This window comes from Pezoporus flaviventris, unplaced genomic scaffold (genome assembly GCF_033815535.1).
Source record: "Pezoporus flaviventris isolate CSIRO_AGI_PZ_B2104156 unplaced genomic scaffold, CSIRO_AGI_Pfla_v1 ptg000007l, whole genome shotgun sequence".
NCBI classification, from domain to species: Eukaryota; Metazoa; Chordata; class Aves; order Psittaciformes; family Psittacidae; genus Pezoporus; species Pezoporus flaviventris.
This window is the reverse complement of record NW_026892555.1, coordinates 87,536,408-87,782,729: the sequence shown is the minus strand read 5'-3', so window position 1 is coordinate 87,782,729 and position 246,322 is coordinate 87,536,408. Positions and strand designations below refer to the sequence as shown.

The window sequence follows — 246,322 nt, the reverse complement described above, 5'->3', positions numbered from 1 at the left end:
TCAAGATAGGGATCATCCCTCTAGTAGCAGCAGGAGATTTCGCTACAACCCTTGGCCATAAAACCTGGCGCATAAAACCTGATAAAACTGGATGCCTCAGCTTAAGAGGATGCCTGTCATATATACACAAAGGCTTCAGTACTGCATGTAGAACTACCTTTAAATGAAGACACAAAAAATCAGACCTAGGGTCCCCAGCATTTTCTCTCCTGCGTGGCTATAATCTCCTTTCTAGCTTTACACGTCCTCAAGAAGATCAGGTTTTGCTGTCAAATTGGCGGATGAATGTATTCTATATACCCTACTACATATTTCATGTGTAACAAGAATAAAAACATCCTGCTCCAGAAGGGCAACCGAATTCATTCATTCATTCATTGGTCTGCATTTCCTTCCTCTTTATCCCTTCTTTCTGCAGACTTTGACAAGTTTCCACAGCTAAAAAATCCTGTGTCCAATGTATACCAACAGACTGAAAAACCCACTGCCGTGTGCCCTTGTTTCTAATGGGAATAGCCCATCAGGGGGCTTGTTCTAACACGCGCGGTAGGATTTTTGCACCAGCAAACAAGTTTTTATCTAGCGCACAGAACTTATTCAAAAGGTATTACTGCTGCTGGGACTAGAGGCAGGAATGAGTCACATCTGTTTAATACTCATGAAGTGCCCTGCCCCAAGGAGTGCCCCTGTTTTCCTCCCCTCCCTGTCTCGCGCTCTCTCTCAAGCGTTAATTGTCTTGAGTTATAACGCTTTTGAGAAATCACTCTGAAAATTATGACTCCTGTTAAAGTTAATTAGACACGAACCCCGGCCAGGAGAGCGGGGTAGTTCTGTAATTGGTATTCTAGCTGAAAACACAAGGATTCCCTGACCACAGGAAGTTCAAAGGACCAGCAGCAAAAGGAGGAGATAACCTCCCTTCCCAGGGAACACCGGCTTCTCTTGGGATGCCAGCAGATTTATGACGTGAGCTTCACTCTAATTACTGTTTGGGGTGGGGCCTCTCACACTGATAAACACTAGGGTCCCTACAGGGCTGAAGTCTGCAACACCACCGCATATTTAGGCTCAGGCATTACAGCAACACGCATTCAGCATATTTCGGAGTCTGCGGCCCTGAAGCTGAATATCGCCCTAAAAAGAGGAGCCCTTGCCTCACGTGACCCATTTGGGAAAAAAATTACGCTTCAGTGAGGTCACATTATTTTTAAAAACAGAACGTAGTGATATTTACAAATTTGCAAACCCAGAAGTCATTAGAACGTGCAACATTTAAGAAAGCAAGGGCACTTTATATAGACAAGATCTGAGCTATATAAAAGACAAAGTAAACTAATAACTGAAAACTACGACAGGACAACAAAAATCCCATTGATAGACCCAGTTGTCACCCTACTGATTTTTCTTAGGCTGCTTCCTCATCTGAAAGTAATTTCAAAGTACTTTCAAAGATGAATAATATTCTTATTTATTGCGCATCAACAGTGTGTTTAGTGATGTGTAAGCATGCACAGCAGAGCCTTTCCCTGAAGGTCGCCACAGTCTAGTCAAAATACAGCTAGAACAGATTCAGAACCTAATATAAACATTGATCATATAAGCAGACATACAAATATGGAGACTGGTGAGGGAACATTTCAGATGCCATTGTTTGAAGGGTTCATACATATACAGAAGGTTTTAGAAAAAAAGAGAGGAAGGTCGTATGACTCACTGTCAGGATGAAAGCCAGTTAGAAGGCACAAAGTTGGGATCTGTAAGCAAGTATGGTCTATGGTCAGGAGGGAATCTGGAGCAGCATAAGAGTGAGATAAGGAAGGAACGTGTGAGCAGATACAGAGAGAGACAGGGTCACAAAGGGCATAGCTTATGAAGGCAAGAAGCTTCAAACTCAGTGCAGACAGACAGGAAAACCTGGAGAGAAGGAGTGTGAGGAGGATAGTATGGCAGGAAGGGAGGCTAACTTCAGTGACAGCTGCACTTAAGATTAATCCATGAGGAGAAACAAGGACTTACAAAGATACCAATTTGATTTTTCCTACAAGTTTTAAATACAGATGATTTCTGTAGGAAAAAAATGTATTCTACAAGAGAATAAATGTTGTCCTTTAAAGGATTCCAGAAAAAAATTCTGTGAATGATTTACAGAACGAACTTCCCCTGACCTATTGACTTTATCTCTCTCTTTAATACCTGCAAGAGGAGGGCTGGTCACTGCTTGCAGAAAGGAGCAACACAACATATTTCTGCATGTGATGTTCATGCTTTTCTAGTAATTCAATACTCATTTACCAGAGGTCAGTTTGACCCTGTATTAAGGATTTAGACTTCAGCAGAGCTGAGGTATAGTGTGAGCCTTAGCAGCAGAAAACAGTGTCTTGGAAGTTGACTGAGAAATTCAGGAGCAATGCAGAGCTGAAAGCAGACTTGATTGCTGCCTGAAACACAGCAGGTTTACCAAGAGGCAGAATCCCGTGGTGAGCTGCCACAGTCTGCAAACATGCAGTTCGTGCTCCCAGTGCAAGGGACAAGGGAGACCCATTGATCTGGGGACTGCCAGCCTCGCAACTGCAGGAACCCCAGTTTGCAACACACAAAGGATTTTCTTCCACACCTTGCTCTCATCCATGAAAAGCAAACCACTGCCTCCCATTAAAACAGCAAGCACAATGAACAGCTGGATGTGCCAGCATGAGATGGCTGTCATAGATGTATCAGACTGTTTTCTAAGTCATGCCCTGTCCTGCATACAGCCATAGCTGACAAAACAGCTGGCTACTTTTCACAGAGATGAACATTTTAAAGCCAGAAGGAACAGTTTTGATAATATAATTGGTCCCTGGCACAGGACAGGCTATGTAATCTCACCTTGTAAATCTAATCTTGAATCAAGCCTTTATTTTGTGGCTCAGTTAAAGCACAACTTTTGGAAAGAGAGGCAATCCCGACTTTACTTCAGATGACTGTATGACAGGGGTGGTTAAGAGCTTCGAGATCATTTTGGACCACAGGTCTGTGGAGCTGATAGTTTAACCTCCCCTATCCCTGGATTAGCAAGCAGTGTGAGAGCGCCTCAGTCCTGCCCAGCTGTGAGAGAAGTGATACCTTGTATGGGACCAGCTGGGAAAGCTTAGGTGGGGGGGGGGGGGGAAAGAAACATGATAAAGGAATACTGAGGTGGAAATCTTATCTGTCTTTCCAGCTGTATTACTTGACCTGACAAAAGTTTTTTAGTCTAGAAAAACCTTGTTTCTCTTTCATCCTTAAATCATCAGAGGTACCACGGCTCTACTCCTGCATCTTGCACCTCACCTTGGGAAACAGTATACACAAAAATATCATTCAACAAAAGATAAAGCCACAGCAAAATACCAAAGTGTATTACACCCCCACTGTGTGGCTTGCAGCCAGGTAGGATGGTCTCAAGATCTGTTATTAAGCATTCCATAAGTACCAAACATTTGATCTTACAGATGTAAAATAATGCATTCAAACAGGCAATGCATTCATATGCATGCTGTCCATCTCAACTCGCACGTGCAATGCTGGAATGTGTTTCTTTCATAAAATATAGCTTTTATCTTGCTGCAGCTAATAACAATCTGCGGTTAAGAACTTTCCAGGCACGGTCCATTCAAGTGATTCTGCCTCAACAGGGAGCTGCTGCGCCTTTCCCCTCCCCTAGCTACTATGGCCAAACAGAATATGCTGAGAGAAGCCTGGTACAGCAGAACAGCAGCTCTTACCAAACTTACCTCTGAAAAGAGGAGGAATAAGATGGGGCATGGTGAAAAAGCAGGACTCCTCATGGTGCTCTGTCCTCTGCCTCCAGGATAAAAGAGGTCTGATGGAAACAAGCAGGATTTTCCATTGCATTTGTCATCCCATCAGTGGAAAGCAAACTTGGGTCTTTCCTGTCCTCCAAAATGAACTGGAAATATAATTGGTCATTGTTAGCGAACAGTCAGCCTCTTGTGGGTCAAGGGTGGTGTGGAGAACCGTTTCACCTGGTCTTCTCAGATTAATACAAGAAAAGGAAATTGATTTAATCTTTCACGGCCTGTGAAGTATCACTCCATGCTTATGGTACACTTATACAGAATTAGGTACTGTCTGGCACCAATTACGTATTCCTGTATCTAAATGTCAATTTAGACTAATGCATATAAGTGTTCATCCACATTGCAGGCATAATTTTCAGTTCTTCCACTTCTGTGCAATTGCACGAAGTGAGATGCAAAGAGATCTCACCAAGATGCAAAAGGACTGGAAATCAATTTCAGTGACTGGTACATCTGCTCAGTTTGTACAAACATGCAACCTGGAGAAATATTAGATTTATTAGGTTTATTGATTTCATAGCAGAATTTGGCACAGAAATCTCCTTTTGGATTACAAAATTGCAATGTTTGTAAGCTGCAGTCTGATCAAGGCAGCTTACCTTCTTTTTACAGCATGATGCATTCGTGGTCATTTGCACTCTATCTGCCATCTTCACACATCCTGGAGAAGTGGGAAACACAGACAGGCTTCCACCCCCCCCTTACATATGAAATGAAAATGACCCTAGACCTTAATAAGCTCCTTTGAGTTGTGGCTGATTAAAAGGCATGGGAAGGGGGTAAGGATCTGGCCCTTTGCCCTCTCCCACATCACCTGGGAGAGCTGAGGCCTCTGCCCTAACTCCCTAGGCTCCTGCAGCCTGCTTGGGAGGTCCAAGAAGGATGGTATCTGCCTGCAACCTGTCATCCTGGATGCTAAAAGCCACAAGGGCAGATGAGATAAATATTCAACTCCACCTGCCGAGCCAAACACATCTTGCATTTAAACCTGTTGATACCAGTGGCTGTGTATGAGGGATGGATTCGTTACATTGCAGCTACCCACTGGATATAAGAGATTGCTGATTGCAAATACTGTGTGGTTTTATCTGCTATGTCCTGGCTATGCTGGCCTCAGCACACCTCCCTGATTTATGTTATTCATGGAACAACTGTCTTTAACATCAACCCCATTTGAAACAGTGAGGCTAGGAAGGTATGCGTGTGGAAAGTAGAAAGCTGAGGTGAGCAAATTCAGTGTGGAAAGGAGCACAGAGTCTCCAAATTTGGCCCAGGCTTGCTGTTCGTCTAGCTTCAGCACTCTCCTTCCAGTGCAGTGGTCTTCAGAAAGAAACATTTCTCATGGAAAAATAAATGTTTGGATAATTCCCTGATGAATATGATTGTAACAGTGCTAAGAACTGTTTGGATTTCAAGAGGAGAAAAGGACAATTTACCTATATATATATATATATATAATGTTATCAATAATAATAATATCTCTAGTTATTTAACTATAATAATAAGTAATCTGAAACAAACAGACAATGGCCCTGAAATCCATCTTTTAGTGGGAACCTTCCAGAGCCTCTGCTAGGTGACATTTGAGGACTCACAGAGTAAACTTGCAAAGAAGAAACAAAAAGCAGCTGGCACATACAAGTTTCCGTGTGTTCCAAGCCTTTACCTGGAAGCAGAGGCTGTCTACAGGTATTTCCTTCACACATTTAGGGGTGAAGAACTTTCAAGCTGACCAGCCAGCAGTTTTTGGTCTGAGAGTATAGCCACCTTCACAAGAAACCACATCGACTTGAGAGCCAAACACCTCCAGGGCAAGCTATTTCCCATTTACTCTTTTCAAAGCTGCATGGATCTAAGCTTTATGAAGCCCTTTATGAATGCCCTTGTCCTGGGCTAGGAGGGGAGAGTTTTCCTCTTTCACCCCCGAGGCAGCTGCCCATAAGGCCGTCCCAGCTCAGAGCAATGGGTGTGGAAGGCAGGAGGCTTCCATCCTCCCATCCCCTCGCTATCAATAAAAGACAAACCATTCACGCTTAGTCACAGGTAGGAACATGCTGTCTGGATGGCTGCCTGTGTTTGTTCTGCCACAGGTGGCTGAAAGTAGCTAGCAGTTAGCCCTGCAGAGAGCATGAGGCACTGTCTTTGTGGGTCTAGCAAGCTGCAATTATATAGGGACCACAATAAAGGCTGAAAATAACCCACACTGCCAACCGCCAGTGGAGAGGGAGTGCCCTGCATATGGATCCAGCCAGCTTTCCACTTTCTGAGCTCAAGGAAATGCCCACTTCCCTCCACAGCTACAGGTCCACCCTGCTGCAGTGTTGCACTAGAGAGCCAAAAGCCCTTGCCACTCTATCTGCACACACTCCAGCTCCTCCCTGCCATTCGCTTACCTTCCAGACTGAAAACGGCTGCCCAGCTTGGCAATCATATTGCCAACAACAAAAAGTGGAGGGGAGTAAAAAAGAAGGGTGGTATAAAACAGAAGCCTGTAGCAATGGGGCTGGGTAGGAGCAGTGCCTGCACTGCCAGCCACTGTGATGCTGATGAATTGCACACAGTCATCTATGGGACTCGAGGAGATTGAGGAGAGGTAACTATTAAAGGGGGGATTTAAAAAAGCACCTCACTTGGCAATCAGATAAATAGAAACCCTGAACCCTGAGCGCTGTGCACACTGCAGACATTGCCCTGGCTCCAGCAAACACAGGGCAGGTGAAAGAGGAAAGCCAAGGCTAGGTGGGAACCATCAGCAGTGCCAGGGAGGAGAGGGTAAGCTCCGGTCAAAGAGGCAACGGAGGGTTGGACTGGGTTGCCGCTGGCACTCGCTGCTGCAACCTGCCGCCTGCGTGGGCATTGACAGGAGACCCAGCAGGGAGCAAGGAAAAGCAGCTCTGGTTTCAGAGGAAGTGAACATGCCCCTGCCCACAGCAGAGGCTGAACATGCCCAAAGAGTCAGAAACGGGGACGATGCAGCACCGGGGATTTAACGTGGTCACAGTCTCTCTGAGGAGAGAAGGGCTAAAATAAATAAGGGGGGTGTGTGTGTGTGTGTGTGTGACCTTTTACCCCACTTTCCCCCATTCTTGTACTATTCATATTCAGATGAATGAATAATCTGTCACTTTAGATCCCCCAGCTTGTCATCAATTTAAGAGGAGTCTTCAAAGATGCCTTAGTGAGTCCCATTTGTTTTCACCGAGATTTATAGGTACTGAGACAGTTCCTTTACCTCTGCTTGGCAGTGAGGGATATGGATCCACCTAAAAGATGTGAGGCCAGAAAGCTTCAGTGACAGGAACCTGCCAAAGCCCAGTGGGTAAAGTGCTGAACTTCCTTCTGCTGGGATAAACTGTTCACTGAAGAAATCTTACCTCTCCTTATTTAAAGGACACCAGGGGTAGAAAAAAACCCCTTATTTATACGACTGTGTCACACACAGTTGAGCACAGACAGCCGAAGGCTTCTGGAAGTCTGACTGATGATTTCACCGCAGCCATACTAAACTGATTGCTTCTCACAAAATCCCATGTGCAATGAGATAAGGTATTATCAGACCTTATTTCCTTAGCCAGCTGCCCAAGGATGCTTCTATTACATCACTACTATCCAAAATAAATTCACTTTATTTGAAATTGCATAAAGAGAGGTTGTTCCTGCTAAGGTTTGGCTGTGTTTAATGCAAGATAATTAAAAATCTTTCCACATCTTGCATGCCTGTTAAAGCGCTGTAATTGTACCTGCTAGGAGAGCGCCCTTCCAGAGAACTCATTCAGTATCAGCAAAGTTGTGAGATGCTGAGGCCCTTTTCTGGCCATCAGTGGGAGTAGCTGCAGTCCCAGTGATTAATGCTGCTATTAAGTTACAAGGAAAACTCTCCATCTGACTGTCCTCTGACTCAGCCATAAACAAACTTGCTTTATCTCTCATTCTCCAGCCTGGGCCCCCTCCCTTGCTCCTTTTCCACATCAACAGAGGAAAATGTGGGACAAGATGAAAGAGCTAGGCTAGGGCTTTCATTAGCATACCATGCCGAGGAAGAAGAGGTAAGAAACTCAGGGAAGGACTCACTGCCCAGTTTGTACCCCCTAACTGATGCCAAGGTGTGCAATGTGAAACAACATGATTGGTGTGTAACATTTAATGACATTAAGTGTTGATGCCTTCTGCCAATACCTCGTGTCATCCTTGTGCATTGCTCTTAGACACGCTCTAGTTTTAATCCTGCCTTACTTCTGACCACATTCTCACCCTCAAGAGGTATGTGATCAGTGCAGGAAGAGAGTGAAGCTCCCTGCTGCCTAGTTCAGCACCAACAGTACAAACAAACCCCATCTTTTGCTGTAATGCCCTTTCCTGGTGTTCTCCAGTGCCGTGCTGCAGCAGCCCAAGCTGACAGACACTGCTCTCACCAGTGGTTCAGCCCCAAAGGGACTGAGTGACGGCTGCAGCCCCAGAGCCAAGCAACCTGCTTTGTAGCTCTGTAGGGAGCCCCAGGGACCTCTGGGGAAGGAAATCTGCAAGGGGTCATGGTGTTCTTGCTGTGTTTTGCAGCGCAGAACTCATAAACCCATCCTGTGGAATATCTCTGTTGAAAGCTTTGTATTTCAAGCCACTTTATCACATAGCCTGTAACTTCATCTTAACTTTATTAATCTCTCTTACTAAACCTGCTTAAACGTATCTTTTACTATGCCACGTAATAAGGCAGTATTTTATCAGGAGGTTTCAGTGCATACAGAATAATTTATAGCACCTGAGGAGCAAGCCAAAATGCATTTATAGTTTCACTATCTTTTGCTTTTTATTACCGTATGCATTTTAAAGCGCAGTGTATTCAACCTGAAAAGACAATGCAATCCAAGAAAACAATACTCGCAATGAGCACTGAATAACCATTTTCATATTGCAGAAAGATCAAAACCAAGCCAGACATTGTCACTTGCCAGTAGAGGTTACAAGTGACACAGCAGGTCAAAGGGGGGAGGAGGGAAAACCCATCAATGCATTGCCCAGTGAGCTTTTGCTTGTTAAGCAGCCCAGCTAAGTTTCTGTGCCAAGATTTTTTTCATTAGCACATTAACTTTTTCTATGGATGAATATATCCTTTTACAACTAGTCCCAACCTGCTACGCGCTTGACTGGCCCCGGTAAAAGCAGCACTATTTTCCATCTCTGGAATGGACAAGGAAGGATGGCATCTCATGTCAGGAGAGTCCAACCCTTTTGGCTATGAGGCCCAAGACTGTGCTCCACCCCCATGGCAGTGTGTAAAACCAATCCTTCAAGATACAGCTTCCACACGGCCGGTCCTACTCTCGCCTCTTGCCTCCTTCTTCTCACTGTAGAAAAAGGCGAGCAGCAGTTCTCAGCAGATGTTTGTGCCTGCTGGATTTCATCGTTTATTTCATCCATTTTCTTATCTGAAAGCCTTCTTATCTGGCTGGGGAAGATGCTGAGCAACTCCTTCATGAGGCACTCTGTGTGCCCCAGATCCCACCTGGCCCCAGATGAACCACAACGTGATCCTGCATAGCAGCATGGGGTACTGATAATGTTTTTTCCTTTCCCCCATTTTTTGCTTATCACACAGCTGCTAAGCTTCCATCCTTTTCTAGGAAAAGGCTGACTACAGCCAAAAGGTACCCCAACCTTGCTTAAATCTCACTACAATGCAAGAAATAGTACTATAAAATGTAAGAATGGAGGAGCAAGTCCCGCAGTGTCTTGCATTTCCCTCCCATCTACTATGCCCATGGCAGGAGGGGTGGAACTAGATGATATTAAGGTCCTTTCCAACCCTAACTATTCTATGAGTATACAGAGCGAAACAGGCTGCTGTGGTTACATGGAGCCTCATGAAAGAGCACAGGCAGGAGTGAATTACAGGAATCTGCTCCCTTCTCTCCTTACCATCACATGTGTCAGCAGTAGCCTCCAACAGCCATCTACCTGTGTGCTGCCTGGAGCCGGCACAGGAACCCTGCTGATACACCCTAGGCCATTGAAGGAACTCTCACAGAGTAGGTATTCCATGCTTCTCATCACCCCAGACACATTTCTCTGTATTTTCTCCAGTTGTACAAATTTGGTTTTGAGATAGAGGCGCCAGAGCCATGGATGTGCAGTGACATGCTGATGCCTTCCCTTCCATTCACCCTCTCTTTCCTAAAAATTACTGGACTTGTTTTTTGGTTTTGGTTTGTTTGTTGGGTTTTTTAATGAGGATCAGGCAGATTTTCACAGCTCAGTTATAACTCCAGACCTCATTCTTGTGTTGCAGCCACCCGTCTGGTACCCATCATGGTATACCTAACAGTGGGATTGTTTCCCCCCTCATCGTCAGGTGCATCACCTTGCACTTACCTATACCGTATTTTGCCTGGTATTTCAGCCAGTATCACAAAGTCCTTCTGCAGCCCTTCACAACCAACCCTCAACCTCCTCACCCTGATGGCTCAGAATCGCCCGCAGATTTGCTCACACCACAGCTCACCCTCTCCCTCATCATTGGCAGAAACGATGAAGAGCCCAGTCTCTAGCAAGACATGGCTGATGACTTGCCTCCATGGGCACGCTTCTGCATTCACTTTTCCTTCCCCGGGGGGCGACATCTCTCATAGCAATTGGTGAAGGCTTCTTGTTCGTCAATAATTCTTTAATTACCATAGCACTAATCTTCTCTTTAACTGACTTTGCTCTCTCAGTAATTACACTGTGTGGGTAGTTACAGGGGTAGTGGATATATGGGACAAGAGATACACAGAGTACCCATAAAAGTTAAGACTTATACTCCACACAAATGCTGACTTCAACAACAGACAGCAAATCTGTGCGTGTTATCTCCCACTTGAGTGAGGCTTTCACAGAAGCCCATGTGCTGCTCCCGGAGCACCACCAGATGACTGGTTTAAATACCCAACACGTTTGTTGGTGCCACATTTGCCACTGGTGAGCATTGCTTCCCTGTGCCTGAAACAAAGCTTAGTCCAAGCATTCACTGCCATTATTAAAGGATTTTTGTAATTATGGCATCAGATCCCATCCCTTCCCCAGAGCGCAACCAACCAACCAAGCAGGCAGAGGAGTACAGGGAATGCTGCAGCAGGGCCTCAACCAGGAAAGGCCTGGCCTTTCTCACTCCTGAAGGCATTTAACCTTCAGGCCAGCCTCTTGTTCAACCCCAAACAGCAGCCACAAAGGGGTACCAGACACAGAATTGTGGATGAAATATGCTTCCACGCTTGCTTAAGGAATGCCCTTCTTCCCAGAGGCTGCACAGTGTCTGTCTGAGGAAGACAGGCTCTTCTGGCACGGAAGGTTCATCAGATTTGGGGAAGGTGAGATACACATTCACCTCCAAGAAACATACAAGAAACATGACGACTCCATGCACCCCCCTCTCCCTGGTACTCAGAGTCTGCAAACACACATCTCAGCAGTAAGTGCATGCCCACACACAGTCATTATCAGGACAGAAATATTATTGTGAGACAGCTCTTCCTGCACTAACTTAGAATGAAAATATCTAAGATACATATCTATTCCTTTCAAAAATGCTAAGACCATCATGCTAAGTACTACACATTTGTGGGTGTTTTTCTCTTCTGGGATACTTCCATATTTGTGCCAAGAGTGTCCAATCCTGTAAACATGTTAGCATTGTGTGTACTATCTTCACTTGTCAGGAGAGAAAACAGAAAAATGGATTTTCTTCTTTTCAATTGTCTAAACATTCAGAACTGGATATGCCCTACATAACCGGACTCATGAGGTTTACATTAATAAATTGTGGCTCAAAGGAGAAGGACGTTTATGGCACATTTTTACATAGAATGATTTGAACTGGAAGAGACAAAAAACCGTTGTTGTGGTTTTTTTATCCTTACAGTGACTCCAGAGTTGGAGAAACACCATCTGTTTTCATTAAAATTAAGCAAGGTATTTTCTGACCTCGTTCTGTATTGTCTTTTTTTCTGATGACCCTCTTTGATAATAATTGTTTTTATACTTCATCGCAAACCAGCACAGACAAGGTCAGTGTATCTCTATGTAAAGGAAATGTATATTAATCCTTGCAGTAATACCTACACTCATACATGACTGTCCTTACTTTTCTGCGATACTAGTTGTAGAATATATCAAGTAAGCATTGCTACCCAAGTACTAGTTAGGTAACGCTTCTGGGAATCTTGGCAATATTTATGCCAAATGTTGTTTCCGCATGCACCTACACAACAGAAACTCCACCACCAACAAATACGACGGCACATTAAACCTTTCTGACAGGTACTCAATGCCTTTCAGATAACTATGAGAAAGTACAAGAAAAAGAAGATGGGATCCCTGCTGTAACATCACTGTTTCTCAGCTTGTCCCTGTGGGGTTTCATGCATATGCAAAACCTTGAAGGACTGCTGCCTTAAACTCATCAAGACCAAATGCATGTTGATGAATTTCCCCTGTTAATCCAGGCCTGAGTGCTCACAAGAATGGGGTTTTTGTATTCATATTTTGAAATCCCTTGTGCAGGCTTCAGAAGATGCAGCTCTCTGCAAGTCTTCATGTCATCTCCCAATAACTCACAACCAAAAGGAAACCACCAGGAAGGACTGGAGCTCAGATGTTTCAGAGAGTTTAGAGTTTCCCATTTTTTTATAAAAGAATTAATGGAAAAAACTACCAAGAAGGGTCATAAAAAAACAATCCCTTTTTGATTCAACTGGCTTTAATCTCTCCCTCACTTTCAGCGAGGACGGCTCCCAGAGGTGGTCCCAGATCAGATGCTGTACATGAAGCAGCTGCTTTTCAGAGCACAGTAAATCACTTGCAGAGATCCAAATTGGCCACAGATGCAGAGCCAGCTCATCCAACAACGTAGAGGACAGTAACGCTCAGGAAGCAACTTTAGTTTCATCAACTAAGGTAGCTTGGGTGACGCCTTTGCCTGCAGCACCGTGCTGGCTTCTGCAGCAGCCAAAAAAAAGCTGCTGAGTGTGGACAATTTACGGAACAGATTAAAAAGTAGCTGAGCTGACACATGTGCTTTGAATATCATCTTCTTTTAGTGTACAATTCAATCCAGACTCCTCAGGCATCAAATGGTGGACTGGGGATGTGGTTTGTTTTTTCCTCCATGATTAAAAAAAAAAAACAAAACAAAAAAAAAAAAAAACAAAAAACCCAAAACATTTTTTTTTTTTAAAGAATCAGCTTAAGGTGATTTGTGCACACCTAAAAATACAGAAAGCACCACACTCCAAATTGCATAAATATTCAATCACAGAATGGTTAGGATTGTAAGGGACCATAAAGCTCATCTATTTCCAAACCCCCTGCCATGGGCAGGGACACCTTCCACTTGACCCTGTTGCTCAAAGCCCTGTCCAACCTGGCCTTGAACACTGCCAGGGATGGGGCAGCCACAGCTTCTCAGGGCAACCTGTGCCAGCACCTCACCACCCTCACAGTGAAGAACTTCTTCCTTATAGCCAACCTAAATCTCCCCTCTTTCAGTTTAAAGCCATTCCCCTTTGTCCTGTCACCCCATGCCCTTGTAAAAAATCCCTCCCCAGATTTCTTGCAGGCCTCCTCTAGGTACTGGAAAGTTGCTCTAAGGTCTCCCTGGAGACTTCTCTTCTCCCTCTTGAGTTGTTGCCTCCGGAGCTGGACGCAGGACTGCACATGGGGTCTCATGGGACCAGAGGAGAGTCACCTCCTTCGACCTGCTGGTCACGCTCCTTCTGATGCGGCCCAGCACACAGTTGGCTTTCTGGGCTGTGAGCGCACACTGCTGGGTCATTACTCATCAACCAGCACCCCCAAGTCCTTCTCCTCAGGGCTGCTCTGAATCCATGCTCTGCCCAGCCTGTGTTTGTGCTTGGGATTGCCCCAATTCTGGTGTAGGACCTTGCACTGGGCCTTGCTGTACTTCAAAAGGTTGGCATTGGCCCACCTCTCAAATACGTCAAGGTCCCTCTGGATGGCATCCCTTCCCTCCAGCATGTCAACTTCACCACACAGCTCAGTGTTGTTGGCAAACTCGCTGAGGGCGCACTCAATCCCACTGCCCGTGTTACCGACAAAGATGTTAAACAGCGCCAGTCCCAATAGTGACCCCTGAGGGATGCCACTCATCACTGGCCTTCACTCGGACATCAAGCTGTTGACCACAACTTTGAGTCAACCAACCAATTCTTTATCCACCGAGTGGTCCATACGTCAAATCCATGACTCTCCAGTTTATTCAAGATAGTGATATTTTTAATGAAATGTGCTTTTTGGTATTGCTTCACAAATCACATATGTAGGCGATGGCTACAATAACCAGTTTTGCCAATACTCCTGCACAGATCCCACGGGAAAGGTGCTTGGCTGACTCCAAAATCAAAGCATCCTGTGCACCACTACTCTTCTATTTCTCAAAAGCTGATAACAGCACATGTGCAGGATTCCAAAGATTAAAAGGTTTCTTTACTGCCAAAATGCAGCAAATTTTACATGTTTCAAGAGTGTCTGCTCTGGCTGATCACAGCTATGCTATAACCTCCAAACCAGCAAGAAGACACAGTAATGATTTGCAAGAAGCCCGAGTTCTGTAACTAGTTTTTAAACTAGTTAAACAGGGGGAAGTAGGAGGGGATGATAAAAATCAGACAGTTGTTTTTACTTATGGAGCTTCGCAAACATGCCAAACACTTCCGAATCCCACCATAGTTCAGGAGCAGGAGACCTGCTCGAAATACCAACAGTACCTTTCCGAATGGTCTGTGGCATCTACAGGACACAGAATGGAGATCTATGTTAACAGGGGCATTCAATGTGCAACAAGTGTAGGATTCAGTCCAATGCCTCCCTAGAGGCTGCTGCAAGCTGTGGAGAAGCCCTTTGACTTTCATGGCTGGTGGGTCAGTGCTACAGAAAAACCAAACCAAAACACCACACAGAGGGGAAAGGAAAAGGTAAAAGCAGATTGCAAAGAGCTGGAGTGCTCTCCAAGAGGCTGAAGCACCCAGCTTCTGGAGGAACAACCACTGCTGCTACCAAATGACATGACACAGTATGATGCGGAGGTATTTGCTATTCAAAGGGATGAGTGTGCCAGAGGCAGGAATGGGAGCCAAGTAAATCCTCCTCTCTCCCAACCTGAGCACGACAGCAGAGGAAGGAGTTGACATCAGGTAGGTTTCGCTTTACTAAAAGGACTTTTTGTTTTGGTTTGGTTTTAAATCAACTTGCCTGCACCTGTCAGGGAGAAACCATCAACTCAGTGTAATCACAGAGATCTAGAGGGCAGCTCCTCCAGGATCATCCATCACACCCTGGTCCGGAGGAGTTGAAAAAGTTGTAATAAACACACTGCAAGCAAGCAAAGGCTAGAAGGCAAGATCAAAAGGTTTACCCGGCATGCCTAGCCATGGGAATGGGGAGCGCAGCTGCGTACATGAAAGGGTTACACCCAAAAAATGAATACGATTGCCAAGCAGGGTGGAAAGAACTTCTGTTTACAATTGCAAAGCCTCATGCTTCCATCATCAGCTGTTACAGAGCAGGAATCCTTCCCTGCAAAATTTTCCAATTACCTTCCTTGACTTTTTCTGCATGTCATTTCCTTTCTTAGGGTTTGTTTGAAAAGTTCTTCTCTGGAGTGCTGTTCCCATGCAAACCAAGAACTGAAAAAACAAAACCCAAAGCCCAAAAAACTCTGATGTCATCGGATGAGCTGTATATGCCAGTTCAGACAGGAGCATAATGGAAAAAAACCCAAATCACCCCCAACTATTTGCTCTGAATCAGGTTCAACTTTTCAGCTTTACCTGTACTAAAAAAAAGTGGTAACTTCTTGTGTCCTTATACAGGGTCCAATTAATGAAGTCATTTGAAAACACGCTCCACCCCCTCCAAGAAAAGGGATTTAAAAAGTAAAGCAAGCTGCCATTGCTCTCCTCTCCCCCGGAGCAAATGCAAGTTCTGAATATGCCTTTACGCGTTTAAAGAGATGGTCAACTTGAAAATAAAACTTTAAAAGGAGGAAAGAAAGATCACACAAGTCTTGGTTGTTGTTTTTCAAAGTACAACTGAAACTGACTGAGCGACTGCTGGTATTCTGAGGTCTCAGAAGCTTAAGATTGAGTCTTCCACAAGAAGGTATTCAGTACTGCAAAGAGGAGTTAAAAACAAGAAAAAGAAATGAATGGACATGAAACTCTTTGAGGCCAGTACATCACCAAAGATGAGACAAGGACTTTGCTAACCGTGGAGGCCATTTTGCTGGGAGGGAATTCAAACTCCTTCTGTTAAGAGATACGGCTAAGAAAGTCATCACCGAACAGCTGCATTGAACTACTACTACTACTAACACAGCATTCTGCTTTCCTGGGATGGTTTGAAAGTTTGCTGTATTTTTATTGGACTTTCCAATGATGTCAGTTTGAGGCAGGGTTTAGGCGATTAATTGCTAAAGGGTGAGTCTAAAAAGGGTATAATTACTGCAGGGAGTGTCTGATGTGGGAAAGTGGCATTCCAGCTAGAGGGAGAGACGGGCCCATCTCTCCTGGGTCCCAATGAACTCACAGATACTGCATATGAGTGTTCCCCATCCTGTGCAGTTAGTTACAACCATGCAGTGCCACTGACCTCAGTTATTCTTCAGCAATTACTCAGGCAGCAGTGATTTCGTGTCCATCATTACTCGCTGTCACAGTGCTAGGAATGCAAGCACATCTTAAACCTTTAAGATATGTAGCCCTCGAGTTATTGCATCAGGCAATGGTTGCAAAACAGACAATTGCTGACTTCAGTGAGGTTGCATGGGTGTAACTGGGAACAAAATTTGGCCTGTAGCACTTGGAAGGGTTTCACTAAGGATATGGAAGAATCCTCATTTTGAAATAGCAGAGGAAGCCCTACCTCCCCTGCTGCCCATTGCCTGCCCACAAAAGCTGCCCATCCTCCTGTTACGAATGAGACAAATTCCAGGTGCCAACTTCATACATCCATCCTCCTTTAAACCTCTCCTTTAAATTCACCTCTCCCACAAATGCTGATGCGAGGCTACAGCTACCCCAGGAGTAAAACCGCTCATAATGAGCTACAGTTTTGTCATGCCTGCTGTTCGCTTCCTTCCCACACAGATCTGTGTGTCTTTTGCCTGTACTGCCCCTTGTGTACAAAGAAAACTCCCTAGAGGTATCACTCACTGGAGGCTTTTGCAAGAGCTGCTGTGCTGGTCTGGGAGCTTGTCTCTCTTTGTGGTCCTGGCTAACGTGACTATGAGATAGCAAAAAGCATCAGCTAGGAGCTGGCTCAAGTCCGAAGGTGCTCTTATCATACACCAACACCCTAAAGGCACGCATGGCTCACAGCACGGCACACACTGACAGTTCTATGCAATCTGTGCCTTACGCTGAAGGATTTCAGTTGTGTCATCTTATTTTTCTCCTTCACTTGTTCCCTTTCAGTACAGAACTCATAGGTTCTCCTGGCTGCACTACCAGTAACAGCTACCTTCAAGACTTGATTAAAGTGCACTTCATTTTCATTTAAGCCTTACCACCAAACTAATTTTGTTACTCAGCTCCCATTTCTAACACTTCTAGCATCCGAGTCAGTACAAAGCAAGAGGACATTGCACCACCCAGCCTCACCAAATATCAATAAAATGTACTCATTAAGCATTTTTCAAAGCTACGCACAGAGCAATACAAACAGCGCGGATATTGTTAATCCCATACAAATGGTAATCCTTCAGTTCTGCACTGCATAACCCATATGCAGCCACAGGGCACTCAGTGTAATTGATGGACTCTCCCTTAAAAGAGCCCGGCTGGTCACAGAAGGCTGATGTCTGGGTTCTATTTAAGTGGAACTCACTTAGTAATATCTGTGGGCACTGCTACTGCTTACCCCAAATGAAAAAGATGGAAGAGAGTTCCTGGTTCACCTGTGGTAGGAGGTCCGTGTCCATAGAACACGTTTGACAGGGACTTCCCAGTGTCTTGAGAAAGTTTGGTATTTAAGTGCTTGGAAAGCCAGCGCTGAAGGCAAGTTCAAATTGTTTTGTGACTCCTTTATGCAACAACAAATTTTGCCCTTTTTTTTTTTTAATAAATACTACAAGCTGAAGCTTGTTCAACTTTGAGGAAAGATCAGGACTGGCTTTTCTCTCCACCATCTATCATCTATATAAGGTCAAAACACATCTTCATGCAAGCACTTTGGATGACTGAGAGTGGTCACTACAAAGAGGGTATTTTCTTCTTTTCTCAGTACTTTGCAGTGCCATAAGCAGTAATCATTAGAAGTTTAAGAAAATAAATACCATACGTAACTGACTCTTCTGAACTTTCCTTTTAAATCCTTTAAAAGCAACTTTGAAGGAACCGCTCACTTTCTCCTGCTGCACTAATACCAATGTACAAGACCACCCAAAACGTGACATGTGCCTGTCTCCCCTACTCCTCTACAACTCTTCAGCCCCATTTTAAGCCAACCTTAAAGCTCCACTTGCATCAGTTGCACCAGGAGTTGAGCCTTTAGCAGGACTGAGCCCTTGTCTGGTCCCTCCCCAGTCCCAACAATGAATCGCACCCCTACTGCACTGATGCTCCTGATGTCATGGACGCAAGTCACTGCAGATCTGCCACCTCAGTCACGTACCCCTGTAGGGAGTGGCTTCTCAAACGTGTCAAAACTGCCATGAGAAGAGTCTCCAGCCAGCTCTCCCTGCTGTTTCTTTGTTCTACCCCATGTGTAGCTGGTGTGTAGTCTATGATGAAGGTGAGGAGCGGAGGTCAGGTTGGACCAACAGGGGAGGGGAACTGGCAAACAGTAAGAGATCGGAGACAGCATCCAGAATGAGCAATGGTGCAGAAGGGGCTGGAGAACCACAGAGTGGCAACTCCTTCTGCTTCTCGTCAACTGCTCTTTCCCCTCTAGCTTTGTCTACCAAGACATTGCTCCATCACTTGAGCTATCACCATCTCCAAAAATCAGCCATTCCCTGTATTTGCCACTATTAGAGCAAAGCAAGTTTTACAAACCGTGCATTTCACGCACTATGGGTTTACCTCCTTTCTTTCCTCAATGGCCCACCTATCTGTCAGACCTGAGGTCTACCATGCATAGTTGTAGCCCTCAAGTCCACATAAAGGCCCGTTTGTAGCCCAAAGAGACACAATGCTCTGCAACACATGCACACTTATACCCTGAAAACTCATGCCTGGACCACAGAATGAGAAACCTGATGCGGACAGAGGACAAACAATTCCTTAAGTTTTTTTTCTAACCAGAAGTATAAAGCCATGAAAAGTAACACCTTATCTCAAGCACACAAATGAGAAAGTTTCCCTTAGACAGCAACAACCAGGAAACACTCTGCTCTACATTTCTAGTAGCATTAGCCTTCATCTAGTCCTGCCAACTCACAGCTCGAGGCTCTGTACATCCCAAACTCAAACCCCAGTATGCAGACCAAAACTGGTCCTCTTACCGCCTCAGAGCAAACCTTACCCCAAACAACCTTATGCACCTGATCCCACCTCAACACTCAACCCTTACCAGATGCAGCAAGAAGCCTGTTTACCCAGCCCCATCTCTCCAAACCTTGCCTCCAACCTGCTTTGACTCTTTATAGGCTAACAGCAATCTTACCAATACGACGACTTTAACTTTTATGCCTTAAGAACACCAATCCGCACAGTGAAGAATCCAGAAAGAAATTACACCTTTTAAGACTTGCTGTCCCAGTCTCTAACCAAAGTGTTGGTAACAGACCAGCAACGTCTCCCTGCTCAGAATTCAGCATGATTTTTGATGGTACAAACATTCACTCGGACTTTGCAGAGCTGTCTATCCCGAGTCTCACCCATCTCTCAGGCAACCCACAGTCAGGGCTAAGGATGGAGAAGAATGAACAGATAAATTCATTGCTGGATCCTGTAAGTACCACCAAACTACTCTGATTCTGAGCAGTACCAGCCTAGCAAGCTGCTGTCTGCATCTGATCATGGGTTTAGATTAGGGAGTGAAGGGGCTGAAGAACCAGCTTTGTTTCTTGCTCCTTTAGGTGCCCTAGGACTGGGATGACAGCTGGTGCTTATCATACGCCCCAGGATGATGCCTGGGGAATACAGGACTTTCCTGTTTCAAGGTAAGGCTAGAGTTGGAACTCAGTGCTGAAGGCTGGAGGCAGTGAAAAGCTAGATGTGCCCCTGGACCCTGAGGAGTAGTGGGGGGCTGCAGCTGGCTGCAGAGAGAATACCAGACCTGCCTGAGTCTGGGAAGAGGGTGATAGCCCAGAGTTCATGTTGGACTGATTTCAAGGGTTGGGGCTCAGATTAGGTACAGGGATGCAAAGCAAAGCTTAAGGGCAGGAATGCCAAGTAAACACTCCGGGTCTAGCAGCCTCCCAGAAGACAGCTATGAACCCAGCTTTCTGTCCTCATATCCCCACCACCAGCATTCATGCCAGCCCTTAGCCCAGTGCTAATGCTAGAAGAAGGGTCATTGCTTTTCATCCTGCTCTGCTTCGCAATACATCTTGTTGACTTAAAAAATGAACCAGAAAGAAAACACACACTCAAAATCCCCATGCAACACCTGCCAGCTGCAAGTCCTGCCCAACAGTCCCAGACTCACGGCCTTTGCAAACTCCATAGCAGACACAGGTGTCTGGGCTAGATTAGAGAATGTCTTAAATCTAGTGCTGTAGGCTAGGTCTAGCATTCACATTGTTGCTTAGGAGACCTTACAGATCTGCACAGGCTGTAGAAGTCAGAGGCAGGCTGCTGAACATCAGGAAAAAGGGCCAAGTTTGTTCTTACGTCAATCCTTCGAAAGTAAAACAGCTGGGGAGTGGGGGGGAAGAGAAGCTTCAACTCAGACTGTGTTTAGGGCTAGTTACTGTGGCAAAACAATTGCTAACTACTGCATTACACAAAAGGTGTTTATGCCTGTGAATTTGGACAATTGTAGAACAGCATCCTTACCATTTTGTAGATTCTCACAAGAAGCCTTCATACCTACAGGGGGTGGGGGGGGAGCATCCCTTGGTGTTGTCATGTGCCATCTAGAACCTCATCCTAAACCCAGCACTAATAGTATTACTGCAGCCCCTGCCTGTCCCAGCCCAGAATAAATTAAACCCCAGCACCTCAGAAAGTACAAAACTTTCTCCAAAAACTACATATGCAGTCTAGATGCCATGTGAAAACTCAACAGCATTTATAGAAAGTTATGTAGAGAACTGAAATATCAGTAGCACTTTATATGTATTAAGGAAGTCCAACATAGTCTAAGCAAGAACTTACTTCTCCCCCTAGAGGAGATGAAAACTAGCACAAGGAACACAAGATTTATGCCAAGATCAGGAAAATTAAAGAGATGCTAAGGCAGAGGGTCAGGTTTTGCTTTGAAAATTTGTCTAGCAGGGTTTTAGAAGGACCAAAATTACGCCTGTAAGAACAGCAGAGTTAAAAAGTTGCGTATTCATTTTAGCAGCAATGCCTTAGAAAGTAAATTCTCAATTAGCTTTTTGCATTTAAACAATCTGCGAAGCTGTTTGCTACAGAACACATTAAAACTTCATTGAGAGTGACAAAAGTTTCTTTAGGTCCTTCTTCACTCACCAAGTGCCCAAATCCTTCAATTTCTTTGGTGGGAAGGGGTGATGACAGGCAGGTCCCTGTAACCAGCCAAGAGACCCCTACACACTTTCCCACCCCAGTAGTCCCCCATCATTCCGCAAGCACACCCTGGGGGAGAAGCCCAGAGTGAAGGGTACACAGAGGCAAAGCACCTGCCATGTCCTGTATCTGTACATCACATTTACAGTATCATACTCCAACTGGCTATACAATTCTGCAGGTGAAAATAGCAGGTAAAGATTCAGCTGGAGAACCAGGTAAGCAGCCCAGTATTCTGGAATCCACCTCTCGCCTTTGCACCCCTTCATCATTAGCTTCTCCACTAGCTTTGGACCACAAACTGCAGGACATATTGGTCCTCAGAAAACGTTGGCTTTGCTGCTTTTGTATCTTGGAAGGAGCGCAGGTGTGACTCTTGCCTGAGCACACATGCCAAAAGCAAGCATGCAGCCTGCCACAGCTAGTTTTGCATTGTTTAATCAAAATATTTCAGCACAGAAATTAAAACCCTCTAAGGAGACATATCCTTATGCACAAAGCTGGTTTTACTGGCTTCATCATGGGGAAACCAAATCTGCAGAACTCCACCTTTCAATGTTCCTCTTGCTACATATAATATATAGTGTGGGAGAAACAACAAATTCATACCTGTCACAGACCTCGGAACCAAGACGAAGCCTGATGCCAACTGCTCAGAGTTGCAAACCAGCCATATGGTACTGTGGGACTTCAAGGAGATGGGAGGTGAAAACTCCACCACCTCACTGATGAATTTGTTTGCAGCTAAGCATATCTTAGCTAGGAGGATCTCCCTCCCAGTCCTACCCCCCAGCCCTCTCCCACTGAGTCCTAGTGAATGACTGGGAAGATGGGACTACTTGGGGACGCCCTGGAAGATAGGTTTAATTGCTTTTGTATGTTTTTATCTTTGATAGTTATAAATACTCCCACTCCACATACTTAAGCTTTCAAATATCACTAAATCCTTTGGCTGCAAATTCCCAGAAGTGCATTTTTCCAAGCATCTGACCTGCGCCTGAGAATTTGATGTTCTTACACAAGCTACTGGCATTCCTGCCCTGGCAAAACTACTCTGTCCACACAGCTGCCAGCAGCAGGGCACACTGTAAACATGCTGGTATGGCAAACAAAATGTGTGGGCCTTGTCAGATCCTAATACCTGTGGGGAGGGGAAAAAAACCCTACCCCATCATATATTGATATCAATAGAGCATAACTGAGCATCTCTGCTGCTTTGAACTTGGAAGCTTTTTCTTTTGCACAAGATACGAAGCCATGCCATCCCATCCACATCCTCCCCTATCAGCCCAGTGCCTTTTGGTAGTTGTGTCTAACATTTCTTAATGACCATTCTGTTGCTTCAGCCACCACCAGACAGATGGTTCATCTCAGGGTCTTGGCCCAAAGAGCTCCCATTCTTGTGGACTGCCTCACTTTGATACATCTCAAGCCTGCAATGGCCAGGACACATGAACTACCCTCACCACCCACATTAACAAGCACATACCCAGCTGCAACAGTTATCCCCAGGCCATCTGCACTTGGACATGGGCTTTTCTGGCATGTTCCACCTCAGGTGCTCTGCGAACACCCTGACTATGTAAACATGCCCTAGAGAAACACCTGAGGCAGCAGATAGGTCCTACTTGCACAGCCAGCACAGACAGTCCTGCTGCACTTCACTGCAAGCAAGGCTGCAATCTTAGATGGCTGATTTAGGACCACCTTCATGTGACAGAATGGCTAGAGCCAGGCAAACTTGATCAGGCTGTGGTGTATAGCCTAGGGGTAGACAAAGTTACGTGGGCTGGGATGTTTCCTCAAGCACAGATGATAGCAGCCTCCTTTCTCTGAAGTGCCTCCTCAGGTAAAGGAGGTAAACCCTCTACAGGGGGACGCCCACTTGGGCTCTGGGGGCTTCCAGCCACTTTGCCAAGAACTAGCATCTACCCTTGTCTTCAGAGCAGCCAACCCAAATGAAAGGGTTACTGTGTCTTGTGTCTGACAGCCCCTGACTCACACTGATCAGCCATAGACCAGTTTCCTGGTAGAATCACCCACTGCTGGGCTACATGAAGCTTCTTAGAGATTCACGTGTACTTAGCCCACTTCACCAAAAACACTAAGGTCTGCTCAACGGACAACCTGTTGCTGGAGGAAGGCAACAGCTTGGACACAGCCTCCCCCTAACCCTTACATACACTTCCTGGCGCACACACCTTTATGAACCACAACTGCCATCACAGATGCACACACCATAACCTGTCAGTCAGCAGGAATAATCCTCAATACAATGGGATTTCAAGGACAAAAGCACACAAAACTATTATTGTTTCAGTCACCTTCAGCACTGCACCTATGAACACAACCAGTCAGGCTCAGGGCAGCCATTACCAAGGCCACCTCTGCCTGACTATGTCACTACACAAGCTTCCATGTGAGCAAGGAAAAGCAGGAAATAATGCCATACATCTAGCGGCATCTCAGCCCTCGGCATTAAGACAAACAGCCATCAACAGCACTCCCTCACCTCTGAATGCAGGTCTTGCAGCTCCTCCTCCCTTCACTACCAAGTCAGAGGCTGCCCCCTTTCTTACACCTGATGTAATGCCATTTTCCAAAACAGGTATTTCATCTCAGTCTCCCAACAAACATCCCCACTTGATGAGGAAATACCAGTCTTGCTTCCCAACATGCTCCAGCAATACTGCCTACACTTAATGAATACTATACACGAGAGTGCTGTAAATCCTTGTATGGATAGGGAGAAAGGGAGCAGAGAGAGAGTGATGATCAGTTTCTCTCTCACCAGGTTTCTAGCCAAAGAGGATGTGAAGGTCACACTGGGGAATAAACCACATGTGCCATTGGACAACATCATCTCTCTTTTGGGTGAGGGAGTTGAGGAGCAGAGAGAAGGAAGCTTCAAAATATCCCTGACCAACCCATCATTGCTGGATATCCATTGATCGATAAAAGCTGTCCTCTGTCAACAGAGGATGCATGTCCTGCAAGCATAAACCCCTAAGGTCATCAACTCCACCCCAAACGTGGGATAACGCAAATATCAAGATACATACTGGAATCAGAACCTTCCTCTGTGCTGGCACAGGGAGTTCTGAAACTACAAGCAGTGGGAGAAGGAAGCTGATGTGCTACAGCATGGAGAGGACACCTCTCCCAAGACTTGTCAACCTCAGTAGCCAAAGAGGCTGCCAAGAGAGGTGGCCTGTCTTCAGTACAGCACCTGTGCCTCAGCCCAAGTGAGTCTGCCAAATTCTCCCTACTGAAGAGCTGAGGCACCTCAGTACAACATGGACTGGTAATGCTGAGCCATACCATAGAGAGATCCTGTCACAAGACTTCAGACAGCCTTGAATTCAAACATACATGACTAATCTTGACAGCAAACATCCATCTGACCAGCTCACAAAATAATTAGATCATAATATTTTTAAGAGAAGGAGTACCCTATGTTGTGATCCAAGGAAAAAAGAAAAGATCATCGGGCTTTGGTCTGTTTGAGTCCACCTGATGACAGCTTCAGAAGGGCACAGGGCAATGAGGACAGCTGCCTCCCAAATCACAAAACTCAGCTTTCAGTAAGAAAATGTCAAAGGTAATGCAAGCACAGGGAGGCAGCAAAGGCACAATGTCAGGACGGTTATCCACAGGTGACTGCAGAAGACAGCTAACAAAATTTGCTTCCATACAGCAAAGAAGGCATGGGCCTTTGAACAGCCATTCCTCCTCCTCCAGAAATCTGTTTGAACTCAATTTTTGAACAGCACTCTGCTCTGGAACAAACTGAACTAGCTTGTATGCAGTGTGAGGCAGGGGAAAGACCCCAGGAACAAAGCAATGTGAGTTTAACAACAGGTTAAACCTGCATAGGCAAAGGATTTTAACATGCACAAGTGTTAAACTCGCTCTTTCCTTTGAAAAAAACAATAGCATACTACTCTGTTCAAACAATTACACCATGTTATTAACAAAATCACTCTCAGAATTAATACTGTATGTATATAAATAAAGGATTTTTAATTTTTAAAAAGATGGTGACTAAATAACCCACAACAAACCATCCCTTTCCCCAAGCCAAAGCTGACTTTATTTGCCTTTCTTCATTTTTGCAGTCTTTTCTTTCCGCTTCTTCACATGCTTTGGGATTTTGTTTTTTCTCTTCTCTCTTTGGGCTTCTTTAACCATCTTTTTCCTTTCCTATAAAGAGCCAAACAGCAATCATTTAAAGCCAGAAGAAAAAGAGAGATTTTTGAGCAGGTCAATCAATTGTTATATTAACAAGTTAGTTAACACACCACATAAAAGTGAGGTTAACAGGAAGAAATAAAAACTAAAATAAAGTCAATAAGGAATGGTGAGGGGAAAGAAAAAAGGAAGTACAGTTTGGAGGTGGAGCTACAAACTGCACACTGGTAATGGCAAAGCAAAATTCAAACTAGTTAAAACCTGAGCTTCAAGTGACCTTTGAAGAAAGGGAACAAAAGACACTCTTAACTCATGCTATTTACACCGAAGATTACAACAGGATGCCTGATCTAAGTTTTCTGCTACCCACAGGACTACTGTGTTTCTATATGTTATGCAAAAACACTGACCCAGTAACTACGGGTAACTCAGAACAAGCTGATCATCATCAAGATTGTCAAGAAAAGGTGCTATGCTACTGCAATATACTATAATTTGTGCCAGACAGTAAATAGACTACACTCAACTAGAAAACACCAAGTCAGCCTAATACGACTTGGGGATCAGAGTAATTGCTGCTAATCAGTTGTTCAACCTACAACTGAACACACAGGTTACCAAAAAACTCATCTTACTCAAAAAGAAGTCCAAATGAAAACCCACCTATAAGATGGGAAATGATCAAGACTTGCCTGCTTCGTATCTGAAAGGCAGGAGCTCTAGATTGACAGAAAGTCTCCAGTAGAGCACTACATTTTTATCTCACAGATATGGAATGAATTAGCCTACCTTTCCTAGGAAGAAAAGCCTAACAAGCAAACACCCAAATCTTGAACCCGTTAAGCCCAGCAAGTTTCATCCTTCTTTTGCAGAGCACCTAAAAAGCTGCCAAAAACCTCTCACCCATGGCTGATACTCTGCAGAAAAGCCTCATGAAAACAGAGCATACTTGTTCTGCATTTTGGAAAATAAAACCTTAAAAAAAAAAACACCAAACCCAAACCATAAGCCCTTTGCATGATTGTGTTACATCTCTTGCCCACAGCAAAGCTAGCCAGTCTCTACTAATGGTACTGCAAAAGCCACTGTGGTACAAACATTGTCATCAAGTCTCCAGTTCTACAGATCAACTGGGCTCGGCTCCCTGGGCATAAGGAGTTTAATCAGGGACCACAAACCTGAACAGCAAAGCCTGGAAGAGTAGCCAGAGGCACTGAAAAATTGCCCAGGCTTCACTAAGTTCTGCTTTGTGTACCCTTAGAATTCCCTCCAGAGATCTCTCTTCTAGCTTTGTCTAGGCTACAGAGAGCTATGTTATATGTTCCTCTACGTTAAAAAAACATAGTAATAAAAGCATGCACAATGAAATTCACTTTCTCTGCTCTCATTCTGCACAACACGAAACATGCATAATTTGCTTCAGACAAGAAGTAGCAAGGACCACTCAGAACTACGTTCATATTTTTTTCCTATCACATCAGCAGAAGTGGGGAAAAAGTCAACAATTCCTGGACCGCCGACCTTTTTATCCATGCCAACTTCAGCAGGTTTATCTTTGGGATGTACAGATTCTTTACAGCCTGAATCAGGGTACTCTGAGCTGCCATCATCATCAGAGTCTGTTTCTGACACATCTGCCTTCTTTTCAAGAAGGGCAGGAATCTGTAATATATATCAAAAGAGAATTGTATCAAACAAAAAAAAGACTAATGACAATATATAGACACATAGACACTATATACATAAAAAACCCAAACCAGAATCTGCTGCAAAGAAATGCTTGAGCAAGCTTGTCTGCTCTCCTTTACTATAGCCATCACCCAAGTCTCAAGAAAAAGAATGAAAAGTAGGTTAATCCAAACTAAGAACAAAGAATCTAGAATGTGCAACACAGATTTTTAGGTCAGGGATCACACTGCAGCTGTATTGGCACTTCCAAACTAATTTCCATAAGTTAATCAGCGATTTGCTAACATATGTGGAAGCCAATTTTAAATCATGCCTGGATTATACCCAAATCTACCTTGGGGGCACTGTATGTACACTCTATTGTGAGCACACATATCTACACTGGAAAATTCATTTGATTCACTGTGCCACAGCCTGATCCCATACATTTTTATATATCAGAACATTTACAGAGGAGAATCCACACAGGGCTTCTGCCTTTAATTTAATTGCTACAAACTAATTTGTACCCAACTTCTTATCCAACATGCTTTACAGAAGTGTCACTGTCAAGTACTTCAAACATAGTAAGGCATAATATCTTACACCTTATATTGCAGGGTTGTTCTTTGAACTCAGGACACACAGTAATTACAACAAAGCTACCCTGAACATAAAAACACTTGCAGTCATGCTACAATTTAAATCAATTAAGTTTTCCATAACTGGAAAATATCTGCCCTCCTCTCCACCTTAAACATCATGGCCATAGTAAGGATTATCATTTCATTCTTAAGCAACCCATCATCAGCCACAGTGCACGGAAGCAATTCATGAGGTGCAGACACACTGTCTGGTCACTTTGCAGACAAGAGGCTTCTTTCTTGATGCCAGCTGCAAGACAAGGCATTCACTGTGGTCCCTGAAAGTGCTTTTCTGAGAACAGCTAAAATTAAGGCTTTCAAAAAGACCCTCTTACCTCCTGAACACCAGACAAATCCTTCTTCAGTCCCGTCACAGTCTGGTAGAGAATCTACAACCAGGGAGAGAGAAAGAAAATTACATCATCAAAATACGAGCCTAACCAGGGGATTTTAAAGTATGGCACTAGATTCAGTACTCCACACCTTGGTAACAAGGCTTCTGGTTTTGTTTGTTGCTATCAGTTTCCAGTAAGAATTCTCCATATTCCCTCCCTCTTTTTTACAGTGTCTCAGCATGTCTACTTACATTATCTTGCTGAACATTCAGTGCCATGTCCTCTTCTTTCAATTTCATCATTATATCCACATCTCTCTCATAGTTTTTAACATCGGTCAAAGTTCGAGGTATGTAAGCCTTCTTAAACACCTAGTAGAGGGAAAGGAAACACAGGCTCTCTAATTTACATATAGTTTCATGATGTTCTTTCCTCCTAATTGTGCATCCTTAAGAGAATAATCATGAACGATTTCATGGCTCAGAGAAACTAAAAATACAGACTATCTGTTTTTTGCAAGAGAGGACTTATCATGCCAGCTACATATTATTGATAGATGATGACTAAAGGCTGCTTTCTTATCATGACTACCACCAGGCACTTACAAACTTCTCCAATCCTTCCAACTTCCTCTCAACTTGAGCCATATTTTATATTTTAAGGATTTCCTCTAATGTTTTTATTGTGATGTTTACGATGCCTTCAGGAGGAAACTCCATTAAAATGCACTGTTAGAACTTGATCTCTTTATATAACAATACCTGCTACAACCTACAATCCAACTCACAAAAGGTTCCTGCAGCAGTACAGTATGGTAAAACCTAACTGCAGTATGAACACCACCACATTTAAAATTTGTCATGCACTCTTTCTGAAACAGTCCTCCAGCAAACTTAAGTCACTACCAGATCAGAGGGGGTATTTTGCTTCTCTTCTTCACGGCATCAGTTCAGTTCCAGTAGAAACTCAGTACGCTTTACGATCATAGCTGCTAGACTAAGTGCTGTGCAAAAAAGCAGAGACTTCAACCTCCACAGAGCTTGCCCTTAATCAGCTCTACTCTTGTGATGAAGGGAGTAGCACAAGCTAGCCATGGTCACATGAGAAGTCTAAGTATCTGAGCCTAGAGTTCAGAAGTTGTATGCTTAAGAAACAAACCAAAAAAATCTTTCCTTGGCCAAGCTTGAGCCAGCAGCAGTTAGTAAAACCTGCAGAGCTCCAAGAGAAAAAGAAACGTCTCTGATAAAACAAGCAGCATTGACTCCAAAGATATTCTCCATGTGAACCAGTACAAATAAGTTCTCAGTGATACAAATTCTGCTCAACACAGAGTTGGCTGGGGGTTTTTTGTTTGTTTCGTTTGGGAGAAAGGAAAAACTTTTCCGAAACACACATAAGACAAAGATAGAAATTGTTTTGCTTTACATCAAGCCTTTTCAGAATGTTAGCAGTTTTCTGTAATGGACTTGAAAAGGCTTCACTTACTGTAAAAGTAAAAGAGAGAATCAGTACATGGAAGAACTGAATTGGACTGGGCCTGGACCTAGGTAGACAATTTGGTCAATGCACACATCCAAATATCCTGCTTCTGAATCACTGGTCTAAAACCACCTGCAAATCACATCTATCCACTCCAGTTTTTTCATTAACTGAACATGAATTGGGAAATATATCAAGGGACCTAGCTTCATGCAAACACTGGTTTAGGAAATGGAATATTTGCCTTCCAAAACCTTATCATTGTCAGGTTTTACACAGGGCATCTCTTAATGCTTCACATCTCAACTAGCTCAAGACATCTCTATCACAAACAGCGATTTGCTTATCAACGGTACACTTTGCCAAATAGAAGAGGACATTTTTAATTGTTTAGAAAAGGCAACGTAAATATTAATTTTGTAGCAAAAATCCTCACTTACTTCCTCATCCACTTTATCCTGGCTGGATCTTTCCTCCTCTGTTCTTTTGGATGCTATTTCCATTGCCTAAAGAAACATAAAACAATACAAAGTCATCACTCTAGAATCGCATCACTTAAGCCAGTTAACCATTCCCATCTGTGTTTCTCCCTGTATCCCATCCACGCTGTCACTCACAAATACTCCAGCCTCCCCTATGGCAATGCCTTGAGCGACACCTAGTGGTAAGCAACGTTTCTACGAAGCACACTTGAAGCTGCAGATCTGCTCCATTAAGAAGGAAAACATGCTTGCTGCTCCTCCCGGACCGAATTATGGCAGGCTCAGCATGACTACAGGACATACCAGTCCAAGGAGAATACAGTGAGCAGCGTTCAGTCCTGGAACTTGGCTCTTCTCACACACATGGAGCAAGCAAGACGACACAGCACAGCTCTGTTTTGTTCAACCGCAACATGATAGAAAGTACAGAGCACCTGGAAAACTCCACGCTGTACTGGTATTTTGACCACAGTCACATGGTCTTGACCACAAAAGACACATCAAATCTTCACTCTGAACATAGCATATGTGTTTGCCATTTCTCTTGTGTTAATTTAAAAAGCTCTGCCAAACACACAGTCCCCCCTTTTTAAAGAAACATCTAACTGGGAGCAGAAGATTGACAGCTACAGATGAAATACATGGGTGCGGATAGCAGGTTTCCACCTCCTGAAATCAGTGTGTTTTGCCAGCCAATAAATTTGGCTAGCAAGACCACATACCTAGGAGTAACACTGCCCTGAGTCATTTGCTTCCTCCCTCAGCCCACCCTGCTCAAATTTGTATCCTTAACCCCATTCTCTATATAAGCATGGTCATATTTCTGCAGAGCTTCTTGTTGCCACAAGAAAGAACTAATTTAAAGCACCTGAAACAGCCATTTGAGTTTTCATGATGAGATATTTAGAGAAAACATAGAATGAAAGTGATGACATCCTATAATGGTATAAACAGAAAAGACCTGTATGCATTTCTGCATACGATCAGCATAATATGATGTCATGTACCAGCTTCCTTGAATAGCAGGATGAATACTACATGACATGAAGGACCTTGAACTAGGTCTGATTTTATTGTTCATGTCCTCCTACATAAGCAACAAGGCCATGAGGTCTTACCTTAGACAGATAGTCATCAATGTTCTCGCTTGTGATAGAAGGATCAGTGATAAACTCAAACAGCTCCCTCACAGTCATCACTGCAACATGGTGCTTCTGGAAAAAGTCTACCAGAAAACAAGGGCAGAGACAAACACGGTAAGTAATTATATGTAACATAAGCAGCTGTGATGTTAAAGTGACAGTTACAGCAAGCCAGCAGCCCTGATGACTTGGTGAAGTCTCAGCAGCATGTACTGCACCATATTGGGTTTAGTTATCAGATGATTCTTGGCCATCTGAAAAAAAACTGTTCATCTTCCAGATGCAACAAACAATGAAAGGAGAATAACTGGATAAATACAAAAGCCAAATCAATTTCAGCAAGGAGCCAGACTGAATGGAGTAGGGGCTAAGCAGTAAAAAATTCAAGACGGGTGTAGTATTTGCAGTGACTAAGATGAAAAATGTATTTCAAAGAATAACAAATGGAGACCTCAAGCTTTTACAAAAGTAAAACAGAAGTACCCACTGAAACACAGTACAGACTAATGACTTCCCTAAAAGGGAAGATATTAGCATACCAGATTTTTCCTCAGTAACACATTCAGAATTGGTTCAAGTATAACCAAATTCAGAGGCTGTGCTTTTGCACTAAAGAACAGTAATGAAAGACACTGCATACCGCTTAATAAGCGTATCCCACTAAAGTTCTCAGATTTCTCCCCATGAGAAATTAAATCACAGAAAGAACAAAGAAAGACTTAGTTTGGAGGCAGCTCTCTGTGCCAATGGAACCACAAGTCTCTGCAATGATCACAGCTAGGGCAGAGCAAGGTGTTTCTCAGTCTCCGTAGGAGGACTAGACTACGCAGAGAAAGTTGCAGTGACAGAAAGCAAACAAAACACCAAAACCACTGCAGCTCACTGAAGTGCTAGGACACTTAGCAAGAACAAGCTAAAAGACATGAAGAAGAGCAAGGGTGCAAGTATCTGAGCCAGAAGGGGGTTATTAGAAATCCATGAACAGAAAAGGAGCAAGGAAAAACAAGCAAGCACACTGGCTATCAACAAACACACAGCATCAAAATGCACACAGTTCTATTCCCACAGACTTTCAAAAGTCTCTGAAAAATTAGGAAAAAGTCAATGGTAAAAGAAAGGGGGGCCAAAAACAGCTCGCAGGGACAGACTTCTTGCTCTCAGGGAGAAACACACCCTGCCAGCTGTGTGTCTGTTACACAACATGCATATTCACACATGAAGACCAAATTTTCCAGAGAAAAATACCATGAAGGTACCTTATTTATCAAAATACTATGACAAGTGATAACATCTCTAATAAATTACTCCAAGCCTTGATCCCCTCATCTGACCTGGACAAGTAAGTGCAGGGAACTTTGTAACGCATGGTAACTTCTTGCCAGCTGAGGAATTTCAGATGTGGATTCCACCCACAGAAAGAAACACAGTAAGTGGGCAGAGTCCTTTAAGAAGGGAAGTTAAAACTGGAGTGGGCACTGCTGCAGACTGGGACTGACCTCAGATCTATCATATTTATGAGCTCTTAGAATAGTTAGGGTTAGAAATGACCTTAAGATCATTTAGTTCTAACCCACCTGCCATGGGCAGGGATGCCTCACACTAGACTATGCCACCCAAGGCTCTGTCCAACCTGGCCTTCAACACTGCCAGGGACAGACCTCACTTTGGGCAGATGATTTCTGGCAGGATAGGCTGCACTCTTCTGAACTTGGACCAGTACATTTCTCCCTGAGGAAGTCATGAGAGCCTAGGAGAGGGAGTATTTTAATGGAAGTTTGACAGCCTCTACAGTCAGTTATACCTGAAAGAACAGAGGTGAACACAGTTCACCTTCCTAAATAAACCAGCTATCAGAACCAAAGTTGAAGTGCAGCCCACTCACCATTAACATTGGCACAATCCTTACGCAGGAACTCCAGTGCGTGTGGGTGGTCATGTTCCACAGCCTGAGACACATCAATGATGTACACATCCCCACTGTGGTACCTGCAAACAAAAAACAAAAAAAATCCAACACGTGCAGAGCTGCACTAACTCAACCACTGTTACATGGGAGATTATGAAGGGGCATGGAACAAACTGTGCTTCAAACTTAAGAACCAGCAATCTCAACATATTTCTCTATCATACACCTCACATATTAGAACCAAAGTGGCTTTTTTTGTGTCAAACCTTTCCCACCCTCTACACGAGCTTTATTATTAAACTTTAAAGAAATCATCTTCCCATGAACACAAAAAGCAGCATTACGAGTAGGGGGAGAAAAAGGAAAAATAAAAGTACCTTATTAATTTGTTCTCTAGTTGAGAGTTTTTGTTTGCAAGGGGGTTGCGGTTTGTTGGGTTTTAGCTTTCTTTTTTCCTCTTTGTTTGTTTGTTTGGAGTTGGGTTGGGGTTTTTTTGGTGGTTGGCTGGGGTTTTGGGGTGTTTTTGTGCGCAGTTTGTTGGCTTTTTTTTTTAAACAGAGAAAGCTCAGATCTGGGTCAAAAGCTACATAATTCATTAAGTTATAAAACCAAGTCACAAAAGGGGCCCCACCCTCCCCCAGAGGTAGATTAGTACTCTTACTTAGATGTTGCCAATGCATACATTTTAGATGTCACAACTTGGAGCAAAGTTTAGAAACATACAGCATATTAAATTCACTGAGATCTGCGTGAACAAGTCTGGCATCTTGGTACATTCTTCTCATGTATTGGATGATTTGCAGGTACAGCTCCCGAACTTTGGAGTCGGATAACTGAGCATTCTTCAGCAGAGGAGCAGGCCTTCAAATTACAATACAAATAACAGAAAGTGAATACTTTTTCCTTCTTCATACCAGCTGCAGATGCTTTAATTCTTGTACCTGATCTTCATGCTCAGTGTGTCAAGCAAGTCAGTATGAGCAGCTAAGTACATGGAGCCAGCATGAAGAGCAGCAAAGCACGGTATAAGCTTGCCAAAGATGCTGGAGCTCTGTTTTGTGAGTTAATTTGGACCATGCCACATAAATGTTTGTACTACAAAATGATGAGCTATCTTTATATATGATTAGCAAACCTTTCCAGTCTTAATCTCCAAGTAAGCTTACTTATGAATTCATTACACACACAGCCAAGGCTTCAGAATCATGTAGATTGTCTGCAGTAGTAGTGGCAAATGTCTGGGTATTCTAAAAGTTACATGCAGATGGAAGTGTAACATGTTAATTTTATAGGCCTAAAGTAATAATAAGTAAAGCCAGAGAATTGGTTGGTTTGGTTTTAAGAAACCTTTGTGGAAAACTACTAATAAATATTTGATTTTCTAAGGTTACTTACCTATCACCTTTACCAATAAAGCCCATGAGAAGCACATGACTTCTTAGCATAATTGGCTCTGGGCAAGGTATCTGGGCTGTGTTCAACCTGTAACACAGGAACAAAGCCACAGAAAAATTAAAACGAACTCTACTGTTTGCATTGCACTTCTGCCTATAGGAACTCTGTTGCTTTAAGCATCATACACAGGAAGAGCTCCTCTACTCAGGAAACTCTCATTTGTTAAGAACAACTAGGAAATGAAAAAAAACCACAACCATTTTGGCTCTGACCCTTCTCTAAGCACACTTGTGTCAGACAAAGAATCTTTACACAGTTCAGGTTAATCCTAGATTAACCTGTATCATGCACCATGTCGTTCCTCAGCAGCAGTTATTTCTAGTTTTTCCTCACTTTTCAGTCGTATCAAACTGGGAGTTTAGACACTGAAAAGCTTAGAGCAAGTCAAAGGAGTATCTTTATTCCTCCCTCCCCTTTCTTTTCTCCCCCACAGGGAAGCTTAAGACACTTTATGAATACCCCAGAGACCTAGAAGGTAGAGGTAGCCACAACCTAGCAATAGGAGAGTACCTCCTATAAACTTAAAAGTTTCAGATACCTTTTGATGCTCAAATAAAAACTGGAATAATCACCTTATTAAATTCCTCATTTCTTTTTCAGCCCATGTCTTCACCATTTTTCTTGGGTTGCCTTTACAATATCCATGACGAAATCTTTAAATAAAGAAGCCAACAGGGACTCTTAGCTAAACAATGCAGTATTAGCACCAGTGACTTTACCACCTTTCAAACAATGCCTTTTTCCCAGTAAAACCAGGCAGGAATCAACTCACCTGAATTCACCACTCACATACTTATCCCGATCTTTAAACATCAGGATAGATGTTTTGTAAATCTTTATTGCTCTGTTCTCCCCACTTGCAGTACTGGCATGATACACATTAGCCTATCAAATTATAAAGGGAAGAAATAACATTAAATAAAAACTCTTTAAACCAGGATAACCTCTCCTTTTCTCTTTCCAACACCTGGGAAAGATCTGATAAAATGATCTGATCTCACCCCAGCCTCTACATAGCACCCAGCTGAGTGCACAAGGGCAGTTTACAGGAAGTACATGAGACTGGGTAGGGGTGTGAAATGCATATGAGACAAAAAACAACAATGCACAAGAAAACTCCACCTCGTTCACATTTTGGAGACTGAAACAAGCTCTTGTGCAAAGGGTTAATTTGAGTCGGTGCACTACTTTGGCTCTAAAGCATAACCCAAATACCTCATATTGACACCTCTGCACAGGGTGGAATTATGCCTTTAATCAGCATCCAAGGACTTGGAAGAAAAGCAGATCTGCCCAGGTGGCTAAGCATTCTAGGACTGATTTATTAATTTACTTGGAAACTTGTTTTCTGGTTTTAATTATCTGCAATATTACTTGATAATAACAGCACGCAAACATGCTCATTTTGTAAAAGCAATGAAGATTCAACAGCATTTTAAACAGAATTTTGTTACACCATTTAGATACTTCCATGTCTGCCGACATGTGGAGCCGGTCTGATCTGCATGTAAGAGAGTCTCACGTGAAGAAAGAACTACCTGGCTTTGTATGTTTTTTTTATGCACTGTTTAACAGCATGTGTACATATATACATAACCATCAAAAAATTTCAGTTGCAGCATACAATTAACAAGATCCACAAATATAAGATAACATTTAAGTATTCTGAGAAATCTTTCATACTTGGGGAAACTTGTTTTCTACAATATAAATTGCATTTTATCTTAACATAACTTCCTACCAATCAAGCAACACAGAGAAATAAATAGTGCTAAACCCTAGTATTTCATCTGTCATCATCTGAGCAGCATAAGCTTCTACTTAGCTTACTAAGACTATTATACCATTTGTAATAAAACTTACTTCTTTCCCTGTGCTGATGCAGCCATTGATTTCTGATATGACACCTCTAGTTAGCATCTTGAACAGAATCATCCGGGTCCTTGGATCTAACACCTCAAATTTAATACAGAATAGTCAGCACAATGGATGTCTTTGAAGAAGAGAAAACCTAACAATACAGTCCAGACTTAGCACCATATTAAAGGACCCATGGCATCAGACTATTCTTAAGGATCAAATGATAATCCAAACAGCAACCACTCTGAATTTTCCCATGATTCTAGAATGATACTTTACTTTCTTTTTCAACATTACTTTTCTCTTTCTTAAACTAAGCATATGTCCTTGAGCTACCTCTAGAAGAGACGTAAAAGAACAATTTCCCCACCCACAGTTGCATTCAATGTGTTAAAATAAGTTTTCTCTTGATACACAGCTATTATAACTGGGATAGAGCAGCTTTCTGGCCTTCAGTCAGTAATATTTCAGTCTTGCTAAAGAAGAAAAAACCCAAACCCAGCATCTCTTTATTGCTCTTTGGAATTTAGTACGAGTTTAAGATGGAATTCTGCCTTGCAAAACATAATGCTAAGCACAAAAATAAGCTAAAAATGTTTATGGAAGCAAGTACAACCTTCATACAAGAAACAAAGAAGAAACAGGTCAGTTCAGGATAACCTGTTTCAGCTGGGATAGAGCTCATTTTTTTCATAGTAGCTGGTACAGGTCTGTGTTTTGGATTTACTGTGAGAATAATGTTGATAACACACCAATGTTTTAGTTGTCAATAAGGAGCGCTTGCTCTAAATAAAGGACTTCTCATTTTCCCATGCTCTGCCAGTCAGGAGGGGCACAAGAAGCCAGGAGGCAGCATTGGCAGGACACCTGACCTGAACAAGCCGAAGGGACATTCCATACCAGAGATCGTTCTGCTCAGCATCTAAACTGTGGAGTCTGGCTGGCAGCCACTGACCACTGTTCAGGGACAAGCTGGGTAGCAGGTGATGAGCAGTTGTATTGTGTATCACTTGTGCTTCCCAAATCTTAATCCTCTTCTTCTCTTTTTTTCCTGTTATTGTTATTATTATTTCTATTATAATTAATTTAATTTCAATTATTAAACTCTTCTTATCTCAATCCACAGGTTTTATCTTTTCCCATTCTTCTCCCCATCCCATTAAGGGGGCAGAGAAGGAGTGAACAAGCAGCTGTGTCTACTTCATTGCCAGCTGGGGTTAAACCTCAACATCATTTTACTGTTGATTTCACAATTTCACATTATTTATTCCAGTCAAAAGATAAATTTGATGAATTAGGGACTTACCTGTTCTACTGTTGCTCTGTCTGACTTGTCTTTGACTCGATACCTAACAAAAGTGAAAAAAAAATTATACAAACCCACATATGGATTCAGTACTTCAGAGTAAAACATCACATTCTCTATCACTGATGACAGCCTCCAGAAGTAAGGCTTTCAGTTCATACAAAAGCAAAGGTTTCTCCTGCAGGTGAGAGGGACTAGGGAGAGAAACCCATAAACATCAGTGCCCTTCACTCTTATAGTATCTTATTGCCTCCTTTGAACTATGCTTATTCAGGAGAAAACAGTATCCATCTTAACAACTTAGGGCTGTAAGCTGCAGGCTTAGTACCACCTTTCCCTCACCAAATCACAGCAGAAGGAAATGATGAAGGAAGAGAAAAGGCTTTCAGTACCTTTTTAGCCCAACATCTTAAGGGCCTCTGTTTAGAAACAGGATAGCAGCAATAAAGTAGTCTCTTTCTAGTGGAATGACACCCATCACTTCCATCTTACTACACCAATACAATCAGATGTGCTACCAGAAGCAGCAACAGAAGAATCAAAACTTTGGAATGATTCACGCAATTGACTGGGAAAACAAAAGATTTAAATCAAAAGGCAAACTGCATGCAGACTGCTTACAGATTTAAGTTTTTCTTAACAAATTTATTCAAAACTCAGGTTCACACTAGGAAATAAGAACTACTCTTCTGGGTTCAAATTATTTGATTGAAAATAGAACCACGAATAATACTCACATGTCTGCTTCCTTCTGTCTAGACTTTTCCGTGACTCTGTTTATAACAGAGTCATCAAAATTCAACTTATCTGAAAAACACGTAAGATAAAAGAAAAAAAATCCAAATAAGTTTAACAATTGCCCCTATAATTCTGTGGCCAGTCAATATGCCACAAAACAATGTTAAAAGACAGGTGGAGCTCTCTGTAACAAGCACAGAAGCTTAGCTACATACTAAAGTTAACCTAACTTTCCACTCTGTCTACACAGATGACTGAGACAGTCCCACAGACCTGGAGATGCAATGCCATCCAGAAGTAATGCCCTTTGGATAACACTTCACCTTTAAAGTTTTCTTCCTTTTTCTTATCACAATCAAATGCAAATTTTTAAGTAATAGCCTCCAGGATTCTTTCCCCATGATATATTTTAAATGGTGTTTGATTAATTGCTAAATGTATAAAAGCTGCTGTATTTTGGTATATATACCAGCACCACTCTTTTGAACCTTCATTTTAGAACCACTTCATTATAAAGGAAAACACAACCTCTGCTTACTACCCTGTCAAAAGCCCCCAGTCACATCTAGCCCTAACAGCCTAACAGGCTGACCTGGCATTTCCATCACACGGTAAACACCAAACTACACTGGCTAGGACAGCAGCCCCTTCACTCATCACAGAAAGTCTACCCCATTTTTTCATCTGTTTGACAACTGTTAACTCACTCCAGTGAGTTCTGGCATAAAGTAAGCTAAATTAGTCTGAGAATATCACAGAGAGGTATCTGGTTTCATAAAGACAACAATGCAATTATACTCACCTAAATTAATTTTATGTTCAAATTTCCTTAAAGCCTTGTCTGTAGGGGTAGACATTTTTGCTGAATAGCAACTAGGGGTCTGTCTATTTGCCTGAAACAAAGGATTTGTTAATGTAAGTTGCCTTCCTAAATAGCCTTTTTAAATACAGACAACATCACTGGAAAAAAAATCAGCTCAAATGCCTATTCCTAGAACTAAAGAAGGAAAACCAGAAAAGGTGAGGCAATGAATTAACATTAGATTTTATTTAATTCAAGAAATTAAAATACAGGTGACGCACCAGTTAAATATTAAAAAAAGTGCCCCAATTCAGAGTTCTTTTTAATCTGGAAATTCAGCTGCAAGTCTTTCACTTTAATACTTTTCCTATCTGTAACAGGAAGAGAAAGAGCAGACAGAAGCAAGCAGAAAAATGAGAGGAAGAAACAAAAAGCTAATAACAAGCAGGTATGGTCTTAATTTTAAATAGAAAGGATGAGGAATATGCTGAAAACCGCAGAGGATAAATATCAAAAGGTAAGCAAAATCAGCAGAGATCAGCCCGGGCAAGGAAAGAAAAGTTGAAGAAGGTAAGGAACAGAAAGAAAAGTGCAATGACAAAGAGAATCCAGCAATAGAGTTTGAGAAAAGGAAATGAAGCAGAGCTCTGGCTACATCATATATATACACATGGCATGGCAGATGAACAAGAGTCAAAGGAAGGGCATTCTCTCAAGCTAAAATTTTCCGTTTGAATTTATGCTCAACACAATACTAATGAAGAATAATGCCTTCAGGTTAGCCCCATTTGCTCTCAGGCACCCTTTATACTCACAAAGTAGCCTTCAACACACCTGAGGATTGCATCCACCAGCAGTACTGTGGCACTTTGTGAGTCTTCCCACTTCATCATCCCAGTCCCAGTCTTCATCTTCCTCTTCATCGTCATCATCACCATCTCCTTCCTCAGTGTTAAATTCTTCACATATGCTTGACTGGCAGTTGGTGACCTCACCTTCTTCAGCTATTTCTGTTTCTTGTGCAAATTCACTTTAAACAAATACAGATGTTTGTATTAGTACAAGCGCTTGTTACAGTCATCAGAATTTCAATACACTTATCTCAAGAGACGATTTCACAAGGTTAGCTCTCCATGAGATGTTTTTCGCTTCACCTGTCTAAAAGCAAGCATATACGAGGATGTCACTGCCTTTAAAGGCTGGACTACATTTAAATTATCTTCTTCACCACAGCAGTGCTGCCTTCTAAGTTGTTCTGCAGTTAAACATATTTAGATCCCTCTGATTCCAATCAGACAAACATGTTAGATCAGGCGATCTGGCTCCTTCATCAGAGATGAGCCACTCTGCTTGCTGCCACAGCAGATCACCATCTGACAAAGTATCACACAAAAGTCCACCAGAGACAGCCAGACTACCTGCTGGTAAAGCAGGACACCAGCACAGTCTAAATAACAAAAACAAACAAACAAACAGTTAGACCTAAATAAGAATCTGTGGGAGAAATAAACCATTTTGACTTACTTGGGCCTTAGTGTAGTACATCACTTTTCTTCTGCCAGAACAAGTATATTCTAAAGCAGACTCTCTGCTGGTACGTGACATTTAATTAAGTAAATCATAAACTGGAAAGAAAACGGCTTGCACCCATAACACAGACCATTCCTTATTCACTCCCTGCTAAATACAAAAAGCTCTACGCTTTCAGTCCAGCAGAAAATGGGCTTTAATTCCAAAAAGAATCAAACCGATCTGCTGTCCTCAGCAACTCACTGTTCTCTTACACTGTTTCCCATGCTCAGTTACAATCAAATACTACCGAGGTGAGATCGCCTCTAGTACCCCGAGCCGGCAGGTGCGTCTGCCCATTTTAGAGGTGAAGCAGAAAATTACAAGGAACCGAGAAAGCAAGCTGAGAGCGCGCACGCAGCCTCTCCTCACACATGCTCCCAGACCTCGCGCAACATACCCACCCCCTCCGCCCGGCCTCCTGCCCTGCCGCCGGGCGCTCCCCTCCCCGCTCGGCGCTTTTAACCGGCCACGCCTGGGAGAAGAGGCACCCGAACAGCCCCTCACGCCGGCGGCTCCAGCAGGGCCTGCCGGAACCGCTCGGGACACGCCAGGCAGGCCCGTACGACCTCGTCCCCCCTCCTCAAGAAGCCAACACCCACCCAGCCCTCCCGCCACGTCCTCCTACCCGTCGGAGCACTCCGCATCATCAAACTGGCCGGGCACGGCCTGGCTCATAGCTAGCGCCCGGTAATCCATGGCGATGGCGGCGGTAAACCGCAAGGTACCCCTACGGCAGCGGCAGAGGGACTGAAAGCATCGAGAGCGAGCGAGGGCTCGCAAGTGAGGCGCGGCCAACCCGCCCGCTCCTCAGGCTCCGGCACGGGAATTGGCTGCGAACGCCTTACGTCAGAAGCCTTAAAAAGCCTTGGAGCCCTCCTCTGGGCTGTAAAAGGGCATTTGCGCAACAGGTTTTTAGGTGGTTACCGCAGAAACATGAGTGACCATCTACAGCCTTCCAATATCTAAGGGGGGGGTGGGCGCGCGGGCGCGCCTACAAGGATGCCGGAGATTGACTACTCGTCAGGGAGGAGAAGGGGTTCAAACTTAAAACAGCAAAAGTTCAGGTTAGATACAAGGAAGAAGTTCTTTACTGTGAGAGTGGTGAGACGCTGGAACAGGTTGCCCAAAGGAGTAGTAAATACCCCATCCCTGGCAGTGTTCAAGGCCAGGTTGGAAGGGGCTTTGAACAACTTGGTCTAGTGGAACCAAGTTCCTGCAGGAGAGTTGGAACTAAATGATTTTTAAGGTCCCTTCCAACCCAAACCATTCTAACTGGATGTTTATGCAATTTGGAGCTCAGCAAATTCTGTATTTTTAGGTGTATATGCATCACCATGAGAGGGATTTCAACTGCCATGCACTAAGATGAGTTACAATAACATTTTATCTATCAATATAGATAAAATACATAAGCCGTGGAGTAAATGCTGAAGAGGCAGTCACACAGATTCTTCAACAAAAGTATTAATGCAGAAATAGTCTCTCCCTTATGCACGTAAACCATTATTTGCCTTTTGCTGACATCTTTGAAGAAGCACACGCATCTAGGAGAACCATTTAATAAGTTCAAAGTAGAAACTGGAAGCATGAAATAAACTTTATTTATAGTCCACTGACTTGATGAATGCTCCACCTTTTTGTTAAACATGTTATGAAATTGAAGGCATTCTCCCCCAATAATTTTGCCTGTAATTTCTAACTGAAAAATTTTAAAATGCAAGGATACAATGCTTGCACATAACTGTGACCACACACAGAATTCCTGTGGCATTGACATAAGAGATGTTAAACCTAAAAGTTGCAATAACGGCCATCATTTTCCATACTTATTTTGTTAAGTCTGTGAATACATACACAGAGCAGTCTGTGCAAGAAGCAGCTTACTTCAGTTTTCACAGTGTCTTTCAGATTGTAAATTGTTTAATATGGGTAGAGTACTTAGCGCAAAACAACCGCAACCTAGTAGGCTTTAAGTCACAGCTTTAATATTGCAGTCTGGGCTAAATGTTTTACTAAAGCTAGGCAAGGTATCTCAATTATTTTCATAAGCACTTTTAATTAACACCTTTTTGCGCCCCTACCACACACAAACTCATGTCAGAGCACCACACCGGTTAATTAGTTAACACCAGCATCAGCTAACCCAGATGGAAAAGCAGCACACAAAGTACATAGTCACTGCTTAGACAACACAGAATGTTCCAGATTCTACAGTTTTTCTAAATGGAAAAACTTCTATAGCATCCTAGTGTTCTTTCACTTCCCCAAGAAAAAATATTTGCCTGCCTGCCCCCTCCCCCCCAAAAAAAACAAAAAAATCCCCAAACCATCAACTAACCAAAACAACCCTCAAACAAAAACCACATTAAAAAAAAAAACACAAAACAACCAAACTATGACTAGGTTAAGTCAAACATGTTTGGCCAAATATTATTAAGTTAAACAAATTTTAGGTGGGTGACTCCCTTCTGAGGGGAACAGAAGGCCCATTTGTCGACCTGATCCATCCCACAGGGAAGTCTGCTGCCTACCTGGGGCTCGGATAGGAGATGTTAAAAGGAAACTCTCTGATCTGGTGCAGCCCTCTGACTACTATCCGCTGCTGGTTTTTCAGGTTGGCAGTGATGAAATTATTACAAACAGGGCAAGGGCAATGAAAAGAGACTTCAGGGCCCTGGGACAGCTGGTTAGAGGGTCTGGAGCACAAGTGGTGTTTGCCTCCATACCTGTTACAAGCAAAGGTGAAGAGATAAATAGGAAGAGACTGCAGATCAATATATGGCTACGGGACTGGTGCCAAAGGCAGGGGTTTGGGTTTTTCAATCATAGGCTGCTATATGAGACACCTGGTTTGCTGGTGGCAGGTGGGATACATCAGTCCCAGAGGGGAAGAAGGTTTCTGGGGCAGGAGTTAGCAGGGCTCATTGACAGGGCTTTAAACTAGGTAGGAAGGGGGAAGGGGAGATAACTGGGCCTGCTGGGGACAAGCCCGAGAGAAACATGCTAGGCTTGAAGAATGGCAGACTAGGGAGGACTCTTACTCTACTGTTTCATTTGAGGGAAAGAATAGTTGTTTAAACCCTGTCCTGCAGGGGAAAAAGGGTACCTGGGCAAGAGTTAGCAGAGCTCACTTACAGAGCTCTAGGTTAGATTCAAAGTGCGAGGGGGTTGTAGCTGGGTTTGAACTAGTGGGGCAATGTTCTAGTATGAATGAAGACCAGAAGGCCTCCCGCCTTCCAAGGGTGCCACTAGCGTGCTCAGCTCACTCCCTGAAATGCCTGTACACCAATGCACGCAGCATGGGGAATAAACAGGAGGACTTAGAAGTCTGTGTGCGACCGGTACAGGTTGGGGGCTGACCTGCTGGACAGTAGTGAAGGGGAAAGGGACCTGGGGGTCCTGGTGGATAGGAGGATGACCACGAGCCAACAACGTGCCCTTGTGGCCAAGAAGGCCAATGGCATCCTAGGGTGCATTAGAAAGGGTGTGGTTAGTAGGTCAAGAGAGGTTCTCCTCCCCCTTTACTCTGCCTTGGTGAGGCCGCATCTGGAATATTGTGTCCAGTTCTGGGCCCCACAGTTCAAGAAGGACAGGGAATTGCTTGAAAGAGTCCAGCGCAGAGCTACAAAGATGATTAAGGGAATGGAACATCTCTCTTATGAGGAGAGGCTGAGGGAGCTGGGACTCTTTAGCTTGGAGGAGACTGAGGGGTGACCTCATCAATGTTTACAAATATGTAAAGGGTGAGTGTCAGGATGATGGAGCTAGTTTTTTTTCAGTGATGTCCAGTGATAGGACAAGGGGCAATGGGTGTAAACTGGAGCATAGGAGGTTCCATGTGAACATCAGGAAAAATTTCTTTGCTGTGAGAGTGACAGATCACTGGAACAGGTTGCCCAGGGGGGTTGTGGAGTCTCCTACACTGGGGATATTCAAGGCCCGCCTGGACAAGTTCCTGTGTGATATACTCTAGGTTACCCTGCTCTTGCAGGAGGGTTGGACTAGATGATTTTTTGAGGTCCCTTCCAACCCTTAGGATTCTGCGATTCTGTGAAATTTGAAGACCTTTGCAGGAAAGGTAATATTATGCTGATAGGCAGATAGACTCCACAACTCGTTAGAGTTGTAAAGTACGTATGCTTTTATTCAGCGCTGAGGTGCATGGGGATTGCTCCTCCAAAAGCATGCACACCTTTCCTTTGCCACTCAGTTTGTTTCTATTACATATAATGATTACCTAAACATGAGATTGCTTCACACCTAATACAGATGCAAAACCTATTCCCGTCTGGTATTATAATTAGTTTTCTGGCATTCATCCCATTGGCGCGCCTGCGCAGTGCCTCCTGGTGGTGGTCGTTAGGGGGTCATGAGAATGAAGGCCTGTAGTTCCTCTTCATCACCACGAGAAACCTCTTGCTTTCACGCAGACTCAACAGGGTTTCAGCTCCTATCCAAACCTCAGGTTCGGTACAAGCCAGTTTTGTGTATCTTAAAGCAGAAACTTGTCAAGTTTGCAAATTTTGTTACTCTGGCTATCTTTTGTTCCTTTTCTTTCTAAAGATACTATTTAAACAAGAATGTCTTAAGCTATGAATCTTATCTACTACAATTCTGCCTATCAGCTGTAACTCCTACAATTCTGCTTCACCATTCTACCAACTTTGACTCCTATGGTTCTGCTTCACCAAGCACAGCGACTGCTTAAGTAAGCAGGCACAATGTTAACCCTTTATTTCCTGGTATCAATACCATTGTGTGGGTATTATCTGACTAGAAATACTTTTCTCAGTAGCAGTGGATGTTCTCCAGCTTTCATAATCATGCTTGTCAGTCAATATGTAACAGCATTTCAGCTATTATTTTCAGCACATTAAAAACATGATTAAGATAAAACTTAGATAGAAAGGTAGATTTTTGTGTGTAATTTTCAGGTTCAAAAAAATCAAATGAATAATGTGGAAAATGAAAGACAAGACTACATTTACTATTGCCATTACAGCAACCTACATATGCAGAAATAACCAGTTGAAGTTACTTCAAAATATGGGATGTGACATAACAAGACTTGGGTTTCATTGTACACTGTATACAAAGTGCTGAATTAACCATGGGAGAAAAGAGAAAGCTTGGGCCTAGTTTTGTTTTTTTCACTCAGTCTTGATTGTAGGATTTGGGAAAGCTTTGCATGTCAAAACACCTTGTTTTGTGGAAGAGCTTAGGTTGGAAGGGGCCTTAAAGATCGTCTAGTTCCAACCCATTTTTTTTCCCATTAAACCATCAAATATATGACTGAAAACCAATTATTCTAAAGCAATGCAGAAGTGCAAGATGTTAATAGCACCTCTGTTTCAGTAATACACTTTATCCCTGCTCCTTCCAGAGGAAGGTTAGCATACTGTGAAGAAAACAACCAACCAATCACCCAACAAATCCCAACCACAAACCCCTCACACCTCATTTTTCTTCTCTCCTCACAGCACACCAGCAAAGACAAACCGAACTGCCATACCCTGCACGAAACGAACGCACTGCTAAGTGCCCTCCCTCTCCCACCCATCCACCTGCGGTGGTTCCGACAGGCAGCCCTCCCCACAGAGGCACAGAAGCTGCAGCGTCGCCCTTCGGGGGAGCAGCCTCACGGGATGCCGCGGGCGCCGAGGGCTCCCTCCGGCGGGAGCTCCACAGCCCCAGCACGAGCTCCCGGCCACTGAGGACTACCACCCGGTCTTCCCTAACAGTGCCTACATCCCACACCCATACCACGCACCCTGCCGCCTTCCTCCACAAACCAGACTCCCGCCCTCGCCACCGCTGAAGCAGGGACGCACTGCGCACGCGCACTACCTGATGGAGGCAGATACCCATCTCCCTCCCGCCCCCTTTTAGCCCAACCTGGAAACGGAAGCGGACGCGCATGCGCGGGGCGGGGCCGGCGGAGGGGAGACGTGTGTTAAGCTCACGTGACCACACTGCCTCCTTCCCCGGCGGAGCCACGTCCGCTGCGGCGCTGAGGGGCGGGGCGGAGGCGCGGGCACGGTGGAAGCGGGCCCGGATGGAGGCGGCCGAGGCCGCCATTTAGCTCGCCCGCAGCGGCAGGCGCCTGGCTAGTACGGGGTGTCGGGCAGTTGTTGCTGCTGTTGCTGCCGCCGCCGCAGTCACCATGAGGCGCCTGTCACAGCTGCTGTTGCTCGCCCTGCTCGCCTTCCCCGCCGCCTTGCTGCTCGGGGGCGCGCGCGGTGGCCCAGGTGAGGCGGGGACCCGGTGAGAGAAGGCGAGCGGCCGCTGAGCAGCGGGGCTCTCCTGGGCGATGTACGGGGTGGCGGGGAGAGAAAGCCGGGGCTTCTCCCACCGGGCCTGGGGAGCCCAGTGCCACCTTCGTGATGCGATTGGAAGGAGGAGGTGGCGGTGGGCGCTGCTCATTCATCGCCGCCGTTCGCGGACGGCAGTGGCACGGGATCCCCCGCCGCGCACGTGGGCCTCCGCTGGGGCTGTCCTCCTCGGGCCGGGGCTCCCGTGCCGGGTTCTGCCACTGTGGAGTCATGTCTGTGTTCTCCCGGGTGTGCGGGCTTCTCCGGCACGGCGAACCGCGAGTCACGGTGTCAGACTGGGCGCTGCCACTGCCCGGGGCGCCGGGCTCGGGCCCACCCGTGAAATCGGCCTCGGGAAGCCACGTGGGCGCGGCTGCCCCGCTTAAAGCCTACTCGGGGATGTAGCAACTGGTTTGTGTCTGTCTTGGCTCCCGTTCCCAGGCGGTGCTGCTCTCTGCGGTGAACGGGTAGCAGATGCGCGGGCTGCCAGCCTGCCTGCCCACCTCTCCCTTCGCCCCCCGAGCGTCCTTCAAATGGACGAGTACTAATCTCTGTTTACGCTGTCGTGTTATCTGATTCACGGTCTGAAAGTCGCCTCCCTGCTACTAAATCTGGAGAGGAGGCAGCGCAGCCATCTCGCCCTGCGCTTCCAGTGGGCTGCAGCACACCCACCCTATGCATTAGTTCCTTCCCACCGCGGGCAGCTCTCTTCCCGCTATTGCCACATCATCAGCCCGTCTGATATCCATTGAAAGACTAAATTAGGGGGCTGAGAGAACGTGTTAGCACAGTTTCTTCTGAAGAATGCCTGTTACTTGCCTGTACGCTGTTCAGATACAAGGGTCTTAATAAAAAAAAAAAATAGTTTGTAAAAATCTGCATTTGTAGACTATCAAACTTAAAACGTGGTCAAATAAAATTACAGTACGTAGTCTTAAGTGAAGTATTGCACGTGGTCAAGCAAAAGTCTTTGAGTGTACCTTCTAAAGACACTTAAGAGCAGAGATTGTATTTGCTTTTTCTAGCTCTCACTAACAATCCTGAAGTCCTTGTATAGATGTGTCCTGCTCAAGGATTTTTATTCCCTGTAGAAGTTATTAAGTATTTATTTTAAGCGTGTACTCGTAGCAATTTAATCGTCTTCAGGCTTGTGTAATGCAAACATCCATTCGTTTCTACTCTTTCATTTTTGGAAAACATTAGGTTTATTAAAACAAAAATATGCGGGGTTTTTTTGTATGTTAAAAGTTCTCAGCCTAGCCTGCATGTGCTCCAGACTGGAGACAGGCAGAACTTTGTCTGCCAGTATTTATATTAGTCATAGCCAGCCAATGTTTGAATATGTGAGACTCTGCTCCATAGAAGCAAAGAGGCATTGAATGGTGAGATTGCACTTGTCTTGGAGCTGTGCTCTGGAGCCATGCTCTAGGTCAGGTTTCTTTTCGGACTAGTGTTACGGTTCTGTTGAGCGTGTGGGTGTAGTAGTTAATGATATTGATGAGAACATATTAATAAAATACTTCTTTATGTTTTAAAACTTCAATTAAAGTAAGTGCAAAAATAATAACTAAAAACCTGTGGAAGTGTAGGCTTCTGATACTAACAGATGGAAAGGGGACATACTAATTATTTATTAAACTTACTAGTCTTAAAGGAAACAGTACTTATTAATTTTTGGTCAATAGCAGTACCTGTTTTTTGCATTGGTAATGACACAACAAAATCTTCATGCATTGGTGTGTTCAGAAATTAAACAATAGGTTTTAAGGCAAGTCATTTTCCTTCTGTGAATTTATGCATTGCTGTGTGAATGCTGAACTTCTTGGTTTTGAACTTAATGGCACATAAATAGGTAGTTCAGAAAGTTGTTAGAGCAGGAAAAAGGCTGAAAGATGCACACAGGTGATCACTTGAATGTGACATTTTTGCAGCTGAGGCTTCAAAATGCTGTATTTGCCAGATTTTTAAGAAATTCTTCAAAAATCAGGTTGAAAATGTGTCAGGTTTCTGTTGATTAAGTAGGCATTGATAAGGCTTTCTTGTATTTGCATTTTGTTTTGGTAGGTTCAGGTTTATTAGTTGCAGCTCAGGATGCCACAGAAGATGAGGAAGCTGTGGAAGATACTGTAGTTGAAGATGAAGATGATGAAGCTGAAGTTGAAGAAGATGAGCCAACAGACTTGGTAATTGTACATGAATGCTACTTCATTAGTCTGAATTAGACTAAAAGTGCTTGAAGCTAGATATTTTAGGTATATTTAAATATGAGTTAATTAACATTGTTATTTCCACATAGCTGTTTCCAAGTCTCCAACCAAACTCATGTTCAGTTTGAAGTTTCAGAAGGATTTATCTCTTCTTCCTGAATTACCACGTGAAAAACCACGTGGGGACAGCCCAGTTTCTGACTACCAAAGCTGCAGTTCACACAAAAGAACACAAGTGAGAGAACCAGGTTCTCCTAGAAGCCCTTTGTATTTGTTTTTCAGCTTAAGCTGTGTTTCAGTAAGCTGAAAAGGACATTGGGGTATAGGACTACTTCATTCTGGCCTATTTCATATTGATTGTCAAGGAGCAACAGAATCTTACTACTTAGTTAACCTCAATATTAATTCTGAAAACCTGATTTTGCAGCCCATTTTCATTTGCTACTTTCCCAGTCTCTGACAGTTGTTGACTGTATGTCTGTTGTACCAGTGGCCATACTGCTGTTTAGTTCAGCTTGAACATTTAGATTCTATTCTTTTCCTTCCACTCCCAAACAGAGATATTACTGTTGCTTTCTGATTATAAACATTTCAGCACAGCTAAATGCAGTTCTGATTAGTCACTGCGTCAAATACAAATAGAAGGATAAATGTTGAAAACGATGCTAATTGAATGTAGAGGGAGAAAAGAGTGTGTGCTAATCCAGCCCCAGCAGGACTTGATACTAATGCTTGCCATGGTTGCATGCCTTGATACATGGGATTCTCATGAAACAAGTGTGGTCTTTGCTTCACTGTTCATTATAGGATTTTTTCAAAAAACTCTCTTGTCTTAGACAGAAGAAAAAGAGGAAGAAGACTTGTCAGGAGAACCTAAAGCCTCACCTAATGCTGATACAACGATCTTGTTTGTGAAAGGTGAAGGTAAGAGGTCTGTGCTAATGTACCATCTTCACTGTTGCTTAGGCTGCATCAATCCATGCATTAAAATAAAAAACCCATACAATTAAGAAAGAAAAAAGCAGTATCTGTTCTAGACACTGTTTAGGAGCAGGTCTGGTGTATGAAGTTTCTAATGGTTGAATATCTTTTGTGTTTTAGACTTTCCAGCAAACAACATCGTAAAATTTCTGGTGGGCTTCACCAATAAGGGTACAGAAGATTTCATTGTTGAGTCTCTCGATGCTTCTTTCCGGTATCCTCAAGACTACCAGTTTTATATCCAGAACTTCACAGCTCTCCCTCTGAATACAGTAGTTCCGCCACAGAGACAAGCCACGTTTGAGTACTCTTTCATCCCTGCTGAGCCTATGGGTGGTCGTCCTTTCGGACTAGTTATCAATCTCAACTACAGAGATGTAAATGTAAGCCTGATGTTGCAATTAATTTTAATCTTTCTAGTTGATGTGGAAATGTCAGGAAGGAACTGCTTAGTCAAGTTACTAACTCTTCAAAAAGAGACCGCCTTGTGGGTTTTAAGCAAATCGGAAGATACGCAAGCACAGTAAGAGACTGTCTACATATTTCACAACATTCCCCCATGTACACCTGGTTTTGTATATTGCCAACCTGAATCCCGTCTGCAAACTTGACTTTGGGCAAATAAAAGACCAGTAGTTGCAACCTAGGACAACACTATCCGAAAGCATAAATGGGGATTAAAATAGGGGATTCTTTTTTACTGCAGATCGAAGCTTAACAGGCTTCTGTACCTTTGTGTTTTGATTGCTCTAGTAAAACCCCTTCATATGGAGTATCTTACGTTATAGGAAATGACATATTGAAGGCTGGATGTGACTTTCTTGCTAATACCAAGACTGCTCTTTGTCTTGCACCAAAAAGTTTGCACTTCTTTGTGTGGAGTCAGACCTGCACTGCTTATAAACTTAAGTCTTGTGCAGCAGTTGCTACTTTCTGGAGTTTTTCCAGGAACATGGAAAAGGACAAACATTTGTGTATGTGTTCAAGAAATGAATTTAAAATGTTATGTGGAATCTTTTTTTATAGGGCAATGTGTTTCAAGATGCTGTCTTCAATCAAACTGTTACAATAATTGAAAAAGAAGATGGACTGGATGGAGAAACGTAAGGAGGCTGGGATTCAAGTTTATTTGGTATACTGATAGAAGAGGTTATTGATGGTGCCAGAGAGAATAGTTCTTATATCCTAATTTTATTGAATGTTAGGTCTGCTCTGTTTTGCTGATGGTGTAGCAGGCATTTGGTTTGTACAACAGTGGACTGAAAATACAAACTTTTTCCCTCAAATTGAGTACTGTATTAGTAATTAGGGATCTTCATAATTGCTACTATGTCATTGAGCAGTTTACACATCTGCTTTGGCTCACAGAGCTTAAGCCTGTAATACAGAATTTATGTCCAACTCATGTATTTCAGGTAAAATTACTCAAACCAAAATACACAGACTTAAAAATGATTGCATAGTTAGAATGTGAACACAGAGCCAGATAATCAAGGCCTTTTAAAGTTCTGCAGCCACTAAATTGGTATCCTAGCAGTACCTGATTTGCAGGAGTGTACGAAAAGCATATAAAAGATTTTTAAGGCTTTTGTAAGGGGTTAAAGCTGTCACAAACAAATACTACCTTTTACCCAACATCTTGAGACATGATACTGCAAAAGAGGTCTTAGCAATTACCAGATTTCAGTAACTGTAAGTTTCCCAGTTTATTCAGCATTTTTCAGGTGTTGTGTTACTCAGAATTAAATTTAGGATTACAGTTCCTGAAATAAGAAGTTAGAATAATTACTTAATATTTGTTAGCAATTCAGTTGCAGATTTTTTATCCCCACCTGCCCCATATGAAAGTTCTTGGGAAAGATCAAGTGGGCATGGGGGCAAAACTTGGCTTAGCTTCTATGCCTCTCTTATTCTCTCACTTAAGATTTTTAGTTAATGGTTTCTTAAACTGTTTTTTTTTAAAGGATCTTCATGTACATGTTCCTCGCTGGGCTTGGTCTACTAGTCATTGTTGGCCTGCATCAGTTACTAGAATCTAGGAAGGTGGGTAGTGTATTTTGTCTGTGTAATCGTTGGTATGAGACCTGACTGATACAAAAAGAAAGTAATTCAGTAGTTGCTTCTGGCATACGATGGTACAGGTAAAACTTTAGAAGCTTTACAGTTAAAACTATGACCTTATAGATGACTGGGAAAACCAGAGAATTTTTAAAAGATATTCATAACTAGAGACATTTAGATTGCTTATCTAATGCTCTTTGGGTCTGCTCTTTGGCATCACACTGAAGCGGTTGAGCCAAACTTTTGATGCTGTCCAGCCACTGTCTTGTGTGCAGCTGTTCATTCAATACTTACTGGCTAGACTTTCCCCATGCTCTCTATTTCTATCTGTTAGTTTAGTCTGGGTAAAACTTAGCTGTTTTCTCCAGTCTAGTCCTTTATTTAGTTCTTATTTATGCTTTGCTATAATGTTGATTCGGGCCTTCTGGATTCCATTTATAAATGCTATAACAACTAAAGGTTTGTTTATGTAAGTGATCTGGCACGTAAAAGTCATGGAAAGGTTAAGTCTCAGTCTGCGTTCAGTGCATAGGTTATGTCTTTTTGGAGTCGGGTTTATGCTAATTTTGAAGTTTCCCTTGGGAAGAAATAAGGAGTAATTACTCTGCTTTGAAATCTATTTTGCAAGGTGGCGCGTGAGAATATTGTTCCAATCTGAGAAGGTATAACAGAACTGGTCATCACATTTTGATTAATTATCAGCCGTTTTTTCTAACAGGTATAATGAACTTCCCCAGGCATGCATGAAATCTTGGTATCTTTGTGCAGAATAAGTATTGCAAGTCCTTAAAACGGGTAATGTCAGGCTTAGGTGAATAAATTGCTAGTGGTAAAGATAGTTTAAGCTACAATGACAGCTTCATACATTGACTAGCCTTAATTTTGCATCTTAGTGAAATAACTGCAACTGACTACATATAGCATTATGTGTTATTTTTAATACTTGTGCTACCAACACTTTGTGGAAAGAAAATCTTACTTCTTTCTTGAATTTTCAGAGGAAAAGACCAGTACAGAAAGTAGAAATGGGAACATCAAATCAGAACGATGTTGATATGAGCTGGATTCCCCAAGAAACTTTAAATCAAATAAGTAAGTAGCCTGCCTTCCACAAACCAGAGCAAAACAAACTTCCGTAATCAATTAGTTGTAATTGAATAAGTAGCTGATACCAGTTTCTCAGAGCAGCATACCTCTCTCCTAGGGAATAAAATTGTCTGAAGTGCTGTGTTTAATGATTGTAGACTATAATTGTATTAGCAGCCTTTTTTTTATAGAACAAACTTCACTTGTTGATACAATGACTATCAGTTACTTTAACAATTTGTTCTGTAGACTCTTTTTCAACCATATAAAATCTTTACCCAAAACCTGGATCACAAAGGATGTTTAAATAGGAAAAAATATCTGTCATCTCAAAATTTCTGTAAGTTGCTTGGAAGCTTGCCTCTATACCAGAGTTTTAAATAAGCATTAGAAGTGTGCATTAACACATGAAGACTTGATGTTAATGTCCTTCACAAGTCCAAAATGACTAAGTTCTGCTTGATATCTGAAATGCTAACAGTAAACCCAGTATCTGATTTCTTTAGCCCATTTGTGTGTTTGTGGGTATTTCTAACTTCTCTTGCTGTTTCTTCTGTTTTGCTTTCCTATGGCTTCAGTGCAGAGTAGAAGAGGTGAGGCAAACTGGTGATCTAAAGAGTGGAAGTGCTTAATGTGTTGGCCATGTGATAAGAAGGCATGGATAGGAGTACAACAGCTTCCTGCATGCAGTGATTGGTGATGCAGCATGAACCGTAAAAGATTATGGAACAGATGCATGCAACCACACAAACACATTTTATATATATATAAATTATGTTTTCTTATATTATAAAAATGCCTATGTATTATTTCTGGTTATATTGTAGTAACATAGTTTCAGTAGAATATTGCTGAAGTACTATTGTCTCCTCTTAACAGTTCCCAGTACCCTTTATCTAAAACGCAGATGTGTATCTTGCCTGCCCTGCTACTTTAGTGTAGCATCAGGCTGATGTTACATGAGGGAAGTGGAGTACTGATCGTGACCAATGGCTGAGCGCATCTTGTCACAGTGAGAAACAAGCCTGAGCCTTTGGTATAATAGTTTAATGGTGAGGCTTATCTTCTTGGTATTCCTTATCCCAGGTGAATTCGTATCACCAGTAGCATTGGCTAGATAGCCTCTCCTAGAGCACATCCTAGACAAAGAGAAGTGCTTTGAATACCCTTTGCAGGAGCTGCCTTTACTTGGAAAAGACCACCATTTTGATGAAATGAGCATATTTTGATCTTTATTCAGTGTAGAAGGGCTAGAGACCTTAGCTCTGATAAGAAGTTGCAACAGGAGTTGATGACTTCACTTTCTGATTCCTTCACCCTTCTTAACTACACTTACAGGTATAATAAGGACTGTACCTGTAAGTGTTTTACTTCAGAAAATGTAAGCTTTCTTGTACACTGTCTTCTGTGAGACACAAGAATGACAATATAAAATCTAGACACAGTAATTTGAAAAGCCTCAATCTAGCAAGGAAGACGAAAGCTCTAAATGCTGCTTTTTGGGGTTTTTTGTTTGTTTTTCCTTCTCTTTCAAAGAGCAAACTGTCTTTAAATGGGCCAAGTCCTGGCATGTTTTGGTACTCTCTCCATCTCTTTCTTAAGATGAATAGGTATTCACGTCTCAATAACTGAAGTTGATTAAAACCTGTGAGGGTTTTCTGGCTCTGGGTTAGTTTTAATTGGAACTCTGCACTACAGTCCTTTGAAATGCATGGCCTTCAAGATCCTCAGAGGTTCTTAACTATTTTATTGTTGAAAGACTCTTCATAGTGTACTGATTGGCTTGTAATGACGAGCTCCTTGTCTTCACGCATACTTAAAACAGCAAAATTACTGGAGATGGTTCTGTTTAAGAAAATGTGTATTTTTAAGTGAACAGATACACTTGGCAATTGTTTTAGCACTTCATACAAAGTGTTGTAGCTTCTCTACAATATTACAAGGACTGAAATTCTACCTACATAAGGACCATCATTGTAAAGGACGGCTGTAGGCCTGTCGTAAAGTCTTAAATGTTGATGATGTTTCTGGCATCCAGTGATCGTACAGCTGGGTGGCTTCTCCGTAAGGGATATCTGATCACAAAGTGACATCTTCATAGTTAAATGTGGGTGCTTCCTGGAAGTATGGTTTTTTTTCACAATCTTTTGCTGTTAATCTGTATGAACATGGCAGTACTTCATGAAAAACAAAGCTGTCTAAAGGAGGGTCAGTCACATTCCTCAGGCAGACAAATGAAACCAGTATTGATCAAAATAATTCATTAACTTTATAAAAGTGTAATTATTAAATGTGATGCTTTTCTGAACAGCAGAGCATGCGGTTTCATCAGGAAGTGGTGGGGGAGTTCTTTCGGTTTCTATTGTGTTTGATTTTTTGACTTTTGCATTTTAGTAACTGGCAAATTGAACAAACTTTGCCTTGAAGCTGCATGTTACAGAATAGGAACATTATTTTTTGTTACCTTCTGTTTAGTATGCTAATGATTTAGTAGTTAAAAAGCCTTAACAAGCTGTTTGAAGTGGCTTCTGTGGTGGTGCATTGCACTAGAGGGGAGCTTGGCTTCTGTTAGGGAGGGAGAAAAATACATGGTCATATCATATCTAATCTGAAGTAACTGTAGCAGCTGATAGAACTATCTTCTTTTTTTTCTAGATAAAGCTTCACCAAGGAGGTTGCCCTACAAGAGAGCACAGAAGAGATCAGTGGGCTCTGATGAGTAAATGTTAACTAGTACAACAGTTGAACCTTTACTAATCCTGCCTGTTTGGGTTTTTTGGATTGGAGTAGTGCAGAGAATCCATACCACCATAAGGAAAATACTGCTAAGCTTTTGGACTGAACAGATTAATTGAACGTGTTAATATTACTGAAAATGCACTTCTCTGGTTTTTGGAGTTTTTTGTTTGGTGTTTTTTTTTGTGTGTGTGTTTTTTTTGTTTTGTTTTTTGTTTTGGTTTTGATTGCTGGGGGGGATGGAAGGGGGTGGTAGCCATTAAGGTTTATGCCTGTGTGTGTAAGCAGTTGGTCTTAACAGAACTATGTTACCTGAAATGTGCCTTTAGAGTTCTTTGTAATGCTGGCTTGTCATCTGTACACTGTCTTGGAAGGGTCTTTTTCCTCCCCCTAATCTGAATGTCTAGTGACTTAATCGGTTTTGATTGTGTCATGTCTATATCAAAAACTGTATGCATTTTTTTTCAGTAAGTAACTTAATCTCTCCAGTGTGCACACACTGAAGTTTGTGTGTGTGGTCCTACTTCAGTGTTGAGGTACTGATCATCTAGGTTTCTGCATAGTTTGCATTCTAAAGGCACAATTGGGTATAACTGCTTGTAGTGGTAGATATTTTGCTGCTGGCTTGATCTGGGCATGCAGTGACCTAAAGATCTGAATTTACCTGCATAGATGTTAGGAATACTCTTACACAGCAGCAGAACTTGTGAAGCATGGAATTTGTGTGCTGAATTGGTATTACTACATAAATCTTTTTTATACCCAACTTGTTAAATGTTAGTTATTGAGTTGTGCCAGCATATTAGGTATTCCTGTTATAGTGGTAGCTCTGCAATGTTTACTCAAGAAATTACTGAATAAGCCACAACAACTTTTCAGTAAGTTCTTGGTTCTCTCACAAAAACTAGAATGTCGTATGTATCAAAATGTGGACTTTTCTTAGAGCTTTACATGGGGCAAGGACTTTGCATTTTCTGTGCACACTTGAAACTGAATTTGAAAAACTGTTGGCTTCAAATAATCTTTTTAAATGCAAACTATTTAATTCACCCTTTGCAGTTTTTGAATCTCAAAACTTTTTTCCACTGGTCAGTACCTTGGTCAGAGTTATTTTAACACCTTTCCTGCTAGTAACACAGATGCATACCCATTGTTAATTACCTGTTAGTTCAGTACTAAAGCAGAAAAGCTATATGCAATCAAAATGGGATTTTCTTTTGTGGCAGGCACAGCTGTGATTGATCCACATCCACTGCATTCAGGAACTTAACTGACAGTAAAAAGTAGATAATGCAGAGCTGTCAGCTGCCATTCAGGCACTTGGACAAGGCTTCAGTTGTTGCATTCTCAGCTGTATCTTTTCCTGGGTGTGAAGTTGTCTGGAAGGTTGTTGAGTTCAGGAAGAGGCATTGATCTGAGACTTTTGTTTTCTTCTTTTTCTCCCCTTCCTGATCCCCATATGTGAAAGCACCTTTTTAGATCTGAACTTGCTCTGTAGGGACTGAGCTGCTGAGTCAGTGAATGCTGAGCAATGCTTCCAAATGACGTCATAGCAATTTTGATGCATCTGAGCTCTGAAAGGGCTATCTGTACTGGCACTATCTTACTATATACTTCTTCAGAATGAACTGTGAAGATGTTCTTGACTTATCTTGCTATGGAACAGATTAAAAATAGGAAAAGCAACCCCAAAGGTGCTTCAGCTTCCTGATAGTATAACAGGCAGAGTATTTTTAATAGTTAAGGTTGTTTAGCAAACAGTTGCATGCTACCTTCATCAGAGGTATCTCCACTCAGATTGTGTGGAACAACTTTGTTTGGCATTAGTGATGTAATCTGACTGGTCCTGTGGTAGGTTTATGGATTTATATTTCACTTTGCATTGATTCCACGAAGTGTTTCGTACTACATGCATTGTATACTAAAGCCCTATAGCTATTGCAGTACCTGATGTACTGAACTAAGTTCCTGCTCTTGGATTGAAATCAAGATATTTTTTTTAATCTTCTTGTAATGGGTAGTCTTAAACTGTATACTGTAATTCTTCCCAAGAGAGGAAAAGCACTGTTTAGAGAAGGTGATGATAAAAGTTACTCCAGATACAGTGGTACTCCAAGAAAAAAAGACAAAGGATCAGAACAGAGGGTATTAATTTGTAATATACTAGTTTTATTTCTTCAGATGAATAGTTTAGTCCTTAGAGATTCAGTTCTGGAGCAAGTTAGGCCTTCAGAAATCTTACACTGGCCAGGACTTAAGAGAAACTGAAGGACTGAAGCACTGTACAAGTAAGAAATAAGTATTTGAAGGTTTTGGCTTTCTTCTCTGTACTCAGTTAACATCCAAATGCTTAAGTTCCAAGTGTGAAAGAAGAGAGTATATAGCTTAGCAACTCACATTTTAACTAGCAATAGGAAAGTCCAGTTGTACCAAAACTGTCTTTCTGATCATACTACTTGGCATTCGCTGTGGAGGGTTCATAGTAACTTTCTCAGCCAGTGCAGTTGTGGTCATAGGAGCAGTGGTCAGCAGTCCACTACTGCTCATGATAAATGAAGTAACATTTTTGAATTCCTTGTTTCTTGCTAGTTTGCTGTAGCTGAAATTTAGCAATAACATTGTGTACAGTGGTATTTGAACTTTGGCATCTCTTACATTATTTCTAGTAAATAAGACATTCTGCTACACTTGGATTTCTTCAAATGGGAGAGCACAGTTGTTGCGTTATCCTGTTGGTTAACAATTTTTATTTTGGTACTTGAATTTTCTACTCAATTTTTAAACACATACTGATAGCTTAGTGTCAGAGATATGTTACTAGATATCATTATCATCTGAGTAGGGTACAGTTTCATTGACTTTAAGATGGAAAATTACCAGTTCTGCCTTTCTCTATGCCACCCCTTTCCATGTGGCAGCACAAGCATTTGTAATAATCCAGCGTTCTTAGCAGCCTAGTTTTCAGCAAGCTTACTACACTACCATACAACTGCTCATGTTAGGTAATGAGAAGAGGAACAATGACTATAAAAGAAGATGTGGGCTAAGATTTCTTCCGTATTAGTAAGAGATGATGAAATAAGTTTTAGGCCACAAATAAACTGTGGCCTTAGTGTGAAGGACCACTGTTCATTTCTTTCACAGCTCCTTAGCCAATTCAAAAAACTGTAGAGACTTAAAGAGTCTGTATTTGGGGTAAGAAAGGGCTTTAGAGTGCATGTCTGCCATGGTAGCAAATCATTAATTTAGCTATACTTGAACAACATTTGATACTTGTAGTCCTCTGTATGCTGCCTGCTTTGTGACAGCAGTTCATTTTTCCCCTGTATCATTTAATCTGAGAAAGAAGAGTGGCTGCTGTCAGACTAAAGGATGAAGTATCATCTTATTCTTCATGTAGAAGATAATTAAATTGTAGGCCATGGAGACAAATGGAGCAGACTCGATGGCAGTGCTTCTGCTTGTTTCAGACACTTACGCTGAACATCTTCCTTACCTTGGAATGGATATAATTAAAAGCATCTTCGACTCTTTATTCCTGGAATGCGTGGTGCTAAACCAGTTGTTGCAGTTGAAAGCTCTGAATTCAGGGAAGCAGCAGGAAAGTCAAGGACTAGCATAGGCTGGTTGTCCTCTTTTTTCAGTGTGCCTGATGTACTGAGCAGCAGTTAAGAGTCTGTTCTGTTTCTTTCTTCAAAGGAAAGACAGTACCTACCTCATACGAGTGACACAAGGGCTGTTCAGGAGTGTTTTAATGTTACTTGAGACTTGCACAATACACATCCATGGAGAGAGTAAGACATAGTACTAGTGTAGCTTGATGGTAACTACATAGATTCATGTTATACCGGTTTAATCCCCTCACTGAACAGAATTCAGCAGCTTTACACCAGGACTTTTCTTAAACAGAGGAATTGCATTTCCAGAGGAGAGCAAGGCCAGAAAGATCTCAGCTTCTGCAAGAGTTTATAGGTGGGCTAAATAACATTCTTTTGACATTTTTCCATTTCTCTTTCAATTTTCCCAGGGATTTTTTTTAATCAAGTGATATTTATATCATTTATGATTGTTTGTGTTGATACAATCAACAGTCAGTTTAAGAATGACTCTTTTGGATGATTAAGTTCAGATGATGTACTGCAACTGAAGTGTTAACGTTTACTTTCTTACCTGCTGACTCGTGTTTATAAGTGAGATCAGATCTCTTGGGGGGTAAAAAAAACGACTGCAGGGTTTTTTTTGTAAAGTAAACTTGATTTTCTTTTTTTTTTTGGCATTGTGTAGCTTTTTTTTTTTTGCTTTCTTTTTTTTTTTTTTTTTTTTTTTAAATAAAGCATGAGAATGGCACCAAAAAGCCTGAGTGGGAATTGGTGCTCTTGTCCTTAATAACCAACCTGTAGGAGCAAATATGCAGAGTGAAAACATGCTGTTCTTAACAAGCTGCTTTGCTACAAGCTTATTTGGAATGGAAATAATGAGGAAGTATTCTGTGATGTTTTGGACAATGGGCTAATAGTAAGATTAGAATTCTGTAAGAATAAGGGGAGGGCACTGGGAAAATGCTCAAAAATTCTGGACTCCTGATCCATTCAAACTGAACCATACTCCCCTGCATTTCCAGAAAGAATAACCTATTGTTGAACTGTAAGCACCATTTAAGAATCTGTTAAGATTCTTAAAGGCTGCTGAAGTATAAGGTTATAACAAACCTCATTAGGTGCATGTTGTTGTCCGACCAAGAGTGCACTCATATTCCAGGCAGTAATACTGACAGTAGCAGTTCGAGCAGGTGTACTGCATACAAACAGAAGGTAAGACGTCGAGGGGGGGGGGGGGGGAGCTAACAAAAGCAAAAGAAAAAAAATGGCCTAAAAATCTAAAAATAAAAACTTCCTGTATTTGTGAACCATTTCTGTGGATAAATAAGGGAAAATTAAAAGCACATCTATTAAGATGTACTTTCAGCTCCCAGAGAACATAAAAACAACTTTTAAATTTGAAGTCTGCCTCATCTTTCTTTGAAAAGATGAAGAGAGATTTTTGAGACTTCATACTGGCCTGTGTTCTTTCCAAGTCAGTTGCTATAGTCTTTAACTGCAGTAGGCTGGCTTTCTGCCCCCTCATGTTCATAATCTTGATGATAAATTTATATTAACCAAGATGCAGTAAGATTTCAGCATTACAACATTCCAGTCTTTTAACTGGTGAGGGAAAACAAACTTACCGCACCTTGCCTCATTACTTTGGATCTGTTCAGCTTACATGGAAACCGCAGTTTTCCTGCCTTAACTCAGTTTTCCCTGTACCACTTAAATCGACATAGTGAAACTGTAACTTAAGAGCTGGATCTTTCCTACAGCAAGAGTTAAATGTACATAGCCGCACAAGCAAGAGGAATTTTCAAGGTAGCTTCATTTAGAGTTCTGGTATAACAGATACAGTCCTTCCCTGCAGGGCCTGGATGGTGTGAGGCAGTACATTTTCATTCAGGTGAAGCTGTATGGGTGGACCATGTGTGACTAAGGCATTTATCCTGAAGATAAAATACAGTGCTGCGTTCACAGGCTGGAATCACTATAGCCAACAATACCGCAAGCTGCCAGCTGAGGGATCACCCAAGCCAGTGGCAGCTGCTCATTGTAACAGATGAGCTCAGGAGGTCTTCAGTCCAGTTTTGAAGGGCAGCATCGTAGATAGGCCAGAGCACCTATGTCTGGTTTTTCTTAATCATTCTTTGCTCTGTCTTGGTCACCGAATGAAGTCTGAGCCTTTCCATATCTTTAAGTAAGTCTGTGACAATGTGAAGCTGAAACTGTGAAAGCTGTCAATACTAGTGTCCTGCATTTGCTTCCAAAGATGAAAATCAGGGTGATAGGCACCTAAAGGCCCAGCCTAAGGCACTTCAGAAGCAGCAGTAATAGTGATGCTGCATGCACACTGCCTCTTTGTCATTTGGTTTCCTGGTCCTGAGCTCCTCAGCAAGGTTTCCTGCAATTAAAGCTAGATTAAATTGGGGCTTCTAACTCCATGTGAACCTGGACCATGTTGAGACACAAAAGAGTCTGCATTCTGTCTTCTGCTGGAGTATTTTCTCCATGGAAGATGAATCAAACATTCCTGTCCATCCAGAACCCTGAAACATACATGCTTCCTCACATGAGCCTGGATCCACAGCGCTACAAAGCGAGCAGTGAGCAGGACCGTGCTCGATGCCAGCCTCAGCTGGCAGGCCCACCAGTAAGTTTCCAAAAGAGACAGAAAGAAAGAACAAACTCTTCTGTAGCAGAAGTTTGCACAAAAAGGGGGAAAGTCTTAAAATAGCCTATTGCGGGTTTCCACTGGAAAGAAAGAGCTAGGATTTAAATAGCTTCTGGTGACTGTCGCATACAGTATGAGAAACATTGCCACCAAAATAACAGGTTATAATTAGAAACAAGTGTAAATAACAAACTTGATTATGAAATGTGTTACGTTTTCCTTAGAGCCACTATTTAAGACTTAGTTAATGCTTGGTTAGCGGTACTAGTGGTTCATTCATACAGAGCAAAGGTGATTTTCACAGCTGGAAATGACATTTTGCCCAACTAATCCTAATTGGTTGCTACTATAAGCAAGCTGAAAACTAAGCAGCATGTCTTGCTGTCAGGCACCACAGGAAAAGCAACCTTTCAGAAAGAAAAAGACCCCCAGTAAAATGTGTGAAGCAGGATTTATTTTGTGCTTTAAGAGCTACACTGCACAGGGACCATCGCCTTTCCAATGTATTGTTAGTGTGACAGGCTGTGCTACCGCAGCATCCTGTTGCCACTCACCCTCCCAGCTGAAAGGCATGATGAAGACCATGTCTGAGGCATCAGTTGCAGTCATGCCGCCAGAACCATCACTGGCTTCACTCAGTGGTGTTACTCCATTCTCCTACAGGGCAAGACGTTCCCCCGAGGTCCCATTGAAAGTGAACTCCCTCTGCCCTGTTAACAAAATGTGTCTCATTGGATGTCCTGGTACTTCAGTTAGGTGCAGCACCCTGTGTGCTTACTCCATTTTTCCTTTAGTGAGGATCCCCAAGGGCCATAGCTCTGTCATTGCTATTTTGCTGAATTTGTAGAACTGCACCAAAACAGATGGCACCGATGGCTGCAGCAGTAATAAATGCAGGCCACCAAGGACCCACTGACAAGCTGCAAAACATCCCTCAGCTGCAGCTCAATAAAACACTGGCACAGGAGCCCCGGGAGGAGCTGCAATCACTTTTAATCAAGTGTTGTCCCAAATAAGTACTTTCATTTATTAGCAGGTGTTTTACAGCTGCTAAAGAGAGTATTTTGGGTCACAAAAAAGTTTCAGAACTGTTTATGAGAGGTGCATTCACCATAAAGCAATAACCAAATGCATTAAAAGCAGCATGAGGCTCTGTATCCTGTGCCAGAGTGCATTGCCATGAGATGCACAGGTTCCTCAATACTCCAGGTCCCTTCCTCTCCCTTACCTGCAGCCCTGGGAAGCTTTTCTGACCATCTCAATGCTAATGCTGAGTTTCAGGTAGCTGTGCTACAATGCCTGGTGGTTTCAACTCCAAAAGATACTGGCAGGTAGCCACCTAGACAGGAGATGAAAAACCAAACCCACTGTGTAGTGGTGCAGACTTCACAGATGGCTGTGTACACACAGGCAGCTCAATGCTTTGATTTTCTCCAGCTGTGGAGTACAATGGATGTGATGTATGTAACCTTGAAGCCTGTGAAGCCTCAGTCGTACAAGCACCTCAAAGGCAGTGGATGAAATGGTGTTAAGTATCCTGCCACCACAAAGGGGTTGGCAAAGTGAGGAAATGCACAACTATCACTCAGCACATGTCCTCCCATGTTCTACCTCTTCCCCAGCCACTGCCTGGGACCCCTGTGTGCAAGGAGGGCTGCGTTTCAGTAGAAACAGAGGAAAGTGGCAATGAAAAAGAGTATGGATTTTGTTTACAGCCAGGTTTTACCCACTTTTCCATTCCTAAGCACAGGTTACATGGAAAAGCTCGAGTTGCAAACACCTGGGAGAAATACTTTCTGGTCAAAGCAAGCCTATGTCTCACAACTAGCACTGCCATCAGTCGCTCTCTATACAATCGGATAACAGGAGATGGGAGGGAAGGTTAACAAAGCCATTGTTTCAGTTACCCAAATGTGACTGAACTCACTCCTGTGCCCACTCCCTGTCTGAGGGCAGGGGCTGCCAGCCCTGTGTGCACACACACTTGTGGAAGATCAGTTTTTCTACATACTTGCTGCAAAGAGGGTGGTGAGGCACTGGAATGGGTTGCCCAGGGAAGCTGTGAGTGCTCCATCCCAGGCAGTGTTCAAGGCCAGGTTGGACAGAGCCTTGGGTGACATGGTCTAGGGGGGCTGGAACTAGATGATGTTAAGGTCCTTTCCAGCCCAAACCATTCTATGAATCTATGATTCTATGTTCTGCTGCTCCTCCCATCCCAGCTGCGGGCATCACATGCTGCAGTAGAGCCACCAGCCCCTGTGGCTGACGTTCTGTCCAAATCGTTGCTCATTTGTACGAGCACCTTGGCCACGCTCCCTGTGTGCTTACAGGCTAAAAACTATGGATGGGAAGTGAGCCCACAGCAGAGCCAGCCTTTACTGCATTAACCTCTGCCTCTGGGAGCAGGAAAATAGATTCATCCATGATGAAAAGCCTTTTCCCCAGCAAGCTGCTCTTACAGCCTCCTCCTGTTCACTGATGTTTGTAAGCCGCCTCACAGCCCTTTGCAGAAGGGCACTAGGGAAGTCCAGACACTTTCACAGCAGTGTATTGCAAATGCCCATCGTACAGTTTCCTCATACGCTCCTGGCAGTTTTCGCTGCCAGACGAGATGAATCTGGCACAGGAGAAATAAGCACAGCGAAGGAGAAAGCTATTTCCAGTTCTACTGCTCCAAGGACTGCTGCAAGGTTTTCTACCACGTTACACAGTGAGGTTCAGTGAGCCAGAGAACTCTTCCCACTCACTCATATTTAACATATGAAAAACTCCCACTTCCTGTGAAGAGGGGCTTTTTAGACTGAGGGGACTCGAGCACTGGAAGCAGGAGGCAGTAGCAGAGTCTCTGGAAAGCCTCGGCAATGCTTCTCAACTCATCTTTACCTCACTTTAGCTCTATAGGGCTATTTCAGTCATCCTGAAATGAAGGCTTGAAGGCTCCTTAGCCCCTTACCTAGGAAGACCCTGAGGGTCCTAGAGAAATCTGTCAGCTTTTTCCACTGTCAGGCACTCCATTAACATGTGTGTGCAGATGATACACCACTTGCCTGAGGCAGCCAGCAACAGCAAAGTAGATGTTCCTTGTCTCTTTAAGCATCCTATTCCATGCAGTAATGTGCCAGGAGCCTGCATCATTGAGCAGACCAATGTCCTTCTCCTCCATCTTTGTCCCAGGTGTGAATCCACTCAGTTATCTGGGGGAAAACTAAAAAAGAACTTCTTGAAAAAAAACAGTTCTAGAAACGTATTTTTACAATACAGGAACTGCTGCTATTCAGCAGCACACAAATACAGCACTAGTCTCCTTATCCTATTCTTCCTTTCCTGCCTTGCTTTACATAGACCTCATTGCCCAGGTGAAGGCACTGATGAGGCCTCTTAGCACCACGGATGCTCTCACAGCCCTTGCACTGGATGAGGTGCAGCTGGTGAGGGGTCCTAAAGCACCAAGTGATTCTTCCCTGGAGCACTCCTCTCTGTGCTGTTCACACATCCTCCTCCCTCCAGGCAAACACAGTGTGAATGAGTCCATAGCTTTCCACAGGACCAAAGCCACGCACCACAAGCATCTGGCACCCCCAGGAGAAATACCTTGTGCTTACCTGGTATAAAGGATCCTTTTGGGTGATGAGGGGTTAAACACCTACAGCTGCATTCCCAACAGCGCAATGCTCAGCTGAGGTGACCAGGGCCCTGCTGAGAAAGGCCAAGAGCACCAAACGCTGAGTGCGAGTTCCTGCATCTGCAGGACACGCTTCAGGCTCCGGAGGGGGCTGCATGCAGAGAGCTGCTGTGTACCCCTCAGCAGAGCTCAGGAGCCCCGGCTGTGCTGAACCTCCTGACACTCTGGGGACATTTCCCCAAGCCCTGGGCTGTTTCTTGTGAAACGTTTCTTGTTTCTGTTCCTTCATGTCAGCTCCCTCTGACATGGAGGAGGTTTTCAAAGCCCTCAGAGTCAAAATGTGACTGTTCCCTTGTTTGAACACATCGGACAGCAAAACCCAGCATCTCCCTTACTGCCCATTCGGCTGTTGCAGCGCGGGTGCAGCGAGCCTCTGCCCTGCATGGCCGAGGGGAAAGGAACCAGAGGGGAAAGTACTTGACACAGGTCCCAGACTGGTGAGCTCAAGTGACCATGCCACCAGCAGACACTGGTGTTGTGCAGGTTTCACTCTCTTTCCTTCCTGATGTTGGCTGTTTGGGTACGTGTCTGCGCAGTGCTGGTGGGGCCCATTTCCCCCCAGCCCAGCAGTTAGAGAAGTCCTGATCAAACAACCCGATGTGTTTCTCCAGCCTTTTCCTGCACTGTCAGAGTGGACGATGAAGGATGGTGCCTCTCAGACTGTCTGACACAGAAAGTGCCAGTTATCCCGTGCCAGGGTCTGGCATCTCCCTTTTGCAGATAGCCCCAAGCCCCAGGGTTTCCAGAAGTGACGTTTTCAATGCCCTTGTAACTCTACAGCAACGCCTAAAGAAACAGGCACGTGTGACTCCCGGATCAGGAGGCTTGTTTGCAAGGGAAGGTCTCAAGTAAACTTGTCACTGTGCTAGTGGAATCGTGACCCAATTTTGTTTGAGAGACTTTTTGCAACACAGCAGGGCAAAACACTGACGTCAACAGTATTATAGCGAATCATCACACACTTTCTGAAGGTCTCAGTGCAGGTATGCAGTCCTCCCATCCCTCAAATGCTGGGTATTTGTGACAGCTGGATAATGAAAACAAATACGTCTGTTCCGTTCTCTTTACTAGTTTGCATTTCAGTAGTAGTAAAAATGCAACAGAAGCTCCTTGTGGGCTCCACATCCTGCTTTGGGACAGCCAATTCCCATCCAAGCCTCCTATCTCAAACCAGCCCTCCTGCCCATCCTCTTGGGCCACGGGTTCATACTCCACACTTCTGGAAATGAACACCTTCCTGGTGCGAGGACCTAGGTCTTCCCCAAACCTTAATACTCTGGGGTGACTCCAAACCTGAGGCACTGTTGTGAGATGGATGCTCAACGCAGGGGGCTGTGCCACTCTCTCCACCCATGTCAAGAGTTAACCTGCAGCTTCACCTTTGAAAAGATGGGTAAAAAGCATTAGGGAATGAAGCAAGGAAGCGGCAAGTTGGAGACAGCACAGGGAGACACCACCACCTCCCCATCCCTCCGCTAACCTGATGTTTCAGGCCAGCTCTGTGTGGGGAGGAGCGGAGGCAGGAGGAGGAAGAGGAAAATGCCAACAAGGAGCAAAGTTCAGCTGGCCTGCAGGATGTTACCATGCCAAAGGCAGGAAGAGCAGGGAAATTCCCAACTTGGGAATAGTCACAACTAAATTGCGGTAGAAGGAGCAAAGGGCTGGGCACACTGATTACACCCTGCCACAGCCAAGTGCTAACTCATCTATTTCGTAAGTGATCGGTCGCCATCACTTCCTTGTCACGTAAACTCATCCCATTTGATCCTACACCTCATGACAGGCCCACACGTACTTCGGGTGCAAGTTTCCCATCAGTCTTACAGGAGGAGGGGAGATTTCTGTGGCTGGGGGGCGGGGGAAAGGCAAGAAAGTGACTTTCTGCAGGTTTCCTCCCTCAGAAATCCTGTTCCCAGCCCCTGAGCCCACCCCAAGATCACTCACAGAGCCCTGCTTCATCCATCAGACACGCTCGGCTTGGGGCAGAGCTGGCTGGCTGCTTTGCTTTTAACCTGTCCCTGATTGGTGGTGAGGGACCAGATCCCACCAGAGAAAGTGCTGTGGGCAATTGTAACCTCTGTCAATGAAGGTCCAGGAGGCTGGAGGGAGGAAAGCGGCAGCAGTTACTGCCTGGGTAGGTCTCTCTGATTCTGAACCTGGTTCCCTTCTCTACCAGAAAGAACCACCCTGCCAGGACTTAGGAAGATGCGGATGCTTCAGCTTCGCTGCAATTGCCCGGCCTCCAGAGCTGGACACACGATCCAGATGAATCTTTGGCTCACCTGTGAAATGTGTTTCATTTATAGAAAAGCGCATATAAATGCAGCTAAGGCAGCTCCGACAAGCTAAAACCAAGGATTTCTCTCTTTTGACACCTGCATGTGGCTCTTGAATGCACCGTGAAGATCTCACGTCTATACACATTCATCCAAGAAGAAAACTATGCTGCAGAAACCTACTTATTTTACAGAGAAAATGACTGGTAGCACTGTGAATCACCACACTGAGCTGGGAGGATGCTCACTTCTGTGATCATTGGGGTTAAGAGAACCCTGACCCAACGCCTGGGCAGGAATATCAGCACCAGAGCACTTTCCTGCTGGTTGCTACATTAAGGAACTGCACCAAGAGAAAGGCACCGTTTCCGAGGGGCTTGACTACCGGGAAATATGGGGGTCAAAGTGAATGTGCATCTTCCAAGTACTGCGATCATCCCCAATTCAAACTCAGTTCAGCCTTAGGAAGAGCAACTGCGATGCTGTCTGCACAGACAAGCTCTGTGCGTTGTCCTCTAGCAAAGATGTCTCAAAGCAAGTTAGAACAAACCCACAAGAAGAGCCACGTCCATTTTGTAACCTATAATTTTTAAATATAACATTTTATTGCTTAGATGGTTTGATACAGAACAAGTTTTACTTTTTATTTTGAATTTGGAAGTACTGTACAACTGAATAAAAAGAGGAATAAAAGTACCAAAACAAATGTGTGATTCTCTGTTCATGTGGCATAAACCAGTCTTGTACACAATTCGTAGCAGCAGTTTAAGTTCCCTTTAGAAAAATATGAATTCTACACATTTATTACTGTTTCCTGCATGGGACGAAATCACTAGGATTGAACTTCCTTCGTGGAGAGAGAGAGAGGAGAGAGAAAGGAGACACACAGAGAGGAGAGAGAAGATGACGAATCATTCTGCAAATGGAATCACTGTCACGTAGCCCCGACAGTTGTTTCACAACAGCCTCAAACAAAGTTCTCTGGTTTTTTTTTGTCTTTTTCCTTTGTTTATTTTTTTTTAATCTTTTTTTTTTTGCGCTTTCACAGTCAAGTGCTCAATGTAGTGATTGAATCTCTCAATGTCAACGAGTCCATTGCAACTCAGGCAAAAGAATTTCAGAAGATCCTTTTTTTTTGTTTATTTCTTTTCTCTTTTTTGTTATTTGTAAAAGCCCTGAGAGAGGAAAAAAAAAACAAAACCCAAAAAACAAAACAAACCCCCCAAATAAAAAGATTCAAACAAAAATCGTATAGAGACAAATTAGCTGAACATGCAAACTAAAGCCTACGATTCACCCATAGTTTAAACACATTATAAATTTCACAGTTTAATATTGGGGGAGGAGGGGAAACAAAAAAAAACCCCAACAACAGCAACGGTTCTCAGTCAAACTCAACTAATAAAAATGTCAATAAAATGTGGCAAGACCTTATACTCTACTAGGATATAGATAAAGGCTATATAAAGCTTTAAATCAATAGTGATTATTGCTAGCAGATGTCCCGGCAGGCTGCTGGGAATTAATTACTTGCTACATCGTTCTGCAGCATATAGTTTAGTAATGGCTTCTCCCCCACAGTATTGCGCAGTTTAGTGTGGAGAGTTGCAAAACAAACCCCAAAACAAAACAAAAAACAAACCCCAAACAAAAAATAGACAAAAACAAAAAAAAAATACCCAAAATAATAATAATAATAATTATAATTATAATAGTAATAACAATTCAAGGGATGTGTGAACTGGTTTTAATTAAGTAGAATGCACCTGGGTAGAGTTTCAAATGAATCATTGGTTGTGACTGATTTATCGTTATGTGGCGTTAGCTTCGTTTCTGAACTGGTTCAAACATCCCTATTAAAAACAAGAACCAAAAAACAAAACAACAACAAAAAAATAGAAATCACATCATATACCTCAACCATTTGCTGTATTTTTTTTTTTTTTCTATTTGCAAGAATATTACTCGAGAACGTTTCTCTTCCTTTGCATTCTGGACAGTGAGATTTCAGTCCCAGAATTTTTCAGAGAATTCTTTAATATATAGTTATATATAGATATATATATATTATATAATATAGACTGGGTCCAAGGCCCACTTCCTCCATGTCTTGTGAGAGCAGGAAAAGCGATTCTGCAGGGGTGGGGGGGAAGGAGAGGGGGGGTCACAGTGTGGGCTGGGATGGGCTGGGCTGGGGGTCTGCAGTGGTGGAATAGCACAGTGAGGCTCCGGCAATGCTATTATGGCTCTGTCTGTCCCAGAGGTCATGACTGAAGGACAATCAACAAACAACAACAAGGACAACAACAACAACAAGGACAACAACAACAAATGCTGGGCACTCCTAGAAATGCACAGCTACAGTAGGATACATTTCACTTAACCCCTTCAACAGTGGTGGCCGGAGTGTCGCCTGTTGCCGGCAACAGGAGCCACAGAGAGAAGAACTTCCAGCTGCCAGCATCGAAGGGGTTAAATTATTGATATGAAATTTAGACACACACCTCAAGTCTTCAAGCATCAACCCCAAAATCTCAGGAAGAATTTATTTTTTATTAATTTATTTTATTTATTCTTTAACATGTCTTAAATCTGTAGTTTTATTACCAGTAGTATTTTCTTGCTCTAGAACATGACAGTAGCAAGATGACGGTAAGGCTCGCATTTCTCCCTGGCTTGCTTTCGGCTGGAAGACGGGATAACTTTGCTCTTTGAGTAACGCGCGCTGTCACCGGTGTGATGGCCACAAGACTAACCTCAGCACTCGCAGCACCTTTCTCATGCACTTGGAGGGGCCTCCCCCTGACACACACGCACACATGCACGCACACGAGTGAGATGCTCCCCTGCCTGTACGGGTGTGCTGATACCTCGCAAACGGCCTCTGTTTGACTCTCCGGCCAGAAGAAGGGTCTCATTTAAAGTACAGTAGAAGAGCTGCAACATAAGAAGAGGAGCTGGTGAAAGCGTCGAGTCTAAAACATTTCCAGAGGGGATCCAAGCGGCGCTATATGTCTGCGGGGGGCAAATATTGCCCATTGGTTTCTGCTGACTGCAGAGACAAGCGAACTGATGGATTTATAAAATAACAATAAAATAATAATAATAATATACTGAAGCAAATCAAACATATATAACAGCGGGTGCATCATTTCCATAGGTTACGTTGCTATGTAACTCTTCTCTGCATACACGCTCAGTCCATGACGGCCAGAAAAACCCCCTAAGATTCAGAAGACCATTTCTAATGCTGAAAAGTGGAAACAAGCGTGAGGTTGAAATTTCTTTGTGTTTCCTGCTTTTTGGCTTGAACCACTTTGAACACCTTCAACTGCCACGTCGTTCAGGCCTGGAACAGGCTTAATGCTCCACCGTGTGGCAAATGCAAGAACATCTACTGAGAAAAAACAAACACCTCACCTGCCATTTCCTCTGACTATTTCATATGAAATTCACATATTTTTTCTTCCAGTTATTGGCTGTGGTATCCAAGGGCCTCCCACCCCACTGCCCCCATTTCCAGCTCAGAGAACAAACACAGCGACTATCACAGATATACAAGAACAAGCTCACGCACACCAATACAAAAGGTAACATTAATGCTTAAATGAAAAAGGTCCTCTCCAAATAATTCATTAAAATATTAAAAAAAAATCATTTTTGAAAAAAATCTATAATACCAAAAGATCTAATAAAGTAGTAAGGCACTCAAATCAGTATATACTGTAGTCTCTTGCATTATTATACTGAAAGGCATATGGCACCGCATCCAGTCTGCCATACTCTCCCCACAGCTGTAGGTCGCTCTTCCGAAACAGGACTCCAGGGAAACCTTGCTCTGCTGGCTTCAGCTTGTGTGCCAGGACGGCTCCAACCTCTGAGCAAAGTCATTCAACCCCCAAGAGCTGAGGCGCACTGTCTGCAGAGGCAAGGATGTGATTCATGGGAGACTTTTTGTTGTGCATCTCCAGCAAGTCTTGAATGAAACCCGAGGGCCTCTCGAGCTCCGAGCCGCCCCGAGGCTCCTGGTCTTTTGCGCTCTGTTTCTGTGCGCTCTTGGTGGGCTCCACCAGGCAGGTGCCGGCTCCTCGCCCGCTCAGCCTCTCCTCTCTGCAGGGGGAGAGGCCCGGGACCGTGCCAGCCAGGGACTCTTTTCGGCTTCCCATGAGGGACGATGATGTTTGGTCACCGATGCCCCCGGCAGAGTCGCACTCGTTTTCTGAGACAGGGTTGGCACCACTGTGGCTTGACTCGTTCTCGCTGTCTTCTCCACACCTTGACTGCGTCTCCTCCTTGTCGCTCTCCTTCCCATGGTTTCGGGTGGTTTTGACTTTCTGGTGTATGCGCTGGTGGCGAACCAGGCTGTGTTTCAGAGTGAAGGTCCGTTCACAGGTTTGACACTTGTAAGGTCTCTCACCTAGAAGACAATTAGAATACAAAGTCAGCACTAAGGTCACTAACACACCTCCCTCTTGTTTCAAGCAGCATGGACGCTCCTTGCTTCGGAAATTCAGTACCTATATCAAACATGGATGTTTGCCTTTATGCAGACTTTTTGCTTCTGTACTAGCAAACTAGCTGATGGCACGCAAGCAGGAATACAGATAAATCCTCCCAGGCACAAATCAAAAATCAGAACTTGTAAGTGTCTTGAGACTTCTGCAAGCTTGGTATGGCGCTGCACTGAGGAGGGAGAAAGACCGTAGGCCCCAGGTATACCCTGTCTAATTCAATCAGCAACTTTTCTGAAAGAAGCTTGCACTTTGTCCTGTGGAGCTCAAAAGCCTTTGGGAAAACAGCCCACCATGGGGTCTCCCTGCTGCAGGTCAGCCCTGACACACGTGGAGAGAGAGGACTGCACAGGTTAACTGTGGTCCGCAGCTCTTACAAACTGAACCAAACAGCACATGAGAAAGCATCTCCCCCCTTCTCAAACGCTGACACATGGGCAAGGATGAAATATGCAGATTAATCACTGACTTCAAGCTGTTAGGAACTACCCTTGCTACAACAGCTCCTCCTCTTTCTGTGAAGCAAAAGACAGTATCACCTCATTTCAGAATGGACACAGAGCAGCTGAAGGACCTAGACTTAGTATGGGTCACAGGAAGTGTCTGTTAGAGGGTGACCAAAATCTACTGTCCAAGTGAAAAATGCCTGCTTCTGGATGGTTTTACAGAGCTGCTGGTGTTGCCCAGCCCTCTGGTGCTGCAGGACAGGAGTGACTTGTAAAAGCCCCTGAAAAACCTCCTCATACCCGTTCCAGAAACACTACTTGCAGGACAAAATTCTCTCTCTTATTTTGGACTCTTAAGCTGCAGAGCCGCTGCAGGCATCCTCTGGTGTGACCAACTGATGGTCTGCTCTGGTCTCAGAGAAGCTTTTTACACCTGAGACACTTGAATGCTTCCTTAAGCAGGAGCTCATCAAAAACAAAGCAACCACAGCCCTGGAGACAAAATTCCCCCAAGTCCTAACCAAGCACAGTGCCCCAGGGTAGTGCCTGCCCTGAAGAATCAAAGATCCCATCATCCTGACCCATCCTCTATTTCTGAATGTGCCTATTAAAGACTTGCCAGTGCTGCAATTCCATCCAGACACCATCTTCTGCCTATGAGCGCATGGAATGAGACACTTGCAGCTCACTTCTCACTTGTAATAATGCTTGGGGTCATTAAAAGATAAATCTGTGCAAGTAGGTCCGCTGTCCCTGGGAAATGTTTCTCTTGGGTGCCTTGCTAGGAGAGCTGCTGTCAAGGGAGGGCACAGCTCCCCAGGAGCATTTTGGGCCAACAGCCTTTGCCCATAGCACTTGGCTATTGGGGATGCAGCGCTGTGGCTGGGCCTGCGCTTGGGCAGGCAGCACCAGAGCACCCCACAAATGCTTGCTGGGAAGCAGCCAGCACTGCGAGAATGAAATGCTCGCAGCCAATGGCTCCTACTGCCGTTCAGTAGGTGGGCAGAGGTTTCTTGCACACTTCAGCACGTCCCAAATGTTCCTCTTCTGAGTAAAGTAATTCTGAAACCTTATAGTTATCTTTAAATACCCCACACATTAAACCCAAAGTATAAGCAATGTAACAACTTGATGGTATTTTATCAATATCAATGAACAAGTGGGACAGAGAGGAGAAGTATGGAGGGAAGATCCCCAATTGAACCCACATTATGGAGGGAAGATTCTCAGTTGAAAATGTATTGGCTATAGGTGGTATTTATGTTTATTAAATTTGAAAAAAGTACTGTCCCAGGTTCCTTTTCAACACCTATTCTACATTAAGACATCCTTCAGTGTCAAATAAGAAAGAGAACCAAACAGGAAAAAAGCACACTGACAAGGCCTACACAGCTCAGCATGCAATGAAAACAATTCAAACATATGGTATTTGTTTGAATTATCATTTGGGCATTCATCATTTGGGCATAAAACTCAGTAGTTTAGATACTGTCATCTTCCCAGAGGTTCTGAATTAGTGTGAAAAATAGGCAGACGAATGGGACCTGTCCTATATTCACATGTGGCTCAACACCAGAAGAAAACAGGTCAGTTTTGCACTCAATAGGCCAGTATTTATGATTCAGAAGGGTAAAAGTCTGGTTTTTTTTCTACTCTTCGGTGTAGCTTACTAAGCATCTCAGTCAACTACCAGCACAAATATTTTGTTAATCACAGAGATGTTGTCTTCAGCAGAGAGCACCTTCGAAAGCTACAAAATGTCAAACTGCACCAGTTTTCCCATGTCAGAGCAGCTTGCTGACAGTAAAATGCATAATTAATAAGCATTCATTAATAAGGATGAATGATTAATTCACCTTTCAGCTGGCTCATAACTTCACCTTATTTGCATGGTACTGCTGCAAACCGTGTATCACATAAAGCAACGTCATGTATTTTAACTGAGTCAAAGTCATCAGACAAGTGGTTTACTACCTGTGCTCTACCTTCCCTGCCCAAGCCTGAAGAGCAGGGTGCCCACTGTTGCTTTGCTTTTCACTCAAGCAGCAGGTCATGCAGATGACCAGCACATTAATACATTGCCCATACCAGGCTTACATAATCAGACAAAACCAGACTCTCTCTCTCTCAACTTTCCCTCAGAGATGAAGCCTTATCATACACTGACAGGTTTCTCCACTGCTCATCAAAGTACTGGGAAGAGGTAGAGCCACACGCACATGAGAAGAAGGGAGTCAGAAACTGGGCAGAACAACTGCACAGGGATCTCCACACTGGCCCTCATCTCTAAATCCTGCAAACAAGATGGGGAAAAACAGTTTGGGAACTGAAGATAAGGCAGTGGTGACAACTACCACTCCCCTTGACAGGCTGTGTATACAGCATGGGGGATTGGGGCAGACACCTCGCAGATACCTGTGGGACTAAAAGCACTGTCTCCAACCTCAAGTGCTAGCAGCAACTGTGCACTTACAGAGCAGATGCCGCAGTCTGGTGGCAGACCTGCTTGTGATCTGTTCTGCCCTCAAGCCTCCTCTTACCTGTATGAGACCGCATATGTCGCGTCAGATCCTGCAGAGACCAGAAACGCTTGTTGCACACAGTACAGACTTTCTTTCTTTTGTCTGCTTTTGCAGTAATCTTAGCCCCATCAGTCTTTGGTTTTTTGTCATCACTGCTCTTCTCAGTGGACTTTCTCTCTGTGCCTTCCCCCTCAGAGATGCTTTCGCTCTCTTCATTTTCCTTTCCTGTTGCCTCATAGTCCACAGGAGACTCCACTACCTTCAAGTCCATCGGAGACTCTTCCTGCTCAATACCAGAGTCCTGCATCGAGGGAGCTCCTGCATTATCCTGAATGCTTTTGCTTTCATCCTCACTGCTCCTTTCATCCTTTCTGTCCTCACGAATGTGGACCTTTTTGTGACGGCCAAGAGTGCCAGCAAACTTGAAGGTTTTGCCACAAATGTCACAGGCATGTTTCCTTTCAGTCTGAGTACTGCTGCCTGCACTCTGGTCACTCTCTGCCAGCTTGAAGTCCATTAATTTGCTGGCAAAATTGAGGTCAAGACTTTTGTTACTTACAGAATCTTCCTCAGGGCCCTCTTCGTATCCATCCGCTTTTATTTCGGCATCCTGTTCTGCTGGAGGGGAGTCAGCCTTTTGCTCCTTGGGGCCGCACTCACTCGCTGGTAGCTCTGTTATTTCCTCCGGCCGTTCCTTCTCGCAAGAGGTCAGGTCCAAGACTTCATTTCCTGTAGCTAGTGTCTCTGCATCAGACTGGCTGTCTGCAAGCAAACAGAGAGAAACTTTCAGTGGGATGCTCTCTGCTAATTCACAACTACCCGCAGTAAGGCTGCGCAAAGACCCATGAGCATTGCTTCTGGTCAAGACTCACAACATCTGTTTCTCTTATCTGTGACCCAGGCCAACAACTTAAGAGCTGAAGAGAGATCAAACCCCAGAAGCCAATTAACCAGATGATTAAAAATCCATAACAGAAGGCTTTCTTTTCCAAAATACACTCGCATCCTTGTCAGTTTCTTGAAGTAATTTTTAATATAATTGCTTTAACCAGAGAATACAAAATGTTGATACTTAAAATGTTGCTGAACTCAAAAAAGAGTTGATGTCACTACTACTACAGATACACCATTCCAGAGGCATATGAATGTGTTATTTATAAACTTGTGTATGATAAACATTGACACAGATCGAAGTAATATGCATCCACATATTAATCAAACTGATTTATAAGTAGCAGGAAATGCTTTTCAAAGAGAATGCAAAGGCCTCATGCAACCAACTGGTACAATTAAATGTTATAGGTTAGTGTAGATGATGACACAGAGGTCAGTTACAAAAGCAATAGATGCAGAAGTTCATCCACATGTGGGTCTTTGACACACACCAATACATCACCTGGAACCAAAACCTAAAGCCAAGATGCAGTAACAGGCAGCACACTTTGCTGTTTCACAACTACTCCAACAAGAAAACAAAACACCTAAGATGTCCACCTTAATGACCTCCTGTGCTTTGTTAGCATTTTGTAGCATTAATGTTGCTGAGGACATGTGTCCCAAAAATTAGAACAGATAAGGTACTTCAGGAGAACAAAGGGCTAGAGCTGTACCCTTCCTGAGCTCCCTACAAACAGTTAAGTGTAAATAGGAAATAAGCTGGAGTGGATCTGGAGGCCAAAGCTGACAATGATGCAATAGCATATAACTGCATCTCCAGTGCCACTTCCCAGCAAATGTTCCAGCACATGAACTTTGCAAGCTGTATTTTCTACAAGTTGAAACTTTTCTTGCTTTAATTCCTCCACCTCATTCTTGTTGACAGCATGCAGCTAAGGGAGCAACACAACCTACCCAGCATTTCAGCATTCATCTGCAGCGCAATAGCTGCTGAGTAACTACAGGGATTTAGAAACTTCAGTAGAGCAGTTTAAGTTCTCCATCTGACACAGAACAGCTTGTGCTTGCCTCCAAATTACCTAGATTTCCTACTGCAGGCTTTTTTCATAAACAAGAATTACAGAAGGTAAGATAGTCCTCAGGCATTTGGTACTTTGAATGCAGTCTTGCAACATGACTTGCATCGAGCCATCTCCTTGCACAAGTGATATAAATGGCCATTAAATAAATGTCAAAGCTTAGCAGCATTTCCAGTAATCATGAACAATCACTCAATAGAACATAATCCTCAGTATGCTTTTTCTTGGGGAAGAAGTGACTTGTCAAAAAATATAATCTCACCTTTTAATCAAAACAGATCCGTTTACATAGAGAGTGGATTGCACAAAAGCTTTCCACAAAGTCCAGCACTCATCTCATTATCAGCCCATTAAAACATGCAACCGAGCCATAATCTGTGTATAACGCTGGAGAATTCGAGGATGTGGGCATCTGAAAACAAAGGTCACCTACAAGTGCCCTATGAATCTCCATGTGAATTCTGTGTTTTGGCTTGCTGTCTCTTAGCTACAGTAAGGCCAAAAAAAAAGGATGAAAAAAAAAAGCTATTATAAACAAAGAGTGGTCACTTCTAAAAACCAAACTGAAATGCTGATGCATAATAATTAAGAGGAAGCACTGCTCCACAACCCCAAGAAACAGAAGCCAGGCGTGTATGAGAAACCAGGCCCTTGCATGGTTCTCCTCGTTACAAGCAGCTAGCTGGGTCTCACAGCTGCTGGCACAGGCAAGGGAGGGAGCCCAGAAGCCAACCCCAGGCCATATCTACACACGGGAGTTGTTTAAAATGGAAGCACAGCTATGAGCCTGCTGCCTTCTTCCACCGTGTTTGGGGGCAGGATGAGCACATCTGGCTCTCATGGGCAGCACCTCATCTTTGCCCAAGAGGGGGGATGAAAGCAAGGATTAATGGCAACTGATGTGACTCCCTGCTACTGCTGGAAGGGTCCTTGTCCTTCCTTGCTACCCACTCCCTAGCATTCACACAGGGTCTTTTTCACCAGAGCACAGGTTTCTGCTGGACCAAAGCAACCCCATAATCACCGCTCCCTTTAGGTAGGAGGGAAGGGAAACAACAGTTAAGAGGAGTGGAAGCTTCCCCAGCTGCCTTTGGTTGCTACCATCACAAAGACCTATCTGCGCATGATAGACAGACAAACCCTAAGTGGCCAAGTGGCTCTGAGGCACAAAGACCTTGATGTGACACCAAAATAAAGTGCCTAGAACAGCTCCTGTATCCCTGCCATCAGTGCTCATCCACAGTGAAGTGTGGGGCACCTCCTAACAGGCATGGGCCACCGTCCCATCCCCACTGAGGCCAGGAAACACCTCCCCAGAGGGATGTGTGTCAGGCCAAGGAAAGATTGCAAGCACAGCACAGAGGGGTCATTAGGGAGCAGGGCAGGAAACCATGTGAGCTCTGTTGGGATGGAGAAGAGTGAAGAGCAAAAGAAGACAGAGATGGAGAGAGTTCCCCTTCTAGTGTACCCAGAGAGATGTTCTGTAACTCTTTGCTGGCCAAACTGAAAACAGCAGATGCAGAATAAGTTGTGTTTTCAACAGGAAGTATCAGGAGCAAAGTGAACAAGCAGAATATACACTGGTAGCACTCAAATAAGAGCAAGCCAAAACCACAATGTCTTTAAACTCTCAACTGCAGAAGTCCCAACTTTTACATTCAGCATGTATATCATGTATGATTTGCAAATTTCCCCTTAATTTTCTGTAACTTTTTCTTCTTCTGCTTCCAGTATTTAAAAAAATACATTATTTTTCTTATAGTACACTCATCCTTCAGTGAATCATACCCAAGCTCTATCTCCTTTTTTCCTCTCCTCTCTGCCCTGAGTCCTTTCCCAGCTGTTACTCTGTTCTTGCGCGGCTGGCGTGAAATTACATTTTCCTGTGCACCAAGGGATAGGTGGGATACGTTGTCCACAGGTAAGTTATGCTGCCTTACTAGCACAACAAACAGATGAGGCTAACATCAAGAAAAGCAAACATGATGTTTGAACAACTTCACAAAGGGCAAAGACCACTTCAGACCCCGGGAACACAGATGCACGCAGGCTTTCTCTTCTGAAGCTGGCCTGCCATCCCCGAATGACCACATTCAAGCTCAGGTAGCGACGCAGCCAGGAACGTGCTGACACATGTACGTGCTTCGGTGAGCGCTCTTCCTTCTTACCTGCACAAACCAGACCTACTGTTTTCTCTGCCGAGTTTTACAGGCCCCTATGAAGCCTCATGCATACCGTGGGGTGGCAGCTCCTGACTAGCTGAGCTGCTCTGTGGCTACCCCCAACCTGTGCGGTTGGTTTTGCAGCTGGTGAAGAAGCAAGCTGCTCTGCACAAGCCCCAGCTGTTTGGGATGCGTGAGAATTTGCCCAGCTCTCCTGCAGATGAACTGGAATATCAGCAGGGGAGCCGGGAAGGTGTGTGGGAAACATGACACTTGCCAAGGCAGCTGTGTCAGGTCTCGTGTGGGATTTCTCCTGCAGTGCAAGGGATGGCTGCACTGGCAGCCACTCCATCCACTCCAGCAGAAGTTAGGCTTGGCTACACTACTGTTTTTTCTCTGCTTACATGCCTATCTGCACCAACGAAAACCTCACTGGCCGTACGATTCCAGCAGGCTTGTATCTTACACAAAGAGGAGGATTCTGACTGTGCCTTCAGATCTGGGCAAACATTGCTCCAGCAAGGCCATGTTCCTCTCAGAAGGGTAATTCCCATTTCCAGAATTTTCCTGATTTATAGTGCAGAGCAGCCACTTGCATCCAAGCGATGAGGAAGGCAGGGCGCATGGGAAAGGCCTGCCTTTCTTTCACCCCTTTCCCATCTTTCACTTACTGAAGCTGTAAAATGCTTTCCAGTCCATTTGTTATCCCACAGATACTTACACTCAGAGAGTCAAGAGGACAAGAGTGGAGAGGTCTGCTTGCCAAGGCTCCCACCACCACCACCTCTTCAGCAACCGTGGGAGCAGAACACATTACCTTGTCACAGACAACCAGAGTTTGTGTCATTCCTCCAAAGGGAAGATCAGAGGGTGACACCATTTGATGATGTCATTTCTGACACCAGAGTCAAAGAACATGGGCAAGGTAAGGTCAAGAGAGGAGATAAGCAGGGAGGTAGGGATGTACGGAGGAAGGTAACAACAACCACCAGTAGCTCAGCTGCTGCCTTGTCAGCTCCTGGGAAAAAATGAACTTCTCAGGAGATATATTCATAAGCAAAACCTCAAGGACTCCAACTGAGAATCCAGAAACTTTTTTGCTTGCATGAAAGAAACCACTATATAGTTGTAGCCAAAATCATTTTTCCTTCAAACTCTGGAAAGACTGCTTTGCTGAAGTCCATTTACAGTTCAGGTTGCCGTTTCCAGTCAGCCTAGCTGGAAGAGTCTGCTTAATTTTTTATAGGTGGCAAGAAAGAAAAAGAGAAGTAAACTGCTTTCTTGCAAACACAAACCGAACTAGCAAGAGAGACATGAAATGTGGAAAGTTTCAGATAAAAGAGCAGATACAGATCAAGGTGGGGAGGTTGCTGGTTTCATTCTGTGTTCCTATGGTTTTCTTTCCCTCCTGGAACTAAGGTGGAATAGAGTAGAGCTTGAGATGCTAAGGAGTTATAAGAAAAAATGAGGTGTTATAACAGAAACTATTTTGTGATTAGAGCAAGTGTTTATTGCCAAACACTCCTGCATCCTGAGAGAAGTGCTAGAAAGCCCATTACCTAAATAATGCTCAAAACTGGAGCAGACAGAGCACTGGAAATGGATGTTGTACAAGCAGTCGGCATTATCAGCCAGATGAGCCAACGATTTACTATTTGCCTACGTTAACTTAAATAACCCCAGCCAGTTTTGTATTTTACAACGGACACAGACACCACTAGGTGGTAGCAGTCTAGTAAATTTGGCATTTTTTGGACGCATCACACAATGCTGCTCCTACTTCCACCCATGATCTGGAGAACATCTTTCCAACCTGTGGAGTTGACTTGAAAAATTTTGGGAGTTATCTTTGCCTATTTCTATTATAAAGAATCTAAACATTAAAATTTAGCCATCCTTATCATATTGCATGAACACGCACAAATATTGTATTAGTTCACAGGTGTGGGAGATTTGGTCATATCCGCATGCCTCTTGAAATGAAAATATCTGAGATAGAAAAGGACTATTTGCAGTAAATGGAACTGAATATATCCCGGGGGAAAGGAGAAAACCAATCCTGGAGAAAAAAAAAAAACACTTTTTGCCTCTGACACAAGGAATGACCTACCAGTACCTTCAAGAGAGCACCTGAAGTCACGGACACAAAGAAAAGTGCAGGACTAGCTCTGACTGCACCTACCAAGTGGAAAACTGCACTGATGATGAGGTGGGGGGCATAGGGAATGCTGGACTTTCACCTTATGGTGATTTCCACTGTTCAGCAGAAAGGCATTTTGATACAGAGCCAGCAATACAATCAGCAAGCTATATACCATCTTCTCAGTATCCTCCCAACAACAGCTCTAGCACTCAGGCCAACCCCCAGTGGGAAGCAGCTCTTGCTTTACCCTGAGCTGTGGCTCTGGAGTGTCTGTTAAACTTTGTCTGACACTGAAAATGCAGTTTGAAGGCCTTTGTCCTCTAGGAAATACCCACAAATGTAGTTCAGAGGTACAAACAGCTAGAGCAGTTTGGAAAAACAAGAAGTCCCTGCTGTACCGAGGACTCACATGATTTCTGGAGGGATCACAGAGTGGCAGATATCTAGAGCAAAGATGAATTCTGCTAAAATGCTAATTGCAGAATTCACTGCTGAGTATACTTACTTTGTCAATATTTGCCTAGTTAGCACAGAGCAGTTGTGTTCGACCCTCTCACATTAGGGGTAAGCCTCTTTAAGAAAGAGATCTTTCCTTAGCACAGTCTCTCTCTGTATTACATAACAGATAATCCCTTACCCCATTCCTTATCCCACATCTCTCCTCCATCAACTGTGTTTTGCTGCAAGAAGGGAGCATTCAGAAAGCCCTAAGGAGACAAAGGCAGAGCTGCTCTAATGTGATGAAAGCTGGCGATTCATTAGGTTGCTTCACAATTTCACTGTCCGCCTCTCTGCCAGTTCAGGTCTCTCCTGGTCCCAAGGCTGCAAACCAGGTGAGATGTTCTCAGTTTGCTTCCCATGCTCTCCATGCAGCAAGGACACACACAAGCCCCATCACTTCAACAGCCTCCTCATCTCTGAATCCTATTCAAAACCACCATCCTGTTTTTGTTTTGGTTTAAAACAAGACCAAAAGAAACCCTCTATAAACTTGTTCCCAGTGACACTCTACTGAATTGCGCTTCCTGTCTTACACCTCATCTTAAAGCTTCACTTCATTTATGGCTGACCAAACATCACACAAGCATCTCCCTTCATTCGCTTGCCTGCTGGCATACAGTGAAACTGGATGATTATTCTCTTCCAAGTACAGCCCTTGCATGGGGTCTGCATGTAAGCCCCAACCACGTTACTTACCCACGTTTAAAAAACAAAGAGAGAAATGACCCCATTTAAAAATAAGCCACAGTTTCCAACTTTTAATTTACTTCCACTGAATTTGAAATCCATTTTTCTTGGACAATGGAGGGAGACCACAAGTCCAAAGCCATTGAATGACTTTGGACCACGATTAAGCACCACTTGGTGAAGTCAGTTACAAGCACTAAGCTGCGCTATAAAGTGCACACGGTAACTATAACAGCATAGGATCTGGGCTCCTTTCTTGCTGTGTAAAGCTGCTAGAGAAGACACAAAGCATCTGACAGCAAAGCCAATTTCAACAGCATCTATCCCCAGCACCTCCCAGGAGATGCTGCCAACTCCACACCTCAGCTGCATCAATGTGCTCTTTTAGGGCCGTGCCGGATCCAGGAACTGATTTCATGACTGCTGGTCCCTCCCCTTGCCCTTTTCATTTTCTGGGCAGCTGGATCAGCTACAGTTGTTGGGATGAACAGTTGGGAACAGGTTGAGCCAGTACTGCTGAGAAGTGCTTTGTGTTATCCAACCATGGCCCAAGGCTCTGTCTGCCAGGGGCAGGTCAAACCACTCTGACCAGCCCAGTGCTGGCTGCTAAGAACAACATCTACATTCCACCAAAGTCCTACCCATCCTACATGCCATGCCACCACTCACTGGAGAGGCTTTAGAAACACTTGCCTCTCTACCCTGCTGATCGGCTGAGCTGTTCTAGCCCCACTCCGAATACAAAGGAAGTTTTCATTAGACCCAAGTAAGATGGTTTTAGTTTCATTCTGCTGTGAAGATCGTCAGAGGTGAGCACTTTCAGAGTCTTTTCTGCAGACTTTTGTTCTGTGAGGGGATCATGTTATAACATGAGTCTTTCTCTCGCCCCGTAGCCATCTGCTGTCTGCATAGGCAGGATGAGCTCACGTGACACCCCAGATACAGCGGCTACAGCCCTGTGAAGTTACAGGCTGTTAACATGGTAACAAGGCAACTTAGTTTCTTCATGATAGGCAAGATCAAATCATGTTGTAACATGTCCCCAGCATGGCTGGTTTTAATGCCAGACTAGTACTGAGACCTGTATTACTACATCTGAATCGCTGCAAGGAAACCTGCTGTATTAACAGAAGAAAGGATGAGATAGGCTGGGAAGACAGCAGCTTCCCAAACAAACTGGAGCTTGGAAATGTAAGAGAAAAATCCTTTGCGCACTTTTGTGCAATCTGATCAGCAGCTACCCTGAGGTTGAGAGTAACAATTCATTCGTGTAATTTTAGCACAGAGCCAACTTCTTGCTGCTTTTAGGTCTGTTATTTCGACAACTCTCCTGTGAAACCAACTCAAAGTGTCACAAAGGGACCCTTGTCATCTCTCCTGGAGGTGTGAATACCTTTACAGCAACAGCTCCCTTGTGCAAACACTTTTCAGGCAAGGGACATGCACCACCATCTGCTGAGCTTCCTTCTTGCCCCCATCCCATTTGGCCAGCAAATAAAAAACCTGACTGACTGCCCTCACCCTTGGTTTCACGTCAGCTTGTCCTTCCTGACTAAATGCCACTTGCCTGCCTACAACAAAGCCTGCGTGATCTGACAATCAATCTCCTTCACTGCTAAACTCTCAAAACAGAGGGGGCAATACAGTGGCAGGTGAGCTTCAATGCAGATGAATACAGGGGAGAACACCTCTAGAAAAATAATCTAAAACATGCTTATGTGATGCTGAATGTGGTACTGGCAGGTGCATTCAGGCAGGAGGTCTTGGAGCCATGGCTGGTAACTCTCCAGGATCACTGGCATGGCCTGCAGGAGTAGCCAAACTAAAGTCAAGAAAGACTGGGTACCATGAGCAACAGTACTGAAAGCAAGACCAAGGGTGCCCCTCCTCTGCTGTTTAGAGCCCTGACGTGCCCCTATTTCAGGTAGTGTGTACACTTCTGGTCTTCACGCGACAAGAACGAGACAGCAAAAGGCACACAGCAAACCCAACCCAAGTGATGGGGCAGCTGCCCTGCGAGAAGACACCAGAAAGGTTCAGGCTTCTCTTTCGAAGGAGAGAACAGGGTGTTACAACTGAGGTTTACAAATCATGATGTCAGCTGAGAGGGCACACACAGTACAGCAATTCACCAAATCCTGCAATACTGGAACTAAGGGGGAAACTCTGAAGATAGCAGGGGATCAGCTGTTCCTGACACAGCAGGCAGTGAACTTCTGAAGCTTGACGCCAGGTAAGGTTGGAGGCAGATAGCATCAGCAGGTTCAGAAAGCCACTGGAGAGACTTGCAGACAGCAGGCCCATAAACAGGTAGTAAAGGGAGTAGGCAGGGATGTGCCCTTGAACATGCAACCCTAATGCAGCAGTTGTGGATACTGATAGAGCATTAAGTGGAACAGATCGCAGGAAGTGGCCAGGCCCACATGCTCACCCGAAATAGCACATCCTACTGCTACCATGAGAGACACAAGTACTTGGCTGCATGTACCACTGCTCTAACACAACAGGGCACTTCTCATACCCTTATGCTTTGTTTGTCTGCAGTGTTCAGTCTGACCAAACACAGCTTGGGCTTGCTATTCTGAACAGCTGGGGAAAACTGCACATACCACTGAGATCTAGCATCCTCTTCCTTAGACTGGGGGATAAGCACGTTTCTCCTCAGGTAGCAGCTGGCAAGTCCAGGTTTGTGCAAATTCTGTTAGATTTGGCAGAAATGATAACACCACACTTTTGAGAGGGGAAGGGCTTCTGGCCTGACAAAGGGAGAAAGTATGCCTATCTGTCCTTGTAATATGAAATAAGAAACTGTTTCCCCTTTACTGATTAGTGACCAACTGCAACACCCTGACTGAAAGCTCCTCAACAGCAGGCTCTCTCCTGAGACATCTATCACCCATGTGAATCTGACACAACTTCCAACAAAGCCATGGGGCATCTTCTCATTGACTTCAGTGGAACCAAGCCCCGCATGTCAAATAAGAAATCAATTACTTCAATTACTTCCGCACAGGAGAAGGCTTTTCACATCTGTAATTCATTTAAATGACTAGAACAAGGGAACTGACTGAGCACAGGAAGAGCTGAAAGAAAAGCCAGGATCATGCAGTGCAATGAGGAAAGCAGTCCTGCAAGACATCTTTGTGATGAACACAGAGATTGTGAGGACACCTACATGTAAAAGGAGATCAGTGCTTTTCACACCTTCTACCTCACACCCAAAACCTCTGAACAACCCCCTACATGCACCCACATGTGTGCACACACCTCCTCGCACACCCCCTCCCAGCCAGCAGCCGCTTTGATACACCACTGTGTTTCTCACTTTAATCTTCCACAAGCTGGCTCTGTTCTAATTAAAATCTCAGCCCATACGAGGGATTCCCCGCATCACACAGACACCTCAGGTGCTGTTTCTTTCTCTTAATTTTCTTCCACCGCCAGCAGAACTTTTTAGAAGCATTAAGGCACTGCTTTTTGCATACTTTCAAGTCACTCTTTCTTTTTAGTTGCCTGCTAAGCCAACCATAAATTTATGGTTACAAACCCCACCAGTTTCCACACTTTTATTTGGCTACATTCACAATGCAAATACAAAACAGAACTTGAAAGTTGAGCAGAAACCCTTTTGCTTCATGATAGCCCAATTCCTTTCCACATTTCTTTTCAAGCATGCAATGACAGGATTAGCTGGGGATTAATTACTTGAAACTCAACCTGCATCTCACGTCACAATTTTCTCGTATTTTCAGCCTTTAAAACTTTCCTATCAACCAAGTATTTGTCATGCAGACCAATACTTAGAACAGATAAGATATCCTTTCCATACAAGTGTCCTAATTGGAAGTCTCAAAACACAAAAATCCTGCTTACCATGCAAACTCCAATCCTCCCACCCCAAGTTGCAGTCCTATTCCCAAATGGGGGTGAGACCTCTTTCCAAAAATGTCACCTTCAAAGGCACAAAACAAAAAAAAAGATAATTCTCTGCTTCCTGTACTGTCCCTTAAAGGCAACTGCTCTTCTGATAAATTACACTTGCTCACTGGAGGGTAACCAAACAGTCAGTTTAAGTGCAATGTGACTTGATTTTTTATTAGCTTCTTCTGTAAGAATGGTCATGGGCTGGATTAGAATACATCTGTGCCTAGATATTGACTCAGAACCAACTGTAAAATTCGGTTAGCGCAGCAGGACTAGTCTAGGCTGGGCACTTCATGGAAGACAGTCATTGGAAGGGAGTCTTTTTCAATGTAAAAGGTGATCTAAATCACTGCATGTAAGAAGATCATCCCTTAATTAAGATACCTCCTGCCACTCCTTTCCTAGTGGAAACACATTATTGCCATAGTAAGGACAAATGCTGCAAAGTTAAGATGTCTACCATTTCACTTATGCCATAAAAGCAAAGAAAAAAAATGCCTCCAGTCGCTTTTTGTTATGACTTATGTTCTCTGACCAACTGGAAACATTCAGGTTCTTGGGCTGCTGTAACTGTATTCTATTTATTTATTACTTTATTTTGTTTATAGATCTTTTCTTGTCCAATTCATGTCTGTTGTTAACTGCAAAACAAAACAAAAACAAACAACAAAAAAATCCTCCTCTGCCACTTTCTACACAAAATAAACTTGAGCCAAATATTTATCACTCTGAAAATATCCTTAAGCAATTCTTTGCAGATTTAGGTTACTTGTAACAAACTAATGGTCAAAAAAAGATGATTTTTAAAACTTTATATTGAACCTGCTCTGATGCACATGCCATAAAAGAAGCAAAATTAACTGCACCACCTCCAGGGCACATTTTACTTGATGCTCTGAGGATGGGTAAAGTCAAGAGCAGGAGGCAAGAGCAAAAAAGAAAGGCAAACCAAGCTGAACATAGAAGAGTAAATTAAACAATAAAGACATCAAGAGAAAGAAAGCATTACAAGCAAGTGTTCAAGCATGTTCAAACAAAACACAGGTACTGTGCTAAATACTGTATAAATCCAAGCTATGCAAAATTCCCAGTGCCCCACTTGTGAGCTCTCCATTAAAATAAAAATCAGTGAGGAAGGTGTGTGCTTCTTCAGGGAAATGCTTTTGAACTAAAAATCACACAGTGGTATTGAGGCAAGAATAAGCAGGGTGAAAGCTTTCACGAGAGTGCCTTCTGGTTGTGCAAAAGACACGGATTACCAGTAGCATGCGTGGTTTTGCAGTTTCACAGAAGGCAAATATGACCTTGACACTGCTTGGAAGGGGTCTACCATGTCCAAACTGACTAGTAATACATAGATATTACTTAAATGCTCAAAAACAAATAACTTTTCCTCAACCATGCTCACCCATTATTAGCTTAGGCCACTTACACAGATTACTCCAACTTCCTTACAAATGGATGGAGGAGAGCTAGTTGCCACTTCTTTGCTCAAATGACTGCTTTGTTTTTTTATAACAGAATACTACATAAATCTAGGAGCATGGATCAACTTGGCTGCAGTGATTCCCTATGGAGCAGACACCAAACATTCTTTAAGCAGATCACCAGGACTCTCATCTATCCCACCCACATTGGCCTCTTGGCCCCTTCTCTCCCCAGGTTAAGGGAGCAGCTATCAAGCCCAGACAACAAATTTTTCCTTTTCTCTTTACAATAAGATTAGTGAATAGCATTTTTAATTAACTCCTTCTGAAATAACAGAGCTATCTAACAAGTCACTGCCTGCGCAACAGGTGGGCACAGAAACAGTGCATTGCACTACGACACTGTAGATGTCTCCATCAGAAAAACAACTCGCCCACCTTGAACACAAACCCAACAAATTGCTGCATGTATCCCACAGCTGCCAAACTCCTCCCATGCCACCAGCACCTGACACTCACCACGAAAACACAGCGCTCACTCCACCTGAATGCATCCCAGTGCTTGCTTTGGCATCATCTCCATAAGTCTCTGCATTCCCTGCTTACCTTTCCCTTTTTCCTTCCAGTAAGTCTTATCTACACTGCTGCCACAGTGGAGCTGCTGCAAACTCCCAGAGTTTAGAAACAGAGTGCTGGTGTCACCTGGAAGGAGATGCCAGTCAAAGCTTGCTGTGGGGTGGTCCTCCAACAAGTCTCCCTGAACACTGATCATGATTAGGAAAGAGCTCAGTATTATCATTGCCGGAACACACCAAACGGAATCTGATTATAACCACTGCTGTAGTATCACCAAAAATCTTGTACCTGCACTGAGGATCCAGCCCTTGTTTTCCTTGTGGGGACTGCAGCACAGGCCTTCTGAAGGGGCAGTGTCTCCTTCCAAGGCCAGTGATCAGTTTTACCAGTATAACTCCTGTCCAAACGCATTTTCCTGTATTCAGTGAGGGTTTACACCAGTGCTGCTACCCTTGGAAGTCTGCCATCAATAAGCAGGTCAAACCTCTTAAGTCTGGGAAAAGCCTCTCTATTGTTTTTTGTCTCATGAACAGTTCTTCAGTAACTATGTATTTGTTTTGGAGAGCAGGGTGTTAGAAAACAATTGATACAAATAAAGAGCCCTCCTTCACCATTGAAAGTAAACTGTATGCTAAATAAGATGAAATAACTTGGTCTCTGTGGGCCAGAAAACAATAGCCTCACTGTTGCACTGATACCTTGCAAGTTACGTTCTCGCGTCACCCAAGGCAAACTGTAATAGGGACTGCTCCACAGCTCAGATTGCCTTTAAACCTCTTAGCTAGCCTCTTTTACCTCTTCAGCAGGTTTCCCTCTTTAGCACAGACATGAATCAGCTGCTTCAGAAAACCTCTATACCTTCCAAAAAACGAAATTATGTTTTATGAGGCTGTGGTCAGCTCACCTATGTTTCTCACAAATATTCCTAGCTTCTATTCTTTACATCAGGAGTTGAGATTGCATAATGAAGTAAATAGCATCAACAACTGTGACTGACTTAAAACGGAGCAACAGCAAGCACAGCTTTGTCTTCCCTCTCTCTCCCAGCAGGATGAGAATCTACTAATTACTTTATTACAGTGTGGGTGGAAAAAGGGGTGAACTTCAAGTCGGCACAGCATTCAACAAAGTATTTCCTCTACAGGGAAGAATGAGAAATAACCCCAAACCTATATAAATCTGCCTCCCAATTCCTCCTTTTGTTTACACCAGGTTTGAGGTTACTTACACAGTGGCACAGTATTAAAGACTCCACACGCATCTCTACACTCTAGGGCAAAAGCCCACCTTTAGTTGCCTAGCACTGAGAACAAACATTTTCTAGAGGTGAGCGTCTATGTAATGATCAGGATGATGCTTCTTGCATCCTCCTTCTTTGATCTGTCAAATAAAAGCCACCGTAATTAAAAAAAGGAAAAAGCTAAATACAGTATTATTTTATTTGCCTGCCATAATTCTATACTTATTTGTTCTCATATTTATGGATCTTTTTATCATTACTGATGCAGACAAACAGCTGCTGGAACCAGTCAAACAAACTGTGTAAAGTACAGTGAAATATTCAAAACACATGCTCACCTTCAAGATAAGACAGTAATAACAGAACATCTGAAACTAGAGTCTTAGCAAACCCAGGTACGCCAAGGTATGCCACTGAAGTCAGATGGGTTTTAGCAGTTTAATTTGCCCCCTTGATACTCAAAGGCACAGAGGTTATTCCATTACTAAAAAATGTGCCACCATCACTATAAAGTATTGGCTAGGGATTTCCAAAATAACCAAGAATACCATTCAAACATCAAAGAGAGGACAAGAAATGAACATCCTTCCACAAGGAGAGCCTTCCATAGGGAATACTCTCAGGGGCTTACGATCCACTGTGAGCACAAGGCGTTCTTACCTGTATGAGTGAGTATGTGCTGCTGTAGGGAATTTACCCATGGAAAGACTTGAGGACAGTAAGGACAGGGGATGTTTTGCAGGCGGTCTGAGTAAGCATTCCTCTTCCCTCTCAGCAGCTTATCTTCAGCAGTGTCCTTCTCATCCTCATTTGCTCCATTTCTGCTGCTTTCTTCCTTGAAATTGTCAGTGGACTGCAGAAACGGGCTGAATTTATTAGCGTCTGTGGTAGCCAGCATCTTCTCTATGCTGGCAAATTCCCCACTTGACTCCAGATCCAGACCACTGCTAAATTTAGGCTTATTTTTTGTTCCTTTCTTTCTACCTCTTCTCTTAGTCAACACAGGTTCGGCAACGGGAGACGGCTCTGGATCACATGCCTGAGCCAGGTCACTGGGCAGGCTGGAGTCTCTCTGCACGGTGGTCACGATTGTCACTTTTGCTTTGGCGTTCCCTGATTTGTCACATCCAGTGGAGCTGCTCACTGCCTTGGGACCAGTGTCTTCAGCCTCCGTTTTCAGCAAAGCGGGAGCAGAAGACACAGATGAAATGATCTGTGCAATGGAAGCTAGCGGTGGCAGCTCTTTAGTTACTGGAGGCTTTGGCAAGAGAGGTGGAGGTGGTGGTTTAGGCCTCAAGGGTCTCAGCAAGGCAGAATTGCCAAGGAGAGCAGGGGAAATGATTGGGACAGTCAAATGCAACGAACCTTTCAGTGGCTGGGTATGTCTGACACCCCTGTTCTTCTCTGAGTTCCCGTTGGCACCAAAAACCAAAGGACACTGCAGACAGTTGTAGGCTTTATCACTGTTCCCAGAAGCAGCCAGCTCTTGATTTCTAGCTTCATATGGGACATCATCTTTATCCTTCTTCAGGACTTTGGGGATGGACAGGTCAATAGGCTCCATGGAACAGTCGTAGAAGGGCACGGGAGAAGAACCAAACAGGTTCTCCTGCTTCACTTGCACAGCACTCAGGCTTCTGCTCTTCTGAGAGAAATCCAATGGCTCATCAAAATCCATTGGGAAGCTGCCTGCAGGTTCAAGTTTGATGGGAACATGAGACGATGTCCCAAGCAAGAAGCCATTCTGTGGCTCCAGGAAAGGCGTCATGGTCTTGTGGTCCATGTAAGTGCTGTCCTCCAATAAAGAAGGGTCTGTCTGGCTTGCATGGGCACTGCAGTCCACCGCTAAGATGTAATTCTCAATTTCCCTTTCTTGCACATGCAAGTGCTGCTTGAGGATATGGTGAATGCAGTTTCTCTTGGCTGAAAAGGCTGTGCCACACTCCTTGCACTCAAACGGCTTCTTCTTCTGGCAGCCACTGTGCGTCCTCATGTGAATGCGGAGGGCTCGGTAATGCTTCAGGTCCTCACCGCACAGCTTGCACACAGTGTCTGGGGAGCAGAAGGCATCCACCATCTCTGCAGCATTGCTGGTGACATATTCAATGTTCTTTTCTATATCCTTCCTGGTCACTTTGAAGTGCTTCTTTCGCAGGTGCCTCTCACAATTGGCTTTCACTGTGAACGGGTAGTGGCAGATTTTACAGATGTAAGGCCTCTCCCCGCTGTGTGTCCGCAGGTGTCGGATCAACGCTGCCTTGTCAGCTGCAATGTAGTCACAGATGTTGCACTGGTATGGGGAAATACCCAAGTGAGAGCGGATGTGAGCTCTCAGGACACCAGAGAAGGCAAACACCTGGTCACAAAAACGGCAGGGGTACAAAACTTTCCTCATGGTTGGGGCTTTCTTGTTCGCTGCCCCTGCAATGATGGCTTTAAGGTCTCCTTCTGTGACCTCTTGCTTGATCTTGGCTTCCATGCTCAGAGGCAGGAGAGCTTCGATGATGCTGTCCTGGTCCAGTTGTGTCTTCATCTCATGCTGAGTTAAAGGCTCTACTTTGGGTTGGAGGAGCAACTGCGAGGAAGGGCTCGACCTGGCTCCTGGCTGGGGAAGGTGAGAGTTGGAAGAAGACTCCACTGAGTTCTTGATCAGCCTCAGAGGGGGAGGTGGGAGGCTCGGGCTGATGCAGCCAGGGGAGGCTTGCTGGGCACTGATAAGAGGAGGAGGTGTAGAGGTTGCAACGACTGTTCGGGGCGTTACCAAAGGCTTTGGCTTCAGTGGCGGCATATGCTTGAAAATAGACTGCACAGGGACAGAAGGTGCCTTAGAAAGGGGAGGAAGACTGATTTGAGGAGGAGCGGAAGAAGCCATCTTCAAGATCTGCTGAATGTCTGCCAGCTCAATGGCAGACTCATTGGAGATGGGTTTTACCACAATACTGCTGTCAGGCTGGATGATAAAACCCTTCTGAAAAGGCTGCAGCGAGAGAAGCTTTATGTTCTCTTTTGTAGGGGGAAGGACTGAAAATGACCCTCCCATAGAGGCAGCTTCCAGAGGAGAGAGGCTGAGCAGACCGGTGCTGCTGGGTTCCTGAGGTAGGTTACTCTTCAGTGCTCTGAGCCGCATTTCTTGGACCTCATCTTGTGTATTGTCCTCCTGCTTGACAGGCTTGATATCTTTGGTGTACTGTAGGCCCAAGGATGCCATGAAGGCTTTCTGGTCTGGGTTCTCACCAGGCGGGATCATGGACTGTTGCTTGTGCTTGTCTTTTCCCTGATCCAACACATGAGTTTCTGTGTGCAGTTTGAGCGCCGAAAGCATGGGGAATGCCTTGTTACACATCTCACAAATAAATCGATGGAAGTCGCTGATGCACCTTCGCAAATTTGTTTCACACCAGACCTGCAAGACATGCAAAAATACTTAGAGTAGGTATCTCAAACTGGAAAGGTACCATATGCTTCTGCAAAACAAAACCAGTTTACTCCCTCTTCCACTGCCCAAGTTAAGGAGGTTAGAGCAGCCATCACCTACCTGGCATGGAGACATTCCTGCTCCACAGCCTTTAGTCACCTAAGTGGTGTATCTGAATTAGGTGCTGATCCTCCAGGAGCTCCTTTCTATAGAGGCAAACTGCTCCAGAGAGTTATTCAGACTCTCAAATACTTTTCCACCCTTAACTTCCCCTCCAGAAACCTCTCTCGCTTCTCTGACAGGACAGGAGCCTCATTGGACTAAACAGCAAACTTCATTGAGACTACCTCCTTTAGTCTTATTACTACAAAGAAACTAGAAGGATTAAATAAAAGGCATCCAAGAAGGCAAAATAACATAAACCAATCAAAATAATAACACCTTAAAACAAATCAATGAAACAAAGAGCCCAAAGTGGAAAGGCTTTTGGTTAGTGAAGTCTAATCATATTTATTCTCCAAACAAAAACACTAGGCTCACAAACAGATTTTATACCTGTCGCTGAAAACGATCATGAATCCAAATGCTGCATTTAAATGCTATCCACATAGCTCACATGTTGCAGAGGTTCCACATCAAAGAGGAACACAAGTGATAAATTAAGTAGAGGGCTGGAAAGATCTTTATATACTCTACACACTTTGTTCAGATACTTCATAGATCTTGCCTCAGAATGCAAGCAAAATTGTTACAAAAGGAAAGTCACAACATTTAAAACCCTTAATAATGTTAAATGTCTGCCACTAATTACAAAAGAAACCCAAGTTGTTTAAAAAGTTATCTCTTGTCCTGATTTAGTAACTTTTACACCAAAATTCTACTTGAGAATTGCCTTCCAAATTTCAGGTCTAACACCTTGAAGCCAGAAGAGCTGGAACTCAGTGCTTTAATCCAAGTAGAATAAGAAAAGTGCAGCCGTTGAATAAGCATGGTCCTGCTGGGCTGTGCTGTTGATTTATTTCTTTGGGCTTTTTGAATACACAGCTTCATCAAGACCCAAACTAACTAAGGCAGGCAAGGTGTGATAAGAAAGAGGAATGATACTATCCAACAGAAAGCTTTACGGCTGTCACAGAAATATTTACAGACTACCTAGTGCCTTTCCCCAGCCACTGGCCCTCAAACATGCAGTATCTTCAGACCTCACGTAAGGAACATAGTGGAAAGGTGCCTGGGAGTGTTTTGAGAAGAAATCACTGAAGATGTCGCCATTTAGTAAGTAAGGTGATTTCCTGAAGCTTTTCATAACATCTCTCACACCACAACTACATCCTTTTAACAGGAAATTAAATAAATAATGTTTTCCTTACCATGTATCTTCCCTACTTATTTTAGATGTGGGATGGTTTTGGGAAGGAGAGAAATAATGGGCAAGCTGGAAGGGGCAAGGGGACTTAACAACACCAAAGTTTTCATTTAAAATATTTTTACGTATCTTTACACCAACAGTTACCCTCTGGAATGCTGAAAAAAAAAAAAACAACCCAATCCCAATATTCTTTAGATGAAAAAGGAAAGAAGAAAAGCAGAAAGCGTTTGAAGCCTACATGGATAGTGGTAATGTGCTTTCCACAAAATATTCTACACCCCATCTCTGCCTCATCAAGGACACATCTTTCAATGAATTCAGAAGATACATGCTATTATCAGCTGTTACCTTAAGCTATGAAGAGCAGAAAGTACCTGAGAAATGCGGGGGAACTTCCTACAGGAGAAGTCTGTGAATCCCAAGTCATGGAAGCCTGCTGGAATCGAAGGGTTGTTCTGAATGAAAGGCTTTCCCATGGGATCTCTGGGAAGCTGCTTGTGGATAACTGCATTATGGCGCAGTAAGCCCCGATGAGTACGAAACGTAATACAACAGATGTCACACCTGGAAAGGAAAGGAATAAAACAGAAATGACTTACTGACTGCTGCAAGCTTAACAACTAGCATTCTTGCATTAGGACAGCCTCCTTCCTCTTACCCCATGATACCAAGAACCTGCTAAATGCAAAACAAAGCTACAGCACGTCAAAAACTTATGACCACAGAAAGGCCATTTGAATTACAGTCACTCTCTACCAGTTTCTGGCCATTACGCTCCCTAGAAGTTTAACGGATATAGCACATGAGATCCGAGCATCCCATGTGGGCAGACTGCAAAGTGGCAGCTGAGACCACTGCCTTCTGACAACCTTCCCATAGTCCAACATAAAATATTTCAATGGCTTTACACCATTTCATTTTTACTGAAAAGTGCTACTAAAATAAAAGACATTTTTTAAAAACCTCTGACAAAGGGAGCCTAAATCAGACCTAAGTAGCAAGCTGCTGCAAATGAATAAATAGCACCTTCTTTTTAACTACTGCTTAAAACATACTACTGCACACCGCTGAAACACACATGTATGAATTTCCTCTACACTGTCTTTTCCGTTAGTTTTCACTGATTTTTCTCAAAGCTGTTATGAGAAATACACTGTTTTAAAAGGAAAACTAGTGCTCCTTGACGGGGAAGAGAGGCAGAGGAGAAAGACCTGAAATATATTCAACATGTCTGCACTCATACAGCCCTTAACAGTCACTGTGCCCCAAAGAAAAAGGCAGATGCATCGTTTTTTCCTACTGACATGTTATTGCTATGATTTCTTGTTTTTCCTAACTTCTCAAATCCCAAATTCAGTTAAACAGAGGTTTCTCACATAAAGTAAATTTGCATTAAAAAATCAAAGATACCAAAAATGCAGTTATGCTGCAGGCAATAAACACTAAGCAGCAATATTTGGCCAACACGTCAACAAACAAGCCTACTGCCTTTTAAATATCTGGGATTGGAGCTCAGCAGCATGACAGGTCACATCGTCTCTGCACTCAACAAGTGACACAGTTTCACTCAACACAGTTCCTTGTGGTTACAGCTCCAGCTCACAACCAAAGCATGAGTTTCAGAGAAACAAACACGAGTGAATGTGAAGCAGTCGGATTTTGTCAGCAAGAATATTATATTCACTAGGAGTTTTTCATGTCCCCCCTGCCTTAATTCTACCCATACTGTCTTCGCCCTCCATACCAAGGAAAAGGACATGTGCCTACTCATTAAAAAAACATCCTGCAATTAGAAATGACTCCTGACAAAATCCTGAAACCACCCCTTCCCTGTCCTGTCCCTAATAAACTCCCATTGTTGTTCTTTTTATCACTACATAAACTTCCACAGACCTTTTTTATTCCCTGAAAATGAAACAGATAACCAAGTCACCAACAAAGCAATTGGACGCATAGTCTCGGAGTGGTGAAAGAAGCAAGTGTGAAGTATATGTAACATGGCCTTCATTATCACAGTACCCAGAAGGCTGGGACATAAATATTATGCAATGCAGGTTTAATATCTCCCGTCTTTTCTCCCTGTCAATTCACTTGCATCCTACCTTTATAATTATTGCCAGCATAGTCCCTGCATTCCATTAAATGCCAAAACAATGTCATTTACGAAGCAAATGTCAAGATCTACGGCCCTCCTCCAGCTCGCTTGGCAGCACCTATTCCATGATGCAAGGCTTTAATCTTCAGTGAAAACAAAAGCACACAATCACCAAAACCACTGGAGAAATAAGGCATTAAAGGGTTACAGCAGTCACCTGAAGAACTTGCAGACTAATGAAATAAATCTTTTTTTAAAGGTGATGAAGCCATGCTTCTGGCATGCTCCTGCACCAAAGGAGTATCACTGGTGGCCTGTGGGGCCAGCTGTTCTGCAGAGGGACACAGACCCTCACCTTGGGGCATCTTGATGCAGATCCAGGGTCCCTGATGTGCCTGGCCTTCCCTGTGCCAGCAACCCAATGCAGAAGCTGTATCCCCTTGTCTGTGACAGGGCAGGCACAGCTACCACTGATGGGACCACAGGGCTACTGGGAGAGCCAGTGCCTGCCACAGTTTACGCTGCAGGAGCCAGTGCTCCTGGCCAAGCAGCCAACTGTCATCCACACCAGCAGGAAGGCGCACTTCATCCATCTTACACTCCTTCACCTCACAGACTTTTAAGTACTGGTTTATTTAGGGTTCCCATCAAAAGCTGCACTTGAGAGTTAATCTTTCAGAGCAAAGACCCGTGTGAAAGTCCTTTGCAGTACACCTGTATCAACTACTATGCCTCAGGACAGTAAAAAATTTGCAATTTAAAATTGCTGTTTTCTATTCAAAGGGAACCGCATCCCCTCCCCCAAAACAAAAGCAGTATCTTGTACTAGTACTTTCTGTCTTTTATAATGCATACAATTAAAAACCCCTCTATTTTTCTCTTTCTGCTTTAGCCTTCTCTTTTCGTTTCCTTGCTGTGAGTGAAGCAGCAGCAAGAAAAAGGAGAAGTCAGGAAAAGGATTAAACTCTTTTTCCATTCTGTCAAAAAGCTCCTGGCAGAAAAAAGGAAAAATCCTGTCATCTCAAGATGTAGGCACTCTGAGGCATAAAAATGCACTGCACCCTGGCTCAGCACCTGCCCCTGGCATCACAGTTCACAGGATCACACAGAGCTGGAGCACCGGAGGGACCTGTGGATGCCTTCCCTTCCTCCACGGTTCAAGCACACCTGTATAGGCAGCCACAGCTTGGAGAGCTGGAATAAAAACAGCCTGAGAAACATGTGGAGCAGCTTCCCTGGGGCAGGCTTCCCAGGCAAGCAGGCAGCCTGTCAGGCTACAGCAACCGTGCTGGCACCTTGCACCCACGTCACTCGCCAAGAACAAGGGAGGTCATTGTAAAGCTCTTCCTGATACTGATGGGTGCCATCATGTCGCTGGCTCAGGAGGCCTCTCAGGCTCTGCAGACCTCACTTGGGCTTGTCAGTCTTTGCTGCGGGTGCAAGCTATTTAAAATACATGAAACATCTGCACAAGTGTATGCACATCATCTTTTTTTGTGTCCATGTCTATGTGTGGTTTTCTCACGTTCTCTCCCCCTCATCTTAAGTAGGAAGGCAGTCCAAGTTTCTCTCAAATGACACGGCTTGAGCTTTATGGATGCAGTTATGGATGTGTACCACCTTCAAGAAAAAATTACAGGTACTAAACTTCAAAACCTAACTAGTTAAGGCAAGCACCATGCTGCACTAAGGCTTGTGTTAATTTAAAATGGAGTAAGCTGCCATGCCTAACAATGCACTAACTGGAAGCGTTTCTTTCTTTTTTAAGGAAGCCTAACCATTAATTTCTCTGTTTTGCCATCAGTACTATTTTACATCTTTGGTAGTGTCAATGCCTTCAGTATTTTTAATTCTAAACCTACAGTCTAAGAAGGATAAGAGAGAGGAATCCTAGGTGATAGGACCAGTTTTTCATATTGCTTCAACTGCTTAAAAAAATGCAGAGTTAAATAATAGTGGGAAGTTTGAAAAGTCCAGCATATCAAATAAAGTATCTGAAACATGGCAATACTTTGCTCATGATGAACTTTAAAAAACAAAACACCAAAAACCTCCCCCTCTCCTTACAAATTCACACGTCTGCTTATGTGTAGTGCCAAGTCAAACAGGGATGGTATGGATGCAGAGAACAGAGATGGGAACAGGTTCTGACATTGTTAGCAGAACAGGCAGAGCAATGGCTCAACACCTGAGTGGAGATAAAAGCACTCTACTTGCAAGGTAAGTTTCCAGATGTAGCTAATAAAAGCTGCTCTGATGCACGTGATTGCAAGCCTTGGCCCCAGTTTTCCATTTTTCTATAAATATGACTACAGAACAAAGATCAGAAAGCTGTTCAGTTCCAAGCACAGAGATTCAGTTGCTTCTGGCAGATAAGGACACTTTAAAGTGAGCTTCATTCTCAACTGCCTTTACGTTTTGGAGTCAACTTCTATCTGTTCAATGCAAACTTAATACTAGAGTTCTGACTTGCTAGCAGAAGCGTACAAAGCAAGCAGGTGGGAAAACAGAAATGCTAAAAACAATGCAAAAACAGAGCGAAGATGTAACTGCAGGATGACAGTGCAATGACCAGGCTGATCTTGGGGCTCAGGCCACTTATCATACCAGGAGAGTCTGCTTAACTATTACTACACCAGTGCACCTCTTAAAGTTTGGGTTTCTTTAATGCAGACAAGGTCTCTGTGTAAAACCACACCATCAAAAAGCTTTCTACTAAAGTAAGTATTCTTGAAATCTGTAATGCTACATAAGATATAAAAGCATTTTAACAGGTGTTAAGAAATAATCAATGCTTTGTGCAGCTTCTTAAAAAGCAAGCCAGGATTTGCTACACTTACAACAAGCAGCACCTTGCCTGTTGCAAGGAAGGTTTACATAAGCAATGCCTGCTGCCTTGCATTACACTCTTCACTGAGCTAATTCCAATTTGTCAGCACTGGAAATAGCTTTTTTTCTTTAAGAAAAGGAAAGACATTTTAGGAAAGAAATGCAAAGCCAAATTTAAAGCAAAATTAATCAGCCTTCATTTTAATTAAGGTTAACATAACAGTCAAACATTCAATCCTTCTAAATTTTGTATTTCAGTAGTCAAGATGCAAATGCCAAATATTTATATTCATCATTCTGTTCCAAGAAATTCAACAAACACTTTGCTATGCATTACCCTGGACTGCAGTGGAAAAGTAACATTTAGCATTCTTCTACTTATACTGCTGAAAACAGACAAGAATAGACCAAAACTTAAAGTCTTCACCCATGCAGCTCACTAACACTATGTTGCCCAAGTTGTGGATGTCAACAAATAAGAACAATGTTAATTTTCTATTTCTTATCTAAAATAAAAAGCTTGATACAATTTTGTTCCTTTCCTGTCTGTGCTCTTTTTCAACTGCCACAAACAAAAGGAAAACAAAACAAGAATGAAACACATCTTGAGACAGAAGTCATTAATACACAGTTACGTTATATTAAGTCAGCTAAAGTATAGAAGTCAGCTATGTGTAAAAATTTCTACTTTTGTTGTTATTCTTTCTGTCTCACATTATTGGCAGAATTAATGCAGCTCTCCTTAGGAGAAAAGAAAATCCTGCGCTGATCTAAAAATAATACAACTGGGCAAAAGAGAAAGATGGGCAATTCCCTGCTGTTGACTCATGTCCGTACCAGGGATGGGAGCAGGCTCCCTGCCTCCACACCACTAACACGTGCTGCAGAGGAGGCCGACAAGGAGGGGGAGATGGGGAAAGGCCAGTTTTAAACATTAAGGGCTTTCACCACCTATGAAAGAAAAACTAGCTGGTTACAGACACATTCCCCCTCACAAAATGATTCCTTTACTTCTCTCTCACTTTTTGGGGGGCAAGGTGAAGAGAGGGAGATGAGAGACAGCAAATTGGTTTCTGCTCCTGTGTAACCCCACCCAGGTCCAGATACTTATCTCCTTTTGGATGAAAAACCGTTCCTGGCCTCCCCACCCAGAGCCCTGGGAAATAACATCCAACAGCTGCACTAATCTCTCCCACTTGCTTCGGATGAGTGATGGAAAAGCAGCAGTGCTGTGAACACCGCTCCTGCCTCCTCCCAGGGATCCCTGTGGGTCCTCCTGCTGTCCTGCAATGACCGGTCCTGCTTCCTTCCCCTGCAGCATCACAGCGTGTCTCACTCCAAAGGACCTGCTACTCTCCCATCTCCGTCTTGCCCAACGTTATGGGTCTGTGCTGAAACCACAAGCGGCACAGCAGCACCAGGAACCAACTTCCTGGCAGGCTGGAGAGTCTCCCCTTCACTTTCCAGTGTGTAGGGGGATGGACACAGCTCACCAGAAGCTCAGTGCATGCTGTTTCACCTCCTCAGAAAAGGTGGGACTTGACTTTTAACTTTTCCTCCCTCCCACTTCCCCAGTGCTGTCAGACTTTGTTACCAACATGTTCTATCACTCCCTGTAATCCTCTCCCTCAAAGAAGTCACCTTTGAGTACAGCAAAGGCTGAAACCACTGCACCAGCCCTTCTATTAATAGAGGGATGCACAATGCTATGTGCATTCCTACAGCTGCGCTGTGGTCCAGGCAAGAAAAGTATTGTGTAGGAGCCAGGACAGATCTGATATAAACCAGGGTGATGTCGTGCTTCAGAAACTGGTCAGCATACAGCAGAGCCAGTGCCCATACCAGCATACCAGTTACACTTTGACTCCCACAGAGTAACTCAAGTGAAGTTAACTGCTGTAAGATTTAATAAAAAGGCATGAGCCATCCTGTGCCATCTTTTTCTTTGTGTGTAAGCAAAGTAAAATCAGGAAAAGATTTCACTTCTTCCCAAAGCTGTATGAATTACATGTACCAGCAATACTTCAGCAGTGCCATATTTAAATACCTCTGCCCCAGTGGAATGCTAGCTCACTCTAGCATTTACTTCAATAGAATTCTCATGCTACTAAGAACAAATAAAGGGAAAATGGGGGATGGTTTGAAGCCACTTGCACAAACAAGTATTTCATTTGCTCATAATGACTTTTTTATTTAGCCAATGACTTATGTGTCAAGAAATTGGCTGGACAGAATCCTGAAGCAAGAGCTGAAGATCAACTTAAGTAACAATGAAGGGTTTAATAATTACAGGAAGCATACCTGGGAAGAAAAAAATCCTGACCTGACCTCTACAGGTACCAAAATTGGAAGCTGCACAGCATCCAGAATAAAACTCATTATTTGTGCATACAAACTCAAGTGGACCTTCTGGTATTCTTTTGGGGTAAGAAAAGGAAAGCCCCTCCTGCCTTTCAACACATCTTTCATATATGGAAGCCAAGTACTTGTGCAGTTTTAAAATGCACAATGGAGTGAGAAAAAAAAGCCAAACCCTATGTACTGACCATGTTAAAAGCGGTACCGATTTTCACAAGTAGAAACATATCTAGAGGTGCTTGTCTATCCTATAACCATCCACCGATGACAACAGGGCTCACAAATAGGTGCAGCCCAATCTGGACTGCACACCCTTGCCCTTATCAACATTTGCAGGTAAGCTATGCTCAGCACGCAGACATGACTGCTAACACAGTAAGCAGCAGCCAGCACTTTGAGAGAGCCTGCGTACAAACAAACCCTGGTCACCAGGATCAGGCAGGCATGCTAACAACCTATTTTGGCACAACCCTCCTTCCCTCCTGGATTCCCTTTTACGAGATGCTTTCCTCTACAGCCAGCTTTGCATTTTACCCACTTTCTATTCTTGCAACCGAGCTAAGATATTCAACACCATGTGATACACCACAGTTTCACATGAGAGCATTACTCCCTGTGTCCATTCACTACCCGCTATTTTTACCCGGCTGCTCTGGATTCCCAGTCTCCTCACACAACGAGCTCCCTGATGTGAGCTGTCCACTTCTAGGCCAGCGTTGGACTCACGCTGCTCTTCAGATATTTCCCATTTTTGTTTCTGAACAGAAACTACAGAAAGCGCTTAAAATATAGTTATGGTCTGCTTCTGCAAGCCAGCATGCAGATGCCCAACCCACTGATTTTACTTCTGTTTCCTCAGTAAAAGGATGCATTCACCAGCCTGCTTGCATAGCCTCTCCTCTGCCTTATCAACACTAAGAGTTGCATTGTATCGCAGCCTATTTTTGGTCCTAGCATTTACCAGAGCTGGTCCATGAACCTCTGTGCTGGAGTGCTCTTCATTCCTCTCTTGGTACTCAACAATCATGTAAGATACAACCACCTCTGAATTATCCAGCTGCATTAAAAGAGTACAGTATTACATATTTTGAAGTGCTAACAAGGAATGAGGCTTATCCACGTGCTCACCAACAGCTGTGACAGAGATGGTGCATGAATACTACTTGTCATTCATGCAAGTTGCTTCTAGGAGCAGAAGTGTCAGCTACTAGGAAAAGAACTTCCTCTCCCCACCATGAACCCATAGCTTTGCCTCACAAGTAATATAAATTGCAAACAACATTTAGTTTTCAGCCACATTCACTCCTCTAAGTTTGCAATAAGAGGGTGTCACTAACACCCTCTTCCCACAGAAGGCTGACCATGCGTAGAAAGCAACATGCTTCACAAGAATTAAGTCAGCAGGATTATTCCCTGCTATATAAGGAGAGAAAAGATAGGAAGTGTATTCCTAAAGCTGCTCAAGTAGGCATTGGCAGAAACAGGAATGAAACTCAAGGGTCTTTTTCTGGTGTTTTTTTTTCTTTTACATCCTGTACCATGTACTTTTCCTGTCACATTGCTGCTCCATACACAACTTAGTTTTGTACTAGCCTTTTCTACTGGTGCTAATGATTGAAATCATCTCCGCACACTTTGAATTTCCATTAATTTATTTTCTTGGTTACTTTATCTCCCCAAAGCCTATGTGCAGAACTGTGCTGAAAAACAGTTAAGTGGACAATAAATATGTAATGTTCTAAGTAGCTGGAATAATTTTGACTCAAACCCACTTCCTTTTGTCTTGACTTTAAAAAGGCGGCTCATGTGCATTTGATATAATGCTTTAAGATCATTACCCAGGGACATAGGCCTGGGGTGCCCTGCAGCATCCCACCAGCTGTCACCATGCACTGAAGAATGGGGATGTGCTAGCAAAGGGGAAAACCTGGTGACCAGCCTGACTGAATCACAAGCTGCACTTCCTATCTTGTGAAACACTTTTCTCACAGAGTCCAAGACACCATTTCTAACACACTTAAGTTGTCCACCCTCAGGTGTGAAGCCAGGTAACACCAAGACACAATGACAACATTTTCCACTTGGGAGTGTTTTCAGAAACAAAAGCTCACATTAGTTACCCTGGCAAAACCGGAGGCAAATGAAAACAGTCACCAATGGTCAGGGCATCCTGACACTTTCCATTCCAGGAACTGAGCTATTCTGTTGCTATGCCTGTTACTGATCTAACTGTTCAAAACAACAGCTTTCCATAGCAGCATTCAATCTCTAGCCAATTTGACTTTACAAGTTTCAGCAAAACTTGGGTCAGCTGTTTTGAAGAACAAGGTAGGCTGTGAATGGCTTTTGGTTTTCTTTGTTTGGAAGTTCTACAGAAGCACGTTACCCTGCGGCAAGAGAGCTGCTTTTGCTGTCCTTGTGAAAATATGCCTGGGATTTTGGCAAGTTACAAAGCTTAATATATTATATCACTGTTTGGACATGCTCTGTAAAAGGTCAAAAAACTTAATCTGCCCTGAATCCATTCATGGCAACAGGCATCTACTGGTTCTGGTCACTAGGTCAGCTCAGTGACTGAGGCAGACAGCGTCTTTCACACTCTGCAGCGTCTACTTCTTCTTGTAAGAAGTTAGCAAAACCAAATCCCGTAACTGAAGTCAATGCCACGCTGAACCAAATGTCATTAGAAAGCCCCCATAACACTCATTAATTTCCAGGCTTTTACCACATTGCACAACCATCCTTGCCAAGATCAAACGTTGAAACATGTCTCCAAGAAAGCAGGTAACTGCCACAATGTCACCATTTCCCACCTTCTCTCCTCAGGAAAATACATGGGCACAAAAGGCAGCACAAACATCTCACTGCTGCTGCAAGGAAGGAAAAATTAAACCACTCTTAGGTGCAGGTACAGCGTGCTGTAAGAAGGCTCCTGGAGGAGGAGAGCAAAATATAAAGGGTATGTTCTGGTTACAGTGAAACCCAACAGAGGAGTTCTGTAGTGCATGTACTTTATTAAAAGCCACACATTTTACTTTAAGCCTGTTCCACTGTATTTGCCAAAGGAAGGAGGAGAAACCTCACATAGTGCCTCAAAACTTTTCTCCCCAGAAAATCCTCCCGTCTCCTTTGCACTGCTGATGTTGCTCAGAGCTGTCTGTCAGCTGACCTTTACAAGCACATTACCATGTTTGACAGCAACCCTCCACCACAAAAGTTTCCAGAGAAGTTCCCCTGCTCCTCAAGCTTTCTCATTTTCCCTATTGGCTGCAGAACGTTTCAGTGCTCTGCTAATTATATCAGCACTCAGATACAAACTCACCAAAATAGATGGTGTTCTGAGGCCCCAGCTGCAGGGAAACAGGCATCTTCTTTAAATAATCCAGGTAGAGAGGGCAAAGGGGGTCAGAAAGCACCCCTGAGCCACCTCTCACTGCAGGCAACCCTGCAGGAACCAGCTCATGTCACTAATTAGGGTGCAGGCCCCAGGGCTTCAAAGGGACAGAGACTGACCAGGGGGGGTAATGCCATGAAGGAGATGCATTGCCACAGCCTACTGTCAGCAGCACAAAGGGCCCTATTATTGCTCCCAAGAGCAGGGAAGTTCTTACGGTAATTAGGAGACAAAGATGCACGATTTAGGATTTTACATAATCAAGAGATACTCTCCCAAGGGGGAGCCCCTCTCACACAATCAGTGGATTAAGTATTGTTTATTCTGCTGCAAGTAAACAATGAGGTGCTCCCTGCTCGGGGCTTTACATTAAAAAGCAGTACTGGGGAAGACAATTCAGGGTGTCTTTTCATCTGGCTTTAAACAGCTAACCCTGTGATTTAAAGTTGCTCATTTGACAGTATCTGGAAGGGTAATGACCCACCCTGTAAATTAGCTGCTCACATACTGATCATCAACTGCCAGACAGCCTTACCTTTTCTGCTGCTTAGCAGAGGGGGCTGGGACAGACAGACTTGGGCAGCTCTGAGGGCAAGAGGCTGTATTTACACAACAGCACTACAATGGAAGGATTAAAGGACCACAGGGAAGCTAGGCAGAAGCTTCTGCCCGCCCCAGCACATTGCTGCTGCTGCTGCGGATGCATCTCTAAAGGGAGGAAGGCTGGTACCCCCACCAAGGCAATGCATGCTGGTGCACCACTCCACAGATGATGTCCCTAATCGTTTCTATACTAACTACTGGGGGAGCAAAAAGGAGTCAGAAGTTTGCCCTGTGGTTTACAAAGAAAGGCACGGTTAGGGAGATTGAGCATCACTTACATGATCACATGACAAAACAGTCTGTGCTGGGCTACTTAAAGCTGTAGCTCCAAACCAAGCACAGAAGTCCTGGTAAGATGACCCTACTTTTACAACACTGGCAATAAAAATAGACTAAGGGTGTTCTGCACCCTGTCCTTTGCTCATAACACAGCTGCTAGGCTTGTTTGTTTGAACTTTGAGGAGAGTTCTTCCTCCTCGTCTTCTACAATAAGGAAACACCAGGACTTGATGAACGCCTTCTAACACTTTGCAGTTTGCTCCCTCGCCATGAGCACACCCATACACACGTACCTTCTGCTCTGATACTCCAGCAAAATCTTCCCTTTTCTTCATTTCTTTCACTCAAAAAAAACAACCTTAAGCATCAGCAAGAGGAATTATTTCATTAACATGACCTCAGGACAGAATGGCATGCCATGCTCAGCATATCTTCTTGATTCCTACTGTCTTGCAGAACCCTGGGAACCAGAGATTACAGCCTCTGCCTGCAAAGCGTTTTAACCCATTTCCTTTGGGATCAGTCACCTTAACAGTGGCCCAGACTGCTCTGCTTACCAGAGGATTTTCTGGTTGGGCCAAGCACACAGTGACGTTTGACTTGTCTAGACTAGGACAAAAGATGTGTTTTAAACCATAGAGGCAGGGCAAGCTGTGTTTGAATATGTTAGCTGACCAGGGAGAACCACAGCTTTCTTGTTCTGTCCTATCTCCACTAACACATTCTAAATTACTAAAGCAAGTATTTGACAAAAAACCCCACCATCATCTAGACAAGTCCATGAAGACCAGCATCACCCTTAACTGATGCCCACACAGCTTGACAATCATGGCTTTGATTTAGGGGCACATTTTAGTCTCTGTTGCTCAGCCCAGTCAAGGCTAGCAAAATCCATTTTAGGAGAATATTATCCAAAAGCAAGTCTCCTAATCATAGAGAAGAAGTTGCATGAAGAGGAACAGCATGTTTGCATAGCCATTGTGTCTTTCTGCCTTGCCACAGCAGACTGCAAAGCTGCCATGCTAGAAGGGTATTCATTCTGTTAACTTTTATCCATCACTCGGAGCAAGAGAATCCACCTGTCCTTTCAGCTCCATGGCACAGAACTTTGCAAAGAGGTCATATCTTCATAGAAGCTTCAAAATGAGGCTAATGCTAGGGTAAGTCTAATATAACAGTTGCTTTCTACAAAGTGTACAGTGTATAGCAAAATTATCTCTGACTCCCTTTTGTGGGGATTGTAGAACTCTTCCCAGAGAACAATTGTTTCAGCTTCGCTCTACAATGAAAATTTACTTCAGAAACAGCAAATTCCATTTAATGCACTACTATTTGCTGGACCAAGCTTAAGAAAGAGGTTTCCAACTCCTGTTCCCAATAATTACAGCATTTACAATGACTTTAAAAAATGTTTTTACACGTATTTTCCAAGGTTTTCTTAAAGAAGGAAAATGTAATAGAAGTAACCCCATTTAACAGAATGGGATGGCTCTGCTCCATGCCATTCTGTTAAGAAACTGCATTCAGGAGAGGGTGTTCACCTTCAAGATGGTGAATTGTGCACCCTTCTGAAAAAATCAGAGTCCAGTGCCCCAAAATAAGCTTAAAACACTGACAAGCTTCTGCAAATGGACAATATCCTCTTCTGAAACAGCAGCTTTCCTACATGCGTAAACCAGACTTGGAATATCTTTTATATCTTCATGTATCTGGCTCTACATTTTTCCACGATAAAAAACTGGAAATAAAAAAGTATCAGGAGTCCCAGAGGCAATTACCTGAACAAAAACACAACAGCCAAGCACCTTCCCAAGCAATTAATAACTAATTTTTCCTCGTTAAAAGAAGCTGATTTAAGCCAAAATCCACACCATTCCCTAACCTCAACAGGCAGAAAAGCATAACACATTTTATTGAAAGTCTGGAACCAGAAACTCATCTCCCACAACAGACAACAAAACCTTTATATCCAGCTGCCGCCTTCCCCCCAGACAGAGTAATCTTAGAGGTTGGTACCTGAATACTTTTATCAAGTTTTGCTTCATGTTTTAAGCATTTTTAGTTTAACTTGTTGAAATTCTGCCACGTTGGCATTCTGCAATTTTATGTAACATCAGCAATCGGCTTGGAGGGGAGGAAGGGATGCCTTAATTTCTCCTAAAAACATTCCCAGATATTAACTGGCAAGATTTCCCATACTTGCAAAAAAATAACAAAACCAAGCGCTACAGCACCCTGGTGACACAAGATGAGCAGAAGCATTTAAAAACCTGTACAAAGTCAGGAAGGGAGCAGCGGGGTAAATGGTTCCTCCCCCTCCCCAGCAGGCTGTCTCAGGCCACCAGGTGACCAGAAACACGCTCGGGTCTATTTCTTACCTCAGAGAATTATCTGGATGTGTCTCCATGTGGGACTCCAGCCCATACTTGCAAAAAAAGTCTTTGAAACACACTGGACAATGATAAACTTCCTCCTCAGCCTTCTTATCCCCTTCACAGGAGTGACCATCCTCGACAACCTTCAGAGAGAGGAGAAAAAGCCTCACTAGACCAAATTTTAAGCAACAAACCAAAGATGCAATCCATTTGAAGTCTTTCTCTTAAAAACAAAGTAGCAGGCTTCAACCATAACTTTGCTGCAGGCGACCAGAAATGACTCATGTTGGTAACAGAGAGAGAGTAAGCAACAGAGCCTCTGTGTGTGTGTGAGAACGTGCACGAGAGAAAAGGAGGCTCAGTAGGAGATAAAGTGTGCAGCTAACTCATTAATACATCAGTTCTAATGAGAAACTACGATCTGAACAACTTATAAACCTGTATGTTTATATACCACTGAACCAGCAACCCTCACCCTCTAGAAAGCTAAGCGAGCTGTCAGCCTGAATTATTTATGCCGCTCAGATACTGCCAACTGCTAACTCAAGTGGTCCAGGGAAAAGCAATGAGTTTTCTGTAGCCCTCTTCTGATTACAGTGAGAAAAGCATGCACAAAACAAGGGATGCTGTGCTAAATGGAACTGCTACTAGTTAGCCAGTTAAGAGATAGTAAATGGAAAGGGTCAAGTTAAGTTTGGCAGCCACCATACATTTTGTACAAATTACTGAAATGCACTAAAATGTTTCATAAACAAAACCCTAATGGAAATGTCTAGCCTTCAAATACTTTTCTGGTTTCTCTTGCAACTCCAGTAACGCAGGATTGTGCTACTGTGAAAGGGAAATGTACTACAGATTTTCTTCTCCAGTTCAAGACAGAAACAGACTTAAGCTGTTGCTGCTTTTGGAATAAACACTAGTTTTTTACAAGTTCAAATCATTATCCAGCAAGATTATAACAAATTAAACAAGAGAAAAAAAAACAACAACCTAGAGGAAAACTGCAGTAGCAAAAGAATAGTTCATCCTTTTGTCATCCAACATCAATTATCTAATACAAATCATAAGCAACCCCAAATTTAAACAATAAAGAATTAAAAAAAATAAATCAATTCTTTCAGTGTCTGAAACGAGAAATTACTTTTCAATCTCAGACAACAGTGTTGCCTATACAGGACAAGCATGGCATCTTAAAATATATATACAGGGCTGTAAAATGCCCATATCTGAGTATCCCCATGCTGACTGCCTGATCTCAACAGCTGACAGAGTTTAGGAGGTAACCATCTTTTTGCTTCATGCCCCATAAAGAACCTTTTTTGCAGGTATCCTCTCCTCTCTGTCCATCTCATCGTGACGAAACTTCCGTTTTGAAGACAATCGCCTGCGCTTCAGTGGTGATGGGGGAGTTGTGGTCACTGTGCTGTTCGGATCCTTCTCATGAATCTTCATGTGCCTGGGCAGGAGGGGGAAGAAGACGCTGTCAGCAGCAAATTGGGGCAGAAAGCCTGTGTAAATTTTAATGCCAACACCATTTCTACAGCAGAGATCCCATAAACTGGACTGAACTTCTGCAAAACAGCTGGGGTACAATCCAGCATCGGTCCTTTGCAGCATGTGGGACTGTTTGGGACCACAGCAGGGAGCCCTACAGCTCTCCCCCATGTCCCAGCCCACAGCATGGCACTTGCCCTGCTGGCACCTAGCCCCAGGAGCACCCTGCCTGTCTCACATCATCCCAGAGGCCCTGCTTCTTGTTAATACTGCACAGTAATTTACATGCCCTGCCTCCCAGTCTGGTGGAGGTCCAGTAAGTAAAAGCCTACGGCTTAGCATCCATTTCACCCAATGCAAAAAAAGCCTCCCATCTTCAGCTGGTCTCCTTTTATAACTTTTATACCCCATCTGTATATGCCAACACCAGAGCAACACTTCTTAAATGCATTTATTTCCTTCTCTTCCTTAACACACTGGTGTACTCCAATACTGAATTTCAACTGCAACTCTGAAGTCAAGATATATCTGGTCACACTGTTAAGCTGCAGCAGGTATGGCCTGCAAAACTCCATTATTGCCAAAGTATGTTCACAAACCTGCTTCCCCAGGAAAACAACTATTTCTTGCCACAAAGACACTGGGAAGGGGAGAGGGTCAAAATAGCTCAGGAAGCAATCTCATGAATATCTGTATACCTGACCCGCCTGCTTCTTGGTGTTCTGTATTTGCAACGTGAGGAAGACACTGTTGCCTAGTTCCCTTCAGTTAGATGAAGGGTATTGCACCTGTGCTTTTTCTGAATTCTCAAAGCTCAATTTTTATGTTTTTTTTTATGTAGGGCCTTTAGCCTCGCTTCAAATTTATAGTGCTTTTGAAAAAATCTAACTTATGCTCTTACAGGCAATGCAGATTTTTGCTTCTAATAACTAGAAATGGGAGTGCAGGAGAAAGTTGCCCTTTGTCCATATGACTGACTGCAAAGCAGCAGGAGGGAGACAAGGTCATAGGCATTTGGGCACATCCTTCAGAAGTCACACCCACAGCTCGGCTCAGGACCGTGCCATTTAACTCGACTGCACGCTATCATGTTCAAACATGAGAGAATGTTGTAACCTAGACAAGCCTCCTATGTCCTCATAACTGCTTGGATGTTATGACATAAAATCTGTTTTAGTTTTGGATGCCAACGGCATGATGCTTCAAGATAACATGCTGGACCAAACTGACCCACAGGCAAAATAGGACTAGAACTGCTGGAAGGACTGTCTCTTCACACAATGCTATTTTTAATGTTTTCTTTCACAATTGCTGAACCTTTAAGAAAAAAAAAAAACAGAAGGCAGCTAAATTACTGTCTCAAACTACAACCAGGATTCTGAGGGTATTCTTGGGAACAGCCTCAAGCCAAAAGCACCACATGTACCAGAACCAATGCAACGTTACAGTGGCTGTCAACACTCAGCAAGGCTGGGGCTGCTTGGAGGACCAGGTCCACATACCTGCCAGGAACCCTCACTGGTCACGCAAATGGTGGATGGACACTGGTGGCATCTGCCAGTCACCCTGTGGGAGGTTCATTAGGAGAGAGCATCTGCGCACATATGTGCCCAGCAGGTTGGGCACAGCATCAAGGAAACGTTGCTTCATTTCTGTGACCTCTTTTCCCTCCCCATGGTCCAACTAGGAGCAGAAAGAAGGCTGAAGCTCTGAGGGTTTCCCAGTTTGACAGGACCCAGGGAGAAGCTGGAGTGCTGACACAGCCTCTGGAGTGCAATGGACTCTCCTGCCTTGGCCCTCTGGTAGCCCTACCACCGCAGGCACTAATGCTAACTGATTTATCAGCATGAATCCAGTGCTCCCTGATCTCACAAAATCTGCAGGGAAGGCATCTACAGGTACTGTACTACCTCGTTTACTTTAGTCTCTCCCTCCTCACACCCATGGCACTGATCTAACTGCTTGTGCTAGCTTGAGTTTCCTATAGGTCATAAGTCAACAGTGTGAGGAGCAGTTGTCCGTATTCACACAAGAATAAGGGAGAAGAAGCCAGTTACTTGTTCTGCCTACAATGGTTGAAGATAAAACACAAACATCTGGGAACAAAAAAACATAGTGTGCAACAGCACAGGCAAAGCAAAACCTGGAAGGTGGTTTGCTGGTCTTTTTTGTTTTTCTTTCTGGTAAGGACTGCTTTCCAGTTTCGATGAGCTCTTTAAAGTTAGACAGAAATGTTTTGCATGTGCCTTTCTGTCCCTCCACCCCAGATGCACACACATGGCCTGCATGCTTAACCTTCTGGCTGCTTGGGTGATGCACAGCTAGTATTACTTGGCCAGTTACTTTTAACACAGCTAGAGAGCAAAAGCAGTCAAGCTAAATCACATTCACCCAGAAAACAAACAACAAAAAAACCTGCTATGTATTAAGTGTGAGACTTTTTGTTCCTATTTTCTTTTAAAGTCTCTTTTCCCACAGTAATGAGTATGAAGAACTCCTGTTTAGTAGCTACTATGAAAAACAGCTTCCTTAGGGCTAAGTTCTTTCTTCCTACTGATGTCCACCTGTTGAACTCTATTCTGATGGGTACAATGACACATCCATAGCATATCAATGGGAGAAACTGCTGAGACCTCCAGGTTAGTGCCAGTCCAACCTGGCACCTCTGCCTGGCATGACCTAATGCATGCAAACACACGGGCTCCTGCAAGTCCCAGACGCAGGACAGCCGTGTTTGAATATAATGTATGCTAATAAGGCAGGGCTTGCTAATGTGTATGCAGCACCACAGCGATGAGGCTTTGCTATGCCTGGTGTCACTCACTGGCTGCCCTCAGCTTGCAGTTCTCCCCGCAATGCACACGCTTTTGCCATGCCCTAAAAGCCAGAGCGGAATCCATACCCACAGCAAGGAATGTGGTAATCCCTTCATGTTTTAGTTCTGCATATTTGAAAGGAAGCAGCCTGAGCTATTGAGCTATAAACAGGAAGACACCCTGACTGCACCTTTGACTTTTAGTCTGTAGGTCACATATCACAGCCACTGTGATAGCTCTCTGCATGCGATCATTAAGGAAAAAAGAAGAATCTGAAACCAAAGCAGCAGGTTCCAGAGTTCTCAAGAAGAGTCACAACCTGTCCACAGCACAGCCAGCAGGTTTGTTCCTTTGGCAGGTAAGCGAGTTTCACTACATCAAGGCAAGGGTGGAGAGGAAAGAGATTACTAGAGCCCAAGATAAGCGGGAAGATAAAGCTGAGCAGTACAAAGGATAGACACAATCTTCATCTCTATTTTACTTTGCAACATGGATGTCATTCTGCCTCAAGAAACCATTTATCAACCAATTTGGGCTGAACTACAGCAGATGCCAAGTCACATCCACATCTACAACCTTTCTTTTAAAGCTAAACACTCCCTTCACCAAGGCTTCTTTTACTTAAAAAGTTTCCTAGCTATAATTAAGGGGAGAAAGCGGGGAAGTATTTATGTTGCCTTATCCTCCTTTAGAAGAGTTTGCCTTGATTAGATCTTACATCTAACACTGAAAATGCTCGACCTCACTGCTTAGCCTGCCAAGATACAAGGAGAACAGGAACAAAGCTGTGCTTAGAAGTTATTTTCCCATTGTGACTATAACAACATATTTTGGCCTGACAACACTGGCATACTTTGAATACAAAAGCCAGGCTTGTAAGTCAGCCTGGCTTTCAGCATCTTACAATGATAAAGGAAAACGACATGACATTCATCAGTTAAAAAAAAAAGAAAAAAGATAAACACTCAACACTGGAAGTGAGAATGTGGTGTAAAAAAAAAAGGGCAAAATAAGGACATGCACAGAAATGCTGATATTCAGCCACAGATGCAAGTTACAGTAACTACCAGCAGCTCCCAAGTGACCACTGCTGCAGCTCAGAAGAGAGCCAGAGCCACAGCAGATGAAACCTGGCTTTTCTTTTTCCTAATATAAATAAATGAATCGTGGCTCTGAGCCATCCTACAGAGCAACTCAAGAACTGCAGCCAAACTCAGGAAGGTACAGAGCCCTGAAACCTGAACTTTGTATGGTGGTTGTTAAGTCTCCCCAGCATGCATGCAAGTACACATACACTTGGACAGTACTGGTGGTGGAACACTAAAATGCAACTACAATACACAGGATGAAAGGAAGGAGATAAAAAATTGAGCTTAATATTAGGGAGGGCTCTATTGCACCTAGTGCTAGCTAGCCTTGATTAACCTCTCAGAGAAGGTGGTGGAAGTCTACTTAAAATGAGACCAGAGACAGAAGAATTTGCAAAGAATATTCCCGAAGTTGAAAGAGGAAATTAAGTATTTTTCAAACAAGGTCTGATCCACCTCTGATCTAAATTCTTAATGTTTAAGAACTGCTATGCAAAAATGCAGGTAACTTGCTACACACTATGCTTTTCGTAGTACAGCTGTATGTGGAAAAGCTCTCCTTGTAATCTCTTCCCTTCTCCTCATACAAGGAATTTCTCAGGTGAACCAGGAGGATCCAGCTGTGTTATGACTCTGTGCCAGTCAGCCCTCCCAACAAAAATCAGTCGCATTTTTCAAGGGCTGGACTGCCTTTCATTCCATCTTCCCCATGAGACTCACCTTCCTCTTCCCCTCTCCTGCCACAGCTTTCCTCTCCCCTCTAATAGTCACATGAACAGGATGACCAAAATCATACTGCACAAGCATTTCCCCAGCTTCTTTCCTTATTTTTCCCCCCTTTTTTAAAGCAGATGGACAGAAAAACTTTTCAGCCACACACTGTGATGCAGAGCATGATTTCAGAAGGGTGACTATTCCACCAGAACAGCAGCAAGTGAATACTTCACTACTTTACATTGAAGAAGAGACTTTTGCAATAATAAACCAATGCAGAACTGAAGTGTCTTACTCCTTTTTCTCTCCATGGATGGTGTTGGATGAGTGCCTCAGAGAGGTGACTCATAGGAGGAGGGAAGAAAAAAAGGGCATGTGTCGTACTGAAGTGACATGCAGCTCCTGCTAGTCACAGCCCAGCCTTTACCGCATCTCCAAAAAGGGCTGCTGTATTTTCTTAATGCCAAGGGGATTTGCATGTTGATCATATAAGCTTTCAGGAGGTCTTGAAACAGGGCAGCCCACAGCTTCAATGCCAAAACCAGAATGTGGGCAGGTTTTGACTGGTTGGTTCAAGGCTAAAACGAGAAGTCAAAGCATCCTGAAAGAGGCAACTGCAAGATGCAGCTGCTCCCATCTCTGGGTCCCACTGAATTATGAACAAAACGAGGAGCTCCTGCTTTGCATGCAGATAACCTGATCAGCGCCACTTTGGCTCTTGGAGAGGAAGCATCCCTCTGCATGCGTGGGAATCCCTCACCTCTTAACTCTGAGGAGAGAAACCACACCATAGTTGCACCCCAGGTTTCCACGGCTGCTGACGTGCTCCACATCCCTAAGAGAAAAGGCCTGCTTGGCTCAGAGGCCTGGGCAACAGGAAGGTATGGAACAAAAGGGTGTATCTGCAGCCTCTGAGCAGGGTCCAGGGTTAAGCCTCTCCCTTATAACTATGTCAGCATAAGTGCTGCTGGCTTTCAGTCAAGCAGAGGTTTATGCCAGGTAGGTCTGATTAGAAGGAGCAGCATGTCCAGAGGGGGAGCAGCAAGCAATTTCACTGAGGCCTGGTTGGGAAAGTCCCAGCATCTACATCAAGATTAATTCCTGAGAGCAGGATCCAGTGTATAAACACCCTCCTCCTCCCTCACATCTCCACGCCTGTGGAAACGCAGTGGGGAGGCCAATGAATCCAGGCATTATCAGTCCAGAAAGATCATCTGACAGTATCATGTTCAGGTTCTGGCTTCATATCCCACATATTATTCTAAGTTTCTCCACTTTACCACTAGACGTACCCTACACTCTACTGTATTGCACATGGTGTTCCTCATCTCCCTTGTGATTTCTGAACAGTTTGGTATCAAAATCACATCTAAAGACAAGGGAGGCACACATCCAACCATCCAGAGACTAAGGATAAAAAATTAGTGCTTTCCAGCCTTCACCTTATTTAAAATACATTTTGTTTTCCCCTCCAGCATAAAGAGTTACTCAAGGTCACCGAGCTGGTCTGGGAAGGTGATCAGATGCCCTAAGTACAATTTAGCTGATACAATTGCTTTACCTCTTCCACTGTTTTCTTCCCCGAGATCTTTCACTTATTGCTAACTTCAAATAACAGTAAATAATCTACAAATAATCAAAACTTCCTATGTTTTCAATAATTTACAGTAAAGAAAAAGCATGTCTATTATTCAGAAGGTGACCAAACATCAAAGTCTGCCTTGTCTAAGCTTCAATTTCATGCCACAATCAGAATCAGCAAAAATGCAGGATGCACCCAAGACAAGTTGAAATTTGGACCATGACATTCTTCAGGCATCATGGAAAGAAAAGCGGATAACAGAGTAAGAGAAGACAGCCTTCAAAATTACACTGATAGTGAATGACTCTTTTCAGAGATTTCTGTGTCACATCATCTTTGGCACTGTTTTTGTTTCATTCTGTGTAACAAATGTTACTTCAGCCCAAATTTTCTATAAATTTCTGTGCAGGAGAACACAGGGAGCTCATCTTTAAAGCTTCTGCCATTTGACACGGCCTAGTATGAGGTGTCCCTGCCCATGGCAGGGGTGTTGGAAGTAAATGATCTTAAGGTTCTTTGCAACCCTATTGATTCTGTGATTCTATGATTCTACGACACATGGGAAGTAAACCCTAAACAAACAGAAAGAGAAGCAGCAGCATTTTTAAGAGCAATCATTTAATACACTGCTGCTAACACCCTCCTTAACAGTCTCGTGAATATGACTGGAACTTAAGTCAAAAGTGCAGTAACATTATACCCTTGGGTTAAAGAGTTTAGTCAGTTGTTTGTTTGTTTGTTAAAACATGTAGAGAATCTGTATTGACAATGTATTTCCACTGTTAATTACCAACATCACACACTTAAGAGAGCAATCCACTCAGCTCTTGCCAGTTGCAATCACAGGAACCAGAAAGATGCAGGTAATTTTGCAAATCAAGACACAATCTGTACTTGGACAAGTTTCTGTTTGTCTTCTCTTCTTGGTTTGTTTAATATTTGCATCCTCAAAAAAAACCCCAAATGACCCAAAAAGCCCTCAGACAGGCACATACACTTCACAGCAAGTCAAGAGACATTCAAATACCAAAACCCCAACCATTTGGGAAATGCCCTATTACAACTGTGAAGCAGTATCAAAACAAATTTAAAGTACCACCAAATATTCTAGTGGTTACCAGTGTTGAACACTCACATGAGATAAACAAAACGAAGCTGAAGAGCAAGAAACCTCCATAGCTATGCTAGTAAAGCCATTGCAATGCATGCAGTGAAAGAACAGGGTGGGGCACACAGGTCCCAGGAAGGATCAGATTGGGAAGCACTGACTCACTTTAGCCGTGTGTCTGCACCCAGGCACATCAGGAGATGATGCCTCAGCTAGTGCTCCCCATGGCACCCAGGCGCCGCAGTCCTGCCAGTGTAGTGGCATAGCTCATTATCCTCATGGAGGCCCCAGTGCTGATTAGCTCTGTCTATAAGGTTGGAGGCCGGGTGAGCCTCTCCACACAGCAACATGCAGCAGTATGTGGGTGTAGCAGTCCCCTTGGTTTTCTCCTCGGGAACTGCTGCAGCCCAAGTACCACAGAGATGTGGTGCAAGCAACCCCTCAGGTTTAGAGAGGTCTGCCACACTGTCTGTCCCCCTGAGCAATGAGGTTCTCCCTGCAAAGCAAAAATAGCCTTAGAGTGGGGCAGCAGACAGCATCGTTAGGATGACATGAGCATTATTATTTAGATCCACCAAGACTAACTGGGCGTACTAAGGCTGCAAGCCTCCTATGATTACATTCAAATGACAGATTAGAAGTCCCTTTTCAGGGCTACCAGGCCAGTTTGCAAAGTTAACCAGTGCCATGCAGCTGCCAATACACGATACCTAAGGATGGATATACGATACACACACATGCACACAAAGCATTTTGTATTTTTATCCGAGAGTAAAATTTTGCTTTGCTGTGAATAAAGGCAAGTTGTAAGCATGAGTGAGAGAAAAGATACTGATCTACACATCCAAAAAGGGGGGGGGGGGGGGGGGGGTGGTACCACTGCTGAATAATTACTCTGTATTCACATTTAAGCAACTACTTGCTATGCAGGATCAGCAAGTTCAAACAGGCTGAGATTGATACAACTGAATCCCAGCTTGGCTTAAAGTTACTCCTGCTCCCTACCAGCAGCGCTGTCAGGACACCTCAAAGGAAAATAAGGAGACAAATATTTGCCTGATGATGCTGTGACAGGGAAGTGATTCAAACCATGCCTCCAAAGGAAAGCTTCCCAAAGGACAGCAAAAAAAGGCATTCATTTGCAGTTTGCATCAGTCCTTGCATATGGGAGGGCAAAACAAGAGGGAAATTCAGTGTGAGCCTCCCAGTATCACTTCACCCACAGTCTGTATTAGATTCAGAGCTAAATTAACAATGCCAAATACTTCAAGGAGACTTCCAAGCTATAAGAGCTCTTTCATGAGAGACAGTATTAAACAAGATACTTGAACAAGGCCCTTGTACTTCCTTCCTTAAGCTTTGAGACAAAACTTTTTCAGTTACAAAAATATTAAGCAGGAGTAGGTACATCAAAAACCTAGCCTGGGACATTCTCAACTGCTGTTTTCCATCATCTTTTTTTGAAATCTGTGGTTTTCAGGCTCATCCTTTAGTTATCATGGTATATAACCTTGATCAATGACTTCACTGCTCATTTTTCAGGAAACTTCATGTTTAAAAAAAACAAATGGAGGACAATTAAAGCAGTTTTAAATCTTAGCATCAGGAGGCTGCGGGGGGGGGTGGGGTAGAAAATTAGAGAAAGGATGTCAGAAGGGGGAAAAGTTTTATCCTTAAGAGCAAACACAGCTGAAGAAGTCCCAGGTACATCCTGCCTCCTCTCTAAAACCGCACCCCTTTACCAAGCAAACACAAGCCCCAGCTACTTCTCAGAACCAGGCAAAGCCCTTATGCAGTTGCTTCCCTCTCACACTCCACTGTTGAGCAATCCTGATGGCACACAGCACAGAACAACTTGGCTGCGTCACACTGCTCAAGGAGGAAAAAGTAGATGGCCACAGCAATGCTGGGGATGCCATGCAGATGGAGCCGAATACCTCCCCTCCCCGGCACACAAACACGCAAGCAAGCAAGGAAGCTGCACCAGATAAGAGAAGCACATCTTCCTTAAAGCAGGGTCTCTGCATCACCCCCATATCAGCAGTCACCATGTGACTCCATGGGCAAGGAAGTAAGAGGTTATCACTGCACAACACACAAGTTGTGCAAACTTTTCCCAGCGCCGAGGACAGCATCCTAGCAAAAGAGGTTTCACTGCTCAGCCCATTTCCTGTCCTGTTCCTGAACATGTGGTCCTCCTTCCTCACCAGTGGTGATCTCACAGCATGCCCCCACTGAGCAGAGAAGCACTGGCAAAAGGTTTCACATCTTGTTACATGTCTGTTTAGTGAAGTGTAGTAGCTGGAAATAGAATTCCCTGCGTGACTTGTACTGCTTTATAGGAGTTTGGGAACTTTCGCCCCCAAGTGAAATTAATCTTGGTGCAGTCCATAAGCAACATGGATTGCCGTACTCTCTTTACCCTCAGTTTGAGACTGTCATGAAAAGACAACACACTGAGGTGGCTGGATGTCAAAAATGAGACACACCGAAGTTACACATCTCCTCTGTTTTAAGACATGAGAGCTGACTCTGAGTTTACCAAAAATCCACTGAGTGTTTAGAAAGCTTCAGCTAAGACAGCAGCATGAAGAACTCAGCATATCTATACATGCCCTTGAGAAACAAAAAGCAGCATTAGCATATTGTGTGCTATTTACCAGCTGTATGATGGCACTACTACTTTTAGGCCACGTCTTTGCCTAAGCTGTGAGCATCAACCAAGTGAGCATCATGGATCAAAAACGCGAGTTTTAGCTCTGGCTAAGCCCACACACCAGATTCCCCTGTTTGGTTTTTTTTTTTTACAGCTAGAGACATTTCCCCAAATGCTGACAATCTGCTGTTAATGAATAAGCCTATTTTTAAAAGAGGGGAGAAAAGAAAGAGGAAAAAACCTGCTGACCCTGAGAGAGGGTTCTACAGTTTGCTGGTTTCAGCATGCTGAACTAGAACAGGTTGAGCAGGTTAGGTACTAGGGGGAGAAAAGGTAAAGCTGGAAGACATACATTAAAGGTGGAACAACAGTAACCACAAATGCAGTTTGAGAGAGCTCTTTACCTCATTCTCGTGGGCACTTGGCCCAGGAGTCTTTTCAAACAACGTGAGGAAGAGAGTGAACACATGTTCATCAGGGAAGCAATGCAGGTATTTCTGATGTGCATGCACAACAGGCTGAGCAAAGATTACCTTAACATACAAACTCTCCCAGCAAACTTTCTCACCACCAGCATTTTCTACACAGAATCACCCAACTGAAGTACAAGGTGGAAGATAAACCCCCAACTGAAATGCCAGGAAAACATGTTACTTGTTAACCTTGAGAGTTAACATCTCTGAAGAACCATGTTAATGTTGGGCTTACGGCAAAGGACTAAAAGCACCTCAACTCCCACATAGACTGCCTGGATTTTCTAGTGCTTGCTAAGTAAAGGCCTGTATTTATTTTTTAACTCTTCAAGGTGAGAAGGGGAGGTAACATCCCTGAGAATACTAGACCTTCAGCGGAGGTGATGTTCCTGAAAGGGTACTTATGCGGAAAGATCAAGGTCTTGCGCTGCCATGTGCTCTCTGGCTAGAGTCTAATCTGTCAAGTGGCTTGTGCTTATTTGAGCTGTGACAAGGGTAACAAAGCAGCACTAAGCTATGCTCAATACGCTCTGTTATGTGGAGATTTATGTTACTGCCCGTGAGGAGGGTGGTATTACTCTGCTGTGTCAGACCACCTTCCCCTCAGCACAAGTCGCACCAGAAACCTGAACTTACTGAGAGCAGCGTGTCCCCTTTTTTCACCTGCAGAAAACCAAGACAAAAATCCACTGCCTTACAAGGCACAAGATCCAACTTAGCTATTACTTAAAGGCAACACATGCAAAATCTAAGACCAAAAAGCACACTGAAGTCTCTCTCATGTTTAGGTACTGAATAGCTCTGGAGATGCAAGCATAATGTTCCTCATTGTGTACGCTTCAGTTCTCAAGAACAATGGAGCTAATTAAGGTCTGCGTATAAATCTTAACTCTGCACTTCCTTGCTTCGCTTGATTCTAATCAGATCTCAGCATTCGTGTTTTTGTGTTAACTTCCTTTGCTGTTCTTTAATGATAACTGAAGGGGGATACTGTCCAAGGCTACAAGCAGCATGTAACACATCTGAAACCATGGCATCTTCTTTCAGCTCTCACAGAGATACTGGGGCTCAAGAGCTCCTTCAGAGTCTCTACCACTGAAGACATCTACGGAGGGTGTTTTTGGAGCACTGTATTTATACATCATGTGAATTAAACAGAAGTTTATATAGTCTTTACAAAAAATGAGCAATCTACTCAGCAACAGTGGGACAGAAGAAAGATTCTGCCTGGGACCATTAAAAAACTAAAGTCCTCTAATTCTCATCAAAGACACTGAGAAACAGACTCTTGCTGCTGTACTGTTGCTGAAAAAGCCTGACCTTTTCTTTCTTTCCTTCTTTCCTTCCTCCTTGCCCCCACCCCAATCTTCTTCAGAACATGGGGATCCCAGCAGAATACCAAATGTTTACTCTGCATCTATCTGCTGATGCGAAAGAGACTAAAAAAAAACTTCCCCCCTTTCCCTATCCTCATTTACAAAATGCATCACCAAAATATAAGGAAAACTTTTAAATTGCAAAGAAAAACAAAACAGCTATCGCATCTCACCTGTCTCCTGCAACTACAGTCATCAATTACTAGAAGCAGAAATCAGTCCTTTATTTTTGTTATCCCTGTTCAAGAATTAGGTCACTTGCATTAGCAGAAGCTTATCTTTCACTAGCATGCTGACAGTGGTTAAATCACCCCCCATGTATAAGGAATGAATCTGAAGGCCTGTAATACAGGGTGCTACTTCATATTTAAGAGTACTGCCTACCAACTACTACATTGAAATACAAGCTCCTTAGGAAATGACCAAAGAGACATCTCTATTGTGCAAAACAATAAGAGAGGGCCTTTTCACACGTGTGAAGTGTCAATCATTTTCAGCATGGCGAGTTTGTTTTCAGCTTCAAGATCTTGTACGTTCAGTTTTTCAAAGCTACCCAGTCTTCAATACCAAATTTCCATTTGGCCACCTTTAAAACCACCAGAAACCAAACCACGTTGCGATTAAGGCTGTTCATCTCCTCTTCTGGAAGAAAAACAGCTCATCATCACATTTGGCTATGCTCTGCTTCCAAAAACTCCCATCTTAAGCAAATGCCAGACTGCACGTGCTAGACTGCAGAGATCCTATTTGTACTTAGAGGCTGGGCATTGTTACTGCACTGCACCCTACAAAGCACACACAATTTACTGGAAGCAGGCCAATGCCATAAATAACAGAGGAGCAATTCACAGGTGGAATGCAGGGAGAGGATGGATTCAGCCAGATCTTGAGGACACTCTGCCTACTGGGCATTTGCAAAGTCACAGGCAGCCCGCACGCATGCCTGATGATGAAACACAGACCAGTGTTAAAGAGAGTGGGGAAACCACTGGAGCATACGCATCTGTGCCTTTATCAGGATCCAACACTCCTCTTCCAAACAAGATGTCACAATCTCCTACAAGCATACACTTTTCATTTGCCAGTGAAGGTGGCCAGGTAAAACATCAAAATTCACAGGTTCCCCTCCAGCACATGCATTTTCTATCTTCCTCAAAAAAACCCACTCAGCAACATATATACACTCATAAAGTGACACTTAATAAAGACTCAATTTGAACATCAGATAATAAAGACTCAATTTGAACATCAGAATAGTACCATCCCCTGGTAATAGAAACAGCTGTTTGTCTCTCCACAGCAGATTAACAAGAGAAGCTTGGGAAAATTATCTAGCACTGAAAATGAGATTGAGAATGAAAGTGTTTTCTTAATTAAAAGAAGAAATACCTTCTTTGATAGGACCCTTTGTAAGCATGCTTCAAAGCATAGCTTCTGTGATCCAGATCTTCCAATTTGAGTTTCAAAGACTTCTGCATGTGGTTGTTGCATGTGGTGTTTTGCACGTGCCAAAAAAAAAAATAATAAAAGAAAAAAAAATCCCCAAACTTGGAGACCTGTTCCGGAGACAGTGCATGAACAGCCCACAAGTACCTAAGTAGGATGTAAATAAAAGGCCATTGTGAAGGATTTTGCTAGGCATGAGGTAAGGAATGGAGAAAGAGAAAGAAGATTGGTGCATGTGATATTTTGGTTCCATGTGAAACAGTTGTCATTACCACACTCATATGGACATCCTGGCAAACACCAGCTACTGACACTGCAGCTTCATTTACCAAACTGGGGAAACTGTGGCTCTAATACCTTTATTAGCCCCTCACTCTTTTCAGACTTGCCAGAGGGCCTTTAATAGCTGCCCACTGGAAACTGGCAGCAAGATCATTCCTCATCTCCCTTCTGGCATTTATATTCTATAACATTTTCAAGTTCCATGGAGAGCATGTCTTTGGCAGGGAAGAAAATGTGATTTTAAAGTGATAGGCACGGACCATCCTCAGTCACAGGAACGGAAAAAGAGCTGCTGGCAAAGTCTCCTACCCCCAAAGGAAACCCTTCTGGAGCAAGTGGAGGCATCGCCCTTCCCCCTGAAGCTTGCTTTATGTTCTGCTGGAATGCAACACAGTAAGTCAAGCAAAGTCTTTTCTCTACCTCAAGCATTAGCAAGGGCCCTTAAAAACCACCAACACCACTAAAACCCACAGCAGCAGCCTAACTCCCCTATCTGCATTTTGGGGAGATGCAGCTGTGGAGATGGAATAAGAGCCTTTCATCCTCCTATTTGGTGGCAGTCTTGAGACCCAAAAGGCTCCTCAGAGCTGCCACTATTCACAGACAAACTCCCTAGGGAGCTACTGTGACTGTGACAGTACAGATGGAAAGCCTTTAGAAAGCCTTTAATAATTGCAACCTGTCACACACACTCCTTCCATATAGTTTATGTTCCTGCTCAAGAACTGATAATATTCAACTTCAATTTTCTGTGACCAAGAAGAAGCCACAGTGCCTGTGTCTCTAGTGTGAAAGTGTAAGGATTAGCATATCCTAAGTGCAGACTTTCTTATGTACTGATTATTACAGAACCTTTAGAACTAAAAATTACTATGATCTCTTTACTCCAAATTCCTAAAAACCACTGAGAAAATACCACAACCTTCTCACCCCAGATCATTCCCTGATTCTAGAGAACACTTGTTATTTCCAAGAAAACTTGCTCTTTCCAGTACTGGTCAAAGAGAAATCTCTGTAAAAGATTCAGCATCATCTCCAGCTTTGCCCCTCCTGAGCAACTCATGTCCCGATACCAGATGCTGAAGGATCCTCATTACTGTGCCAGGTTGCAACAACCCTCCCCAAACAGCAGGAGCAGCACTGATATGGAAGCAGTTAGCTTGACGGCACATTCGGAAGAATGAGAACACCAGCTTTTTGCTGGTGACATTGAGCACTCTCCAGAGACCTTTGCTCTCTCCAACTGTCCACACAGGCCGCTCCTGAGCAGTCTGGCAGTTGTATGAGAGTTTTCTGGGATGCCCTGGGCTCTCCGTTCCCTGTTGAAAATCCTGGCCAAGAGCCACCATGGTCACAAAAGGAAGCAGGTTTTAGCCTCTTTTTTCTGAATGGTGCTGCACAAGAGAACCTTCCCCCTCCACCCCTGTCTGCCCATTCAACTTGACTTGTTGACAAGGAGCCAAGGAATACAACAAAAAGAAATCGGACTTTATGTGAGAGGCTATGACTCACTTACAAATGAAGTGTTGCATGCATTGTGGGAATCTGTAAGGGCGGCATCAGTTTCACAGGTGAAGAGTGCATGCAACACCCCAGCACAGCTAAACTAACTCAGAGAAGATATAGGCAGAAAATAGTATTTTCATTCCACAAAGAGTCTGGCTTCTGAAAAAAAGTTTTGCCGTCATGAAAAAGAGCCAAAGATAAGAACTCTGGAAGTGGTTATCCATTATCTATTATCCATGAATAAAGCAAGAGTGGAGAAAAATTACTTTCAGTTGAGATGATGGGCACTTGAGAGTGTAGCAACTTTGGTATTTTCTAACCCAAAAAAACAACCAAGACTTGTCTCCTTCCCGCCTCTGCTCAGCTGAATGTCTAATGACCTGGCTCCTATGAGGTGGAAAAATGGGTCAGAAATTTCATCCTGTAGTGGAAGCAAGAAGCACTCCTGTGGCACAATATTGCTCTGGACAAAACCATTTCATTGGATTTTTTCCCCTAAAAGATCTTTTAAAAATCTGGATTAAAAAAAAGTATAGACAGTTAAATAGGAGCTAAAACAAGGCAGAGGGGCAGAAAAAGAAGAGAGGATGTGCCTAGCATGTGCCTGCACATCTTTCCCCCTATTCAGGCACTGGCTGACTAACTTCTCCCTCACTCCTCTCCTATGCAACTGAGCATATGTGGTGGAAATGCAGCAATACTTGGGAGGCTCCTGCAGGACCTTCACAAGGTATGTTGATTCTTCACCAGCACATTTACAACTTTCTGCTAACCCTAGAAAATCTCTCTCTGACCCCACACTCTGTGCAATGCTCCAGGGATACCACCATGCTGGCTACCAGGGGCATGTTAGAAATCTTATTCTTTGCTGTTTTGGGCATATATCTGTCACTACTTAGATACTGTAGAACAAAAACAGTGAACAATAAAGGAACTGTGCCCAAAAGCAAAGAAAGATGGAGTTGTAGTATCATCCAGCTGTCACAGAAGAACAGACATGGCACCACCACAAGCAAGGCCTGCAGGAGTTGCACACAAGGAAGGACCTGGCAAGCAGGTCCTTGCTCCAGGATCTTGCGGCAGAAGCAGTTTTGAATGTGATGCGAAAGGCACTGGCAGGCCATTGGACCTAATGCTATTGCTAAGTTTGAGATGCCTATGAAAGAAGTTGATTCACACCATCTAGAAATACCTGTTTCAGAAGGAGGTATCCAGTGGGCAAAATAAGAACATCTTCCTTATGTGTGCATCATAGCACTAGATAACAAATTTCATTTCACTTTGCGTTTATCCTCATCTGCCTACTTGCACATTCATGCTTTCCTCTTCAGCAATAAGTTTTGTTACTATATTCTGCTATAGCAATAAGAAAAGTTTACTTACTGCAAAAAAATGGTGGCACAGTTCTGCCAATCCTAACCCTCCTTTAGCAAAACTAGCCTGTTTCAGTTTGCTCAGGATCTTGCCTGTCTAGGGTCATTTGCTGCAGTGCCACCAAGGTCAGTAACGGGTTTCTGCAGTGTCCCACCAAGCTACTGTGGTCAGGGCCGACTCTAGATGAGTTTTAAAGAGCAGACAGGAACCTAACAGATGAAAAGAAAAGGATGATTTTCCTTGCATGAGCTTAGGCTCTTCTTAGTGCAGACAGGAAATACAGCACTCCATCCTGATAACTTCAAGCAACACCTCATTAGGAGAAAAGATTAAAACCCAACAATCTTCTCATCAGAAGGCTCTGATAGGTATTTACTTCTTTTGGGTAAGTCACTGAACCTGGCCATTCTGGCAAATTTGCTACTAAAGTACAGTAAGAGTTGCTGTAAGGGGAAACCTGTGTAAGTGAAGGTGACTACATCAACATCTGATAGGCCTGGAGTCAAGTCTTAGGGGAAGACTCCTTTTCCAGCTTCTGGGAAAGGATGAGGAGATGTCTAGTGAGCAAAAAGCCAAAAACTCATGCAAGCAGTCCTTCAGCAAGCAGCCTAGGCTGAGGACCTGGACACAAGTGTCTGACTACCCCAGAGTCCCACTACTGGAACTCACCCTTGGGTGCCAACAGTGGCATCAGCTGCAACTCAGCAGCTACCCTGCCACGATCATGGCAGACAGAGTAATGACCCAGTCTGGCTTGCAACACCTCTGGTCAGATGAGTCAGACATGTGATTCATTCAGTGCTCAAGGCCAGTATCTCCTCCAAACATCTTTGTCTTTCCCTTCTCATTTTACATCTCTGTCTCCAGTTCTCCTAAATTCCAATCAAGTAAAAGTTAAATAAATACAGAATTCCAAAATTGCATTCCCTCCCATTTCTCCTCTGTTTTCATGTAACTGTTTAAGTTGGACAATACGATACAGAAAAGGTAAATCTGCAAGCAGCTATTGCCTCCTTTGCATGGCATTATCTTTCCCACTGTCATTGAAATCACCCTTTTCATTCCATCTGTAACACATTGCTTGAAAAATGACTAGTAATAATCAAGGAAACAAGATTTTTCCCTCCCACACAGAACCATCACTCTTGCAATCTTGTTTATAAGCGATATTCCTTTCCCCCACCTCTCTTGCTGTTTCTTTCTAGTTTGTAAGCTCTTTGATATGGGGACTACAGCTATGTGGGAATTCTCAAAGTCTTAATCAGCTCCAAGGTGTTCCACCCATGCAAATACATGAATACTGAATCGGTGGATGAGAGAGAGGAAGGAACATCCATGTAATTTAACATTTTGTTTCCCCAGTTGACTACTGTACATATTGTTACATCCCTATGAAGGGAACTACATGAAATTTTTTTGGCAACTTCGGTTACAGAGAATTTCATGGATCTACAGTACAGTAAGTTGTCTACAGTACAAGCAAGTACTGATGTATGCATTTAGAAACAAGATCAGTTACTCTGAAAAAGCATCTTCTTCATGACGGCTCCTGGATACCTAACTATATAACATGCAACAGCACCACAAATATTCCAGTACAACCACTTTCACCCATGATGGTGAAGCTGCAAAATGAGAAGCTTCTACATGGCTTGGCTATATATTTTTGTCCTCTGAGAAAAATCCATCCTACTTGTCAAAATAATAGTAATACTACTAATAAAACCAAAAAAGCATTACTCCTGGATATCTGTAGCAACCCTTGATAATATGTGAAGAGAGCTAGAAGACCTTTCTCAATTCTGACTTCCTCCAACAACTAAAGCATCCCAGTAGTTGCAGTGTGTGTGCGTGTCACACCACACTTGCAGATCACACACAGTCCACATTTTTTTCCCAAGTAAATGTCTTTGGTTAGTTTGCGAGTCCTTCCAAGGAAACAAAAGAGTTCCTGTCCTTTGATTCTTTCCAAACTCCTGGATCACAATCATCACTCACCTGTGCATGTTTCCATTGGTGGTGAAGGACTGTCCACATACTGAACATTTATAAGGCCTTTCACCTGAGTGCACCAGCATGTGGCGATCAAGGGAGCTCGCTGAGCTCAGAGACTTTCCACAGATGCTGCAGGAATGGTCTGTCCCTCCAGTGTCAGTGTTATGCTAGAGAAAGCAACGATTTTTTTTTCATTGAATGCCCCTTCTGAAGTGCCAGTAAAATATTAGTGACAACATTTGAAAAAGCAGCTTTAAAAAGCCACGAGGCACAACACCTTATATTAAGGTGTGCTCTGTATATACCACTCCTTCCCAGCCCTCCCCCCAACTCCACCCCTACCCTTCATTTTTAACTACTTAATGCACCAGCGTGAGCAGCTGTTTCATACAGCCTGCAATGCCTGCCACATGCAGCATTTCTGATGGATGTGCAGCAGAAGAGCTAGAAAGGGACTCAGAAACAACCCATCAGACTAATGGTACCTTGGGATACTTAGAGCTGTGCAGTGGCTTGGGGTTGGGTGAGCAGTTAAGGGGGAAAAAGGAAAGTAATTATGGCCATTAGCTGCTGTGCTATATGCACCACTCTTTCCTTTCTTGCATTCAGAGACTTAAAGATTTTTCCACATACAAAAACCCCCCAAAAACAAACAAACACAACAACCAAAAAATCCAGCCAGGAGAGTAAAAAATAAAATAAAATAATGGTTACAATACAGGAGGGAGAACTGAGGTAGTAAGGATCTTGTGGACTCACAGTGGTGAACCACAGCCTCAGCATCCAAAGCAGAACCTTCTGACACAGAAAAGGCCATACCTCCTTATTAGGCATGCATATACTTCAAGAGGAGTAAGAAAAGGCCTTTAGCTGACAAAAATGTACATTCCCTATTTAAAAAGTGTATTTTCAATTCTGCCTCCCAGGATTGTGAGGCAGAATTAAATGCTAGACCCTCTGAAGAACGGAGAGCCTTTCCTACACTGAGAAGACTTAAAAATTGTTCCTTCCTGCTTCTTAATTTGCATGATCAGTAATGAGATCTGTACTCAAAGAGGATAACAAAACAGGACTTGTGCCTCATGATGGAAGTGGTTTTCCGGATCCTTGGGATACCTTACACTATGCAGAACAGGACATACATCCTTGTTTGAGCTAAGATGGGGGTTAGTGCTGGGGAAGGAAGGGGAGTACCCACCTTGGGGTTCAGTTTGGGGGGGAAGGTTTAATAGAAAATACAAGGGGAAGGCTAAAATAAAAGCAAAAACAAAGTTATACTGGAAACATTTCTGGTTTGCTTATGAAATTGTTTTTTACCACTGCAAAATGCATCCTGGCAAACCAGACACTCTTACTAGCAGCCAGAAATCAAGAGCTAGTATTCTGCATACCTGACGAATGTGCATAGTTAGCTGGTGCTGTGTAGTGCAAATCTTTTCACACAGAGGACAGGTATAGGAAGACTTCTCCTCTTTTGTTTCCTGTGAACAAAACAAAAACAAAAATTCAGGCGGAATATTGACATAAAAGAACTCAAAAGCTGTTACTGCTGGCGATGGAAAAATCATCCATTGTAAGTATAAAAAGGCCACGGCTGCTGCTAACAAAATAACTTGTACATATATGTTTATCATCCTGCTACACCCCTCATGAAGTTTCAGAAACTTCTGAATTTATAATTAGGGCCATTTCAACTACTGCAGAAGTTCAGCAGCTACTTTAACAGCACACGGATACTCAGCAGTAGCAGTCTAGGACAGGAAGTGAAGACAATTATTGTGACCAGCTCAAACTGCCAGGAGAAATTTAGGTGAGCAGAAAGTAATCCCTGGAATACTGCCAGAATATGTGAGCAAGTGCCACTAATCTCCCCAAAAGATCTTTAATGAGCACAAATCTCAGGGACTTCAGGTTTTCCACCCTATCTCAACAGCAAGACACTAGCTCAGTGCCCTTCTCTAGGGGCTGTGTGTTCTGCTCTGTGGCTGACTCAGAAGGAAGAGTGGCGCTTATTGAATCACCAGCACCATTTCCCTTAGCATCCTGTGTTTCTCCCGGAAGCATCCCAGCCAGGCACACCAGCCAGGCCCAACCCTTCACAAGCTTGCAGGATCTGATGAGATCATAGCGAGAAAGAGGTGACAATGCAGGAGTGTACGTGACTCAAAATGAACACATTATGAACCCCATTATTCTCCACCCAGGTGAGAAGCAGGAGTAACCATCCTCAAACCACGAGTACAAACTATGAAGCCAATCCAAGAGCTCAGCCTGATTTAAGTATGCCCTTGGGACACCAAGCAAAGCCACCACTCTTTCAGCCAAGGATGAAGTGGCACTCTCGCAGGAACCAAAGGCATTTGCCTGAATTGTCTGCAAGGATGGCTACTGCGTGGCATAAAGGGTATTTTCACCACCTTACTAAGAAGCACAAGAACAGCTTCTGCACCAAAGCCATTATATTAAAAGCCACTGAAAATTAAATCTCAGCTTTCTGTAGAATGATGCAAATCTTCATCAGCTAGATAGAACCTGTTAATTGCCTGTTAACTACACTTCTGGTGACAAAGAGAGTACAAAAACCATCTCTGTGTGACTGATGGGAAAGTACAGCAATTATGCCAAAAGGACATGTTCAACTGGACCTCTTTGCTGGCTATTTTAAGTATCATTAGTAAAATCATGAAAACAAGCAAAAAATGAAGCTTTAGCTCTTTAGCAGTAGCTCTTTATTTGGGAGGGAGTTGATGGGTATGCATGTATCTATGCTTTTCCTCTCTCCACACAACTTTTTTCCCCCCTCTACCATCCCAAAAGTTATCAACTTGGAAACAACCACTTCCAGACTGTCAGACACAAGCGTTTGTGGTGAATACTGAGAATGACTAACCCAAGTCTCTGTGACAAATTATTTGGCATGTTCGGAGGAAAGATGCTGACACAGTGCTCTAGAAAGCATTTTTAAGTCTCAAAAAAGCAGTATTACTTCCTGTATGACTTGGGGAACCATGCTACAGAGACCCCAATTAAAATCTAATACCGTGTTTTCAAAAGCAGCACCAGGATAATTTTCTATTAACTTCAGTGACCTGTGGACATGGATGAAGAGTTATTTTCCCATTTTGCATGAAGTAAACAAAACTTGTGACTTCACCTCTAAAAGTACTGGGACTGAAACAATCAGGTTCTCCCACTCCTCCCTACCATTTCTCACGTACATCTTTTCTAACTCTATTTCAGGGCTCTCCATCCTAAAGGTAATCACTGTAGCCCATGCACACAGGCCAAGGCCTAATATACTATTTACTTGCAAAACATTAGAAAGCAAGCAAGAAAGGCTGCCATTATGAAGTTTGAACATCCCAAGAAATTTCCAGTTCATTACCTTAGTGCCCCCCATCCTGTTTATATACAAACATATAATTTGCACACATTCCATATTACTTATACAACTTCAATTTTACTATATGCCACCTTTCTGCGGAGTAATGTTTAGCTCCAATTACACTGCAACCCTGTTAAAGTTGGCTCAGGACAGAGAACAAACACACTGTGCTCCGTGAGGAAAATCCCTGCAGCTGTGCTGACAGTTTAGATGGTGTTTAATCCCCCGGGTATTTCTATGAAATTATCAACCTACTACTTTTATTATTTGCACACCCCCCCCCCCCCTTCCCAAGTGCTGCAGTTCTACATAGAATGCACTTGTTTCAAAGCCTGCTTTCTAGACTGCCTGCTCTTCAAATCAGCAAATTAACAGAATATAGAGTAATTACTGGTTCACCTTGAAGCAAAGATCAGAAACACACTACAGCTCAGCCAGAGCTGATTAGTATTGAACCTGGGGTTTATTATTAACTAAAACTCAAACTTTCTCCAATGGTCACACAGGGTACACGCTGCATACCATAACACAGCTCAAGCAAATCCAGGGTAGCTACAATAGGAATGCTGTTGAGTGACCCAATTCAGACCAAAAAATATCAGCATCCTTACTGTAAAAGCACCCCCACTCACAAATTTAAAACATTTAAAACTTGGCTACCCCACTGGAGCCAGGTTGCTGAAGACACACTTCCTGAACTGGAAGAGAGAATTAGCAGCTAATTTGTTAGCTACTCTCTCTCCAGTAAGTCAAGCTGGCATGATTGCTCTACATTCAACTCATGGTAAATGCTTTTGCAGTTGTGCATTAGGTCTGTTTGTTTTAAACCAGCACAAAGAAACCCCTTTATCACACTTTTCATTTTCTTGGAGAGCAAAGTAAATGAGAAATTAAAGTGGATGCAGGCTGATGTGAGAACACGTTTATGAGACCGTGGGTAGACTACAGCCAAGATAAAGTCAGCATTATAAAGAGAACGATAGACTTTGGGACAAAGGTTCAGGGCAAAATGTTTCACTGCCAACTCATGGGAAACAGTGGTCAGGCCCAGAAAACTAGCTGTTATTATCCTTGAAATTATAATAAGGGGCACATTCTGACCAGAATCTGAGATCTGTGTTCTGCTACACAATGAAACAATCCAGTGCTTTCATTCTGCTATGCTGGAAGTGGAAATTTGCTGTATTAGAACTCGCTAACCAGACTGATACCCACTTAATATTTCACATCTCACTTCTATTTTCTCAGCAGTGTAGCGATTTGCCCCTCTGGCGATAACGACCTTTCAGCCTAAAAACAAATAGGCTATTTACAATGTTTTCAATGTATTTGTTTATTTTTACGCTGTAAGAATCCCTCTTAATCCTCTCACATTTACTCTCAAGCTTCCTTTGATTCGATGCCCATCGAAATATCAGGTGGAATAAAGGTCACTAACACTAATAAACTTCCCTGAAGCCAAACCACATGGTGTACTGACGGACGGCTGTGTAACAGCACTGCTACTGAGACTAGTCTGGACTCCAGTGCCTCACTTCACATGACGAAATCAAGGAACGAGGGCAGCCCCTGAGTGGAAACACTGCAAATAAACCTTAAAGCCAGGTGTTGAGACAAAACAATCCCACACAGTTGCTCGTATGCTGCCCAGGCTCTTCATTTAAGAATGTTCGTTTATAGTTAATGGCTTTTAACTCCTTCCAAGAAAAAAAAAAATCCAAGACAAGTCATAAGTCTGTCAACTGGGCAGCTACTCGACAAGCTATTAATAAACTACTATAGGAACATCACATGAGTCATGCCTCTCAACCTTTCTGGTCCCTGTTACATCTTGATTCATTTATAAATTTTCCATGCTTCACTGCAAGCTCTAAAGTCAAATGGACACATGAATTTGGGGAATTTCTTGATAGGCTGCAGCACCTTCATTGGTAGGGGCTTGGCCCAGCAGGAGAAAAGCATGGATATAAATAATCACAGCTTTAACTGATACGACTCTCTCCTTTCATTTTAGAGTAATACTGCTATCAACTAGTGCCATCAACTGGTAAATGGAAAAAAACTGATAAAAGCTACATATATTTGCTTTGCAAGATTTGTACAAAGCATTCTGCAATAGCTCTTCACAGTTTTATCAACAATGAAGGGCACCTTACACTACGCACCTGTGAAATGAGTGTCTCAATGGATGTTTTGTTTTAGTACCACCTTTAATCTTCCATCACTTGAATCTTTCCCAGGGACAGCCACACACCTCATGAGGGGTCCCAAATGATGGCAGCACCAAGCCTCCTGCCTCACTGCTCTGCTCCTCTCCAACTACTTCTTTTTCCCTAGTTTCATGAAATAATTGGTCCCCCAACAGATGAAGTGAATACAAGAGCCTGAAGAAAGGATGCATCAGGGAAGAAGCAGCAATTCTTAGGTGGCTTTGCCACTGCATGATACAAGAGCTCATGCTCAAATGTTTTATGTGTGAATGCAAGCAAGCAGACCCCTTTGATTTACAGTTTTCTAAAGTTATGTTCTGGAGAGCGACCAGAAAATACACACAGAGGAGCAATGGTGGAGGCAAGAAATACCCGCTGAGGGAGAAGGCGGCAAAACAGTCGAAGAACATCATTATGTCTTCCCACTTCCCATGCAGTTGTCTCCCTTTTGCCATCCCTCTGGGTTTACAAACCCCACATTTGGGTTTACATACCTGGTTTCTCCTGCCAATCCGATTTGGTGCAGGAGACTTCGAGGGGGATTTGACATTTTGAGAGCTCCCGCCATTTTCAGCAATCTTCCCCACATTCATCACTGCTGACATCATGGCGTCAATGGAGGACAAGTCTGCTCCGTCCAAACTGTTTGGTGGGCTTGGTGATACCTGGTAGCTGCTTAAGCATTCCAGCTGCTTCTCTGGAACTAAAAACACATAGGAGTTTCTACGCCATCTAAAATAAAACCAACCCAAACCCCCACATGGTTTCCAGCTGCTTGTAACTTGCAACACACTCTACTGGATCATCACAGAGTACAGGCGACAGCCCATAATAATTGCAATTCTTCTAACAAGAGAAGTTTCTTGTATTGGAAAGCATAGGACAAAGTGTACATTACCTTCACATAGGACATGCATGTTATGTTCATTTTCAACTTTAATTCAGTTTGGGGCTTACAGAGTGATACACACTTACTGTAAAATGGTATTATTCGTGGTACCTGGTGATCACCATGAACTAGTAGGGCAGTACAGATGAATGCATGCTCTGGCAAGCACAATTGTTCAAGCAAGAACTTATTTGAACGGAACTGCACAATTAAGGCATTAGCAACACAGCGTAGGATACTGGATCCTCCTTATAGTATAGCTTAATCCAGCTCTGCATATGGAGTAAGCTAACTTAGAAAAAAACGCAACCAAAATAAGACACCAAATTCCCCCAAATGCCTCTTTACTACCACAGCTGGCATTTATTTAGATTTCTTTCTACAAAGCCATGCTGGCCCATGGAGCATATGTACTACACACATAAATAATGCCACAGCTAAAGCTGCTCAGATTCAGACTTCTCCATCACACTCTGTATGTAGCAAGGATTCTAACAAATTCAAAATACACCTAAAATCTCATCTCCGGTTTCTCAACATACAGACATGTCAAACACAAGGTAAGGCCTTCCACTTTCCTCCTTATGAGTTTGAAATGGGAAATACTTTCAAACTGAACATTCTGTTCCTCAAAAAGAAGTCTCTCCAAAAAACAGGAACACCCTGTAAGTCTATTGCTCTGTCAACCCTGATGGAGAGCAAAACATCTTAATGTGTGATGTGAGAAAGTCACTGAAACACAAGAGGGTGTGAGGGTGCACAAGGAGGAACATGTTTGTGAACATCTGATCTCTGCATAATACTGTCTTTGGAAGATAAGCTTGAGTATTATAAACAGGTGTTTTTTGAGGCTAAGTAATGTGGTGCCAAGCTACCAGGAGCCAAGAAAATCTTAGTTTGGAAGTAATGGTAGCCGAGTATTCATGTGCCCATGCTAACCTATTTTATGCTTTTCAGACAGATGGTCTTGGAAGGCAGATGCAGGGACTGGGAGAATGAAGACCATAGGTCCACTGTAGGAAAGGATCTGGTTCGATCAAGACCATCTTAAAAATCTGAACATGCACAAGTCCATGGGACCTGATGAAATCCATCTGCGGCTCCTGAAGGAGCTGGCAAATGAAGTTGTTAAGCCACTGTCCATCATATTTGAGAAATCATGGCAGTCAGGTGACGTTCCCGATGACTGGAAAGAGGGAAATATAACCCCCATTTTCAAGAAGGGGAAAACGGATGACCCGGGGAATTACAGACCAGTCAGTCTCACCTCTGTGCCTGGCAAAATCTTGGAGCAGATTCTCCTGGAAGGCATGCTAAGGCACATGAAAAACAACAAGGTGCTTGGTGACAGCCAGCATGGCTTCACTAAGGCGAAATCCTGCCTGACCAATTTGGTGGCCTTCTATGATGGGGCTACGGAACTGATGGACAGGGGTAGAGCAGTTGATGTCATCTACCTGGACTTGTGTAAAGCGTTCGACACTGTCCCACACGACATCCTTGTCTCTAAATTGGAGAGACATCAATTTGATGGATGGACCACTCAGTGGATAAAGAACTGGCTGGATGGCTGCACACAAAGAGTTGTGGTCAATGGCTCAATGTCCAGCTGGAGACCAGTAACGAGTGGTGCCCCTCAGAGATCGGTGTTGGGACCGGTCTTGTTCAACATCTTTGTCAGTGACAGGGACAGTGGGATTGAGTGCGCCCTGAGCAAGTTTGCCGATTACACCAAGCTGTGTGGTTCGGTTGATACACTGGAGGGAAGGAATGCCATCCAGAGGGACCTTGACACGCTTGTGAGGTGGGCTGATGTCAACCTCATGAAGTTTAGCCATGCCAAGTGCAAGGTCCTATACTTGGGTTGGAGCAATCCCAGGCACAGCTACAGGCTGGGCAGGGAAGAGATTCAGAGCAGCCCTGTGGAGAAGGACCTGGGGGTGTTGGTTGATGAGAAAATGAACATGAGCCGGCTTCAGTGCGTGCTCACAGCCCAGAAAGCCAACCATATCCTGGGCTGCATCAAAAGGAGCGTGACCAGCAGGTCGAAGGAGGTGATCCTGCCCCTCTACTCTGTTCTCGTGAGACCTCACCTGGAGTATTGTGTACAGTTCTGGTGTCCTCAACATAAAAAGGTCATGGAACTGTTGGAACAAATCCAGAGGAGGGCCATGAGGATGACTGGGGGACTGAAGCACCTCCCATATGAAGACAGGCTGAGGAAGTTGGGGCTGTTCAGCCTGGAGAAGAGAAGGCTGCGTGGAGACCTCATAGCAGCCTTCCAGTATCTGAAGGGGGGCTATAGGGATGCTGAGGAGGGACTCTTCATTAGGGACTGTTGTGACCGGACAAGGGGTAACGGGTTAAAACTTGAACAGGGGAAGTTTAGATTGGATATAAGGAAGAAATGCTTTCCTGTTAGGGTGGTGAGGCACTGGAATGGGCTGTCCAGGGAGGTTGTGAATGCTCCATCTCTGGCAGTGCTCAAAGCCAGGCTGGACGAAGCCTTGGGTGTCACGGTTTAGTGTGAGGTGTCCCTGCCCATGGGAGGGGGGTTGGAACTAGATGATCTTAAGGTCCTTTCCAACCCTAACTATTGTATGATTCTGTGATTCTATGATTCTATAAAGGTTAGGGATGACTAAAGAAATGTATGCACCAGTGCTTCTGCTCAATGTATCTTATACATGTCACACAAATTAGGGGCACGAATGGGTAAGAAATGTTTCTACAAGCCTTAATCAATGTCCTAGTTTTACACAGTCAAACAGAGCTAGTCAAACCAGTTACCTTCGTTTTTGTCCCCTGATTGACTGGGGCTCTCTCCTTGGTTGCTGGTCTCCTCACTTAGTGTAGTATGTATAGTAGCGTCTGGCTCTTCAGCCTCTTCTTCAGCAGCACCCTCTAGCACTGCATGAGGAAGAAGAGAAAAGAAAAAGGGAGTTAAGTTTTTCTGGAAGCCATTTTAGCAAAAATAAGACTACAGTCCTTTAGTCTGAGGGCTCCCCTGACTGCTATATGAAGTCTGATGAAGCATGTAAATAGTACCAGCACAGCCTACTCCCACAAGTGGCCAGGCACTGGGCTGGGAGATGTTGCTGCCTCTGCCAGTGGTGAAACCTGGGCAGACAAAGAAAAGAAACCCTTACTGGCTTGGTCCCCAGTATTCAGCCAGTAAAATCACTGACGGTCATGACATTTGGTTAAGAAGTTGGAAGAATATTCTGCAGCTAGAGAATTTAAGTAGTTCAATTTCACACACACACACACACACACACATATACGCACACTCCTCCCCCCTTCTCAGAGGATGAATGTTTACTCCAATACATGAATTCGTGGTGACCTTCTTCTTCCTTCTAGCACTGGTGAAGTGACTACTGAGGTTTCTGGGGCCATTTGGCACATTCCTTGCCCCCACTGCCCAAGGCTTCCAGATGAGCTGAAGACATAAGCAACCACCATATATACCGACAGAATTTCACCACACCCCTTTCTGAAACCACAGACTTATCATGCTATCGCTGGGGTTTCAAGAGGGATGCCTGTTCTGGCTGGGGAACGACAGGGCAGTTAAACATCATTTTTAGAGGTGACGGGGAATGATCAACCATGAGGAAGAGAGGAGTTCTCTTCCCATGGCACCCGCAGTAATAGCCTCTGGAAAAAGTTATTTGCAATATGGAAAATTACTGATACATTTTAATGGAGAAATACACCTTTACAACCTTACAAGTAAAATAGTCATGGAAATGAAGACGCTGGGGACATTTCATCACCTCAGATTTACAAACTCAGCAAACTTAATACAGGTTTTCTTTTTTTTCAAAAAGCAGAAGCCATCAGCCTCAAACTGTGGTTATCTCAGCAGGATTTCTTCCTTTAAAAAAAACCATGTTCTCAAGGATGACATGCAATTCAGTCACATAACACATCTTCAAATGCTGTTTGAACAGCATTTGCAAACAATAAATGACTACATCATCCCAACTACTGACATTTTAAAGCGCACAAGAAAAGGCAGACAAAGAGAAAGGGCCCAACTTGTGTCAAACAGCTCCTTACTTCACACAATGCCAGACAAAGCAGCAGATTCAAGCTTCCTACATTTAACTGCTGACCCTCCTAGAAGTAGCACACAGATGATTTGACATAGAGAGCTAGCACAGTCAAGAGACAAAACCTAGGACCCAACTAAGCCCTGTGTCTAAGGCTAACACCAACTTGTTAACAAACATTGCTTTCATTCTGCATCTTCAAAATCAGGCAGAAAGACTACTTTTATGCTACCCTGAACAACTCAAAGTAACTCTTCCCTAGTAATTTTTCTACTTTTCTTCTGAAAAAACACTAGTGGTCCCTGTGACACAGGGACTTTTTGATCCAAGGCAAGGCCAAGCACCCATCCTTCACTATTTTCTCCAGTAATTATGGGACATGTTTATTTTATTTTTTTGGCCTTAAAAAGAAAGGTCCATCTCATTGAAGAACACCACAGTAATTTCTTCTCTTTCTCTCGCTCCACCCTGTATCTTCTTTTAGCCATTTATGTGGCAGCTGACTTAATTTCGAACAGAATAAACAGAGTTACTTTCAAGAGTGGCCAAATCTTCCAAGTTGCTTGCTGTATCTGCTTAGTACCGCCAAAAATAAAGACCAGTTTAAATTATTTGGAGGGATTTCCGCTAAAACAATGCAACTAAGTGCTTAAAAAAAAACCAACCAAACAAAATAACTCTTCTTTCCAAAGCAGACCTATTCATTCCTCTTTTAGTCAATACCTAGGACATTAACGTCACCACTGATTCATCCAGGAAGAAAATCTATTGTGCAACCCTGAAGACTCCTGTGCTGGCCAAGGTAGCTGAGGAGCTTCCCAGAGAATTAGAGTCAGAATTCCTAGGGCTGCATTTAGCAACAGTGAAAACGGGAACTGTTTATCACATAGAAGAGGAATGAATACATGAACACATAAACAAACCTACCTCCAGGTTTAGGAACATATGCCAGCTTGTTCTCCATTCTTTCAGGAAGAAAACTATGTATTGTGCTGTTACAGCCTTTCATATTTTCTATGAACCAACAGTTATTTTACAATTTTCCTGCTAACACAAACCAAGATGTATAGTCACAGATCTTGTTTTTAAAACCATTTTCTGTACATCAAAAATCTCCTACTTTGGAAGCAGTCAAAAACCTTAATAGGTATTATTACTGTTGCATGCTTTTCTTTACATACATATTTTCTAATCTCTTGCATGAAGCAGAAATGAACCACTGAAACAAAGACAACTACATGAGCAGCACACACTGATTTCAGAAGCATAACTTTCTATTTGCAATAGGATATAGAAACAATAAGAATACTGGGCCAAATCACTCCTTCCTGTGGGAAAACCCATGGCAGAGTGCCTTTAGGCAGGAACATACTGAGATATTTCTCTTGCGGCCTTTTTCTTTTTTTTTTTCTTTAAATAAATGCATCACTAAGGATGGGGAAGTGGTTTTTTTCCCACAGCACCTAAGAAACTCAGGGAATAAGACAGGCAGCAACCAACACGGATGCCCTCTGCCACACAGCCTTCAGGACTGCAAGCCTTCTCAGCTCACACCAAATGCCCCTGCTTGGAGATCATGCTGATGGAGCCTTCTTCCTCCCTCTCTCCAAAAGAAAACAAAGACCTCCAGGAAAGAGGACAAAGAGGAAATAAGCTGGCAAACAGTGCAGCCTCAGGTTGCATTCAACACTGGACCAAAGCCTCTAGGAAACAGGCAAGTAATCACAAGCATTCAAGTCATTTTCTACTTTGAAGAAACCCCCCAGTGACACAGTTATCCTCTGTGAAAAAGAGGAAAAGCAGAGAGCAAGTGACAGAACAAGAGCACTAACATATGGCGAGGTGGGGGGACATAAACAACAGGACCAAACAAAACAATGCATCAGTCCTATTTTCACAGACAACACCAAGAGACCTGGCTCTTCTGCAGGAAGGTGTCTCCTCTACCTGATGATGTTGCTGAAACTATGAGACTGGGGCAACCTTGATCCTAGAGAGAAACCTGAGGGGCTTTAGCTCCTGTTTCTGACAGAGGCCCACTCCTGATGCCCCACATAACCAGCTAATGTGAGAGTTACCGAGAAAACAGAGAGCTAAAACAAGAAAAAAAGCCTTGTTGCTTCCCATTCAGTCTGTACAGGAAGACACTTGCTAGACCTATTTCCTCTGGGATAAAGTATGACTCCAGTGAATGCTAAACCTGAGCCCATCTTCCCCCCTTAACTCAAGTGTATTTATTTGTATTTAATTTTCTTGTTTTAAGACCACTCTCAACAGTTATAGCTGCTTCTCCTTCTAATGGGAGCATCAGGGATGAAACAAAAAGGAACACTGGTCATAGGGGAAGGAAGAAGAAGAAATGATGAGTCTTCAAAGTCACAGTCACTTGACTTGCTGCCGAGAGGCGGCTACACAAGCACAGAGCAGTACGTCCTAGCCCCTGGGAGCTGGTACAAGTCTCTGCTCCAGATTGCTCCACTGTCTTTGCACATGAGCTCTCCCTTTGGAATAGATAGGAAGAAACACACAATACAAGCAAGGAGGGGAAAAACCTGATGTGTAGCACAAAGCTGCTCATTGTTCCGCCTTCCGAAAAAAAATCCACATTAACGTTAAAGTAGAAGCCATGCACTAATTGGGCCAGGGAAAGATTAACACTCTCAGCCAAATATTTCTGTTGGTTTCATTAAACATGCCCTAGTACGTATTAGAGAACACGGAGGAGGAACAGGGGAAACAAATGACAGTTTTAGGAATGTGCACCCCCCCACAGATGCATTTCAAACCACTTTTTCCCGTGAGGACCAAACAGGAATCCTGAGCTGTCTTCATCATTTCCATCTTAGCAGCGCTATTAGCTTATTCAAGGCTTTCCCACTGTTGGGTTGTGTTTTTTTTTAAGTGGTAGGAAAAAAAACCCAAAGATCATTTAAATGAAGGCCAGACCTTCTAGTATACAAATTTAGATGAGAACAGAACTTCAAAGAGGGTATCGCATTTGAATAAACAAACTTTACCGTTTACCCTTGAGACTGTAATACCTAAGGATTGCTACACCGCACTACAAACTATTTCTGATGCACTGGTTTCCTACTAAGCTTCTACACAGAGATTTTACTCTCAGAGTACATGGTGCCAAGCACAAATGTTCATTACCACCCCAAGAGATGCACATGATCACCAGCACTCCGTTTTGAACGTGATTTTGCATCAAAGCTGTCAGGAAGGAAAGCGGGTGAGAAGGCGTCATGTGAGAAGAAAAAAGGGTTAACACTAATCAAAGCACCGCCTCAAGGCAAAGAAAAATGTTTTCCCAACTGACCTTTTTAATACCAACTCTGCCCTAGCTACTCAAGTGCTGGTGCTGACTCAGCACCCCAGTGGTAGAGAATTATACTGGCAGCATCACCTCACAGTCACCACTGCTGGAGCATCAGCACAGAGCAGCCTATGGGCAAAGGAGGGCAAGCCTAAAAGGAAAGACAGTTGCTCAGGAGTATCTGGTGGTAGTTTGGTAAAAGCCAAGAATGTTACTGCTAAGGTTTTGAACTTGTACCTGTAACTAATATTTTCCTCTAGGGAAAATCAAAACCAAACAAAAGAAAGATAGCAACCAGAAGGAGCAGCACCTCTTGAAAGGTGTTCTCCAAGCACCAAAAGACAGACTGTTCCTCTTGCTATGAACTCTCTGAGCTATCAGTGATAGAACTGCTTTATCTGTGCTAGAGCACTTGTAATACTCTGCTTTCTAAAATAACCCTACTCGTCCACAACATCCATATGCCTTTTCATACCTAGCATGTACACACCCAGACACACAATAAACAAGTGAAGCCCATGCTCATGGCCATGCCTTAAAACTGAGCTAGAGACCACCTTCTGTTTTGGGAGTGGGGCAGGGGAAGAAGCACCAAACAAGGACAAGATGACCCCTGTATTTCTAGATTATTCTGTATACTGTTGTTACAACATCTAACAGTTAGGCTGCATTTTAAAGATTCAGACATACTTACCCCTCCTGTTTTATTTCCTTGACTGCATGATGGGTAAGTGTTTGCATTTGGGTTTTATGTAGGCTTTGAAAATCACCTCCTCATGACTTATGGACCACTAATGATCCTCAGGACTTTGGCTCAAATGACCGAAAGCACCTCTCTATAAAGCATACCAGAATATGAACTTTGTTAATGTCTTAAGCTAACAACAACTTTGAATCACCACGCTACTCTGGTATTACATTGATGTAATACACTGGAAACAAGGGCAAACAATGTAACAGTGAGATGCCATACAGGCAGGCATTTCCTGGATTAAATTCACTTATATGGTCCAACGGTTTTACAGCAAGGCACAGAGATACAGGCAACTTTAATATAAAATGCGGTTGTACCTATCTTCTGGGCCCTGCACTCAGTTTGCTAACTTGTCAGTGAGCAAACTAACACATTTGCTCCTTTCACAAGAGGTGTGCTGTGGGAACAGCCCTCATGCAGGTGCCTGTGGTCTTACTATGGTAGAAAGGAGAACTGAGGCACATGCTGCTCCAGCACTGAGAGCGAAAACAAAACCCAACGGCCCCCAGCTCCCAACAGGAAAGCCTAGGTCTCTGCCATCACACTGGGCAGAGGGCTTGATCTGAGCCTGCACTGAGCTCCTGATCAGCACTGCAAAAACCTGTGGCCACATTTAGGCTCAACAGCTGATGATAAACATGAGATTTTTGTAACGCCTTAGCCCTCCTCCCCCCTTGACCAAAGAAGTATCTACAAGCTGTTTCTCATCCTCGCTGTTTCTCATCCTCACTGTTCACATCAGCTTGTGGGTGAGCACCTGGCCTACCAGGAAGCCTCTGTCATCAAACTGCAGGCAGCTTTGAGAGCTTGTTCAAGCAAAAAGGATTCTGAGATTTGAAGACAGCTTAACAAACCTGGGGCCATGGAGCACTACTTTAAGACAGGCAAAAGAACTAAAGTCAGAGCAACAGCAGAGTAAAACAAGTGGCTGTAAGCAGACATCCCTGCACTCCTTCCGATGCAGACAACTGCAAACACCCCTTCATCCCCACCCTTGCCTGCCTGTGCAGCCGTTCTCAGGAGGCCTTTGTGGAGGGGGCCTGCATCAACCCCGTCACGGGGCACCCCGGCAACGCAGTGACAAGAGAGGACAGGATGGGCCTTGGGTCTTACTGGGCACATCCCCTCCCCTGCGCCCTCCCCACTGGCTGAGGAGGACACAAAAGCAATACTGTCTGTCCTTATAAGCTCTGCTTTGCATGTGTTCGGGGAGCAGGGACAGCTGTGCGGACGGCTCACAGAGTTCCAGGAAGTCGATGTGTTTCTTGGCTTTGACTCCAGTTTATTTGCCTTAGATGAAGTGGCGACCCGAGAAAGTCCCTTCGCGTCCCCCTTGAGCTGGCACTGGCCACAGTTCCTTGGGACATGGCCAGGGGTCTCTCCCCACACCCACTGGCCTTCTCCAGTACAGCTGCCACATCTCTCCCCGGGGCCGGGACTGGCTTTCTCCCCACCTGGCAAGGGGACAGCCCTGGGACACAGCGTGGGAGAGGGTGGGAGCCCGGAACAAAGCCAGGACCAGAGGGAGCAGACCCTGAAGGCTTTTCCCTTGGCAGGCAGGATGGAGGTGACTTGGAAGGTGGGAATGGGTCAGGCGAGCAGCATCATGCTGCCTGCCAAAACCACAGCATGGCCCTGGTGGAGCCAAGGACAAGGGGACAGAGCAGAGGGACAAGAGGAAGCCAAAGTGAGGGCCATCTCTATCACGGATGTCTCCCTGCGGAACAAGCCAAGGAAGGGGGGGCATGCCTGCCCAAGGGGAGCCCCAGCCCAAGACACAAAACCTCATCTGCTGGTGCTGCTGCCTCAGATCAGCAAGAGGGGATGAGAGATGCAAAATGAGGAAACAATCTAAAACGTAGCTCTGTGGGTTTGGGTTTGTTTGGTGTTTTAGGTTGTTTTTTTTTTTTTCATTTTTGCTTTGCCCTGCCAAACCCAGTTGACTTAAAACACTGGAGGGGGGGAAGCTATAGCCTGACATCCCATCACCTACATGGCCAAGCAAGCACTGTACTGGGGGAACCAGATACTTGTCCAAGAGCCTGAGGGGTGAGCTGGATGGATTGCACTTGGGAAGGCCAAATGGAAAACATTTCTGAGTAACAGAGAAGAAAAGCGACCTCCCCTCCAAATAGGCTGGATTACAGCATCCTTTGGCTCCCCTGGAGGAGAGGCTGCACGGGCACAGGACGGGCAAAGTGGGACACTGGGCTAGGCTGGGTAGCTGTGACGGAGAGCCCCGACAATATATGGCCAGTCTAAACCACGGGATATCTTGTCCTTTTAAGGTGGGCCAAGAGCAAGCATCTGTGCAGCAGCAGCAGTACAGTCCCAGCCTGCCATCAATAGCCCCTGGTGTCACTGAAAAAACAGGAGCTTCTGTGCCATACCAACTGGCTGTGCAGATGCCCAGGCACCCACCCCAAGAGGATACAATCCATCCGGTTGTTCCTCTGCACAGCATCACGGAAACAAGAAGAACAGTAGTTACCATAGGAAGAAAAGCCACGAAACCATGCTGGCTGCTCTGCTTGCTGGCAATTGGTGCCTGCAGCTGTCGGGGAGGGAGGGAGGGAAAAAGGGAGGGCTTGTCCCTGTCACCATCCCCTTCCCTGTCCCTCGCACTGATGGCCAGCAGCTCAGCCAAGAGCAGCTTCAGACCTGGGACTTGAAGTGCAGGTTTAAAGCAAGTCTCTGGTGGGAGAAACAAGAAACGCTTCACCCCCTTCATGCTTGCTCTTCACACTCAGCCAGAGCTGTGTGTGTGCAGCAGGATGAGTTGAGCAGGGATTAGAGAGGCAGGACAAATCATGCCAAGGAAGATACAGAAAATCCCCTGTGCTAGTGCCTGTTTCTTGTGCGGCACCCTGATTGCAATACTCTTCCTCCAGGATGGATTTAGAGAAAGCTCCACAGAGGGCCTGAATGCACATGCAGTTTTCCAAAACCAGGTCTGGAAACAGGGTAATCCAAACCAAGACTCTCCTTTTGGAGTAGCTATGTCCCACATGGTGTTTCACCACCGTAACTGCATTCACATGCTAGCAAATTTCCTTGCATAGGCAAGCCCAAGGTGGAGAGCATGGGGTCGCTTACCACAGAGCCCCCAACACATCCTTTACATCCCAACTGCCCTGTGCTTGCAGGACGTGCCAGACCAGTCTGTGCTTGTAGCCTGTACCAGGTAGCATACTGAAGCACTTTACACCTTGCAAGATAATGTAGTAAAATGATGCACAACTTGAGAAGAGTAGAAATTACAAGGATTAAAACTCATTTCCTGGTGGTAGCGTTGTCAACCACCATGATTTTATCACAAGCCCTGTAAAAATCTGATGGCATTACATTACTGCACAAAAATCTAAAACTCTTTTTTTTTTTTTAACTAAAACGTCTAGATTTCAGTGTTGTGGAGAAAAGACAGAAACATTCCATGCTCAACAGAACACAAAAAGCAAATGGAAGTGAACAGATTAATTTTAAAGCTTCCAGCTTTTAAGGATAATCATCATCTCAGATGCTCAACCTGTAATTTCTTAACGCGCGCGCGCACACACACACACACACACAAACCCCCACACTCCAATAGCAAGACTGTGTCCCATCTTTAAGCAGCACGTTTTGTACCCTGGAACATACAATTTCCAAAACTGAAATGGCTTTTTTCATTTTTTAAGGAGGGAAAAGAATCGCTGCATCTCGGCACATTTCTAGTGTTTTAGTTAAAAGCCAGCACAGCTGCACTTTAATGCTACTTAAAGATGAGAACCTCCACCACATTACCAAACTCATTTTCAGCCGAAGGAGATTCAACATGCAAATATTTTGCAGAGAGAATGATTCAAGAGTTTGCAGCTTTTCTCACTGCTGTTTTCCAGGGAGCATGACTTGCTGACAGGATTAACTACTGCCAGGCTCACGAAGCTGGGAGACAGCTGCCACATGGCAGCCATTTACTACAAAGCTCCACTCCTCTAAAGTTAGGAGAGAGGCAGACTATTTCATCTGTGTTATCAGCAGGGTTCCTCTGCTCCACAGGCTTTAGTGACTAGGCTTTTTCTAAACAAACACCTCCTTTTCTCCCCCACCTTGTTAACATCATTACCTTCCTGTCTTCTGTTTCTGGTCAGCACAGGAACTATTCCCTCTATCACACTCCCCAAACAACAACAGCAACAAAAATCTACAATCAAGACAATCTAAAACATTCAGAAACACACATACCCCCCAAAATAGATTTTTTAATTATTTTTAGCTTAAAATTTTAAGAGGGGAAACCACATGCCACAGGGAGGAAAGACAGGTGTGCTGGAGCAAAGAGATTCAGAAGCATGCTGTACTCTCCCATCCACCGGCACTTGTGATGCCAGCCTCCAACTGCAATATCCAAAGCGGCTACGCAGCTTTTCCATGAACAAGGTAACCTATAGCAATTCTTCCTAGCTTGTATCTCCACACCAGGCAGACTGTCTGCAGACCCACAAGCCAAAGCCAACCCCTGCCTGCACCTTATGAGGCACAAACGGGTCTCAAGTCAACCACCTCCTACAATCTGCTAAGGACCAGGAACACCATCTACATCATCTCCATGTGATATTCAGCTTATATGACCATCAGTTGCTATTCTCCTCTTATTTTGAACCAGAGTTACAAGATACAAACTAGAAGTTTAATTTTACCTGGTGCAATATCTATCTATCTGCTATAGATACTAGAGTACAACAAATCACTCAAACTGGGATGTATTGCTTCCTCTAGGTAAAGGGAGAACTCAACCTTAGAAAAATGTCTCTCTCCCGTCACTGATGATCAAGCTGTCACTGATGATCAGTCTCGTGAGCATGCCCACTGGCTTATACCAGCTGGACATGTAATGTAGCCTTCAGGGCTGTTCGCAGAGCTCTGAACTCTGAAATACAAAGTTCTCAGTTTTAGTTAGGTAAATTAATTACAGCAGCAGATGGTGCTGGCAAGCCTCTCCAAGTTGAGATCCTCACAGGAAAGCCACTAGGAAAATTTTAAACAGCAACGCTACTTGCCTGTGGTATTCTTCAGTACGAGTTTTCTTTCTATTTTGGAGAACACACAGTGAAACTAACCTGTGGGAGGTGCTTCCTGCATACTTCACAAAATGAAACAGCATCTGTTAGTTTTCATAGACTGCAACATGCGTGCAGAAAGATGGGGCACAGGGATCCAGTTCAGCAGCTTCTCATGGAATTCAGAAGCACCTCAGCTTTATCAGATGAGCAGAAGAAGCCTCAGAAATGACGTATCTCTATCCGACTTGAGAAAAGACGTATTTTCAAAACAAGAACTGCATACACACAAACATACACACAAATCCCCCTTCATCCACAACCACATCCAGCTGCTGACCTTCCATGCTCCTTATAGCATAGCCTTTGCTCTGGGACTTTAAAGCCTAGCAGGCGTTTCTAAAGGATTTTACAAAGTACACAGGCCCAGCCTTGTAAAAGCTCATAAGGAAACCACGGAGGACATCATGGAGGCTTGGACAGTCTGCAAACAGCATAATCCACGTGCTGGGAAGGTAAGGAATGACCAAAGTCAGGCAGATAGGCCTGACGATTTCTGCAGTGACTGGCTCCTCCAACAATGCTGTAAACCCTGGAGGAAACGCCTGCTGATCTTCAAAGCCTGTCAGAAGGAACAGCCTTAAGTTTCCTGAACATGAGCATTCTTGTTGTGAGGCCACAATCCTCTTATGCACGCAGAGAGAAATATAAAAACAAAGCAAACAACAAAAAAAATTACAATCCACTAATGTTAATAACTGTAAGTAACCAGTGAGACTGACCCTCTACTCTGCAACGAGCTGTCGGATCCATCCAGCAAAGTTTTGATGCTCTTCGGCACAACAGCCACACCGATCAAGCAGCAGCTTACAATCTCTGCAGCTTTCCTTTTTCTAGTCCAGGCAGTACTCCACACGTGTAGACTCCTGGAACTCAACACTCAGTCGTTCGGACTAGGAGGGGATGCTACAACCAGTAGGTGTGCAAGGTGTCCACCGTAACTATATCAAGACCATTGCAGTGTGTGCTGCACTGCCGGCAGAATTTTAGGTACAGCCTTCAGTCGCCTGACGGGCTGCACAGGCGACCATGAGTAAAGGGGAGTCTGGACACCTGCACACTGCAAAGAATTGCAGGAAGTTTATTTCAGGAACGCTGGGGAAAAAAAAAACAAAAAACAAAAAACAAAACAGACAAAATTGTGAACAGGTTTCTTCAGTAAATGAAGTTTCAAGTTGCTAATTCTCCATCCAAAAACGTCTGCTGCTAGTCCAAAACCACCCTCCTCTTCCAAAAACATAATTCCAGTGCTAGCGCTTCACACACTGCCATCAAACACATGATACAGACAATTCTTCCCACAATTCATGTCTGAAAAGGCAAACTCATTTCCTTCTGCTGACTCCCATTGACATGTAATATACCATAAAGTTAGCCTGAAACAAACTCGTATGAATTATGCATAGGTTCAACACAACCCTGAGTAAAACATTAGTTGCAAGTTGCATAGAGAAAAATGAATGACAACAAAAAACCAACCAAGTGGCCTGTGTACCCACACACACCCACCTCAGTTTCTGCAGCAGGACAGCAAAAGTTTGCCAGTGGGACCTTGACTAATCACTTTCATATATGCCCACATAGCAAAGCAACACTGAAGTATCATAATCAGACCTATGATACTGAAATTCATGTTCTTTTGAGGAGTGATATTTCCATGTGAACATTTTCTCAGTCATATATACATACACACCCACACAGGCACTTTCTTTTAATCCTAAAAATGAAACCACCTTGCTTTACAGTTTTAAACCAGTACATACAATATATATAGACACACACACATATATTTTACATATACACATTTACATTCATCTTGTTGAGGTTATGTAGAATCTACTCTATGACCAGAGGTGAACAAGACCTGAAGTGTTTTAAAACACGCAAAAAAAGGAAAAATAATTAAAAAAAGATAAATTTGTTATTGCTCTTTGATCAAGTTACAGTCCTCTAAAGGAACAAACTGTTTTTACCCAGCTGACAGATCCCATTCTCCAAACTTCATATAAAGAATTATGCTTTCAGAGCAAAAGGAAAGGAAAAAAGAAAACCTTTACACAGGACTCATACTTTCACTCAGGTACTAAATAGCAGGAGCTATCTTTCACTTCCAGCTCAGACATCATTGCTTTGTGGAAAGTTTTATATGCCTTATGGAGCTCAACCATTCAATATAAAGAGAATCAAGAGAAGAATTCGAGCAACAGGTAGCCGCCTCACCTGTAGAGCAGACAAGCATGTATTTAAATGAGTTAAAATACGAAATGAAGAGGAAAAAACAAGGAAAACCACCAGCTAAATATATTATTTCTCAGTGTAAGGTGAAAACTTTTCTTAATCTACCCACTCATTTCACACATGGTAATGTGCAACTATCATTCGAACAAAAATTAGAAGAATTACCACCAGATTTGTTTCACTCATTCCTTCATCTAGACTTCAAATGGGGTTTCTGAAGCTCGAAGATTTCACCATCCCTCCTTACTGGCAACTGAAGACAGAAACTGGCCTCTTCCTCAACTGTTAGTGTCTGGCATGCCACAAAGGCTATGGAGGTAGGCACTCTCATAAACAGAAATGGCAGCAGCACCATGTTCAGTATATTTCACACCAAACTTGAAACATTATTCAATACAGATTTGACATTAAAACATGAAAGCTGAAAAATTCAAAGGTTTCTCAGCACATACACCCCTTTAGAACTTCCTAAAACCTCTAAACATGGGTAATTTCTGAAGTAATGAGGACTTTAAAATAGCAATAAGGGAGCTCCCTGAAGGGTGGGGTAATTGGGAGGGTTATCACACCTCTGGGGGAAGTCACAGGCTCTATCTTGGCAGTGTTCCATTCTTTCATATACCCAGGGGACTGATTAGTTCATGATAAGAAATTAGGCACCCTAGGGAGGACGGTTAACCGTCCTACCAAAACAAAAAGGCTGCACAAATGTAAGTCTCACTAGATTAAAGAAACGCTATCTGCAGAACAGCAAACTTGTGTTTGTTCCCTTCTACTGGAACTAGCAAATATTACTTTTTGCCTACATATGGCACACACAGATCTCAGAATCCCAAATTTGAGCACGTACTTGCTGCTAAATTGGTAACAAATGCTCTGAAGCATTTTCTTTCCCAAGACACCAGTGCTGTGATGCAGGAAAAAGGGAGGAGGGACAGAGGGGAGGAATACAGTAAATAATTAGACGACTCAAACCAGCAATCAGTCTCATTCATTTAAGATCTCTTCCTCACTGTTAAAATGGCTCCTAACCAGGGGATCAGCTGCAGAAAGGGAGACCTGGAAAGGCTACCTACGGCTGAATGTTGGTTGCATTTCAGCACAAACTCTCAGTCAGCAGCAGCCGCACCATTACACACCCTGCTCCTAAAAAAGTTCTGGGAAGCTCCTGCCTGCTGTGAGGCTTGCAGCAAGGCACCTATGCGTATCGCAGTCGTACCCACATTAAACATTTATCTCTGGTGAAGCGGAAAGATGAATTCACCTATTGCTTGCCAACTGATGTAAAAGCTCCAGTACACACCAGAGCTGCCGATGGTGCTGTTTCCGACTAACATCAGGCCCAATGTATTTCAAAGTACTTCGACGGCTTAATATACGAAGGAATGCTTTTCAGTTAGACGACCCCCTGTTCTTTTCTTTCCTTTTATCTTTTCTTAACAGTTTGCCATCCAGTGATAGGAGGGAACCCCAGCTGCATAGCCTGAGCTTTTATCTTCTGCTGACCATGCAACAACACAAAGCTCAGTGCTGGATTTCCTGCTGCTTGCCGAAAGGGGCTGTTCAGCTTGTTTAAATATTACTTGCCTTGGGAGCCTTGGAGTTGTGCCCAAGCACTGTACTGTATCTTCCCAGCATCCATTTCAGCATGTACTTTAAAGGTCTTTAGGTTCGATGTACTATGCTCTCCCTCGCTACGGGAGGAGCCTGATGCCTCTGGAAGAATCAAAAAGAAAACCCACCAGACTCCTCCCTCTCTCCCCATCTCCCCATTAATCCCTGTGCCTCATTCCATTACACAGCTAACGTAAGTCCCTCTTCATCCCAAAATCATGAAAACATATTTAGTCCAGTAAACTGAACCAATTGCAAGCAAGAAAAAGACATTCTGGTACAAAAGGCTACAGCTGGGAAGAAATCAGATGCTGTGTATCACGTACAGCAAGCTACCAGTGCTCAGTGAGCAAACTGAGAAAGTACAGTAGCAAAAGCAGGCTTTTAAGATGACGAAGGTGCAGCAGCCTCTTGCCATGCTAAAATAGGGCAGTAACCATAGTAGATTTTAGAAGAAAAGAACCTTTAAACATAACCTTCTCTGAATTTGCAAACTTAACATCAGAGCACTTTCTTTCCTTGTTCAGAGCAATGATGAAAATAAAACACAGCTTTTACAAACGCAGAAAGGATATTCCACCCTTTCTGAATTCTTTCAGAAGCTCTCCTCAATTACCGTGCCACCAGAGCCTGAGTTCTGGATACAAGGTCAGCAGGGAGATAACCTTGGCCAATAGAAATGATCTGCCTCAGCCAAAGGCAGCACCACGCGGCCACCCATTAAGCAGCCCGGCAGGCCTCACTGTTAACCTGTTTGCAGCCGATAACAGCTGATAGGGATGGAGAAGGAGATAAAAATCCAGATTGACAACCTATTTGTAAAAGTTGTGGAACAGCAGTCTGAATAAAGAAAACTTTAGTGAATACTGGCTGCGAGAACTGCCCTGTAAAAAGATTCTTCTCATATTTGACAGCAGCAGAGATGCAGAAATACATGCACCCCCACAAGCTGACGTAGAATTGCAGTCACAAGGGAACTGAAGGCTAGAACTGAAATCCTGGGTTTAATCCATTCTGCTTTGCCTCAGCCTGCGGTGTACAGACTGATTCAACCTGATGTAAGCCATGGCTGCCATTCAGGACAGGCTGGCAGTCCTCACTTCACCCCACAGCTCCTGCCACAGTTCCCCCTCCAGCCTTGTGCCACTCCTGGTGTTTGAACAACTCCACAGTGATCCGGGATCACAGAACTGATCTGGTTTGGGATTTATGTTTGTTGGGGTTTGTTTTTTACTTAAGAACGTATGTACATATAGTTGCATCAACAGCCTTCACACAGGGGAGCTGAGACATCGTCAAATTACACCCTCTATTTGAGTGAGGGATGAGAGACCTGAGCAAGAATGTTGTTGGTAACTCTACTCCCGTGGTGCTGCAGTACCGGTGAAAGATGAAAAGATGCAGTGGAACGTACCCACAGCCAGCTCCATCTCCTGACTCCCTCCTCCTGCTCCCCATCGCTCCCTTCTCTCCAGCTCAGAGCTTGCTTGCAACCCCTCTGCCATAAAGAACACTCCTATCATTTAAAAGTCAACCTGAAGTTCAGTTCTCTAATTAAACCCATTTACATGAATGTAAGTTCACAATAATACAAACTACAACAAGCAAAATGTCTGCACTGCACCTCTCCCATAGCATCCCTGGAGGAGTTCAAGAGAGCAAGAGCAGTCCCAGACAATGAATGCTTACTGCTTACTTATCCAGTTTTCCTAGATCAAGGACTGTGTGTACCTTTTGCACTGTGCTAAGCACAATACAAAACACTAGTCCAACCTATCCCTCTTCCCTCCCTGTCTCCCTCGCTCTTTACACAAGCATCATTTTCAACTTTTTTGTCTGTCTGTAAACATTCATAAATGACCCTTTCCCTATGCACAGAGACAAAATTTATCCCTCCAACACAACTCATGCTTCATTAAGTCACATCAGTAACAATGCTGATGCAGTCTGCCACCATGTGCCACCACATGTACCAACCACAGCTCCAGAGTCCCTGGTAAGTAGGGCAAGCAGCTCACCTGGAGTTCTCAGGTACTTTAGAAACAATATTTACAAACCTTGGGCCCTTGGACTTAACAGCACACTGGGAATGGCACACATGCTCCTGCAAGGGCAGCTGACCCTCACCAAAGAGCAGCCTTTATTGTAAAATGCATCACCTTAAGGGGACAGGATGAGACACAAGTGGAGAAAAGAAACCAAAGCTGCAGAGGGAAAGGACATGTTGCCTGGCTGCATGTCCTCAGGCGCTGCTAGCTCACGTTGCTTGCACCATCTGATCGCTCAAAGCTAAACATGGAATGTAGGTAGCAAGTCATAACACTGTGCAGGGCTGGAGACGTGACCCATCAGCTGTTTCTGCATTATAATTATTGCACTGGGGCACAGCAGGACCGAAAGTTTGCCTGGGCAGATTTCTGCAATGTTTTGGCTTGTTAAAAATGACAAGAAAGGCCAGACCCGCTTTCAGCTTTGTGATTACACTCACTTTTCCGCAGGCCCGTCTTTCCCTGTTTAAAATCCTCAATCCGCAAGAAAAGCAGAAGGCCCAGAACTGTTGCACTTTTTTCAAAGCAGCATTAAGCAGTCAGATTTCATAGGGCTGTGACTGCTTTCTCCCCCCTCCACAAGATAGAAAGGAGTTTCCCACAAAGACACAGCAAACCAGCACTCCTGAACCACCATTCTCTGCACTTCTAAGCTGGTCTTGGTCATTTCCCCTTCAGGCGACTTCTGCTCCCAGGCTTTCTCTTGCTCTCTTTATTTTTAAAGCTTCTGCTACCAATTAAAAAAAAGAAAACCATATTGCAATACCATCATTTCCTTGTATTATCATATTCTCTAGTGAACTGATTAATTCTCAGAGTGATCCTGACCCTCAGCTCCCACTGGGCCTCAAGTGATGCAAATGGTCTCTTTCAGCTCTCCCTCCATTTTATTTGTCCTAACATGCACGAAGTACAAGTACAGGACTAAGTGTTGCAACTCTGGGCTTAAAATGCAAACACCCTCACTGATGGAGCTGGAAAGGAACACTTCACTTCTAGGCACTCTGATTGCTTCTGTAACATGTTCGGAATTAAGCAAAGCTCAAAGAGGACAAGTCAGTAAGGAAATAATTTAAGCCAGTGCATATTCAACATGTCTTACTGCCCTAGCTTTGCCCTGCAAGCAAAGCTTAAGTTATTAAGAGCACAGTTTGTCAGGCAGTGTGACATTAATTTTAGTGCAACAGGTCAGTGGAGAGATGACAAAAAACTGTAAACGGACAGCACAAAATCCTGCAGCAGTGCACAGCCACAGCATTTCTGTTGCATGAAATGGAGCAGGCAGTGCAAATCTGTATAGCACAGCCCCTTTCCAAATTACTCCCTTTAAGAGACCATGAGCATTTGCAGGACGGAGGGATGCTTTCAGGAGGTCCCTCAGAGCTACCTCAAGCCTCCTGTTTGACACCACGTGGACTCCACCCATCCCTCAACCAAGCTGAATAAAAATCTAGCTCTTTTAGCATATTTCAGACAAAGATGGACTCAGACCAAAATTGTTGTAAGGGCTGAATACAAAAGGGAGGGATAATCCCCAAACTTCAATACAAAAGGGATAACCCCCAAACTTCAATACAAAAGGGATAACCCCCAAACTTCAAAGAAGCTATTTTTCTGCAAGAGCAGAGAGGCACAGGGATGATAGGCAGTTGATGGGAATGCAGGCAGGAGGGAAGACATCAGTAAGGTACGAACAAGCTTGCAGGTCAGAAAAGCACATTGAAGGCTGATAGACCAAAACTTCTGTTAGCAGAAGAGCACCCATCTCCAAGAAACCACTTCCTATCTTATTCTCCCCATCCCCTCCCCGGTAGCCTTCTCCCTGCTGTAATTCAGAACAGCCAGGCAACTGGTCTCTAACCATACATCAGAGGAATTGGCTAATACAATGTCACAGGGCCCACCACATGAACAAAAACCACCAACGAATCCAGCTGGTGGTTAACTGCAAATTTCTGCTTTACTCATGGCATTATACTGCTGAGGGTTCCCTCACCTTTGCACATACACTGCCCTCCTTAGAAACACCCTCTGCTCAAATTCAGATTTACAAATACATGTACAGATATTCTACACATCTGCTTCCACCTGGTGGATTACCAGAGACAGACACTGCAGTGTTTTTAAAACAAACACCTAAACCCACCTCTAAAATTAGCTGAATAGTAAATCTGTGGACAAGAGCAGAGGGGAAGAGTGATTTGGCTTGGGGTGGGGAGGGGGAAGCTTGCAAGAAATGGAATAGGGATTGCTAAACTGTTTAATCCACTTGGAAATTCAGGTTTTTCTCTCTTGGAAAACAAACCAAGAAAGGATTTTCCTCTTGAGGAGTCTGTCAAAATTGAGGGGGACACAGCTATTCAGTATTGCTCTGGAGTGTTTAACAGGAATAAATTACTTCAATCAAATGTCTTCTCAAAGAACTTAAAATGCTCTTCCCACAGTCTCCCCTTCCATGACCAAGAAAAAAAGCAGTTTTCAAATGCATATTAAAATACATATTACATACACACATTGCCTATAATCAAAACAAAAGCCTAAAGTAATTCATTAATTACCACCCATAACTAAGGATTTAACACTTCAGCAAAGCAAATGAGAACTGTCAGGGAGTACCCTGAGATACTCACTGTTGTACAACCTCTCAGATCTGGTTTCTATACATTTCCTTGCTGTGATACCTGCAAATTCAGCTTTGCAGTAACTTCCAGTTCAATTTTCACATGTGTATTTTTAAAGACAGCAGCCACCTTTGCCCTGCATATACAGCATCAGGGGTATTTTGCTCTCTGCGGCCCAAGTTCCCAGGAAAACCATCTCCAGAGATCCTAGGTGTGGCACTTTTTTTTTGCTCTAGGTACTCCTCCTGACTGGAAGCGAAGGTAAATATTACTCCAGCCTCGATATGTTTCCCCCTTGTACCCACTGCAGCTTAGTAAGATAGAGTCAGGCGACTATTGCAAATTACACTTCAGGGCTCATTACAAATCAAGGCCTCAGTCCAGCTAATAAATTGATACCACCAGGCGTATTCTATGGAAGAGACCCCATAGCTTTCAACAGAAGCTAAAAAGGTCCCAGTGCAAGCTGTGGTCTGCAAGGGACTGCTATGTAGCCCCTGCATCAGGAAGTTTGTTTGCATCACATGCACAGGTATTTACCAGCTTCTGGGACTTTGTTTTTACTTGGGAAACCAGCATGTTTGGCAAGGTGTGCAAATCCTGTCAGACAACCTCCAAAGTACCCTTACTCCATATGGAACAGAAGTGCCTACAAAGTAAAGCACATTCACAAGAACAGTGTTTTCATCTTAGGCTGACAAACCCCTCAACCAGAAAGACATTCTCTACCTATACCTGCACATCATAGTCCAGAAGAAACAGGCACACATCCCTCACATGTATTTTGCAGTTGGAAGAGCAGACAAGTAGAGGTACACAAGATCACTGAACTGCTACTTCAAGATGTGGCTCTAGGCTGCCAACTTCAGTACTGACAGAGCTGAACTAACTAACCCTGGTCTGGAGTAAGAGGGACTTCAGGATGCTGGGCTTTCACTGAGTCATGCACAGCCCCTTTCACCATCCATACAGCAACAGACATTAAGAGCAGAATGCACTGGAGAAATCATCATTGCCAATGATTATCAGCTATGATAATCAATAGCTAGGTTATTCAGTCAATAGCTACAACTGCAATCTCCCACCACTCGCTTCGCCCTTCCCAAGTCTCAATGCCCCTGCATTACAGCTTTGAGAAGAACCAGTTGGACTCTCTCCGTTCTTTTTTAGGAATTCTAGGTTTGTTGTGATTTTTTTATTGGAAAGAAGAAAAAAAATGACCCAGAAGTTCCTTCTTCATTAGCTGCATTCTTAGAAATGGATGGAGATTTACTACTTATTTTTCTTTCAACCCAAACAAATGTGGCCTGAAGCTAAACACCTGATGTAGTGTTTCAGCACAAAGCTTGGTAGAGCTGCCTGCAAAAGAAAGGACCCCTAACAAAGCTGCCTGGTGATCTCCAATTGAAAACCCTCCTGGCAGCCCAGCTTTTTTAATGCAGAGGAACCTCTGACTTTCTCCCTCCTTTTCTGTCCCTGATGACTCTCCCGGTATATCTGGAAATTAGGAAGCTATGTTTTCTAAAAACCGGTATGCTCAGGCCCAGGAACCCCTGCTCCAAAATGGGGGAAGAGGACAGTCTGACATCTCAGCAGAGTAAGTCTCAGACTACACTAGTGGAACTGCCAGCAAACATTAATGTGTATTTTCTTCCTCGAGTTCAGTTGCTGTCATAGCCCCTCATTTCAAAAGTCAGGAGAGATTTTCAATGCATTTTTGGGGTTACTGACTTTAAGCCCAGAGGATAAACTCCACTCGTGGTTGTTCACAAGAAAGAAAATGCTTGCCTGGAAAAAGGAAGCATCAAAAAACTGTAATTCTCTCACAATCACTCGAGCTCAAGAACCACAACCTTAGCACTGCCAGTTTCCCATCTCATTAAGTGTCTTGCAATACTTGTTTTTGTAATTGTTTTCCATGCTGTCTACACAAAAAGCTATCTCGGAAGCCAGAAGAACTACATTCCTTAAACATGGACCCTTTCCAGACTCACCCCAAACCTTTCTGTGCTTAAGGTCCTATACATACATGAACACACAGATTGCTACAGGCCCAGCAGTTAATTCATTTTCAAGCTGCCCTAATTTTGAGGCTAAACACTTCCTAAACTTCTCCATCCCTGATATTTCCCTTACCTCTTTCAGGGAAATCAAGGTGCTTCCTGCTTTCCTCCATTCAGTCGCTAAGGCTCCACGGCAACCTACCAAGCTGCTCTCCCATAAGCCATGTAAGAGTGCTACCATGCATGCAGAGTGCAATTCACCTTAACTACTACATACACAGCATGTTTCTTTCCAAGAACCTTATAGCGAGCAGTTGCCTTTTCCCCAGTTTTCAACTCTTCTTTTAAGACACGGACACCTCCTCCCCCTCTTCGCTCACCGCCTCCACTCAGAAAGGCTGAAGCCCACTTGATTGCATGGTAGATGGCAAGGCCTTTCAATCAGTGGCTGCTAGCTGGTCTTGAACCAGTCTGGGTAAGGTTCAGAGAAGATACAGAGTACAAACACTCTTCTACAAACTTTAAAATCCAAATGCAAATTCTCCACCCATCACCTTCAATGTCAGGCAGTAACAATGCTAATAAAATAAGGCAGACGATGAAAAGCCATCAGCTACCTGTCTGGGGTTCAACGACTGCTGACAACTCAGGAGGAAGGGACAGCAATTCGGCCACCCATGGTAGTTGCCTCTCTCAGCCTCTCCACCAGACCCTGCCCTACTGGCAGGCCCCTGTTCAGCTCACTGGAGTTCCTCTGTCTCCCAGACATAACAAACAAATATAAACAAATAACGGCTGAACGCCACTAACAGCAGCTTGAACTCAACAGCATCCATGTTCTCTCCTCCTCCTCCAGTGATGCCACATCCTGGGGCTCAACACCACCAACTTGGAAGTACAATGAAGAATAAATCAGTGGTCACTTCCCGAGGTCAAAGTGTACCTACAAATGTAGGCGCATAATGTGATATGCATTTATTTTCTTTGCATACGCAACATCCTCTATGCCTAAGTCAAGACAAACTCCATTTTGGAAAGCCTTTTAAGAACAAAAAAGCCCACTCCTTCTGATTTTTGTGCAAGAAGAAAATCCTCCAGTACTCCCTTTGTGTGCTCAGGGCCCTGAAAGCTGCCAGAAATAGCCTAAGGATGGGGAGAGAAGGAAGATTTCTGTGATGAACCCTACTTTTCAAAAGGTTTTAGAAATAACTGTATGATCAAACAAATGCAATGCACTGGTCAAATCAGTATGCAAACTCAGAGGGTATATAATTTTAAAAATCATTATGGCTTTAGGTTTTCTACTTCTATTTATTTACAGATTTGACAGCAAAGGACAAATGGTGGAATAAAATTACTTTTCAACCTCAAGATATAATTAACACAGGAATCAGTACCTTTGCATCTTTCCAACACATTCGTATTATAGACTCATTGGTGCTAACACAAGGATGCATACCTGCAAGGTTCATAACCACACCTTTGCACTAAAAAGATTACTGAGCAATCTAACGAAAGGGTGTTTACTTTTAGTGCATACAATTCTGTATCACTCAGCCCATTTGCAATCTCTAATACTGATACCATTTAACACTGGAGATGAAGGAACCCACGTTTCTCCACCAATCAGATGTAGTAAATCCACAGAAGACAAAACAAAACTAGACAAGAGACAGGAGAATCAGGCCTTTAAGATGCTGCGCTACTGTCTCCTGCATGGTTAATTTTGATGAGCTTGTTGAAGCACAGCCTTTAGCCAAGTGCTTTTTCATACAAACTCATCCATAGCTCAGAGACGGTTAATCATCATTTATTACTCACCTTCTGGCAACACCCACTTTAAGCTAGGCACCATCCAGACACATCAAGAAAGACAGTCCCAGTCTGAAGGCTTTGTGGTAAATGGGAGCCATTTTCGAGACCCAAGCCTGATGGGCCGACAACTACAGACACCCGTGGTACTCTGCACAGCTACAAGGATCTGCCAGAATAAAGCTGCTCTCAAGATAACAAACACAAATGTAATTCTTTCAAAAAGGGATGAGGCGTATTAAGTACACCTACTTTTCAGTGCCTTTTCTGCCGACTGCTACTGGTGTGATGGTACAAATCTCGTGAAAGGATTTTGCTGCAGAAATACGATGAATCTTCATAGACTTAGTGATCACAGCACCTTACTTGGTTACAGTACATAGGAAAGTAGTTACTCTGTTCTGCTGCAGCATTAGTAACTTCTCAAACAAAGAAGCCTGATTGAGGCAGACAGCGAGGGGCTTATCAGCTTAGGAAATGGGAAGGATGGTCCAATTAACTGCCAAGCAGTCAGACATAATTCACTCTGACGAGGCCAATGAGAGACAAGTCAGAGAAATGCATGTCCCGTCCATTTACGTAACGCCCAAACATTCCCCCCTGCAAAGTCTTCCCTTAGGGAAGCATTGCCTAACTAAGGAACAAGTCGCTAAAGGAAAACCCATCTCTATGAATCTACATCTAACCAGCACCCTCTCTGATTAAGCAACTACCTCAGTGGTACAGGAGTCATTGCCAGTAGTTAAACTGCTGGATCCAGGAGCTAACAGCAATTCACCAAGCAGACAGCCAGAAAGCTTTGTGCAAGGTTATCCGGGGTCCACACCACTGCGGTGTCTTCTCACACACCAAGGGCAAGAAGTAGAAGGCACAAAAAGGCAAGAATACCCCAGCCCAGCCCAGGCAGGCAGATTCCATCTCCTTCTCTGAAGCCACTTCTGCTAGCACAGAATCTGTGAAGGAATCTCTAATAAAGAACCAGAATGTTACTGAAGTCATTTCATGGTGTGAAATGAAAGAAAGAAGCTGAAGGCAAACAATATGTAACAGCTGATTAAGAAAGCTATGAATCCAGCCACAGCGCTGCTGCTCACATCCTCTGCCATGCTCAGCACCCTGCTAGCATGGTGTAAACAAAAAGAAGGCAGAGAAACAGGAAAGAAGAAGTTCTACAAACAATGCTACATGAAAAGAGAAAATTCCCAGTGAATCATAGCCCTAGCTCGGGACCTAAGAGGCAACTGGCATTAAAAGTGGAGAGAGGAATAAAAAGAAGGAAAAAAAAAAGAAAAGTCACCGAAACACTGATGCATAAGTGCGAGCTTCATCTGTTGTTTATGAAAAGAGTGGAATCCTTATTCTGCAACAAAAATGCACCTATGGGACATTGCTTTGTAGAAGACTCTTCATTTTCCAAGTGCCAGACATGTCATGATCAGAAACACGTGCTTTATGCACTAGGAGCAGGGTGTAAAAGACCCCAGTTGTGTGGAATATTTATGTTACATATGGCAACATCCTATTTGTCAGCCGGTTACCAGGAGCTAAGGAATCTGTGTGGTACTAGCAAAGTCGCCTTGCAGCAGGGTGTTATAGCGAGCACAATCCAGACTATATATGGTATGTTTACTGAAGGATTGGGCATAAACATGTTACAGAAGAAACGATGTCTTGTATTAAGACTCTGGGCTTCCTGCTGCAAGGCAAACCATCCTGCTTGGAAAGCAGCTTGTCACATACTCCTCATATGCTGCTCACTGCGGGTGCCAGTGAAACCTCTAGAAAACAGGAACAGGTTATGCTGCAAGCAATGATTAACTATGGGGAGGATCAGCCCTCCAAGCTCCACCCGCCAGCATTCCCTGTCTCCTTGCTGCTCTTCCTCCCCTGATACTTTCTGGGGATGGGACTGCTCGCAAGGCAACACAGCGGAGGCCATAAAGGCATGCACACAGGCACATGCCACACTGAGTCCTGCCTCTGCGACGGGATGATGGGCACGGACAAGTGCACCCTCTATTTCTTAAGACAGCTGGCAGCAGGCAAGCAAGCACTGCAACCATCCTCCTGCCCCCCTTCAAACCCAGTCGGCACAGGACTATCTCATAGTGGGGAGGAATGGGGGGGAAACCCTGAAAGGATAGAGGGAGGAGGGTGTACTGAAGATGCCTTAAAGCACGGAGAAGGTTCTTATCTGGGTTCAGTGCCCTGCCTAACCTGTTCTGTGGTATGTTCCGGATAACTCTCCTTTTGGTTGAGTTTGTTTGTTGGTTGGTTTAAATTTTGGCAACGAAACCCAAGCTCCAACCCTTCTCTTCTCCGACTCCTTTCATGCTCCATCGCACCCCAGCACAAACATAGGCACATGGAAAGGAGACGCCAGAGGACTCCATCACAGACTGAAACTGGATGCACAATTTCTGTAGATTGCTGGATCTTCCCTACCAACTCAACAGGACCATCAGCCCTCAAGTGCCAGACTTCCTGTCTCTGTTGCTGCTCTTCTACATTACCAACTTCTGCAGCTCCTCGCAAAAACCCAAAACTACACAGAGCGGTAAAGGGGTGGGAAAACAAAGCAAAAAGCCCAAACCCAGAACCACATGCCCAGAAGACTGCATGTCACGCTAATCTAACCAGAGTGCAATGTGGGAGCAGCAGCAGTGATACTGCATCACGACGTACCATCATCACCACAGCAGATTTATGTCTTCATTGTGTACAGTATTCACAGGGTTAATGGACAGACCAAAGATCAGAAACGTATCTGCCAAGCAACAAAAGCATCAACTCAAAAGATGTGCTGGGTGGGTTCTGACAGGGGTTAAGCAGTTGGTAACCAGGTGTAAGAACTTGGTGGTGGTTCAGTAGCCATTTTAAACAGCAGACATATTAATCATGAGAGTGTTGGTAAAAAAGAACCAGAGGCAAAACTATGCTACAGAAACAAGGGCCCCTAAAAGCTCAGCAACACACACCTACTCGGCCGTCACGTATAAAACTTAAGAGAAACCAACAAAGAAGAAAGACTATTACATGACCTCCAGAGCACAGTAAATCCCTCAGAGCAATGAGTGTTAGGCATCAGGAACTTCCTGGTTTCCAGGCCATCATTTCATATGTTTTCTGGGGAGTTTCTGTGGGAAAGATTTCCAAGTACACTGAAAGTAAGCCTGCAACATCCTCTTCCACTCCCGCAGCAAGTATGCAGCCCATGAAAGATTGAAGTGTTGGAAACATGTGCTTGAGAAAAATCATATCAACAGTATAGCACTTGATGCATTTTATCAAACTATTTTGCCATCCCTATTTTAAGGCAGTATGGGGAGAGATAGAGCAAGCAAGAGCACATGACACGCGTGAGATCTGTAACTTGCACACCATTTTACAGGTGTATTTACTATACTGGCTTTTTTGGGGAGGCTTTTCAGGCCAGCGCGGCCTTTGTCTCACATGTTATATGCTAGCCAGCTCGTAACAAATGAGCAATCACGGAGAAAGCAGATCTAGCTCCTTCTCTGCTCTGCTGGGATGCTGAGGCATGAAGATGTGCCTGAAAAAACTTCTGTCCGCTTCAGAATCCAATCAGTCCCTTTGGTCACGCGAGCGCCTGAAGTCTGGTACAATTATTAACTGTGCTGCAGTCACATGAAAGAGAACAAGCTTCCCCCTCCCACCCTCATCCCACGGGTAACATTAAGTGAGCAGTGAATATATGAAGGAACAGGGTGAGTTAGGGGGAGAACCTCCACAGAAAGGCTACAAAGCTGGACTTTATTACTCCTTTTTGGTATATGGATTATTACATTTCAGGTAAGCCTGCCTAATGCTCAGACTCGTTCAGGTACACCCAGAACAGGATGAGGTGGAGAATCCTCCTCCTTCCCCACTCAGTATGACCTTCTTTAAAGAGGGAAAATTAGAGATGCTTCCAGTTTCCCCCATTTCTTAAACACAACTATGATGGAGCATAGAAAATGGCTTTACTGAAGCGTGAGTGGGCAATTTCTAAGCTGGTGGGTTTGCTTGGGAAGTGTTCTTATTTGCTTGGGGGTACTCAACAGGTATAAGAGAGGAGAGATGGGGATAAGAGTCCACTGTGCTTCAGAGGAGAAACTCCTGGCATTGACACAAATGAGACAGGCAGTGTGGACTAAGAGCCTAAGCTGTGATTCATTTGCTGGGACCAGAGCCTCATGCAATCTCCCTGTTCCACAGCCTGCACTCACGTAACTGACGATGTGGACAGCACTTTACCAAAGCTGCTTTTCAGGGCCAAGGGGTAAATGACAGAGAACAACATGCAAACAGTGCAGTACCCACTAATCCCCACCGCTCCTCAGCCCCCTCCTCATGCACCTCCCAATCTGCTGTAAGGCCTGAGTTGTGTTAGCTGAAGTATAACCCAAGCATCACAGATGTGTGTGTGCTGTAGAAATCTGTGCTGGGAAATACTGCACTGCATCTCAACTAGGATGGGAGCCATGCCTGATGGCCTTATATAGCCCCTCCAGCTGCAGGTCTGATATCAAATGACATGTCCTAGGCGTAGTTAAGAATGCAGCACATCTTTAAGTGGTTACATCTCCAGCCCTATGGCACTTAACAGGAAAAAGAGGGGGAAAAGATTCTGGGTTGATGACATACAATAAAACATAAAAACATTTACTTTCAAAGCACTACACGTATTTTCAGTTAAGTTACAACTGAGTACGTCCCCAGTGAAGCTACTACATTTGTAGTGTTACACCATGCATCCATTTTATAAAACACTTTAAAATGTGCTTTTGCCTCAGCCTGCCTCCACAGGATAATGAAGAAATATCATTCATCAGGAGCTCCCTAAGAAAAATAAACTTTAAAGCAGCACGGTACGCTCACTGAGTAACGTGTATGTCTGCAGAACTGCTGTTCTTTATGTATTCTGCATCTGAAAACTGCAAGTCTCACACGCGTGCACACACAAAAGACAGACAGACTGCTGCTGTGGACAAAATGGTGCCATTTAATACAAAAATCTGGTTTATGCATAGCCTGGCTGTAGTGCATGCTGGTCCCAAGCAGAGTGGGATGCAGCCAGTTATATCGAACAGTTGTGCCCTCAGCAACAAATGGTGCATTCATAAAACTGGAAAAGCCTCTGTCTAGGGGCTCACAGTTCTGCAAAGGAAACAATCGCTTGCTGACATTTTCTGAGGGAGGGTATGGCCAAAAGAGGTTGAGGGGGAGAAGTATGATCTACAGGAAAGTTATGTACAGAAGAAATACCAAAATATAAAGGAAATCCCCCAGATCTGCCACTCTGTTCCCTCTGCACTCTCCCTGCATTAGCCAGTCTCTAACAAAAGACCAAGGCCACCTGAAAAAGACATGTGCTTAGAAAACACTCAGCCAGTCAAGAGTATAGAATAAAAAGGAGGAAAGAAAAAAGCTTTCTTACAGAACGCTGGCCCATGAAGAAGCGATAGACATCACACAGGCTGCAGCACACAAAGCTGCATCTGACAGGCAGTTTCTCACAAGTTTCTTACCATTGCCTTTATTAGCTATGCCACCTCCACACTGGTAACTCAAAGCCAACATCTGGTGCTAGCTAAATGTCAGCACAGACAATCCCTTTAATAAAAATTTAAAGAGTCTGGGTCCCAATGAGGAAGTCATTAGTGCTTTGAATCTAAGACCCTGCACGAGAGCTGCAAGACTGAAACAATCCAGGCTTTTCAGCCAGGCAGAGCAGTGACTGCAGTGTGCAACAGGCCATCTCTCCAGGCTCCAGTGCTACCTCACACTGGGGATGCTCGGATCATGGCCACTACCCCATGTGTAGCCTATCTAGATGCTTTGTCTGGTCAGCACTGCTGGGCCCAGAGAGGTCTATGTATGCTGCAGGATGGGAGCGTGCTGTATGGTCTGCCCTCAGCCTAGGGAGCAATGGCTCCTGAAGCTGAAATGCCAGGCACTGCTGCCTGCCCCAAACACACCTGACATCTGTATGGCTGAAGCCAAACCTGCTTGCCCTCAAGATACAGGAGACACCCACAAAAGTCGACGCAAAAGTGCCCCTTCATTAATAAGCAGCGTGGCTTATTAATGAATACCCATCACCTGCTCTGCTCTACTGAGCTCAGTAATTAACCCCCACCCCCCAAAAAAAACCACCAAATCATACGCTATAACTGAAGTTCAGTGCCATGAAAGTTTCTGTATGAGGAGAAAAGAATTGAGACCCACCTGCATGCTGACAGGAAACAAGAACCAAGTCTCCCCCATCACTCCTTGCTGCCCCAAGGTTGTGATGGGGCATTCACCTCCTTTTCTCCTGACAGTCACATGGCACAGAGGTCTCTCACATCCTGCCTTGCCAAACCTGACCATGACAGCTTGGAGCAAAGAGACCATCCTCCCCAGCCTAGAGGAGCCCAGCTGAAGGAGGACAGAAATTTTGTGTAATGGTTGACAGAATGAGTCCCTTCACTGTATTATCAAAAGACTCTGTGTGTTAGAGATTGAAGAGAGTACTCTTGCACTGAAGCCTATGCAAAGGTCTCTAAAAGAGGGATGCATGCAATTCTTCCCACCCACAGTGCACCTAAAGGTCCTTTAGAAACCTTTTATGAAGCAATTTCAGAAGGGAACAAGACTGCGGTTGCACAGACTGACAGTGCAAGAGAGTGCCATTCCTGCACCTCAGTGCTAGTAGAGCACTGCTGGAGTCAAGGAATAAATGCTGGGAGCACACACAGCCAGCTACAGAGGGGAGAACCAAGCAGAAGCTGTTGAGGCACTGGAGAATGAATGGTAATGTTTTTGTTTACCAGCTGTGCACTGTAAATGATTGCTTTTGCAATAAAGCTTTCACTGTATTTGCATAAATAGTTTCAATACAACTGTATGGAAAGCCGCTTCATTAGCGCCGGTTATCAGTCAGAGACCTACAGCAAATACGAAACTGCAAATGCTTTTGCAGTGGCATCAAAGCAACCTAAAAATTGTCTTTCTGACCTTATTCCTTGGTCAGTTTCCAGGCAAGGCAAAAGTTTACACATACACATAAATGTTTTGTATGTGCTCCCATTAAACTTGCCCTTAGAACTAAGTGAATGTATTTCAGAATTCAAGTAACAGGCATGATTTTGTTTCCCTCCATAGACTTCACTACAACACAGAGTCAACTTATTAGGAAAGTCAGTTTTGTTTGTTTGTTTTTGCTTTAAATTTGGAGAAGGCAAAAACATCTGGGAAGCTGTGGGAGAACATCAGAGTTAAGAAGGAAATTACACCCCGGTCTCCTGAAAAGCTTTCAAATAGAGCACTTTGGGAAGTTTGTGAATAAGAGACAAAGAAGTTCTCAATTTGAGGAATGTCTTTCCCTTGAACACTGAGTCACAGAATACAAGTCTGCACATCACCTTGTGAAAGGAAAATAAAAAATAAATCTTGCCTGAAATGTGTCCCTTTTCCCTGTTCACTTTTGTTTGTTTGTAGTGGTTTGGTAAAATCCCACAAATATTTAAGACCAAAACCACAGTCCATATTTTATATTTAGATGAACTATGGCACCTTCCAAGAAGCTGTGATTGCAAGCCTGCATCTGAATCTCCCTCTGCCACCCCCAGGACCATGAAACCACAGTAGCAGGAAGAGCATGGGCCACCACTGCAGCCCTAGTGGTGATGCTGCCAATATTGGCCCCAATTTATATCAGTATAAAAGACAGCAAGGAAAGGAGCCCAAAGGTTTCTAATCGAGTGTGCTGAACAACATGACCTCCTCACACCCCCGCCCCACAAATGCTTAACTGCTGAATGAGATTCCTCTCGTTTCCTGCACTGAATCATCTGTGTCACCACAAAGATGAGATTTGTAACTGTGCGCACACGTTTCTTATTTGAGGGGCATGCAGAGGAGGGTGTTTCTCAAACTACTGTCAGATCAGCCACAGACGGTTTGGATTTCTTTCGTGTTTGATGTATCATTTAAGTAAATCTGTGTGTTTTTTTTCTACTGAGGTACAACCTTTCAGTGATGCTGTTTTCTAGGAAACACGCAGGTGAACACTGCTGCTTTTCTTTTGCAAAGTACCATTTGAATGGAGCTAGAAGGGACAGGATATGCAGATTTGCACAAGTAAAAATAACTTATAACTTGAACTCTGACATCAGATGCTTCAACAGATTTAATTAGCGCAGGTCATATGCTCTTTTCAAATGCTTTTTTCCCCATACATGAACTTAAAAATCATTTCACTAATTTACCTGCAAATGACTTCATTTTCACTCCTAAGACGATAAACTATTTTTTAATCACTACAGCAATTCATTTTGCACAAAAAATTAGCAGCACTGCATCCCTCAAAAGCAATAAAGAAACATCCAGGTTGTGCAAGATAAAGAAAGGTGAGGCAAACTGCTAAACCTCGGCTCCTTAACCAACCCCTCCTAACCAGGATGGCTTTGTACCATTGCTTCATGCAGGCAGGGAGGGGAGGACATTGTGATCTCCTACTGCCAGCTCCAGGCTTTGCACTGCTGAAATCAGTGGGAGCTTTGTGGATGCTGGGTAGGAGCAGCCTCGTATAAAGATGGAACAAAGCGATAGCAAAAATCATACTCTGCTCCTGATTGATCTGAGTCATGAGGAGTTCATGCTGTCAGTGAGCAAGAGCACGAGGAGGGCTGATGTGTTCTGGTCATCTCACTAAAGCAGCAGCAAAGATTCACATCCTCCTTGCAGCACCACGTGCTCTTACCTGGATGAAAGCTTAAGAACCACAGTTTTCACATGGGACTACTTTTTCCACAAAGCTTTTTCAATCTTCTCCACCCCTCATTTTAATGAAGGAAAACCTACCATCCTTTTGACCTTGGACTTGTTCGTTTTCTCTGTCTCTCTCAGTACATGCTTTTTGCTAACCATTCAACATGCTGCGAGCCCTGATAAAAGTGGTTAATGTTTACTGAAACCTGTGTATGAACTGTACTAAACCTGATGCAGGGGGAGGCAAAGTTCTGCTAGCAGCATCCATGACCAATTGAAAAGAAGTGTTGGTTGTTTTTCTTTTTAAACTCCCCCCCCCCCCCTCCCCCCCCGGAACAGCTGCATCAGTAGACGGGCAGGCAGCACATTCCTCTGGCTGAAAAAATGCTTCTCATCCATCCACCTAGACACATCAAAATAAGTCACTGTGCTGAGTACCGCAAGCCTTCCAAGAACACACAAAAGCTATCAATGAACTATTTAGGATCTGTTTTGGGTGGGGGGATGCATACAGTTATTTAACTGTTTTCCAAAACAATCTGAAAACATACAAGTCCAGCAGAACTGCTGGGTGCTCCTTGTAGGAAGTCCATATACCCTTGCTAGAGCAGTGTTCAAAACATCCTCTCAATTAAGTGGAAAAAGCATAATACTATGACTGTGAATTCAAACTACAGTAGCTGATCAGTATGATTGTGACCTTAAATTCACCACAATTTCCACTCACTAGTGACACAGCTTTAGAAATAATCACCTGTTTCAGTAGCTGTAACCGTGAACTATTCAGGAAGAATGCTCTGTAGCATAAGCCAAATTCATGCATTGCCCTTTCTTAGCTCACCCGCATTCTTTCCTGTCTGTATTCTAATACCGAGCCCAGAGAGCACTACCAAACAGCTCCTTCCTCCCTCCCACCTTCTTTGGTGACAGTGGGATGCGCTCAGGTGCTTAAAGCCAATTTTTCCCTTTGTACTAGAGGGCAGCAACAGCACCACAGTCACCTTGGAAACAACCATCACCCACTGTTTGCAGAACAAACAATGGTACCTTTTCAGCCAGCGCAAGGCAGGCAGGGCAAGGGGCAGCCAAGCAATTCTGGGACTTACAGGAGTGTTAACATATTGCATTCATTCAGTGCGTCAAAAAATAGTTCAGCACAAGAAGCAGGGCATTCTAAAAGTGAGAGCCCTTGGCTGGAAACCACAGACAAGCGCACAGGGCTCAGAAGGTCAAACAAGTCTCCCAAGTCAGCAATGAGGTCTTTTCCTCTCATTTTTTCACTTGCCCTCCCGTTCCCCTCTCTCATGCACACAGAGGGATGAAAAACGCACCTATTTAAACTGATCTTATCCACGGAAAGTCAAGTGTTCAGCTTCCAAGTAGCACTCACTGAAGTTTTCTCAGCGTGCCAAAATATTTTAAAGAACTGTTTACCCGCACTTGTAGTGCTTTGTACCCAACGCATCAAGAGCCGTTTCCAGAAGCGCTCCTTGTGAAGTTTGTGAGAATTGTGGTTATTGAGCATTTCAGACCCTATCTCTAAGCACTCAAGCAGTCACATACCCCTCTCCTTTCAAAATAACTCCATTTTCGCAGAGCAACAGATAATCTGACTGCTTTAAAAAAGCCAGATGATGTACATCTGGCTTAGCAATAACTTCAGAGTGGCTTCGTATCTCCTGGAGACTTTTTCCTCTGCTCACAAAACACCCACCACCAAACAGGCCTTTTTACATGCAACAAGCAGAGAAAAAAGCTACATGTTTAAGGATTCAGGCATTATCAATTTTAACACCCTCCCACAAGGCACTCGCTCTTGTGGTCAGGAGCAGTGTTGAAAGCAGAAGGGAGACTGAGGCATCACTCAGGCACTTCAGTGCTTTATAACCTTCCCACACCAGTTAGCAGACACCTACGTTGCTGAGAACAAGCTGACAGAAGTCCAGCTGCCCAGCTTGTCTGTAAGGCCACTCGGCAGAGGACTGAGAGGCCCTACAAGATCATGCTACTGCTTGATTCGTGCATAAAAGAGCATCCAGGTGTGCTGTGAAGGACTGCCAGGCACAACACACCCAGCTGAGAACTGCACTGAGGTGATGAGAGCTGCACAAAGGTACAACAAAGCAACTCCTGGGCAAGATCGGTAGATTTCCACATCGCAATATAAACATTTTTCTACAACCTTCTCTCCTCTTTCATACTGCACTCAGCTGGGGGGGGGGGGGGGGGGGGGGGGAGAGAAGGCAAACATCTTAATTAGACCATTAGAAACACTGACTGGTGCTGTCCTGCTAGCTAAAGCCTCCAGCCAGCTTGTCCATGTGGGCCAGACAGGCTCACTCACGACTCTAACCATGGTAGCTCAGTTGAGTCGGATTAACATTACTAAAAATCTATCTTGATGTTCATTAAGATGCAGGCTAACACACTAACTGGTCTCGACACCCACAAACATGGCTTCAGACACAGCAGGCTGTACCTTAGGGAGCATCAGGAGAGCTTTAACTTCTTTTTTTTTTCCCTTAATTGTGTTCAGCTAACTCAGTTGACCTCAAACAATTGAGACACACACCCTTTTTGCCTGTCAAGACAGGGTCCTTCTCCGTCTTGCACTGCTGGGACAGGAGAAGTGAAATAGGTATGGAGGTGATTCACATGCAACCCATCCTTTACCTACTCCTAGTAGAGGGTGGAGGGGAGGAAAGCACACGGGTGAAAAGCTGCAGCTGTTCCAACTTCACAGTACACGATTTATGGAAAACAAAACAAGAAGAACAGAAAAATAGGATCTGAACATTACCGACCTGAAAGGATCATTATAAATACCTCCTGCTCTGTGTAAGGGCTACCCTGGGCTCCCTCTGCCTTCAAGGCCAAGAAAGGAAACACTGAACTTGAACAGCAGCCAGAACGCACTACTTTCTAACAGCGCCGGGCCGTGCTGAGACGGGGAAGCCTCTACCTGTGGCAGCAACGCACTGGCCAACCGTGGGTGGCTGCTGCTGCCTCCGCACCACCGCACGATCTCCTGCCAGAGCCGGGCAGAGGGATGAACACACAGCAGCTCTGCCCCTCTCCCCCCACATCTGAAGCGGCACCACGCTCGGACGGGAGCCCCAGCAACAGGCTCCGGCTATTCTGGCAGCGGCACGTGCTCGGGAGGCCCTGACTCAGCGGGCGAGGACGGCACGGGTACCAGTCAGACGGGAACGCTCTCCTGCGCAGGCCAGTCTGCCGGCCGGCTGGGGCTGCCATGAGGCACCTCCGCTCGGGCATCACCGCGAACACCTCCGGGGGTCATGCTGCAGCACCGGCGGCCAGGCCTACCCTGGGGCAGGGAAGCAGGAGGAGCAGCAGTCGCTATGGCAGGGCCAGCCCTTCCCCTCCCTTCCCCCTGCGCAGCCACCCCCACCCTCCAGAAGCTCTATCGCAAATCCCCAGGCCGCGCCGACTGCCAGCTGACATAACTGTTTAGTCAGCAAGCAGGGAGAGGAGCAGCCGCCCCCCTCCATCCTTCCACGGCTCCTTCCTTACCCTGGTACCTTCCCTGCCGCCAGCGGACGGCAGGGAAACAATCTCTGCTCCCCAACCCCTACCGGCCTCAACGAAGCATTCAGCTCTCCACAAAGTTTGTCGAGCTCTGCCCTTCAGCTGAGGGATGAGGGTGGTTGGTTGTCCCGTCCCGTCCCGTCCCGTCCCGTCCCCCTCCCCTTCCACCACCCTGTCCCATCCCCCACGCGAGAGGAGATCCAGAAGCTCTGCTTCTGCTAGAGCAGCTTCCTCCATTTGCTGTGAGAACATCACTCCGGCCGGACCCGGCCCCGCGCCGCCCCGCAGAGGAAGTGCAACATAATAGGCAGGCCCCAGGTGCCAAGGTTAGCTTGTCCTTTTCCTCTCCCCGGGATGATTTCCACTCCTCTCAATACCAACCTCCCGAAGACCAAGGGCTCAGAAGCTGTGCAGAAGTTAGGAACAACAACAACAGAAAGGCCGAAACCTGCTGAAGCACCACACTGCCTTTACACACTTCAACTTACACACGTTTGGAAAGGTTTAACCTCTTCTGTGGAGCAAAAAGTCAGATTTCATCCATGCACACAAACACTGACCCATTCTAACCATACCTTTTCAAGTCAGAGCTCAGCCCTCACCAGCAAGGCAGTACTACTGGTGTACACAACTGATCGTGCTGGCTTCCTCCACCCTCCTCACGGGAGATGCAACAGCTACAGCAGTACAAGTGTCTCAGCTGAAAGGAAAACTGTATCCCAGACCAGCCTGGAATAATGAAAAGCCTGGGCAAAAGGCAAGGATTTAATCAGTGAGGGAGATGGAGGTCATCACCCAAATCCCATTTCCCAAAGCACTGAGAATGCAGTTTCCACCCTCTATTCTGACACCACCTCTGTAACTGAATGCACGATGTACTTTTAAAAATATAGGTTTTAAAGGAAAGCCACACAATGTGTTATTACACCTTTCCCTTGACAGTTTGCTTGCACGGTACAAAAGTGTGCATCTACTTACTCCAAAACGCAAGTACTCATAGTATATGTAAAGTTGTTGCAGGGCAGCTGCTGCACTGACATATTTCACAGAATCCCCTGCCTTTCTAGGTGTAATAAGTACCATAAAATGTATAACTATACCATACCTGTTATGATGCTATCCACAGTTTATGCAAAACCAACATGTCCTGTGCTGACATCCCTGAAACAAAACATTTATTTGGCTTACACAAAAGCCTATTTCAGGGTGAAAAACTGAAATCTCCCCTTTCCTCCACTCCCTCCCTCGCCAAAACTACATGCATGTTCTTTTTCATATTTCCTCACAGCTGGGTATCTATGTAACCAACTCCAACTCAACTGCAGAGTAACCGAGGAAATTGAAGAATTAGTGACCTGTCGCAGTTTATCACATTGTGAATATAAGGAGTTACTGAAAGAAAAAAAAAAAAGCACCCTTCAAATAGTCTCCAAATAGCTAAGCAGTGGTGAGGACCAAAATTCCTTAGAGAAGAAGAATGTTTTAAGTTCAGAACTCCTTAATTCGCTCTTCCACACTTCAGTGCTAAAACCCCACATTCTACACAGGCTGCCTGCTGCCAAAAGATAGACAGCTGCAACACGTAGACACAAAAAGGAGGTGTCTTTTGGCTGGAGTTTTAGATTTCTGCATGCTGCCCTGTTTTACGTTCTACTCCCCCAAAGAGTTATAAAAAACAACTTCAGAAATCTACAAACAAATGGACTATTGTAACTGATGATAACTAATGATACAGACTGTATTAAGTGTGCAGATGGCATAAAGCCCCTTCACAGACCATGCTCCTTTGCAACAAAACTTTTTTCTTGGAAATCTGCTGTTGTAGTTATTGTGCCTACTTGGCCGTTAGCATATGTTTAGCTCCGTATCTTACAACAGAAGTCTGGGCATTCCAGTAAAACCTACATCAGTCTTCATTATTATTGTCTTTAAGCTGGTATCCCTGCACAGTGATTGACACTCTGCTCCTGGCTACTTAAACCAACTTTTTCTACAAAAGATGCTGCACCTACACTGGCAAAGTTGCACCAGATTTGTACCTGTTCAGCCAGAACAGAACCTGGACCGCAGTCTTACATGATGAAACATGATTGCCTTACACAATATCAAGCGTAATTAAGGAGGATACTCTCTTAAGATGGGAGTTCATTTGGGAGCAGAAAGAACAGCTAAAGGAGACCTGTTGTACAGAAGCAACAGAATTTTTGCAATAAAGAGATCTGCATCAAGAGAACAGACAAGAATGTGTGGTAAGGTGGGAAGATGAGACCATTTTCAGAGCTGAAACTCTCAAGCCTCTTGACACAGAGAGTAGTTTTGTGCTGAGGGTCAACACCTCTCCAGAACCTCTTCACCTTCCTTCAGGTGCTTATTCTCATGCCAGAGAAAGCCTACTTTGGTTCCCCTTTAGTGACCAAAACAAAAGTTGGTGAGGTGTAAGTGTTGAAAGACACAAACAATGAAAAGAAGACTGGCTACCCTGATCATTTTAGAGATAAAGGCTTACAGAGAAACCCCACAAACCCTTGTACCAGCATCTCTGAAGGGCAGTGAGTTACACTACAATAGGAATGAACTACTAGACGTGAGGGGGTAAACAAATTATTGCAAACAAAGATAACCCCTTCTCCGCAAGCTGGTTTTACTGCTTCCGCATCCTACGATGTCAAACACACATTCAGGTTGCCCAGGAGAGCATTATGAAGTCACTAATTCAACATCAGGACAAATTTTTTTCACTTACTCAGGCAAAGACACACCAGAAAGGGGAAAGCTGGGAGGAAGCACCTAGAAATAAGAAGTCGCTTAAGAAAAAGGCAGCTTCAAAGATCTCACACAGATTTCCATTGAGATTTCTCCCTTTGTGTTGTTTGCAGTCACATACCTGGAAGAATACTTGCCTTGAAGTGGTGGTGGGGGAAAGCCTTAAATACAAGTGGTGTTAAATACAGCCTTTGAAGGCAAACACCACCATGGACCTGAAAGACAGGGGCAAGTGGGAAAATCAAAAGGGGGAGGGATACAGGGGGAAGTGACTATTAACATAAGCCTGCCACTCTTACAGTTACTAGCATCATGCTACAGACACCCAATAACTGAAAGCAGCCACGGAGTGGAGGCTCACTCAGCCTTCAACAAAGCTAGAAGCCAGAATGTATATAAGAATATGCAAGTTAAAAATGAAGCATCTTCAAAAGAAAAGAAAAAATGGTTGTGCTGGTTTTTCAACATCACAACTCCAAGCCAGCAAAGATTCTAAGCCCAACACCACGGCAGATGCAGTTCCTACATACAAGGACAGAACACACATTGCTGATGACCTCCCTGACCCATGGAGCAGAGATTGGATTAGGCTCTGTGTGCAGGAATTAATCAACCCAGCATCACTGCTGCATGGATTCCAAGATCCATCTCAGCAAGCAGTCGCCTCCTGTTTCATCCAAGGTTGATTCAAGGCCCCCCTGCAAGGACTGGCAAAAAAGCATTCCGCTTCCACTTTTCCTCCTGGCCTTTGCTTCACTACCAAGACATGGTGGTTTTGATGTTTTGAGCACCCCATCTTTTTAATGATGGTTGAAAGGACTTTTAAAATCTGTTCTACCTGCACTGCCATCAGAAGTCCTATTCCCTTTTGCTATGTCTTCTCCACTGCCTCCTTGTCCCAGCACATCAAAATCAGCTGCATAGCAAGTCAGATCAGAGAACTGATCCAGCCAAAATGGAACTTTCAGTCCTTACCAGCTTCTTGGCCTAGCACTTTAGAGCATACCTTTAAGATATTTAAGGTCTGTAATATTTAGGTTATATACCCTAAGAAAAAAAGGCAGTTTAAAAAATATTCTAATTAAAGCAACATAAACATGCCCTCCATATGCAATGACTTTATTTTAGCTTTTAGGTTTTCCTGATCTACACCCAGGAGCAGAGAGATACCTGCAAAGCCTATGCCATGCCAGGACTCCATTCCTTGGTCCTCACACGGCCTTTAGGATACTAAATTTAAATTCAGGATTCTAAATGTGTAAAGCAGCAGTAGAGCAATACAAGACAAGCTCTGGATTCAACCATCAGAACCACAATCACAGTTTGATACTTTAAAAGGACAGCCCTTGCCTCCTTTCTCCAAACATACATGCTTGCTACTTCCAAGCACTGTATAATTCACAGAGCCCACAGGGCCCAGCACTACATGCTGAACAGCTTATTAGAATGGTTTTATATGCAGTGACACTGAGAGGTTCTAATTATAAATCAGTACTACACGATGAACAGGGCTGGTTTCTCCTAAAACTACAGTATTTCACCAACCTCCAGAGGCTTAATAAAGGAACAAGTAACCTAGATAAAGCTGAGTTCTCATTGTGAAAAGCAGTTTCTTTATTACCAAAAGGTTTGAAATTGCTAGCACCACCCTTGCAACTACATTCCCAGTTCTGGCAAGTTGGACTAAGTTTTTCATCAGCTAAACACAAACCAAGTTGCATGCATCATTTGATAGGCAGGTTAAGGTAGAGCTTTAAAAGCCAAGGTTCCTTTTTAGGCTATGTCAGTACTGAAGAATGCTTAGCACTTTACACAGAGGAAGAAAGGGGTTACCATGACCTGATCTAAACCTCTCCTTTCTCACTCTCCACTTCAGAAGTGGCTGCATTTCAGTAGCAGTGCAGGCACTGATTTTTAAAGCACCCTTTAACTAAATAAATACAAACTGTATGGTTAATTTCTGCAAGCAAAAAAAAAACTCTTTTGTTCGCAAAAATTAAGATCACCAAGTTCACCAACATGGAGCAGTCCTACAGGTGGAGAAGTGGGACTACCAGAAAAGAAAAAAAAAAGGATGAGAACATAGTAGAGTTACATCAATAAACATTATTTCAGAAAGCTCTAAACAATTCTTTCGATACCTGCTGATACCAAACAGATGGGTGAATTGAAATCAGTATCCCAAACAAGCAAGCTGTCACTGGAAAGCAGGCAAACTTTTTTGTGGGTAGTATCCCTTGGTTTGAATGGAGCTCTCTTGTCTCAGGATAAGTTGCATTCACTAAGGTTTCAGATACACAGGGCATGCTTCAGGCTGACATCTGCAGGGGAGGGAATATTAAGCGGAGAGATACATGGATACTGCTCTTATAAACCAGTAGGGTATCTGGGAAGGAAAGCAGTGAGCAAAACACCATTTAAAACAAGCAGTTCTCAAGCAATCAGGATGGAAGTAACAGAGTTGGACCTGCCAATACCCTCACTAAACAGCATCTTCTGCCTATAACCTGCCAACATTGAGAAAGTTTCCCAAAAAGCTGCTGGAGAATTCTGGCAGCACCTGGAAATCTTTAAGCCTGTCCAAGTGTATGTCTTAGAGCAATAAATATGCAGGCAAATAAAGTGCTTTTGGCATGTGCCTGTGATAGATGTTAACAAGGCAACTGAAGCTTTAACAAGTGTTGGTGGACAACGTAATCAAAAGCACAGAACAACTTCTGCACAATAACCAATACTCAAATCGGGAGTCCAACCTGGAAGGAAGGCCACAGCGGTGATAGAGCAGAGTCCCACAGAGTCCTGAGAGGTGTGGGGAAAGGACTGCTCATTCCAGGACAGGGCAGTCCTGAAGAAATGTCACCAGAGCCTCAGCTTCAGTGTGATTCAGGCCAGGGTGATTTCAGAGGTTAGTTACCATGCGACGGCTGTCCTCCCTGTCTGACGGCCAGCGGTTACCACGCTTGCAGCAGAGACACGTCCAGCTCCAGAGCTGCCCATAATTGAAGTTTTAACTACCACGCAATTCAGCTTAAGCACAGCGAGCTCTGAAGTGCACCATTTGGGAGAGGAGAGTCACATCCACCCTTCTGCCATCTCTGCAACACAAACCAAGCCCTTCACCCTGGGTCAGAGCAGAGCAGCAGCATGAGAAACCTCCAGAGGAAACAAAGTCCCTTCTGCCTCAGACATTTGCCTGAGGCCCTCACCTAGGCATCGAGTACAAGCACACTTACATCCAGGCCTTTGGGCACGGATCGTGGTTAGAGGCTTGTCTGCAGACCACCTCCAGCAGAAAAGTCCAGCACAGATCCAGGCCTCTTGTTGGTACTGCCAGAGGCCATATTAACTTGTCGCCTTCAACATGCATCCAGCAGAGTTCAAGTCATGGATTTGTTGGAAGTTCATCACTTATTCAGGCTTTTGTGCGAGAGGTCATTGCTGTCAAACTGTCTGCTTTCACAAGCACAAAAGCTCATGTTAAAATGTAAATACTTACAGGTGTTCCACCAGGCACTCAAGATGAAAGTCAGAGCAAATATATTAGCCCTAGCCATATTTTACAATGCTGGTAGTACTTGAATGTCATCTGTTTGTGAACCAAGGTTTTTATGTGGGTTCATCTGCCTAGACAGGAAGCATGATCTAATGGCGAGGACATGGGACTGGATTTAGAGCATTTGGGTTCTTTTTCTGCCTCTGTTACTGTCTCCCTCTGCGACCTTCAGTAAATAAATTCTTCATGCCACTGTCCCAGTTGAAAAGAGCTGTGAATAGACGCTTACAATCCATACAACTGCTGTGACCCTGTGTCATTTTTTGCTAATTACTACAAGAATTCTGGAATGATATACAAAATGTTAATCTGACTGATAGAGGCAACCTGAGCTAACAAAAAGCAGAGCCTTATAAAGGAGCACAACACCCTCCTCCCCAAAGACCTGCGTTACGCTGTTTGTTTTTCAAGACGGAATCTCTGCAACTTATTATTACATGGGCCTTGATGGAGACAGCATTCTGCAAATTCAGCTTTGCAACAAGCCCGGATAGGCTGGCTTACCCCTGTCGCCTCCATCTGCGCACTGCATACCACTTGCAAGCAATTCAAGCACAACTTCTGTGTTGGGGTAACACCACAAGACTAGCAGCAGGACGATGCTTGGCACAGGCCTACTGGGAAAATCAATTCCCCAGCTGTGGGAAGCAGCAAAGCCAGTGGAGGCTGCAATCACCACGTCACCCTGGAATCCAGTTCCATGTCCAGTTCAACCTCGTTCTGTGACTGAGCTGCACAGTTCTGGAAAAGCTGGTATCCTCCTCCCTCAGCACTTCAGCTACGTGTCTTCTTGCGACTTCTAGAAACTACTGTATTAGCTGTTACATGGGAAGAAGTCATCACAGGCCTGAGAGGAACTCGTACCCATTAAGTTCAGTACCTACCACGGGGGTAATTTGGCACTGTGCATCCCACGCCATGGATGTCAGAATGACAGCCCCACCACCCTTCACCACACAGAGGCTCTCTCTGTGAGGGAACCTTGGTACCAACACGGGAGGAAAGACAGTTCCAGTAAACCTCATGGGTAATAGGAAGTGCCATCTCTCTGGAACAACACAGAGGAGCGGAAAGGAACTGCGAACAATTGTGTTCTTCTGATGTGCATTCCCTTCCTCTGCTCAAGCAAGCGCAGGAGGCCAAGTGAGCACACATGACATGCTCCCTGCAGGATGCCACATCCTGCCGTATTTCATACGGCATCCCGAGGCAAGCCAGATACTTTTTGAACACAGTATGGTGTTTGACAGTGTGATCTGTCACCGTGTGACAGGTTCTCAGAGACAACACGGGAGAGAGAAGGGAACGGCACTGACAGATTTATCCAACAGCGCCGAACTGTTCCTACCCACACTTCTCTGAAAAGGAATAAAAACAAGCAAACAGACATACCGGGCGCACACACGGATTTTACAACACGTACTCTTTCTGCTCCTTGCTTTCAGTAACTTGTGCTACTTTTGCGGATCTCTCACACGAACAACCCACCCAAACCCTTCCCATTCCTACAGAAAGCAGAGGTATTTTGAAGGGGGGACAACAAAAGCAGCCTGGAGGTTGCTCTATGCGCTGCTTACCCCACTACTTTGCTCCCAGCCGCGCTCCCCTGGCCCCCTGCACGTGGCACGGTGTCCCGAGGAGGAGTGCCGGTTGTGCTGACATCAGTGAGGCTCCGGGGGCCATCCCGGCAGCTGCTCCTGCTCCTGCTCCTGTGCGTGGCCCAGAGCCAAGCCGCTCTGCCGTTTTGGTGATGTTCCCTCCTGCCGGCTACCCCCGCTCCCTCCCACACGTCTGCAGGGTGCAGCGAGGTGGCCGGGACAGCCCTTCCCAGGAAACCTAGGCAAAGGGAAAGGGAAAAGAAGGCGGCTTTTCATGGGCAGCCCCTGGTCAGAAACACCCAAGTGATTTCTGACAGCCTGCTGTGGGTTGAAGGAGCTGTATGTAGTTTGGCTTCCCGGGCAGCCAAGGCCCCAGTCGCCCTTAGGACTTTGTCACTTAGAGGAAAAAAACACATGCTCTGTCCTCCGTCTCACCAAGCCCTGCAGCAGGCCCCGCTCCATACAGCTGTTGCCCTGTTTTAAAGCAGACCCATCCTTGGGGGCAGCTGCTCTCCAGCCAAATGATGATAGCAGAGCAGCAGAAAGCTCACCCAAAAGCACACCGCGGGTGCAAGACATCTTCCAGGCTCAGCAAAGGGGCCACTGCAGCACTTTTTCCTCCCTCAGCTGCTCCCCATAAGGGCATGAAGCAATGCAAGGGCAGGCGAGGCATGCCAGGGCACCTTTGGGCCCAGCCAGCCCCATGGAGGCTGGTTTTAGGCAGCTGGGTATCTGCAGCCAGTAATCCCAGCAGCAGGGAGCATCCCTGTGCTGAGCCACAGCCAGATCTGGGGAGTGAAAGGTGACAGCCAAGCCAACTTCACGTACGCCCTCGGAGCCTGCAGCTCAGACCCCATGTCAAGATTAGGAAAGTATGCACACACAGAGAGCACATGAGCTGCTGGAGTACTTTTGTTTAACTCTTGCAGACACCGTATATTGAAGGAGTTTGGCCTCATGGCCACGTTTCTTGCCATCTCCCTTCAAAGGCAGCTCTTCTCAGGCAGCCAGACCTGTGACACTTCTTTGGGCTGAGCAATACCTGCTCAGGTAGGTCAGAAACTGAAGTCAGTGAGACAAGTTTGGAGCTGCAGCTCACACGGGTTAAAGATTCTGGCTTGTGTTGGGAATACTTTTTCTGGAAGTTAAATGCAGGCCCCAGTCCCGAAACACTTCCTCCAACTTCACCCATGCCAGTATTTTGACTTAAATGGAACAACCTACTTAAGCAGAATTATATCTGTATTTAAAGTGTTTGCAGGATCAGTGCTTGGCTTCAAACGGACTTGCCTCTGACATACACACGGATGCAAACTGAAAAAAATGCCCTCAGAGCCACCAGGCTAAGCCTTGTTAAGACAGAAAGAAAAGGATAAAGACAACAACCCCCACCACAACACATGTAAAATTTACATCTGCGTATGTTGAAGAATGATTCACCAGGGCAGGAGAAATAGGGATGCCTGAAGGCTATGGCTGGAAGTGAGAGAATGGTCCCTAATACTGGGTTTATCTGGGCAAAGAGTCTCAAAACCAAGCCGATCCGTGCACTATCAGCACCAAAACCACTGATGATTCTGGGAGTCACATTTTAATGTTACCTCTTTAAAGGAGTAAGAATTTAAGTTCAGTAACGTTAGCAATCCTACACTCCAAAGAAACCCTGCTTCGGCCAAGAAACAAACTCAACTCCTTCCTTCTCCGTACCAAGCACAAAAGAAGAAGATACAAACACAAGTTTCCCTGGAACAAACCAGTCAAATTCATTCAAATCTTCCCGAAGCGCAACAGGGCAGAACCCATTCCTGTTCCCAGAGCTTATTACAGTAACATGACTAAACATGCTCAGCAGTCCAATGTGATAGGATGCATCCATTTGCTGATGCCAGAGAAAGATGCATGTCTCTGCTACATGGCACTGCTCTCTCAGGCTGCTTTTCAAAAGATGTTTTGAAAAGCAACCTGCTGCGTACATTCTTAACAAGTCATAGTATCACCGGCTGTACAAGCGTTTGACCTCTACTTGCTCTGCACTGTGGACAAAAATCTGACATCAGCTTATTCCAACCTTAGTAACACCAAACTGCTCTTACAAAGCTGCCTGGAACAGACCAAGACAACGCACTGATAAACTCCCAGAAGGACCCCCGGAGTGCTGAAAATGCAACTAGTTTAGCACATGAGCCCACATGTTTTAAATTTGGGTTGGTTTAATCCAAGTAAGTAACCTGATTAAAATGGGAGTCTTCTCTGGAGGTCTAATTTCTAGATGTTTCCATTACTCCATATGCTTTCATGTTGTATAAACACAACAAACAGTACATACATCACTGTTGGGATGATTTAAGAATTCGGTTTAAAGCTACAACGCAAGTCACTCAAGGCAAGAGAGTTAGATTATTTTGTGAGTGGTGAGAACCACCAATTGTATTTCATTTCAGTCTTGGCAAGGTGACGTACCGAGGGTTGACATCTTTCTATTCCCAGTTTCTTCTTCTAATTTCTCAATTTCAGAACCTTTACATATGTCACATTTACATACAGACCTAAGGCAAAAGGAGCAAAAGGGAGGGAGAAGGATGTAGTCTGACTGTGATGCTTTAAAACATGTATCAATGCTAGGAGTGTATTTGCTTCTAAACTAAACAGCCAGACACAGACCCCAGAACATATGCAGCACCTATACTGCAAACTAGGAATTTTTGAGACCCTCCCAAATTCTGCCTAGCAACCAAAGCTCTCTATTTATAAGTGGACACCTCAGCAGCAGTACAGGTTCCCAGCATGCCTCAACCATGATATCTGGAAAGACTCCTCCATTGGGTAAGAAGATAGTTACAATTAAACATTTATAGTGAGGTAGTGCTGAGCGGGTCAGTTCCACAATGTGTTAGGTGGCTTTTCAAAACTTGGTAATTGAATGCTGATCCCTGCCCCGAAGAGTTTACAGTGTGGGAAATCAAAGCATAACACTTGGCATCTGTATGCTGGGAATTAAACAAAGACCACCAGCAGCTCATTTCTGGGGTCCTTGGACTAGGCAGCTCATATAAACAGCCATTACCAGAAATAGTGGAAATTTTTAAATCAGCAGCCTGGACTTTCCTTACCCACATCTGTGCAGTCTGTTTGAATTACTAGCCGGGACAATAACTACAGCGCACAATTTGCACATGCTGCTGGCATCTTCTTGCCCACGGTACATTATTTTTGGCTGCACTACTTTTCAGCAATCGTCTTGAAAAGACAGTGAGCACACAAACTGAAACGTTTACTGCAAGTCAAGACCCTTCAGGCAGCGCAGGCAAAAGACACGCTGCCAGCACACAAGGTCAGAAGTCAGGCAACAAGCAGATCCTTCAGCACAGGGTCACCCAATACTCCAGGACCATCCCAGGCAGTCATCAGTACATCTACTATGCAATAGTAGCACACACTGGCTATCAGACAGTCCACATGTGAGACTGTGGTGTTGCAGATCTACTAACCCGCATCTTTTTCTATGGAGATTAAGAGTTATGCAATGGTGTAAATAAAAACTCTGGCCCCAAACATGCAGGGGCCATCTCTGTCCCAGATCCATCCTCGGGGAGAATTCTCTACATTCCCCTTTTCCTACAGGGAAGGACAGGCCTGGGAAGGACAAGCCCTCCTCCTCCCACTCACCAGAGCAAATACACTCAAGGAAGTTAAAGCACAGCTTCTGGGATTTAGAAAAGGGATGCAGCAATGGCGACACTGCTTCAGTGATGCCCAAAACCGGGATGGAAGAGAATTTAGTCACCTAGGCTATTACACTGCAAATTCAGTTTGCTGTTTATCAAGCAAGCTCCTAGAACAGAACCGCTGACTTTGTAACTACACCTGTAGGAATTTCAAGCACCAGAAAAGTACAAAGACACTATTAGTGCTTCAATTTTTTTAAAGTTTCCTGGCATCTTTCATGCTGTGAATGCTCAAGAGCTTTCAGCTGTATATACCCCACATGTAATCTTAGTCCAGTGAAGCCTGGAAGAATTTTGCTGTCGATTTAAATGAAGCCATGTTTTCCACATCTACATACTATTTGCACATCTACTGATTTATTAAATACATAACAGCAACGACGTTGGGCCACGATCTGTGTTCCGCTTGGCCCACTTTTCTGTGAACACCTTGTTTGCTGATTTTTGAGCATTTGAAATTAATACCTTACCATTTATTTCTATCTTTCTTGAGGAAAAGGGAGCCATGGAAAATCCTTAGTCACTAGATTTAAAGAACTTATAAGTTCCAAAAGCTTTGCAAGTCAAGACTGGGAGCTGCTCAAACTGCAGTTAGTACAGCTGCACAGTTTACAGAATCCACCAGTTCCTTCCTGCAGAGTTTACAATCTGCACGGCTTCCTCCCAAGGTAACCAGCATCCACTGAGGTACACATCATCTCACTCACCCATAGAAATTCACCTCCTGGTGAGGGCGAACGTGGTGGCCACTTCACACTCAGCTAAAAGATGCTGCCATTTCCCAAAAAGGAGGACTGAAGGCAGAGGATGGAGAAGACTTCTCCCCCAAAGTATAGGTAGCACCGATATGAAAATAAATTCTTTGCTATTTAAAGAAAAAGCACAGTTTCCAACAATGAACCAAGTTTACACAAGGGAAATAGGGGCACTGTGATATAGCTCTCTTCACCTTCTGCAACATGGACACCTAAGCTACTGCCAGTTCACAGACTGCTAGGAAACCTTACCAAGCAGAAAAGCCACCAATCTGCTGTAAAATCTGGAAGTTGCTCCAACACTTGTTCCAGAAGTTGCCAAGGACCACAGCTTTGAACCTTACTTGGAAATGTAGTAAGATGTACTAAGCAACACCTGGCTGGGCCATCGGGTAAGGAGGAAGAACAAATGGTACCTGCAGCCATTAGAAAAGCAGACCAAAAGAAATATACCCTCCAAATCAACTAAACACAAGGCATAAGTTACATCTCTTGTAACACACTTGCGATTGTACTCATACTTCTTCCCCTGGAAAATACAATCAAACCTCACAAATGGAAGCCCTTAGTAACCCAGCTACACCTCTTCCACCACCAGCCTCTATGGCACACGCTTCCACTTCCTGGACCTTCAGCATCTCACTTAAAAAGCAAGCCTCCTCCTGCAGCCCTCCTTCCTTCTACCCAAAAGCATCAGGATGTATAGACAGCAAAATACCTGCGTTATGTTGCAAATTATCTGGGTAAACACCAATTCAGGATACCTTAATGCTTTTGGGGAAGAAGAGAAGGCGAAGCAGGCAAGCACATGCACAAGATACCACAGCCGCCTGTTGTCCTCAATACACAGGCAATTGCACCAGCATCAGAAAAAAAAATACACACACAAATCAAGAACAGCACACAGGTATTCATGTCCTGGCTGCTTCTCATATTCTCAAAACACTGAGAACAATGTACATAATGAACTTAAATTAACGAAGAGAATGCATTTTGTGTAACAAAAAGAGGAACTTGAACTAAGCTCTTTCCCCTATGCAAAGCTGTGAGTGGTCCAAATTAAAAGGGATGTTACTCCCTAAAGGAAATTTATTGGTGCAAAATCCAAAGCAATTCTCCCTTGAACAAGCTGTAACGTTATCAGTGTGAAGGAGTACGGCCTGAACACAAGGAATGGAATTTACTGCTGTGATGCAGTGCTCTGAGCAAAGCACTCCCAGGTACCAATACACCTGAACACTGACATCACCTACTGTACGAAACAGGACTAACAAGGGCTCGAGTTAAAGCCAGCTAACCACACACAGCAGCAGCAGAGGCCAACTATGCTTCCAACGTGAACAGTCTGCTTCTCTTACCCTTAGAGAGGAAGCACATACCTAAATTAACTAAAAAAAGGCCTGTCAGCGGCTGATCATCCTCCATTTTCAAAGGGCGGATGATGCAGGACACCCATTCCTAAAACACCTACGAGCACATTTCTGCTGTTTCAAGAAAGCACATGCTAACACCTGTTAAAATACCCACCAGGAGATGACAAGTGGAGAAGTCTTAAATGTATCAGAGGCTGGCAATTCCACTATTATCCACAACGTACATTTCCCTTTTAGAATCAAATTAACAAGTCACTTGCTCACATCACATAGAAAATGCCCAAGATGCTAAACATACTTTTTATCCAGAGTGACTTAAAAGTAAAAATTCAGTGTTTCAAAGCTGGCAGAAATTACACTAGGAAGTCACTTGGCCATTGTGTGCAAGCAGCTTTCCCACACTTTCTGAGAGCTCTACACAAATAGCATCCCTCCTGCAAATGGATCTTCAAAGCAACTTCAGGCAGCAGGATGAGGGGATGTCTTCTTCAAAAGGAAAGGGATCTCTCGAAATCCTGAGATTAAACAAGTTTAAGAACAAACCATTTTTGCTTTATGAAGGTTAGGTTCAGGAAAACAGTGGACTTTGAAAGTTGCATTCCATATGTTTCTATGGAAAGATCGGCAGGGGAGATGGGAGAGGTAATCAAGGCCTGAAAGACCTCCCTCTCTAATAGTCCTTGGAATACCTATTTTAGTGCAAGAGCCTAACAGTGCCGTGGGGGATTTTGACAGTTCTCCCTGACTGTAGCACCTTTGAGGGTGGCTGTGACTCTGCAGGTGAATCCTGTTGTTAAAACAGCTGCCTTTCCCTACATCTTTAAAGAGGTATTCAGATTTTCTTAGCCTTACTTAGTTGAATCACCCTGAATAAACAGTCTCCACCCATCAACTACTTATTTTGTGTAAAGCACCTATTCAAAGGCAACCACCTTTATTGATTGCCAAGCTGAAATGGCACCATTAAAAAGAAAAATAAAGGCAGGATACAGCAGAAGGCCTGTGTTGTTTCTGAAGGAAGCACAGGTCCAGGCGCTGCAACAGGGCAATTCCTTTCTCACTGCAGGAGGCTGCTCTAACAGGTTTAACACCAGCACAGCCACAAGCCAAATATCCCACTGACTCTTCTCCCTTTAGTCCAGGCTCTTTTCCTTGTTCTGACCCTTTTCCAGCACACGTAAAAGTCATCCAGCAGGAGTTCACAGCATATGCCCTAGCTGGCAATTATTTGTACTTTTAACATTACATAATACAGCATTAGTACCAGCTCTAAGTAAGTTTTGTCACCCTGCTCCGAGTAAAATCCTGAGGGAAGGGGGTTGAGATGCTCTGGTACTACTGCCTTGGAAGCCCACGCTCTTCCAAGTCTCTGGCCCTCAAATGCTGCTATTCAAAACAGAGGGATGGGGTGGAGTGGAGGGAACACCTTCAGGTGGGAGAAACATCATGACTGGCAGACATCAAAGATAAGCCATCATCAGATTTCTTGCACCCAAGAAGAATAAAGAGCCAGTGCTCCTGGAATTCCTGTTCAGAAGAAGTACCCCAGAACAAAGCCAGCACTTCCACCTCAGCCAACCTCACCTATTTTCACTTGTAATCAAACGCTGATAACCAAACCTGGCCTGGCAAAGCTCTGCAAGCTTCAAGCCCTTCCTGGCACCACACAAATAGCTAACTTTTCAGTGTACGACCAGAAAGCAGCACTTCCAGAGATACCAAGGTCCTGCCTTTGAAATCACTGCCTATAATAGATGCTTCTAAGTAGAGGGGGAGGGATGAGAGGGGAAAGCCACAGCTCCCATAGGTGCTGCTTTACATAGGATACTAAAAGCAAAACAAAATATCCCAACACACAGAGAAAGGATTCCTCTGGCCAAAGAAAACCTGCTTTAACTGCTGAACAAATTGGCAAGTCAGATCTCCCACCCCCAAAAAAAGAAACGAGCTGTTGCATGGCTTCGGAAGGCGATTCCTTCTCACCAAAGTTTACATCTGCTCCTTGAGGCACTTCCCAGCAAAGCTGCAGGGTACCTGAGCACTCCCATCTACTGTGAAGCTGCACTCAAAAGAACACAAAGCAGTTCCTGGCCCCTTTCCAAGCTGCAGGAATACTCTTGGAAAAATGCATTTTAAAGCTGCAATCCCATGACTGACCGTCTTTCTTGAATTCAGAAAGGAGGTAGAAGAAGACAGAGAGCAACAGGCATTCTCACTGCCTTCAGGAGAACTGAAAGCAGCACTACCATCCTCCTCTATAGACAATCACCTCCCAAGGAAAAAGCTACCACATCATCAAGGCAGCCTTCTCAAACTGGTCCAGTAACATGGTCCAATAATACACTCATTTTAGAACAACCTTTATTTCACTGAAAGAAGAAGACATGATTTCACATGTTTTAAGAGTGTACACCTAAAACACAGATTTCCAAACTTAGGCATCATTCATCAAAAAGTTAAAAGGGGCTTTTTCTGCACACGCATGGATTTCAGACCAACAGGATTTACTTGTTTTCTGCCTGTTCCCGGGGAACCTCTGCAGTTTCTTTTTTTCCCAAGACTGTCCCTACAGGCTGCTATCCAACATATATCAGATGCTCCTGGAGCAACAGATAACTCTGGAAGGACATTTGCAAAGGGCACAAATAGAGGGCCCAATGCTGGTAAAACTGAGGCATACTGGGGGAGGGTGGATTTACTCCTGTATGTCAATAACTTTAACACTCAACTCGGTCCCCTGGAAGGTTTTATTCATGCATCTAAGTACTTTTTCCCAGATGTTTCAGTATCAAAAAATTTAAGTAAATCAAAAAATTACTGCAACTTAAAAAGTGAGTCCCTTACAAAAACTCTGAGGTTAATTTTAGCATCCTTCTGTTTAGCTGCTTAGCAACACTTATCCTATGACCTTCTAAGCACCACCTACTTTTGCAGGGGATAATGAATATAATCAAAGGGATTTATCTATATGTTTTTAATCTATACAGTGTAAGTACATGGACAGTTTTTATTTAAATTAGAAATCCAATAGAGAGCAACCCAAACTATTTCTGCTTAAGAAGAAACTTTCACAGACTGAAGTCAAGCTACTGTTACGACTGCAGTGTAACTCTGACATCGGCAAAGTGATAAAATCCTTAAGGATTGGGAAAAGCACTACAGAAGCCAGCGTTTGTATGCCTTGGGGAACACTACACGTGCCTTTGGTACCAAAGGAGATTATAGGTATCACCAACAGGTAATGAAAACACCCAGTTTCCCCAGTTTGGAAACTTCAAAAATCTCCTGACCCTCAAAATCAGAACAAAAAGCCACTTGGTCAGACGGACACTAAACACTGTAAAGAGTGAAGAATGGGCACACAACCTGGGTGAGCTGAGCCAGAATAAGATGTTTCACTACACTGAAGCCTGCAAGCAAATAAAGCTTCAAACAACCAAGTCTGGGTGCAAACAAAAAAAAAAAAAAAATAAATCAACAATTGCTAAAACCAGTCAGCAAACACCCTGTTATATTCTGTCTTAACACCAAGCCAAAAACGCATGTATTTATCATTATTAAAAGATATGTGTAAGAGTGGCTACATAAACAGTCACTCCCGATGGACAAACAACAGCTTAACAACTAGAAGCTGCAAAATTAGAGCAAAAGTTTAATTGATCATACTTGAAGGATGGTATTTTTAACTATATGACATGAACTGAGTTCCAAATATGACTGAGAGGAGGATGAAGGTAAAGGAGTAACAAGAGGCCGCATCGTGCCAAGCACAGCTGCCCCGCAGCAAGAGAGGAGGCTGGATGTGTCCCTCTGCAGCAGGTGAGGGGGAGCCCTGGTACTCTGATTGATTGGATGATGGATTCATGCTGTTCCTGGGTTTCTAACAAACAAAAGGGCCTATTCTTCCCTGGATGTACCCAGCTCCCGTTAAAGCTAATCGGCATTATGCAGGCACACCAAGAAAAGACTATATACCCTTAAGTCTTCAAAGAGAAAATTAAAACCTAAAACAAATATGGCTGGCATGACCCTGAGTCACTGCATCCCTTTCACGCACGCTGACCCTGTGGAAAACAGGAACTGCAGTAACAAAACTCAGTGCTCATGTCAAAACGACAGACCTCAACGAAAAACTTCAGCCATCATTAACAGCTGTCTACTGTGCACTGCAGGGGTGACAAGGCGGTGTTATTTAGCAACTGCTCCTGTCGTTAATAAGCATTTTTGTTTCTCCCAGGGCACAGGGTTGGATGTTGGAATGGTAAGAAACATCAGCCGCATCTGCCTTCTCTCCACTGTCCCCAAATCACACTGAACTAGGAGTTTTAACTACCTTCTCAAACGGGTAACCACACCAGATCTTATCTGCAACAGCAGACAGGGGAAAGAGGGAGTCGGGAATCCAAACTGGATGGTTGGTGTGTCTCCCCCTTCCCACCAGAAATCGGTGATTCCAGGGCAGGATGCTGGCTCCTCGCCGGGCAGGACCAGAGCATCAGCTCCGGGCCGGACACCCCGGGATGGCCGTGGGAGGGCAGCGGGCACGGAGGCGACCAGTGGGGGCCTCCGTGGGGTGCGCAGCGCAGCGGGGCAGGCAGGGAAAAGTGCTGAGCCAGGAGAAGCGCTCTCCGCCTCCTCCTGCTGCGTAACGAGGCCAGGATGCCAAGCAGGCGAAGATACGGAGAGGTGAAACAGGGAACATTAAGGAAGGGAGGGGGGAAAAGCAGGGAAAAGAGGAAAAAATGAAAAAACTCAAGCGTACGTGCGGAGGGGAGAGGCTGGGAGAAGTGCAGGGAGAAGAAGCCAGAGGAAACTTATCTGCGACATGACAAAGTTCAATCCACCGCCCTCCCTCCTCTGCTGAAAGAAAAGTTGCAGCATCTCGCCGCTCCGGGGCCCGGCCCGGCCCGGCTCTGCCCCACAGCCCCCGCGCCCGGCCCAGCCCGGTACCCCAGAGCCCCGCAGCGGGGCGATGGGGGAAACATCCCAGCCCAGTGTACGATTAACTGGGCGGGAGGCTGTGCCTCACATCCTCACCGCGGAGCCAACGAGGGGAAAGAGGAGGGGGTGTCTCCGGGCCCGTAGCAACGGCGATGGGTCGCCTGAGAGACGGGTCGCGGCTGCAGCCAGTCCGCACCGGGCACGGCGGTACAGGCCGGGGGGGATGGAAAGGGGGGCGAAACTTCGTTTTCACCCGAAACTCCGGCGCTGCGGGGGGTAACTCCACTGTCCCTCCGGCAAGATGGGGAAGAAGGGGGCAAGAGCGACCCCGGGACGGACCCCCCACCCCCGCCGTCCATCCGCCTCGGATGCTGCCCAGCTTCTTCCTGTAGTGGTGACGCCGCCCAGGAGTCCCTGCCCGCCGCTGGCCTCGCCGCGTTGGGATGTGCTGCTGGCACCGCATAAAGGCAGCGGGACGGGGGGGACCCGCTGGGGGCAGCGATCCCCCACCCCATCTACTTTCCCCAGGGCCTGGCTCCCCCCGCCTCCTAGCAGGCCGGGAGGGGAAAGGACACGCACGTCGCTACCCGGGGGGGGGGGGGGGGGGGGGGGGGGAGGGAAGGAAGGGGGAGAGAAGTTTGGAGCTGGGGGATAAAGCGGAGGAAAGTGGATAAAATAGACTAAAATAAAGATATGGGAGGGGGGAGAGGCGCCGGCAGAGGTACCGGGAAAGGGCAGGCAGGGCCGGCCGGCCCCGCGGCTTAAAGTCAGAGGAGAGATGCGCGGCGCAAGGCGGCTCTACCTGCGACGAAGGGTCGCCTTCATCACAACTTCCCAGCGCCGGAGCGGCCCTCCCGTCCGGGAAAAGCGGTCAGAGGCCGCCGCGGGACCCGCCGCCGCTGCCGGCGGCAGGAAAAGCAGCCCGGAGGAAAAGTTTAAAAGGCAAAGCGGCTGCGGGCTCTGGAGCGAGCCGGGCTAGAAGATGTTGCTTCTTCGCAGCCCCATCCAAATTGTGGCGGTGGCTGGTTAAAAATAAACTTTGCAGCAGGAGGAGGGGGGGGATGATCTGGCCGGATTCCTGAGCTCAGACGGTTTAATATGGATGAGCATCAGGTCCTGAAGGCAAAACGCCGCGGCTGGTGCCGCTGGTTGGTAGAAAGTCTGCAACAGGGAAGGGGGAGAGAGGAAAAAAAAAAAAGAGAAAAAAAAAATCCAGGAGCCGCGGAGGGAGGAGAGGAGAGGGAGGAGCGGGGGAAGGGAAGGGAAGAGGGAGGCTGCACGAACTCATCATCATCTCCACCGCTGCCAGCCAAACTTTTTTCCTCCTCTTTCCTTTTTTTTTTTTTTTTTTTAGGAAACTTTTCCTCCTTTAAAAACCGTTTCAGTTGTTTAAAGAACTCTCACGACCGGCCGACACGCTGCGACCCCGCGCCCTCCCCGGCCCGGGAGAGCATTTTTCCCTCTTCCCCCCCCCCCCCCCCCCCCCCCATCACCAACCCTCCCGAAGAAAAAGAAGGAAAGAGAGAGACCCCTCTGGAGCTCGGTCAGCTCCTGCCCTTTGTGAGGGAGGGAGGGAGGGAGGGAAAGAGAGAAGGAGCGCGGCGGCGGTCCCCCCGCGGTACTTACGCCGGACTTTGCTGGGGCTGGGCTGCTTGCGCCGCGACATGCCGGGAGGATGGGCCGCCGGGGGGGGGCGCGGGGACGCGCCGGTGAGAACGGAGAGGGAGGGGGGTGGTGTGTGGGGTGTGTGTGGAGCGCGCACGGGAGGGAGCCGCAAAGTTGTTCCGGAAAAAGGAATCAAAATGGCGTTTCTGTGGATGTGTGCAAAGTTCATCAACTCCGCGCGAACTTCCCGTCCTCCGCGCCTCCCTGGAGGGGAGAGATGGGCACGGTTAGGGACCCCGCCGCGCCGCGCCCGCCCCCTGCCCGCCCCCCGCGCTGCCCCGCGCACCCTGATAAGGAGACACATCACGTGTCGCCCCGGCTTCTCTCCCGGGGACCGCCTGTTGCACGCAGCATCTCTCGCTCGCCCTCGCCGCGGGGAGGGGCGCCCCTCCGGACAGACAGCAGCGAGCACGGCCCCGGCCCCCCCCTTCCCCGCACCGGCCCGGCCTCGCCTCCGCCCGCCCCCCGGCAGCGCCGCGCCGGGATGCCCCAGGCCGGCGGGGGGGCGGCCAGGTGCCACGCGGCGCTCCGTGACACCCCCCTTCCCCGTCTCTCCGCGCCCGCGGGGCTCCCCCGCCCTGTCCCTCTCTTCTCTCCCGCGGGGCTCTCCGCTGTTCTCCCTCCCGAGCGTGCGTGTCCCCCGGCAGCCGGCGTGCGCTCGGCGCTGGAGCGCATCCGGAGCGGCCGCGCAGCCGGCTGCCGGCTTTAGGAGTTCATCGGGGCTCTCCGCTGGCTGTGGAAATGTCTGTGCATCATCCTCCTCCTCCTGCCAGCCCGGCGGCTCACCAGGTACAGCGGCCGCAGGCAGGAGCCCGCCGCTCCGGTCGCAGAACTCAGCTTCTTGCGTTGGTTGGTTGGTTTGTTTCCTTAGGAAACTTTCGTCCTTGCGCGTTTCGGGTCCCTGTGGGGGTCACTCATCCACCCGGCTGCCGGAACCTGAAGGACGTGAAATCCAAAGAGAGCCAGCACATCAGCAGAGGAACCGGAGGTCCAAATATCCCCGTGGCTAATCAAAGGAGACTGGGACGTTTGCAACCAGAGGTAGTTAAGAGGCTGCACAGGCGCGGTGTGTGGCACTGCACGTATGGTCCTTCCCGGCACCGTCACTGCAGGGGAAGCTCAAAGGTGTAGAAGGCTCAACAAGTGATGGAGAGGTGTTCAGAGTCTCGGGGATTGCACTTTAAAGCCCGTACCGGCTTAGAGTTATGTTAATAACATAATAACAGTACGGGAAAATAACGTAGCTGGAAATACTCCATCCTGAAAGCTCGATGGGGGGGGGGGGGAAGCAAAGCAAGGGTGAGTGGGGATAATGGGGATGGGAGGAACCGGTTTACACTTGAAGGAAATGGTTATTTGCACGATTTCTAGAGCTATTAAAAACCCAGGCCTTTTAAAGCTGTTACTGGTGAGATGGAAACTGAAGTCACAGGCTGTTTTGTGAAAAAAATCAAGTCCTGGCCTGTAAGTGAAAGGCTGGTACCAGTTTACGTGGTATCCTATCTCCTGGTTGAAAAGGGATTCACATGGAAAGGAGGGCTAAATTCCTGGTATGTGACAGCAAGCCCTCAACCAGCTCTTTTCACAGTCTTTTGTCTTTAAGGTGTCATTATTGATTTCCTTTGAACCGTTCTTTTCAAATACTGGATGAAGGCATAAGGTCAAGAACCCACAGGACCTGTCTCAAAGACATGAGCTGTGCTTCTTGTCAGGAATAACCCTCTTCCAAGTGAAACACCTGCAGGTCTGGTGATACAGAACCTGGCAATGCCAAACGTGCAAGACCAAGAGGTGCACACGTGTGTATTCAGGACACGAACCTGCAGCTTTAACTTACGTGTGCTTGTTGTCGTGGCTGTTTCTGCAGGCTGAATTTTCTGTCAGCCGGATTTTGTGCGGTATTATACATGAGCTTTGCGTATAAATTTCAACACTATTCAGCTTTGCTAAAGCAGGGTTGCTGACTGACAGAACAGCTACATAATAGCCAAGTTTGCCGCTAATATTGCCTGCAATAGTAGGGGCAAACATTAGAAAGTTCATTTTGATTGTTATGTTACAATGTTCTTATTTTACAAAACAAACAATCGAGAAATCATTAACAATAAATTCATTGCAAGGTATCTTTAACCTTTTCATCTCTGTCCCCGTTAACACCTGGCCAGCCCACAGAGGCAGAACTGCTGGTGAGTCCAACAGCTCTATAGCCAGCTTACATCTTTACTTCAGTATTTCTAGTGGTCATGCATGAGATTAAACGATAACCTGAGCAGTTTCCCATCACAAGCTCAGCCCTTAAAGCATGTTATTCACATTGGCAGGCTGCAGGGATTTAAGCCTGTGTGGCGCATCCATATAAACTGGTGGAGATTAGGCCTACGAGTTTACAACCTCAGGCCTTGTTTGCACAGACATTTGCATGAATTGCTGTAATTGAAACTGGTGCAAATTCCTGTATGGATAATCATCTTTGGAGGCTGGGGACCCATGTCTCACAGGTCTGTGCTTGGTAGCTCTGGAGTAGTCTTGGAGGCATCATGGGGCACCTCTGCATGAAGATCCCGCTTGCTGTATTTTCTAACTTCAGAGGTGCGTAAGCAGCCTTCCACATGGGAAGTTTTTAGCAAGTGGGTGGACAGAACAGGAAAACAGCGTTATTCAATTCAGCATCCAAAATCTGCTCCAGAAGCATAAAAATGCAAATACTACAGGTATTGTAAAGCTTACATTCAAGAACTAAATCAGGATTTAAGTGATTGGAGAAAATACGTAGGTATTCTTTAATCGCATTTATGTTTTTGTTTTAAACATCCCTATTCTTTTAGTAAGATGTAATGAAGGGTGAGCCAGCACATGCTATGTTAATGCTGTAAATGAAACAAAAAATCCCCAAACAAAACAAAAGCCCCTTATGTAATAACTAAAGAAAGGGTTCATGAAATAGAAAAAGCGATGTATCTAACAGTTTAGGAATGAGTTCTAATTCTGGGCTATCGCAGGGCAAGAGAAATTAAAATAACTTGGTTTCTAAACTTTCCATCATCCCAACTTTTATAATTCTCCAGAGACGTCAAAACTGTGGTCTAAGGCTTAATGTGAAATTCTGAGCAAATGGTTTTATTTTTTTTTATTCCAATAAAAGTGGAGATAGTTTTTGTCTAATAAAAAACACTTTTTGAATAAAATCACTCTCCAAAAATTACTGCAGTGCTTGCACGATAGAACTACTATCCTTTTCACTCTATTTTCTACCATCTACATTGCTCTGTTATATCCCATCTCCTTTGATCACTCTATTTATGACAGTTTAAATCTTTTTTTTTCCTAAGATTGCACATGGTTTGTGTACTTTCTGGGTATCGTGACATCAGAACAGTGATGGGATATACATATGTATGTATATATATGTATATGTAACAGAAGTATATGTATATATAACAGATATGATAAGGGGCAAGAAAGCTCATCTCTAACTTCTGTATAACTTCCAGCTTCTATGCAACCCTCACAGACCCCTCTGGTCCTACATAGTGATGTTAACTGCAATGAGCAATAGTAGAAATAAACCCAGAATTTTTGTGGAGGTATTTTGTGCATTACCAATTCCATTAAAACTACTGGGTGACACAGTTGTCTTGGTGACATAAAAGCCATCTGCTGCGGTCCCAAGAAAAGGAAAACTCTGCCCCTACCTGCAGTTCAAATATCAGAGATGCTGATTGAAGGTATTCAAGGAGAGAAGAAAAACAGGATGTGTATCTTTTATGAAGGCCATAACACGAGGATACACTGATGTCTTAAACTGCAGAGACTGAAGCTAATATTGCCATTAAAAGAGGGGGTGAAGGTTAGCTAGAAAATCTATATTCCCTCTGTCTTATTAGACGTTATTGATGTCCTCTGCTTTAGATCATGGTACTTGGAAGTTACTTTGATTTCTTGCAGTGCTTACACATCCCTTTCAGCCAAAGCAGTTTGGAGTTAAATCAGTTCTCTTACTAATCAGAAGTATTTATTATGCAATAAGAGGCAGCATTGGGCCCTGACATTCTAACACCTCACAACTGCTGGGTGAGGGCAGCTGCCAAGAACCAGCTCCCTCATCCTGACACGTGGCTGTGCAGCCACAGAGGATGTCAGGCATCGGAGGCCCCGTCTGCTGCGGGAGCTTAGGCCTGCACAGCATCCGGAGTCCTCTCACCGCCATCCTTTTCCTGGTGTCCTCACTTGTGCCAAGAGGCAGAACTCAGCTGACATACAAAGACAGGGAAAAGCCTGCTTGGAGGATCAGAGAATACAGCCTCAGGGCTTTGAAAAGTAAGTCTTTATAAAACCTAAGACCAAGAGAAATGCTCGAAGTTCCTTTACATTTCAACCAGCTACTTCTTTAAATGAACAAACATGTCATTGCTGGGTCTTCTTATGGGTTGGGGTTTTGTTTTGCTTTTGAGGGCTTTTTTTTTCCTTCATCTGAGATACAAGTTTCTTGAATCAAAACCTCCTCAAGAACAAATGCAGAACTGACAAGAGTGACCACCATACAGGCAGGGTAATTATACAGAATAAAAGGGAGGAGATTCAATTAAATATTTTTCCTAAAACATGCTTGGAAAACTAAACTTGATGAATTCATGCAGTGGAAAGCCACACAGAAAAGCATATCACATAAGACCAAACACAGACTCTCTCAGAGCATTTGTTGGATGACACAGCATCATACAGCATTCCCGTTTTCTGCATGTGGGTGAATGTGATGCACCACTGTGCTCAGCTACCTCAGCCTCTGGAAATCAGGCAGCTGGGGAGCAAATGAGCACAGTGGCGGAACTTGCTCCTTCAGCAACCCCACCCATTATCTCCAAGGGCAGCGTTGGATGGTCAGAAAGTCAAGGCTGAAGCTTCAGTCCAAACTTACCTTAACAGCAGCTTTCAGTGAGTGAAAGAAAAGCTGAGGTAACACAGTGTGTTTAAGCAGTTTTCCCTCACATCGCAACAGGCTAGCAATGGCAAAGCTGGAAATAAAACCTCTTTCTCCCCACATCCTGGTGTAGTTCTTCAGGTACCAAACCATACACTCTGCTTTGTGACCTGTTCTAACCAGACGGTACTGTATTGATAACACACAGCAAAAAGAAAAGATTAGGTACTAAGTATTTGCTCCCTGTTTGCTCTGAGCTGTTTCAACAGTGCAAACCAGACCTTGAGCTGACCCACCTAGCCAGGTAAGACTGCCTCTTGTCTAAGGACTTATCTGGCGATGTGAAGACAGTGTTTTGGAAACCCACATCACTTTCCCCCCCTATACATCACAGCCGGTAGGGCATATTGCAGGACTACCTGAAGTCTCTACCTGCAGTAACTGCTGGCCCCATCTCCTACTCTCTTTTCACTGTGGAAGTCTCTAGCAGAGAGATGCAATGCAGAGCAGCCCTGCTGCTGGGACTGGACCAGCTTGATGACCTAGTCACTTCCACAGCCCTAATTTTGGGGGTGTAAAAAGTAGCATGAACTATTCCCCTAAACTATTTTAGCAATGACCAAGGTTTCTAAATGCTTTCTGGGGAAGATCTGCAACTGAAACCTACTTTTTCAAGTTGCTGTATGATGGTAACTGTAGAGAACGGCTAAAGTGATACGTAAGCAGCTGACATGTCTTTCAGCCTTCTAACAAAACAGAAAATGGGTACAAAGGAACATTATTACCAAAATTCCTCATACAGGAGAATTTTTTAAAATAGTATGTTTTATGTGCATAAAAATAAGATTTCCCCTGCATACTTGGCAAATTTTGGAACAGGACAGCCTACTTATTCCTCAGCCTGTTTAAAAACATAGCATGAAAAAACTTAGCAAGCAGATGTTTGACATTTACATTCTCAAACAGTTCTGTGATCACTACTGTACAGCCTCAAAAACAGGTTGTATAGCCCATAAGCAAGTGTGTCTGTCTGGGGACAAAGTGGGGAAAACAGCAACGGCAAGCAGAACCACCCACTGCAATACTTTCACTTCTTTTAAAACTCTACATCATTGCCCAGAAGCTTTTGTTGCCAGGTAATGCAAAAATCACAGATGTGCAAAAAATAAGTTAGTGTTTAATGTGATTTGGTACTGAACATGATATGCTTCATTCTTACTGGCCACCCAGACTCTCACACCTAGTTAGTTTAAATGTGATTATTTTCTCTCCTGAATGCAAGTAGTAAGCCAGCTGTGTCCTGTTTGCTAGGGAGACCTCATTCTGAAATGTCTCACAGACAAAATACATGCTCACATTAACAGTGACTTCTTCATGTTCATTCAAAGGACTGCTGCAGCATCAGCAGAGGCAGCAGCAGCTAAAGGCAGGCAGCAATATCCAGCTAAAGCATTACTTACTATCATTTGATATTATAGGCTAGAGACAGAAAATAGCTGCTATTCATTCCCCAAGGTTGCCACTGTATTTCTCTATGCAATATACTTTTCTGTACTGCCTTGGTTTACTTTTAAATCTCCCCAGTCCCGGAGGATTCAACAGCTGCTGTTGGGATACTTGCAAATTTTGGTCTGTACACCTGCAGATTCTTCTGTTAGGATGTTTCTCTTGATTTTTCCAGCCTAGATTTCTATTTTCTTCATATCACAGCTAATTATGGCTCAAAAAGTGCAAGTTAGAAAAGGGAATGGGGAATAAGGAAACCCCAACCAGCTCAGGGAAAATATGATAGACAATGCTTTGAGATGCACCCACACAGCAGCAGAAAATACGCGGAGAGGGCCAGCAATCAGCAGAGAGGTGAAGAAATAGGGAGCGATGCAGAAGTCATGAAGAAAGTATGCAAGGGAGCAGTTACCCTGCAGGGAAGAAAAAAAGCAGGACAACTTTCAAGGGCAGAGATTAATATAACTTGGGGAGGCTGCAGTGACAGGATTTGGAAAAGAGAGGAATGGAAACAAGGTACCAGGGAAAAAATGATCAGTGGATGTAGTAGGCAAAGAATTAAGGGAATAGCAAAAGAAAATGGTAGGGCTCAGGTAAATAGGCATGAAAAGAGTCACCTGTGCTTTTGTAGCTGCTTAAATTGTGCTGTATGCCTCCCTAAATCAAAGGCAAAATTGCCTTGGGAGAGGAATATGATATAAAGTTGTGCAGGCCTGCTTACACTAGTCAGATGTACAAAGGGACATAACTTGGAACTGAGGTCAAAGCTACCTCCCTACGAAAAGGCAGCAAATGTTCAAAGTTACGTAATCAGAACTATACTTTCACCAGTGCAGCTTGTGTCATTCAGACAATGATAAATGACACTGGCAAAAGCACAGTTTTGCTAATGTAAATTGTATCGGGGGTACACATAACCTCTGCTGCAGTGTGCAGGAGTGTGACTATACCAGCAGAGCTCTTTGATTGTCAAATCAGCCTTACAATATCAGCAGATAATATATTACAGGGACATGATTTAAACAGGTAAAAGGAATTTTTCCACCGACATAATAAAGTGACTTCCACAACAACAGCAAAAACTGCCAGCAGAAGGTTTCTCCTGGCAGAAAAAGATAGCTCTGTGGACCAGAGGGGTGTAAGATAGGGACGTATTTTAGATCACTTCTGGGGCTTTCATGTAAGAAAATACTTGCTTCTACAAAAAGAAAACTCAGTAGTTGTAAAGTGTCTGAGTATTAGAAAAATGTGTATAAGAGCACCTAAGTCCTAATAGCGACACTTCTACCTTCATTTATCTTTCACCATTCCCTTATTTTCATTTTTAAATAAAGGATTCTTGAGAATAAAATATTCTCAATACATTTTTTTGCATTCCTGTCTTCAACTTGCATAACAGATAACACATTCCATAATCTTGTTTCCTCCTGTGCTATACAAAGAAAGTGAAAACTCTCTTAATGAGCATTCAGAGAGGAAAGATTTGGTAAATGAGGTAGATGTGCTACTAAACTTTCTTGGGTTTTTTCCTTTCAATTACTTTGGTGGTCAGATGAGGCTGTGCTCTATCTAAAATGAAACTTGAAAAGGAAAAAAACTCCAAACCACTATTATTAAAATGAGCATAAGTGAGCTGTTACCTGAAATGATTCACTGAATGGAAATCTCGACTCTTGAAACAAGTGTTTTCTAAGAACAGGGCACGGATCTCAGCATTTTTCTCAAAAGAACTCCAGGTAACTGGAAAGTGCAGAAAACACGTAAACTCAAAATTTTCAGCTTGCAATCAGTGGTCCATGTGTTTACAGCAAAGTATTAAATCCTTTGGGATTAATGTCTATGAAAACATCCTGAAATCCTAACAGTCATGCAATTTTTTCCCTGAAGCCTCTTGGGAACTAATAATAGACAACTGCAGCTCCCTAAACTCAGTGGTGGAGTAATCTCAGCTAGGAATTTTGATGAAATGGCAACTGCAAATGTGATTTTCTCTTATAATTTTCTGAACAATCTTATGTACTCACTTCACACAGACCTTCTGAGTTTGTTTCATTAAGATGTCTGTTTTACTCTACGTCCGTTTCCTCACAGAAGTAGCTAAAGGTAATTCTTAGACTGCAGATGAGCAGCCTGCGTAGTACAGAAAAATTATGTACAAAATGGTCAAATGCAAAGAAATGAAAAAAAAAACACCAAAACCCAAGAAGAGGCCTGAGAGTAGAGCTCTAAACATCACTAGATTAAGAATTGTACAGAAGGCAATCCAAGAGAAGGGCTGAGGAGAACACTGCTAAAGTGATCAGTAGCAGAGTGGATTGAAGTGGCTTTCTGCCTCTAGAGATCTGGATGCAAAGCCTGATTTAAAAATACATGTAAAAATGAATGGGAAGAATTCACCTTCAAGGCTTCTGAGCAGTGATCCACATGTACAAATACTATCTGTGAAGGACACCAATGTCCTCCACAATTACTTATCTCCTACACATACATGCACACACACTAAATAAGGCTAGAAAGTTGCATGAAAGGTCTCTCTGACTGACAAGTAAGCTTGCTTTTGTTTCCTGTTCATTTTTACCTGGTATTTATAGGAGCTGTGCTATGATTATAGTTACATGCAATAAAGAACTGAGTAGTGAACAGTCTCGTGAGTGACATGAAATTCGGAACTGTGGTTTCTGCTGTAAGTGGGGATGATTCACCTCAGAAGATCTAGTCTTGGGCACAAACTTCCTCAGTAAAAATCCTCCCTGTTTCTGTGCTAGCTGTTAAAGCCCTGATCCACCGGCCAATGAACACATTTCACCACAGTCCACACACTTTTATTGGGATATTCTTAAAGGCAGATCCACAGATGATGTTTTTGGTCTAGACTCCAGGTTACTGACACTGCAAAAGGGAGGAAATATTCCATGCGCTTACTTGCATGTGGTGATTCAGCAGAGCTGGTATCATTAGTCCTGTCCTATGATGAACACCATATTACCCAACCATACTGGAAAAGAATGAATGGGCTCGGATTTCATATCTGGAAAACAACAGCTCTTGTAAAACTTGATAATGTTGCGTGTAAATAGGAACTACAGGAAAATCTTGTGATCTTGTGGCAGCAAGTTGGAGCTAGCCATAAAAATGGAGAGTTTTCGAATACTAGGACAACAAAAGGGTGAAGAGAAAGTAAGATGAGGATGGTGTATAATAGTTCAGCATACAGAAGTCTGGTAACATGGAAACTAATAGAGACAGTTCCTGGCATGATTTGGAGGTAGTTATGACTGCAGAGAACTGCTGTACAGCTGGAGTACTTGTGTGAAAATGTTAGCAGCATATGTAACAAACCCCACTGAACTGGAATTATACAGAAATAAGTTATTATTGAAACACAGCTGTACTTTGAACAAAGTGTTGAGGAATTTAAAAGACAATGATTTGCCAAAGGGAACAGCATACACTTATCTCAGCCAGAGAGCCACAACCAGTTCCTGTGGCTGCTCCCCATCACCGAGTGCAAGCCCCGTTTGGCTGCAGTAATAAAATGGGGACCAAAAGCTTTAATTACATGGTGTGCTCCACATCAACTTCTATAAACTGATGTCCTTTCTTCATACAAACTAAAACCACATGTCGACTGCCTTGCAACTTTTTTCATTCTCTATCATTGCTATCACTCTTATCATATGAAAGTTGATCACAAGGGAACTGTAATTATTCAGCTAACAGCTAGTGGTGATAACATCAAAGCAAAAGTATGTTTATAGGGTTAATGCATGATTATTTTAGCATCCCAAAGGCTTTGGGCTGCCATACCATCCAATTATCCCAGGGCTGTGTGAGAAGAGAGAATTTCATGTAATTAGGAAGGCCTAAACTAAGCTTTCATGATCAGTAAAATACGTCATGTCACAATTCATAATGCCAGCTGTTTTCTCCCCAAATTTTACAGAACATAGCACTACCTTTTTTTCAAATTTAGAAAATGAAACAAATATGTTGAAAATCAGGCTACATTTTAATAACTGCATTTTAATTTTTAAATAGAAAAATCATTACATCTGTCAAACATAAATGTATGTATCAGATTTACCACATATGAATGAGCAAAATCCGTATTAATCCATAGGCTCTGCTTCTGCTAGGAACCCATACTTCATCCATGTTCGACAAATTAAAAATCCCAGTTAGGATGCTTGCAGTTGGATATTTGATTTTGTATTTTCTAGGCACCTGCATAGCCTGATTTTCAGAGATGTTGAGCATGTTCATTACTTCTATGGCTGCTGAGCACCCCTGAAACTTAAGCACTTGAGTATGAATTAGATGCTGAATTGTAGTAATTCCATTTTAAAATTGAATTGCATAATGTATATAACTAGTTGTGTGGTCTCTGATGGAAATGAATGGAAATACTTTTCTGCATTTCAGGTAATTGCCCAAGCTACTGGGGTGTTTAATGGTCACCTTTGACTCAATAAACTCTTGAAGAAAGGCTTAATCAACACTCAAATATTTGAGTGAAAAAAAATTGGGATGTAAAAGTAAAATCGCATCTCAGAAATTTGTGGAAAAATTCCAGAGCAAATCTTCGTACCAATAGTCTGTTCTCAGTATAATACCAGGAAGTTAGTTTAAAAGTGAAACTCAGTAAGAAATATTAATTTGGAAACCTCTACCGTTTGTCAAATATGCTGCAGCATGTTGAAACACTTGAAAAATTGTTACTAAGAAAACAGGTTAAATTCTTCCCAACGAATTCTAAACGGCTGGGAAAAGTGGTGGAGGCCACTGTGATTAAAGGGAGATAAGAAGGTTGCTATGAACACAAAAGAAAAGGCTTTCAGGAATACTAATGAAGAAATATACTGAACTTTAAAGAAGTGCAACGTAAGAGCTGTTTATATAGATAATTTGAAAATGTGTATGATTAATAAGGTTTTCTTTATCAGGCACCCCTAACAGGGATTTGGAAACAGGATAACAAAACGATCTCCTGAAGAGATATTCTGCTATAGCCTTTTATGCATTAAAAATGGGAGGATGGAGTCAGCTATCTAGGAATGGAATACAGTTTCCTGGTACAGTGTGAAGTTAGTGTCCAGATAATAGCAAAAAGAGCTGTTAAAAATACTGCGTATAAAAATGCCAGATAACAGACTCCCACCTGTAAATGTGACCTGCAAACATCTTCAAGCAATCCAGTAATATTACACAAGGTTCTATGAGTTATTAACCTGAACATTAAATAGCTATGTGTTTTGTGACTCTGCAGAATTCTGGTGATCTGCTCTTACAATGATCCTGCATGCTCTCTGCTGGTCACGTCTCATCCATAAACCCTTTCTGCAGACTTCAGAGGGCCCAAGTTAGAAAGGTAAATGTTGTCTTACTACAATGCTTACCATTCTTCAGGGCCTATTTTTCATTTCAACATTTTATATATCATTTGGCATTCACATTAACTCTCCAAAGCAAAATTCCTCATCCCATTACACAGACACACTGCTCCATTGTAGGAATATACAGAATTAGAGTATCACCCACACAGCGCTTTCTGGGGTGTTCTTTGGAAAACGTGTGCCAGATCCCGTGCAAGGCTATTACAGGACTTGGAGACAAAATGGAGTAATGAAAAGGCTCAGCTTCACATTAATAAAATGTACAACATATACAGCTTTGCACAGCTTATGTAGCCTGTTGCTTTGGTGGAGAACTTTTTATTTTAGGGGATGAGTCAGAAGAGGGTATAGATACAATGCAATTACTTTCTTCCCTGCTCAAGAATCAACGTAACCCTAAATCTGCATGTGCATTTCAATTACTTTATGAACAAAATTAAAATCTATCCATCAGTAAATTGAGATGCCTGATTAAGGAACAGTGCCTCTGGTATCAAAGTTGTGTACACCATTGAGTGCAATGAATTCTTCTTATTATTTTTTTTTAATTGGAAGGATTTTCATTCCAAGTTACTTTGAGTTTCTCATAAAATAAATTCAGTGTCATGCTGGACATATTCATCAGCAAGGAAATAAGATAGTGTAACTGGCAGGTCTAAATGCTTACAAAACTCTTCTGCTGTTTCCTGCATATCCTGAGACTAGTTTCTGAGGCCTGCTCCTAGAAAAGATGAAGCTACAGAAATGATATACCCAAAGGTAAGGAATTGCAGAACTGTGTGATTCACCTACTGTCAGTTTTCTGTAAGAGATACCCAGTAGCACTTAGTAATAAAATAACAATACTTAAATGATTAGAAACAGTCCTGATTTCAGAGAACAAAGGAATAAATACAATAAATACTGTGTGTATGACATTTACTACCTCCTTGTAAATACAGAAGGTCTCAAGGTTAATAACTGGTTAAAATGGAAACTTTTCCATATTGCAAATAACTTCTGCCAGGATCCTGACAGGATCTTAAGAAGACCACAGTAATGACATCGCACTTGGCAAACATTTTCGTATCTACAATGCTATTGTACCATAGCCAGGCCAAAGAGTAGAAGATGCTAACCTTGAAAAAAGTTTTGCTGCTTTACAGCAACACGGCGTTGGAGAACTCCCCACGCAGTGGTGGAGGTATATAATACTTCTGCAACAGCTACTGCTGTCTAATTTCATGTCATGTTCTTCACCAGTTAAATCACTTTATAATAAAAGGACAGTTTTGTGAGCCCCATTGCGCAGCTGAAGGAACAGGCAGTGAGAGGAGAGCTAATCAGCAAGATGTAGAAAGGCCAGGAACAGAAGCCCCCTCTCCTAGCTCTAGGCCTGCTTATATCAACCATGCGCACTTCAGTGCATGAAATAGAATAGGCTCACATTAAAAGAGGAAGAGATGTGTCAGCTGTATAGCCATATTTAAAGAAAAAGTTTTAGAAGTTGCAGAAATCTCATCACTGACTGATGGAGTTCTACCTTTACAGCTTTTGAATGCAAACCAGCCTGTAGCTGGACCTCTGCTCTACACACACTGGTAATAAAAAAGAGTCTGCTAGTCCTTGACAACTCAGGAACAGGCACAGAAACAAATATAGGGAATGATGGATTGATGCTTTTAGGAAGGCAATCTGTGGGTTGAGGAATAGCAAGGAAAAGAGCAGAGTCAAAACAGAGATTAGGAGGTGAAAGGATGGAAGGTTTAGTGGAAGGATTTTGCTTTTCCAGTACTTCTCTGTAACGTCGCTCCTGACCCTAACTTTTAGGGTAAAAAGGCCTTGTGACACAGCAGAGCTGGAGTGCGTTTGTCACGCAGAGAAATAATTTGAGGAGGGCGTACAGGTGTTTCCTGTGTTGCAAAAATCATCTCTACAGAGACTCTTGTTTGCTATTACCCAAGACTTCAAAGAAAATACCAAGACGGATGTGTGAATGGTCCTGCCAATACCAGGATCCTCTATCTATTCTCTACTTGCCAAAGCAGACACAGCTCCTGGGAATGCCTAGGAGGAAGTACCATCAACAGCTCTTCAAAACAGCCCTAGATGTAAATACAATTCTTCCTTTACCATTCCCTGCTTGGTAGCATCCCCAGTGATTCATGTACATTTCTAGAGTCAGGGCCTACATTTTGTATTACAACATGTATGTTTCTCTCACTATTGTGATTTTTCTTACGTTCTTATGCTGCTGACCAGCTGTACTGGAAGGTCCTTCTGCTTTAGCAGAATTTATTTTTTAGTCTGAGCTGGTATATTTCAAACGCAGTTCAATTTGCTCTAACATGATGCTACTGTTTGCATCATCTTTTGTGTTAGGAAGCATATCCTGAAAAATGACATCTACAGTTTCTTCTCAATCTTATTTTGCATTTTGATGCCACTTGCTTCTGATTTTTCAGAGCAAGTTGCATACAATGAGACTGTGTTTTTCAGAAGTGCTGAATAACCCTTTCTGACCTGAAACGCTTTGCTACACATCAAAGAAAGGGGTGCTGAGAAGCACTAAGAAATCTGCAGTTGGAAAGGGAGAACCAAACAGGAAGCTAGCTAGTGTGTTTTGCAAAGTCCTTATCCACATATTTTCTCCTCAGACCTCCAGCACAGAGCAAGTACTGCCAGGTGCCTGCAGAGGATCTGATATGTCAGGCACTCTGACTATGCCCTGGGGTTGGGTGGGAGACCCATGCAGAGTCCTGTGACCTGGAGCACAGCCCTTCTGCAGGAGAGAAAAGAGTACAGCCTTGGGCAATGAAACCTAATTTCCCTCCAAGGAGTTCTAGTTAATGTGAACTCTGAAGAAGCAGGATTATACCTCAGTGACTGCTTCCAATAAAGTACAAGGTGCCTGCATCTCCCATGGTCCAGTCACTGCATAGCCTCTCCCGTGGGTGTTGGCTGAATTACAGTGAATTAAGATAAGGGGAACTGGGTGGGTAATTAAGACTTTCATATGCATGTTTTGAAACAGGATCCAGTAAATACACAGCTAAAATTCTGAAGAAATAGTGTACGCTAAGCATTTTAAATCCACCGTGTTCTTACTTGCAAGATGCAAAACTTTCTAGCTCCTTCTGAAGCATCCCACTGGAGAGGGACTATAAATCATGAAATACCTGACTTCTGTTGTTTGGGACACTACAAAACCCAGGGAAATCTGTTTAATGAACATGCTTCTTGTTCAAAGCGTCTCAGGAGTTCGACTCTGATATTGTTTCAAAACTGTTTTCTCAAGGCCCTCCAGCACATGGCGTTACAAGAAAAAAAAAAGTTGTCAGACTGGTTTTAACACATCTTTTCAGTACTGATAAGCAAAAGTTCATTGTTATAATTCTCAATAAGATACATGTGGAATATACCTTTCTTAAGGCTTTTGTGTTGAATTCAATCTTTAAGGAGACCTGTTGCATTCTAAGCTTAAGCAGCCTCTTTCAAAGTTATTAGAAAAATACAGGGATGCATCACATCATACTGTGCTGAAGAGAATCTATGTCACATCCTGTTAACCGTGTCTGCTTTTAAAACTGTTTTGTAAGTGCAGTGAGTAGCAGTCTCCAGCTGCAAACAGCTTTGAAACTACATGAGCATGTTTCAGACACAAGACAGACATTGCTGTATTTTGGTTGCTAAAGGTAAAACACTCAATAGACAGCATGTTTTTTTTTCTTAATGAAGTAAAAGATTTCATCTGAGGCTACTTTGCTTAACAATGCCATCATTAAAATGGTAATTGGCTTTGAGGTCCCTATTCAGCATGGCACGGCATCACACCTTTGCTGCTGTTATTTCAGCCTGATTACACAGAAGTTTCTGCGATTCAGTCTGGTAAGAACAAGATATTAACCAAGGAAATAAATCTCCAAAATAGCACGTGGCTAAATCTTTACGTCTATCCTAATAGGGTCCAACCTATCCTCTCCCTGAAGCCAGTCAGCCACATCAGTATGATGCAAAATAGTTCCCCTGCAAGGTGAAAACAAGATAAACTAGTAACTTTAAAAAAAAAAAAAAATATTATCTATGTTGGAAATGATGATTTTAAAAGCCAAAACATGCTAAAATTACTCAGGAAACAAGTATTTCACTGAAGTAATTTTACTAGCCTGCTAACATGATTTGTTAAATGTTTATACATCTTTTTTCTCTCTAATAACCGGGGGATGCTACTGGACACAGCTAGGGAAAGCCTTATTTAAATAGTTGGTGTATTTTATCTCCTAACTTTCCAGTGTGCAAGTTAAAGTGAAAACAAAACAAAAACACTTTTACAGATGGGCTCGGGTATCAGACCTAGAACTTTCCCATGTTTCCTTTTCCATACTTTTGCATTAACTAGCCTCTCACTGCAGACTAGGTCCATGCCCAAAGCTTGTCAGTAAAGGACTAGTCTGAGATGCCATAATCAATTCCTGTAGAAAGCAGCCACAGGTTTTAGGTCTAATTCTCCATTATACCTAAGCTATGCTTTGTGCCTAGTTATATTATCTGATCCTTCTGGGGACCTCTAAGGTATCGATACAGATTTAGAGCGGTGTCAAGGTCCTTGCCATTTACCCTTGAATAGAAAGGCCTTTGCCAGAGCCAAGAATAACTAGAAAGCAGCAACCTTCTGGCCACTCCTCCTTCCTCACATCTTCTCTGCAGAAAAGGGCGGGGGGAATAGATAGGAAACACCATGCTTCTACAGAGCACAGGAGGGTTTTCTCGTGAGGCTTAAGGTTTAACATGCCCTTTGCTTGTCCAGAGGGGCGTAAAACTGGTCCAGCCTAACAATGAAATCAGACCCTCCCTGCCAGCAAGTGAAGGAATGGTTGCTAACACAAGTGCTTCTTCTTCGTAATGTTTAGTTTTCCCAGCTCAACGGATTGCCTTAACACAGTGGAAGTCTGCTGATAATAGGTGGGACTATCAAGACTTTCTGTGGCAGTCCCAGAAGAGGAAGCTTTCTAACATGACATTTTCACCCGATAACGAGAGAGACTTGTGGGGTCCCTGCCCTGATCTGCAAGACTGCACAGCAACAGAGGCCCATGCAAGCAGATGGCATGACAGACTGTGTCCACTCATTGGTCCGTACTTCCAGGAGAGTTCACAAACCCAAGTAATATTCCACAAAATATAAGCATGACATGCCCAAACAATTATTGATCTTAAAACTGTGGATAAAGACTGTCTAAATATTTTCTATTTTTTTCTAAATATTTTCTAAATAATTTCTAAGTAACTTGAGGCCATGGGCTACATTCATCTATGAGGTGTCACCATGGCCCTCTATTGAGTTCGTTTTAAGAAAAGCCTTGTGGCCCACAGCACTTAAACCATTATTGGTTTCTAATTTTTTGTTCAAATAGGAGTAGTGGTACAATAAATTAGTTGTATTTTAACGCAATTTGCTCATGTCCATGTAACTTTTATTATTAAATTCAGCTTTTAGTAGCAAATTATTTGGGAAATTGACAATTTATCTCACATAAAAAGTCGAAATTTTAACATTCATTTTGCATCCTTGAATGTCCTTGAATTAAAGGGCATGGTTGCTTTTAAACACAGAGTAGCTTTCAGAGATGAAAGAAGCTAAAGGGATGCTCATTTATAGCAATACCTCCTTGACAAATAATGCAAAGCAGTAAAAGGAATAGCTGCACAGTTTACTCCAGTGACTTTTGTTCCCTTAATGAAATGCACACGCATACCCACATCCATCGACTGGATGCATACCTATCTGCTGCGTGGCCTGCACTGACACACTCAGTGTGTCCCCTCACTCCTACTGCATCTGTCAGCCAGACAGCTCACTGGCAATCCTCAGGCTGGGAGCAGAATTGGTCCCATGTACAGCAACCCATTTTTTCTTCAGAATACCAGTGCTTTATTAAAAACATGACTCTGGCAGAAAGCTAAAGAAGAAACAGATATATCATGGTATCTGTCTTCTGTGTTTTTTCTGCAATTCTTCATTCTAACTCTGAAAAGTGATGCCCCACCCCTGTGAATAAAGGTCTATTTCGCTGTAAGAGCAAGATAGAAATCAGATGATAAGAACTGGAGGGAGCAAGGAGAAATGATGCATGACTAGGCCTCAAGTTGAATATTTTTTAACTTGTTCTTTTAGTTTGTTTTCCACTTTGAAAGTATTTAGTTTGGGAATTTCTTGTAGGAGAGGAGTTCATGAGGTGTCCCTTTTAATCTAACTATCAATATTGAAAATTTTGGATGCAAACTTTAGGTTTAGAGTCAGTGTTCATCTTCTTTCACACCCCTTCACTTTCAAAAATTCAGGCCATCAAACAAAAATTACTTTCATGCAAAAGAGCTGCACAGGGCTACTACAGAGTTGTGAGTGAGCTCTGCACCTCGTGCTGTATCTGTAAGGCAGTTTATTTCTATCTCTTTTTTCTTAGTAGTTCACAATACATAGGGGATGGATCCTGAGAGTTTTATTGCGTCAGGAAATGTAAACGTTGAGTACTTAACTAATGCAGTTTGTTGGGACATTTTTAACATATTTCCTGACCTGATTGCAAGAGTTACCCAGCCTATACAGTTTCAGCTTCCTCCTCCTCCATTAGCTATGCTCACCTATGATATTTACTGCATCATTGCATCCAAGCCAAACTCGGTTACTCCGGCAACTAAGTTTTTCTTCTCCAAGGGTCACAGGGAAACACATCCTTCAGGATCCCCTAGTAACCGTCAGCCGGTAGGACTGGGGAACATCAACAGTGAAATGCCTGCTTTCCATCGCTAAGGCAGCGCCGCCTGCGCCTGCAACAAGGGGGGCAGAGTCTAGTTACATTCCTGACCCACTTTCACATCCCTCCCTCCTCCTCCTCCATCTTCTCCTCCCTCCCTGAGCACAGCAGCAGCCAGCAGGGCAGCAGGAGCCTCCATTTAGCAAGCCTCACACACCCGCAGCCACCAAGCTGTGTGCTGTCTCCTAGCAAGGAGCAGAAGCGCAGGTTTCCCCAGCAGCGCCTGGGGAACGGGAGGGGGAACCACAAACCTCCCGGAAAGGAGGTCTTCCCTCTCACCACCCTTTATGTGCAGTGATGGTGTTTCTGTCTTTTGTCTTTTGTCCAGCACTTTCATGCACTCTCTTCAAAGCACGCACCCACACCAAACGCAGTGTAAAGTTGTCTCCCTTCCTTCCACTCCCCAGCTGGCCAGCCATGCTTGGACAAGCATTAGTTCCCCCTCCCAACACCCCCTCAGCCATCCCCTCGCCTCCGGATTAGCCTAGGTGCGTGCATCTGGCTGTCCTGTTCCCCTCCTCACCCACCTCCTTTATGTAACCCTGCCATTCCTCTCCCACTCATGCTCCCGGGGCTCATCCCTTTGCCCAGATATTGCAAAACCTCCTCCCTCCTCCCAACGTGGCAGGCAGGTAGGTGAGTAAGAGGAGTGAGCTCCTGACTGGTTTTGCATCCTGGCGACTGCTCACAGCATCCGTCTGTCACCTTGTGAGGGACACTCCCTTCCCCGGCAGGCAGCTGAGAGGGATTTCACCCCATGCTGGGGGCAGACATTAACCCCCGTGCCACATCTCACCTCGCCTCACCTTGCCACCAGGGCTTGCCCATATGTGCCCAGCCTTCTACCACAGGCATCCACAGGCCTAGCCAGGCCACAGGAGGCCATTGCTGCTTGGGAGGGAACATGCAGAGAAGTTGGGGGGTGCCTTGCTGCCTGGAGGGGTGCAGGCATGGTGTGGGGGTCTGTGTGCCACCCTGGGGGTACCAACGTTTGGAGTGTGGCACCCGGTCCCTGGGCAGGTGGCAGGCTTCAGAGCTCCCTCCTCACCCGGACCTGCAGGGGAGCAGTGCCTGAGGAGGCAGGTGTGCCATGAACCAGGGGTAACACCTCCTGGGACTATGGGGAAAGCCCTGCTGCTGGGACATGCGGCATCCTACTGCAGCAGCTGTGAGAGGTGTTAATGGAACCATTTTGGGTTGGGTTCTTTTTGTTCAGTTATTGCAAAACACCGGTTATGACCATGAGCAGGCTGCTCTCCAGCCATGACACGGAGGGTGACCCTGCGAGCGTGCCCTGGTTCCAGCCAGGGAAGTACTCCCACCCCAGTCCCACATCCCACAGTGCTGGATATCCTCTGCCCCAGACACAGGCTGGGAGGTCCCTGGGAAAATAAGAAGGCAGAAAAAATGATCGTGACCCCCTCCTCCATGGTGGGAAGGAGCCTGAGCCTCAACTAAAACTATGACTTAGATTTGATGTGTTGCGTCTCAGCTCGGGGCTTTCTTTTGGGTGGTGGAAACAGGAATAAAGATTGCTCTTTAATTTCTGAAAGCGAAAAGCGGCTGCTTAAGAAACTGTTCACTGTTCTTTGTGCTTGTATAACTTAAAACCACCTGTTTTCAAGTTTGGGCTTGATACATATTTCTGCTCCGTTCTGTAAGCACTTCAGCACATGTTACACACATGCTTATGTCTGCAGAGTAGGGGGCCTGAATCTTCAATGTCACCCTAAATCTTCAGCCCTGTACCACATTTACAAAACTAGTCGAGTTAATAATGACTCAAAATCAAATGGCACACAAGCAGTACATTATTTCCATCATGATGGAAAAGGTAGTTTTCCAGATACTCTCTCTATAAATGTGCCTGTAGCAGAGTTCTAGGTACTATGTAGTACATTTATATTTTTAGTTATTATAGTTGAGCTAAATGTTCATATGTCTCATTTAACCTAACATAAAAGGACCCTAAACCATATTTATTATTTACATAAACTTTAAATTGGCATGCACTCTCCTGTGTGTTGCCAGTACTAAGCTGGTAGCTCAAGCATCTTTAAACCTTCCTTAGGTATTTCTGCACTACGGTGAGTTGACATCTATAGCTAGCCATGCGCTAGGAGAGACTTACACACCTGCAGGGGTGTATGTGAGGACACAAGATTGCACACAGATTGTTTCCCTTCCTGGTAATGTGTCTGTTGTGACTATGACAGCAACTGCATGCTGTGAAGTGCGTTTGTCAATGACAGATGTTTAGGTGGAAACGAGCAAATGAAAATTAGAAAAGAGCCAGGAGAAAGCACCAAGAAAATAATAAATGCAGAACAACAGCAGTGACAGATGTAAAAGCTGCTAAACTAATTTTGAGTGCAGTATTTTTTGCTGAGATAACCAAATCTTTTGGTTGAGATAATGAATAGACAGCAGTAGCTGCGCTGCAAGGGCATTTTTCAACTCTTCAGAGCTTTTCTACAGATTAAAGAACAGTGACTATTTGCAACACTAATAGCTTGTTATTAAAATAGTAGCATCCCCATTCCTAATGTCAGAAAACACAATTCAAACAAACTGCTAGGCTGTTTAAAGAATGATTGTCAATGAGCAGCATGTGCCTTTTTCTATAAAGGATTTTCAGCTCTTACTAGGCTTGCAAAGATCCTCTCCAAATCACAAACTGCAAGATATTTCCAAGAAGAACTGTACAGAAAAATGGATTGTCTGGATTTATTGCATAACATATTGCTTTGCAGTACTTTATAGAGAAAATTTATTAAATAAACAGCTTATTTGGGGAGCTTCTTGTGATAGTCCCTAGAGATAGAGGAGAAACGGAAGTGAAATTGTATCATTCAAGTTGGTACAGCCAGGGCGCCCAGCCCCAGCTGCTCAGATTTAAAGGTGCTTTGCAGGGGTATATTTTCTGTATTGCAAGGTTAAATCTTGACCATATCTGCTGTAGTAAAGATGACAGCTGTAATACTCCGGACAAGTACTCTCCTTTGGTGAGTTCATGTTCTGGATAGAGTGGTTTGCTACAGAACAGATACTGAGTATGTCATTAGCAAAGTGATAAAGAAGATGAGTATGTAGGAGGTTTTGAAAGGCTCAGAGGAGTGTGGCGGGGAGGCTGTTTAGGCTGTCCTGGAACTCTGAATGGTACAAGGGAGCACGCCAAGGCAAGAGGCTGAGCCAGTTACTGAAGATGGCCTTTATTCAAGCACCTACTGCAGCCATAAAAATAGGCGTGTGAGGGAATATCCTGGGAGGGCCTTTCCCAAACAGCAAGGTGTGCCTCGAGGCGCACCACCATGAAGGGTGAGGTGTGGAGGCCCTGCTGTAATGAGAGGTGCTTGAAGGATCCCAAGAACAGTGTGGAGCAGAAGGATCCAAGCTTCAGCACTTCCCCATTGCCTCCAGCCATCTCTTCCTTGTCTCTTCCCTGCTTCCACATGACCTTCCGCCACGCTGCCAGCTGTGGGGTGAAGGCCTGATGGCTGGGGGTGAGAGAGTCCATCAGACATGGCAGCATGGCAGGGCATGGAAGGGAGAGCGAGAACCAGAGGAAGATAACCCCAAACAAACTCCTTTTCATACCCTTTATGTCAAAACAGACATTAGGGCCTGTCTTTCCTGCTCTCAACTATCTTTAAAAAAGCCTGAACAACTTGCTGTAACTGCTACTAACACGGCAAAGTAGGCGAGGCCAGCAGCACACCCCCTTTTGGGGTTAATCTTGCCTGGTTTGCCTTACACTGAGGCTGAAGTTGCCTGGCTTCACTGCTTTTTTTACCTTGGGACAGGTCAGAAACATTACCCTGAGGTAAAAAAGCTGCTCTGCTTTGCACGGCAAAGGTAGGGCCTCGCTCTGCCTCAGCCTTCTCTCTCAGTAATTGGAATTTCAGCAAGTACCTGCCCCTAAGATGAATGTTGTGCAGCATTCCCAGGCACGCCCCACCACGAACACCAGCCTGATATTCCTCCAGGCCTTAACACAGCACCAACAGCCTTCTCTTGCCTGGAGCAATGCACACCGCCTTTAGAGCAAGGCTCTGCTGGAGTTACTGATTCATGCTGCTCTCCCATCAGCAAGCAGTGAGATGTCTGCCCCATCTCGGGGACATGGGTGCGGGTAGTTACCCAGACAAAGTTCATGCTTGCAAAGAAAGTCTTTTTCTCTCTCTGCTGGCCCCTTTCTTGAAGATTTATACGTCCAATTTATAAACTCTTCTTAATTGTAGAGATAATGTATTTAAAACATATGTGCTTCCTGTAGCGCTGCGTGCGCTTTGAATGCTGTCTGCTTCTTGCCCTGTCTACGTTCACAGAAGGTACTCGTGCATATGGAAACAATCAGGCTACCCAAAAGACAACACACTTGATACTGCTAATTACACGGAATAAACGCTGCTGGGACTATAACTGGTCTCTAGATCTGAGTCAGTGTATTGCTGCTGAGCTAAAGAAGAAGGTCCATAATGTGCACTCATATTATAGCCAGCTAAGTCCCTGCTGCACATATTGCTGATTTCTGTACATGCTACATGGAAGAGAGCCAAGGAATTGTAGAACAAACAAGGATTTTATAACCAGTGTTATTTAAGGATGGGCAAACTGTGAAGCTCCAAAAGTTAATGATTCTAGCGCACTTTCAATTAATTTTTATTGTCAAGCTATATTTCAGGGTACTAAAGACCTCTTGTGATGACAAGAAGGAGTGTGTGAGAACAGGCAGGAATACAGTATACTTTGTTATTCTCTCTGATTTGTAGATCAGTGAGTAACCTATCCGGCAGACAAGTTCTTTCTTTCCTCTCATGTTGGATGGAATTCATCTCCATGTTGAGCTACCTTCAGAAAATGCATTTTAGCCATATAAATACAGCATCAGGCATCATATTGCACAAATGGTACATTTGAGCCCCTGCACAGAAGTAAATATCACCCTTTTTGCACTAAGGGTATCTGTTAATACTTGTGTTGTTAATATAATTAAACTTACAATAGCTTGATACAGAAATCACTGAATAGAGTTAAAAGTGTTAGCTACATCTTAATGACTTACAGAAGGAACTTCTGACACAAGTACACACTGCAGCCTACACACCATGAATTTGAAAGTCTGGATTAAAGCAGGCTGTGCATAAGCAATCAAAGTGATAAAGCCTGGCCTCATGTGAGCATCAGGCTCACCATCTCAGCTCCCTCCCTTTCCCCCTGAAACTGTAGGCCAGAGGTGTGTGTCGGCTAACTGGTAGCAGTGGCTATCACCTAAGGAAAAGAAACCCACAACAAAAAGTTCCAACAAAAATCCAAACCCAAACACACATTTTGAAGAGTATTGGTGGAGCTGGGCTGCAATCAAGTGTCCTGCTCCAGCTTGCAGCTGAGTGAGGCGGCTGCTCTGGTCCACTCCTGCGCTGCTCTAGGTTACTGCTTCATCGGCTGTGCTGATTCAGCTGTTTGTCTAGCTGTCCTTTACACTGGTTCTGTGAAGTGATCCACTTAAAAGAGAAGACGTGCTTTTCAGGGAGCATCTATAGTCTTTTCTTATTTTTCTTTTAACTCCAAAGTCCGTAAAAAAATCCTTAGAGCTCAGCTACACAAACGCTTGATTGGGTGTCATGGGCAGCAGGTGTGTCTCTGTGGGTGTGTGAGGGATGAGGGAAGCTACACCAAGGGGATCTCCTCTAGTCTGAACAGAGGTATGTCTGTAACTCCAAGTGTCAAAAACAGTGTTACATCTGTTCTGGTGTTCCTACTCTTCTCAAGTCCACAAAGACCATAAAGCATCCTGACACCTGCTCCCACAGTGTATTCACCTACTAGGTGGTCATCCTACTGGCTGCCATATTCATTGCAGGGTACCCGCTGCAGCATAGTGTCTTCCTTTGGACCCACTGGTTTTTGTAGGCCTAGCATACACTGATTTTTGCCAGTTCAGCTGTTATCATGCCAATCTTACAATGTAAACAATGCCAAAGCTATGCCTGCACTGTTTAAAATGTTAGCCATGTCTAATGCACTAGCACCAGGCTCAGGTTCATGTGAAAGCTGGCATGGGACAAGCCCAAGTATGAACTTCGTGGACACTGTCATCCCACACTTAGGCCATAGATTTTCATGTAGGCTTGGTGGAAGTTACTGTCTCCAGCTCTTCCCGTGACGCTGGAGGTTCCTGCTGCTTCAGATGCAGGGAGGAGGCTGTGGGGTGACCACTTCCCATCTTGGATTGCTGGTAGTTGATAACCTCTGCTAACCTACGTCATTCAGACTGAAAAAATGTGAGAAGCGTTCGAGAGCAGTTCAACAAAGCAGACCTGAAGGGCTGGTAACCTTAGACTGGGAGGATAGCCTTTTCCACCAGTACCTTTGCTTGGGCGGATGTGCATCTGTAGGCCAGCCGCCCGTGTGAATGCTGTTAGATTATCTCTAGAGAGTTTATTGCAGAGAGGCCTGCTGCTTATTTCTAGCATGAAACCACACATCTCCTCCTTTGGGCTGACATTGTGCTCCAGCTAATTAGGTGCAGTTATTCAGATAGTCTGTGTCTGCTTAACATGGGTAGACATAATCTTTATGTATGCTACGTAGGGGGTAGCTCACCTCTTTTTGAAACGCAGGTAAGGTATTTCATCATTGATTGCAAACCAAGAGCATCTTCATGGGGAAGCTTTCTGCTGAAACCAAAGTGAAACTTGGCTTTCTTATTGCTACCTCTTGAGTCACCACATCCTTCTCTTGCCACTGTCACCTTTCAGTTTAGAAAGTGGCAACAAGATACGGTATTGAGCAGTAAATGAGATGTAGGTCTCTCTATGCTTGTCTAGAAGTGGTGAACTTTTGGAGGGGTGAAAATTTGCTCTTTGAAAGTAGTGAACACTAAAGGGTCCACTTGGGGAGCATGTTTCTAGTGTGCTGCAATTTTACATTGCTTCCCTACGCTTCTTGTGGAGACAAGCCTCAAGGAATCTGAAGGCTTGGCTTATTTTCCTGATCATGCAACATATTTCCTGTCTTGCCCAGCCATGGGCAAATCCTTTAGGTTCACATTTTCAAGCATGAGTTTTAATAGCCTTGTAGCCTGAGATGCACAGAATCTGTCTTGCACATGTATTAATAATTTACAGCTCTAGCCAAAATTAACAGAAGCTGCCTGAATGCAGAAGTGCACTGAAAATTAGATGATACTTAGAAAAAACAGGGCCAGTTCTGTCTTACTCAGCTTGCTCATATGTTCAGTGGAGATGATAACACCTGTCCAGCTGGGGAGACATCAGGCTAAATTAATTAATATTTGTAAAGCATGTGAAGCAATTTCTTTTTTTTTTTTTTTAGCATTATTTGCAAATGTAAGGAGAAGAGCTCTTGGAACATTGTTTCTCTTGTTTTGGTGTTTTTATTGGATTCAAATACGGATAAACATTGCCTCCTTCAACAGCAAGCTTGCTGCCCATAAAGAGTTTGGTTTTGCTTAGAAGAGTTAGGGCATGAGATTTTGGTTCCTCTCACTTGTTTATGAGCACAAATTTGCTACACATAAATCACTGCAGGTCAGAACATTGCTGTTCCCTTAGCGCAAGGTGAGGGAGCGCAGAATCACTCTTTAATGTTGTGCAATTGGGCAGGATTTGGCTTGTCCTGATTTTGTGTTTGGAGGACTCAGGCTGCCCTTTGTGCTTGATGTTTTACTGCGTTTTCTCGTGAAGGTCCAGTGGAGAAATCTGACAAGGTGCATTTGCATCACTCACTGCCTGCCTGCTCTTCGTTTGAGTGTTCTGCTGAAATTAAAGTACAGTTTCCTTCTCTTTTGCTTTCTGTGGGATTTCCCAGTGTTTCACCAGGCTGCAGTTTGATGAATTCTTCAAGCTGGTGCTGATGTTGAAAGAAGCAGTTGTATTTTCTTTATAACTGGTCCAGAGTGCATGCAGCTGTAAGATGGACCAGAGCAAAGAAGCAATCTGGCTTATTAAAAATACCATTTCTGGCTTTTAATCAGCTCAGTTTTGTGCAGTTCAGTTTCACAATAGAGCTGAGCAGCAGGGCAAGAGCAGGAGTCACAGAGTCAAGGCCCAGTCCTTCAGGCAGCCTTGCATGGTGGTATTTGCAGAAACTCATGCAGCCTTACTATTTGCGACCCTGTGTCTCTTCATCTCTCTTAGTGCCGCTATCTCTTTGGGGTGGTGGGGTGGTGGCAATAAGTTAATGTTACTCAGTAGCCAGCAAGCACTGGGGATAAAGACCCATATTGTGCCTTTCTGATCTCAAGGCTATCCCCCTCCCCCTTGCCATTCTTTGGTTTACCCAGTAGAGCTACACTGATTCACATAAGCTAACAATCTGTTTGAGAAGAAACAATTAGGCCTATAGAAGTTGTTGACATCTTATTTTCTTTTTTTTTTTTCAATGGCGTAATGGGTACTCCAGTCCAGCTTGTCCTTTTGTGTTTTCTATCCCAGGCATTCCTCCCAAATGCAAAGACCCTGTGAGGATGGGACAGAACAGTGGCTCTCCAAAACATTTTGAACCAAGAGGCTGCTAATGACACGTAGCATTTCTCATAGACCATGATGTGGCTGCTGAGCAGGCTATTAATTGAAAACACTGCTCAAACTAGGCAGGCTCCCTGGGCCAGCTGTGGGCTGCTTCTTGTGCCCTCTGAGCCCACAGGGCTGGCAATGGCTGGGATGAGCTGTAGAGCCCGGGAGGATGAACTGCGGTTGCAGGAGGCTGTAAGACCAGCTCGGGTGTCTTTTCCAGGAAGTCAAGTGCACGCTCCCTGCTTCTTCTTTCTCTGTGGTCTTCTGGAGTTCAGCTTAAATCAGATCCTGAAAACAGCATCTTGCTGCCGAAGGGCCAATGGTCCTAGAAACAGGCTCCCACCATAAAAATCCTACAGGAGCCAGATGCCCCTGACCCTCACAAAGACTGATCAAGTGGCTGGTCGTATCACCTTTCACTTCGCTTTGGCAAGGGGGGAAGCACAGGATGATGAAAAGTTTTCAGGTGGAGTTGCATTTTTTAAGTGCTGCAGATGGGAAAGAGTCATTCCACACAATGCAATAGCAGCAGACAGAAAGGAGGACTATAGTCATTCCTGAATGTATACTTTGACAGGCTGGATTATCATGTGGAAAGGGAATCTATTAAATGTATCTCCTGGAGGTATGGGAGGCTCTGTGACACATCTCCTGGAGCAGGGTTAATCTTTGGCCAAAGAACGCCTTTGGAGATCAGAGAAACATGACAGGGAGATGCCCAACTGTGCTGCCAGTCTTCACGGTACTTGCTACGTCTCCCTGCAGGTCTATGTGCAGCTGAAGCCGGGTACTCGTCCATCGATCTGCCCGGTAAGTCTCGGTGCTTCTTTAAACCACTGCCTGGGGTAATTCCTGGCCTCCCGGGGTGCTGTGGCAGGTGTACCCTGAGGCGGGACCCAGCCCGGTCCCTGCAAGACCGCTCGCTCTGCGGGCGGCTGGACGCACGGGCGGCGGCGGCGGCGGCCGGCTTCTGGCGCGCCACCAGAGGGTGCTGCGCAGTGCGCGGCGCCGTGCGGGGGCCGGGCCGCCACCGCCGCCCTCGCCGGGCTCCCCTCACCTCCCGAGGCAGCGCGCTGCGGTGGTGCCCAGCTTGGCCTGCAAGCTAGCCGTGCCTGTTGGGTACGGGTCGGCTGCCCCTGAGGAAAGTGCTTGTGGCCATGTTGGGCTGCGAGGGGAAAACTACGCTGCGGGTGAGGCGGTGGTAGCATCTCGGGGACGTGTGTCGGAAGTAACGCCTGAGGGAACCGATCTGGCAGTTAAGAAGGATCAATTTATTAACTTTGCACTCCTCTGCAGAGTCACCAGGCGTCATTTAACAGAAGAGTTTTAAGACAAAACCAAAGAGAGCATCACCCTGGGAGTCACATCCTTTCACCCGTCTCCTGCCCTCCAACCGTTTGACCACTCCTCCTCACCCCATCGGCTGCGTGCTGTGTGTGGTGCCTGGTGTCCCACAGATACGGGGCTGTTGTGCAGACCATTGGTTATAACAACATCACAAAGAGAGTCCCTAGCAGTGGGGTCCTAGGTGGAAATGAAACCTCCTTGAAATAAGTAAATCCCAGGGGTTTGTTTCCTATTAAGCTAGCAGATAGTTTGTTCATTTTGCTACAGTTTGCAGCATCCAACCAGATACGGGTGGAAACTTCTTGTCTTCCTTCCTCTTTTATATTTCCAGTCTGGGAAACAGCAAAAAAATGTTAGTGAAAAGAGTAACATCTGTGTGTGAGAGAGAGAGAAAATGATGAAGCAGGCTGGCCAGGCAGCCAGCCTCAGGAGATGGTAACACAGAAGAGCTATTCATTCTGAAAGCCAGTTGCTCCTCGCCCTTCTAGATTATAAATTGGACACCTTATTAAGAGCTGATCCTCCAGCAGCCCCACCCTGGGCTGTGCTCATGCTCTAAACCAGTGGAACGTAATCCCGTTTCACTATTGATGCCTGTTACTGGATAAGCACATATGCAGGCAGGACAGAGCATACTAAGCAGAAAGAAGCAGCACCCTGGCTGTTTTATGAATTGTCAGTTTAAGAAAAGGAGATGGGGTTTTGGGAAGGAATGGGGAGGAGGTTGATTTCCACCAAAATTTGAACACTTTTATGATGATGCTAGCTGCCTTGCCAAATAATTAAACTTTTCTTTTTTTTTCTTGTTTTCTCAGTTGTAACTTAAAAATGCTGACTCACGGGCATGGTGTGCCAACCCAAATGTTGCTGCTGGAATCAACCACTGGGAGAACATAATGAGATATGACCCCACAACAGTATAGGCTTGGAGTAGGCCTCCTCAGTGATTCCAAGCTCCTCTTCTAGTGGTTTGCTTGGTCACTTGTTTCTTGTCAGATTAGCTCAGAGGTCTGTACAAATTTAAGCATATGTCAAGTTGAACAGTTCTTGAGGTGAAAACTTCATGGAAACATAAGTTTAACAAATTCAACAAATTTTTACATCCTTGGCAAGACTTCCAGTCTTTTCAACCTTCATACACCTTTTAACCCTTTGAAAAGCTTCCCAACTGGCATTTGAAATGCACAGTTGCCAAGTTATTGACAGCTGTTGTCTGAAATAAATATGTGACATGTATTCTTCAGGGCTTATTTTTGTGCTGAGGAAAACAGGATGGAGTGTTATAAACCTGTTTTAGTGTCTCTGAATTGTATCCTTGCTCATACATGCATACATGCATGTTCTTCCTTCCAGGCAAAACCAGCTGAGGGGTTCATGCAATGCTACATGCGTCGTGAGGATTCTGCATCGTCAGAGCATTTATTCTGAACACTGTATAGATACACATCTGGTTGGCTCCCCTATTGAGGTACTTCTGGTTTACTTTCCTTGGCAGGCAATTTAAACATAAATACACTGCAACTGTGCAGCGGTCAGGAAATTCAAAAGTAATATGGAAATGCAACTTTAAAATATACTCCTCTTCATGAGTAGCAGTGAGTTATAGGCATAGATTCAGGTGTATTTCAATGATATCTTCTAGATTTTTTGACGTATTTTGCATCTCATAAAATTGGAAAGTAGCTTTTGTGTTTGTTTTAGAAGGAAATAAATTTCTGATCTGATTATCATTAGTGACTCATTTGTCATTTGAAAATGTTTATGTAATTCTGTCCATGTTCTGAGTCCCTCTCAAATGGTGTGTTGGAAAGCAAAAACTGCTCAGATGTTCCTGGATACCTTTATGTATCTGCCTCCAATTAATTTATGAGCTCACGAAAATGAACATGAGGCATCTTCAACATTCCTCTCTCTCTTCCTTTCATATTTTATAGAGGACACTTTTGCCAAAAAATATTTGATAGTAAAACAATGCCTCTGAATTCGTGCTCTATGTGTATGTCTGTCTGTATATGATTCCATTGCTCTACCTCCCACCTCCCCAGAAGTGTGAGCCTGTTGGCAATTTATTTGGCAAAAGAATACAGATCTGAAAGTGAAGTTCTTTTAAGGTTGAAAAAGAGAGGCTGATTTGTACGTGAGAGAGCCTGTTTGTGCTGCCAGCTCAGCTCACGTTGTATCAGGCACCAGAGAACCCCCACTGGAGTGTGCCCTTGGAAATCAGACTTCATCCTGTCTGTCAGTCATGGACATCTTGTTCATACTGGTGGTTTTGGTATGGTTAGAACAGAGGGGGGAAGGATGGGTTGAAAATCTGGAGTTTCTCTTTTGTTCTGCGCTTTTGAGATTTACAGTTGTCTCCTGCAGGGGATCAGGAGTCCATAGTTGTATCCTAGTCAGTAGGGAATCTCTGTCCCTGGTGCACACACCCTTCAAATTGGGTATTCATTTTGTTCCAGAGCAATACAACTGTCAGATTTCAATATTACACTAAAAGTGTGGCTGTCCTTCAACCAATTTTTGCTAAGCTCATGAAGGCTTTGAAAATAAGGGCGAAGCCTTGAATTTAAGGTGGGCCTGAGTTGCCATCAGAGCACAGAACAAAGCTTTAGCTTGTTTGGTGGTCTTGTGCTGCTGAGTAAATGGACTGAAGCATTCTTGTACAAGGTGTCATTTCTAAACCCGCTGGGTTGTAAAAATCAAGCATAAGAACCAACTTCAATCTAGCAAGTTATCTGATAGGAAACGATGCTGGAGGATCAAGGGTTGCAGCAACAGTTATTGGGGTTTCCAGGATCAGTGGGTCCAGATGAACATTAAATCTTCAGTTAGTCTTAATGCCAGCAACAGAGAACGGATGAGACATTATGGGAATGTGAAATACTTTCCTATACCATTGCCAGCTCAGGATCTTACAGCAATTCAGCTTCTGCCAGCTTCTCTTCATTCATTTGCTGATCTCAGCCAAGCCCTTGGAGAGCTGGCTAATGGTGTTATTTGCATGGGAGGTGATGTAGAGATGGGTGTCACACGTGTCCTGCTGACAAGTCAGCTCATGGTGCCACCGAATCTCGAGGCTTTATATAGATATAGAACAGGCTGGCTAAGGGGAAAGAATCTTGTGTTATTCAGCAGGTGGAAAAGGTTTTGGAGGTTAAGGAAAGAGCAAGTGTTTACCATAAATCTCTTGAGTGTACAAGAGATTTATGTAAGGGGTGTCTGAAGATGTACCAGCTCAGTTCCATAACGCTCTGGACATTTATTTTCAAACAGCTGAGCTGGTTGGAGATCTTAGAGCCATTCCAGATGCTTGCTACCAATTCTCTGCTGATGGCATTTGTACACCTTGCTCTGCTATTAGAAAAAGTGGTCCACAGTCTCCCTAACCGGTCAGGTGAGGCCTCACAGAGTTTTAAGTGCTGACAAAAATGGTGGTAGTTAACCCAGATAGCATTGCTTCACCTTTAAGAGAGAGCTGTATGAAAGTATAGTCTTACCCTGAGTTTTAGAAAGGAGGGAGAGAAGGTAGCTGCATAGACAGCCTTTCCCAAAGAACAATTCCCCAGCCCCAGACAGTTCCTGCATGCCTTCTACAGGTCTCAAGATGGGTAAGGCATGCTTATGGGACTGGATGCATCTACTGGAATAGACTATGTTACTCCTCATTTGTGTGAGCGTGTACTTGGGAATTTTGTGCCAAGCACATGTGAAATACTTGCTTGTTACAGGAGCAACTAAAACGGAGTATTAGGAGCTGTGTCAGCCTCCTGTGTAAATAAGAGCTCTATGATGGGTACAGAGTCTGGTAGAAGCCCAGGTAACTAAAATATCATTATTATCCAAATTTACTAACAAAGTATTCATAAGTAATTGGCATTAATTATCATGTTAGTACCACTGTGGTTAAAGCTGGACCAGCAAGTTACAATAAAACCTTTAACAATATCCAGCTGGGGCAAAGAAGAAAGCCCCTGTGCTCAAGGGATCATTCAGAAATTGGAGGAGGTGGGAAGAAAACATGCAGATGGTTTTTAAGAGATCCTGGAGTTCCTACAGGGTTTCCAGATCCAAAAATACTGAACTGTTAAAGAATCCTTGATGCATGCACAGACAAAATGGAGTAAGTTATAATACTTTGTGTGGCCTCATGGTAAACATGTCTATGTGCTGGTAGTGCTTAAGTAGCACTTAAACATGGAGAGCTGATGATTTGCAGGTAGTGAAACAGGCTTTCTATTATTTCATGGTCCCTTCTGAGGACTGATGAGACTCATGAGTCTTCCCAGCATCCCAGAAAGAACCTGCAGGCTTTCTGAAACATGGAAACGAACACACAATTTTCAAATTCTCCTTTCATCAAGAAGCAAACTTGCTCTTTTGTGTAAAGCTGCTGATTTATTGTGCAACACAAACCTATAAAAATGATCCACCCTAATGTTTGGCTCTGGCTCTGAGATCCCTAACTTACTGCTCATCCTATTTCTAAATGGGGCCAGAATGGAGCATCCTACCTTAACAACTGTCTGAAACTCTAGTGGAATTTGAACTCGGATCCAAAGTCAAGGCACAGGCTCTTCTCTAAATAAAAATAACTAGATCACAAGCTATTTTGGGGTGGTGACTTTTAGACAAGAAATGTAGCGCTTGCATTGGTTTTTACTCCTGTCAAATACATCTGGATGCTGTCTGCCTTCCAGACTATATTCTGAAAGTGCTTCCATCAGCTCAGAGTCAAATAACCCCAACTGGAAGGTAGAAACTTTAGAACAACTGACATTATTCATGGTAAACACTGGTGTTTTTCTGGTGATTGTGTTTTTCCACACAGAACATTCTGCTCCTCTAGTTGCTGCTGATGCTGATATAATTTCTGTCATGACTTGTGATGTGTAGCGTATGCAACACTGGGTCAAGATAAGAGCCAACAGCATGTTGGAAAGCTTTCTCTAAATAGGAATCCCCAAGTTCCGGCTTTCTTGGCAGGGAGGTGGTTAACGAATTTGCCACGCCTGGTACCATTTACATAGCTGCCAGAGCTGCTGCTGGCCATCACCTCCTCCCTTCTCCTAGCATCTGCTAGCAAATCTTTTGGTTTTTTTTCTATTTACTTGGCTATACCTAGTATAAGGATATGAATAGTTTCCATTCATGAAGACTGTGGTGGGATATAGCTGCTTATAAAGGGAAGGAAGCAAAGGAGGAAGCAGTGTGCTGGGACCTTATAGTCAATGGCATTAAGTAGCAAGTGCTAAAAAAGGTAAGAGCACTTTTCACCTCAGGAGTTCCAAGAAGTCTGCAGTCTTCAGTTAATTTACTGCTCTGGACTGTGTAAATTATTATCTTGTTGTATTGCAGGGCAAACTAGTTTGCTTAAGTTGTCACAGGAAGTTTTCAGCTTTGCCAAGGGTATAAACTCGGTCTTCTGACTTGTAGGTCTGGGCTATAATTGAAGGAGTTTCTTCCTCTTAACATATCTGGCCTACCTTCCCCTTGATATTATCCTATCTTCCCCTAGTCGCTGGGCAACATCTGATCTCTGTGACTTTTGTACAGCATCCAAGATCTATTGTATGTGGTCCAAGGTCTCACCTTTCATTTCTGGCTCTTCTAATTCAGCTTCAGTCCCTGGCAATTCCAGGAGGTTCATCCCAAGCCTGGCTGCCAAACACTTGGAAAGGAGGGTGCACCTTAGAAAGCAGGGTGCACCTTAGCAGTGTACCTCACCATGGCATGGAGATTTCCCTGAACCGGGCACAGGAATGGTTGTGGTGTCCTCCACTAAACCTACCATGGAGGATGGCTATTGCCGCCCACATGCTTCCTGCAATTTCTGCTTAAACACAGGGTTCTTTACTTGCTGCTTGCAATTGGTATGTAAAGCTGCTGCCCCCTCCAAAGTGGCTTTATTTTAGTGTTCAGCTCAGTGATCTCAACAACATACTAGCCAGTCTCCAAGGTTTTATTTGGATCAAGTTAATATATAGCATTGCTTTTGTCAACATTATTATTATTTTTCTTTTGTCTTTAATGTCATTAATTTTTTTCAGGGCTATTGTCTTTTTTTTTTTTTTTTCTGTCTCCTTTAAGGATTTGCAGTTGTTCTTTAGGGCTATGGGTGTCATGGACTAAATCCTGCCCTAATTTACAGCTGTAAGACCGATGAAGCTGCACACATGCACGTGAGGTCACAGTTAATACGATGCTGAAGTTGTTTCGCTGTTTTGAAAAGTCATGGTCTAGAGGACTGATGCTGGGAGATGTCATTATATAATTCCTAAGTCTGTAAATCCTGATTTAGCTTCTGTCTTGCCTTATAACAATTTTATAACAGCTTTTTACACAATACAGTGCTTTTCCCCTCCTATTTAGTACTAAAGGCTTATCTACACCCGGATTGAGAATTGAATTCACATGATAGTTAACATTTGTACAAAGGGTTGAAACTGAGATTTAGGTTTGGTTTTGTAAAGGATATTTACTTTTCAGAATTTGATTTGGCAAAATTTAAAATCCTTTTTTTTATATTTTATTCCCAATTCTTTTACATTATATATTTGTGTGTGTGTGTGTGTTGTTTTTTGTGGGTTTTGTTTGTTTGTTTGTTTTGTTTTGTTTACTTTTATTTTTTTGTTTTGGACCAGTTGGAAGCTTTGATTTGGAGCTTTGCAGTTTACCTGGTGCAATACAGACACAAAAGTAGAATGAAAGTAATTTTGAAATAGAAGAAGATAGCTATGTCGCATTTCAAACATGCTGAAAATTGCTATAGTGCTGATGGAACTCTTTGTTTTCCTGATTTTCTTAAGGAAAATCCTGTTGAAATCAGCTGGATTTTGTGATATGCTTTGATTCCAGCAGAACAGAATTCCAGCAGAGATTTTTTTTCCTGGTGAATGGAGAAGAGCAGGACCAGCAGAGCTCCCCATGCAGAGGGTGTTATTCCAGGAGAGTGCTCCCTCACCCGCAGAGAGAAGCAATCCAATACGCTTTCCATCCGGGGGCAGGAGGGGAAAGGAGGGAGGAGAGGGGGGTGAGGATGCTTCCTTCCCAGCGCACGGGGCTGCCAGCCAAGAATGTAAGTCTAAATTCAAGTCCAGGGAGTGCTGTGCCAGATTCAGCGAGTTTGGAGTCCTTTTGTCCAGAAGCTTGCAATACTTGAGGGAACTGCCAAATGGGATGTGTGGCATCCATGTAATATATCTGATGCATGAAAACTGGTTCCTACTGAGCTTACCGTGGTGCCTGAGGCAAAAGTACTTCTGATTACCCACATGATGCAGCCGTCACCAGACCACTGCTGTTCTCCTTAAACCCAGCCACAATGGTAGTTCAGGACAACCTCCTGCCTCGGGTCAGGCTGAGGCAGATGGCACTCACTGAGAGAGGAAAGGTGGTGCTGCCTTTGACCCTGCTCTCCCTCTCTGGGAAGGGAGGACACAATGCCGTTTGCATTTCTCCCTAAGCTGAACCATTAAGTTTGATGACAGAAATGAACCTTTCCCCCTGGACACGGGCCAAAAGACTGTTTTCTTTCCCTTCCCCTCCTGTCTCTTTCATAACCGTCATTTTCACATATCTCTGGAACGTATCACGTACTACTGTCATGTGTTGTAGGTGTGCTCCCCTTTTTTCCACAGCTATGTCCTCCCTCCCCTCTGCCAGGTGGGATCCACTCCTTGTCTGGCTGCTGCTAGTTTGCCACAGGTGACAGCGTGGACCAAAGCCACTGCTTCTGCCCCAAGGGAGAGCCTCTGGATCTAGGAGAGAGGGAGATCTGCTCTGGAAACACCATCTAGCAGCCTCTGTGTGAACATGGACATAGCAATACCTGTGGGATGAGAGTGCTTGTGTTCCTGTGCCTCATCAAGAGGGTTCAGCCAGCTGTGCTTGTGCAAACCCCTGGAGGGCTCTGAGGCTGAGCAGGTGTCAGCAAGGACACAGCCTGGGTTGAAGAACTCCTATGACAGCTTGTGCCAGACAGAGAGGAAGCTTGTCTTGGTAGGAATTGGTTTTGAGTTTAACAGGGATGCCAGAGGAGGACAGTAAGGAGGGGAAATCCCATGATGATGCTTCCCAGGCCAGTAGTACCAAAGGTGATTTCCCATTTATGTACTAATGGGGTTTGCATCAAATGCCAAGGGGTTGCTGAGGGCTGCTGTGGAGCAGCCTTGATACAGGGCATGCAATTGCAGAGCCCTATCCAAGGGCATCAGTTCAGCCAGTGCCCATGCAGAGGTGAAGCAGAAGCAATGTGGTTTGGTTTGGTGTGGTGTGTGTCTCTTAGGCTTAAATTCCCACTAATCTGTGTCTGAAAAGACCCACTGGGATGTGTGACAATATGTTTATTACCCAGGTCCATGCCTGGATCCAGGCCATTGCCAGAGAGACTTAAGGAGATGTGATCCCTCAATCCCTTGTCTTCCTGACGTCAGCCATGATCCTGGCACATGTTCTTCCAGCTTTCTGGGGCTCTTGTCAAAGCTGTGTTGCTGCACTAAGAGCAGGAGCTCTGGACCAGAAAATGAGAGCTAAAACTTTTTCCTGAGGCTATCCCAGCCCGGGCAGCTGTGCTCTCTCCTGGGCCACAGCTCAGCTGTTCACAGGCAGCAGCCCTGCTTGCTCCCTGCAGTGTGTGCCAGGAGGTGGGTTTCAGTTGCAAAATAGAGCATGGTCTATCCTGCCCTCCCTGGGTTGGGGTCCAGAAAGTGTGCCCTTTCCCCAGCATCTCACCAGTGCAGGAGATACTTCATTACTCCTTCATCTTCTCCTCCATTCACATGGGGGCTGCTTTTCCCCCAGGCACAGAGAGCAATCCCCTGCCTTTCTGTCCTGTTCTGGCTGGGAGTGAGGTTTTCTGTGTGAGCCTCCCAGGCAGCGTGACTTGTTTCCAACACGCTACAGGCAGGCCTCTATTGGGATGAATGTCCCTGTTAAATATGTATGAATCCAATTGACTTTGACTTCCTACTTGTCCAGGTTTGGGGTTATTTTTTTGTCCAGATTTTATTCCTTTTTATTCATTTGTGACTGCCTCCTGCTAAACAGGAGTTGTGACTATGTCTCAGTGAGTTTTGACTTGTTTGAGAAGCTGCCCTCAATCTGCTTGTCTTTAAAGCTTCTTCCCCTCCTCCTCCACTCCATCTCCCTCAGGCTCATTTCTCCCCCACCCCCCCGGCTCCTCTCTGCAGCTGCTGGACAGCTTTGTGACCACCAGTTAGGATGGCTGTTTGCCACTCTCCCATGATTGCTGCCATGTGCTGTTTTCCTTATGCCTGTTCCCTGTTTTGTTCCCCGGTCAAAGGGAAATTCTCTGTAGAGAGAGAAGCAGGCGCAGTTGTGTCTGGGCTGATGTTGAGGCTCAAACTTAGCTTTTACTCCATGGAAAGCCTAGTGCTTTTCTCTATGGTGACCATGTCTACTTGGCAAGAACAAGCATCTTTCTCAACCCATCTGTTCACCACCTTTCTGCCACAGGTTACCAGCCATCAAGCAAACAAAACCTTGGCTGTGGCCATGCAGAGCGAAGTGGCTTCACCAGAGCAGGCTTTTTGTCCTGCTGGCTCCTTTTGGGAGCAGGGAGTGAATGGTGAGGAGCATCCTTGCAGCCATTGATGCTGTGAGCACCGGTGCTGGAGCTGGTGCTTTATAAATAAACTCATTGTGAATGAGGCAAAATTCCTAGTGATAGTGGTGCCTGTGTACGGGCATGTGAGCTTGTCCGACCTGCCTGTGCTGGACGTGATTTCCAGTGGTACCAAAGGAATTTCAGTACCTGACTCCTGCTAAGGCTTTGCCTTGTAAGCTTTTGGAATGCTGTCATTTCCCATCCTCCGCAGCCACTGGGGAATCCTACCAGACAGGCCACACTTGCAGTGATGTGAAGTAACAGCAAGTTTCAACAGAGAGGTCTCTAAGTACACACACTGGTCCACAAGCTCAAGTGCCACTTGCTGAAGCAGTGGATGGGCAGAAATACCAGCTAAGCTTGGGTGAAGCCAAGGGCTTGCAGATTTCCCAGCCTGCCCCTCTGTGCATCCTGCCAGCAGCTTTTGGGGAAGCTGGTGAGCCATCCAATGCCTTTGACATTGTGGTCCTGGGAAAGGGGACATCTGTGCCCTGCTATGTTCACAGGAAATTTCACGCTGGGCAGCCCTGATGCAGGAAGGCATGACCTTAAAAGTGAAGCACTTTCCCTCCTCTGCCACCAAAATCCACTCATGTTTTCCTGGGAGCACCTGTGGCACTGGCTCTGCCAAGGAGCCTGCTGTGGCCTTGGAGCTGCTCCAGCCTTTGACCAGGCCATCAGGTTCCTGTTGACTGCCAGCCAGAGCAGCCTGTGAAACAGCGCTGTGAGTCATGGTGAGGTAGCACAGGAAGCTGGAGCACAGGGGAGGCCCCTTCGCCACCCACCTGGGCACTGGGCAGCCTCCTTGGCTGCGGTGGGTGGTGGCCAGCTCCCCACTATAGAGAGGATTCCCACCACTGCAGTGGGGGCTGTATGCCAGTGGCAGGGATAAAGCCTTGGGGACCCACCCTTGTCTTTGCATGAGCTGGGACACAGCTGTGCTGCTGAGGCAGGAGTAAGTGAGAAACTGGCTACTTCTCCTTCCCTCTCCACAACACATTTTATTTTACATTCAAAATGTATTTATTTTATTTTACTTCATCTCCTCCTATTAAAAAAATACTTAATTTTGCTTTGTTCTTTTTTATTTTGCTTTGTATTTAATTCCCTGCCTGAGTGCTCTTTAGGCTGAGAGTCCCTCTCTCCCTGCTCTGCACCTCCCTCTCTTGCTGCTTGATAGGAAGGTTGTTCCTTGAATACTGGAGCTTGTCCCTGCATGTAGCCCATCATTTGTCTGAGGAGCTGTGGGAAGGCTGTCCCACTGCTTTGACTGGGTGGCAGTGCCTGTGCCAGTCTGGTCTTCACCACGTGTGACTCAGTTGTCCAGTGCTCCTGCTTCTGCATGTTTGCTGCCCTTTTCCTGCCAGGTCTGAGATGGGGCCGGAGGCTGCCTCTCCTGACCCCCTGTCCCTCTTTAAAGACACAATATGATTCCTTTATCTCCTGACACCAGGCGAGTCTGGGATGCTCAGAGGTGCAGATAACATGACTGATGTGTGCGCTCGGGGCTGGGTCATCTCCCTGCCCTTGCTTTTATTTCTGGTGGGCACAGAAGGATCCTGCTGCTGTTTCTGCCCCATTGGCAAACTGCAGTGTGGCCCTTCCAGGTTCTGGAAGTAAGGTGGCTGGGCAAGGCCCTCAGGCAAGTGGCAGCAGTGGCTGGCTGCTGCCCCACTGGGAGCTGCAGGGCTCAGTGGTGGCCTCGAGTGGATGGATGGGTTCAGGCTGTGGCCCAAAAGCTGACAGGGAAGCCAGGCCATGTGCAAAAAAACAGTTTATGGCCTGGCAAGTGAGTTAGGGGAAAACATGATTCCTCCCTAAACCACAAGTGGATACTTGTGCTGGGACATCTAGTCTAGGTCATGATTTGCCTGGAAAAGTTGGACCCTTGAGGTCCTTTCCAACCTGGTATTCTATGATTCAGGGTTCCCATTTCTTCATGTCTACTCATCTAGGAGCACAATGTACCTGGCCTGTGCATGCTTATAAATATCCATTCACTTATGTGCTGAAGCATAAATTTAAAACTGCTACTGGTAAAATCACAGAAGAGCAAGCAGAATTTTAGTCACCATTAGCACAGAATACCAGTGATCTTCCCATCCAATAAAACAGTGCATTTTCCTGTTACATTTTACAATGAGAACTTAAAGCCTGGCATCTTCCAATTTGATAAGCAACACATGTTTACAATGACAAAAATCTGTGGGAATTCAGTATTCTTTGGGTCATTGGGTTAAAAACCTGTCTCTTAACTTACTTACTTCTCCTCCTATGGCTTTTACTGCACCTTTTTCCACAAGCATCAGAGCAATTATGTTTTGTCTTTTCCATGGCCAGATGAAATCATCTTGGAGTATGTGAAAGATGCATGTAGTGGATTTAAATCTCTGGGATAAAGAGAGAAGCTGAATAAAGATCCCCTCATAAGGTGGCTCTTATTGTAAGTGCAAACGTCTTAGTGCAAGCCCCAGCTGCCACAATTCTGCAGCTGGCTGCTGCTAGGGCTACATCATCTGCAGCTTCCTGGTTCCCTGGATCAGCCAAGGATGAAGGCTCTGGGAGATGGTGCTCCTCTGGCAGGGACTGCCAAGCCCAAGTCAGGCGAATGGAAGGCCTCTGCAACTTGGTGTGTGACTCTGCTCCTCTGGAATTTGGGAAAACACCTTCCTGTTTGGTTTTAACAAATCACTCTGAGGCTAGGTCTTGCAACTTGTTAGCATCTGTGGATATTGGCTAGAGCTGGGAGATGCCTAATGTTTTGGAGAATCATTTCCATGATACGTACATGATACTCAAGTGGGATGTTGCATGTTTAAATACTTAAGTTTCCAGGAAGCAAGGATATGCAGATACTCTGACTCACAAGAAGAAAAGTTAGTTTAGTGACTCAAAGCCTTGGATGCTGCTGTTTCTTAGTTAATCACCATGCTTCAGGGTCTGTCCAAAATCCTCCTTTGAAGACCAGAGAAATTTTGTGGCCTTGAGGATCCTTCCTGCTCTGGTGCAGCTCATTGAGTGATTAACCTCCTGCTGCCCATCAGGAATTCCTGCAGACTGATTTCTGGGCTGTTCCCACAGATGACCTGGCAGGCTCTGAAAGCCTGACGGAGGTAGTTTTGCCTAAAAGGTGGACTTTGTGGGGGACACTTGGACTTTTTGGGGGTAACCATGTAATTTGAGGAATCTGACAAAGGTACGTTGCAGGTTTGGGAGCGATCTTGTGATCTGAGGATGTGGGGGATGCACAGGTGGTCATTCCTGGGTAGAGAGGGATCTAGCCATGCACTAGAGGTGAGGAACCCCGGGGGAACCCTGCAACTGTGCCTTTCTTTTGCAAGAACACAAGAAGATGTGCCACCCTTTGCCTTGGTGTGGCTCATCGCCAGGAATCTGTTCCCATTGGGCAAAAGGTGAAATTTATGTCTTTCATAGCTTTGTGTTTGATTTTGTGTCCTGTGGTTATTTGTACCAAATGGTACAAACACCAAGTATTATGCACTGAAACTACAGATAGCTCATCTCCTCTGCCCAAAGACCGAAGTGTATGCTGCTGTCAGCATGGGGAAATAGGATGTCCACGAATGGGAATAAGGAATATTTTTTTTCAGAGTTTGTGACAATTTTGCACTTAATTGGTACGTAAGCAACCTAGCAAATCATCATTAAAACCTGAGTTTTCCCCTTCTTAAAACTATGTCTTAAAATGTAGCTTGCCTTAAATATCTGAGCCAAAAATGCAAGCTTTTGGAAGAGGTGAAGCATGCCCTCATGTGGCAATATTTTTTCCTTAGAATACCTGTTTATTTTGTTTTTAATCCCCAAATAATCAATTGCAATGTGTTATGTCGTTGTATCAGGACTGGCATACAGAGCTAGTGTTGTGATACAAAGCTGGAGTACACGCAAAATGTTCGGAAATAATTATATGGGCTCTAACTCTCTTGTTCTTTGGTCCCTGCATGAGTCCTTTTGTTCTAAAATAAGAATAGCTCCACACAAGAATTCTCAAATAAGCAAAGGTGTGAATTAAAACTTGTCCTGTCCCCTGTTTTGTGGGAGAGTTGATTCCCATGACTGAAAGCAAGGTTTAAAATTGTTACAAAGTGGACACCTTTCTTTGAAACCTGAATAATCAATCCTGAAGTCAATTTTAAACAAACCAAAATAACCTGAAAATGAAACACACATTCACAGAGTTGGCCTGAATAACTCAGTTTAAAAATCATGTTATTTGTTGAGCTGCTAGAACTTCCTCATGTCTGTGCAAGGCTCGCAACTGCATGGCTAACCCTCTGGCAACCTGTCTTTGCTGTAAATTTTACATTTTTGAGATGTAGAGGTTGGGTTTTAAAACCCTGTCTGACACTGCTCTGATAAATCAGGAAGTTCTAGTCTTGCCTGATACACCATTGTCTGATTTACTGTAGATGAACTTTCTTTTTTCCTTCCCTGATTTTAAACAGTGAATGTGATCTATAGAAACTACTGGGTCCTAGAAGCTTATCAGGATTTTTTACAGCATTTTTTTGTGTGTCTGATTACAGATGGACTGGTGTCTTCCATCCACAACATCAGAGAGAGAGTAAAGATAAAATGGATGAGGATTGTGGGATGTCTGATTTGGGCATGTGTCATGGTTGCCATCAAGCTTTATACTGTGAGGAAGTGTCTGAAATCCCAAGGTTTCCCAAGTGACTAGTGCACTGCCTAGTCACTGTTTCCTTTGGCTCTCTCTTTAATGGACTGCCAGGAGGATGGTGGCAAGGAAGATGTACTGCACCCTACCGTGGAGCAGCTACAGCTTGACCTCCCTCCAGAGTGTGCTTTCTCTTCTGAGGGACCTGCCAAGGTCAAGACTCATCTGTGTATGGGATGTCTGACCCCTTTGTGGCAGCTTGTCACCACTGTGACTGGGGGTTTACCCAAGGTTCATCTTCTTCCTCACAGAGCTTTGCAAAGCTGTGTGGGCTCACAGGGTGGTTGAGTCAGCTGAAGAGCAGTTGGTTTCTCCTCTTCTTCTCTAGCCCATGCTCCCTGCTAATACAGGCCACTTCCTTCTGTGCTGAGGGTAGTTTCCATGGGGTCAGGGAATATGAGAAGCAGAGAAATGGGAGACTCAGTATCCACCAGGATCCCCTTGACTCTGCTAGGGGGGCCTGCACATGTGTGAGAGCTGTGGGTGGTCTGAATTTTGGGTGCTTGATCTGGAAGCTTTTGATATCAGTGTGGATATCCAAGTTGCTTTGAGAACACTTCGGGCTGAATGAGAAGTGAATTCCTTAAATCTCTCCCCTAGGGTCTCATTGACTTCAGTGGCAGCAAAATCCTTCTTCAGAGACAGCTCTGCAATCTTCATTCATCGCATCTTTGGCAGCGCTCTGCTGTCGTGTTCCCTTTGAAAGGTTTTTGTGCTGTAATCTGCTGGCTGGTTATTTAACCGGTGCTGCTTACAAACCTCCACTAGTCGTTGCATGTCTTGTAATTTTTAAGGGTTTATTTCAGCTCCTTTGTGAAGTGTAAGGAAATGGATGATTAGCAAAATTCTCCCTAGTATTCTAGAACCATTAGTAAATATTGAATAAAGGGCAATCACACTGTTGTTTTCATGGGAAATGTGAAAGGAAGTAAGACTGCTAGATTAGACACAGTCCTGCTCCTAAAGTCACAATATGCCCACACTGATTCTTGCAGTTTGGTGAAAAACTGGTGTGTGCGAATGTGGCTTGTGACAAGCCAAGTAATTTGGCATACAGGCATCCCACCAACTTCGTCTCCAACTGATACTAAGCATGGCCCTGGACATGTCCAACTGATTTGTTTGCCTCAGAAACCATCTTGCACTATTTACAGTCAACAGCAGCAATGCTCTTCAAATGTTGGCTTTGATGCAGTAAATGTAAGTGCCACTTCTGCTTTGCTCATTCTTTCTGTGTGCTAGGGTGTAGCTGTGCTCCACTTTCTGTTACCTGTCCAGAGACACCCTCCATCCAGAAAAAAGGGAGTGGAGCAGCTTCATTGCAGAACTTCCAGCCTTCCAGCAGTTAGTCAGCCTTCCAGCAGTTAGTCTATCCCTGTGCTTTGCTGCCCATTCGCAGAGCTTCATTACCTGAGCAAGTGTGTTTCCAGCTGGCTGGGGTGCTCCTGAGCAGTGCTCATGTCCCTGCAGCACCTGCATGGAGGACAAGAACAGTGTGGTTGGAGCAGAGATGTTTGTGGACGTAGACAACTAGATGAACTGGTTGACTGGTTAAATATTGGTGGCAGAAGAACTTGCAGAGCTGCTTTGAAGAAGGGGGTGGGTCTTGGTCACTGGCTTTTGTGTTGTCTCAAGTCTGATTTCTGTTTTCTGGACACCCTTTCCTTCCTGCTGTTTGGCAGGAGACACTGGCAGTGAGTTGTGACAGGCTGTCAGAAGTGGACAGAGACATGCGTTGGATGAACAAAGCCTGCCTGTTCTCTGCCCGGCCTGAAAACTTAGCAGAAGGCATAGGAAGCCCAGTCACGGTCCTGTTGCTCATCTCTCAATCTGCAGATGTGTGTTCATGTCACCCCAGGACATACTGCCCTGGAGGCATTACTGTGAGACTCAAGGTATCAGGACCTGGGGGTCATCTGGTGGTTTTCAGATGAAGAGCACTTAAGGCCATGGGTGTGAGCACTTTCTCTAAGCCCCCTTTTCCTGAGTACTTCAACAGTTTTTAACACTTTCTGTTCAGATGTATCTAAAAGGGGTATTATAGGGGTACACAGCTGCTCTTGCTCCCCTCCAGCAAGGCTGGGGTGCAGGGCAGGTAGACCCCTCCTCTCTGAGGGGCTTCACCCATGTGTGTTCCATGCATTTTGTGGAGTCCAGGCTGTTTTCAGAGGTGGCATGTTGACCATTTTTGCTTCTCGCCATACATCAGTGAAGCCTGGCAACTTTCCTACTGATGTAAGTTAGCGGCAGGAGGGAAGAAATGCCTCCATGAAGGAGCTGGGCCACCATGCTCACCTTCCTCCTAGCCCATCTGCCCCTGCTTGTCAAAGGCGATGTCTTCATGGCTGCCCAAGGTTTTTATGCATGTAGGCAGCAGATGCCAGTGAGGTTTAATCCAGGTGGCTTGAGTCCTGGTAGGCAGGGAATTGCTGCTCAAATCTTTAATCACCTGAATGAGTACTGCATGACCCTTTTGCAGAGCAAGGCAGAGGTTTTGTTCTGCACTGATCCCGACTGGCAGCTCCCTTGTGAGGGATGGGCTGCATTGTGGATGGTCCTCCAGGCTGCACCCTGGAGGTGGATTCAAGGTCATGATCTTTGAGGGGCTTCATCCTTGGCTTGCAGGAGGAAGAGCCATGGGAAATCTCAAGGACTCAGAAGCATGTGTCTATGTCTGCTTCTCTTCCAGAAGCGCCTACAACAACAGGAATATCATACAAAGAGGTAACTTAGGCAGGACTGTGGGCTTTTACAGAACATGGCCCCCACCTCCCACCTTTCCAAGCAGCAGATTCTTTCTAAATCACACCAAAATCACATGAGAAGCAGGGAAGGGGTGTTTACGGGAGAGGCAGCTCTGCTGCACTGGGACCTCATGTGAGAAATTGGACTAGTACTGTCTACTGAAGTTAGACCATGGATTTGGAAAGGACTAGTTGAGGAAGCTTCTTATCACAGCTGGATTGTCTTTAACCTGACAAAGTCAATTCGTGCCAAGAAGCAGCCTCTGTGTCTGTGGCAGGGAAAAGAGACCGTGAAGCCCTGTGACACCTTTTCAGGCCACCTTTTCAGGCCACCTCAATGTGAGCCTGATGAACCAGAGGGATGCCTACACAGTATGAAGAGGGTTGCTGTTGAAAACTGTAACCCCAAGACCCAAGAGCCTTGCTCTTTTTGAGGAGTTTGATGAGAGGGAGGGGACAAATGAGTTCATTTAGAGTTATCCACTTACAGTTTCAGTCCTAGTAACTCCCAGAGTGTTTTCCAGGGGATGTTGTTATTCTTACCCTGGCTTAACCCATGGGGAAACTGAGGCATGCAACAGTAAGGCGACTGATCCGTGGTTGGTGCAAGGCCCAGAAAGGATTTTCTCTCTTGGATTCCAGCCAGGTGCTTGCTACAAGATAAGCTATAAGTGATAAACATAAAAATAAGTGTTCTGCTCTCTGTATTTAGAAATCCCCATTTCCAGCAGGAAGCAGGTAGAGGGGGAATCGGTAAGCCCTGCTGCTGCCTTTCCTTGCTAGGCTGCCTGTCAGTTCCCTTTCACCATTTCACATGTGGTCACTTGACACCAGCAGCTGCTTTGGGACATCTTTCTCTGTCACATCCTTCTTTTTATTTCAGTGCTCAGAAGCTCCAGTGCTCCACAAAACCCCCTCAAAGAATTACCCCCCCCCCCCCCCAACTCCAGTAGCTAAGTTTCCAGACAGGTTTGGTTCTAAACATGTCACTTTAATGATGTCTAAACTAAGCAGCACTTGATGAGCAAAACATTACTATCTTTTAGCCACATTTGTTTTCCTGGTCTCCCAGAGCATTATAGTCACCTAGGGAGAACTGTGTGCTCTACTTCACTGCTGTAAAGCTATTATGGATATGAAAAGTTCCCATTAATCTGCTCCACACATGGATGTTTCTGGATAAAGTTCAGTAGCCAGATCCCTCTTTCTTTGTGTGCATCAAACGAAGCAGAAAAATGCTTCCAATTTAAAGACACCAAATGAATAACCAAATAGATGAGATTAATTTTTGTTTAATCCACGTGGGCAGCGAAGCCAATGGCCAGTGTTTATATGTGGACTTCTCCCGGGAGTTCATTACCAGCCAAGTCTGTAATAAGTTAACGCAGAGATTCCATGGAAATAGGGGGTTAATTATATGCAGAGGATGTTGGCCAATGTACAGCTTTGAACAACAAAAATAGCCCAAAGTCTTGTGTTTTGGATGTGGAATCAATTAACGAGGTCCACGACATGTACCAGGATTTGTCAAGATAGTTGTTGTGCTATAAGGATGCTTTTTCTTTTATTTTCTTTTTTTCTCTCTTTTCTAAAAAGCTAAGAAAATAAGTGGATAATGGAAGGCGAGGGACAGAAAGACATGAGACTGGTATTGAAACACTGGACTTTGGCCTGGGGCCAAGGCAAGCTTTTCAATGGGTCTGAAGTTTGGATGACAGCAGAGTTTGAGGCGGTTTTCACTAACTGTCCAGAAGTTCATACCGTAATAGACAGAGAGAAGAGGTTGCTTTTAGTTTACCAACTCCCTTCTCTCTGCTGGCAGGACCGCTATGATGCTAAAACACCACAGTCGTTAGACTGACGGATATCAGCATGTGGTGCTGCGTGCTGCAGATTCAACTCCGAAGCCGAAATATGAAGAATTCTCCTCGATGCTGGTTGGCACAAACCTGACTTTTTCCCCCTTTCCACATCTGGTCCTAATATAAAATGTGTCTTTCTGCGTTTTTTCTTTTTTCCCCTTGCCACATGTTTAGAAATGGCTTCTTTAAGAAAATAAAGTGCTCCCCCCCTTCCCCTATATTTCTAGGTTTTAGAATTAGTTTTATGTATGTGTGGTGGTTTAATATTGCAGCTTGGGCACAGCACTGTGCCTTTGCAAAGGGATGCTGTTTCACAAAGACAGACAAGATTTCTTTTACTTCCCTTCAGTGTTCAGAGCTGTGAAACACACTTTTGGCTGTTGCAACTTTTCAAGGAGCCCTTTAAACAGGTAGAATACAAATTTAAAAGAAAAAGATCTGACCCATTTTCACCCCATTTCACTTTAGCCCAAGCTCTGGGCTTACTCCAGGCATTTCCTAAGTCCCTCAGCTCTACTGTTTTTCTCCTTTCCCCCTTCCACCAACTTGATCCCTACAGCCATTAGTTTGTTCCTAGAAATTATCTGCTTGCTCGTTGTGTTGCTTCTTGGTTTGGTTTTTGTTTTGTACACAGAAATCCGCAGGCCAAAACAAGCAATACTTTAGAAACATGTTGCAAGACAACCCAGTTTTGAGCCAAGTGCCCCTGGTAACTTCTCAGCACCTTCACTAAAGCAGCTGAGGCTGGGGCCACTGAGTCTCCATAGAAATCACAGTGGTTAAGGTTTAACTAATGAGTAGTAATTCTGAGTAACTCTGTGGGCTGTAATTTATGGTGTTTCCACCAGGTTCTGTGTTCAGCTCCTCATGAAGACTGTGGACCCCTGGATGTTGCAGCACATAGACTCCTGGACACTGTCTGGCATGGTCTGGAGATCTCAGAGGAGCCACCTAGGGCACAGGGACATGGTTTGAAGCAGATTGCCCCGCAGTCCTCTGCTCTGGCTGAGGGGCCAGCCCCATCACTGGCCATTGTCCTGAAGGCACCTGGGGCAGGGGATCCTGAGTGCAGGCCAGGACAAGGGCAGGATGGACAGGTTTACAACAGTGTGAGGAAGGTGACTGTACGAGGGACCTGGAGAAATGGACTCGGTCAGCAGTGGTGATGCAGGGACCACTCTGACCTCTCACTTGGCTGCCTGACTGCTTGGAGTTAAAGTGTTACCAGCGAAGGTGGCTGCAGGCTTTACACTGCAGACCTGGTGTGCCTGTTGCCTCCCAGGGGCACCTGGGGACAAGGTCAGACACAGGAGGGGAAGATTATTTCTGTGGCAGCTCTGTAGGTAGACGGGAAAGAGGAGGCATGGGAGGTCAGGCAGGAGGAGGATGTGGTAGCCAGCTGAGGCGACCAGCCTCGGGCCATCAGGTTGATGAGGAGACACAGAAGCTGTGGGGCTTGTTAGTCAGGGTCCCAGCCTGCCAAAGGAGCCAACAGTAATGAATATGGTTTCTTAGACATTGCTTAGGAATGGGCAATGCCTTCATTTTGCCTGTAATTCCAGGGATGCCTTCAGGCACTGTGTTACAGGTGCACTAACAATGAACACTGGCATGCAACTACTCCATGCCCCCCAGTACCCACCAGGTGTTAGAGCAGGAGCAGGCTACATCTGCTCTCTGGCTTGCCAAAAGTTGGACTGGAAAAGCTATATCCCAAGCACCAGAGTACCACTCAACTCCCTCCCTCGTTTACATCCTGCAAGTGGTTCAGTTAGGGTCATAACCAAGTGAAATGGAAACATCCAGCCCCATTCATGCCATAAGTGTAACAAAACAGCACAGTTTTCATTTTCTGAATGATTTGGGGAGTGTCATAAGAGAGGGAGTCTTGACTGGATCTGTTGGTTTTAGGTCTTCCTTGTTTGGGAGTTATTTAGGATGGGGAGACCTGCTGCTGACACAGCTGAGTTGTGCCATGTACCATGCCTTGAACTCCACTGAAACTCTTTGCAGAGCAAGAATGGATGATGGCAGCCTAATTCCTTTGTAACCAATCTGAGCAAGGAAGTGTATTTATGATAGTTATCACTGGGGGATGTTTCAAAGGGAATTCATGCTTACTCTGACTAAGCACTTAATTTTTTTCCATCAAATTACTTCCAGCCCAGCAGCTAGCTGTATGCACATAATAGCTCTATTGGCTTCAATGAGGTCCTTCAGCTAAGGTCAGCTGAGTACTTGCCCTATGAGAGCAGGCCACAGAGCAGATGTGAGATGCCATGGCATCACCTCATTCAATTCTTCTCCCTTCTGCTGCAGACCCCCACCCCAATGGCTACTTGTCAGCATTTTGCCTTGTGTAGTTTTAAACGAATCAAGCTCCATCTGATTTTACCCTTAAACCACTGATCATTTCCCTGTTAAAATTCAGATTTTTGTTCACACTCAAATAAAAATACATATCAATATTTTATAATTTCTGCAGTGTATCCCCAGGCACAAATTATGTTGTAATAATAAACTGGCTAGCTTATTTTAATAGTTCCTGGCTTTTGGCTTTATGTAACACTGCAGGTGTGATTCTAGTAGCAATACTGTAGGTGTGAATTGTTATGTTAACGTAATAGGCTGCACTTTATTGTGCTTTATTGCTTAATTGGCTTCTTCCACAAGGATTCTGCAGTTGTTACTGGGAAATAATGCCAAGCTTTTCCATGAAAAGAGTGATACTCTTTTTTTTCTTTTAAACTAAGCTCAGTCTGATTTCAGTGCATGACTGTGTCTGGGAAATAAAGGGAAGATGTCATTAAATGAATTAAGAAATTGCTTACTATGTCCTTAATAAAAAGCAGAGCAGGCTAAAAGATGCTCCTTGTTATGCGTAGATACTTGCAGCTCAAAAGAGCCCTTTGGGAAAACAGCTGGCTGATCTTTCTGGCAAAGAAAGCCCTCTCCCATGTTCGGGGGATTCCCAGGTGGTGGGCAATACATCTGGGTGCTCACATGCTCTGTGATCTCCTCTTCCCCCTCTGTCCTTCCCACCACATTACTTCCAGAAGATGGAAGAAGATCAAAGTCATCTTCACAGCAGCACACAGGCCCCGATCCCCTTGCCAGCATTCCCTTCAGGAGAGCACCCCTGTGTGGAGCACCTGCACCCCCAGCCGCGCTGACCTGCCCGAAGCAGTGGGAATGCAGGCAGCCCTTCAGAGCCTGTGCAGGTCCTGCCACTGTGCCTGGGAATCAACGGGGCAGGGAGAAGCGCCAGGGGTACCTGGGCGCCCCACAGTCACTGCTGCCACTTGGCACCTAAGACAGTGCTGGTACGTGCAGCCACACCGTGTTGTGGGAACCAAGCGTGTTTTTCAATGGTAGGAAATAATGAAAGCTGCTACTCCTGTGAGTCACTCAGATTCCCACCATGGATTCTTGCTAAATGATTTGCACCTCTGCTTCCCTATGCTCCCCAGCAGTGTGCCTACTTATGCTTGCTGGAGTTTGGTTTTTGCCTCTCTTCTTTTAAGCCTGTGTGTGTTTGGAGCTGCAGGCTTACTAGAGGGATCTGTATTTGCGTTCAGCTGGGTGAAATGCCTGGCATCTTGTCTGCAGGGATAGTAGGAAACTATTGATTTTCCCTTCTGCTTGTAATGTTGTTTTCCAAAACTATTAATGAAAAGCAGGGCTGGGCAATAGCTGCAAAACATGGGTGCAGATCTAGGTTTTGAAGGTGTAGGGTTTTGCTTGGTTCCACCAGAATGGTGAGGGGGGAATGTGTGCTGAATGCTAACTTGCCATACCAAGGATCAAACTGAAAATCTGCAAAGCTGAAAGCCCAATGGATACACCATTAACGGCTGGGTTATATAAGTGTTTGTCATGCAACGGATTGTCCTTTTCTATGGCTGAAGCACAAATTGTAGCACTGGTGTCTTCTTTATATCAGGTCTTACCTGGAAAAATCCACAGAGGATGAGCATGTTTGAGCTGTGTTTGTACTGTCTGCCCAGGAAGAAAGGACTTGCCTCAGCCAGAAAGGTCTCAGTAGGGTTTGTGCTGAAGTGGGCTCTCACCATCCTGGGATCTACCCAAGAGCTAAATCATGCTCTGTTAGAGACAGGAAAACTTCATAAAGAGAAGACTTTGATTGAGGAGTGTGCTGTGCATTGCAACACTTTTCATCATGATTCATGTACCTCCAGTGTTACTGCAAATCTGGGCTAAGTGTGAAATGATTCTCCCTCTTATCATTGAGGAAATGCAATGTGCTCCAACCCTGCTGACTCTGAAAGCCAGCTCTGCCCTGATTTGGTCCATGTAAATTGTCAGGATTATTGGAAAAGCTCAGCAGCATAAACTACCCAATTAATTTTGGGAAGCATTCAGTACTTTTTCTTTTCACCTTATGCAGTTCTGTACAAAACCTTTGAGTTCTGCAGGTACATACCCAGCTATGAAGGAGCTGGGGGCACTTAGAGAGCATGATTAATAACTGCCAAATTACACAGCATACTTTTAAATCTCTTAAATCCCTTAAATCTCTCCCCTCCCCTACTTTGTCTTAGGAACTAGCACATGAGCCTTTAGCTAGGCTGTCTTTTTCTGATGCAGTTATTTCATTTGTGATGGAAGAGGATCTGAAGCCACTGTCGAGGCTTTCAGAAACTTTAGGACAAAGTCCTGACATGGGAAAAAAGGGGGAATGGGTGAGCTGCAGTACAG

The 246,322-nt window shown here is 44.3% G+C and overlaps 3 protein-coding genes and 1 long non-coding RNA gene across 17 annotated transcripts; 2 read left to right on the top strand and 2 right to left on the bottom strand.

Annotated features, from left to right (window-relative positions):
- Positions 1-25,528: 25,528 nt before the first annotated feature.
- On the bottom strand, positions 25,529-41,815 carry RIOK1 (RIO kinase 1). The gene is made up of 17 exons (XM_061449433.1): positions 41,732-41,815; positions 40,369-40,564; positions 39,535-39,625; positions 38,732-38,801; positions 37,995-38,037; positions 36,692-36,784; positions 35,601-35,713; positions 35,401-35,481; positions 34,769-34,855; positions 34,097-34,234; positions 33,350-33,453; positions 31,444-31,550; positions 30,284-30,349; positions 28,616-28,735; positions 28,365-28,418; positions 27,239-27,379; positions 25,529-25,729 (listed from the first exon to the last, which is right to left on the bottom strand). The coding sequence occupies exons 1-17, from the start codon at positions 41,800-41,802 to the stop codon at positions 25,619-25,621; spliced, it is 1,686 nt and encodes a 561-aa protein (XP_061305417.1). The 5' UTR covers positions 41,803-41,815; the 3' UTR covers positions 25,529-25,618.
- A 5,232-nt stretch (positions 41,816-47,047) lies between these two features.
- On the top strand, positions 47,048-156,247 carry SSR1 (signal sequence receptor subunit 1). Of its 2 annotated transcripts, XM_061449423.1 has the most exons (9): positions 47,048-47,354; positions 49,482-49,600; positions 50,461-50,548; positions 50,726-50,988; positions 51,632-51,708; positions 52,570-52,648; positions 53,665-53,758; positions 56,408-56,485; positions 156,237-156,247. In XM_061449423.1, exons 1-8 carry the CDS (start codon positions 47,270-47,272, stop codon positions 56,473-56,475), a joined length of 873 nt encoding a protein of 290 aa, XP_061305407.1. In that variant the 5' UTR covers positions 47,048-47,269; the 3' UTR covers positions 56,476-56,485; positions 156,237-156,247. The 2 variants fall into 2 exon arrangements, with proteins under 2 accessions (XP_061305407.1, XP_061305406.1); XM_061449422.1 differs by lacking the exon at positions 156,237-156,247 and having other exon boundaries at positions 47,049-47,354; positions 56,408-56,632.
- RREB1 (ras responsive element binding protein 1) lies at positions 71,239-195,097 on the bottom strand. 13 transcript variants are annotated; one of them, XM_061449415.1, is made up of 13 exons: positions 194,462-194,675; positions 194,137-194,379; positions 149,883-150,255; positions 138,721-138,840; positions 135,536-135,744; positions 130,838-130,927; positions 129,450-129,613; positions 110,851-110,992; positions 109,540-109,679; positions 95,978-96,167; positions 91,480-94,222; positions 76,202-76,945; positions 71,239-73,121 (listed from the first exon to the last, which is right to left on the bottom strand). In XM_061449415.1, the coding sequence occupies exons 3-13, from the start codon at positions 149,911-149,913 to the stop codon at positions 72,592-72,594; spliced, it is 5,103 nt and encodes a 1,700-aa protein (XP_061305399.1). In that variant the 5' UTR covers positions 149,914-150,255; positions 194,137-194,379; positions 194,462-194,675; the 3' UTR covers positions 71,239-72,591. The 13 variants fall into 13 exon arrangements, with proteins under 13 accessions (XP_061305399.1, XP_061305394.1, XP_061305392.1 ...); XM_061449410.1 differs by lacking the exons at positions 149,883-150,255; positions 194,462-194,675 and adding an exon at positions 194,962-195,097; XM_061449408.1 differs by lacking the exon at positions 149,883-150,255.
- On the top strand, positions 194,772-196,262 carry LOC133267257 (uncharacterized). The gene is made up of 2 exons (XR_009742690.1): positions 194,772-195,216; positions 195,764-196,262. It is a non-coding gene; the product is annotated as an uncharacterized LOC133267257 (long non-coding RNA).
- Positions 196,263-246,322: the final 50,060 nt, after the last annotated feature.

Coding starts and splice junctions, on each gene's coding strand:
- RIOK1 (XM_061449433.1), bottom strand. CDS start 41,802: ATGGATTACCGGGCGCTAGCTATGAGCCAGGCCGTGCCCGGCCAGTTT. Junction 36,785..37,994: donor ACAGAGCAACAGTAGAACAG/GTAAGTCCCTAA, acceptor ATTAAATTTGAG/GTGTTAGATCCAAGGACCCG. Junction 33,454..34,096: donor CTCAGTGAATTTAATATGCT/GTATGTTTCTAA, acceptor TTTTGTTTGCAG/GTACCACAGTGGGGATGTGT.
- RREB1 (XM_061449410.1), bottom strand. CDS start 194,344: ATGAACTTTGCACACATCCACAGAAACGCCATTTTGATTCCTTTTTCC. Junction 138,841..194,136: donor CAGCCCCAGCAAAGTCCGGC/GTAAGTACCGCG, acceptor TTCCTCATGCAG/TGCTAGAGGGTGCTGCTGAA. Junction 109,680..110,850: donor AGAGGATACCTGCAAAAAAG/GTTCTTTATGGG, acceptor CTCTCTCTGAAG/GTTGTCGAGGATGGTCACTC.
- SSR1 (XM_061449423.1), top strand. CDS start 47,270: ATGAGGCGCCTGTCACAGCTGCTGTTGCTCGCCCTGCTCGCCTTCCCC. Junction 51,709..52,569: donor GATGGACTGGATGGAGAAAC/GTAAGGAGGCTG, acceptor TTTTTTTTAAAG/GATCTTCATGTACATGTTCC. Junction 52,649..53,664: donor AGTTACTAGAATCTAGGAAG/GTGGGTAGTGTA, acceptor TTGAATTTTCAG/AGGAAAAGACCAGTACAGAA.